Source organism: Anabrus simplex, chromosome 6, assembly GCF_040414725.1.
Source record: "Anabrus simplex isolate iqAnaSimp1 chromosome 6, ASM4041472v1, whole genome shotgun sequence".
NCBI classification, from domain to species: Eukaryota; Metazoa; Arthropoda; class Insecta; order Orthoptera; family Tettigoniidae; genus Anabrus; species Anabrus simplex.
This window is the reverse complement of record NC_090270.1, coordinates 258934869-259223226: the sequence shown is the minus strand read 5'-3', so window position 1 is coordinate 259223226 and position 288358 is coordinate 258934869. Positions and strand designations below refer to the sequence as shown.

The 288358-nt window shown below is 39.4% G+C and overlaps 2 protein-coding genes across 3 annotated transcripts in view; one reads left to right on the top strand and one right to left on the bottom strand.

Annotated features, from left to right (window-relative positions):
- LOC136876417 (eukaryotic translation initiation factor 4 gamma 1) overlaps positions 1 to 63781 on the bottom strand; it is a 700368-nt gene extending 636587 nt beyond the window's left edge. The window contains exon 1 of the mRNA XM_067150372.2: positions 63479 to 63781. Within this exon, the coding sequence (XP_067006473.2) occupies positions 63479 to 63651 (173 nt within the window). The 5' untranslated portion in view covers positions 63652 to 63781. The remainder of the gene's footprint in view (positions 1 to 63478) is intronic.
- Positions 63782 to 87043: 23262 nt separating this feature from the next.
- LOC136876418 (protein LZIC) lies at positions 87044 to 282825 on the top strand. Of its 2 annotated transcripts, none has more exons than XM_067150377.2 (5): positions 87044 to 87364; positions 184607 to 184742; positions 221040 to 221195; positions 229307 to 229430; positions 282626 to 282825. In XM_067150377.2, exons 1-5 carry the CDS (start codon positions 87264 to 87266, stop codon positions 282685 to 282687), a joined length of 579 nt encoding a protein of 192 aa, XP_067006478.1. In that variant the 5' UTR covers positions 87044 to 87263; the 3' UTR covers positions 282688 to 282825. The 2 variants fall into 2 exon arrangements, with proteins under 2 accessions (XP_067006478.1, XP_067006479.1); XM_067150378.2 differs by lacking the exon at positions 87044 to 87364 and adding an exon at positions 124056 to 125457.
- Positions 282826 to 288358: the final 5533 nt, after the last annotated feature.

Below are 288358 nucleotides of genomic sequence, written 5' to 3'. Positions count from 1 at the left end.
TTGAATAGTGCTAATGGGCGATTTCAATGCGAGAGTTGGGAATAGAACTGAAGGATACGAAAGGGTGATTGGTAAATGTGGGGAAGATATGGAAGCTAATGGGTATGGGAAGCGTTTGCTGGACTTCTGTGCTAGTATGGGTTTAGGTGTTACGAATACATTCTTCAAGCATAAGGCTATTCACCGCTACACATGGGAGGCTAGGGGTACCAGATCCATAATAGACTATATCTTAACAGACTTCGAATTCAGGAAATCTGTTAGGAATGTACGATTTTCCAGGGATTTTTCGATGATACAGACCACTATCTGATCTGTAGTGAACTAAGTATCTCTAGGCCTAAGGTACAGAAAGTGAAATCTGTCTGCAAACGAATAAGGGTAGAAAATCTCCAGGACGAGGAAATTAGACGGAAGTACATGGATGTGGTTAGTGAGAAGTTTCGAACAGTAGACATTAAGCAGGTTCAGGATATAGAAAGTGAATGGGCGGCATACAGGGATGCTGTAGTAGAAACAGCCAGGGAATGCCTTGGAACAACTGTGTGTAAAGATGGGAAAAGGCGAACATCTTGGTGGAATGATGAAGTGAGAGCAGCTTGTAAACGTAAAAAGAAGGCTTATCAGAAATGGCTCCAAACAAGGGCCGAGGCAGATAGGGAGTTGTATGTAGATGAAAGAAACAGAGCGAAACAAATAATTGTTGAATGCAAAAAGAAGTCATGGGAAGATTTTGGTAACAACCTGGAAAGGCTAGGTCAAGCAGCAGGGAAACCTTTCTGGACAGTAATAAAGAATCTTAGGAAGGGAGGGAAAAAGGAAATGAACAGTGTTTTGAGTAATACAGGTGAACTCATAATAGATCCCAGGGAATCACTGGAGAGGTGGAGGGAATGAAGCTCAAGGGGAGGAGGAAAATGATGTTGGTGAAATTATGCTTGAGGAAGTGGAAAGGATGGTAAATAAACTCCATTGTCATAAGGCAGCAGGAATAGATGAAATTAGACCTAAAATGGTGAAGTATAGTCGGAAGGCAGGGATGAAATGGCTTCATAGAGTAGTAAAATTAGCGTGGAGTGTTGGTAAGGTACCTTCAGATTGGGCAAAAGCAGTAATTGCCCCTATCTATAAGCAAGGGAACAGGAAGGATTGCAACAACTATCGAGGTATCTCACTGATTAGTATACCAGGCAAAGTATTCACTGGCATCTTGGAAGGGAGGGTGTGATCAGTCGTTGAAAGGAAGTTGGATGAAAACCAGTGTGGTTTCAGACCACAGAGAGGCTGTCAGGATCAGATTTTCAGTATGCGCCAGGTAACTGAAAAATGCTACGAGAGGAATAGGCAGTTGTGTTTATGTTTCGTAGATCTAGAGAAAGCATATGACAGGGTACCGAGGGAAAAGATGTTTGCCATACTGGGGGACTATGGAATTAAAGGCAGATTATTAAAAGCAATCAAAGGCATTTATGTTGATAATTGGGCTTCAGTGAGAATTGATGGCAGAATGAGTTCTTGGTTCAGGGTACTTACAGGGGTTAGACAAGGCTGTAATCTTTCACCTTTGCTGTTCGTAGTTTACATGGATCATCTACTGAAAGGTATAAAATGGCAGGGAGGGATTCAATTAGGTGGAAATGTAGTAAGCAGTCTGGCCTATGCTGACGACTTGGTCTTAATGGCAGATTGTGCCGAAAGCCTACAGTCTAATATCGTGGAACTTGAAAATAGGTGCAATGAGTATGGTATGAAAATTAGCCTCTCAAAGACTAAATTGATGTCAGTACGTAAGAAATTCAACAGAATTGAATGTCAGATTGGTGATACTAAGCTAGAACAGGTCGATAATGTCTAGTATTTAGGTTGTGTGTTCTCCCAGGATGGTAATATAGTAAGTGAGATTGAATCAAGGTGCCGTAAAGCTAATGCAGTGAGCTCGCAGCTACGATCGAGTGTATTCTGTAAGAAGGAAGTCAGCTCCCAGACTAAACTATCTTTACATCGGTCTGTTTTCAGACCAACTTTACTTTACGGGAGCGAAAGCTGGGTGGACTCAGGATATCTTATGAATAAGTTAGAAGTAACGGACATGAAAGTAGCAAGAATGATTGCTGGTACAAACCGGTGGGAACAATGGCAGGAGGGTACTCGAAATGAGGAAATAAAGGCTAATTTAGGAATGAACTCAATGGATGAAGCTGTACGCATAAACCGGCTTCGGTGGTGGGGTCATGTGAGGCGAATGGAGGATAGGTTACCTAGGAGAATAATGGACTCTGCTATGGAGGGTAAGAGAAGTACAGGTAGACCAAGACGACGATGGTCAGACTCGGTTTCTAACGATTTAAAGATAAGAGGTATAGAACTAAATGAGGCCACAACACTAGTTGCAAATCGAGGATTGTGGCGACGTTTAGTAAATTCACAGAGGCTTGCAGACTGAACGCTGAAAGGCATAACAGCCTATAATGATAATGTATGTATGTATGTATGTATGTATGTATGTATGTATGTATGTATGTTGCCTGCCTGCAAAGGTTTATTTCCTTTTTAGCAGCGTATTCTGGATGAGTTTGCCCTCTGATGTGAATTTATTCAACTATGTTCACCCAATACCAATGTGTCATCCACGAATTGCAACATAAAGAACGCAGCTGAGTCCGGGCAAGAACGACCTAAGGCCTAATAGCTCCGCACTGAAGCTTTAGCTCATCACCTAATCGTCCCTTGGATGTAATAATATTGCTGTAGAAGGGATTTCTAGAGATTATGACACTGAACAAACTTCTCCAATGACATTTTAGAACTGTGACCTGATTTATTATCCCCAGTCTTGAGTTCATCCTTCACGACTGGAGTGTGTGTTTATCGCGAGTTATACATTTTATTATCGTACGCATCCGTAATACAGTCCTATTTCATGATTTCCGGCCAAACTGCTGAGACCAGGGTTCTATTCGACCCTTCTTTTTTGTTTTTTACATTTTTTCCGCTAAAATATCTATAACGAATTACCGGCCCCCACTGTTAGAGGAAGACGATTTACGGGTCACAAACAAAATGTTGGAATTTAGTGGGGAGAATTGTGATATTAGTGAAGTAAGTTCTGCCGAAGGGGAATTCGTAAGTGACAGGAATTTACCTGGGAAAAAGTACTGCAAGCTCGAATATACAGGGTTTGGACGTAGCTGACGCGAATGATCAGCAGTCGCAAAAGAGATAACACGTATTCGATTCCAGTTCAAGTAGCGATCATGACAGTGACAGTGGTGACGATAATACTGATTACAATCCAACCATTGCAAGTTCTTCGTCAACTTATACTGAAAATGGACAAAGAAATTCCCGCTTTGATCCAAATTTCCATCGTGATGTAAAAAGAGTGTTTTTAGGGAAAACAAAACTGAGCAAAATATTGTAATTACTTTCTTATGACGAGATATGCCAGAACATAGCTGAACAGACAAAAGATGCCGAGCAGGAAATCGCATATAAATCCCAGTTTAGTAAGACAATAGGAAGGAATCTAGATGAAGACCATGTCTGGACAAATAAGGACAAAATCTTCTTATGGCCATACTGTTGCCGCAGGGGATTGTAGAGAAACCTAAATTAGGACACTATGTCTCTGAATCGCTTGTTCACTACGCCTACTTTCTATGAGCTGATGACACAAAAGAGATTTTTTCTCGCCAGATTGAGTGGCCTGGCCAGCCTCCTGACTCCAACTTGGCAGGTTTGATTCTGGCTCAGACCGGTGGTATTTGAAGGTGCTCAAATACGTCGGCCTCTGGTCAGTAGGTTTCCTGGCATGCAAAAGAACTCCTGCGGGACTAAATTCCGACACCTCAGTGTCTCCGAAAACCGTAAATGTAGTTAGTGGGATGTGAAGACAATAACATTATTATTATTATTATTATTATTATTATTATTACTATTAGATTTTCCTCCACTGCTTTTTACATATCTCTGACAATGAGTTGAATAATGCACAACTTCCTCCCAAAATATGAGATAAATCCAGTATTTGACCACCTGTTAGCAACATTTTCGGAAGCTTATACCCCTGGTGGCAAAATGTCAATTGATGACAACCTCTTGATATGGAAACGGTGGCTAGGGTGGAAAGTTTACATAACAAGAAAACGATCGCATTTAGGAATAGAATTATATAAATTATGTGCAGGCGAGACATGACCTGCTTCCGTGTGTATCATAATGAACAGCTGTAAAAGACATAACACTGTGAAGACTGTAAATACTGTAAATATTACCTGTATTATAGTGTAATATAGTCCGTTTATGTCACTTTTGAATTGATGGGAGGCGATATAAACTTGATCCCTAGAAAGCGCTAATAAACATAACAGAAAATTTCGTATTATAATTTATTCCATTTTACATCTTTTAAGTACATGTAAACTTTGTAAATCTATAATTTACATATGCAGAAACATTTATTTACAGGCAGAGATTGATATTAAACTGCCTAAAATATTCAGGTGAAAGTTACTGTATAAACAAAAACCAGAGTTTTGCTGTTAGGAAGAAGCAATCTCGATTTCACAGTGTGAAAGCACTTAATACGTTTTTGCATAAAGTATTGAAAAATTAAAATAATCGAATTTCTCAACAATTAAATACATCATATTCAAGTAAATATTTCTCTTTTGGCCCTTCAATAGTTCATTTTAGTCTAAGATTGTTTTTAATCAAGCAATTAAATATTTTCTTCAATCAGGGAAATCGCTCCCCACCTGGGAGTGAGCTAGTGTGAACCGAGCTCCCCGCTTAAGGGGTTAAATAAAAACATTAACTCTGGTTCCATATGGCGACAACTTCAGTCACTGGGTATTGGCAAACCTCTTGCGAAGTATTCTGATCCCGAGGTGTCCCTTGATGAATTAAATACATATTTCTCCACGGAACGCCTCACTCCTGACACGACGACAGTACAAAACACCATTGACAATATATTAAGGCAACAATCCCCAATCCATCCTTTATTTGAATTTGATACCGTTACAGCGCATGAAGTAAGAAAGGAAGTTATTTCAATTAAATCTCACGCAACAGGAGCTGATGAAATTCCCATTTCATTCATGATTTACATAATCGACATAATATTGCCCATTATTACGCATTTACTTAATACCTTACTTCAGGCAATAACCCAATTAAATGGAAAGATGCACTCATTTTGCCTGTCCCAAAAAACTCTCCTGAAAGCAATACATCTGACTACCGACCTGCCTGCATCCTCACAGCACTTTCGAAGGTACTAGAGAAAATTATGCATAAACAAATAGTTAAATACTTGGAAAAACATTCTGTACTTGATCCCTTACATTCTGGTTTTAAGAAAGGACACAGTACTGCAACAGCACTAATCAAAATCACGAATGACATTAGACGGGCTATGGACGAATGAAAACTGACTATACTTATCCTTCTAGATTTAAGCAGTGCATTTGACACTGTAAATATAGACATATTGTTAGCTAAGTTACAAAAACTTTACATGGCTCATTTTGCTATTCAGCTCTTGGGCTCATACCTCAAAAACAGATGACAGCGAGTTGTATTAAACATGAAGACTACAGAATGAAGGGCTAAGCTATCTGGCGTTCCACAACGGTCCATTCTTGGACCTCTTTTATTCTTAATCTATATTAATGACATTTCTTCTCATCTGAATGACTGCAACTATCATCTCTATGCTGACGATCTTCGGATACACTCACACTTTAAAGTCCCCGACATTGACGAAGCAATCCACCATATGAACTCTACTTTAAATTCATTTCGCTCATATGCTAAAGAGAACTGCCTATTAATTAACCCGAAGAAAACGCAAGCAATCACAGTAGGACAATCTAGGCTTTTAAATACGCTAAACATCATACAACAGCCTAATCTCATGCTCTGTGGTGAAGCTATACCTTTTTCAGAAGTCTGTAAAAAAACTTGGGCATTGTCATGAATGACACATTAAACTGGAATGACCATATAACAAGTGTATGCAGAAAGGTACATGCATCTCTTCACCCCCTAAAAATGAAACAATCCATTCTTCCACACAGCATGAAAATAAAACTTATTCAAACTCTCATATTTCCAATAATTTATTACTGTGATTTTGTATTAACCGATGCAACTGCAGAACAAACTATGAAACTTCAAAGGGCAATGAACTTTTGCATATGATTTATATTTTGTTTGAACTTTAGGACACACATTTCCCCTTATTATAAGAAGCTATCCTGGTTGAAAATCGATCAACTAAGAAATTTATATACTGCGAATCTAATTTTTCGACTTCTGAACGAATCTACACCTGAATACCTGTCCTCACATTTTAACTTCCTCTCATCTATTCATGGACATAATACCAGGTCGACTTCTACCCTTATGATACCGGTTAATCACTCAACTGTATACAGCAACTCTTTCCTAATGTCTGGGGCAAGGCTATGAAACACACTCTCTGTCAGTATACGTAACAGCACTTCAACAGTCTCATTTAAATGGTCTTATCGAGATTTCCTCTTAAATACGTGATCAGCTTATATGAATGTTACTGTGTATGAGTGCATGTATGATTTAGAGCTATTGTTAGGTGAAGTAGATAGGCTAGATAACATTAATCATTAAAAATAACAATTATAATTTGTTATAATATTAATCCATTAATTCAGGTAATTCCTAGAGACTGTTAATGTTATTTTTCCATGTTATGTGACTATGTACTGTATGTTGTGGTTAAGAGTAACAGAGGGCCATGAGCCTTACCTTCGCCACATACAAAGGCATAAAAAAAAAAAAAAGAATATAATAGGAATTAATCTAGGGATGTTTCACCATTCAACACAATATATAACACAGTACATAGCATTTACTGAGTCAAAACCGGTTTTGATTCCCTTGGAATCATCAGTTATAAATAAATAAATAAATAAATAAACAAAAAAATAAAAAATAAATAAATAAAACAAATAAGTCAAAGGACCATAATAACAATCAACACGAAAATTGCCTTAAATATATTTAAAATGGTCAACATCGGTTATATGACATAAAATGCATTACTATTTAAAGAAAGTCCTTGAATCCAGGTCACAGATAACACCGCTTCCATACCACAGCCAATCCAAAGCAAGTCACTGCCCCTTTTCCCCCTCTCTCAAAGCCAGCCATAAGCTCTACGCAGACACGGACGAGCAGTGCACCTCCTACCTTTCTAGCGGCAGTTTAACGAGATCAAATACGACAGGCCCGTGTCGGTAGATTTACTGGCACGTAAAAGAAATCCTGCGGGACTAAATTCCGGCACCTCGGCGTCTCCGAAGACCTTAAAAAGTAGTTAGTGGGACGTCAAACAAATAACATTATTTATTATAATTAGTTTAACGAGAGCGAGGAACAAGGGAGTAAGTACTATCAAACCACTTTCCAATAATAATTAAATCCGAACAGACACATCAGTTCTCATTTCTTTTCCTTCTTCTTCTTCTTCTTCTTATGCATCAGACATAAACCATTTACGATACTGTGCAATACAACCAAGGCCATACCATAATTCAACTTTTATTTCAACAACAATAACAGTTGACAGTCTCAACAAGAAAGCAGATGTTACAAAACAACAAAGCATGTTCCCCCAAATTGTCTTAACATCGGCACTTTACAAGACCATCGAGTTTGAGACATATTTTTACCCTCCATTGAAGATTCAACTACAAATTTTTGAACATTTTAACATATGTCTTTTATTCTACAGTAACAAATAAGAACCTCACAGTATTCAGCAAATTCAAGTTTTTATGCATTATCTTAAAGCTCTGTTCAAAATTGTACAAATGCACTGCAGTTATCTGTGACCTGGATCCACAAGAACCTTCTTTAAATAGTAATGTGTTTTACATCATATAACCCATGTCAACTATTAATATATTTAAGGCAGTTTTCATGCTGATTGTTATTAAGATACTCTGATTTATTTATTGTGAACTGATGATGATTCCAAAGAAATCAAAACCAGTTTTCACTCAATAAATGCTATGCTATGTATTGTGTTGAATGGTGGAACAACCATCAATTAATTCCTCTTATATATCAGGTAAATCTGTACAACAAGCACACCTCTAAATTTTCTAAGAATCCTCACAAAATTCAAACCTGCTTTGGGTGTGGTTCATGCATGAATGAACTTACAGGTTTGTTAGTAATTTTTACTATTTTCGGTACCTCTCCTACTTGTCTGAATTTATGATATGTTGTTCTTACCTTAATTGCTTTTGGTTTGGCAGCCTTTCGTTGATTTAATATAAGTTAGTTTCGACGTGCAATCTTGTCACAGGTTGGATGAATACTGCTTGCCTTTTACTTTCTCTTCTCTGTTGACTTACCTAATTTTTTCTTGCTTGTTGATTGGTTGCATTACCTTGACATGACTGTCTGCGCCACCGGCAACTTCATTTGTAATTGGTACCGAGAATTATTCTTCCGCTTCTTTCTACTTTCTCATTGGCCATTTCTGGTTTTTGCCTTTACATTTTGTTATATTATTAATTAATTGGAAATTATTAATATTCTTTCTGGACTTCCTTTCCCCCGCTATTTTGAATTTTTTTTTGCTAAGGTTTTTATGTACTGTTGAATAATTACTACCTTTAGTCTTACAGAACTACTTTATGTCATATCTGGAACCTTCTGCAGAGCTACTTAAGGACCACCTCAACCCGGATATACTGGACAGGAGCCCTCACTCTCTTCAAGGATCTCTCCGCAATCACTGCCAATTCTCAGCGGCAGCTTTTATGCAGCACCGTCGTCCAGGCAGTAACTTGGCCGCACGCATTAGAGAATGCGGCTTTTCGCTAACATGTATATCGCTACACCTTGCTCAAGGCCGTTTACCTCTGCTTCGCTTGCATGTTAGAGCTTCAGCAAGACACGTCGATCACAATTTAACCACTTTGGCAGCTGGCTTGGCCAGCATTTATATTTTACTTCAGATTTCTAACTAATGGTAGACTGGACCTTGTATTCTGCACCAAGCCTACAAATATTTTATGTAATGTTTTAGCCAGCCATGTCTATTTTTGAAAAAGGACTTTGAATTGCAGTGCAGTGCCGGACTATGTAGTTCCTGGTCAAACATTTGGCAACCTTTTCAATTTATTATCTCCCTGGTGGATAATTCAGTGCTGTGAGATTTTGATTCAAGCATTGTAATCAAATTTATAATCTTTGTGAATTTATTGGTCATGGAGACCTCTCTAATACCAACATTGGTAATTTTTGATAGCTTTAATATTCGTTTACCTAGTCATGTTATTCAATCTTAATATCGGTGTGGCTTGGACCAGCCTTCATAGTTAATGTAATTATATTAGATATTCTGATTATATCAGATATTCAGATATTCTCAGGCTTCATAAGACAATAGCCTTATTTATATATCATATATGCATAGCCGGGGGTCATTTGGCTCAAGGACATGTGCCCAGTATTTAATAATAAAACTTAGTCATTGTTCATTTTCAAAACTATTCCAACTATTTATTATTATTCTTACAAATATTATAATAAATGTTGTAACTGCTGATCCTTTACTTTTTTTATTCCCCCTAAAACTCAGAAATCCTACTTTGGCTTTTCCTAGTTTTCTCCATGGTGCCAAAACCCAGGATCAGCAGATTTCTTTTTTTCCTATTTTTGTACTAACTTTGAATTGTTATTGTTTCAGGAGATTACTTTGTAATGACTTCCTATTAGTTCCTGATGCAGCCAGCAACTGCCCTAGTTAACTCGGACGCCAGCATGCTGCCCGAGGACAAGCTGATACGAGCTCGCGCTGCCTACAAAGGACAACTTAGCCTGTTTCGTAAGTTCCTTTCCAGCTGGGGAGACGAGACTTGCAATGTAGACAATCTTGTCCAAAGGTTGAAAAATTACGAGGTGGCTTATAGTCATTATGACGAAGCCCAAACAAATTTAGAAATCAAATGCCCTGAGCAGTCAGTTGATCAGGAGGAGGTAGAGAACCTCTATTATGAAGTACACACTCAAGCAGTTCAAATCATTAAACGTGTTACTCAATCCTTGAAGCAGAAAGAACTTTCTAATTCCACTCCCCGTTCAGGATTGTTAAAAACTCCTGATAGTTCTGCTCAGGCCTCTTTGCCTAAAATTCAGCTTCCTCAGTTTTGTGGTAATGAAGAAGAATGGAATTCCTTTTTGGAATTGTTTGACTGTTTATAGTCAAGCAGAATGAGTTGCTGCCCGACATTCAAAAATTTCAGTACCTGCGTTCTTCGGTACAGGGCTCGGCGCTGAAACTCATTGAGTCTCTTTCGCTTACTGGTGATAACTATTCAGTTGCCCTAGAGTTATTGAAGGAACATTACGGCAACCCTCGGTTGAGGATACGACAACATACGCAAGCCCTATTTAATTTGCCTGTCACCAGAGTAGATAAGGTTCAAACATTCAGAGAATTATTGGACACTATCAAACTGCATGTTAAGGCTTTAGCAATTTTAAATCAACCGGTCTAACACTGGGATACTTTCTTAGTATATTTGATCTCCTCCAGATTTGATCAGGATACTTTAAAGGTTTGGGAGTTTGAAATCTCTAATTCTCAAACAGTTACTTATAAAACTATAATTCAATTTCTAAAGCAGAGATGTCAGATTCTTTCAGCTGCTGACTTTCAAATGAATAGCCAGCCTTCAAAACTGATGAATAAACTTCAGCCGCTGTCAAAGTTCTGTAAGTTCAAATCTCTTTCAAAACCTCAAGTATTCAGTGTTCAGTCAGGAAATTCGAAATGCTAAACAAATGCAACTCTACCAATTCTTGTAAGCATTGTGGTTCTAAGCATCATTTCTTAATACATCACCACAACAAAACAAGTGCCAATACTTCATCGGCAGATCCTGTTCAAATCAATGCTCCACCCGCTAGTGCACAAACTCTCACTCAAGGTTCATCCACTCTGCGAGGTTCTCAAGTATTACTTTCCACAGCCGTCGTTCAAATAAAGGATTCTAGAGGTCAATCGAACTTGGTTCAATGTCAGTTGGATAATGCCGCCACTCACGACTTTATTAGTGAGAACTTAATAGAAAGGCTAGTCTTACGGAAAATTCCTACCGATATGGAAGTCACAGGCATCAACAACAACATCTACTAATTTTTGTGAGAATCTGTATTAAGGATTCTATTCAAAGTAATGTACTTTTTAATCTGAGCTGTTTAGCTATGAAAGTTATCGGTAGCAGTACACCCCCTTTATCCTTTGACATTCAAGACTGGGTTATCCCCCCTTATGTTAAATTAGCAGACCCTAGGTTTTTAGAGAGTGCGCCTATAGATCTGTTACTTAGTGCTGATATTTTTGGCAAGTATTACTACCTGAGAAGGTACAAATTATGCCTAATGTCTTTGCCCGTAAAACTAAGCTAGGTTGGATTCTCACTGGGCCTCTTCTTAGAAATTCTATGACTTCCAAGTCCCAATGTCATTTCATCTCCGCTCATGATCAATTCAATCTAGGAAGATTTTGGAAATTGGAAAAATGTTCTTCAGATTGCCTTCAACTCTGAGCAGGAGCAAGCATGTGAACACCTTTATAAACAAACTACTTCCTGTAATTGTGATGATTGATTCGTAGTTCATCTTCCTCGTGTCCTCAATCCGCCTGTCTTAATTGATACTAAGCCTTGATAGCTATTGAATCAAAATTCAAGCATGATCCTTATCTTAAACTTCAATATACTCAATTCACAGAAGAATATGAAGCCTTAGACCATATGGAAGTAGTAAAGGTCTTCGTTGGGGTAATCACATAAATGGGATTCTAAATAAAGGGTACAGATCTCTGCACATGGTTATGCGGGTGTTTAGGGGTGGTTAAGTCATAAGGTAGCACCCAGATTCGACATTTTTAATGGGAGCACAAAAATTGTGACAACATAGCATACTATTAGTAAAGAATAAAAAGCCATTCTCTGATTTTAAAGGTTTGTTGACATTGGCAGGCATACTAGGGCCTGAAATGAAAGGAGTATAGAAATGACAAAACGTCTCTGAAAACGGTAAAAGTAGTTAGTGGGACTTAAAACCAATATCGTTATTACAAATTGTACGCTGAATTTCTCTCTCCCATTGATCAGATGTTAAGAAAAGAATTAATTAGCAAACTATGCAAAAAAAACTATGCCAGTTTGATGCTGGATGCATCGACAGATTCAGTTTGTGTACAAGTAATGGTTTACATATGGTATATAAAAAGACTGTATGATGAAAGTAGTTATCTTGTCTGCTGACTCTCTCGAAAATGTAACTGCTGGAAGCTTTTTTAATTTTATAAACAAGTGAAAATGAAATTGAAGATGGATGGGTTATCTATCACAATAGTTGAATACCAATCACTTAATTGGTATTGGAACTGAACACGATTGGTACAGGAAATGGATTTGTACGCAGGATTCAAAAAAATTGCGGGCACAGGGTTAGTATTCACTGCATTGCTCACAGGTTACCATCGAGCATGTTGAATACTGTAAAAAAAAATGATGTATCTATATAATATAAAATAAGAGTTTTGTCTCTACAGTGTTCAGAATTTAAAAATAATAGTATTTCTGTATTGGTTGTGTCCACAGTAACAGACATGCACCTTTTCATTTTCCGTAATTTCTGTCTGTCTGTAAGTAGGGCCTACTCACATCATGAGAAAACGGCTGAAAAGAATTTAATGAAATTTGGTATGTACGGTAGGGAATAAGTGGTTACAATCTAGGCTACAAATAATTTTATTCACGCTGAGTGAAATGGCATTTAGGGGAAGATATTAAATTTAATTCTCAAATATTTATCTTATTGGTCCTATCGATGAATACTACATAACGATAGTTATATAGAATTAAATAATCCTATCATTTATGTCATACATATTTACAGTATCGGCTATGATAATGGAGATATTCGAGAATTTGGAAAAACATATTTTAATGAAAATCGGTATGTAAAGCCGGTGAATAAGGAACTATAGTCTGCGTGATAAATAATTTTGTAAGATGCCCTGATATCACAGAGTCAGAAGAAAAGTTAGAGTAAAGATTTGCAATACAGAAAGCTCATAAAATAGATCAAAAATAACACTACACTGACCATTGTTTGTTGTGGTGTGCTTTGTGTCTTCTGCAGACACTCATCTCCGATAGATGGGATTACTGTTGCGTACCGAGTATAACAGCTTGCCTGAATATTGTCGAGAAGTACATGGGGGGTGAGATCTCTCTCTCTTCTTTAGCATGCCATTACTCTGGTTCATAAATTTTCTGATACTACGGGTACATAACTCACTGGTTCATCACAGTATTCCATCTATTCAATCCCTACTCTGAGGCACTGATTAGATTGAGCAGCGTGTACATTTAACGGAATAATGCCAGAGGATTGTTTGCTGCTGGGAAATTTCTTCCTGTCTTTCCAATGTAAATGTCATTGCAATTATTGCACATTTTACAAACCCCTGAATGCATATATTTATTAGTTTCATAATGAACATTTGTATTGTAAATTAGTTTAGAAGTAGAATTATTTTGAAAGCGATGTTGAGGTTTTGCTTCTTAAAGAAGTTCGAGATTTGATAAAGGTGATTATGATGATTATTATTATTATTATTGAACGTACATGTAACACAACATTTTTCTCCTCTTTATTTTGAGAGTGTGGTGAAAGGTTTACTCCTTATTTTACTAAAAATTCTGTCAACGAAGTTCTCGTTGGAACCATTATTGGGTGCTATGGTGTACAGTGACCGAGCAAATGTCATGGGATAGTCACCTAATAGAGTGTGGGGCCTCTTCTGGCCCTGCGAACTGCAGTGAGACGCCGTAGAAGTGAGTCGACAAGTCCCTGGTAGTCCTCTGGACCTAGCCGACACCAAATCTTTTGCAGAGCGGCCGCCAATGCTGGTCTGTTCGTGGGTGCAGGATCCATCACACGGAGCCTGCGTTCCAGGACATCCCAGATATGCTCGATAGGGTTCATATCGGGGCTCCTGGGTGGCCATGGCAGTAGTTGGACCTCCGCTGCATTTTCCTGGAACCATTCCCAGGCGACGTGGGAGCGATGTGGTGGCGCATTACTATCTTGAAACACCGCAGAACCGTCAGGGCGCTGGAAGGCCAAAAATGAGTGGAGATGGTCTCCGAGCAGCGCAACATACCACGTACCATTCAAAGTCTCTTCCAAAACAACAAGGGGGCCCATTCCATACCAGGAAAATGCACCTCAGACAATAACAGAGACACCAGCGCCCTGGACCACACCTTCGACGCAGGCGGGATCCATCGCTTCAAGTGGTTTGCACCATACACGATGCCTACCATCGGCAGGGTGCAGTTCAAATCATGATTCGTCCGACCATATCACGTTATGCCATTTTTCCAGTGTCCAATCCCTGGTGACTGGCGACAAATGCACGTCGTCGTGCCCAATGACGTTGGGTTAACAGTGGCACCCGTGTGCGACGCCGGTTCCCATACCCCACAGAACCCATGTTCCTACGGACTGTCCACTGGGAGACGTGTCTACCACGGCCTGTGTTGAACTGACCTGCGATTTGTTGCACAGTTGCCCGTCTGTCACTTTGACAACCCTGGACACGGTTGATCGTGTGAATAATACCAATATAATGGTCCGTTATTGGACATTATAAATTTTCCAGCTAACTCATTCTTGGTTGCCTGCGTTTCGCCCTCGTGTGCTAAGTTAGGCTCGTCAGTTGGGACTTAGCACACCACCCAAGACGCAAGGCTAGTGCATACCGTGGAGGCCACTGCATAGGCTACTTGAAGCCACCAGCAGTGCCAATGCACTATGAGAGCTATGTCTCATTTCCAAAAATAGATGTCTGCCTGGCCATCAAATGATGTAGATGTTGATTCCCATAGGGAACCTAAAATATTTTTCCCCGAATGAGTAAATTTATAATACCAATATAATGGTCCGTTATTGGACATTATAAATTTTCCAGCTAACTCATTCTTGGTTGCCTGCGTTTCGCCCTAGTGTGCTAAGTTAGGCTCGTCAGTTGGGACTTAGCACACCACCCAAGACGCAAGGCTAGTGCATACCGTGGAGGCCACTGCATAGGCTATTTGAAGCTACCAGCAGTGCCAATGCACTATGAGAGCTATGTCTCATTTCCAAAAATAGATGCCTGCCTGGCCATCAAATGATGTAGATGTTGATTCCCATAGGGAACCTAAAATATTTTTCCCGAATGAGTAAATTTATAATACCAATATAATGGTCCGTTATTGGACATTATAAATTTTCCAGCTAACTCATTCTTGGTTGCCTGCGTTTCGCCCTAGTGTGCTAAGTTAGGCTCGTCAGTTGGGACTTAGCACACCACCCAAGACGCAAGGCTAGTGCATACCGTGGAGGCCACTGCATAGGCTATTTGAAGCCACCAGCAGTGCCAATGCACTATGAGAGCTATGTCTCATTTCCAAAAATAGATGCCTGCCTGGCCATCAAATGATGTAGATGTTGATTCCCATAGGGAACCTAAAATATTTTTCCCGAATGAGTAAATTTATACATAAGTTGGGTAGCCTCCTGCTTCACAAATTTACCAAGCTCAGAACATTTTAGGCAAGCCTCGGATCTATGGGAATAACGGAGTCCCACTCCCATTTGTCAGGCGAGGGACTCCTTGGAAACAACTTGGCGAACAAAACGGAATTCCATGAGGAGCTATCAATATTAATGGGGCTTATGGAAAAATGAAATTAGAACTGGCTAAGCCAACAAAGAGGATGCGTCTGGATGTGCTAGGAGTAAATGCTATTCAGGTAACGGGAGGTAGGGAGGTAAGGAGGAAGAGATAGGAGATTACGAAGTGTACTTGACGGGTGTTGGAAGGGAAGGGCAGAGTCTGGGATACAGCTGTTCATCAGGAATACTATTGCACGCAACATAGATTCTGTTAGGCACGTACAGTAAATGAGCAAATGATGTGGGTAGATTTGGCAGTGGGAGGAATTAGGACGAGAATTGTCTCAGTGTATTCACCATGTGAGGGTGCAGATGAGGATGAAATTGACAAGTTTTATGAAAGCATTGAGTGACAACATAGTCAGGATCAACAGCAAGGATAGGATAGTGCTAATGGGCAATTTCAATGCGAGAGTTGGGAATAGAACTGAAGGATACGAAAGGGTGATTGGTAAATGTGGGGAAGATATGGAAGCTGATGGGAATGGGAAGCGTTTGCTGGACTTCTGTGCTAGTATGGGTTTAGCAGTTACGAATACATTCCTAAAGCATATGACTATTCACAGCTACACATGGGAGGCTAGGGGTACCAGATCCAAAATAGAATATACCTTAACCGACTTCGAATTCAGGAAATCTATTCGGAATGTACTGGTTTTACGGGGAATCTTCGATGAAGCATACCACTATCTGATCTGTAGTGAACAAAGTATCCCTAGTCCTAGGATAAAGGGAAATCTGTCTGCAAACGAAAAAGGGTAGAAAATCTCCAGGACGAGGAAATTAGACAGAAGTACATGGATATAATTAGTGAGAAGTTCTGAACAGTGAAGAGTAAGCAGGTTCAGGATATAGAAAGTGAATGGGTGGCATACAGGGATGTTGTAGTATCAACAGCAAGGGAATGTCTACGAACAACTGTGCGTAAAGATGGAAAAAAGCAAACATCTTAGTGGAATGATGAAGTGAGAGCAGCTTGCAAACGTAAAAAGAAGGCTTATCAGAAATTGCTCCAAACAAGGGCTGATGCAGACAGGGAAACAAACAGAGCGAAACAAATACCTGTTGAATCCAGAAAGTCGTGGGAAGATTTTGGTAATAACCTGGAATGGATAGGTCAAGCGGCAGGGAAACCTTTCTGGACACTAATAAAGAATCCTAGGAAGGGAGGGAAAAAGTAAATGAACAGTGTTTTGGGTAATGCAGGTGCTCATAACAGATCCCAGGGAATCACTGGACAGGTGTAGGGTATATTTTGAACATCTTCTCAAGGTAAAAGGAATCTTCACGGTGATGTCGCGAACAACGAAGCTCATGGGGAGGAGGAAAATGATGTTGGTGCAATTACGCTTGAGGAAGTGGAAGGGATGGTAAATAAACTCCAATGTCACAAAGTAGCAGGAATAGATGAAATTAGACCTGAAATGGTGAAGTATAGTGGGAAGAAAGGGATAAAATGGCTTCATAGAATAACAAGATTTGCAAGGAGTGTTGGTAAGGTACCCTCAGATCGGACAAAAACAGTAATTGCACCCATCTATAAGCAAGGGAACAGGAAGGATTGCAACAACTATCGAGGTATCTCACTGATTAGTATAACAGGCAAAGTATTCGCTGTCATCTTGGAAGGGAGGGTGCGATCAGTGGTTGAGAGGAAGTTGGATGAAAAATAGTGTGGTTTCAGACCACAGGATCAGATTTTCAGTATGCGCCAGGTAAATGAAAAATGTTACGAGAGAAATAAACAGTTGTGTTCGTGTTTCGTAGATCTAGAGAAAGCATATGATAGGGTACGGAGGGAAGAAATGTTCGCCATACTGGGGGACTATGGAATTAAGGGTAGATTATTGAAATCAATCGAGGCATATACAGCGGTGTGCAAATTATTATGGTAAAACACTTTGGTCTACTGTTTCTTCTCACTAGTAACTCTTAAGCACAATTTCTTGGTTGACACATTAGTCATGACACATAATATGTATGCAGGGATACTATGCAGCAAATATACTACTTTTTATAACAATATTGGGTGCAAATGGTGGCAACACTGACTTGAACTGGAATTATTGACCTTCATCTGTTGAGCTTCCATGTTACAGTGTGTTGCTTACATAAAGTTTGTGAAGGTATCTGATCCTTTATTGTTGAGTTTGAGTTGTGGTATGCATAATATGATGTTATTTGGTTATGGTAGACTGTTTTGTTTTAGTTTATGGTATTTCTTTTGCAGCAATTTTATTTTGAACTTGGATTCATTGAAGTGTACTAAAAATTAGGTTATGGGGCGTAAGAAGGACCTCTCACCAAGAAAAATAGGTATTGCAAGGTCCTTACTGCAAGAGGGGTGTTATACACAGCAGCAGATAGCTGAAAGACTCTGTATTTCTCAACAGGCCGTGAGTAATATCAAGAAAAGTGATGACGGTGGTTGTGTATACCAGCAAAGTCGTGTTGGGAAATGTGGCAGAAAGCCAAAACTAACACCAAGATTCAAAAGGAAACTCAAGAATCTTGCAATATCTAACCAGAAAGCAACTACCAGGGATCTGTCTGTGAAGATGGAAGAGTGTGGGGTACAGATATCTCCTTCAACAGTCAGAAGACAACTTTGCCTTTCAGGTTTAAAGGCAAGGAGACCAAGAAGAAAAACCAAGATCACCCCAACAATAGCAGCTAAGAGACTTCAGTGGGCAAATTCCTTAAAAGATTGGAGTGTTGAAGACAGGAAAAAGGCAGGAATATTATTTTATACAATTCTTGAGCAATTTCTGTAATTGTAGGGTTTTCAAACATTGCAGTGCGGTAGTGTCACTTTTTTTACAATGAAGTGGAAAAAGTTATCCAGATTAACAGTTCCTACACACAATTTATTACCACATAGTCATGTGTAAATGTATGGCCTAAATACTTCATTTTTGCTTCAGTGATCAATCGATCTTCTGTGTCGCTGAAGAATCCGCCCAGTATGTCCGCAGGAGGAACAACGATGAATTCCACCAGGAGTGCGTCCACCAAATGTTGAAACACCCAACATCCGCAATGGTGTGGAGTGTATTTTCTTGGCATGGAACTGGAAGGTTGTACATTGTGGAGGGTACAATGAGGCATGAACAGTACCTAAAAGTGTTGGATCAAAGACTACCACCTCAAATGAAGGACTGGTATGGCTCAAGTGAGTGCATTTTCATGCAAGACGGTGCGTCATGCCATAAGGCAAAGAAAGTGATACCCTTTCTACAAGAAAATGGTGTTAAAATGCTTGACTGGCCTGCCAACAGTCCTGACATGAACCCATTGGAAAATCTGTGGGCTATAGTAAAAAAGAAAATTAAAAGGGAAACCATTACCATTAAAGCACATTTGGTCGAAACACTCACAAAAATATGGCATCAAGATGAAACTATAAAAGAACAGTGCAAGACATTGATAGAAAGCATGTCAGATAGAGTGAAAACACTCATAAAGGTCAAAGGCATGCATACCAAGTATTGAAGTGAAATTGTGATTCCCTTTGTAACTTTTATGTAACTTAAAAACTGAAATAAAATATTTTTTTGTCTTTACCATAATAATTTGCACACCTCTGTAAATATATAAAGGCACTTATGTTGACAATTGGGCTGCAGTGAGAATTGATGGTAGAATAAGTTCTTGGTTCAGGGTACTTACAGGGGTTAGACAAGGCTGTAATCCTTCACCTTTATTGTTCGTAGTTTACATGGATCACCTGCTGGGCAACTGCCCTAAATGCAGATCAGTATTGATTGATTGAAGGTATAGAGTGGCAGGGAGGGAATGAGTTAGGTGGAAATGTAGTAAGCAGTCTGGCCTATGTTGAGGACTTGGTCTTAATGGCAGATTGTGCTAAAAGGCTAATATCTTGCAACTTGAAAATAGGTGCAACCATGAGTATGGTATGAAAATTAGCCTTTCAAAGACTAAACTGATGTCATTAGGTAAGAAATTCAACAGAATTGAATGTCAGATTAGTGATACAAAGCTGGAACAGGTAGATAATTTCAAGTATTTGGAAAGTATGTTATCCCAGGATGGTAATATAGTAAGCGAGATTGAATTACGGTTCAGTAAAGCTAATGCAGTGAGCCTTCAGTTGCGATCGACAGTATTCTGTAAGAAGGAAGTCAGCTCCCAGACGAAAGTATCTTTACATCGGTCTGTTTTCAGACCAACTTTGCTTTACAGGAGTGAAAGCTGGGTGGACTCAGGATATCTTATTCCTAGGGACCTGAAAAAAATTGCATTTGCGATAAATGCAAATTTTTAAATCTTGTACCGAATCCAAGCCTACGGTAATTCTAATGTGGAATAAAATCATTTTTACACATAAATAGAAGTGCAAAATGAGAATTGTGACCCAAAATGCAAAATTAGTATGAATATGCAATTTTGGTGCGAATTCTGCAAAAACGTGCTATTTTACTGGCAAAAACAACATATTTCGGCAAAATCATCAGAAATACTCAAAATATGATGTATAAATCTTTTGAACGTTCCGATCGATGAAGAAAAGTAGCCGATCAATTGCTGCTTGCAGACTTTAATCGATATTTACAATGGGAATAGCAAGGGGAATAACTTCTGTATTGATATTATTGAAATATAAATTGAGTGTCACGGAAATAACGAGATAGACGCAGCGTTGTTTTCCTGTTATTCAAAATTGAAACAAGTGAAGAGTAGAAAGTCAAGCAATCGTTTACATTATGGGGCGCACGACAAAAACTGCGCACAAAAGGGCTCAGCAATATGCAAAGGATGGTTTATATGCCACAGATTCGTCGACAGTGTTTTGCAACTATTGTAATTGCCGAGTTGGATGGGAAAAAAAGATAGCATTGTGAAACACGTTAAATATGAAAAACATGTGGGTAAGCAACGTGATAACGAAAGTTCAACCCCTGCTGCTAGTACATCTCAAAGAAAGCAATTTTCTGTGCTTACACAGTTAGATAGTTGTAAACTACAAAAAATTTCCAGAGATAACTTCTCGAAACGCACAATTGAAGTATTTGCCAAAGTAAATATACCTCAGTAAAAGCTGGAAAGCAAAGAGCTAAAAGCCTGCATAACTGAGTTTTCAAATGAAGAGGTGCCATGTGTGAGAACTCTACGTGAAGTATATTTACTGGGTAAGTTTCAATTTAACTGATCGGTACGGTTTAGGTATTAGGACATCGAAACCACACGCAAAATTGAAGGATACCGAATTTGAGTGAGACTTCCATATCAAATTATCTTACCCGTACCCAATTGATCTAGTAATTTTGAATTACCTATTTACTCACGTATCAGACCCCCTTTCTCCCCACTTTTACAGCCAAAAATAATAAAGTGGGGTCCAATATGCAATAACAACAAAATTTTGTGCAGCGAACAAATGACTTCTAGGTCATAAAGAGCTATAAATTGTACGTGTAAACATTGTATACTATTATTTAACAAACTTAGAATGTATTTAAGTATGTATTTTGGTCAGAAGGCAGTATTTCTAAACGTAAAAAGACAAAAAATGGTGAACACGACTTTTAGGCCTACGGTACATATAAAAGTCTGTTTTAGTTACACATATCGCATCATTCGTTACATCTCATTAATTCCTCTGGTGAGGTTGACGTCAAGAAGGGCATACGGCCGTAAAACTCGCTATGAAGATTCGTCTCACTTCATACTCAATCGCGTAGAAGAAAGGGATAAGGGTATTGTGTTATCATATAATTAAATATTGATACAAAAGAACTTAATGGCCAGTCATTTCAGCAGTAGGCCTACCACACAGTAAACCTGATCACTGCTTTCATTTGAATTATTGCCTTGGGCCGCCAACTTCCCTGCCTTGCTACTGGCGCGTCGGCATTCTAAATGACGTCACCTTCACTGCTATCTCTCGTCATTCACATCAGCCATTCTTCATTCTCTTTTCACATCCTCTTTGAGGAATGCCAAACCATCAGCTGATAACTAGCGTATGTTACGAGTTGTACTTCCGAATGTAATACATAGTAACAAGAAACATTCTTTTGATAACTGCGGCTATTGAAACACAGACCCTTATTTTTAAGTATATTTCTTGCTTGTTCTCTACATTTATCGCAGCAGGATTTGCGTAAACAGCTGTCCATGACATAAGACAGACCACAATGTTTAGGTTAGGTATATTATTGCCCTGATAGTGCCCAAAATTCAACGGAAAAAATAAAAATAAATAACAGGAAAATATACCGCATTTATCAATATCTACAGGTGTGGCAGTAATGCATTATATTATCATAATGTTTAACTTTGTACGTTCGTTGTCTCTTTTTCTTTATGAACGCATACCCTAGTATGTTTTATTTAGCGTCTCCAAAAAACCACTAAAGTACGTGGGGACATAAAATTATATATATATAATTCGCTGGGGCCATCAAGGACCACGTTAAGTCTTGTTGCATTTGACACTGAACTTGGCCTTCTTTAGAGCCCAAATTTCCCTCATTCTTTGTGAGTGGGCCTGCTTACGCTCCTCTGTCCAAGGGGCACAGTGTCTTCTCTTCGGTTGCTCGTCTCGGTTTAGCCCGTTCGTCAATATTTTCTTGCGGAAGAGATCTCTGTTACGGGCATCTTCAGCTGAGATATGTAACATTTGCAGGTCTTCTTTGGTATTTCTAAACCAGGGAATTGTGGTTTTGGGGTTTGATTCAAAAAGGGAAAGATTTCATTAGTTAACTTTCTTCCGTCCATTCTTTTCAGGTGACCGTAAAATCGTGCCCGTCTTTTTCTGATTGTGTCGGTAATTTTCTCTATTTTGCTGTAGACTTCCATGCTGGATTCCATTTCTGTACTTTGATCCCAAGATTCCTCTCACAATTTTGCGTTCTCTTTTCTCCAGTTCTTCAAGGAGTCCTTTGTTGGCATTTAGAGACAGGGTTTCGGCTGCATATAGAACTACTGGCTTCAGAACTGTTTCATAGTGATGTATCTTGGTGTTTTGGGAAAGGCATTTTTTGTTGTAGATTCTGCGGGATGTTTGGTAGGCTATTTCCAGTTTGCGTACTCGCTCCTGAAGTGCTTTATCCAGTCCATTTTTCATGATGATCTCACCCAGGTATTTGAATTTGTCTACTCGGGCGATGTCCCCGTATTTTGTATGGAGTTTTGGTGGAGCCTCTTTGATGTTAGTCATTACTTCTGTTTTCTCAAACGATATCTGCAAACCAGTTTGTTCGGCAATTTCCTTTAAAATTTCAACTTGAGCTCTAGCAGTTTCTATGTCGTTTGAGAGAACAATCATCGGCAAATGCTAAGCAGTCTGTTGCGATCCCCTTGGATTTGGTTCCTATTCTCAAAGGACTGTAGTTGGTTTCCTGTAATCTCACCCGCCAGGTTCTGATGATCTTTTCAAGAACACAGTTGAAGAGTATCGGGGATAGCCCATCACCTTGTCGGACTCCTGTTTTGATGTCAAAGGAATGCGAGAGACATCTGTGGAACTTCACCTTGGATTTTCTATCGGTCAGGGTGGCTCTAATTAATGCCAGCAGTTTCAAATCGACTCCAAATTCATTTAAGATGTTTAGCAGGACTTCCCGGTCAATGGAATCGTACGCTTTCTTAAAGTCCACAAAGACAGACACATACTGCTTGGACCTTAGTGTACAATGTCTGATGATCGTTTTGAGATTTTGGATCTGTTCAGCTGTTGAGCGACCTTTTCTGAACCCTCCTTGGTATTCACCTATTTGATGCTCGACTTGTGCTTCCAAACGCTCCAGGATGGCAAGTGATAGAATTTTGTAAGTCACGGGTAGCAAAGATATTCCTCTGTAGTTGTTGATGTTCTTCATGCTGCCTTTTTTGTGTAATGGATGGATCAAAGCTATTTTCCAATCTTCGGGTAGGGTCTCCTTGTTCCAGATTTCTTCTATTCGCTTTTGCAAGATATCAAGTGATTCCTCTGGGGCATATTTCCATAGTTCTGCTACTACTAAGTCTTCCCCCGGCGCTTTGTTATTTTTGAGACGGGCAATGTGGCGCTTGATTTCAACTCTGTCGGGTGGTCTGGAATCTGCGTACCTGAGTAAGGGTTTCTTGGTCTCAATGGCACTTTGCGGTTTAGAGCAATTAAATAAATTCTTGAAGTAATCTGCCAGAATGCTGCAATTTTCTTCATTTGACGTCGCCAGTGTGCCGTCCTTTCGCTCAAAGCATAGAGATGGTGGTTTATAGCCAGTGTGTTTCCGTTTGAAGGCTCTGTAGTACTCTCTGCTTTCATTCTTCCTAAAGTTTTGTTCTATCTTTTCAATGAGAGATTTTTCGTATTTACGTTTCTCAGTTCTGAACACCCTAGCTGCTTGGGCACGTTGGGTTTTGTAGGTTTCCCAATCATTTTCTGATTTCGTAGAGTAGTACTGTTTCCACGCATTGAGTCTTTCTTGGAGGACTGATTCGCAGGTACCATTCCACCAGGCATGCTTTTTGCTTCTCTTGATTTCTGCAACGTCTTTGGCGGCCTCAACAAGGAGACTTTTGGCGTTGTTAAAGTCACAGTCATTTGGTCTAGCCTTCTCCTGGAACTCCTCGACCCTTTGCCGAAGTTTATCATTGTCGAAGCGTGTGATCTGTTTGGTTGTCTTCCTTGTGTTTGCGGGAATTGGTTTGAATTTGATAAGAGACATATAATGATCTGAGACCACATTGATGCCTTTCTTTAGCTTAACATTCATAATCTCCGGGCTGTTTCTCCTGGAGATTGCAACATGATCAATTTGGAACTCTCCAAGAGCTTGGACGGGAAAACGCCAAGTCATTTGCTTTCTGGGTAGATGGCGAAAGTGAGTCGACATGACCTGCAGGTTGTGATTTTCGCAAATGGACACCAGTCTTTTGCCGTTGGGATTGGTTCTTTTGTGAGCAGGGTAATTTCCTATAACTTTCTTGTACTTCTGTTCACGACCTACACCCAAAAGAAGCTTGGTGTTTGGGGATTTTGTTTAATTTTTCATCCAGTAGGTCCCAGAAATTATCAACTTCGTCTGGATCGGACTTGTTCTTATCGTTTGTAGGAGCATGTGCGTTAACTAGGGCGTAGGTTTTGTTCGCGCATTTAATTGTGAGTATAGACAATCTGTCATTCACAGGTTCGAAATTTTCAACCGATGTAAGGATCTTGGTTCTAACAGCAAACGCGGTTCCAAGCATCACAGCTCCATTGAGGATTCCTCTTTGCGCTTTGCTCTTGAAAAATCGGTAGCCTTCGGATTCAAAAATCTCTTCATCTGGGTACCTTGTTTCCTGTAGGGCCATTATGGATATCTGATTTTCGTGAAGAGCTTTGGTGAGGGTTTTCAGCTTGCCAGTTTGTGTAAGTGAATTTATGTTGAAAGTTGCTAGAAAAGTTTTAGATTTTGGCCTGAGTCTACAAAACACAGACGTACAGCATGACTGATGCATGCTTGCAATGCGCGGGTTGGACACGAAGCTAGGCCTATTATCTATTTGTGCAATGTCATCAGAGCTGCAGTAGACCTACGCTACAGAGGCGGACATTTCTTAACTACGAAACACAAATGTACCGCATGGATTCAAGCGTTTTTCACTGTGTAGGTCGTACGGACGAAACTATACACAAATGTGTGCAATGTCATCAGAGCTGCAATAAGACTCGTACCCGCTTCGAAGCGGAATCATCATCGTTCTCTGACGAATTATGTTGGGGGGTCTTATAGGCAAGATTATTTTTTTCATTTTCTTCGTCTCGAAAAGCCAGGGAGGGTCTAATACACGAGAAAATACGGTTATATGTTATAATTTGAGGTCTTTCTTCCTTTGTATAAATTGCATCTGACCACCAGAAAAGAACAGCAGAGGCTCTAGTGGGGAAGAACATCAACAAACTACAGATAGAATGGGCCGTTGTGTTTTTATCATCATACTCCAAGTCCCAGCCAAATTGAAAACAGAGCTGCACGTTGTTTCTGTAAACTATCTTGATGCAGGAAATGCTACAAACTGCTCTTATGCTGTTTTAGAAGCTCTATGCAGTTATAGTGTACCATATGATGCAGTTAAAGTGTTTGTTAATGATAGTGCCCCGTACATGATCCAGTGTTATGAAACATTAAGTAAAGTCATTGGGGATCATTTAATGCATGTACAGTGCTGGGCATATAAGATCAGCCTGGTTGGCAATAGTTGAGTCACAGTGATGACAGACTTAAATCAAGTGGTTACGATGGTAAAGTCTGCACTTTTAAACACTAGAAAGTGAAAACATAATTGTATACAATTCTTAACATCAAAATAGGGTGCTTCAAAGGAAGCAAAGCTTTTTCCTGCACCTGTCATAACCCGATGGAATAGCTGGTTTCAGGCTGTCTTCTATTTTAGTACTTACTTTACCGATGTTGTTACATTTTTCAAGATGTCGGACATGAAAGACATCAACAACTGTGGTATTAAGTACCTGACTGATCTGAGTGACCGAGAAGTGAATAGGCTTCACTCCCACATGGTTTTTGTCACAGATCATGCAGTTGGATTGGTTGACCTCCTTACTGAACTTGAAGGGTCTCTGTATCCTACCTCTCATCTCCTTTACCCCACACTGCATAACCTTGACGCCAGTTTTACCTTAATTTGTGAGCGGAATTTTTCTGCGGCAACTAATGATGCTTTGATTAAGCTCACTCCTCTACAACAGGCTGCCTGTAGAGACACATTTGTCAAAGCTGCTCATTCTTCACAGTGCAAGCTAGCCACATTGAAAACTAAAGACCGCAACCATAAGCATTTTGTGTCAATTTCTCAAGCTTTGTATCCAAAAAATATAATTTTGAATAACACTGGTAAAATGGAAGAGCTTGTGAAATTGTTTGGAATAACAGATCTCTCACGAAATGATATCTGGTCTGGTTACTGTTCTCTGAAACATGCAATTCAAACCCAGATGAAAAAATAAAAAGTGCTGTCATGCTTGCATTAACTGCAGTTCAGACAGAGTTCAGCATACTTGCTAAATACTGTCTTGAGTTGTTGTGGACCCCAACGAAGAATGCATATAGCGTGCGCGTGTTGTCTCATTACAACACAGTGGTTACAGACCGACGGTGCAATTTGAAAAAAAAGCAATGCCGACTGACAATGCTTTTGTTTGAACAATGAATTTGTATTGTGTATGAACCACGAGCAATAACTGCACTTCATAAACTTTGATTCGTTAAAATTAATAACACCACGTGATTATTTCAACTTTGTAAATAGATACTAATTTTGGAAAAAATAGATGCTAATTTTGAAACAAATAGATGCTAATTTTTCAGGTCCCTATTTATTCTTAAGTCAGAAGTAACATACATGAAAGTAGCAATTACTGAGACAAACAGGTGGGAACAATGACAGGAGGATGCTCGGAATGAGGAGATGAAGGCCAAATTAGGAATTAACTCAATGGACGAAGCTGTAGGCATAAACCAGCTTCGGTGGTGGGGTCATGTGAGGCGAATGGAGGAGGATAGGCTAAAGAGGAAAATAATGGACTCTGTTATGGAGGGTAAGAGAAGTAGAGACAGACCACGATGACGATGGTTAGACTCAGTTTCTAAAGATTTAAAAATAAGAGGTATAGAACTAAATGAGGGCATGGAACTAGTTGCAAATAGAGGATTGTGGCAACATTTGGGAAATTCACAGAGGCTTGCAGACTGAACGCTGAAAGACAAAAAGGTCTATAATGATGTATGTATGTATGTATGTATGGTAAAGCTTCCATACCTGGCAGGTGAAAGAGAGGTTGGAGATAAACATGGTGTTGCTTGGAGGAACTAATAAGCAATGGTTGCCAACGATGGAGATTTCAGATGAGAGGAGATCAGAATACTGGTAAGATATGGTCTACAATATAATTATGAAAATAATGTAGTAATGGTCACCTTTCAATACTATAATATGTAATATTCTAAATTACATTCATTAATTAGGGACTAGTTTTGGCCGGGGCTGGCCATCTTCAGCCTTAATGTGAAACATCTAATAACTAAACAAAGGTACATGCACACAATTGACATAAAACAAATCAAACAGGACAGCACATGAAGATGTCCTGACAATGTCCAACAACATTTCAGCATGATGTAACAAGCACCACGAGAGCATCTCATTTTATTACCTTGATTGATGATGAAACAACATCTAACAGTTCTCTGTCAGCTAATGGTTATTTACAGCGGTGTCCAATGGCTTGCATATGACTAACACCACTCAGACTCGTTGGCTGAATGGTCAGCGTACTGGCCTTCGGTTCAGAGGGTCCCAGGTTCGATTCCCGGCCGGGTCGGGGATTTTAACCTTAATTGGTTAATTCCAATGGCACGGGGGCTGGGAGTATGTGTTGTCTTCATCATCATTTCATCCTCATCACGACGCACAGGTCGCCTACGGGCGTCAAATAGAAAGACCTGCACCTGGTGAGCCGAACCCTTCCCGGGATATCCCGGCACTAAAAGCCATACGACATTTCATTTCAACACCACTCAAATAGATTTGGTGATGAACCACGGGATCAACCTTTACCAGTTCCCATTTACTATTGAATTATTAATGATTGAATGTTCTGTGTATATAAATTAATACTTGAAATATTCTCAATGATTAGCATACTCAAAAAGTTAGAACCTAGTTTATTTTCAAATTTAATCATAATTTCATCCCAGTTTTTTAATGTCAATATGTATATATTTGTTTCATTTGTTTTATGTCAATTGTGTGCATGTAAATTTGTTTAGTTATTAGATGTTTTACATAAAGGCTGAAGATGGCCAGCCCCGGCTGAAACTAGTCCCTAATTAATTAATTAATTAATGTAATTTAGAATAACATTACATATTATAGTATTGAAAGGTGGACCATTACTACATTATTTTAATAATTATATTGTACTTAATATTCAATACGGATCAGAACCATGAAGTTTATAACCTATGATTTATAACCTAAGATATGGTCTGGACAAAACCACTGATCTGGATAGTTTAGGATAGGGTCTGGACAAGACTATTGGTCTGGGACAAGCAAAGGGCTTTAGTATTCCTTGACAAGACCATGAACTTATTCTGGACAAAATCATTGGTCTGTAGTCACGTCGTGGATAGAGCACCCGAATCCACCACACGGCATGACAATTTCCAAATTAAGAGTTTTCTTATTTTTACCGAATGGGGCAGCCCTGTGCCTGGACATGATGCAAGCTCTATAGCAGACAATACAAAACTCGGCCAGCCAATAGGACACAGCAAATGTTCACACTTAACTATTTTATTTTAATAATAATAATGATAATAATACTACAGAATTTTGCACAATGTGCATGGAAATAATCTTCCTCCGTGTGGGTGGGGTTAACTTCCAGTAAGTAACCAGGGGAACCTAACCCCTACAGAGCGCGTCCCCAGGTGGCGGATAGGGGGCCCCTACAGTATGTAGGGCTGGTTGAAATAACCAATACAACCTGCGGACCAACAGGTAGCCCAATTCCTGGGGGTTTTAAAATACTGGGACACCCTCTCTCCAGGGGTCATAAATATGGAGGGCCCTTGCCCTGGGTTAAGGGTGAAGACCTCAACGGCATCTACGGCAGAGAAGATGGACTTCGGTACGGTGGAGATGGCGGAAGAGGCAACCCATCCTTCTGGGGTGTACAGATGGAACCTACTGCCTTGTAGGACAAGGAAGGCATCCTCAAAGGCTAAGGGAGTAAACCCTGAAAGAAAATCCTCTTATGCGTTAGGCCTAGCAAGTCAGCAGGAGAGTATTTGAGTACAGTTGCTTTCAATAAGAAAAAGAGCCTCGGAAAGAATATTATAGACCACACTGACACACCCTCTCAGACAATTGCATACCTGCCAACTTTACAAAACCAAAAATCAGGAGATTTTGATATGAAAATCAGGAAAAATCAGGAGAAATCAGGAGATAAAATTGATCGAAACTGCTTATTCTACATGTCTTGCACAATACAGTACTACAATATATTTATAATACTTATTGTCTCAAAGCCCGATTGTAGCTATACGAGGCCACAAGGCTAAAAATTACACATCTCTATTCCCTCACAGAAAGTATGTGAGTGAGATGATCGGTCCCTGATAAGCCTGCTGAAAATAGTATGAACACATGTGTGAATCAGTCATGCACTTAGATGCCATTAGGCTACTTAGCAAATGCATAGATTAATATATTGCACCAAGTGCCCGTGCGATTATGCAAAGCGCAATGCTATTTGGATCAAATAACTAGCTGATGAACACGTGCTTTGCTACGGAATTCTCAGAAAGACTGTCCTTATAGTTTTCCCAACTAAAGTTAACATAGGTCATTACAATAACGCCAGTATGAATGTTGCGATAAAAAGCAATGTTGTCATATGAAATATTCGATAAAATGAAAACAGCACATTTTCTCACTTTTAGCGAAATGTACTACGGTGTCGCTCTAACAGTTCAAAAGTTTCAGAGCTAGAATGACCAGGCTGCAGACAGCCGCGAATACTCCTGTGTAATCATTCCGTTTAAGTGTGCACACTGCTTATTCCAATCACTGCCTCAGAGTAGGGATTGAATAGCTGGAATACTATGCTGATCCAGTGTGTTACGTACCAGTAGTATCAGAAAATTTATGAACCAGAGGAATGGCATGCTAAAGAAGAGAGAGATCTAACTCCCCACTCCCCAGCTACTTCCTGCCAATATTCAGGCAGGCTGTTATACTCAATACGCAGCAGTAATCCTATCTATCGGATATAAATGGCAGCAGAATACACAAAGCACATCACAACAAACAATGGTCAATGTAATGTTATTGCTGATCAATTTTATGAGCTTTCTATATTGGAGGCCTTCACACTTAGTTTTCTTCCAAATCTGTGATTTAGAGCATCTAATGTCAAGTGAGTCTCCTTTCTTTCATGACAACCTCTTATGTTATTTAAGCAATTGTTCCTTCATGACTTTTTTTTCATTCTTATTCTTCACAATTTAATCACCATCACCACCAATATTATTGTAGTCGGTACGGTAAAACTTTATAACACATAAATAATCGGAAATTGTATTCTCTGTAACTTTTGTTATGTAGTACTTTTCAATATGACCAGTAAGATAGGTAAATAAAAATTAAATTTTTGGCACCTTCCCCTAAACTACCATTTTGAACAGAGTAAATAAAATTATTTATAGCATAGACTGTAGTTCCTTATTCCGCGACTTAACATAAAATTCTGTTCACCCATTTTCACGTATCCCGGCGCAGATATGGACTTAGCAAAAAAATCCGAATCCATGAATATCTCTATCATCATAGCCGGTACGGTAAAAATGTTTAAGACGTAAATGATAGGAAATTTTATAATATATAACTTTAGTTATGTAGTATTTATCGATAGGGCCAATAATAACATAAATATTTGAGAATGAAATTTTAGGCCTTCCCCTAAACTACCATTTCACTCAGCGTGAATAAAATTATTTATGGCCTAGATTGTAGCGACTTATTCCCCGACGTTATATACCGATTTTCATTAAATTCTCTTCAGCCGTTTTCTCGTGATGACGTGCGTACGCACGTACGTACAGACAGACAGAGACATTACGGAAAATTAAAACGTGCATATCCCCTTGTTACTATGGATGGTCGCGACCGGTACGCAAACATCATTCTTTTTAAATTCTGAGCAATGTACGGACAAAACTCTTGTTTTATTTACATTGAGATAAATAAAAATTAGTCTGAATTGTCTCCAAATGGCTCGTAAAATCCCTAGAAAAGTCACTAGTAGTTATCATTGAAATTCTGTCACTAAATTACTAAGAAACACTCAATATCTAGCGACGAGTCTCTAGAATCGACCAGACTGATGTGAACGAACACCAAAATAGGACGCGAGAACGAGAGATTGACAATCGATACACGCGTCGCGATATAAAGGTTTCAATAAACATCGCACATTCGCGAACATTTCTCGCATTAATAAACGTCGATGTTTCGTTTGAAAGCGGCCAATGAGCGAAGGACTTCCGGCCACTGGCGTAAAAAAAGCTGAAACGGCGGTATTTGAAAATGTTTGAAGTTCACCAAAAAATAAGCTAAAATCGGGAGAAATAATAGAATAATCGGGAGGCGGGAAAAACTGTCGAAAATCGGGAGTCTCCCGCCTAAATCGGGAAAGTTGGCAGGTATGCAATTGTAAAGTATGATGACCGTAAGGATGATGATATACAATGTTCTGAAAGGAAACCTCAAATAAAAAAGAGACCCAAATACCGAATTGGAACTATGAACATTCTATCATTAACTGGAAAGTTAGAAGAACTCCTAGACATGATGGATAGAAGAAAAATATCAATATTGGGATTAAGTGAGACCAAATGGAAAGGGATTGGAAGTAAGACACTTCGTGGAGGTTATAAATTATACTGGAGTGGACAGGAGAAGGTAGCGAAAAATGGTGTTGGATTCTTAATTAACGAAAGGACTGATGCTACAGTTGAAGTTATCTGCAAAAGTGATAGAATCATTAAAATGTTTATGAAACTGGAGAACACTAAGTACACCATCATACAAGTGTATGCCCCACAGACAGGCTGCAGTGAGGAAGACAAAGATAAATTTCGGCAAGACCTGGAAGATACAGTTAATGAGGAAAATGTTATTATTATTGGAGATCTAAATGCGCAAGTTGGGGTAGACAGACTTGGGTACGAGAACATCATTGGTCCACATGGATTTGGACAAAGGAACCCAGAAGGAGAACAACTATTAGATCTGCGCAGAAGAAATGATCTTATAATCAAAAATACATTCTTCAAAAAAAAGAGACAGTCACAGAATAACAAGGTACAGTTGGGATGGCCAGTATAGAACATTGATTGACTACGTAATCACAAATAAAGATGGTGGCAGGTACATCACAGATGTAAAGGTCATCCCTAGTGAAAGCATGGACAGTGACCACAGATTGTTGGTAGTAGACTTCAAACATAAGGCAAATGACACGCAGGAACTTATTACGAAAAAACCAAGGGTTAAAACTTGGAAGTTGCAAGAAGTCCAAATAAAGGAAGAATACAAACTAAGGATTCAACAGAGTTTGCCGAAGTGTGAAGTAACCAGCGTTAATGAAGAAGGGAAGGCCTTCAAAGACACCTTTGTGGGAGAAGCCAAAAACCTATCTGGAGTTACAAGTTCTATCAAAAGAAAAAAGGAGACACCATGGTGGAATGATAGAGTGAAAACAGCGGTGAAAGAAAGAAACCAAACAAAGAAGGCACTGGACAAGGAAAAACAAAAACAGGGACAAGAACGAAATGAACAAGAAATACAAAGACTTCAAGGAGTATACAGGAACAAGAAACTTGCTGTAAAGAACATTGTAAGGGAAGAAAAAGAGAAGAAATGGAATGAGTTTGCAGACAACCTGGAAGAGGACAGTAGAGGAAATATGAAATTGCTAAACAGAGTAGTGAAAAACAAGCGAAGGGATCAAGAGACCATAAAAGCAATAGAACGTGATGATGGAACTCTGGCACAAGAAGAGAGAGAAATTAAACAAGAAGTCAAGATCTATTTCGAAAAGCTGCTGAATGGAGATACAGTAAACATAACGGATAGAGGAGAGCCAAGTCGAGGAACCACAACTGAACCACCAATTACATGGCTTGAGGTTGAAAATGCGCTCAAGAGCATGAAGAAAGGAAAGGCAGTGGGCATAGATGAACTAAGTGCAGATATGCTGAAAGCAGCGGGAATTCCAGGAATCCAATGGCTCTACAGACTGCTCAACAAGATATGGGAGGAAAATACTATTACTGAGGACTGGAAGATGGGCATCATTGTACCTCTGTTCAAGAAAGGAAGCCGACGAAAATGTACTAATTACCGTGGTATCACACTACTGTCTCATGTCCTGAAAATATTGGAAAAAATAATAGAGACCAGAATCAGAGATATTGTTGAACCAATTTTGGAAGAAGAGCAGTATGGTTTCAGACCAGGAAGGTCAACTACAGACCTTATACTTGCAATTAGGATACTAAGGGAAAAATACTGGGAGAAGAACAAGCCTTTATTTCTAATATTTTTGGACATTGAGAAAGCATACGATAGTGTACCAAGGGAAAGAATTTGTCAATGCATGAAAGAACTTCAAGTGCGAGACAGCCTCATAGACAAAGTGAAAATGTTGTATAGTGGGAACAGAAGCTGTATTCAAGTAGGATGTGGTTTGTCGGACTGGTTTGAAACAAAGAGAGGACTGCAGCAGGGCAGCTCATTGTCACCACTTCTATTTATTATTGTAATGGATGTAGTAATGAAATCTATTAAAAGGAAAGAACACGGAAATATCAAAGCCTTCACATTTGCAGATGATGTTGCGATCTGGAGTGACTCAGAAGAGGAATTGGGAGAGAGAATACAAAGCTGAAATGAGGAGTTTAAGAAATATGGTTTAAACATCAGCAAGACTAAGACGGTGGTGGTGAAAGTGTATGGGGAAGGAGCAGAACCAATAGTCATGTTAAATGAAGCCCAACTGGACAGCGTTCCAGTTTTCAAATACATGGGTAGCGTTATATCAAATGACAACCTAGCAAAACATGAGGTGAACAATCGAATCAATAAGGCAACACAATTTTACCACCAGGTAAGACACCTCCTGTGGGATGAGCAAATACCCATGAAAACAAAAATGACATTGTACAAGTCCTATTATACACCAATTCTTACATACAGTCTCAAAACCACAACAATGACCAATAGAGATAATTCCAAACTTCAGGCAGCTGAAATGAAATTCCTACGCACTATGATCCAGAAAACCAGGAAAGACAAGATTAGGAATGAGAAAATTAGAGAAGAAGTAGGAATAGATGATTCTCTCCTCAATAAGATTCAGTTATCAAGACTGAAGTGGTTTGGTCACATTAAGAGGATGCCAGTAAACAGAACTGCAAGGAAGGAATTTGACAGAAAGGTAGAAGGAAGACGACCCGTGGGAAGGCCACGAAGGAAATGGATAGATTTAGTTAAGAGCGATGTACTGCTGAGAGGTTATGATTGGGACAAGTTGGTGGAGGAAGAATGGTACAAGGACAGGATGAGATGGAGGAGGCTCATATACCACACCCGGGAAATTGGAGATGGTTTAGGATGATTATGATGATGATACATGGAAAAATTAATTTTCACAGAACTTTCTTAGAGAAGAACCTATATAAAGGTTTGTTCAAACACGATTCTGAACTGCCTGCTCATGCGCAGTAACTTGATGGGCGTTCCAACAAGCTTCTTAAACTTACAAATTATTTATTCTATCATCCACCTATTCAAAACAATAAAATCCTTGTGATTAGGATTCAAACTTTGTTACATTTGTTTCTAACAGGACATGTTTTGCCTCCATTTCAGGCATCATCAGCCAGCATATCATCTCTAAAATAGATCAGGATCCTGATATTGTTCTTACTGTATATGAGACTATCACATCGTTTAAAATCTTAAAAACTACTTACAAATATATGTAATAGAATTTACAAACAGGTGTAGTAAATTTAAAAATATAAACAATCAATAGCTAGTCTGTGAATGTGGATTGACTAGTAAAAGCACATTGAATAATTCTAATGTATTGTAAGTTATTATGAAATGTTAAAACCTAATAAATTACTATGTCTAAACCTTTTAGGAAACTCATTCCATCTTAACCTCTTTCGGAGAATGGTGGTTGTGAACACAGTACCATATAATTGCAACTGTTGTGAAAATCTGGTTAAAAACTTGTGTTAATGTTTTATAGTAACAGTCTGTCATTAAAGGATATTTCTGCGACACCACTGATGAGAATTATTTGGCTAAACCAATGTTAGACTCCCTTCTTAGTTGTATTACTGATGTTGTGGAATTAGAAGAACAGATCATCACTGCTTAGTTTAAATAGCTGGAATTTTACGAAAATGAGTTAGTCAAAACGAGACGTTCAAATTTAAATGATGGATGTAGTCTATAGTCTGCTACAGGATTACCGAATGAGTGTTAAGTTCTCCAATTTAAAGAACGCTGTGTAAATTCAAGAGTCAATAGGAATATCTGATTTAATTGGCGATATTGATATTTTGTCACTTACCGCCTTGACTGTCGGAGTGTTATCTTGCAGCGTTAACCGCACTGGAAAGTCTGACAGTCGCTACGCTTCTGCTTCTCGTGTTATAGCAGTGGGAATGTTTAAACGGGGGTGGGGGATGCGAAGAGGGGAGAGTTGCATTCACTGGTGTAGTGGGAGTGTTTATAGATGTAGAATTAAATACTTTAAAGAAATCTTTATCCTTTAAATTAAATGTTTGTGGTAACAGGAATCTGTTCATATAATGGACTTTTTATTTCTATTACTCATTCAAGTTTTGGTTCTTATTGAAATACTGGTCTAAATATATGTATATGTGTATGAATTCCGTCATTAGATTGCCTTTGTCTATTCCTTTAATGATCTTCAAATCTTGTTCTCCGGTGGTAAATTGATGCCCAGTTTACTTCACGTGGGAGCTCATAGCGGAGTATTTATTATGTTTTGACGCACTAAAATGTTCCAAATACCAGGAAACCATTATCAAAACCAGGACCTCTCAGGGTGCATGCGCCATACACGCCACAGAAGACGACTTTGCTTGCTTGACCAGAGTGCAGACCCCCACTCCTCGATTTGGAGCAATAGCGCTGTCTCCCTCTTTCCCCACGCCTGTCTCGCTCGCTCCACCGTCTCCCTCTTCCTCACTTGCTCCATAAAACTCCAAATCCGAGCCGTGTTGAGCCAAGCTTAGCTCAGTAGCCCAGAGATGAAGCATTGGTCCGAGCTGAGCCGGACCAATGCACAGGAACTCTACGCAGCTTTCTGCACTCGGGAGATTTTGGGAGTTTGAGATGCCCTGATCAAAACTAATCTTTCTTAACATAGTAACCTAAGTAAGTTAGAAACAGAAGATTTCATCAAGTTATTAAGTTTCGTGCTGAATAACACCTATTTTATTTTTAACAACAAAATTTACCATCAGAAGGGTTTGGCAATGGGAGATCCCATTTCAGGAATTTTGGCATATATTTATATGGACAATCGAGGAGCGTTTTTTCAAAACTCGATAAATGCAAAAATTTTCAAAATTGAGTTATGCATGCCAATGTTATCAGTTTGACCTTGCTCACCAGCCCGTGCAATCGTCCTTTGCATAAGTCGATATTTGCTGTGTATAGAAGTGGTTGAAATCACTAGGTTTTTGCGAAAGTCGATATACGCTCTCGGACAGTTATAAAAGCAAAACTCGATAAATGCAGTTAACTATTAATCACGTAGCATTCTCATGGATAATCGGAAGTGTTATTCTGTGGAACAATGGAATGCCGGGCTCCTTTTTGAAAGGATATTTTCTTGGAACTGCATGCCACATGTTCCCGCGATTAATCCTCATCATCGTCGACAGAATAAAACTCACTTCTTGAGAAGTTTTAAGGAATTTACTGTGCGAGGAACTATTTCACTCTACAACTTTTTTCTTTTTCTTTTTGCTAGCGGCTTTACGTCGCACCGACACAGATAGGTCTTATGGCGACGATGGGATAGGAAAGGCCTAGGAGTTGGAAGGAAGCGGCCGTGGCCTTAATTAAGGTACAGCCCCAGCATTTGCCTGGTGTGAAAATGGGAAACCACGGAAAACCATCTTCAGGGCTGCCGATAGTGGGATTCGAACCTACATCTCCCGGATGCAAGCTCACAGCCACGCGCCTCTACGCGCACGGCCAACTCGCCCAGTCACTCTACAACAGTATGAATAATGAATCTGAAGATTCTGAAGCTGGCGTGCCAGTTCAGGAATGTGTCGGTAGAAGAAAGTCTAGATACAAGAAGAGAGTACCTGGAAAGCTGGCTAGAACTAAAAGCGAACCTAATATTAAATGCATTCATGGACTCAAAGACTTGCCCACAAGTACAGAAATTAGAACGATGAAACAATGCAAAGCTGCTGAACTCTGCTATGAAGATATCACAGAATTCCATCATCATGTGACTTCTTTAAACAAGATCGATCAAGACAAGTTTCTATTGAAGTACATGCACATTTCCACACCTCAGCGCAGGGTAGTGAACATTGAAAGTGCCAGGAAGAAGAAAACTGTTTCTGTGAAGTACAGCATTAGGAAGAAAACTGGTGAAATACTTACTGTCTGTGCTGCAACTTTTCAAGGAATTTCTGGCATGTCAAAGGACAGATTATCTTATCTGGCTAGTAGGTTTCATCATACTGGGAAGTTACCTACGGAAAATTGAGGTGGTGAAAGAACAGGCAATGAACACAAGGAAATAACGGTTGCCATTAAAAATCACATCAAAAGGTATAAATGCAGAGAGAGCCATCATGGCAGAGGAAAGTCTAAGAGAGGATATTTACCGTCATATCTCTCAGATAGAAACAGAATCCTCAAGAGGTTGCAACCAAGTTTGCTTCAGCTTTATTGGACTTTCTTTTTAACCTAGAAAAGAATCTGTACAATGATGGCCCTACCACGATACATTTATTCTCAGAATCTTGTAGCAACCTAAACAAAAGCAGTGTCATCCTGGCCACAGTTACGACTTTCTTGGAAAAAAGTACATTATTCAATAACATTCTCCATTTCTTCCCTATTCGGGGACACAGCAGCATGGCTCCAGACAGAGTGTTCAGTAGAATTGAGAAATCTTACAGAAGATCTAAAAGAGAGTTCACAGAAGGTACTACGAACTAGGTTGCCATTTAAAATGAATAGTCAACGTGTTATCACGTATAATAAAAGACATAAGAGAGTCTCCGTATCAGTACAGGATACTGTACCTACTTCGCTTACCCAGTGGAAGTTGAAGTTCTGAAAATGAAATCCAGTCATGAAGCATTTATAAATCCTCTGTTTTACCAAAGAAAAATATGGTGAGCAAAGAAAAGAAGAAGGATGTTCAAACTCTATTGAAATTTTTTGAAATACCGGATGATGCTGTGGATTTCTACAGGGTCATGTTAGAAGGCAAGTAACAGACTTCTGATGGCTATGTGTTTTAATGAGTTGAGTAGACTTTATTTTATAAGACTTCATTTTAATTTAACCTGTGTGATTTTAATGTGTTCATTCATTACAATAGGATCGATAATATAGGTTAATACCTTATTTTTCTTTATGTTACATTGCTTGATGCAAAGTATATTAGAATCTAATAATATTATGTAATCTTACAATACCAAGTAGTTTATATTATAAAATGTATGACAATGGAGCTAAAAAATCAATAAATATTCTAAAAATATTATTCACAAAATAACAAAAAATAATAATTGAATAATACGATAAACAAAAGTATATCATTCAGTTAGAGTATTAATGTGAAGTTCCACTTTACCAAAATATTTGCATATATCGACTTTTGAGAAAACTTGAGAAAATTATCTTCTAATCTTACCTCATCGACCTTAAGATTCAACAAGTTCTATTCAGGTACCGTGCTTGTCTCTATTGGAACTAATATCGACAAAAATTTGAAATGTTTTATGCATATGCTTCTAAGTGAAAATAAAAAAACACATTTCCTGAAAAATTATGTTTGCTGCAAATGTCGAGTTTAACAAAAATGCTCCTCAATTTGGAGTGGAACAAGATAGTGAAGAAAATTAAATGGGCTCTGCTTATGCCTTTGGTACGTTGATGATACATTTGCAATAATAGACAAACAACACAACAATAGTGTAAAAATCTTGAGATTTTCTAAATAGTTAGGATAACAATGTAAAGTTTACAAAAGAGGACGAAGTTAACAACTCTTTAATTTTTCTAGGCATGAAGATAACACGCACCATTAATAAGTCTGAGTTTCAAATTTCCAGGAAACCAACTTTTGTCCCGCTGACAATAAAAAATGATTATCTACATCCAAACTCCCACAAACCTTCTATAGTTTGGTCTACAGGGCATTAAAAATCCCTTGCTCGGCAAGCAATTTAAACAAATAATTTGATTATATAAAATAGTTGGCAATGTTTAACAGTTACAAGTTAGATATGATCAACAAAATTAATAACAAAGTCAAACTTAAGATAGCAACAAATCTCTCCCCAATTAAAACCAAAAAACCTAAATTTGCTACTTTCACATACACAAATTCAGCCATATATCAAATCTCGAACCCCATTAAAAAAAAAAGCATGAGGTCAACATTGCCTATAGAGGCCGGTCTCCACTGATTAACATTTTTTTTTTTTTTTTTTTGCTAGTTGTTTTACGTCGCACCGACACAGATAGGTCTTATGGCGACGATGGGACAGGAAAGGGCTAGGAGTGGGAAGGAAGCGGCCGTGGCCTTAATTAAGGTACAGCCCCAGCATTTGCCTGGTGTGAAAATGGGAAACCACGGAAAACCATTTTCAGGGCTGCCGACAGTGGGGTTCGAACCTACTATCTCCCGAATACTGGATACTGGCCGCACTTAAGCGACTGCAGCTATCGAGCTCGGTTGATTAACATTTAACAACATGTTAGATGTTAAAAGTGTTAAATGTTTAACACCATGAACATGTTAAATGTTGAATACCGTTTCATTTAGCATTGTGTCCGGCTGGCCATTTTTGTTCTGTACTTAACATCTCTTCAACACGTACTACATGTACGTAACACGACCTAATACGTTGAAAGTCTGTTTCGATTACAATGCGGTCGTGAAAATTCAATATTCATTGACATGCCCCACAACGGGCGACTTAAACGCACTCTACAATGTGCTAGCAGTAGTGCCAGACCTGTAGCTCAGATCCTTTCAAACAGAACAAAGATGGCCTAGGCCACCATAGCTCAATTGGTAGAGCAACCGACGCAAAATCGGGAGGTTGTGGGTTCGGATGCCACTGGTGTCCGGCTGGCCAGTTTTGTTCTGCACTTAACATCTCTTCAACACGTACTACATGTACGTAACACGACCTAATACGTTGAAAGTCTGTTTCGATTACAATGCGGTCGTGAAAATTCAATATTCATTGACTTCCTTTGTCTATATACAGGTAGTTCATTGTATCAATTTGTGATAATACATTTAGGTAGTGTCTAGTATTTTCAAACAAGGACAATGGACTCAGATGAAGAGGATTACCGGGCGAGTTGGCCGTGCGGTTAGGGGCACACGGCTGTGAGCTTGCATCCGGGAGATAGTTGGTTCGAATCTCACTGCCGGCAGCCCTGAAGATGTTTTTCCGTAGTTTCCCATTGTCACACCAGGCAGATGCTGGGGCTGTACCTTAATTAAGGCCATGGTCGCTTCCTTCCAAATCCTAGGTCTTTCCTATCTCATCGTTGCCATGTGACCTATCTGTGTCGGTGCGACGTAAAGCCACTAATAGATGAAGAGGATTTGGCCTTTGTTATTGCCACTGTTGCTTCTTGTTACGATTTAGAAATGCAGTTTTATGAGGCATATTTCCTACCCCCATCCTGCTCATTGCTTCAAAAGCAAACCACTTTGAAGTATATACTTTGTCTGGTACCGCCCCCGACTTCCGACTTTTCTGAACCTTTTGCAATTATTAATTGTACTGGGAGCGAAGATTTTTTCTTTTTGATTCACTTGCAGGAAGAATTATAGATAAGAGGATCGAGAAGGCAGTGACTGTGATGTTCGCGAGTAATTATCTTACTCAAGTTTTGCTACATAATGGAGGTTTGTAATCGTTACATTAGTGTAAGAGTGATCAGAAGTAAATATTTAGAACACCTACTACATTCTTGTAAGAAGATACCTGACATTATATCCGTGGTCTTTGTGATAAGTGAAGAACTATACAGATAACCTAAAACCCTTTGTTGACCCACTCAAAATGGCCACCTCTGTTGATAGAGGTCGGCATCTATTGAAGTCAATGACTGAAAAAATCAATGATATTTTTCCTCAACAGACACCAAGTAAGCCAACAAATAATAACAACACCGTAAATAACCCTCCACATCCTAACAGTGCATCAGGTAACCAAATGACAACCGTCACAAGTAGGCCTAGTAATGAACGTAATTCAAGGTTAAGCTATTCTGCTGCAATACAGTCGTACCCCTCCAAAGAACAAGCTATTGTAATCGAATCTCATGATGGGATCAGTATCAATGATTATGTGCTAGCTATAGGAAAACTTACAACCCCTAGCAATATTCGGTTTGTTTCACGTATATCGAACGGAAGGATATGCACCTTTCTCTCTAGTAAGAAAACTGTTGAAGATCTGATATTGAGAAACCCTAAGATGTTAATAAACAATGTATCACTGGAAATACGACCCCTTCTAACAAAAAACAAGCGTATTATATTATCCAACGTCTGTCCTGTGATCACAAACGATGATGTTGAAGAGGAATTGTTAAAACTCGGTGTGAAAATCATGTCTAGGATTACCCCAATTAGAGCAGGTTTGTCAATTCCAGCATCCTCCCACATTTTAAGCTTTCAAAGACAAATGTACATTCAAAATGAAGGCTGTGATGAACTCCCCGAATCTCTTCATCTCAAATAAGATGGTACTATAAGCGAACTTTTCTTGAGCCCGATTTTTACGGGGTGAGGGGTAAGGAGGGAGCGCTGACGGTTCCGGTTATACTGCCAACTGGATGGAAATGAAATCTGAATTGAATCGATAATATGATCGAGCGATATGAATTTTCTAAACATTTATTATCTTACGCCAACAACTGTGTCACACATACATTATTTAACATTATATAATATTTCTCGATGCGAATCTTGTTCCTAGCATGAATTATATAGTTTGGCTTTGCTGTGTAAACAACATCAGTACTAGTTCGTAAAGTGTATGCCAGATGTCGCACAGCGATGCATAGTTTGTGTTTCAAAAGTTGCCAATATGGATGTCGAAGATAACCGAGGTCTACCAATTCAGCACTAGGGAGCTCAGGGCTCAAGAAAAGGTTCGCGTATAGTACAAACTACTGGATTTACCTATCATCCGACTCACCCACTTGTTTTCTTTACCATACCGAAGGACATCTGGCCAAAGATTGTCCTAACAACGTATCACTTCCAAAAGATGAATCCTCTTCGAATCATTTTCCTCAGCTCCAACAGATTTCACAAAAGTCAGAGGTCAAAAACCCCAAAACAGACATCGGTACTTCTAGCTCTCTCCCAAAAGATAGGCCTATTCAAGAAGCCACTTCACTGACCAACCCTGACTTAGCACTTAGCCAAGTCTGTAATGATCCTCCCTCCTCCAGAATTCTAATTGAGAGAGAAATTACAACACCTATGGAAACACACGCCGCCCTTACAACAGTGAATTTTCCTGGATGTAAAAGGCCAATTTCACTAGCTAGTAGTGAAACAACTAATCCAAATCCTCCCGATAGCAACAAATCCATACTGCCCTCTCCTGAACAAATTGAAAACCGTTAGACAAATCACACTTCCAAGAAACCCAAGACAGACGCAAAAATCAATAAGTGATATGCTCCTGCCAATAAAACAAATTCTGGAAGCCGACCCATCACTATTCCCCCTCAGCTACCTACAGCTCCAATCCTTTGAAAATACAGTTGGTGCCAAGGACATATCAGCAATTGCTTTTAACTACACACAAGACATAGAAGGTCTTGCTAAAGCCCTTCAAAAACTTACTATACCGATAAAAGCATAAAAAACAAAAGCACTCGAATAGTAAAAAAAAACTACTGAAATCCGCCAGTCAAAGTGAAGACCCAACGCATATCAATGTAACGCCAGACTATTCCAGTGACGACAATTCCTTCCCAGTATAATAATGGAGATAAACCTCGTTCTGCTTTTGATCATTATTACTCCAACAACATTACTCCCAATGGAATCTCAACCGTTATTGATCACAGAATATCTACAACTCCTATGGCCGGTTTCTGGAATGACAGTTATCTGTAGATGCGTAGTTATCAGTGACTTAACATGGTGATATGTTTGAAACGAGTTTCCGAAACACCAGTTATCGGCTTCTTCACAGTTATCTGTGCAACGACTGGTAACTGCAGCTAGTGCTGTAGTTACCTGTATGTTAGAACTGATTCCAACACATACCGCTATGAGGCGCCACTCGTAGAAGTTCTTATATTAATTTCGTAAACAGCAGCTAGTGCTGTAGTTACCTCTATGTTAGAACTGATTCCAACACATACCGCTATGAGACGCCACTCGTAGAAGTTCTTATATTAATTTCGTAAACATTAATACGTGATAATGAACTGGTTATAATGTATTTACAGTCATTCATTGTAGTTTTAACGTGCTTGGGTGTGCTGGAGTCGACATTATTTTGGTCACTGGCTTTTAGTCACTGATTCCACTTAAATGGTGTAATCTGTTTAGGTTATAGTCTTCTCGGAGTAGGACGCCTCTAACGTAGATGTATCTTGCAATACGGGAAATGAATAGTCAATTAAAATAGAATTCGAATCAAATGGATTTTCATCAGGCTCAAATTGATCTTTCTGTGTAAAGTAGAATGATTGTTAAGATCTCTTTCGTCAGGCTTTGATTTATGTGTCCCACCAACAGTTAGTTAACACCCAGTCTGAAATTATGGAATATTTACATTTGTATTAAATAATATCTTAGGTACCGGTATGCATTTAATATAAGCCTGCTGAATAATAAATATCGATTTTTCATTGCTTTTTTAATGTTATTATATTCTTTAACCGATGACGTGAGGTCTCATAGACTCCCAGTAAACATAAAACATCTGGACTTAATTAAAAATCTTGCAGGGAGCTGTAGGTTATGTCATCATCTTATCTGTGTCAACACACTTCACACCCTAGGTCGGGATTACCTCGCTAGGGTCGATTGAAATTCTTAAGTGGACTTCACGTCAGCAGTTACGAGAGTATTTTTGTCAATGCATGTTGCGTGCTCAGTATAAATAAAACATCTCTAATGTTGCAGTTATTATGAACTACAAATTCTCAGTTCGAGGAGTGCATTAGGGAACTACAGTACTAGTGAAAAATTGAGTGATATGGCTATTTTCTTTTGGCTGTTGGAAGATCGCAGATTGTAATGCTTTCGTGTTGTCCCAGTTGTGCCATGAAAGCCCGGAAAGAAATGAATTCTTGAAGGGTTTGGCATCTGATCAGGTGAAATTACATGTCAAAGAAGAACGATAAATGAGAGAGTTCCCACGGCGATATGAACAGGAATAAGCAACATTTCGTGCGTAAGACTCGGCGTCGGGATACGGAAGAAAACTGAAGAAACTGCAATCTTGCCGTACATATCCAGCATCCTTGAAGAGTAGTAAAACGGCATATGCGTGCTTTAAGTAGGAGTTTTCGGTTTGTTTGCAATACCTGTTTATTTCTGTATTGTCGTTTTCAGCGTTAATTTTATGTCGTACTGAACCTGATCACTTGGCACGGCGTTTTTACCTTGCCGTACGACATATCAATGCAGTATGTAATGCCTGTTCACAGCGGGAACAAATGGATATCCCACCATCAGTGCAGAACTTCAGTGCTGGAATGATAGGTTCCAACGTGTGCTGCACGTTTTCATTTATGGATTTTTTTCGTTTACGCTTGTTGTGTTCTCGATCAGTGAATTGTGATCTGTTCGTAAATTGCTGTGTATTTTTATAATTTTACTGAGACAACGATCAAGGTGAAATTTAGACGATGACTGCGTACTGTAAATAAGAATGAACGGGAAATACATATAATGTTTGCATTATTTGATCGTACATACTGTATATTCATATTATGAGAGATTATTACATGCCAATCAGATTGATTGAGATGACTGTGTACATATTTGCTAACCATTTTTCATTGTAGAAAACTTCTGCTAGTAAAAGTAAGTAGATATTACAAAAATAACCCTAAAATCATTTGCATAGAGACATCTATTGGAGGACGACAGATACTAAACATGACAATAACTGCACTGTTTATTACCAGGGCTTATAAATCTGGATTTAAGTTTCCGGAAACTAAAGTTAACAGCGCAGTTAAAGTTACAAGCGCATTTAGGTAACTCACAGTTACCAGAAACAGGCCACTAATAAATAAACACCAACCATCTGTTATCTGTCTCAAAGAAACCAACTTTCAGAACGACTTTACTGCCAATCTAAGACTCTACAGTGTCTACCACAAAAATAGAACTAATGTGAATCATGCGAGTGGAGGAGTAGCTATTTAGCCTATATCAAAAACAATATCTATGCCAAAGAAATTACTGTTAACACTAATTTCGAAGCTGTAGCAATTTCAGTCCATCTACCACCTTATCTATGTATCTGCAATGTTTATATTCCAAACAGTTATTTGTTTCAAGGTGACGATCTACGAAACCTTTTCCACCAACTACCTAAACCATTCCTCCTAGTAGGTGACTTCAACAGCCACAACACATTATGGGGTAGCCATAGTTCTGATGCAAGAGGAAAAGAGATAGGAAAGATACTTGATGAATTTGATTTAATTCTAATGAACTCTACTGCTCGAACTCTCTTTGACATAGCCCACGGCACCTGTAGTAGTAAAGACCTAACCATCTGCACACCCTTTTCAACTGGTCTGTTTATTCAACACTCCAAGGAAATAGTGACCACTTCCCGATACTAATCAATAATGAAAATTCTTCTGTCAACTCATTTATTAACAACTTTAAATGGAACTTAGATAAGGCAGATTGGACGAAATTTAGGCAGTCAGTCAATAATCACTTTAAAGACTTAATCCCTCCAAATGATTTCTCTTCTAAGCACATAAATATCATTGTTCAAGATTTCACAGAAGTTCTTGTTAAATCTGCGGACATGAGTGTTCCAAAAGTAATCTCAAATTCCTTTAAGAAAACAGTACCTTGGTGGAATGACACTTGTAAGGAGGCTATTAAGAATAAGAATCACGCTTTCTACCACTACAAAAGAAAACCCACACCTAAAAATAAAGCCCAATTTCAGAAATGTAGAGCAATCGCTCGAAAAGATATTAACTCAGCAAAAAGATTTCATGGCTATCATTTGTCTCCTCGCTAAGTTCCCAAACCCCACAAAAGGAAATGTGGAATAAACTTCAAAGAATAAACGGCAAATATAATCATTTCTACATTACTTCCCTCAGAAAATCGGTTGATGGTTCCAACCTTTATAAGCAAACCTCAAAACATCGCTGATAAATTAGCTGACACATTTGCCAAGGCCTCTAGTGACAAAAATTATGATCCCGAATTTCTCCATACAAAGAAATCCAGTGAATCCGTTCATCTAAGGAAAGCCATCTCTGACCCCAACTATAATCCAAACGATGCTTTTCAACTACAGGAAATAATTATTGAACTTGACAAATGTGGCAAACCTAGTCCTGGCACAGATACGGTCCCTTATGAATTTCTAAAACAGCTTCCACTAAATGCAATAAATTATCTTCTGGCCATTTTCAACCACATATGGTGCTTAAAGACTTTTCCTGATCAATGGTGAAATGTCATTGTAGTTCCAATACCCAAACCAGGGAAAGACAACCCAATTGCAGAAAATTATTGCCCTATTGCTTTAACTAATGCGATGTGTAAACTCATGGAGAAAATAGTCAACAAAAGATTACGCTGGTATCTCGAGCACATAAATTTCTTCAGTAATGTGCAAAACGGGTTCCGTAAAGCACACTGCACAACACACACACTTTGATAAGTCTGGAATCTGAAATACAGGAAGCGTTCCTCAATAACCAACACCTAATAGCAGTCAGTTTAGATATTTTTAAGGCATATCACATGGTATGGAAAGACTATGTAAACAAAGTACTAATGGCACATAATATATCTGGAAATATCCTATATTTCATTTATAATTTTCTCCAAATGTGCCAAATTCAAGTTAGAGGAAATGGAATGCTGTCAAAGGAAGTAGTAATCAACAATGGAGTCCCACAAGGATCAGTTATCAGTGTAACACTGTTTCTTGTGGCAATTAATGGTATAGTCTCTAACATCCACTCACCAGTTAAGTGTTGCCTTTTTGCTGACGATTTGATAATCTTCTGCCCAGGGAAAAACATTACGACGACTCAACTCCTATTACAAGAATCCATTGTAAATATTCAAAAATGGACTAAAACCACAGGGTTCAAATTTTCTAAAACTAAAACCAAACGTATTCTCTTCTCCAAAAACAAATATACCATCCCTATCCCTGTATCATATATGGAAGACCATAAAATTGAATCAGTTAAAACTATTAAAATTCTAAGACTTCTATTTGATAACAAGCTCACCTGGACCCCATACCTTAAAAATCTTAAAGACGAGTGTCAAAGAAGAATAAATATCATGAAAATTCTCTCAGCAAAAAACTGGGGAGCAGACTACCATGTCCTAATGAACACATACAGAGCCACAATCAGAGCCAAACTGGATTATGGCAGTATAGTATATTGTTCTGCCAGACCATCTACTCTTAAGATCCTTGATACCATCCAATCTTCAGCTCTTCGAATTGCCCTAGGAGCCCATCGCACCAGCCCCATAGCTAGTATAGAGATTGGAGGCAACGAACCACCACTTGAAATCAGACGTAAACTGCTGAGTTTGACATACGCACTCAAGATAGCTGGCACAAGTAACCAATACTTGAAAAAACACCTACTTTCAAAGAGACATAATGGAAAACTAACTGTATCTAAACCCCAACCCTGTAACATCAAATATACAATCTTCTCAAAGAACTAAACCTCAGCCTTCCACCCATTTTATTTCCACACAACTCACTAGATACCCCTCTATAGAAAGCTCATTTGCCTCCAATCAACTGGGAATTGAACAACAAATCTTAAAGCTCAAACTGACACAGCGAAAACCCAACAGTTATTTAATGAAATTTGTAATAGATACTCATCATATAGTGCAATTTCTTCTTCTTCTTCTTTTATGACCACATAGGATCACTTTAGTCAGTCCGTCGTTCAGGTCTCTTTGAAGGGATTGTTCGGGCTTTGCGGTCCTCCCAGTACTTCTTCAGATGCTCCGATCTTCGTGCCCTTTCCTCAGTTGAAAATGTGCGTGTTGTTGGTTTGTTTTGTGTAAGGGTAAAGCGGAGGTTTGTATTCTTGAGTTTTGTATTCAATTTTATCTTATTTTTGGTGTCTTCTGTTGTAAGGCCTATTTCCTTCAGATCCTCTCTTACTTCTCTGATCCATTTACATCCTGTTGTGGTATTTTTTGAGACGAGATTGTGTTGTACTAGTTGTTTCAGAAGTCTCGAGTCCTGCATCCTCATGATATGTCCAAAGAATCCCAGTCTCCTCTTACGCATAGTATCTGTAATGGGTGCTAGTGCAATTTATACTAATGAATAAAAAATTCAATGAGAGAAATGGTTGTGCAGTGAAATATATTCTCTGATTCCAAAAGTGCATTAACTTCAATACAAAATCCATCAACAACACACCTCCTTGTTAAAGAAATTCAAATGCTGTACCACAAGATTAAGATTGCAGGAAAAAAAGTTATTTTTATGTGGATACCATCTCACAGAGGAATACCAGGCAACGAATCAGCTGATCAAGCAGCAAAAGAGGCTACTAGTCTTCCAATCAACGACCGTCAAATTGTCATGCCACATTCTGCTATCATCGCTTATATCAAAATCAAACTACACGAACAATGGAAAATGAACTGGCTTAAAACTTCCACTAGCAACCTCCAAAAAATTGGAATGATATCTACGAGAACATATCCTCTCCAAAACCTCACCAACATGAACAAGTCTTATCTCCCGACTAAGGATAGGACACACGAAGATCACCCACAACTATCTCCTGGAAAAGAAACAACCTCCCACCTGCAATAAATGTAACTGCTCTCTCACTGTCAAGTATATCATCTCAGAATGTCAACTGTATGACCATTGACGCCAACACCACAACACACCTAAGAAAATGGAACTGACACTGGCTTCTCCAGCAATGAGTCATCAACTTCCTCAAGGACACTGGCTTGCACTCCAAAATCTAATTACATTATACTTATTCATTTTTCCTTTACATTTTTATAATTACAATATTATTATTATTACTACTATTATTCTGTAATCGTATATAAGAGTCGCGATAAGACCTTGGAGTTAAAGCGACTATAAACAACCCTAATAAAATAAATTTTTAAAAATAGATAATTTCGAGTTCCAGGAAACTGTCGGCTTTCTTCACTTTATCTCTGTATTCCTTTAATGAGACATCCCACAAACAAGACCTGTCTATTATATCATTAATTAAGTCCAGAATAATCTCCTTGCTCCACTCCATTTCTGACTATAAATTTTAGTATCGGTATAGTGCAGAGAGAATGACAAACAAGCCCTACTGTTTTTGTAGCTTATAACAAAGAGAGTGAGTGTTGCGGAGTCTCGTAACTACAATCCTACTTCACGAGAAGTATGTCGTTCACGTTGTTTAGGCTATCTGTTGGTATGGAAACAGCACAAAAGTTGTAGAGGCTGTGCCGCCATCTCACGAACAACGAACTGACTTGAGATGTTTTCCACTTGGAGCGGATAACATGCCAAGATGTTAAGTGTTAACCTCAACATTCTGAGTTAACATGCAAAGTCAATTGGAAGACACAATCACAATATACATGTCAATTGTAACATGTTGGTGTTAAATGTTAAATCAGTGGAGACCGGCCTTAAGACTCGAAATACTAACCAGAATATTTTCTTTATTCATAACATAGTCAACTCAACCAATAACCATAATTCAGGCTCCAGGATCTATAGACGTACGTGTTCGCAATGCAATTTTTCATACATTGGGCAAAAAGGCCGCAGTTTCCATACCAGGTATTTGGAAAATTTCAATGCGTCAAAACATACTAAATACTCCGCTCTGAGCTCCCACATGAAGCAAACTGGGCATCAATTTACCACAATAGAAGAAGATTTAAAGATCATTAAAAGAACAAAGGAAAACAAATGACAGAATTCAAAAACATATACATATATTTAGACCAGCATTTCAATAAGAACCACAACTTGAACGATGTAATAGAAATAAAAAGTCTGTTACATGAACAGATTCTGGAATTACCAACATTTAATTTAAAGGATAAAGATTTGTTTAAAGTATTTAATTCTACATCCATAAACACTCCCACTACACCAGCAAATGCAACTCCCCCCTCTTCGGTTTACGTCAATTCCCCTCCGCACACAACTAGCAACTTTATTATTTATAAGTTTCATTTTCCGTATTGATTGGATACACTATACAGATAAGAAGTGTGTTCCACCTATCAATACTTTAATTATTATAAACGGATTTACATCAGTACCGGTTTCGGCCTTCCACGGCCAACATCAGCTGGTATATTACATTATAGCCATTAGACATATGTCCAAAGATGTTGTTATGATTAGATCATCTGAATGTCTAATGCGGTTAAAAATAAAATATATAGTAGTAATGTTTTGTCTATGTTGTTTGAGTCATCAGTCCATAGACTGGTTTGATGCAGCTCTCAAGGCCACCTTATCCTGTGCTAACCTTTTCATTTCTAAGTAACTACTGCATCCTACATCTGCTCTAATCTGCTAGTCATATTCATACCCTGGTCTACCCCTACCATTCTTACCACTTACACTTCCTTCTCGTCAAATTTAGCCAAATCGATCTCCTCTCGCCAATTTGATTCAGTATCTCTTCATTTGTGATTCGATCTATCCATCTCACCTTCAGCATTCTTCTGTAACACCACATTTCAAAAGCTTCTATTCTCTTTCTTTCTGAGCTAGTTATTGTCCATGTTTCACTTCCATACAATGCCATGCTCCACACAAAAGACTTCAAAAACATCTTTCTAATTCCTATATCAATGTTTGAAGTGAGCAAATTTGTTTTCTTAAGAAAGCTCTTTCTTGCTTGTGCTAATCTGCATTTTATGTCCTCCTTACTTCTGCCATCGTCAGTTATTTTACTACCCAAGTAACAATATTCATCTATTTCCTTTAAGACTTCATTTCCTAATTTAATATTTCCTGCATCACTTGCCTTCGTTCGACTGCACTCCATTACATTTGTTTTGGACTTATTTATTTTCATCTTGTACTCCTTACCAAAAAGACTTGGTCCATACCATTCAGCAGCTTCTCGAGATCTTCTGCAGTCTCAGACAAAATAACAATATCATCAGCAAATCTCAAGGTCTTGATTTCCTCTATTTTGTCTATATGGGGTTAAAATAGTATCTATGAACAATGTGGCAGTGAAGGCTACAATAAACTAAAACTTATTGTATGTAGATTAGACATATTGAGCACATTGAACATATTAAAATACATAAAGCACAGTATAAAACACTTAAGTTTAAACACACTAAAATATAAGTTACATGTATGTTAAAACACTTATTAAAATTTGAGAGTTCGTGTTGTGTGGAGTTCCTTCTTCACGCTTCCTTATAGTTCTTGCACTTCTATGTCTATGTTAATTTAGTTGCATAAAGTGATCTGCGAGAATATTCTATTTGGCTGATATATGTCATGTTAATTCGTAGTGAAAACCCTTGTGGGATGTTAAAAGGTTTGTTTTTTTCACCTATTCAATACATATAAATTTTATAATTTAGGAATTTATTGTAGATTCCACTGAGACATGTTTCGCCCTTCATTGAGGGCATCATCAGTCAAAATATCACCTCAAGGTAAAAAATCAGGTAACTGGTTAGTAGTAGACATGTACAAATTAATACATATTATTAACAACATACAAAAATTAAGTATGGGAAATAGTTGCACAAAAGTGATGGTTGAACATGTAGGTTTATAGATGAAAGGTCAGCACCAATGCCTAAAATTAACATAGTAGAGTTCTGCAGTGGTGCTCTGGAGAAACAGTCGACGCAATCATATGATAATAAAAAGTTAAAAATATTTACATTATAACAATTAAGGGAGAAAAGGTGTAGTGTTTGGCATCAATGTTTTTAACCTACAATTGATGTCAAAGGTTGGTAACTATACAGTATTTACACTGTTCTATTGAACAGTTGAGAAAAAGTTTTAAAAAATATTTACATTTAACATTCAGCGTAAATGTTTTTAAATAAAAACTAATGTCAATGGTTAACATCCTAACATCCTACATTCAGTATCTTCAATACGGATAACAATGATTTTTATCACTTGCAACGTGAAAACCCTTGTCGTAAAAGATATGATAGAACAAGACCTTCATATCCTCAAAAGAGTCGGTAAAAGTAAACTTATGACTGAGTATGAAAATTTATTCATTTTCCTCGACCAGCATTTCAACAAAGATAAGAACGACATTATTGATTAAAAAAAGCCCCTTGTACGAACAGATTTTATGTCTATTATTTTTTTTTTGCTACTTGCTTTACGTCGCACCGACACAGGTAGGTCTTACGGCGACGATGGGATAGGAAAGGCCTAGGAGTTGGAAGGAAGCGGCCGTGGCCTTAATTAAGGTACAGCCCCAGCATTTGCCTGGTGTGAAAATGGGAAACCACGGAAAACCATCTTCAGGGCTGCCGACAGTGGGGCTCGAACCCACGATCTCCCGGATGCAAGCTCACAGCTTATGTCTATTACAAGAATCAATTCCCCTCACCAATATATTCTTAAAAGTTTTCAACCTCAAATCAATAAGCCCTCTTACCTCCTCTACAACTAACACACTCCCCTCCCTTCCCCTCACCGCCAGTACCACTAATTCAAATGCAACCAATAGACCCTTAGCCACACCACTGTAATATCGCTCCCTCCAACGGCACCTCACCGTTACAATACGCGCTGCAATACACTTCCTCTTTCTCTCCCACCAACAGTAGCTCCCCTCCAAGTACTACAAACAAGCCCATAGTCACGCCTTCGCAAACAGATCCCTCTCCAACTCAAACCTACAGCTATAACACTCTTAGTAAGAAGCCGACAGTCGACAATAACGTTCAGTTAATAACTTAACATATTACCCTCACCATCGTCTAATGATAAGTGTACACAATTTCCACTTAAACATTTCATTACGATTTTTTCACACAATTAACACCACGTTCCTGTCACACTTCCGTTTTGACTAGAATGTCAATCAACCCACATTCTTAACAACATTTTAGCATTGCATCAAATTGAGATAGTCCATAAAGGTCCAATTTAAACATCGTTCTTCAACCTTTAACTACAACTTCGTATTTTTTTTATCAAAGTGAACCACATCACCATATGCCATTGATAACATCAAAAACTATTTATTAAGAAATGGCATTACAGAGATAAAAGCCTGTGAAATGCTTAATACAATTGGGCCCATGAAAGCCTGCAAATTGGGAATTCCTTTTGAGTTTCTACAAACAACAGAAAAACCAGATTTCTGGCCTAAAGGTATTGTAGTTAGAAGATTTTCTTTTCGAGGCCAAAGACGCAACATTGGAGTGTCCCTCGAATAATAAAATAATCAAGATTCTTCTCTGGAACATCGAAGGACTAAAAAACGCCTTACTATTAATACCCCAAAAGACAATGGAACATTTCGATGTCATCATAGCTACGGAAACTTTTCTTTTAGAACCAACAGACCTACCAAAATTCTACGGATACCACACATTTGCAACGCCAACAGGAGGTCGACCGGCTGGAGGAGTCTCATGCTTCCTCAAACCAACTGTTGGAAGAGTACATGAAATCCCGAGAAGTGAAAACACAATCATAGTTAAGACCACTGACCTAACATTAATAGGAATATATATCGCACCAGATAATTCAGTAGAAGATGTAGTAGAATCAGTACTTAATGCAATAGGGAAAGTAAATACTGCGGAAGAAGTGATAATCGCGGGTGACCTCAACTGCAGGATAGACAAGCCGAACGTAAAATCGGAGTTAGTTATTCAAATCCTGAGGGATGAAGGTTACACAATGACAAACAGAAAAGACCTTAAAACATACTTTGCTCCAAATGGCTCTAGTGCAATTGATCTTTTATTCTACAGAGGTGAAAGATTTATGATAAGGAAACAGGAAGGTCTATGGTCCTCAGGGTCAACGCCAATCAGAAAACATACACCCATCTGCACAGAAATTCAACACAAAGAGTCACGGAAAACACTAATCCCCGATGATAAGGGCATCACAATTTCAAGAAATATTGATGGAACGAAACTGCAAGACCACCCGAATATACAAAAAGCAAGAGCACTTGTAGCTCGAGGACACCTAGATGAAGCAGTAGAAGTTGCTACAAATCTGATACAGGAAACCGCTTTGCCTGTGAAAGAAAGGAGAGCGCAAAAGTGGTTTGACAGGCAATGCTACATAGCACGAAGACACACCTTACGCGCGTTATACTCAGCCAGAAAAATGGGGACCGCTGATTACTTGGAAGCATGTGCCATCAAAAGAAGAAATTACAGAAAACTTATACCCATTTCGGGCCCTCAAGAAAAAGCAAGAGTGTAGAGCGAGGGAAATACCAATGGAAACATGGGAAAAACACTTCTCAGCGCTTCTAAACAGGGACAGCAGAGCAAAAGGTGACATCGCAAACCACCCTATCGATCCAGAACACGAAATTAGACTAACCACAGGGGAAGTACAGATGGTAATCAGCAAAGGAGAAAAAGGGAAGTCAGCAGGACCGGACAACATATATACAGAACACTTAAAAAGTACTCAAGACCATTTACTACAGCTTTGGACAGAACTATTCAACAAATGTCTAAATTTAGGCAAAATACCGGAAGTTTGGAGAACGGCAACGCTGAAGATACTGTACAAAGGGAAAGGAGAAACTGACAACCCCGACTCATATAGAGGTATAGCTCTAGAAAGCAACTTATACAAAGCATTTGCAACTATTGTAGCAAATCGCCTGAACAACGAAATAGACCCATTCATACCAGAATGCCAACTAGGCTTCCGCAAAGGAAAAAGCACGTTACAAGCCGCAGCATGCCTGAAAGAAAAAATTGAAGAGGCACTGAGGCATCCAAAAGGGAAGTACTACGTCGTCTTTGTTGACTATAAGAAGGCTTTTGATATTATCGACAGAGATATTCTGATAGGAAAATTGAAACAAATGATTGGTGACAACATGCTCGTGAGAATCGTTGAGACCATACTAGACTACAACCTAATCAAAATTGAAGATGGAGCATCCTCATCCGGGAAAGTAATTCAAACAAACGGGGTACCCCAAGGAGACCCACTAAGTCCGCTACTATTCAACGTAGCAACGGCAGATATCACACAGATAATGACGGACTCCCCTGAGACTACTCTAATAATGTACGCTGATGACATGGCTCTGGGATCGAGCTCAAAAGCAGAACTACAGTCGACAGTGATGAAGTTAGAAGCTTGGGCTTCAGATAACAAATATGAAATTAACCACGAAAAGACAGTACAGATGGTCTTCAGAAAAGGTGGCAAGGCGGCCAAGGACGACGCTATATCATTAAATAATAAACCACTAAAATAGTCAAGAAATTAAAATACGTGGGCATCACGTTCCAAACGAGCATGACATCCTTCAACAGCCACGTCATAGACAGAACGACAGCAGCAATCAGAGCCATCCACAATATCAAGAATATATCTATGCTATCCCTTAACACAGCGATGACTCTATTCAAGACCGCAATAACCCCAATTGTTTCGTATGGAATCGAAATAATATGGGATAACCTGACAATCGGTGACTTGGAGAGGATAGAAAGTGTCAAAGCAAGGTTCCTGAAGAAGGCCCTAGGAGTAGGCAAACTGGCACCCTCCAGACTTGTTTATGTACTGGCACGGGAAACTTACTTCATTGAGGATCTACGACTCAATCTACCACTGCCATCTAGCGGCCCATTCCAAGAGCTTCAGAAAAAACTTCTCAAGAAACGCGCGGAAATAGACCCCGAATTCTACGGAAATGACGCCATGATCAATCGAAACTGGACCAAGCAACTTCAAGAGCAAAGACATGTCATAACAAGATATGCAATACATGGCTTCCACCACAAAATATGCGCAGACAAAATTCCACAATCCAACAGATGACTGTGTTTGTACAATGTGTAAGGAAAAGTGCGACCGCTACCATCTGCTAAAGTGCAAGAACAGAATAAAGACTCTAACAGAATACAGCACAATGTAAATTGGGACAACAAACTTAATACTCATTCGAGTGCTCCTTATATAATTATAATTATATGCCATTGATTTTCGACTCTTATCTCTTGTAAACAAATAATTACTGGTCACATGACCATCTTTCATCATTATTTTATTCTACATTATTTTTTATTAAATACGATTTTTATCGTAATTTTCGCTGTAACCGCTGGTCGGCCAATATAATTTTATAGCAATCTTATCACTTGTTCATAACAGACCGTTGCTTTGTTCATTTTAATTATAATAGAAGCCTTCTAATGTCAATATCACTAATACTTTCACCAATTATATATTTCCTCACTCATTGTAATATCTTTAAAACCAACTTCATTACAAGTCTTTTACCACATGTTAATTTTAGTTCAAGTCGCTCCAAGTTTTTTTAAAATTTGTTTTATTTCATATATATGTAAATCAGGTGCCTGATTCTATTTTAAGGTTAAGATAATGGATGATGATGCCTAAATACAAGGCGAAACGTGTACCATTTTAGTTAACATGCCAAAGTAAATCAACTAAGACAAGACTTATTGTATTGATTAGGTGGTCAAATTAAAAAACTAACTTATTGTTATTATTCCAATTAATTCCACAACATCAATAATACAACCAAGAAGGTAGTCTACATTGGTTTTGACAATTAATTCTCGTCAGTGGTGACGCAGAAATATCTTTTAATGTCAGACTGTTACTATAAAACATTAACACAAGTTTTTAACCAGATTTTCACAACAGTTGCAATTATATGGTACTATGTTCGAAACAACCTTATGGAATGAGTTTCCTAAAAACTTACAATACATTAGAATTATTCAATGTGCTTTCTCTAGTCAATCTACAATCACAACCTAGCTACATGATTGTTTATATTTTTATATTTACTACAACTGTTTGTAATTCTATTACATACATTTTTAAGTAGTTTTTAAGATTTTAAATGATGTGATATTCTCATATACAGTAAGAACAATACCAGGATCCTGATCTAACTTAGAGGTGATATGCTGGCTGATGATACCTGAAATACAGGCAAAACATGTCCCATTAGAAACAAATGTAACAAAGTTTGAATCCCAATCACAAGGATTTTATTGTACTGAATAGGTGGATGATATAAATAATTTGTAAATTTAAGAAGTACATTGAATTTCAATACGGACTCATAATGATTACTTGCAACGTTCCAACGTAATAGAGAATTGCTTCTGAACTCCCAGCTTCCTGTTCCAACATAATTCAGAATTGTTCCAAATCGGTGAAAGCAGTTCTTGGTCCAGGACCAACTTTGATAGGTCTGCCCAGTTTGAAGAATGTAGCTGTGTATTAGATGTGTAAAATATTTAAGAAAGGGTGAAAAATATAGAATATCAACAGTGGAATGACATGAGTTATCACCCTCTCCTAACGAAGAGCAACTGGGTGTTCCCAACGAGCAAAGACAAGTCTATGTAATCTATCTACAGGTCTACATACATATTATATATATATATATATCAATGTCATTGTATGTGGATATGTAGGCCTACTATGTATTATATCTCCTAAACCACTGGAGCGATTTCAACCAAACTGGGTATCAGGAGACAAACCCTGTGGGGGAAAGACACCACAAGCACCCTTAAAGGTGGGGAGGGAGGGAGTTGATTCATAAAAATAATCGAAAATAGCATCAAATCCATATTCGGAGTGAGTGAGATGAATAGTGACACACTGGATTTTTATAAGTCCATGTTCAGCCCCCTTTGGGGTGGGGAGCGAGGGGCGGTGAGATATAAAAATAGTCGAAAATAGTGTCGAATCCATGGTTCTCAGGGTCATTGATATGAATGGTGACACTACGGATTTTTTATCCCTTAAGGGTGGAGGTCGGGGGGAGAGAGATAAAAATAATTGAAAATAGTGTTGCATTATAAGTAACAACTCTCATTATTGTTGCAACAACTCTCATTATTAGTGTTGCATCCATACTTTTCGGGGTCGCTGAGAACAATAGTGACACACTGGATTTTTTAAAGTCCAATTTCAGCCCCGCTTGGGATGAGGGCCAGATATATAAATAATCAAAAATAGTGTCAAATCCATTGTTCTCGTGGGCGCTGAGATGAATGGTGACACAACGGATTTTTTACACTACAGATTTTTAAAAGTCCACTTTCAGCCCCCTTCAGTTGGGGGCGAGGGGGAGTGAGGGTTATGTAGACCAAAGATATCCACGAAATGCCACTTTAATATTTGTCCCAAATGGAACATAATAATTGCTTTTACACCAATGAAGTGAAAAATCCACGGTAAATTAAGAAACACCGCCGTTACTAAAGAAATATCTAGAGAAATGTGTATGCGTAGTTACGGGCTGTAGACAGGACTCCTTTATGTTGTATTCCACTGCTCGTGCCGTCTTTAGTTTCTTTCTTGAGGTCCATGGCTTGCACCGACGAATGGGAGTGCTATGTCTGTGAATTGTCATTATCTTTGTCCATAAGACTAGCGTGGGCAGTTCAAACAGCAAAATCGCATGATCCCTGGACCAACAAATATACTTATTACTTGTTTGTTGGAAGGAAAATAGCATGATCCCTGGACCATTTCATGAATGAGTTAGGGCACAAAAATGAGCAACATGAAGAAAACAACACCTAATTGATTCAAAGAACTTCAGTGAGCAAAGACATCGCACACAAAAGTGTTAGACAAATAAAACACATACGGAAGCGCTGCGACGTAGCAGAAAAAATAGTTGTAAGGTAGTAAAGTATGTATCCATATTAAGTTGGAAACGATCCACAATTAAGATGTTATATAAAGGGAAAGGTGATACAGCAGATCCCAATTCTTACAGAGGTATTGCATGGAGTGTATTCTCTTAAAGACCCCGGGTGATACGAATAACAGTAAGATGTAACTCGAAGACAAGTCTCGAAGGAGGATTGAGACGGAAGTCACTTGCGAGACAGAACTCGTCATGTATATGAATGAAGTTTGTTTCTCGCTAACGAGACTTGTCTCCTTCTGCTTGAGATGAGTCTCGCACACTGGCTCTGGTATCTGTCAGCTGACGAGCGAATTAACAATCGGAGAGCTTCAAAGAGAGGTTTTGTTGGAACAGATGAAAGTGTTAAATTTACAAGCGAAAAAGATTGAAAAGCGACAGTGAGTTCTCGAAAAAACAGAAGAACTCATTTCAGTGCAAAAACAGGTTTTTCAACTTCAAATGGAAAAACTTTTATATGAAAGGGAGAAAAGAGCAGAACAAAGAAGTACAACCGAAATGAAACACCCACTGATATTTTTTTTTCATTTAGAATAGTTCTTGACAGCCTTTACTTCTTCAGTTGTGTTGCACTTGGGAGTCTATTCTGCAAATTATAGCCTACCTTTCGTATTAATCAATATTCAATAATTACTACAGTTATTATTTCAATTCTTTCTAGGCTTACATAAACGTAGTGGCTCGTACACTTGGTATACTTGCACCCCAGTTTGGGAACGACTGATTTAAGGTTTATTTTCTTGTAAGTTTCCTTCAAGATATTGTGTAAGAAGTTGCATTGTATTTATCATCACATTTAGGATCCACATTCAAATGCATAATTTTCTGCGGTCATTGAAAGTCGCAAGTAACTATTCTCATTTTGGTTCCGTATTGAAGATGACGTCAAACACGTCACTCAAACACTTTTTAAACATGCTTCGTACTTCATTCTTCCCAAACATGAAGAGTTTATTGATCATACGTGTGCATAGCTAGGGGTGTTCCGGCATATAATGTACTTTTTCTACAATCTGTTTTATGTCGCACCGACACAAGATAGGTCTCATGGCGAAAGATAATGAGAATCCACAGACATAGCACTCCCATACCTCGGTGCTAGCCCTGGACCTCAAGAAATTAACAAAAGACGGCACCAGCAGCAGAATACGACATAAAGGAGGCCTGTCTACAGGCCTTAAGTATGTATTCATATTTCTTAACTTGCTGCATATTTTTCACTTCACTTAAGTAAAAGCAATTATTATGTTCCATTTGTGACAAATTTTACAGTGACATTTCGTAGATAGGAATGCGCAATGTAACGTACTTGTATTCACGCACACTGTGCCTAATTAAATATTTATTATATTAATCCCTGCAAGTAAAATATTTTGTACTATTCCTTAATTTACCACAGATTTTAAACTTTGAGTAAAATGAATTATTATATTCCATTTGGGACAAATATTAGTGACATTTCGTGGATACCCTTCGTCTACATAACCGCTTTCGCGGTCGCTGAGATGAATAGTGACACTCCGGATTTCTTTAAGTCCAGGTTCAGCCCCCTTTGAAGTGGGGGGCGAGGGACCGGGTACTACGGCTAGTACATATATATTTCTTCGCGAAGTAGTGTGTTATAAACTGGAATTAGTACACTAGGATTATTCCAACTTATGTAACTATATTTTGTTTCCCTGATACAGATCACAATATGGTCCTAGAACATGTGTCAGTTGCCTAACCTGACATGGCAATACTTGACAACGTTCTCCCCAGCACATATCACATTATTTGCCGAGGTAAATTGAACAAATCTTACCTAATACATAGTGGATCCGCTTCAAAAACTCTCGCTAGAGGTTTATTCTGTACTTATTTATTTTTTTGCTAGTGGCTTTACGTCGCACCGAAACAGATAGGTCTTACGGCGACGATAGGATAGGAAAGGCCTAGGAGTTGGAAGGAAGCAGCCCTGGTGTGAAAATGGGAAACCATCTTCAGGGCTGCCAACAGTGGGATTCGAACCCACTATCTCCCAGATGCAAGCTCACAGCCGCGCGCCTCTAACCGCACGGCCAACTCGCCCGGTTTCAGTACTTCAAAATATACGTTTATCAATGCTTTACTTCTCGCAGCCCAGCACTCGCTACATTCAGCTGCGCGCGGAACGACTGTCGTTTGTTTACACGCTCGCGGCCTTCTCGGGAAGGATGTTGTGAAGCTATGCTCAGAGCTGCCAACCTCTGTACGGAGGAACTAATGAGTGAGGTGCTTCGATAGCTGGTGGCAAGACGATTGGTCTGGACGGTTAGGATTCTTGCCGTGGACAAGACCATTGGTCTGGACGGTTAGAAGCCGCGAAGCGGCCTTAGGTCCCTAGTTTCATGTGAAAACACGATTGGTCTGGACGGTTAGGATTCTTGCCGTGGACAAGACGATTGGTCTGGACGGTTAGGATTCTTGCCGTGGACAAGACCATTGGTCTGGACGGTTAGAAGCCGCGAAGCGGCCTTAGGCCCCTAGTTTCATATGGAAACACGATTGGTCTGGACGGTTAGGATTCTTGCCGTGGACAAGACGATTGGTCTGGACGGTTAGGATTCTTGCCATGGACAAGGTCATTGGTCTGGACGGTTAGAAGCCGCGAAGCGGCCCTACGCCTCTAGTTTCATGTGGAAACATGATTGGTCTGGACTGGTTCTTGCCGTGCGAGTGGTTAGGATAAGACCTGGACAAGACCATTGGTCCGGACGGTTAAAGCCGCATTCTAATTTTACGTGGTGTTTTTTTGTTTGTGCTTTTATTCAGCCGGGGTTGGTAACGCAATGTATTTATCAGCATTGATGGCAATGACGTCACATTCCGTTCACCATGATCAATGAGAATGCAAGAAACTACTTGAGCCATGGACGATGGCGGCTACTGCTCTTTATTAGGTTATAAAAGTAAATATATTTCTCGGGGCGGGCTGGTGGGTTCCTAGACATGGCAATGAACACATCTCTCCTCTAAAAGGAATTCCAAGTAAGATTTACATTATTTTCACTTCCCTATAATGTTATAAACGTTGGGCTGCGAGAAGTAAAGTTTTACCATACGTTTTACAAGGATGCAATATTTCTAGAGTCAAAATGTTCCCCGACTATAACACCTTCAAAGCTTCACACTGAAGTCCATAACATCACACTATAAATATTAAAATAAAATATAGCACAGATGCATCTTTATGATGGACAGTTTATATGAATCATTCAAAGATATGCGCCAAACGTCACTTGCCATGACACTGTGTAGTGGGGACAGCAGAACCCAACAAAGCAACTGTGCGATCTATGGAATTCAAAACGTAGTCGAATACAGGTAAACTATAACCATAAGGACTGGAGCACTACGAGCCTAACCTAAACATCTGACAAGCATTGTTGTTTGTAAACAAATACTACTCCCACAATGCCCACCAGCCCCTTGTGCGATATGACATTGCATAATCAAAGGATTGGGATGTTGCAACGTTCCATCAGATTTAAAATTAAAATAAGGGCAAGCTTACCGGTGAGACGGAGCTTCAACGGAGCTTCCAGGATGAAGGATGCGCCGCAATTTCAGACGACAGTAAAACTTACCACAACCTAAATCTACCTACACAAGAAAGCACATTAAAGGATACGGACTCGGAACGTATCGCTGAGTATATCCTTGTGTCTGTCCAGCTTGATGTTTTCCTTTTGGCATGCTCATGGCAACGTGTGCTGTAGTACGTTTGAAGTCCTCATAGAAGGACCTTTCGTTTCGATCAGAATACTTCGAATTATCTCCTGCGAAGGAAAGAACCACTAGCATGAACACAAACTAAAAAACCTCCGATTCCACACGCAATCATTTTTAAAACATAATATCGATGGCTTCGAGCAGATGATTGAAGATTTTCTATAATTCACATACGCCCAACACCTTTCCTAGCTCTTCAAGGAGATGTCTTCGTACACTTTCGTCAATCGGTCGGGCTCAGTCGGGAAGGTGAAGGTCGAAAAATGGCGCTGCGACTGTAGGGAATAGTTTTTAGTTGGGAAAGTTAAGTACTGACACTTCCACTACACGCACTTATAAATATCATGGACACTAGAACAACTTAGGTAATACAAAAATAGAAGCGAAATATTTTTAATACAAAATTCCGAAGCCCAGGACATGTCGCAAGCATTTGTACAGTTTGAAACAAATGTTTTAGCGCCATCTCTTGTCAAGATTGTCATTTTGTTATAGATATAGTCATGTTAAAAGGCGCGAAAATGTTGTCTATGAATAATATTTTGGATTCAGGTACGTCTGATACGACAGTCTCATAATTTTTCACTATGTCACAATTCACGAACACTCACGTTTTACGATACTGGCAAAGTAATTACTTACGGCCAAAATTCTAAGTCAATTACATCTACGAGAGCTCACAATATACCATTGTTTTCTTTTCTTTCTTTTTTTCTTTTTTTTTTTTTTTTTTTTTTTTGTGTGTTTCAGTATTCCGCGCTTCGATAATCTTTTGTTCCCTAACAAATTAATTGCTGCAAACATAAAGAAATAAAATTATTTTTGACAAGTTGGATGGCTGAATCAAACTATTTCGCCCTTCGAGAGACATTCTGTATTGAAATACAGATCCTCATTGAAAAAGAAAACTTTTATGAAAATGATTTACCACAACCGGTTTCCACTTGAATTCATTGTCAACGATGCGCATAATACTGTACTTTTGACGATCACCTGGCACGGGCTATTCGCCGTCCTCTGTTCCGTGCATATTCGAGAAGTCTTTGTTTGATACCTTGATTGCAGCAAATACAGTAGAGACAATACGCGACACGTACGGATGTAACCATGCTGGGAGACAAATCGACGGTGGCGCTCTGAGTAACTTGACCTGAAAAAATCGCGCTAAATTCAAATATCAATTGAAATCTATATACGGAAATGGATATATAAATTACGTCTAGAAAGAAAGTGTTATTGAGATATTATCTTCGAAGTTGCTAAAGCAATTCTGGATAAATGAATGAATTATTATTTAAAAGGTTATTATTCAAAGACTGAAATTAGACATTTAAACAAGATGTGAAATGGCTTGATCTTTCATTTATGCATTACTTTTTTAGCTTTAGCATTCCTGCCTGAAATCTTACGGTTGGATTTGTGTTTTTTCTCATTTAAAAACATTGTATCATCACATTAAGACACTCGTCAACAAATATATCGGCACATTCCTTACACATATGATGCAATGAATTAACATTTAATAGCTGGAAAGTTTTCCTCTTAACACGAAGCCTACTAACAGAAAGAAAAACTATAAAATCCCGGCATTAATCTGAGAAGAGGGATGAAAAATTATGAAAATGTTGTCGATAGTGGTGCTTTAAGGAATATTTACATTCAATTAGAGCAAAAAATAATGTAACATACCCTTGGCTGTATAGCCGAGGATTTTTAAAGTCGCTGGCCTGGAAATGATCTGAACACATCTTATAATTCTTATATAAGCGTAACGTCCCTTCTTTCTTTTACACCTTATCCAAATCACTTCTGTGACATTTCAAAACCTACAGATCACACCTACAACAAAACATCGGCATTGAAGGTTAACTGCTGCATTATACAATAAAATATGTGTACCGTATTACGTTTTAAGCCAGTTAAAGTATGGGTTGAGCAGGTCAGATGATGATTATGAAGTACTATAAAGGTCTCTGTCACTGGGAGAATATATATGCAAACACAATATTACTTACATTTTCTTGTCACGAGGGAACCTGAAGAACGACCGCGCATTCTTCTCTACTTCATAGTTACTGCAGCCAAACACAGCACATACCTTTCCCCTCATGTTGAGAGGAGATATCAAAGAATGACACACGCTACTATTTAATTATGTCAACTCACTGAAAATGCATAAATAACACCAAAAACTTCACACAAAAATACACGTGCTCTTATGGGAGACTCAGTAGTTTTCAGGTCTACTCGCTAGAGAGAGCTCCAATAGCTGTCCCTCGATATCTCGCTCAGTGTCGCGTATTGTCTCTACTGTATTTGATTGCAGTCAAACATTCGATTTTAAAGCCCTAACAATATCATCGCAAAAAAAAAAAAAAGACCATGCCATTTTTCTCTGGTGTTGATGGTGACTAGTCAAGAGCTTCGGCTGAAACCATTGAACCGTAGATAATACCAATGTCTGAAACCAATAAAAACCGAAAAGAAAGAAGAATTTATCTGGTGTTGAGTTGGTCTTGCTTGAGGTATATCACAGCAAATAGGTTATAACAACGAGCTAGAATCTATTTGAATCTACTTGAACGCCGCGTCAGGGATCAGATCAAGTGGGAGTGGTGTTGAAGCAAGTACAGAGGCTGCGATAATAAATACCGCTTCACCGTTTTCTTAATCAGGGAAGAACTCAAAATGTCTGTTTAAAAGGACATTAGGAAAAATAACACATTTCCAGTAATTACAAAATAAATCACCATACATTGCATATTTAGCTCTACTTACAGACAATGAAAATATAAAATATGAAACCTAGAACAAAATGACATAACAACATCGAGAAATAATTCATATCACTTCAATAATAATAATAATAATAATAATAATAATAATAATAATAATAATAATAGGCCTACCTGGTCTATTCCCAGTTACCTGGGTTTGGCATTTGTATCGATTCCGCCTAATTTTACGGCCGGATGCCCTTCCCGACGCCAACCCCTAGGTGGAGTGATGTATTTACTATAGAGTGTCTCTGTGGTGGTTTGTAGAATGTTCTGTTGTGCGTAGATGAAGAAGATTATCCAGTCTTCGTTCCAGAGGAATTAGCTATCGACTACCCAGTTAAAAATCCTCAATCTGGTCGAATCCGGGGCCCTATGAAGTCAAGGCCAGCACGCTGATCATTCAGCCAGGGAGCCGGACACTAAGCAGGTTCGATCCTGGCTCAGTCCGGTAGTATTTGGAGTTGCTCAAGTCCGTCAGCCTCGTGCCGGTAGATTTACTGGCACGTAAAAGATCTCTTGCGGGACAAGATTCCCGCACGTCAGCGTATCCGAAAAAATAGTCAGTGGGACGTAAAATAATAATAATAATAATAATAATAATAATAATAATAATAAAAAATCGGAACAAGAAGTAGTAGAATAAACAATTTAAAATAATTGTTTAAAAAGAGGACAGAACTTCATGTGTTAATGATTTTAAATCGCATTATTTCTTGAAAAATTCACTTCGATATTTTTGGACGAAGATTTTGGTAATACCGATTCTTTTTTATTTGCCTTATCTTGCACCCACTCAGAAATGTCTTATCGCTACGATGGGATAGGACAACGCTTGGACTGCGAAGGAAGTGGCAATGGCCGTAATTAAGGCACAGCAGCCCCCGTATTTGGCTAATGTGAAAATGGGAACCTCGGAAAACCATCCATCAGGGCTGACGACAGTGGAATTCGAACTCACTATATGCCGTATGCAATAAAAGACTTATATGAACCGAGCTCGGTAGCTGCAGTCGCTTAAGTGCGGCCAGTATCCAGTATTCGGGAGATAGTAGGTTCGAACCCCACTGTCGGCAGCCCTGAAAATGGTTTTCCGTGGTTTCGCATTTTCACACCAGGCAAATGCTGGGGCTGTACCTTAATTAAGGCCACGGCCGCTTCCATCCCACTCCTAGCCCTTTCCTGTCCCATCGTCGCCATAAGACCTATCTGTGTCGGTGCGACGTAAAGCAACTAGCAAAAAAAAAAGAAAAGAAAAAGACATATGATGCGAACCACGTAGCCAACTCGCTTAGTAGTAGTGGTGATATAGGATATTATTCCGTATCGTTTGCAGAGGGGATGAGGTGACTAGGAAATTCGAAACATTGTAGGTGTGGCGTTGGACAGCAAGCGTCTTGTATCATCGCTGTTCTCTATATATTATGCCCTTCAGGGCAAAATGAAAGGATCAATAGCGTAGGCAACGGATCAAACACAAGAAACAATAGGGGTCCATAACTTACCTGCTTACATATCCATAAAATAAATTACACCTGACTAGCTGCAACCGGTGAATAGGCGTTTCAGGTTCTTGTGACGAGAGTATAATAGGACAGGGCTGCTACTCTAATAATCTTAATTTTGGAAATGAGGAACTCTATAATTATTTTAGCTATTTAATTGTCAAAGCATAGTCAATTCATAAATCTTTGTTGAAACAATACTTCTTTACAATAGGCCACACTCGTGGTGCAAAGATAAAAGGCCATAAACGGCTGACAATTTGCAAGGAAAACAATAAAACTATGTCGACGTGCTGACGGGTGAACAAATGAACCAATTAGAAAGTCCTTCGGTGAACATCACCATTGGACCTACAAAAACAAAAACATGGTGCTAGGATTAGGGATGTTTCGCAGAAATATATTTACCATTAAGGTTCCCTTATATTTGGGAGATATTTACATATAAACAGAAACACTGAACGCTATAAAAGAAAAAATAAACTAAAACAAAACACTGAAACTACTTGTGGCCCCATTCCACTTAAAAATTATAGGAGGGTGAAATGTTGTTTGCTAGCAAGTTGCTTCTACCTCGCCGCTAGAGGTGCTAGTCTCGCTCCAGTTTTTTTTTTTTTTTTTTTTTTTTTTTTTTTTTTTTTTTTTTTTTTTTTTTGTTGATAGCTCTTAGTGCGAGTCCCGTGGCAAACACTAGGCCACTCTACTCTTCTGTTGCGGAGAATTGCGAAAGATCGCATCAGCACCATCACGTACACTAGTGGGGGAAAAACAATCTGTCGATGACGGAGCAGGTCCGCCATGTCAGAGCTGAAACCCCCTCTTCGCTTCGCTATTAGTTATCAATTAGCTAGTGCTAGTGGGCAAGGTGGTGATATTGGTGTAAGTTTGTCGGAGACAAGAAGACAGTGCAAGTGCGGTGTCAGAGGAAGGAAGTGTCGAGAATACTTGTAACTTGATTAGGGTACCAGGATTTGTCGGGAGGGCATGGCTGGAATTTGCAGTGAGGGCTGGCGTGAAATTAGATTTAGTAGAAGTAGGAGTAGGGCAGAAGTGTCTTGGCTGGCTTGAGGAGGAGATGGTGCAAAAGGCAGGGGAGAGGAGTGATTGAAATGTGGTGGTGGATGTCTTGCTGGTGAAGATGCCTGGAGTGCCTATAATGGGACCTGATGGCCCTCTTGATGAAGGGGCACCCAGGGAACGACGCCGCATGCTGTCCCTTGCAGTTGGCACACTTCGCTTCCTTCCGTGGTACTTCGCAGTCTGTGTGGCGGTGGGGGCCGCCACACCTGTTGCACCTGGTGGGATGTGAACACGTGGCTGCGGTGTGATGCAACTGAAGACAGTTGAAACACTGTATTACCAGGGAGGGGCGAGGAGAGGAGGGGTTGTTGGGCTGCGGGGGGAGTTCTGGGTTCGAAGTAGGCGTGGGAGCGGGTGTCCGGCGTCTTCTTCGTCGTCTTCTTCTTCTTGGCGGCGTCTGGGTGGTTTGGTCTGAGAGAAGACTGGGTTCGAGTGTCATAGGTGACGGTGGAGGGGTGAGGAGAGTTTGAGGGTCCGGAGTGCTGCAGGTAAGTTGGTCGGTTTGACTTTCTTTGGTTTCAGTGATGAGGTTCTGATTGCTTGAAGGGGGATCAGTTTGCATTTCAGAGTCTATGGTAGTGGGTGGTTGGGTGTTCGAAACCGGAATGACAGGTTGCGCTGACATGGTTATTGGATTTACTAGAATTGGAGAGGGAATACTGGAGTGTTTGAGTCTGTTCAGGATGGCCGGAATGAGCTTATTGCTGAGAGGGGTGATTAGAAGATGGCTATTGTGAGTTTCCTCGATGACTGCTATATGACTGCTGAGGATGGGTTCGACGGCTTCAATGATGGATTTTCTGAGGAGGGGGACAGGGCCTGGATTTGTCAGAGGGACGATGAGGAAGCTGCTCTTGGGACTCAGAGGATAGGAAGTATTCTTCCGGGTGTAATGGAAGGGTTGCTCGTAGGGGGGTGGGTCTTCGGCTACGAGGGCTTCTTCTTATTCTTCTTCTTCTTCTTCTTCTTCTTCGGAGTCTGCGAGGGCTTCCAGTAGCTCTTGTTCGTAGAATTGATTAGAGGGGGTGAAGGGCATGCCTTTTTTTGCGAGAAGATTAGAGAGAAAGGGTAGAGATTCTTGGCTTCTGGGGAGAATGAATATTAGGTGGGAAATGTCATTCTCATTAGTGTAATGGATTTTCTGGGTAGAGGAGCGAAGGGCGGCTACTATGCGCTGCCTGAACCACTTCAACTCAGTTTGCCACGGAGCTGTAGGGGGGTGGATCACCAGGTAGTTATCAGAAGAGGAGGGGGGGGGGTATCAAGAAAATGAACATTAAGGGGGAGATTGAAATCTGTATATGGGCCCCAGCTACTCGGTCCACCGGGGGAGTCCATATTTGATGAGGTGAGAGGCAGAAGGAAGGAGAATTTAGAAAGAAAGACTGGGTTTGCTGGGAGGGGAGGGAGCAGGAGCTAGCACTAGCGGTCAAACTCCGGAGAGGACCAGGGCTGGGTACACTCGGGGGGTGCCAGTCGCGCCAGGTGTAGTTATTAACCGGGTTGCGCCGGGACAAGTCGCGAACAGGCACGCACCGAGCGTAAGACAAATAGCTCTTTCGTAGACAAACTGCTCTTCCGAATTCCACAGCCCTGTGGGCTAGCTGTGGGTCGGCTGGGTTGGCTGGACTTCCGAGCGGCCGAGTAGCTGGAGTGAATATGGGAGACCGCACCATATGTCTGTTTGGACACCCCCTAGGGGGGTGCCTATTGCGGTGCCAGTACCGGTGCGCTATGTAGCGCTCCTCACCTGGCCTGTAGTAGAAAATAGGGTATAAGAATAATAGGTATATGAGAATTGATGATAATAATAATAATAATAATAATAATAATAATAATAATAATAATAAAAGAAAATGGTGAAATTGCCCTAGAATCTGTATGGTTCACCTGTCTCATAGAGACAGGTGGTGTGAGAGGTACCGATGCCGGTGCTCCTTCGGAGCTCCTCTGTCGGTCTTTGGTAGGTGTATTGGTTAGTGTATTAGAATAAGGTTACACTTTCAGTGGCCTTATCCTGGTTTCTTGTTTTGTGGAAATTTATTTCATTGTGTGGTTTTATTCTCGTTTAATAATTGGAGTAGTGTTAATGTATGACAATGTGAAGTTGGTTTATATGTAGTTGAGTGTGTTTATTTCTGAATTGTGTAGTTACTTCTTATTAGTTTAATTATTGGTATGTGTATGAGTGTCCAGGGGAAAACTTGCATAATTTTGAATGGCTGACACAGTGAGTTCAGTGTACGATGTGGATTGGAGCTTGGTTTCCCAAGGATCCAATCCTAGCTGATGTTGCGTTAGGAGGTTTGCAACGCTGCATCGTGTATGAGTTCGCTTACTTATTAATCATTATTGCTGGTTAATAAGTGTTTGGCGGGTGGAATTTGGTAGTTAACAGCAATGGCGGCATGACAGTTTATTTAGAAGGGCTTCACATGGGGCAATGTCGCTGTTACGCTGACCAGGGTCCATTCCCAGGTGACCTAGCTGCAGGTATGTGGGGCGTTGTGGGAGCAGAGGTTGTAAGAACAGTCCTTATCTTGTGTGTATTTAGAACGTAAGTGTGTTAGTTGCTGTGTATAGTGTTATTTGTGAGTATTATTATTACTTGTTGAAGTTTAGTCAGGGTTGGTAAGTATGTCTTTAATTATTAGAATGTATTTTGGTCGTCGGTAGACAGTGTCGGCTCGGTGTGGATCATATTGTCCAAGTGTATTTATTAGTGGATTCTCGTGTTGTTGTGTGGAGTTATAGAAGTTTGTAGTTAGTGAGTGTACGTAATCCAGGATGTACGGGACTTTAGTTATCTCGTGTAGTTGTACTGTAGGTATGGTGTAGTCTTTAACTGCTAAGTGTAAAAGCCAGTTTTGTATTCTCTGTAGGCGTTTGATGCTGGATATGGGTAGAAAGCCAATGGCTGGATATGCGTATGTAAGGACGGGGCGTATAAATGTAGTGTATATGAGTTTGATGTTTTTCTGAGAGAGAGCACTTTTCCTGTGGATGAGTGGGTAGAGCATTAGAGTGTTTCGTTTGGCGCGTTGTATTATGTTCGTGACGTGTTCTTGTAGGTTGAGTCGTGAGTCTAGTGTGACCCCTAAGTATTTGTGGCTGCTGACTTGTTGTATGGCTTGGTTGTACAGTTGTAGTTGTTGTTGCGGTTGTTTGCGTCGGCGAGTGTAGTGGACTACTTTAGTTTTTTGTAAGTTGACTTCAATTCTCCATTTGGTGAGCCAGAGTTCGAGTTCGTTTAGATGTTGTTGTATTCGTTGGGTGGCAATGTCTGGGTTCCAACTTCTGGCCATTATGGCTGTGTCATCGGCAAAAATAGCTGTTAGTGTTTTATCTGTGCGGGGGATATCATTGATGTATTGGAGAAAGAGAATTGGTCCTAAAATACTGCCTTGGGGCACGCCAGCGTGTATGTTTCTAGGTGTTGAGTTTTTATTGTTTATTGAGATGTAAAAGGTGCGGTTTAGTAGGTAATTGTGTATAAGTTTAGTGTAAGTGGGGTGCAGATGTAGTCTGATTAGTTTGTAAATGAGGCTGGGGTGATGTACTCTGTCAAAGGCTTGTTTATAGTCTAAATATACTGCTATTGTTCCTTGATTGTGTTGGAAGCCTTGTGTAATGTGTTCTGTGACGCGTAGCAGTTGTTGTGTTGTGGAGTGTTGCTGTCGGAATCCAAATTGCTCGTGTATTAGGTTGTTGTATATTGTATTTCTGATGCGTGAGTAGATTAGTTTCTCGAATACTTTAGAGATGATACTGAGAAGGCTGATTGGTCTGTAATTGGCTGGGTTTTTGGGGTCTTTGTTTGGCTTAGGGAAGCATATAATTTTGGCTGTTTTCCATTGTTGTGGGAAGTATTCGAGATTGAGCATGGCATTGAATATATGTGTTAAGAATTTTATCATGTCGGAGTTGAGGTGCTTGAGCAGGGGTGCGGGGATCTCGTCCTGTCCAGGGGCTTTTTTGTCTGATAGTTTCTTGATTGTGTTTTTGATTTCAATTGGTTTGAAGGGGGGGACAGGTGAGTGGTTTGGAGTATGTAGAAAGTTGTTTATGATGTTGGTTACTATGTTATCGTGTTGAGGGTTTGTTCTATTGGTGTTGGGTTTGAAGTTTTCTTTTAATGTGTCTGCTAATAGTTCTGATTTTTCAAGGTCGGAAATTGTTTTGGTGCCGTCTGGTTTAGTTAATGGGGGGGTAGGTTGGTCAGATCTGGTGAATATTTTTGTAGTTTTCCAGAGGTTGTTTATGTAATTATTATTATTATTATTATTATTATTATTATTATTATTATTATTATTATTAGTGGTTATTTCGGAGAGTTTTTTGTTCCAGGTATCATTAATATGTTTAGTTAATTCTTTTTTAGTCTTAGCGTGTAGGCGGTTGTAGTGAATTTTATTTTGTAGTGTACGTGTTCTTTGAAATGTGGTGCGGGCTCTGTTTTTCTCTTGTATTAATTGTATTAGGTGTGTCGGTAACGTGTAGGGTTTGGTGTGCTGTGGGGTGTAACTGGCTTTAGCTGCTGTAAGTAAGATGTTCGTGAATAAGGTGACAGCTGTGTCAATGTCGTCGGTAGTTGTGAGGGGGGGTACGGGGTTGAGTTCGAGGAGGTGTTCTAATTGAGAGGTGTAGGTGTCCCAGTTTATGTAGTTAGTGTTGATTACTTTGCGTGTATTGCATTGGTATTTTTTGATGCCTAGTTCAAGTAGTACTGGTCGGTGGTCTGAGTGTAATTGTTGCATGGTGTCTATTTTTGCATTGTAGGGGATGTTTTTGAGGAGTGTGATGTCGTTGGTGTCTGAGTGGAGTATGCCATTGCGGGTCCAGTAGAATGTAGGTTCAAGTGGGGCGGTTATGAAGTAATTGTTTTGTATACTGTGTTCTCGTAGTTTTATGCCGTGAGGGTTTATTGTTTTACTGTTCCAGTCTGTGTGTTTGCTGTTAAGGTCGCCAGCCAGTATAACATGTTCGTAATCTAAGAGTAAGTCGAAGTCTGTGGTGTGAAGGCGTTTGTCTGGGGGTAGGTAAGCTGATATTATTGTAATTCGTTGGTGTCTGTCGTCTAGCTGTATCGCTGTGGCTTCTAGTGTGTGTGTGGTGGGGAGATAGATATGGTTGTGGGCAATGCGCCTTTTAATCGCAATTAAGGTGCCACCGCCATCTCCATCTCTGTCTGTTCGGTATGTAATGTATTGTGGAATGGAGAATCGTTTATTAGGTTAAAGTTTTGTCTCTTGTATTAGTAGTATGTCTATGTCGTGTTCTGCGATGTATTGTTTGAGTTCGGCCTTCTTTGCAGGGTTATTCAGGCCGTTAGCATTCCATGTAGTTATCCTGAGTGGTTGTCTAGCCATGGAGCTTGTTTATGATTGTGTTTGAGAGCTGTAAGAGTGTATTGAGTATGGACTGTATGGCTGTTACTGTGGTGGAAATTAGTATGTTCATGTGTGCTTGAGCTTCTTCAATAAAGTATTTGATGTCTTCAAGGGTGTTAAGGGGCAATTTTAGTTTTGTAAATTGGTTTGTGATAGTTGGAGCAGCTGAGTGGGCAGGTGTAGTTGGCGTGGCGTTAGGTGTGCGTTTGGGGGCTGGTGAGGTGGTTAGTGCATTATTGTCTGTATGTGTGATGGTAGTAATGGTAGGAGGGTCAGTATGAGGAGGTTTGTCTTGTTTGCTACTGGTGTTAGGTTGGGTCTTGGTTCGTTTGTCTCGTTTAGTGGGCTGGTTGAGTACTTTGCTGAAATTTAGAGACGTGGTATTGGCCTGAGATGTGGTGTTGGATTGACCGGGGAGTGCCGGGAAGTCTTTTTCTCCAAAGTGCATGTTTTTACAGTTTGTGTTAATAGGTTCTTCTGAGCAGGTATTGTCATCAGTTTCAAGTGCGGAGTATCTGTTTGAGGTGGAGATTGAGCATGTAGATGAGGTAGAGTTCCTTCTTGTTTTAGAGTTAGTGTCCTGGGTGTCGGTTTCGGTTTCAGTTTCAGATTTCTCAGTATTCTGGGGTTTGGCAGGGAATCGTTTATTGACATACTTGATGTATTCAGGGCACTGTCTGTGTGAGGCAGGGTGGCCCTTTCCCCCGCAGTTGGCGCACAATAATTCTTCTGGTTTCCTTATTGTGCAGTCCTTAGGGTTGTGGGGGCCGGCGCACTTCACGCATTTCGGGGTCATGTGACACCCTGTTCGTGAGTGGCCAAACCCCTGACAATTGTAACATTGAACAACCCTGTTGGCCTCTGTAGGGGGGAGCCTTTCTGCAGTGCGTACGGGAATTTTTAGTATGTGTGATAAGTTTGGTAGGTCAGTGTTGTCTTGAGTGTCAGGGTAGGTAACAATAAATAGTGGCATGAGCACTTTCTTTGGTTTACCCTCGCTTTGGGGGGTTATCTTATGCATTTGAGCAACGTGCGTAGGTGTGAAGCCCTTGTCCTTGAGATCTTCAATGATCTCTTCAGGGGTCATATCCATGGGTAATCCCCTAATGACCCTTTGCTTATGAGCAATGCGTTTCTTGGTGGCATATGTGTAGTAATTTATGTTGTGTGCATCTAGAGCGGCTGTGAGCTTACTATGGTCTTCTATTGTTTTTAGTACTACATGAGCACCGTCTCTAGTGGGGGAAATTTCGTAATTTTGGTTGGTGACATTTTTCTGGATGAAGGAACTTAGGTCCCTCCACCTTTTATCTGATCTGATCTGGATTGGTGGGATTTTTCCTGTTGGGGCTTGATTGCCGCATTTAGCCATGTTGAGTGATTTATTATCAGTAATGTGTAGATTGAATTAGCCTGTAATACAGCAACGGCAGCGCCGCCGCGCCTCGGGAGGCCCTAAGCCACGAGCTGGGCGCTGTGTCGGGCCAGGTATCGTTTTTATAAGTGGTGTCCCCACGACAAAGCCCGAAACAGCGCACCGCGTGGGTGATAGAATTTGAGAAGTTGATGATTTCCTCTGAGCCAGGAGCGAGGTGGATCCTCCCGTGACAATACGGGAAGCGCAGTCTCTGCCAACAATGCAGAGTTGTTGGTGCTGGTAGCGGGTCTTGCAGGGGCAACGGCTAGAAGGACTGGTTCCAAAAGCCAAATTGCATGTAAAAGAAGAGGCAAGCGACCTCTCAGGGTCTAGTCTCCTCTCCCAGTGACCCAGCAGTGCGGGCGAACACTCAGGTTCTAATGCAGGGCTTCTAGGCAGCAAAAGGAAGTGAGGATATATCATGAAAGTTCGCACGGCTCAGAAACACGTCTGTCCTGCTCACGGTTCATGCATTTTTTCGCCCTAGAATCAGTATGATTCACCTATCTCGTAGAGATAGGTGACTGTGAGGTACCGATGCCGGTGCTCCCATCGGAGCTCCTCTGTCGGTCTATAGTGGGTGTAATTCAGTTGTGTGTTGACAGGGTGCGCTGTGGTCACTACTCCGGGCGTCCACAGCCTAGATTACTTAATTATGTGTTAGTTTTTCAGTTGTGTGAATTTTAATGATTTATAATTGTCGTTAGCTTTATTAGTTGGTGTTAATTTGCATATTGCGGTTGTCGGATTTATGTGAAGGCGGATGAGTATGATTATTGTTTTGGGTTACGTGATTTCTTCTTAAGTAATTAATTAGTTAATTTTTAATTAATTTTGTATGTGTTGGGGTGTCCAGGGGAATATCACATAATTTAGAATGGCTGACACAGTGAGTTCTGTATACGATGTGGATTGATTAGCTTGGTTTCCCAGGCAGTTTTAATCCTAGCTGATGTTGCGTTTGGAAATTTGCAACGCTGCATCGTATGTGAAGTCGCTTACTTATCATGTAGCTGATGATTTATAAGTGTTTTGCGGGTGGAATGTGTTAATTAACAACAGGTTGGCAGCGGTGGTAGTTGGTTTTTATAAGGGCTTCACAGGGAGGATCGAAGTTGTGGTTGCCCGGATCGGGTGACCACTCCCAATGTTGCTTAACTGCGGGGAGATTGAGAGCAGAGGTTGCAAAAACGGCTCTTATCTTGTGTGTGGGTTGTCCGTATGTGTGTTAATTTCTCTGTAGTGTGCTTTCTTGAGTTTTATTATTTCATTTCTGAGTTTAGTCTGGGTTGGTAAGTATATCTTTGATTATTAGTACGTATTTCGGTCGTCTGTAAATAGTATCTCTTCTGTCTGCGTCATATTGGCCAAGTGAGTTTATTAATGGATTGCCGTGTTGTTGTAAGGAGTTGTAGAAGTTTGTGGTTAATGTGTGGACGTAATCCAGTATGTATGGAACTTTGGTTATCTCGTGTAGTTGTACAGTAGGTATGGTGTAGTCTTTAACTGCTAAGTGTAGAAGCCAGTTCTGTATTCTTTGTAAGCGTTTTATGTTTGTTATAGATAGAAAGCCGATGGCTGGGTAAGCGTATGTGAGAACTGGGCGTATGAGTGTGGTATATATGAGTTTAATGTTTTTCTGTGATAGTGCGCTTTTTCTGTGGATGAGTGGGTAGAGCATTAGAGTGTTTCGTTTGGCGCGTTGTATTGTGTTCGTGATGTGTTCTTGTAGGTTGAGTCGGGAGTCGAGTGTGACCCCTAGGTATTTGTGACTCTTAACTTGTTGTATGACTTGGTTGTATAGTTGTAGGTGTTGCTGTGGTTGTTTACGTCGGCGAGTGAAGTGTACTGCTTTGGTTTTTTGTAGGTTGACTTCTATTTTCCACTTGGTGAGCCAGGGTTCGAGTTTGTCTAAGTGTTCCTGTATTCGTAGGTTGGCAATGTCTGGGTTCCAGCTTTTGGCCATGATGGCCGTGTCGTCGGCGTAGATGGCTGTTAGGGTTTTATTTGTGCGGGGGATGTCATTGATGTACTGGAGAAACAGGATTGGTCCAAGAATACTGCCCTGGGGCACGCCGGCGTGTATGTCTTTTGGTGTGGAATTTTTGTTATTTATTGATATGTAGAAGGTGCGGTTTAGCAGATAATTGTGGATAAGTTTAATGTAAGTGGGGTGTAAGTGTAGTTTGACTAGTTTGTAGATGAGGCTGGGGTGGTGGACTCTGTCAAATGCTTGTTTGTAATCTAGAAATACGGCTATTGTTCCTTGGTTGTGTTGAAAGCCTTGTGTAATGTGTTCTGTGACGCGAAGTAATTGTTGTGTTGTGGAGTGTTGCTGTCTGAATCCGAATTGCTCGTGAATTAAGTTGTTGAATATTGTGGGTCTGATACGTGTGTAAATTAGTTTCTCGAATACTTTAGAGATGATACTCAGTAAGCTGATGGGCCTGTAGTTGGCTGGGTTTTTGGGATCTTTTCCTGGTTTGGGGAAGCATATGATTTTGGCTATTTTCCATTGTTGTGGGAAGTATTCTAATTTTAACATGGCATTAAAAATGAGTGTTAAGAAGTTTATCATGTCTGCGTTTAGGTGCTTTAGTAGGGGTGCGGGAATCTCATCTTGTCCAGGGGCTTTTTTCTCTGATAGCATTTTTATTATGTTTTTGACTTCTGTTGGTTTGAAGGGGGGAACTGGTGAGTGGTTTGGGGTGTGCAGGAAGTTGTTTATTATGTTAGTTACAGTGTTGTCGTGTTGAGGGTTTGTTCTGTTGGTGTTGGGTTTGAAGTTTTCTTTTAGTGTGTCTGCGAGTAATTCAGATTTTTCAAGGTCTGAGATTGTTTTGGAGCCGTCTGGTCTATTGAGTGGGGGGGTTGGTTGGTCTGATTTAGTGAATATTTTTGTGGTTTTCCAGAGATTGTTTATGTAGTTGTTATTATTATTATTATTATTATTATTATTATTATTATTATTATTATTATTATTATTATTATTGTTTTGAGTAGTTATTTCTGAGAGTTTTTTGTTCCAGGTGTCATTTATGTGTTTGGCTAGTTCCTTTTTTGTTTTTGCATGAAGGCGGTTGTAGTGTATTTTGCTTTGTAGTGTTCGTGTTCGTTGAAATGTGGTGCGGGCTCTGTTTTTCTCTTGTATCAGTTGTGTTAGGTGTGGTGGTAGCGTGTAGGGTTTGGTGTGCTGTGGCGTGTAGCTGGCTTTTGCTGCTGTGAGCAGGATGTTAGTGAATAGTGTGACCGCTGAGTCAATGTCGTCGGTAGTAGTGAGCGGGGGTGCTGGGTTCAGTTCCTTGAGATGCTCTAGCTGTGAGGTGTAGGTGTCCCAGTTTATGTAGTTTGTATTAATTACCTTGTGTGTATTACGTTGGTGTTTTTTGATGCCTAACTCGATTAGTACTGGTCTATGATCTGAGCTTAATTGTTGCATGGTGTCTATTGTTGCATTATAGGGTATGTTTTTTAGAAGTGCAATGTCATTAGTGTCGGAGTGAAGTGTGCCGTTCCGGATCCAGTAGAATGTGGGTTCGAGCGGGGCAGTAATGAAGTAATTGTGCTGTATACTGTGTGCTCGTAGTTTTGTTCCGTGAGGGTTAATTGTTTTACTGTTCCAGTCTGTGTGTTTACTGTTAAGGTCGCCGGCCAGTATTACGTGTTCGTAGTCTAAGAGTAAGTCGAAATCAGATGTGTGGAGACGTTTATCTGGAGGTAGGTAGGCGGATATGATTGTAATTCGTTGGTGTCTGTCGTCTAGCTGTATTGCTGTGGCTTCTAGTGTGTTTGTGGCTGGGAGATAGATATGGTTATGGGCAATGCGCCTTTTAATCGCGATCAAGGTGCCACCACCATCTCCATCCCTGTCTGTTCTGTATGTAATGTATCGTGGGATTGAGAAACGTTTATTGGGTTTGAGTTTTGTCTCTTGTATTAATAATATGTCAATGTCGTGTTCTGTAATGTGTTGTTTAAGCTCGGCCTTCTTTGCTGGGTTGTTTAGGCCGTTGGCATTCCATGTGGTTATCCTAAGCGGCTGTCTAGCCATGGAGCCTGTTTATAATTGTAATAGAGAGCTGTAGGAGTGTGTTGAGTATGGACTGGATAGCTGTTACTGTTGTGGATACTAGTAGATTCATGTGGGCTTGGGTTTCTTCTATGAAGTATCTGATGTCGTCGGGGGTGCTCGGGGGTAGTTTTAGTTTTGTGAATTGGTTTGTGAAGGAAGGCGTGGCTGTGTGAGCAGGTGTGGGTGGGGCGGTGAGTGTACGTTTGGGGGCTGGGGAGGTGGGTTGAGGTGTGTTGTTATCTGTGCTTGTAGTGATGGTACGAGTGGTTGGTGGGTCGTGTTCGTGAAGTTTGCTTTGAGTGATGGTACTAGTGGTTGGTGGGTTGTGTTCGTAAGGCTTGCTTTGCTTGTCACGTGGAATTGGTTGAGGGGTGCTTTGTTTGTCTCGTTTGCTGTGTTGCTTGATTGCCTTGCTGTAATTTAGAGATGTGGTGTTGGCGTGATTTGCGGTGTCGGTTTGACCACAGAGTGCCGGGAAGTCAAGTTCTGAGATGTGTGCGCCTCTGCTGTTAGTGTTGATTGGTTCTTCTGGGCAGTCAGAAACATCGGCTTCCAGGGCGGCATATCTGTTAGAGGTGTGTACAGGGCTCGCGGCGGCAGTGAGGTTTTTCCCAGTGTTAGTGTTAGTGTTGCTGTCTTGTGGGTCAGTGTCTATTGTTGTATTGTTCTGCGGTTTCTCAGGGAAGCGTTTCTTGACGTACTTAATAAATTCAGGACATTGCTTGTGTGACGCAGGATGGCCCTGTCCCCCACAGTTGGCGCACCGTAGTTCTTCGGTCTTGCTTATTGTGCAGTCTTTGGGTTTGTGAGGGCCAGCACACTTCACGCATTTCGGGGTCATGTGACACCCTGGTCGTGAGTGACCGAACCCTTGACAATTAAAACATTGGACAACCCTGTTGGTCTCTGCTGGGGGCCGCCTTTCTGCAATGCGTACTGGTATTTTCAGTATGTGTGATAGGGTAGGGAGTTCTGTGTTAGTTTGCGTATCTGGGTACGTTACTATGAAAAGAGGCATGTACACTCTTTTGGGTTTGTCATCATCTTGAGAGGTTACTTTGTACATTTGGGAAACGTATGTAGGTGTGAAGCCCTTATCTTTTAGGTCATCGATTATTTCTGCTGGTGTCATGTCTAAGGGTAGTCCTCTGATGACTACTTGCTTAGTGGTAATGCGCTTTTTGGTAGCAAAGGTGTAGTAGTTTATTTTGTGTAAATCAAGTGCTGTGGTGAGTTTGCTGTGGTCTTCGAGTGTGTGTAACTTTACGTTGGCACCTTCTCTAGTGGGGGTGATTTCGTAGTTCTGGTTAGTGACATTTTGTTGTACGAAAGAGCTAAGGTCCCTCCACTTTTTATCAGACCTAATCTGAATAGGTGGGGGTTTTTCGGCAACAGGTTTGTCTCCGCATTTAGTCATGTTGAGTGATAGATCATCTGTTTAGTGAGAATAAGTGAGCGTATACTGTAAGTAGCAACGGCAGCGCCGCGGCGCCTCGGTCACCCAGTCGGTGCGCAACCACGGCCAATGTTGCTTAACTGTGTGTTCTCGTTTTAATCTGGTTTGTGGGAGCAAGGCTTCCGCATCTGCGGCGGGGGGCAGTTTCCTGAGCCACAACAGAGTTCAGCTCGGGTCAGGTGTAGTTTTTAAAGTGGTTCCTCCACGACAAGACCCGAGGTGTTCTAAGTGTGGGTGGGCTGACAAATTTGCTCACAGTGGTGGGCAGGCAAGCAGTGCCCCAAGGAGCGAGGCGGAGCTTCGCCCCAGCTAGATAAACGATAATTAGCCGTGGCCCCGGAGGTGGTGGTAGCGCAGACCCCGCAAGCGGTAAGCGCCCCGGAGGGTCCCCAGGCGTCGAAGTCAGGTGCTGCAGTATGGCGGTGAGTTCGTCGTTGTAGTTCGCTAAGCCCAAGCGCACTCCCTAGCCGTAGCTGGGTGGATGACAGGACGATCGCTCGGGATCTAGTAGTCAGAGCCACACCTAAAGTGCACCAGCAGAAGGAAGTGAGAGGAGATACAGCGAGTCACAGCCATGTCTGCCCTGCTCTCCGTCTTCCACCCGAATGTGTTGTGTTGTGTGTGTGTTCCCCAGGGTTCGGTATGGTACACCTATCTCGAGAGATAGGTGTTAGTGTTGTGCCGATGCCGGTGTCTCTTCGAGACTCCTCTGTCGGCCTTTAATGTTATGTTGCAGTTGTGTGAAAGCTCGTATGTTTGATTTATTTGTTGTGTGTTATTTTCAGTAAATGGTGTTGTTAATGTATGTGTTTTGTTGAATGTATGTGTGAGTGTATGTGTACTTGTTGTGGTCACCCATCCACTGGGTGGCCATTCCCGATGTTGCTTAACTATTTGTGTAAGTAGTATGTATGTGTGTTAGTACCTAGGAGAATTTACATTCAGTAACCATGGCTAGCACAGCTGTTTTTGTGGACGGTGTGGCTCACCCTGTTGGAGCAGGGTTTGCCTAGCATATGTTACGTTTGGAAGTCTGTAACGCTTCACCGTGTCAAAGGTTCGCAACTTGCACTTTTACTTTAAAAGTGCAAGTATCTGCGGATGTTAGATAATAATTTTACAGCATCTGTAGGTGTTAATTTTGAGAAATTCAGCATTGTGTGTGTGTTGAACGTCGGCTCCCAGACGGTATCCAAGAAGTCGGACCGCGCTGTGAATCCCAAGATGGCGGCCGTTGCCGGGCGACTCTCAGTGAAGCTGGCGGCGAGTGAGCCGGGGCTCGCGCTGGCAGGCGGTCCGGTGGAGCGCTCCTAGCGGCAGGGTTGCGGTACTAGGGTACCGCAGAAACAGCAAGTTGACCGGAGACGTGGGCGCCCTAGCGGCTGACGGGGGCACGCTCGGTAACTGGGCTCTCTGGCGATGTTAGCAGCACAGAGCATAGGCTTGGAATGGCTGAAAGGCTCCAGTTGTCCGACCGACCATAATTTCGATTTACTTTTTCCCCGAGGGAAAAAGTAAGTGGAATTATTAGGAAACGTCGACCAGTGGTCTCTAATTCCTTTTTGATTGGGCATTTAGAGCTTGCGATAGTGATAAAAATTGAGATGTATGAGGAAAAATTAGTGGAATAATTATTACATAAAAATTAATATGTAATTGAGGAGCATGCAGTATTTAAAAAATACGGTCTTTTCAGGTGTAATTTGTGATGTGATGTGTATAATATTAGTAGTAAAGATATTGTTATTGGGAAGATGCAGGGTATAAGAAAATGTTAAAGTGTAAGTTGATATGTGTACTAATTAATGAGAGTTTTGGGATGGAGTTTTTTGTAATAGACTGTACTGTCTATATTATGAATTTCCTTGATTATATCATTGGGGTGTTTCTAATGAGGGCGATAGAAATTTTTTGCTGCAGTGATAATATGTTGCTTAATGGTAGGCATGTTAAGATTGGTGTGTATGGTCTTATTAGAAATATGAAAGGGAACATTGGCAATCATTCGTAGTATCTTGTACTGAAAAATTTGTAGTCTACGAATATAGCAGTGTTTAGCAGTACCCCAGACAGTAGAAGCATATAAAGTAATGGTTGAAATAAGTGATTTATAAATCAATAATTTATTTTTAACGCTTAGCTTAGAGTTTTTGGCAAGTAGGGGGTATAAACAAGCGAAGGCTTTATTCGACTTCATAAGAATATTCCGAAAGTGACTTCTATATGTCAAAGTGCGGTCTAGTGTAACACCAAGGTATTTAGCCTCGTTGCTCCATGGAATTGGGTGATTATTGAATTTGACTGATGTAGTGGGTTTTCTTTCGTAGCGTAGAGTATAGTACACTGCCGTAGTTTTCGAAATGTTTATCTTTACTCTCCACATAGTGCACCATAACTGATAGTGATCGATAGCTTCCTGCAAGTCGCGAACGACAATTTTAGGCATGAATGAAGGCTGTATCATCAGCATATAGAGCCAGCTCAGTCTTATTGGTAGTGGGCGTGTCTGCGGTAAAATGAAGATAGAGGTAGGGGCCGATAATACTGCCTTGCGGCACTCCTGCTGTTATAGGACGAAGTGTAGACTTAATACCTTCAATTTCAGTGTAAAAAGTTCTATTCCTGAGATAGTCGTCAAGTATTTTCCATAGTTGGGGTGATAATCCATGAGAATTGAGTTTATAGAGTAGCCCAGCGTGCCATACTCTGTCAAAGGCTTGGGCTACGTCTAGATATATTATTCCCCTACCTCTTTTCGTGTTAAGGGTCTTCGTTATGGCGTTGACTATGCGGATGAGTTGTTGGACGGTTGAGTGTCCCTTGCGGAAACCAAATTGCTGCGAGGGAATCTTATTGTGTCAAATGGATGAACTATATATATATAGATCACCGCCGTCTCGATCCTCTTATACTGCCTGATCTATGCCACTTAAAGCCGGCTTTACATTTACGAGCACTCGTATACGAGTAGGAAACGCGTTTACATTTATGATGCTTACTCGTATAAGAGTAGAGTTTCCAATATGGCTCCAAGCAGATGAAAACGTCTTGCTATGGCTGGTATCTTGCTGTTGTGTTTTAAAACAAGACAACAGAATGAAGCGAAAAAAGTCAGGAGCTTTTGGGTTAAAGATTCCTTGAAGAAAAGACCCGTTTTTGGAATACAGGAACATTTATTAGTTGATTTATTAAAAGGGGGAGGAGATGGTTATAGAGACTTCTTAAGGATGGATTTTAGTACATTTGAAATGTTGTACCTTTTGGTAAGTGGACGAAATGACTTTTATAGGTACCGGTATCGCTATGCTAAATACTGGCATATTATTAGTAATTATTTTTTTTCTAGGTTGCCCCTCATATCCCCAAAGAAAACATTCAGATGAGAAGTGGTATCAATTTTCAGCTGCAACTGGCAGTGACTCAGATTTTTAGCTACTGGAGAGAGCTTCAAATCATTAGAATTCTTGACGCGTATATCAGCCTCAACTATTTCCTTCTTCATTCCAAAAGTTGTTGATTTTCTTTTTAACTAGATCCGTAGTTATGTTTAACTTCATAGGCCTTATTTCTCGCATTGATGTCCCGATATTGAGAACACTTAAATTCCACAGGCACTCCGCTCTGTAGTATAAATTAATGAACTCCTCCAGATTTTCACGAGACATCCTGCAGTATTTAGTCTCCGCCATTTTTAAAAACAGTCTAACTCGGATGCAAGTCGGAAGCCTCTCTACTTTGATTGCTATTCGTATACGAGCTACGAGTACGTACGAGTCATCGTTTACATTTACGATTTCTTATCCGAGTCAGTCCAAGTAGCCTACTCGTGTAAGAGTTACTCGTAAATGTAAAGCCGGCTTAACACAGGAAGGCGCGACTATGAATAGTTCTTCAAATCGCCGTAAGAGTGCAGCAGTAGACGCACAATCTTCGCTGTCGGTGTGGGTGTAGCACTGTATTATTGGTGCATGAATGTGTGTGAAAACCTGGTATATTTTGTACAATGAGTAAACGTGTCTGGTCACTTTCGTTCGTACAAGATATATTTTGAATAGAACTGTAAAATGAATTAATCATGTTATGCTTATAGATATTTCAAAAGTGATTTTAAGGTGTTGATACTTGTTTCTTTCCGTTCGTGCAAGGTATATTTTTCGTAGAATTGAAAATTCAGATTCTTTCCCCGAAATATTCAACTGTTGTATACCATGTTGCCAATCTCGTCAAGGTTGTTCGCAGCCAGAAAATATACGACTCCATGAAATATCGTCTAGAAGATAATTGCGAGAAAAGCGGCTGTCGGCTTTATCTAGGCAAGGACCTAATGAAGGAAGTAATTGGATATCCTCAGATTACTCTCGCATCTGTGCCTTTACACCTTATTTCAGAATTTGATGGAGCCTCCGCGGGCTCAGACGGTAGACGCCGGCCTCTCACCGCGGGGTTCTGTGGTTCAAATCCCGGTCACTCCATGTGAGATTTGTGCTGGACAAAGCGGAGGCGGGACAGGTTTTTCTCCGGATACTCCGATTTTCCCTGTCATGTTTAATTCCAGAAACACTCTCGAATATCATTTCATTTTATCTCATTCATTAATCATTGCCCCGGAGTGGTGCGACAGGCTTCGCCAGCCGGCACAATTCCTATCCTCCCTGCTAGATGGAGGCTTCATTCATTCCATTCCTGGCCCGGTCGAATGACTGGAAAAAGGCTGCGGATTTTTTTTTTCAGACGGTGATTAAAGCCGTGGAGGATAGTGGATTCCTCATGACGGACAATCACAAAACGCCTTCATGTTTAGACATTTTGGACAACCTCAGATATTCAGACGATAATCTTCCAATCAAACTAGAAACAGGAAATCAAATCCTAACTTACGGGTACTAGGTTCGTGTTGTTGAAGAGAGGATGGAGTGTGACATTTGTGTCAACATCTCACTGCCTAGAGCTTCGACACCTCTAAATGGAACTGATTATACATCAGGACAGAGGAGGAGTTCGATACCCGAAACCTAGTTTTGTTGCTCTGGTGAAGCACCTCCAGGAGTTCGTTTAAACTGATGTGCCCTATTGTCGAAGTCCTTCAAGCGTATGAGCGTAATACGAGGACTTGCGACGTCTTCCCTTTCAGAATACCGGGCGAGTTGGCCGTGCGGTTAGGAGCGCGCAGCTATGAGCTTGCATCCGGGAGATAGTGGGTTCGAACCCCACGGTCGGCAGCCCTGAAGTTGGTTTTCCGTGGTTTCCCATTTTCATACCAGACAAATTCTGGGCTGTACCTTAATTAAGGCCACGGCCGCTTCCTTCCCATTTCTAGGCCTTTCCTATCCCATCATCGCCATAAGACCCATCTGTATCGGTGCCACGTAAAACAAATATTAAAAAAATCTTTCAGAATGTGTTTTGTTACAGTGTGAGGTCAAAGAACATCAGCAAAATGTTAGTTATATTATCCTAACTAAGTTCGTAAGACCTCTATTATTTGATATTGCGTTGGCAAGAACACAAAAAGTACGGTACCACTCCAAGCCTTCGTCCAGGAAAATCTTTAAATTGTGCATGAAGAGGCCAACTGCGACTTCGTGCAGGTAATTTTGACGATATTTAATATTACTGATGTAATTTACGAGCTTCGGTGAACATATGACCATACTCCATAGTGTTTTGTAGGCTGTCGTCATTAGAATAAGTTTAGACCATTGTGCGTCTATATCTGCCATCTAGCGGAGAAATTATGTCGCAGCGTAGTCGCAAAAAGGCTCGCATAGAGCTGTATAGGATAGGAGAATCGAGACGGCGGTGATATAGATATAGATGAACCTTCCTCGTATCGTATCAAATATTGTATTTGGATTTGCTCTTATTAGAGCTTCGCGGTTGTCCATACGGTACGGTACGGTACGAACGATTTAAGTTGTGTCCGGCGGTAGTCAGGTGGAGATAACGATGGCTCGTTGTGTATTTCAGTTGTTTGCATCATTGGAATAATGTCTTCAAGAGGACAGGTAGAAACAGAGAAGTTACGGCAGAATTTAGAAGGCCAGTTGGACCGTCTGGTTCAGCAATTGGCGGATTTGGAAGAGTGCAGGTGATGCAAGAAATGGACACTTTATTTCCTTTAACTTCATTGAATGATTTATCAGCATATATTTTCTTCGTGGCCAGTCGCTGCTAAAATAGGGCGATAATATGGCGTGTTATTTCAAATTGATACACCGCCGAAGGCAACATTAGTGTACTGTTACATTTTAAGGGAATTGGTGGGTATTTTCATGGACATTTCAATTAATTAATTCATCAAACCCATATCTATGATCGAAAAAGAAACCTCGGGAGTCCTTTACCACTCAGTTCCTGAAAGATTGTTGCAAGGGAAATCTTAGAGCTAAATAAAGAATTTATTGCAGCCGAATAGCCATAATGATACGTATATGACATATTCTTTTTAGAATTTGACCTACATAGTAATACAGCATATTTCCTAGTTCTAGGCAATCATGTCACTCCTTGCTATATTCCACTATTGACCTGGTTCCGTTTGAGCACGTGGTTATGTGGTAAATACCGCATGTATTGTTACATAGTTCACACATGCAATTTTCATCTGGATCATGAAACACTTCTCGGGAGCAAATCTTGTGGTGGAAACCACGAACTGCAAGGCTGGTCACGACTTGCCTCATTTACATAGAGTTTGCGTCCATCTTCTGTCTAGCATTGCATTTGTTGTGTAGAATTCTATAGAACTTGGAGCAGCTTATTGTAACTTTCCGTAGTCGGTAGTAGTAGAGTTATCCGTAGATCCTCTATTAGGAACGTTTCTCTTGCAAGCTCGTACACCAGTCTGGATCTGGTTGTCTTTGATACACCAAGAGCTCTTTTTAGAAATCTGGATTTTGTCTTTTCTCTCTTCCAATTGCCTGTAGTTAAGGAATTCCCATATTAGCTCGAGTCCATATGTCAGAACGGGCAGGACCTTCGTTTGAAAAAGTGCCATTGCTGTTTCCAGTGAAATGAGATTTATGTGTCCAATGTCGTTTATAGCTTTTATTGCGGCAGCTGTTTTTGATCTTATGTGTAGCCTAAAGCTTCTTCCTGTAACCTGTAGGGTGATGCCTAGGTATTTGAAATTGTTGACTATTTTCAGTTCCTTGTCATTGCAGGTCACTTGGTCAGAAACTGCTGGCCTTCCACCGTTTCGAAAAATTATCATTTCCGTCTTGTCCTCATCGATTGCGACTTCATTTTTCTGGTCCCAGTCACTTAAGATGTCTACTGCCTTTTTGTTAAAAATGAAGCCATGTTTTCCAGTGTTGACTTAGTTAAATGTAACAAAGGCTTTTCAGTCTGTCAAACACACAGCAAATACAATGTAAATTAAAACACTATAAACATATCTGTAAAACACACACTAACATACAAAGAATGACATGTTTCGTTCTACAAGAACATCCTCAGATTCTATCAATCACTTAAAAAGAGCTTATATATGTACCTTTTGTAAGTCATTTATCTGCTCTGAAGTTATTGCCATATCATCCGCATATATGTATAATTTTGCCTTTGTTGTTTCTCGAATTCTGTCACCAACATCGTATGTGAGCACATTAAATAGGGTGGGGCTCAAGGGATCATCTTGAAGTACGCCATTTGTTTGCATTATCCAGTTTGAATTCCCAACTCCGTCGTAGACTTATATGTAGTTTTCTGCTAGTATTATTCGATATGAGGGTCGTTCTTGTTCTTTTTGTTAGCGTTTCTAACTTGTTCATAAGAATAGTTCTGTTGACTAAATCAAAGGCCTTCGAGTAATCAACAAAGACTACTGGTACATAAAGTTTGCCGTTAGGTTTCTCCAGTGTCATTGTTATATGTTGTAGTAGATATTCTACTGCCATGAGTGTTGGCCTTTGCTTACGGAAGCCACATTGCTCTTCTGGCAGCAGTGGGTCTATAATTACATTTATCCTGGATGTCAGTATCCCTGTTAATAGCTTCAGGGCATAATACCAATATAAATAGTCTGTTATTGGACATTATAAATTTTCCTGCTAACTCATTCTTGGTTGCCAGCGTTTCGCCCTCGTGTGCTAGGGTGGGCTCATCAGTTGGTACCTAGCACACCTACCAATACGCTGGCTAGTGCATACCGTGGAGGCCACTGCGTAGGCTAACTGGAGCCACCGGCAGTGCCAATGCACTAAGAGACTTTGTCTCATCAGCAAAAATTGATGCCTGCTTGGCCATCAGATGGGATGCTGATGAGACAAAGTCTCTTAGTGCATTGGCACTGCCGGTGGCTCCAGTTAGCCTACGCAGTGGCCTCCACGGTATGCACTAGCCAGCGTATTGGTAGGTGTGCTAGGTACCAACTGATGAGCCCACCCTAGCACACGAGGGCGAAACGCTGGCAACCAAGAATGAGTTAGCAGGAAAATTTATAATGTCCAATAACGGACTATTTATATTGGTATTATAAATTTACTCATTCAGGACAAATATTTCATATTCCCTATGGGAATCAACATCTATATCATCTGATGGCCAAGCAGGCATCAATTTTTGCTGATGAGACTAAGTCTCTTAGTGCATTGGCACTGCCGGTGGCTCTAGTTAGCCTACGCAGTGGCCTCCACGGTATGCACTAGCCAGCGTATTGGTAGGTGTGCTAGGTACCAACTGATGAGCCCAGCCTAGCACACGAGGGCGAAATGCTGGCAACCAAGAATGAGTTAGCAGAAAAATTTATCATGTCCGATAACGGACTATTTATATTGGTATTATAAATTTACTCATTCAGGACAAATATTTCATATTCCCTATGGGAATCAACATCTATATCAGCTTCAGGGCAACCGACTCCAATGCAATTCCTCGGTACGAGTTTGGATCATCAGTGCTCCCCTTTCCCTTATACAGTAGCTTAATTGTTGATTTCTTCCATTCACTTGTTATTCGTCTGAGTTCTAAACATTTGTTTAATAGCGCCATCCATACTGGTAACAGTTCATCTGTAGTTTGCTTAAGATGTTCAGCCCTGATTCCATCCGGTCCGGGAGATCTATTATTCCTAAGTTTCTGCATAGCCTTTAAAATCTCCATTCCGTCATATCCTGGTCTTCTGGGGGTCTGATATTGGGTCTTGATTCTTTTGCACAGGTTACTTTCTTGATATGGTCTTCCCAGATTTCCATTGATATGCTGGTTTGGAATCTTAGAACTAAAGATAGTAGGTTTTCAGTCTATTTTTTGCAAGCTGATATTCATGTTTTACCCCTAAAAAAAATATATACCAATTGCAAGTAGGGTGTAGTTCTTGTTAACATGTATTGCTCAGTAATTTTCAGGATATATCGTTGCCATATGACCTACCTGTGTCGGTGCGACGTAAAATAACTAGAAAAAAAAATTGCAGGATACATTTGTGTATTTTTTATATTTCTAATTTGGTACTCTTTATTCATTAGTGCTACTTTAACCTTGTAGCACATTACTGTACTTTATTCATATTGGTGAGTGGGCCAGTTAAAATAGTTAATATTCATATTTATTATGGTGGATAATGCATAAGTTTCTTAAAAGTTAGTGGATTAATTCACTGTCTTAAGATAAATCTTAAAATGTAGCTCCTGAATCAGTGACATACTGTGTACAACTAATGGGTACATAAATTTCCTGAACAGGCTCACGAGAAGGAGAAAAGGAATGAGGAAGTAGCTTCTGCAGCTATCAGGAAAGATAAAGCTGACCAGGAGGGGAGGGGATCAAATGAGGTGGGTAGGGTTGAGGCTCTGGTCGTGGGGGATTCCATCGTTAGACACGTTGGGAAAGTGTGTGGAGGAAAGGGAGCCAGGGTAGAATGTTATCCAGGAATTAGGTTAAGGCAGATGTTGAGGAAAGTAGAAGAGAGGGAGGAGGGGAAGGAGAAGGTGGTAGTGTTTCACGTTGGTACCAACAACGTAAGGCAAGCTGGTATAAGTACCAACATAGTTGGAGATGTGTGGGATCTGGTAAATGCAGCAGGGTGAAGTTTAAGAAAGCGGAGATTGTTATTAGTGGAATACTGTGTAGGACGGTAACTGACTGGAGGGTGATTGGGGATTTAAATGAGACTATGGCGTGGGTATGTGGGAAAATGGGAGTAAAATTTCTAGATCGTAATGGGTGGGTAGGAGATGGGGATCTGCGCTTAGTTGGCCTTCACTTAAACCGCAGTGGTACGTATAAGTTAGGAAATTTGTTATAAGAGTAATACGGAGGTACATTCAGGGAAACGGCATGGCCTAGGGAGCGGTGATAAGGGAACAGGGAACTGGAAATCAAGTAGGGATGACATTCATGTTTGTGGGTTACTGTAGTCACGTCCTAGTTCGTGAACCATGGGCAATGACTGAGTGGCCTAGCAAGTGGTCCTGAGAGTCGGGATACCAGTTGCTACGGAATGGGAGTGGGTATCTCGGACGTATTCTGAGTCATGGCCCTCCATAACCCGTTAGAGGAGATCTCCTCACTTGGACTATGAACAAGTAGGGTAGCATCCTGCTTCTTAAATTTACCGAGCTCAGAACATTTTAAGCAAGCCTCTGACCTATGGGAGTAACGGAGTCCCACTCCCATTTGACAGGCGAGGGACTCCTTGGAAACAACTTTGCGGACGAAATGGAATTCGATGGGGAGCTATCAATATTAATGGGGCTTATGGAAGAAAGAAAGTAGAACTGGCTGAGTCAGCAAAGAGGATGCATTTGGATGTGCTAGGAGTAAGTGATATTTGGGTAAGGGGAGATAACGAGGAAGAGATAGGAGATTATAAAGTGTACTTGACGGATGTTAGAAAGGGAAGGGCAGAGTCTGGGGTAGGGCTCTTTATCAGGAATACCATTGCATGCAACTTGGTTTCTGTTAGGCATGTAAATGAGTGAATGTTGTGGGTAGATTTGTCAGTTGGAGGAATTAGGACTAGAATTGTGTCCATGTATTCACCATGCGAGGGTGCAGATGAGGATGAAGTTGACAAGTTTTATGAAGCATTGAGTGACATCGTGGTCAGGGTCAGCAGCAAGGATAGAATAGCACTATTGGGCGATTTCAATGTGCGAGAGTTGGGAATAGAACTGAAGGATACGAAAGGCTGATTGGTAAATGTGGGGAAGATATGGAAGCTAATGGGAATGGGAAGCGTTTGCTAGTCTTCTGTGTTAGTATGGGTTTCTTCAAGCATAAGGTTATTCACCGCTACACATGGGAGGCTAGGGGTACCAGATCCATAATAGACTATATCTTAACAAACTTCAAATTCAGCAAATTTGTCAGGAATGTACGAGTTTTCCGCGGATTTTTCGATGATACAGACCACTATCTGATCTGTAGTGAACTAAGTATCTCTAGGCCTAGGGTAGAGAAAGTGAAATCTGTCTCAAACGAATAAGGGTAGAAGATCTCCAGGACGAGGAAATTAGACAGAAGTACATGGATATGATTAGTGAGAAGTTTCAAACAGTAGACAGTAAGCAGGTTCAGGATATAGAAAGTGAATGGGTGGCATACAGGGATGCTGTAGTAGAAACAGCAAGGGAATGCCTAGGAACAACTGTGTGTAAAGATGGGAAAAGGCGAACATCTTGGTGGAATGATGAAGTGAGAGCAGCTTGTAAACGTAAAAAGAAGGCCTATCAGAAATGGCTCCAAACAAGGGTCGAGGCAGACAGGGATTTGTACGTAGTTGAAAGAAACAGAGCGAAACAAATAGTTGTTGAATCCAAACAGAAGTCGTGGGAAGATTTTGGTAACAACCCTGAAAGGCTAGGTCAAGCAGCAGGGAAACCTTTCTGGACAGTAATAAAGAATCTTAGGAAGGGAGGGAAAAAGGAAATGAACAGTTTTGTGTAATTCAGGTGAACTGATAATAGATCCCAGGGAATCACTGGAGAGGTGGATGGAATATTTTGAACATCTTCTCAATGTAAAAGGAAATCATCCTGGTGGTATTGCAAACAGCCAAGCTCATGGGGAGGAGGAAAATGGTGTTGGTGAAATTATGCTTGAGGAAGTGGAAAGGATGGTAAATAAACTCCATTGTCATAAAGCAGCAGGAATAGATGAAATTAGACCTGAAATGGTGAAGTATAGTGGGAAAACAGGGAAAAAATGCCTTCACAGAGTAGTAAAATTAACATGGAGTGTTGGTAAGGTACCTTCAGATTGGACAAAAGCAGTAATTGCACCTATCTATAAGCAAGGGAACAGGAAGGATTGCAACAACTATCGAGGTATCTCATTGATTAGTATACCAGGCAAAGTATTCACTGGCATCTTGGAAGGGAGGGTGCGATCATCATTGAGAGGAAGTTGGATAAAACCCAGTGTGGTTTCAGATTACAGAGAGGCTGTCAGGATCAGATTTTCAGTATGCGACAGGTAATTGAAAAATGCTATGAGAGGAATAGGCAGTTGTGTTTGTTTCGTAGATCTAGAGAAAGCATATGACAGGGTACCGAGGGAAAAGATGTTCGCCATACTGGGGGACTATGGAATCAAAGGTAGATTATTAAAATCAAAGGTATTTATGTTGACAATTGGGCTTCAGTGAGAATTGAGGGTAGAGTGAGTTCTTGGTTCAGGGTACTTACAGGGATTAGACAAGGCTGTAATCTTTCACCTTTGCTGTTCGTAGTTTACATGTATCATCTGCGGAAAGGTATAAAATGGCAGGGAGGGATTCAGTTAGGTGGAAATGTAATAAGCAGTCTGGCCTATGCTGACGACTTGGTCTTAATGGCAGACTGTGCCGAAAGCCTGCAGTCTAATATCTTGGAACTTGAAAATAGGTGCAATGAGTATGGTATGAAAATTAGCCTCTCGAAGACTAAATTGATGTCAGTAGGTGAGAAATTCAACAGAATTGATTGTCAGATTGGTGATAAAAGCTAAAACAGGTCGATAATTTCAAGTATTTAGGTTGTGTGTTCTCCCAGGATGGTAATATAGTAAGTGAGATTGAATCAAGGTGTCGTAAAGCTAATGCAGTGAGCTCGCAGTTGCGATCAACAGTATTCTGTAAGAAGGAAGTCAGCTCCCAGACTAAACTATCTTTACATCGGTCTGTTTTCAGACCAAATTTGCTTTACGGGAGCGAAAGGTGGGTGGACGCAGGATATCTTATTCATAAGTTAGAAGTAACAGACATGAAATTAGCAAGAATGATTGCTGGTACAAACAGGTGGGAACAATGGCAGGAGAGTACTCGGAATGAGGAGATAAAGGCTAATTTAGGAATGAACTCGATGGATGAAGCTGTACACATAAACCGGCTTCGGTGGTGGGGTCATGTGAGGCGAATGGAGGAGGATAGTTTACCTAGGAGAATAATGGACTCTGCTATGGAGGGTAAGAGAAGTAGAGGTAGCCCAAGACGACGATGGTTAGACTCGGTTTCTAATGATATAAAGATAAGAGGTATAGAACTAAATGAGGCCACAACACTAGTTGCAAACAGAGTATTGTGGCGACGTTTAGTAAATTCACTGAGGCTTGCAGACTGAATGTTGAAAGGCACAACAGTCTATAATGATAATGTATGTATGTATGTATGGTGTGTATATTTACCAGATATTGTAATATGAGTTGAATTATGGCTGAGAAATGATATAATGGATGCAGAAATGTTCTCACAGAACTGGAGTGTGTATCGTAGAGATAGGATAGGAATTGCGGGAGGGGGAGTATTCATTCTGGTGAAAGAAGAATTTGTAAGCTACGCAAAAAGATGAGACACATGCAATTCTAGGTGTAAGGCTCATTATAAAGATTTTAGGCAACTTGATACATTTGGAATATATAGACAGGGAAAGAGTAGCACTGACACAGATTCAGAATTATTTGAAAAGATAATCAGCTATGTAGGAAACGACAAGGAAAGAAATGTGATTGTAGCGGGAGATCTGAATTTACCAGATGTCAATTGGAAAGGAAATGCGAATGACAGGAAGCATGACCAACAAATGGCAAATAAATTAATTTGGGTAGGACATCTGATTCAGAAGGTGATGGAACCAACCAGAGGGAAAAATATCCTGGATGTGGTGCTGATAAAACCAGATGAGCTCTATAGAGAAACTGAAGTAATAGGTGGTATTAGTGATCATGAAGGTGTTTTTGTCGTAGTTAAACATAAATGTGATAGAAAGGAAGGTGTTAAAAGTAGGACTATTAGGCAGTACCATATGGCTGATAAAGCAGGCAGTTTCTAGAAAGTAACTATGATCGGTGGAAAACAGTAAATAAAAATGTAAACAGACTATGGGATGGGTTTAAAGAAATTGTTGAGGAATGCGAATACAGGTTTGTACCTTTAAGGGCAGTAAGGAATGATAAATACCCATCTTATTATAATAGAGAAATAAAGAGACTAAGTAGGAGGTGCAGACTAGAAAGAAATAGTTAGAAATGGCTGTGGAAGTAAGGAGAAATTGAAGGAACTTAGAAAATTGAATCTAGCAAAGAAGGCAGCTAAGGATAACATGATGGCAAGCATATTTGGCAGTCATACAAATTTTAGTGAAAAATGGAAGAGTATGTATAGGTATTTTAAGGCAGAAACAGGTTCCAAGGACATTCAAGGAATAATTAATGAACAAGGGGAGTGTGTATGTTAGGATGTTCAAAAGGCAGAAGTATTCAGTCAGCAGTATGTAAAGATTGTTGGTGACAAGGATAATGTCCAGATAGAGGAGGAGACCAAGGCTAAAGAAGTATTCAAATTTACATATGATAACAATGACATTTACAGTAAGATACAAAAGTTGAAAACTAGAAAATCGGCTGGAATTGATAAGATTTCTAGGGATATACTAAATACAATGGGTTGGGATATAGTACTAAATTTGAAGTACTTATTTGATTATTGTTTGGTCGGAGGAGCTATACCAGATTAATGGAGAGTTGCTATAGTAGCCCCTGTGTATAAAAGAAAGGGTGATAGACATAAAACTGAAAATTACAGGCCACTAAGTTCGACATGCATTGTATGTAAGGTTTGGGAAGGCATTCTTTCTGATTATATTAGACATGTTTGTGAAATGAATAACTGGTTCGATAGAAGGCAGTTCGGTTTTAGCGAAGGTTATTCCACTGAAGCTCAACTTGTAGGATTCCAGCAAGATATAGCAGATATCTTGGATTCAGGAGGTCAAATGGACTGTATCGCGATTGACCTGTCTAAAGCATTTGATAGGGTGGATCATGGGAGATTACTGGCAAAAATGAGTGCAATTGGTCTAGACAAAAGAGTGACTGAATGGGTTGCTATATTTCTAGAAAATAGTTCTCAGAGAATTACAGTAGGTGAAGCTTTATCTGACCCTGTAATAATTAAGAGAGGAATTCCTCAAGGCAGTATTATCGGACCTTTATGTTTTCTTATTATTTATTTATTATTATTATTTACATATTTTACGCCCACATTGGAGCACTGAAATCAATACATTTGAGTTAATTTCTTCTTCTTCTTCTCCCAGAACTTTTTCATCCTCTCCGACCTGGAAGCCCTTTGTGTGTCCGATATAGTATATTGTTTCCGTTCAACTGCTTTTAGTTTGAGACTTATGCTTTTGTTCTTCAAAATCCTCTTCTCTTTTCTGTCTTTGATTTGTTGCCGAGTTATACCCAATTCTTCCAAATCGTCCTGAACTTCTTTGAACCAATTATTATTGATTTTATTCTTCAAAAAGTAATCGAATAGTTGTTTCAATATCCTGGTGTCTGCTAATCTTGATATGTGACAGAAAAAGGAAATTCTTCTTTTACGCATTGTAGATATTATTGATTCACATTCACGATAGACAATGTTGTTAGGCAACAATCTCCACTGTCCAACAACTTGGTGTTTTTTATTAATAATTGTTCTAAGAATTCTTCTCTCAGTTTTCTGTAATTTGTCTGTTGTAGATTTTACATTTAATTTGAATAAAGTTTCACTAGCATAGGTTGCCTCTGGTTTAACTATGGAATTATAGTGTTTCAGCTTAGCGTTTATCGAAAGAGATTTTTTTTTATAGGTTGGCCAGGTAAGTCTTTGTGCTTGTTTAAATTTAGTTGTTCTGTGTTCTATTGCTTCTTTTTCATTTGTGTTCCATGTTATTATTTCCCCAAGATATTTGAATTTCTGAACAATTTTAATCTCTTTATTACTGTTCAGCTGAATAACTGGTAAATCAACTTTAAAAGTTGGCATCATTTCTGTTTTTTCAAATGAAATTTGTAATCCCATTTTTTTAGCTATAATTTCTAGTTGTTCAATTTGAAATTTAGCCTCTTCTATTGTATTTGCAAGTAATGCTAAATCGTCCGCAAAAGCAAGGCAGTTGAGTTTAATATTTCTACCGATCTTGATAGTTGGTTGGCATTTCTTGTTCCATTCACGCATAACCTTCTCCAATGCACAATTAAATAACAATGGTGAAAGTCCGTCTCCTTGTCGAAGTCCAGTTCTTATAGTGAATGATTCTGATAATTCACCTCTAAATTTAACTTTTGCCTTCGTATTTTTAAAAGTCATATTAATGAGGTTAACAAGTTTTTGATGTAAGCCAAATTCTTTAAGGCTTTTTAATAATGAGTCACGATGAATACTGTCGTATGCTTTTTTAAAATCTACAAACGTGATGACCAGACCCTTACTTCGAACTCTTTGGTGCTTCATTATCCATTTTAAACTAATGATTTGATCTGGACAGCTTCTACCTGGTCGAAATCCTCCCTGATATTCTCCAAGTTCTTGGTCGAGTTGTTCTTGGATTCTTGTGTATATAATCTTGGATAAAATCTTGTATGTAATATCAAGTAAGGATATCCCCCGATAATTATTTGGATCGGAGCGATCACCTTTCTTGTGCAGCGGGTGGATTATCGCTGTATTCCATTCCTCAGGAAGCTTCTCCGTGTTTCAAATATCAATGATGTATTTATGTAGGTTTTGAATAGTCTGATCATTAGCATTCTTCCATATTTCTGCTACTATTTGATTCTGTCCTGCTGCTTTGTAGTTTTTAAGTGCATTAATTGCCGTTTTCACTTCATTGTAAACTGGTGGTATAATCTTTTGTAATGGAGTTTTATTTTTTGGGTTAGGATCAAATTCTAAATGTTCCACAGGATCCTCACAATTAAGTAACTCTTTAAAGTATTCTGCAAGAATGTTAGCATTATCCTGATTATTGTGTGCCATTTTACCATTTCTATTTCTTAACATAAGTGTGGGAGGGGTAAATTTAGATTGATATTGCTTGAATGTTTTGTAATAGTCTCTTGTTTTATGCTGATTGAATGTTTCTTCTATAGTGCTAAGCATTTCCTTTTGATAATTCCTTTTAATTGTCCTAATTTCTTTAGCTGTTTGTCTTCTGGCATTAATTAGTTCTTCTCGAGATTTTTCCGTTTTCCTCTGTTGATCATTTATCCATGCCTTGTGTCTTGCTTGAATTGCTTTGTCACATTCCTCGTTCCACCACGCATGTTTCTTTCTCCTTTTGATTGGGGCAATTTCTTCAGCTATGGTTTTAAGTTTGTTGATCATTGTCTCTAATTTGTCATTTAAAGGTGTTTTGGATCTCTCTAAATATATTTTATTATTTATTAAGTAACTGGGATCATAATTTCTCCTTGCTTTGAGATGATTATGTTTGTGTTTCCTTTTTGGTGTTAACTTGATTTTTATTTTTGAGATATAATGATCCGAGTCAATGTCTACCCCACGGAGGACTCTGACATTATAAATTTCTTTATGATAATCTTTATCCATGGCAACATGATCAATCTGAAACTCTCCCAATTTTACGTTAGGGCATTTCCATGTCATAAGTTTATGTGGTCGCCTCATGAATCTGGTGGTTTCCAAAACGAGTCTATGATCTGCACAAAGTTCAATTAATCTTTGGCCATTTTTGTTCGTTAATTTATGAGCTGGCCATTTTCCTACAACTGTGCGATACTTCTTTTCTCTGCCTATTTTAGCATTGAAATCTCCAAGTAAGATTTTTATATGCTCATCAGGGATCTTCGCTAATATGTAATCAAGTTCCTCCCAAAAGTTTTCAACTCCTTCTCTATCTTTATTGTTTTTGTCATTTGTTGGTGCATGGACATTTATTAAAGTATAAGTTTTATTCCCTACTTTAATTGTTAGAAGTGCCATCCTCGAAGATTTTGAAGAAAATTCTTCAATTGAGTCTATTATGCTACTATGAACAAGAAAACCTACACCAAATTGAGGGACATTCTTCATTACTCTTTCTCCTGGAGGTCCTTTGTAGAGACGATAACCTCCTGATTCAATTGGGTCCTGGTCTGTGTTCCTAAGTTCTTGTAAAGCCATTATTAAAATCCTATGTTGGTCCATCACATCAGTTAAATGTTTCAACTTGCCCACCTTACTTAGTGAATTAATGTTTAATGTTGCAAAGTATGAAAATTTTCCTGATTTGTTGAACTTAAGTCTCTTCTTACATTGTTGGGTTAGTCCACTGTCTGTCAGCTGTCTGTCGATTGTCTGTTGGGCTTCCAGGCGCTCCGATTCGCCTAGGTCTTCTACTTGACACCCCACCGATTCCGAGTGGTGTCTTTGTGCAGATCCTTGTTGTTGTTTGTCCACACCGGTGGATTTATTCATTAGAAGACTCATCATCATTGATTGTCTGATCTTTCGATCGAAACATTTCTGACCAAGGTCAGGCTTTACAATTCCAGATGTGATCTGGAAAGGTGATTAATGAAGTATGAATTGGTGATGAATGAAGTGCTACAAGTTCATCCTAGTTGTTCAGGACTGGGAGTAGGCATTTCCTCCATACTCCGCATATGTTATGGTTTTCCCGCCAATACTCGGGTAGCTGATTGCAGTGGTTTCCCACTGGGCGATGGGGTCGCCACATCCCTACGCCATTATGTTTTCTTATATATAAATGATATGAGTAAAGGAGTGGAATCAGAGGTAAGGCTTTTTGCGGATGATGTTATTCTCTATAGAGTAATAAATAAGTTACAAGATTGTGAGCAACTGCAACGTGACCTCAAATGTTGAGAGATGGACAGCAGGCAATGGTATGTTGATAAACTGGGTTAAAAGTCAGGTTGTGAGTTTGACAAATAGCAAAAGTCCTCTCAGTTTTAATTACCGCATTGATGGGGTGAAACTTCCTTTTGGGGATCATTGAATGTATCTAGGTATTAATATAAGGAAAGATCTTCATTGGGGTAATCACATAAATGGGATTGTAAATAAAGGGTACAGATCTCTGCACATGGTTATGAGTGTAAAGGAGTGTAAGGATGTAAAGGAGAGGGCATATAGGTCTCTGGTAAGACCCCGACTAGAGTATGGTTCCAGTGTATGGGACCCTCACCAGGATTACCTTATTCAAGAACTGGAAAAAATCTAAAAAGCAGCTCAATTTGTTCTGGGTGATTTCCGACAAAAGAGAAGAGTTACAAAAATGTTGCAAAGTTTGGGCTGGGTAGAATTTAGAGAAAGGAGAGTGGCTCGACTAAGTGGTATGTTCCGAGCTGTCAGCGGAGAGATGGCGTAGAATGACATTAGTAGACGAATAAGTTTGAGTGGCGTTTATAAAAGTAGGGAAGATCACAATATGAAGATAAAGTTAGAATTCAAGAGGACAAATTGGGGCAAATATTCATTTATAGGAAGGGGAGATAGGGATTGGAATAACTTACCAAGGGAGATACATACATTATCATTATAGACGGTTATGCCTTTCAGCGTTCAGTCTGCAAGCCTCTGTGAATTTACAATCCTCGATTTTCAACTAGTGTTGTGGCCTCATTTAGTTCTATACCTCTTATCTTTAAATCGTTAGAAACCGAGTCTAACCATCGTCGTCTTGGTCTACCTCTACTTCTCTTACCCTCCATAGCAGAGTCCATTATTCTCCTAGGTAACCTATCCTCCTCCATTCGCCTCACATGACCCCACCACCGAAGCCGGTTTATGCGTACAGCTTCATCCATCGAGTTCATTCCTAACTTAAGCTTTATCTCCTCATTCAGAGTACTCTCCTGCCATTGTTCCCACCTGTTTGTACCAGCAATCATTCTTGCTAATTTCATGTCTGTTACTTCTAACTTATGAATAAGATATCCTGAGTCCACCCAGCTTTTGCTCCCGTAAAGCAAAGTTGGTCTGAAAATAGATCGAGGTAAAGATAGTTTCGTCTGGGAGCCGAATTCCTTCTTACAGAATACTGTTCATCGCAACTGCGAGCTCACTGCATTAGCTTTATGACACCTTGATTCAATCTCACTTACTATATTACCATCCTGGGAGAACACACAACCTAAATACTTGAAATTATCGACCTGTTCTAGCTTTGTATCACCAATCCGACATTCAATTCTGTTGAATTTCTTACCTACTGACATCAATTTAGTCTTCGAGAGGCTAATTTTCATACCATACTCATTTCACCTATTTTCAAGTTCCAAGATATTAGACTGCAGGCTTTCGGCACAGTCTGCCATTAAGACCAAGTCGTCAGCATGGGCCAAACTGCTTACTACATTTCCACCTAACTGAATCCTTCCCTGCCATTTTATACCTTTCAGCAGATGATCCATGTAAACTACGAACAGCAAAGGTGAAAGATTACAGCCTTGTCTAACCCCTGTAAGTACCCTGAATCAAGAACTCATTCTACCATCAATTCTCATTGAAGCCCAATTGTCAACATAAATACCTTTGATTGATTTTAATAATCTACCTTTAATTCCATAGTCCCCCAGTATAGCGAACATCTTCTCCCTCGGTTCCCTGTCGTATGCTTTCTCTAGATCTACGAAACATAAACACAACTGCCTATTCCTCTTGTAGCAGTTTTCAATTACCTGTCGCATACTGAAAATCTGATCCTGACAGCCTCTCTGTGGTCTGAAACCACACTGGGTTTCATCCGACTTCCTCTCAACGGCTGATTGCACCCTCCCTTCCAAGATGCCAGTGAATACTTTGCCTGGTATACTAATCAATGAAGTACCTCGATAGTTGTTGCAATCCTTCCTGTTCCCTTGCTTATAGATAGGTGCAATTACTGCTTTTGTCCAATCTGAAGGTACCTTACCAACACTCCATGCTAATTTTACTACTCTATGAAGCCATTTCATCCCTGCCTTCCCACTATACTTCACCATTTCAGGTCTAATTTCATCTATTCCTGCTGCCTTATGACAATGGAATTTATTGACCATCCTTTCCACTTCCTCTAGCATAATTTCACCAACATCATTTTCCTCCTCCTCATGAGCTTGGCTGTTTGCAACACCACAAGGATGATTTCCTTTTACATTGAGAAGATGTTCAAACTATTCCCTCCACCTCTCCAGTGATTCCCTGGGATCTATTATGAGTTGACCTGAATTACTCAAAACACTTTTCATTTCTTTTCTCCTTCCCTTCCTAAGATTCTTTATTACTGTCCAGAAAGGTTTCCCTGCTGCTTGACCTAGGCTTTCCAGGTTGTTACCAAAATCTTCCCATGACTTCTTTTTGGATTCAACAACTATTTGTTTCGCTCTGTTTCTTTCATCTACATACAAATCCCTGTCTGCCTCGACCCTTGTTTGGAGCCATTGCTGATAAGCCTTCTTTTTATGTTTACAAGCTGCTCTCACTTCATCATTCCACCAAGATGTTCGCCCTTTCCCATCTTTACACACAGTTGTTCCTAGGCATTCCCTTGCTGTTTCTACTACAGCATCCCTGTATGCCACCCATTCACTTTCTATATCCTGAACCTGCTTACTGTCTACTGTTTGAAACTTCTCATTAATCATATCCATGTACTTCTGTCTAATTTCCTCGTCCTGGAGATTTTCTACCCTTATTCGTTTGAGACAGATTTCACTTTCTCTACCCTAGGCCTAGAGATACTTAGTTCACTACAGATCAGATAGTGGTCTGTATCATCGAAAAATCTGCGGAAAACTCGTACATTCCTAACAGATTTCCTGAATTTGAAGTCTGTTAAGATATAGTCTATTATGGATCTGGTACCCCTAGCCTCTCATGTGTAGTGGTGAATAGCCTTATGCTTGAAGAATGTATTCGTAACAGCTAAACCCATACTAGCACAGACGTCCAGCAAACACTTCCCATTCCCATTAGCTTCCATATCTTCCCCACATTTATCAATCACCCTTTCGTATCCTTCAGTTCTATTCCTAACTCTCGCATTGAAATCGCCCATTAGCACTATTCTATCCTTGCTGTTGACCCTGACCACGATGTCACTCAATGCTTCATAAAACTTGTCCACTTCATCCTCATCTGCACTCTCACATGGTGAATACACGGACACAATTCTAGTCCTAATTCCTGCAACTGACAAATCTACCCACATCATTCGCTCATTTACGTGCCTAACAGAAACTATGTTGCGTGCAATGGTATTCCTGATAAAGAGCCCTACCCCAGACTCTGCCCTTCCCTTTCTAACACCCGTCAAGTCCACTTTACAATCTCCTATCTCTTCCTTGTTATCTCCCCTTACCCGAATATCACTTACTCCTAGCACATCCAAATGCATCCTCTTTGCTGACTCAGCCAGTTCTACCTTCTTTCTTCCATAAGCCCCATTAATATTGATAGCTCCCATCGAATTCCATTTTGTTCGCCAAGTTGTTTCCAAGGAGTCCCTCGCCTATCAAATGGGAGTGAGACTCCGATACTCCCATAGGTCCGAGGCTTGCTTAAAGTGTTCTGAACTTGGTAAATTTAAGAAGCAGGATGCTACCCTACTTGCACATAGTCCAAGTGAGATCTCCTCTAACGGGTTATGGACCACCGGTGAATTGTATAGTCCTAGCCGCCTGAGCACAAGGAGGGCCATGACTCACAATATGTCCGAGATGCCCACTCCCATTCCATAGCATCTGGTATCCCGACTCTCAGGACCACTTACTAGGCCACTCAGCCATTGCCCATGGTTCACGAACTAGGACGTGACTACAGTAATCCACAAACATGAACATGAGATGTTCAATAAAATTTCAATTTCTTTGAAATCATTTAAGAAAAGGCTAGGAAAACAACAGATAGGGAATCCGCTACCTGGGCGACTGCCCTACTTGCAGATCAGTATTGATTGATTGATTGAAGATACATTTTACTTCTTGAGCCATAAGCAAATACTTCTTCTTTTTCTTGTTGTTGTTGTTGTTGTTCTTCTTCTTCTTCTTCCTCTTCTTCTTCTTCTTCTTCTTCTTCTTCTTCTTCTATGGCTCTACAGTTCATTGTGAATCGTAGCCTCTTCAACAATCTTCCGCCATTTATCTTGATCCAACGCTAAAACTTTCCAATTCCTATAGCCCATTTCTCGAAGATCTTCAGTAACTCCATCCATCCATCTGGTTCTCGGTCAACCTCGTCATCTCTATCAGCCTGGATTTCCATTTAATATCTGTTTAGGTACTTCCGTATCACTCATCCGTGCTACATGCCCAGCCCACCTCAATCTGGCTGATTTCACTATTCTTCTAATAAGTGGGTCTTTATAAATTCATGATTGTACCTCCTCTTCCATGTTCCTCTTTCACAGACTGAGCCAATGATTCTTCGAAGTATCTTTCTTTCGAAGGCATCCAGCATTCCAGTATCTTTGGTGTTGATGGCCAAGTTTCCGAGGCATATGTAAGCACAGGTCTTACAAGTGTTTTATAGATGGTAATTTAGTGGTATGGGTCAAGAGCCTTGAGGAGAGAAGCCTTGTTTGAGCAAAATAAGCTCTGTTGGCTGCTATTGATCTCTGTTTAATTTCATGAGAGGTATCATTTGAGTAGGTGACTGTCGATCCCAGATATTTAAACTGCTCAACTCTCTCAAAGGTGTAATTGCCCACGGTTATTGAGGGTGGCATGTTCTCCTTACGTGCTTTCCCAGCAGCCATATACAGGGTGGCGCACGAATAGTTGACACATTTAATTTTAGAATAACAACCTTATTTTTTAGAGAACACTAATGAAATTTTAGACACAGGAAGCTTGGACCCTGGAAATACATTTCACTATATCACATATTCAATGTGATCTCCACTTCGGCGGATAACCTTTTGGAGACGGGTATGCATGTATCTGACGACTTTGCGGCACAGATCTTCATGAATTTCACTGGAGAGCTGCAAAAACCGACCATGCATTTCCATGCGGCTTTGAGATCTTGAAGCGAAGAGTTTTTATTTCAAATAGCCCCATAAAAAGAAGTCACAAGCATTTAAGTCTGGGCTTTAAGGAGGCCGGAAAAATCTGCCATAATTGTTGTACTGTGGGTAACGATGAGAGATTATACGATCAACAAATACTCCCCTCAAGAACATCATTAGCTGTGCGAGATGTTGCACCATCTTGCATAAACCACTGCGCAAAATAGGTACAGCGGGAATTTGAGGCATTAGTTTATTCTCTAGCATGTCCTTGTATCGTTGTGCATTAACTGTCTGACTGAATAAAACTGGTCCAATTGACTCATGACTTGACAGAGCTACCCACAGACTGACTTTTTCCCCATACGTGTTTTTTTCGTGAATAATGCCTGGTTTTCTGTAGCCCAAAACCGCACATTTTGTTAACTGCCCCTTTGAGATAAAATAGGCTTCATCAGAGAACCAAGTGTTAAACAGTACTTCATCTTTATCTTAAGTCCATAAGGCGTACTGTAAACTCTTCTGCCTGTGAAGATCTGTTAGCTTGTGTAGCACAGACATTTTGTACAGGTACACTTGAACGTCACCATGTAACATTCTTTGAACTGAATGGGGCGATATTCCACTTTCTCTTGAAGCTCGCCGGGCTGCGCTGCATAGCGACCCTCAGTGCAGCGGTTTTCAGGAGACCGAACTGCTGGTGCACGTGGTCGCTTTTCTTCCTTCACACTGCCTTGTCCTTCAAAGTTTCTGTATAAGCGAAGGGTGGTTTGCCTTATTGGTGCCCACCTAGTCTGCAATACAGCTCGAAATTTCTTTTGTGTCACCGTAACACTTTTCGATTCGCAATAAGGGATAACTGTTTTGGCGCACTGCTGAATGGAGAGTCGGCCGTGGTCGGCCATGGCAGAAAGCTCACTGGAATGCAGGCATTGGGAGACAAAGCAGCAGTGTCACCTCTACAGATATATCCATGAAAGAGGGAAGGTGTGCACGAAATTTTAATAACATAATACCTAAGTTGCATTTTATATTTGCTTTTCAAATGTGTCAACTATTCGTAGTCCTATAGAGGAGGTTTGTATCTCTCATCACCTTCTCCAAAGCAACATTAAAAAGGAGACATGCCAGTGCGTCTCCCTGCCGTACCCCATTTTGAATATTTAATGTCTCAGACATCATTCCTCCCATTCTTATACTACTTTGTGTCCCCTCATTGTCATTCTCACCAGCCTCACCAATTTTTCAGGAATTCTCAGTTCAATCATAGCATGGTACAATTGCTCACTGTCTATACTGTCATATGCTCCTTTGTAGTCAATGAAGAGGTGATGTGTGCCAATCCCAAATTCGATTGTCTTCTCTAAAATTTGCCTTAAGGTGAAAATCTGATCTATAGTGGACTTTCCTTGGATAAATCCACACTGATAAATCCCAGTCTCTCTCTGAACAATTGGGAGAAGACGGTCAAATTTCAAATAAAATGTTGGAGAATACTTTACATCCCAAGTTAAGTAGCGTAATTCCTCTATAACTGTCACACTCAAGCTGATCCCCTTTCTTATATATAGGACATATAATTCCTCATCCCATACTGAAGTAGCTACTTTTAGGAAAGTCCGTTCCAATTCATTGCCACCTTGCTTGAGCAGTTCCGCTGGAATATAATCTGTTCCTGTTGCCTTGTTATTCTTCAATTTCTTCATGGCAGTTATCACCTCTTCTAAAGTTGGTAGACCTATAGTCAGTCATTTTCTCCTTGCGCTTCAATTCAGAATGACAGGAGTTACTGTTCCAAAGGAAAGCAGGCTTAATAAGATTTGACAACTAGGAATTAGTTATATTTTCATCTACATTAATAATAAGAGCCGCACTGTGATATCAGGATTTCTTCATTTCGATAATTACTTATAAATTGTATAATTTTTAATTTATAAATTGATCTTTTATCATGAATTATTAAGAAAAGAATATATATTAGGACAATTTCTCTATGGAATATTGTACAAGTGTTTCCTTGACGACTGCTTTCTATTGTAGAAATAATTTATATATTTTCTCTTGAGTTATTTGTTTGTTTTAATCTTGTCAATCTTATGTTAATTTTAAGGACACTTCCTCTAAAGCATTACTTTGTCAATTTTATATATTTTTCATCTAAACAGTGTTATGTGGCTGAAGATGTTGATAATATACGAAACATGTACCACTTTTGACCATTAAAAATTGCCTTAAGCAATCATTGTATCGACTAGGTGGAAAATAAATACTTAATTGTGAATTCAGGAGTCTATCAAAGTGTCGCCGCCATCTTTCACGTATCTCTTTTCCTTCGCTAACAATTCTTCCTGTTTCATCCTTTATCAGGCTAGTTTTGCCACAGAAGGGTTTCCGTGCAGCATTTACCTCTCTGTAAAATTTCCTCGCCTCATTTTGATTTCTCAGAAGCTCCACTTCTTCAATATTTGCCTTCATCCACTCTCTTTTTCCTCTGATGGATCTTCTTTTCAATCCTCTGTTTTTCTTTATAGACTTCCTTCATTCTTCTTGCACAGTTTGATTGTAATGTCCTTCTCTATACCATGTTCTTCTCTTCTGTTGCTATTTCACACTCAGTGTCAAACCAAGGAAATCTTTTATATCTTTTTTCAATTCCTAGTGTTTCATTTGCTGACGTCTCCGCTGCATTTTTAATCATTTCCCACTGATACTCAATGTCGTTGCATTCTCCAGTATTTTCAAGGATCTGTATTATCTAGTGATGTGCGTGAGTGACGCTTGGACTCGCGAGAATCGAGTCTGGCGAGTCCGAGCCTCTCCGAGTAACCCATGCAAAGTACTTGAGTCTCCACGGTGCCGTCAAGATCCGTAACTGCGACCTGTGGCCGAACAGTCGGAATAAATACTCCATTCATTACATACTATTACAACAGCTAAGTAAATGATGACCATACCGTGAAACACGCGAATGTAAGACCGTAATATATTTGTTTCCAAATGCCATTCGTTTAGTTTGCCTCACAATGACATTCTTCTTTTTCTCCTTTGTCTGTATTTAGGTGGGCTTGTTCTTTACAGTGTATCTGTAGCGTAATGGTTAGCGTTATTAGCTGCCACACTTGGGTGCCTGGGTTCGATTCCCGGTACCACCAGAAATTTTAGAATGTCAAGAGGGCTGATATGTGGTTGAAATGGTACATGCAGCTCACCTGCAATGGGGGTTTTCCTGAAAGGAGCTACACAACCTCGGGATGAGGACATGAGTTTGCAGTTTTGCATTATATCTCCCATTTGGTAACTTGAGATACGGAGTGAAGATTAGGAACATAATTTAACAATTCATTGTAGGTATTGCATACTTCCTCCAGGGTGGTGATTGTTTTAAGAGGAAGTACAACTAGGCAATCATCCCCTATATAACACTAATCGGGAAGAAAAAATGGAAGGGATCCGTAACGTCGAAAAATTAAGGTATTGGCCAAAGGAAGTCAAGAGCGTAAAATAATGCCCTTTATAATACTGTAGAAATAGATTAGTCGAAAATGTACTTTTGTGCTACCTGATCTCTAAAATTTCACACTGTGCACCAGTAAAATGAAATGGCGTATGGCTTTTAGTGCGGGGAGTGTCCGAGGACATGTTCGGCTCGCCCATAGGCGACCTGCGCGTCGTAATGAGATGAAATGATGATGAAGACAACACACACACACCCAGCCTTCGTGCCAGCAAAATTAACCAATGATGGTTAAAATTCGCGACCCTGTTGTGTATCGAACCTGGGTCCCCTGGGACTAAAGGCCAGCACGCTAACCATTTAGTCATGGAGCCGGACTGTCCGGCGGTGATATTGTGGTACATAAGCACCTGGTCCACACGTTCTTTAGTTTACGTTACAATAAGGTTTCGTTGTGTAGGCCTATACATTCATGTGAATATGGCATAATGTACATGTTCGGCTGTATATCTTGTTGTGCAGTAGAACAACGCATGCCCTAGTTCAACGTCCACAACGTTCAATTGATTGAAGGAATGCTCTGGGCATTTACTGAGGTATCCATGAATAACATAATTATATTGTTTCGACCTCCGGTATTTTGTCCAGCCTTATAATATCGTACTTATTTTTTCGGTAAGGTACTGTATGTATGCTTCGGGATTAACAATGTTTCAAAGGGTGACTGTATTACTGCATCGCAACATTAGTTTGTACATTATATCACTGTGCATTATTGGGAAACGGAACCAATACTAATTGTCCTTAGCCTACCTACAATATTATGCATTGTGTTGTTTCCATTCACAGCTCGCAGATAGCGCTGCCAGCGTCCTCGGCCTCGAGTCCGGACTCGAGTACCTCGAGTTTTACGTCCCAGACTCGGTTCTTCGCGAGTCCATACACAACCCATCACTAGTATTATCCTCTCCTGATATTGCTTTTAAACTTCAGATGATTCTAGAGCTGTTATATTGTATTTTGGTATATTGGTGCGGGTTCCTTTGAATGCACTGGAGATCCTAGCCCTAATTCGTGCACGTACCAGGAAGTGGTCTGAGTATATATTTGGGTATCTGAGACTCCTCACATCTATCAACACATGATCAATCTGGCTAACTGTTTCCATCGGGCGATGTCCACGTTCCTTTATGTATATCTTTGTGTGGGAACAATGAAGAACCCACAACCATATTTCTAGATGCTGCAGATAATATAAGTCTCGTTCCATTATCATTACTTACAGTATATTTGCTGTGGGGATCAATTGTTGGCTTATATATCTGTTCCCTTTCCATCTGAACATTTAGATCACCAGCAACTATTTTAATGTCATGGCCTGGGCAACCATCATATGTTCTTTCCAAAAGTTCATAGAACAATTCTTTCTCTTCATCCTCAGATTCTTCTGTTGGTGCATGGGCATTAATTATAGAGTAATTAAAGAATTTACCCTTTATCTTGAGTACTGACATTCTTGGACTAATAGGTGTAAACCCAATTACAACGTTCTTTAGCTGGTGGTGTACCACAAATCCTGTGCCGAACTCGTGCTTCTCTCTCGCTACAGCTATAGAATATGCTAGCTTCTCGCTTTTCTAGAACTCCACTTCTGGTCCCACCTTACTTCTTGTAGAGCTATGATACTCTGCTTCAGCTTTATTATTTGGTTCAGCAGCACCTTCAGGGCTCCTGGGCGATACAAGGATCTCACATTCCAGGTTCCAATATAGAAATCTGACTTATGCTTTATATGTCTTTTCTTTCTTTCATGCACTGATGGTCGATTATCATTGTCCTTTTCCGCAACAAGTTTGTCTCCATTGATCAATCCGGCTTTCTTTCGTTGAAGTTTTGCAACTTGACCTTTTTTACAGAGTGGGGTGTCAGCCCTACGTCCAACCTCTTCCGGTGGACGGGTAATTTTTAATCAGGGTTTTCTTCCCTTAGCTTTTGGGGAACCAACGTCACATACTACAAGGCAGCAGCATTTTCACCATAGCCCCATTAGCTGCCACTTTTCAGGGTTCCTGCTGGGCCTTCACAGCTACCGAAGCGATCGCAGGGTACACTCAGTCCCCACTGTACATCACCCCACCAGGCAATCCCTTACTTTATGATGTTGCCCGTCTCCCATGACATAGACGAGGGTTTGGACTTACGGGAGACATTAAGCAAATACATCTGAAATTAATTTAATATCATTAAAATTTAATTTCCATAAAATACAAAGTAGTGTCTTAAAATATACAATAAAAATGTTATTTTGCAACATCTCAACATAAATAATTATAATAAAATTAACCAATTATTACAGAAATATTGTATCAAAAATATGAATATCGCATCTTACTAGAAAATCTATAAATATATAAAATAAGAGTTTTGTCTGTACAGTGCTCAGAATTTAAAAAGGATGGTATTTCTGTATCAGTTGTGTCAACAGGAACAAGGAAGTGCAGTTTTTAATTTTCCGTAACTTCTGTATGTATGTATGTATGTATGTATGTATGTATGTATGTATGTACACACATCACGAGAAAACGGCTGAAGTGAATTTAATGAAAATCGGTAGTCAAAGTCGGGGAATATGTCGCTACAATCTAGGCTATAAATAATTTTATTCACACTGAGTGAAATGGTAGTTTAGGGGGAAGGCCTAAAATTTAATTCTCAAATATTTGTGTTATTAGTGGTCATATCGATAAATAGGCCTGCTGTCATTTCTTGATGGATGCAGTACTTTTGCATCCATCTCTTGGCATAGGCCAGACCAAAGTGTAGTTTCCACTGAAGTCCCAGTCTCACCCATGACTGTGACAATATGGAAGCTGCTGGGGTGTGGGTCGTGCTGATTATTGGCATTCAGAGCACAACCAGTGCGTCTGAGTGTTATGAAAGGTGTTGCTCATAGGGTCAGTCGTGCTACAATAGCACTGCCTGGCCCAGTGAGGAAAGCAACGGTAAAGTACCTCACTCCTCGTCTTGCCTAGTATGCCTCATTTAGGTACTGCCATTGGTTTTTGTGGTATTCCTTTAACTGCATAGCCTTTGGTGGTGCTATTTGATGATCCAACCAGCCTCTGGGCTGATGACCTAACAGACAGACATCGATAAATACTACATAACTAAAGTTATAGGCCTATAGTATTAAACTTACAGTCAATTATGTCTTATACATTGTTACTGTACCGGCTATGATCACAGAGATCTGCATGAATTTGGATTTTTGTTACTAAGTCCATATCAGCACCGACTCACGAGAAAATGGGTAAATAGAATTTAATGAAAATCGGTATGTAAAGTCGGAGAATAAGGAACTACAGTCAACGCAAAAATACAATTTTGTAAGACACCCTAATATCACAGAGTCGAAAGAAAACTAAATGTGAAGGCCTACAATACAGAAAGCTCATAACATTGATCAACAAATACATTACATTGACCATTGTTTGTTGTGATGTGCTTTGTCTTCTGTTGCCACTCATCTCCAATAGATAGGATTACTGCTGCGTACAGAGTATTTTTTTTAAATTTTGCTTTACTTCGCACCGACACAGGTAGGTCTTATGGCGATGTGGGATAGGAAAGGGCTAGGAGTGTGAAGGAAGCGGCCTTGGCCTTAATTAAGGTACAGCCCCAGCATTTGCCAGGCGTGAAAATGAGGAAACCATTGAATACTATCTTCAGGGCTGCCTACAGTCGGGTTTGAATCCACTGTCTCCTGGATGCATGCTCACAGCTGCGGGCTCTTAACCACATGGGCAACTAGCCCGGTCGTACAGAGTGTAACAGCCTGTCTGAATATTGGCAGGAAGTAGCTGGGGAATTAGAAAACTTTCTTCTTTAGCATGCCATTCCTCTGGTTCATAAATTTTCTGATATTGCTGGTTCGTAACACACTGGTTCATCATAGTATTCGAGCTATTCAATCCCTACTCTGAGGTACTGATTGGAATGAGCAGAGTGCATATTTAACAGAATGACAGAGGAGTGTTCACGGCAGTCTGCAGCCTGGTCATTCCATCTTTGGAATTTTTGGACTGTTAGATCGGCACCGTAGTACTGTTCGTTAAAAGTGAGAAAATGTGCGGTTTTTCATTAGATCGAGTATTTTATATCATAACATTGCTTTTAATCGCTACATTCCTACTGCCTTTTTTGTAACGATGTATGTTGATTTCAGTTAGGAAAACCACAAAGTCGGTCTTTCTGAGAATCCTGTAGCGAAGCACGGGTGCATCAGCTAGTGTATAAATAAAATAAATGTATGGTAAAATAATAAACTGTTAAAAAAAATTCATAATTTCAAGAAAAAATGGAAATTAACACAAAACTAATTGTGAAATGGGTATTAAATGACTAAAGAGTTGTGCCAGATACTGACTTTACAAGTGTAGGTGACAGGTTCATCCTCCTTTCCAGAACATTAATAATCAGACCATGCCCCGTTCCTGTTTATCACTTGCTTTGGCCACTTGGGAATGGAATCTATTATATGTTGGAAAAAGTCTGATTCATTCCTTAGATGTCGGCACTGCGGTGTAGGGGTAGCATGCCTGCCTCTTACCCGGAGGCCCCGGGTTTGATTCCCGGCCAGCTCAGGGATTTTTACCTGGATCTGAGGGCTGGTTCGAGGTCCACTCAGCCTACGTTGATTGCAATTGAGGAGCTATCTGACGGTGAGATGACGGCCCCGGTGTAGAGAGCCAAGGATAATGGCAGAGAGTATTAGTCTTGATGACCACATGACACCTCATAATCTGCAGGCCTGCGGGCTAAGCAGGGGTCGCTTGGTAGGCCGTGGCCCTTCGGAGCTGTTGAGCCATGGGGTTTTTTTTTTTTTTTTTTTTTTTTCATTTCTTAGATTCACCCAAACTCGATGGCAGTGCATTAACAGCAGCGCTCTTGTCCTCTCCTGACCTGGAACCCACGTGTTTACCATTCTTGCCCAAACATGTTCTATTATGTTTAAGTCAGCTTCGGAGGCCAGTCAAGCACGTGAACGACAGGATGCTGTTAGAAGAAAGCTTAGGTTACATGTGCAGTGTGAACAAAGCAGTTATCTTGCACAAACTTGATAACGGTAACTTCTTCTACACTAGGAAAAATGGCACCTAAAATGCCCACATATTCACAAGCAGTCAAATCTTGAGTGACCTCTTAACAGCTCTCCTGGACCAGCACCACTTATCCACCCAAATACGCCACATGAAGCTGTTTACCTGGATTGGAGCAAAATACTTTTTCATCCAATCAAATTGTAATTTCCCGTTCTTGTCATGGAGTAACACTTTCTTGTAGTGCAGAGCCTACACAAAGTTCTCTGTGGATAGCTCGGCGATTGTGAATACCTGCAATGTGGAGTCGGCGACTCACGGTAGTCCAGCTTACTGGCAATTCCAATGCGGCATTTGCATTACCGATAGTCGCAAACAGAGAATTGTCCATAGTTGGAACGATTCCAGCATCCTGTTCCAGATTAGTTCTTCTAGGAACCTTGTTATGTGTCCTATGATCTACCAATCCTCCTTCACCTCATTCTTGCCATATTTCTACCCATCTCCAAACTGCCTTAAGACTGCATAGTATTGCATCATCTATTGCTTGGGAGACCATGTGAGCCTTCCACATGCAAATAATATGGCCTCGACTCACTTGTGATAAGATAGGAGCCATCTTACAGTGTTGCAGTATAACAAAATGTAGGCTGCGACGGAATACACTCATTGTGCCTTCAGCACTACCCATTTACTCCCTTCCTCTCCTTTTTGGTATTGAATTAACCTTCAACACTACCCCTTCATTCCCTACCTCCTTTTCAGTACTGGAATGGGGCAGTGTTGATTGTTTACGTTGGGACATCATTAATGTGCACACCGTTACCTCACAGTTTTGTAGCCATGAAGGGAGATAGGTCCTGTTTTTTCTACTCCGTCTTAACGCACGGCACTGACACCCGGGCTGAATTGGCTTAAGAAATGAGCTATACTCACTCCTGAAAACGACACCGCAGCAAGCATTGACTGATTCCTTATTGGGCAAACTTCCTACTCGGATGGTGAGATATAAGTCTGTGGACTCTGTGGTGAAGATAGAGGACTTGATTCACTACCCTATGGAGTTCCTTCACACACTTTAAGTCCACTAGATTTTCCACCTCCCAATCTCGGTCTGAAAGTCCTGCTACAAAATCTGATATCTCCTAAGCTTGGTAATGGCACCAGGCTGCAAGTGAATTGTCATAATAACATGATTAAAGCAACCATCTTCACGGGATTGTGTGTGGGGAAAACATTTTTCATGTCCCGCATTCCTTTGATTGCCTCCAATTACCAATTTCTGTTCAATTGATTACAATTTCCCCTTGAAGTATGCTTCACAGTAACAATTAACTAAGCTCAGAGGCAGTCTTTAAAAGTTGCTGGTGTGGTTTAAGGGATGATTGTTTATCCCATATGTAGCCTGTTCACATGTTAGCTCTCTTGACAGCCTTGTGATTCTGCAGCCACAGGATGAACGAAAAATGTAGTTTATAAAACAACATGACTTCAAGAACAACCTTAACACTAGAACCGCTGGAATATATTATATACCTATAACCGCCGATGCGGTCATTTTGATCGCTATTGAAATTATTAAATTTTCGTTCTCGGTACGCACAGTTACTCATTATTATCATTTTACCTCTGTTTGTGTATATTGCTTTATGAGTTTCAGTATTTAATTAGCAATAATTTTTTATTATGACTTTTTTTGCTAGTGGCTTTACGTCGCACCGACACAGATAGGTCTTATGGCAACAATGGGATAGGTAAGGCCTAGGAGTTGGAAGGAAGTGGCCGTGGCCATAATTAAGGTACAGCCCCAGCATTTGCCTGGTGTGAAAATGAGAAACCACAGAAAACCATTTCAGAGCTATTGACAGTGGGATTCGAACCCACTATCTCCCGGATTCAAGCTCACAGCAGCGCGCCCCTAACCGCATGGCCTACTCGCCTGCTAATTAGCAATAAAAAGAAGCCACGCACTCGTTACACTGTCATCACAAACATGCTGCTTTGAATATGGAGTAAGTCCTGGAATTTCTTTCAATGGGGTATGGCGAACAATCCAACCACAGGTTTCATCTTCCCAGTCTGCTACATCCCACTCCCTGATGCCATCAGTACCTAATGGTGCATTATCTGGCCATGGGAGGCTTTTACCTTGGTTGTTGCGTCCTCTATGATACTAGTGCGGGTTACTGTTTCTATGGCTGTAATAGAATAATTGAAAACTAGTCAGTACTCAGCCTATATGATGGATCATTGTAATTGTAGTACGGTATAAATCAAGGAATTTCACCCAATTTGTTACGCTGATAGTTATAACACTAATATCAACTTACCTTCAGCCCGAACAATCTGGTTTTCACTGTGATCTGAATCACTGCTTTTCGAGTTATCACTTGACTGATAGTAATCTTTGTATATATTTTCTCTTTTTAGGTCCTTTATATCTGGGCCACATTATTTTGCTATTTGCTTTACATCGCACCAACACAGATAGGTCTTATGGCGACAATGTGACAGGAAAAGCCTAGGAGTGGGAAGGAAGCGGTCGTGGCCTTAATTAAGGTACAGCCCCAGCATTTGCCTGGTGTGAAAATGGGAAACCACGGAAAACCATCATCAGGGCTGCCGACAGTGGGGTTCGAACCCAATATCTCCCGGACGAAAACGGTCTTCAGAAGGTGATGGCAAAGTATTTTGAAAAACTTTATAATGAGGATGACTTCTTGGAGGAAGAAGGAGATAAGAAAATGGAAATAATAGATGGAGAAAAAGAAGAGAACCCGATAACATGGTTGGAACTTGAAAGGGCAGTGAAAGCTATGACTAAAGGTAAAGCAAGTGGAAAAGACAAATTCAATGCTGCTATGATTAAGGCAGCAGGAAGCATTTTACTACAATGGCTATACCGACCCCTCAATGCTATATGGAAGGATACTTGAAGATTGGCAACAAGGAAGCATTGTACCACTGTTCAAAAAAAGAAAATAGGAAAAAATTTGAAAATTATAGAGGTATAACCCTATTATCACATGGGCTAAAAATAATGGAGAAAGTCATAGACAAAAGAGTGAGGGATATAATAGAAACGCAGTTAGAGGAAGAACAGTATGGCTTTAGACCAAATACGTCAACAAGAGGAAAAGCTGGGCCTTATTCACACAGAAATTGAGAGATGATATGCAGGGCAGCAAGAAATTACTGTATGGTATCTTAAGAAACAAAAAGAGAGATCAAGTAAACACCAGATTTATGAAGGATGAAGGTGGCATAATATTAACAAAGCCATAAGAAATAGATGGAGAGAGTATTTTCAGAAGCTGCTGAACAGTCATTCAATGGACGACCAGGAAAGGCAATTAGTTGAAGAAATGGATAAAGAAATTACATTACAATGAATGAAATTGAAATGGCAGTAAGAAAAATGAAGAATTTAAAAACTGCTGGAATAGATGAAAGTTCAGTGGAGATGATAAAGGCAGCTGGAGTTGTAGGCCTGCAGTGGACATATCAGGTTCTCAGGAATGTCTGGGAGAATAAGGAGGTCGCTGAGGATTGGCAAAAAGGAATAATCATCCCAATTTTCAAGAAAGACGATAAGAGAGTTTTGAAGAACTACAGGGGAATTACTCTAATATCCCATATTGCTAACATAATGGAAAGGATACTGGAAAGTAGAATAAGGTTGGGAGTTGAGAATCAGATACAGGAAGATCAGTTAGGTTTCAGAAGTGGAAGGTCAATAATATAGCCCATTTTCATTATGAGACAACTAATGGAAAAGCAATGGGAGTACGGGAATGATATGGTGATGACATTCATTGACATTGAAAAGGCATATGACATTGTCCCAGGACTAAAGTTTGGGACAGTCTGGTGCGAAAAGGAATTGGACAGCGATTAATAAAAATTATCATGGCATAGTATAAGGAATTTTGTAGTTGCGTGCAAACACAAGTTGGCAGGACAAGTTGGTTCAAAACATCTGGTGGGCTGAGACAGGGAAGTGTTCTATCACCAATTCTGTTCACAATAGTAATGGATGACATCATGAGAACAGCAAAAGCAGCATATGGGGGAAGAGAAATGAACATGATGTTATTTGCAGATGATATTGTGATTTGGAGAGAAGACGACAGGAAGGTTCAAGAACAGTCGAATGTGGTGAATGGGAAGATTGAAGAATGTGGATTGAAAATAAGTGTAGAAAAGAGTAAAACTCTTGTTATGACTAGAGGGGAGAAAGAAGGGAAAGGTCAAATTAGACTTGCAGACAAGCCCCTGGAAGTAGTGGAAACGTTCAAATACTTGGGGAGTGCATTAATGGAGAATGCTAGACTGGATGCTGAGATTAATAAGAGGATTCAGGCTGGAAGTTGTTTCTATCGAAGTGTGAGAAACATGTTATGGGACAAAGATGTGCCAGTGGAAGGAAAGGATACTATGTACAAGATGTATTACGTACCCATAACAACTTACGAAGCAGAAACTTGGACAATGACAAAGAAGGATGAGAGTCGAATACAGGCAGCCGAAATGAAGTTCTTGAGGAGTATGATACTGAAGAGTAGAAGAGACAAAATAAGGAATGAGAAAATCCGGGAAGAAATTGGAGTGGAAAAAATGAATGATAGAATAGAGAAGAGCCGACTAAGATGGTTTGGGCATATAAAGCGAATGAGTGACGAAAGAATGCCAAAAAAGGTGATGGAAATGCAAATCCAAGGAAGGAGAGGCCGTGGACGACCACGATTGAGATGGAAGGACACAATCCAACGCAGTATTATAGAAAGAAACCTGGACTGGGACACAGTGTTGGAGGAGTGGTGGAAAGACCGAAGAAAGTGGAGAGAAACCATATTTGCCCCTATCTGGCTACAGCTGGATAAAGGGAAATGATGATGATATCAACAATAGACTTGATATTTACAGTGCAAACGATAATGGAAAAATATCTGGAAAGGAACAAGGAAATCATCTTCGTATTTTTTGGATTTGGACAAAGCTTATGATACAGTTAAGAGAAAATGTGTATGGGAATGCCTAATGAAAAGGAATGTACCAAAATCATTAATTAACAAGATAAAAATGTTTTATCGTGAGTAGGGCTTGGAAGTTTGTTAATTGTTTTTTTTTTTTTTTTTTTTTTTTTTTTTTTTTTTTAGGGGTTAAAAATGTATGCTTATACATTATGTGCACAAATTATGGAATTTTCAATAATTTGAACATGCTTTTATGGTGCATATTACTACATATTTTCAACCCATGTCAGGTCAGAATATATTCTGCTATTGTATGCAACATTAGACGGTACTACCTGTGACTGGCGGCCGATACCAAACCAGGCAAACTAAGGGAAAACCAATAGCTGTAAGCAGAGGAGTTTTCCCTTGAAAGGTTGGATAAGATGAGACCTTTGTGTGGGAAATAACACAAATTCATCAACTGCTGCCTTGCAGTGAGGTAGGGGACTGCCAAAGGCTAGGAGACCACCCTGAAAGAAAATCCTCGAGTACGTTAGGCCTAGCAAGTCAGTACAGGAGTACAATGCAGTTGCTTTTAAAACAGAAACGAGCCTTGGAAAGAAACATATTTTGAATGTCGACAATACTTCAAGTACTCTTGGAACTAATGAAGATGCCATGTCCGATGTTCATTCAAGATGCACGAGAAGAATCGATCATAGAAACAAGCTTTGGATTGTAACCTTAAACTTTATGACTCTAACAGGAAAATGCAACAAAATCACGGATTTAATGAACCGTAGACGTATTCACATCCTAGGGCTAAGTGAAACCAAATGGAAAGGTTGCAACACAAGAATGTCAGAGGACGGATATAAATTAGGCTATACTGGAGTGGTAATCCTGCAGTGGCGAAGAATGGAGTTGGTTTTATACTCCATAAAGACATCGATAGTGTAACAGATGTCTCCTTCATCAATGAGAGATTAATCAAAGCTAAAATATGCCTAAATGGAGAAACTCAAACTGTAATCCAATTTTATGCTCCCCAGCAGGGTTGTGGCGATGACCAAAAAGCAAGCTTCCTAGAAAAACTGGAGGACATCATTGATGAAGAGAACATAATGATAATTGGGGATTTTAATGCCCAGGTAGGAACTGATAGGTCAGGTTATGAAGGCATTATTGGTCAATATGGATTTGGTAATAGAAATGAGTAGGGTGAACTTCTACTTGATCTATGTACACAAAACCAACTTCTGGTGAAGAACTCGTGGTTTCAGAAACGGGATAGCCACAAGATAACGAGATACAGCTGGGATGGTCAATATAGATCAGTGATAGATCTAATCATCAGAGATAAGTCAAGTGGAGATAAGGTGCATGATGTAAAAGTGATACCTAGTGAGAGCATTGATAGTGTCCATAGACTCCTCATTGCAGACCTAAAAGGCACCAAACCTATTACTAAAGTAAACAAGAAGAAAAAAACACAAATTAAAGACTGGAGATTGAAAGATGTGAAAGTCAAACAGCAGTTTCAAGAGGAAATCAGAACTAAAATACCAATAAGACACAAAGGAAGGTAATGAAGAATGGAATGATTTTAAGGCAAGTCTGGTTGGTAGTGCAGGTAAAATATGTGGAAGAAAAAGCAGAAGAGTGAGAGAGAAAAGAACATTTTGGTGGAATGATAGTGGAAGAAGCCATAATGAAAAGGAATAAAGCCAAAAAACTTCTTGATGTGGCTAAGTCTGACAGAGGAATCAACAGCGACCAAATAAACAACAATAAATTGGAAGAGATGGCAAAGGAATATAGATACAGAAAGTTGGAAGTCAAGAGAATTGTACGGGAAGAAAAAGAGAAAAGTTTGAAAGAATTTACAACTAAACTGGAAGAAGACAGTAAAGGGAATATGAAAATGATATATGGAATAGTAAAAAGTAAAAGATCAGATAAAGAAGCTATTACAGCTCTGGAGACAGCAGATGGGAATATAGTTCGCAATATGAAAGAGATCACGGATACAATGGGGCAGTATTTCGACAAGCTCCTAAATGGCCCTAAGATCTCTGTTGAGGATGTAGGACAGAAAACAATAGAGGAAGATATCCCAATTACATGGATAGAAGTAGAGCAAGCTCTCCATAGGTTGAGAAGTGGTAAGTCAGCAGGAGCTGATGAAATTACAGCTGACATGATTAAAGCTGCTGGTCTGCCAGGAATATAATGGCTGTGTAGAGTTCTCAGAACAATATGGAAGGATAACGAAATACCTGAAGATTGGACAAAAGGGGTGATAGTTCCTATCTTTAAGAAAGGGAGTAGTAGGAAAAGTGAAAATTACAGAGGCATTACCCTCTTACCACATGGCCTTAAAATTATGGAGAAGATCATTGAAGCCAGAGTAAGGGATATACTAGAGCCTATATTAGAAGAGGAACAACATGGCTTTAGGACTGGAAGAAGCACAACAGATCTGATATTTGCTTTGAGGATGTTGGCAGAGAAACACTGGGAAAGAGGAAAAGACCTAATTATTGTGTTTATGGACCTTGAAAAGGCGTATGATAATGTTCCTAGATCAACTATTTGGAAAAGTCTTAGAAAACTTGGTGTACCGGAGTACCTTATTAGGAAGATCCAAAAGTTATATACTAATTGTAAAAGCTGTGTCAGAATTGGAGATGGTCATTCTGAATGATTCAATACAACCAAAGGAGTTCAACGGGGAAGTGCGCCGGGCTGAGTGGCTCAGACGGAAATTCTAAGTTCCCATGAAGGGAATTAGATTCTTTTCCACCAATAGAGCATATCAAAAATCAGATAAAAAATTAGGCCTTCTAACCCCAACTTGGCAGGTTCGATCCTGGCTTAGTCTGGTGGTATTTGAAGGTGCTCAAATACGACAGCCCCGTGTCGGTAGATTTACTGGCGCATGAAAGAACTCCTGCGGTACTAAATTCCGGCACCTCGGCGTCTCCGAAAACCTTAAAAAGTAGTTAGTGGGACGTAAAGCAAATAACATTATTATTATTAACAGGGAAGTGCCTTATAACCTCTTCTATTCATAGCAGTTATGGATACCATTTTAACTCATTGGGCCCGAGCCACAGAACCGTTCCGTGCTTCGTCACGGTGGACCAAATGCCGGACCACGGAACTGTTGCGTTGTGTCGTTTTACTACGTAATTCAACTTTTCCTCAAGAGATGGCAGAGTGAGTTGCATTTGTGATTTGTGTAGGGACTCTTTGCAATGTTATATGCTCTTTGCTAATATATATCGATAGTGTACTTGGTAATATTAGTTTGAAGTGCGCTATCTCTAGACTTTGAGACTCGCTTGTAAACAAGATGGCTGCCAGTATAGAACTGATATTTACTGATATATAACCCCTTTTAGTAAGTAATGATGATTAGAAATGTAATTTTTTTCAGTGAAATTAGTAGTAATATTAGTACTAGTGTGAGCAATGCTCCTGAAGAACAAATAGATGTGGAAATCGAAGAGGAAGTGCAAAGAGAAGACTGTGTTACAGCTCAGCAGGCGGACTGAGTACGGTCCTGTGATGCTAATAAAATAAAATGTTTTACTGTATTCCTTGTTCCACAGGAAAGCCTTTTGTTTTCATATATATTTAAATCTTTAATGGTCGTGTAAGGAAGAAATTCCTCACGATATGAAGCGACACTATATTTCCTCCAAAATAATCCCAGCGCCAATGCAGTTTCAATCCAACAAATATGCAGGGCTCAATGGGTTAAAGGAACTAAAAGGAAAAGGTAATATGGTAAAGATCTTCAGGCTCTGGTGTTTGCAGACAATGTGGCAATATGGGATGAAACAGAGGAGGGAGTGCAAAATAACTGAATGCATGGTGTAAGAAGTTTGATGATTATGGAATGAAATTGAACCCATCAAAAACCTAGCATTGAAAATCAGCAGACATAATACAGAATGCAACATAAAAATACAGGACCACCAAGTTGAAATAGTACACCAGTTCAGTTATTTAGGAGGTGTAATGGCTAGTAATAACAGAGCTGTGATAGAAATAACAAACAGAGTAACCAAAGGCTCTAACTTTAAGAGTATCGTTAGACACCTACTATGGGATGAGAAGGTCCCACAAAGAACAAAAATGACTCTGTACAAGTCATATTTCATTCCCATGTACATATTCTCTGGAAATCTGCACACTAACATCAAAGGATTGTAGTAGGATTCAAGCCTGTGAAATGAAATTTCTTAGAACTGCCCTCCAAATGACCCGACTTGATCATGTGAAAAATGATGAGATCCGATCTAACCTAGGTCTAAATGAATCTATGGAGGAAAGACTTAGGTCATCTAGACTTAAATGGTTTGGGCATGTTAAACGAATGAATAGCACAAGGTTACTATGTGCTTATTTGGAAAAGAGAATAACAGGTAGAAGACCAGCTGGTAGACCAAGAAGAACATGGGTGGACCAGCTGAGGGAAGACGTGGAAAGAAGAGGATGGAATTGGGAATCTGTCTTGGACAATGAAATGTTTTTGAATAGGCAACTTTGGAAGATGCTAGTTTTCAAACATCCTACCTGGCTTGCTGGAAGGGCAAACCGATGATGATGATGATGATGATGATGATGATGATGATGATGATGATTACTACATATTTTCGTGATTTTGCTAAATGCATCATATTTTAATATTTGAGCGCCTATAAGGCATATTTAATCTGTTTAATGGCTTTTACAGTATTTTTTAATCAGCTTTTTCATCTGGTTGATGTTGGCAGTAATGTTGCACATGATGATGCAACTTGTCATGTGGTGAGGAATTGTCACGCAGTGAATCCCGTTTCATCATCTACCATCACTGTTGACTGGCTGTCCGTTGAGTCGTGTAGCGCTGTTGTGAACTGTTTGTGACAAAACTATGTTTTGTGTATAAAGTGTCCGTTAAAAATTTCTTTAAATACTGAAAATAAGGGCAACTTTGAATTGTAGATTAACTAATTTACAGAAGAAATTTTCAGGTGACTTCATATCTATAGATAATAGGGTTCATATTCTGTGGAGCGTGTGAGAAAACTATAGGGAGTGAGAAAGAATTTCAAATAGTTCAACACATAAACACACCAAAACATAAGGAGAATTTAACTAGCAAACTCGCAAATAAAGAGCCTGTTCAAAAACAACTATTAGTGTCTAGGAAGTAGGATTAGTGAATTTTCTTAAGACTTGTGCCAAGCATTTTTAGTTGCTGATATTCCCTTGTAAAAAATTCATAACCCCGCATTAAAACATTTTCTTGCCAAATACACTCAACATGTGCCTGAAGCAAGTACATTGCGTAAGACGTACATAGGACGTTGTTACAATAATGTATTGTCAAATTTACAAATTTAATTAGCGGATCAGTTTGTGTGGTTGTCTATTGATGAAACCACTGATTCTGAGGGCCGATTTATTGCTAATGTAATTGTGGGCGCCTTAAATAAGGAACAAAAGACGATATATTTTCTTACGTGTGTGAACTGCTGGCCACTAACCATGTAACCGTAACACAGTATTATTATGGCCATCTGGAATCAAATACGACCGGCTACTTTTATTTGTTACCGAATCAGGTACTTATATGGTAAAATCAGGACAAACACTGAAAGGCATTTTTCCTAACTTAATTCATATAATTTGTTTGGCACATGCTCTTAATCGCGTTGCTGAGACGATACGCAATTTTTTCCCATTGGTGGATCGATTTGTGGCCTGTTCAAAGAAAATTTTTGTTAAATCTCCTTCCAGAGTCAAGTTGTTTAGATCAACAGCACCCAATATCCCACTTCCCCCAGTGTTGACATGATGCGGAACATGGCTGGATGCAGCTTTGTATTACGCTCAGCACATAGAAGTATTCAAAGAGGTTGTTGATTCATTGGACTCGAATGAAGCTGCATCAATACAAACAGTGCAAAATATTCTGTCAGACATTGAGTTAGAAGAGAATCTTGTTTTTATAATTGCCCATTTTCTTCTTTTTTACCAACCACCATGTCACTGGAAGCTGTAGGATCTCCCTTAAAGGAAATGCTTACTGTTTTCGAAAAAAATATATCCAATCTAAATTCTGTTCCTGGTAGTGTGGGACAAAAAGTGAAAGAAAAAATAAATTATGCAACTTCAAGAAAAAAAAAATCTGGTTATAAACAGTTGTGCGATATCCGAGACATTATCGAAGGAAAACCGTCCATCACACCAAGTGACTTGCCTCATTCTGTGGAGCAGTTATCATCATTTGAATATGCCCCAATAACATCTTATGATGTGGAAAAAAGTTTTTCACGTTACACAAGTGTCTTGCGAGACAATAGACGATGGTTTTCAATTGAAAATTTGTGCAAAGTGATGGTTGTGAACTACAATTCATCACTCAGCATTGACAGCAGGACCATTTCTGCTTCAACCTCCAAAGAATAAATGTAAGTTAATTATTATCAATAACCTGACTTGTCTACTGCCATTTTTTTCATTTTAATATTGCCTATTTATTGTCATATTTTCAAGTTTTTAAGAGCATATTTCCATGCATATTTCTTAGCTTTTTAGGGCATGAACTTCCGAGCCTTAATCATGAGAGTAAAATCAGTGAATAAGTGGGGAGTGGTGACTCAAAAACATTTTATACAGAAAAAGGTCTCAAGCAAGGAAGTGCACTGTCGCCATTATTGTTTATTATAGAGATGGGTCACATGCAAATCGCTGTCTAAACTTTCCACAGACACGAGTCGGCAAACCATACACTTCCATCATACCCAACTTATCACACTGGGGCAAAACGCTTGCAACCAGGAATGAGTTAGCTGGGAAATTTATAATCTCCAATAACGGACCAGCTTTTTTGCTCTAGTGTCAGTCGGTTAGCCATTGTGTCAACTAAAAACAGAAGAGATTGAAGACATTGCATTGATCAGCTGTGCAACAACTGAAAATCTAACAATACAACATAATGCATGTTACAATACATTTCAATAAAGTATTTCTGATCTCTACGAGTTATGTCCATTTGAGTGTTAACATAATTTTGACTAACCCTGTATATCCCAATCCATTGTCTTCAGTATATCCCCAGAAATCTTATTAATTCCAGCTGCTTTTCTAGTTTTCAACATTTGTATCTTATTGTAAATGTTATCATAGGTAAATTTTAATAGGCTACTTCTTTAGTATTAGTCACCTCCTCTATTTGGACATTATCCTTGTAACCAACAATCTTTACATACTGTTGACTGAATACTTCTGCCTTCTGAAGATCCTCGCATACACACTCCCCTTGTTCATTAATGATTCTTGGAATGCCCTTCTTGGAACCTGTTTCTGCCTTAAAGTAACTGTATATACCCTTCCATTTTTCACTAAAATTTGTATGAATGCCAATTAAGCTTGCCATCATGTTATCCTCAGCTGACCTCTTTGCTAGATTCAATTTTTCCTTACTCACACAACCATTTCTATTTTTTTAAATTTTTTTTTTAACCTGCACCTCCTTCTTAGTCTCTTCATTTCTAAAGGTACAAACCTGTTTTCACATTCCTCAACAATTGCTTTAAACCCATCCCAGAGTCTGTTTACATTCTTACTGTTTTCTACCGATCAGAGTTCCTTTTTGAAACTCCCTCATGCCTGTTTTATCAGCCATACGATACTGCCAAATAGTCCTACTTTTAAGACCTTCCTTTCTATCACATTTATTTTTAACTGTGACAAAAACAGCTTCATAATCACTAATACCATCTATTACTTTATAGAGCTCATCTAGTTTTACCAGCACCAGGTCCAGAATATTTTTCTCCCTAGTTGGTTCTATCACTTTCTGAATCTCCTGTGCTTCCAATATTAACTTATTTGCTATTTGTTGGTCATGCTTCCTGTCATTCGCATTGCCTTTCCAATTGACGTTTAGTAAATTGAGATCACCCATTACAATCGCGTTCCTTTCCACATTGTTTCCCACATAGCTGATTATCTTATTAAATACAATAAATCCGAATCAGTGTCAGTGCTACCTTTTCCCGATCTGTAGGCCTACACTCCAAAGACATCTAGTTGCCTATTATCTTTAGAAATGAGCCTTACCCCTAGAATTTCGTGCTTGTCGTCTTTAACTTTTTCGTAGCTTACAAATTCTTCTTTCACGAGAATGAATACTCCCCCTCCTACCATTCCTATCCTATCTCTACGATACACCCTCCAGTTCCGTGAGAATATTTCTGCATCCATTATATCATTTCTCAGCCATGATTCAACTCTTATTACAGTATCTGGTAGGTATATATCTATTAAATTACTTAGTTCTATTCCTTTCATTACAGTACTACAATTCAACACTTACATTCTTGTGTTGTTCCTAGTTGACTTCCAGATCCCCGTACCCTTATCACCGCTCACTAGACCACCTCATTTCCCTGATTATACCTCCCTATAACCCTTCTAAACAACTTTCCTAATTTATACGTACCACTGGGATTTCTCTTTCTGCTACTTGCTTTACGTCGCACCGACACAGGTAGGTCTTATGGCGATGATGGGACAGGGAAGGGCTAGGAGTGGGAAGGAAGCGGCCGTGGCCTTAATTAAGGTACATCCCCAGCATTTGCCTGGTGTGAAAATGGGAAACCAGGGAAAACCATCTTCAGGGCTGCCGACAGTGAATGCCAACTGAGCACAGATCCCTATCTCCTACCCACCCATTACGATCTAGAATTCTCACTCCCAGTTTCCTGCATACCTACTCCATAGTTTTGTTTAAATCCCCTATCAACTTCCAGTCAGTATGCCTTGTACACAGTATTCCACTGATTACAGTCTCCCCATCCTTAAACTTCACCTGTGCTGCATTTACCAGATCCCACACATCCCCAACTATGTTGGTACTTATACGTGCTTGCCGTACGTTGATCCGTACATGAAAAACTACCACCTTCTCCTTTCCCTCTTCCTTCTCTTCTACTTTCCTCAGCATCTGCTTTAACCTAATTCCTGGATAACACTCTACCCTGTTTCTCTTTCCTCCACACACACACTCCTCACGTGTCTAACAATGGAATCCCCCCATGACCGGAGCTTCGACCCTGCCCACGTCATTTGATCCCTTACCCTCCTGGTCTGCCCTATATTCCCTGACGGCAGCGGAAGAAACTTCCTCCTCCCTTTTCTCCCTCCCATGACCCTATTCCACCTGTTTTTTCCTATCCCCTACTCTACATTTATTTTTCCTACATTTTCTTTTCCTCGTACTTCCACACTTCCCAGCAACAATTCCCTGTTCATCTTCCCTCAGTTGTTCTACCTACAGCGACTCGTATCGATTTCTCAGGCACCTGTCCTGAATAGAGCCCTTACCCTGTCATGTCCTTCCCCTTGAAACATTAGACCACCGAGCTCGATAGCTGCAGTCGCTTGAGTGCGGGTGGCCAGTATCTAGTATTTGGGACATAGTAGGTTCGAACCCCACTGTCGGTAGTCCTGAAAATGGTTTTCGTGGTTTCCCATTTTCACACCAGGCAAATGCTGGGACTGTACCTTAATTAAGGGCACGGCCGCTTCCTTCCCACTCCTAGCCCTTTCCTGTCCCATCGTCGCCGTAAGACCTATCTGTGTCGGTGCGACGTAAAACAACTAGCAAAAAAAAAAGAAAGAAACATTAGACCACCTGTCTTCTACGATTTCCCCCTTTCCTTCCCATACCTGTTTTAAACCTACTGTATCCTGCACATTGTTTTGAAGGAGGCCTGCCTTCCTTCCTGTCCTCTGTGGGAATCCTCATTATCTCCCTCAAACTCTCCAACTCCTCCCTAATACTCCTTAATGCCTGGCCACACCCACAGTTCCTACACTTGCCCCCTATAGCCATTCTTTATGGAATAATGAAGAGAAGAAAGAAAATAATTTATTCTGTGCAACAAAAAAATGAAAGGGAAGACATATTGTCTAGGATAGTATGCAAAGATCACACAACAATAAGGTTATTAATATACTACTACAATACTACGTAGACGTACTAAATTTAATTGCTACAACGCCTTAACAGTGTAACCGTCCAGGCTTCTCCAGCCATATTAAATGTTATTCTATAGTCCTATTACGTGATATCACTCAATATCAAAATTATCTGTCATGGGCAATTATTCATTAAGACCTGTTATTTTAACTTCAGTCAGTTGTGAATGAGAAGGCTTTTGGAATCATACTGCATATACTAGAACATCACTTATTATTATATTATAAGATAGGAATTCATTATGTACTGTAAATATGGTCAATATGTTGAGACAGAGTTTGTATCATTTCATCTCATACTTGTGTACACGGAAAAGTTATTCTTGACGCTGGAAATTTTGGATGACTCACTGGGTTTAACTCATGAGCAAAGTATTATACAGCGGCCCGCGTGCAAGGCTAGCGAAAGCTACGAGACTACATCACCGACACACATACTGCTTACACGTGAAGAAAGAAGAGAGGGAAGATATGATATGAGATCAACGAATCCGATGCTACGTTGTAAAGATACTTGGTATGAAGCAGTTACCTAGGGAGGGGATGGCTCGTGTATATTATTCCGCACGGAGCAATCCAGAAACACACAATTATTATTTTCGGGACAGTGAGTTGTTGCTTCAAGATACAGTACGTAGCTGCTGTGATGCTTTCGGGTCAGGGTGAGACGAAATAAGTATACGGCTTGTAGTATATTTTATATTTTGGACGAAAAACTACATTAGTTCAAGTCTACGGTACTTGGTACAAGTCTGTATTGTATCAGGAGAATAGCTAAGTTGGATTGAGATTTCTGATAACATTGAAAAATTCATAATACCGAATTTTCTCCTCCTAAGATCAGCGGTGATCAATTTTCGCAAGCATAGGGCCAATGTCTAATATAAAGACTAAGCAATTAGGGAGTGCTAGTCTAGATAGCCCAAACCATACTGCAGAAGGAAGGAAGGATATCCATGGAGCCAGTCTACAACGAAAAAAGGGGAACGAGTAATCACGGAATACAGATTACCTCAACGGAAGTTACAATTAGTGAGCCACAATTTGGTAATGCAAGCAACAGAAAATTATAGTAACGTTAAATTCTTAATTCCCTCCAAGCTAAAAGGAACTTTACTGACTCATCTCATTTCTTTGTTTAATAAATTCATTTGACCAGATATTGCATTAATTTTCTTTCTCAAAGCGATACTTAACGGTTAATTTTTTTAAAATCTTACCTCTGTGATTTAAGTATAAGTCTGTATGCTATTCAGTATAAATTTTGCTGTACAGTTTTGTTTAAAACTGTAAAGCTAGCGCCCAAACAATACATAAAGAAATGGGAAACCATGGAATGATAATTGATATTCCATTTGCGTGGCAATTTGTGGGCAAGCTACATATAGTTTATATTTATATTCATGTGTCCCCAGCTATTAACTTTTGTCTCCCGAAGTGTGAAGCTGAGGAGAGTGAACAGTTACAACAGAAACAGTTCTTATCAGACCTCATTAATGAGAAACATTGGTCCATTTAACAGAATCCTACAACTGAATGTCGAAAGAATTATCAAGGCAAAGTGTTACCTGTCGAAATTCCTGCTGGACAATAACATCAATATTGCCGCCATTTAGGAAACTCGTGTTTCCAGTGAAGAAATATTCCAAAGCAGAGGTCAAATTCCTGGATGTACTGCTCTTGGTGCAACTTATCAAAAGGTATATGGAATTGCTACGTATGTTCGGAGCAACTTAAACTAGGCTTCGCTGATATCTGTTAATGTGAAGGAAGATATACAGTTGTCATACAAGTGCATGATATCACTATCACAAATGTTTATGAGCCATCCAAGACACCCTGGTCCGATTTTGTCGTACAAACTGCAATTTATGTAGGGGACTTCGTCATCATGAATTTTGGAAATAATTAGACTATGATGAAAATGGAAGCATGCCTGCAGAATGAGCTGAAGTGAACAATCTTGTTCTACGGTTCCATTTTTATGAGTTTCAGCTTGACAGTTCACTGGGAGTCAGACGGTGGTGCCAAACGGCTATGAATACAAACAGCTAATTTACGATACACAACACAAACGGAAATGTATATACTGGAATATGTCCATAATCAGTTATTCTTTGTAGCAACGTACTTAATTCACATAAGATGAACAACAATACACAACACATTTAAGAAAGGGCTACAAGATAAAAATGTCAATGCTCGAATATCTAAAAACGTGAGAAAATCAAATTTCTACTCATCCTATAGAAGAGTTTGCGTTGCTGTTAGATTCATTTTCCCCTAAGGAAGGAAATAATCCTACAAAGGGAACACACCACTCATTCTGAGTCACTATCGGCATTGTCATCGTCTGTTGAGGTTTCACTCTCACCTGACCCTAAAGAGATAATAAAGTCTTCAACATAATCGTCTGCGAGACTTTATTTCTCCCAACCTTGAATCATCTCTGATTTCGTGTGTCTTACAACGTTGCTCCAGTCCTCCACACTTATACGGCCTACGGCTTCAAAAATAAGTCAACTGCCTAATCTGTGAAGAGTCGGTTATTCTCAGCTACATAACCCTTCACTTGGGCCCAAATCAGTTCTCTGGCATTAAAATGGCAATTGCAATCAATTTCCCGGAATGGCTTCGTAGTGGAGTACCGCATCCGAGCGGCTTTCTTCTCTTGGGAGCTTCATCCGTAGACGTAGGTGTCAACATGACAGAATATGAAATTCACCCACCGGTCTAAAATTAACCAACTATATAACTACAGAACGAAATATTAAACTAAGCTACTGTATAAACTAGGCCTAGATCACTATTGTACCTTGTTACACACTATTCACTACAATACAATGCACTATATTATTAAAAAATACTAAACAATAAATCAATAAACTCTACACCACAAAATATAAACGAACAACCAAGCACAAAGACACACAAAAACCGCCAAAAGAACTGAGCACAATACAACCCACAGCTGATAGCACATGGTTACAGTAAACAACAGATCAACAACACTGCTAACCGGAACTGGAATCTAACACGCTCATCATTGGAGCGATTGGCAGTTGATTAATTCACTTACCCTCTGCCAAAAGGCAGCGCTCAAACGTCAAGTCGAAACTCATAATAACCGAACTATAGTGTTCGATGCCAAAGATCAAGGTACTTTCAGGTCAGCTGCTTGGGGCAAGGATTCAAATCCTGACATGTTTTGTTACCTGCAATGAAAGAGGCTTCCCAATCAATGCCATAAGAAAAGTGATTGATGCCTTCTCCCATAGCCAGCACAGACCTGTAAGAATGTAAATTGGTTGACATGGGACTGAAGGACCTCAAACCTTTTAAGTTACCTGGTTTCGATGGCATCCATCCAGAATTCCTGATTCATTTGAGAGGATATGCTAAGAAATGGTTGGCAGAGTTCTTCACTGACATCCTGCTGACGGATCAACTTCCATTGGAGTTCAAGAAGGCGAAGATAATTTATATTCTGAAACCTGGCAAACCCACCAACAAAGTAGAAAGCTGTCGACCTATCATCCTTCTTAGCTGCTGCTACAAACTTTTTGAAAGGTTGATATACAGGGTGTTTGAAAAAGAACTCCCTAGTTTTAATGTGTCCTAGAATCTTTACGAAGTGACATACACTATTCTAGTTTGTGGTGTGTGATTCATCAACTCTCCAAGTTTGGCCCCCTGCAGTTGGCAGTTCTGCTTGACCTTGAGACAGCGTCATTGCTGTTTGTTCCCTCTGTTCTGTACTGCTTGCACACTTGGACTGAACTGAGGGAACAGAGGAAGCAAACAGCACTGGTGCCTTCTCAAGGTCAAACAGACCTGCCAACTGCAGGGGAGCCAAACTTGGAGAGTTGATGAATCACACACCACAAACTAGAATAGTGTATGTCACTTCGTAAAGATTCTAGGACACATTAAAACTAGGGAGTCCTTTTCCAAACACCCCATATAACAGAATAAGTAGTTCAATCCTAGAGCATATTCCATTTGAACAGGCAGGCTTCAGACCAGGGCGTAGCTGCTGCAACCAAGTATTGTCCCTTACATCCTTCATAGAGGCAGGATATCAAATGAAGTTGAAAACATCTGTAGCATTTGTTGATCTTACTGCTGCCTTTGACACTATCTACAAATTTCTTTGTATCATACCATGCAGAACGATGGCTCAACTGGTTAACAACATGTTAAGTGATCAGAAGTTTCAGGTAATCACCGGAAACAAGATAAGCAAGGAAAGGAAGCTAAGCAACGGATTGCCCCAAGGATCAGTTCTCTCACCATTATTGTTCGACTTATATCTCTCTCACATTCCTGGCACTTCATCCAGAAAATTCTGCTATGCTGACGAGTTGGCTCTAGCAGTATAAGATCATGTAATGGAGACAACTGAAGAGATTCTGACCAAAAACCTGTCTTTACTGGAAAATGACTTCAAAATCTGGAGACTTCAACCCAGTGTTAGTAAAACTGAAGTGTCTTGCTTCCATTTAAATAATCGTTTGGCAAATGTGAGGCAGAATTCATCATAATTGGAACCCAAAATACCTTGGTGTCATTTTAGACCGTACACTATCCTTCAAACAACACGTCTTGAATTTAATACAAAAGTTGAAGTCTTGAAACAGCATCCTCCATAAACTGTGTGGAACTACCTGGGGATCTTCGTCAACCACCTTGCGATCTTCAGCCTTGGGTTTGGTATGCTGAGTATTGTCAACTTTAGTTCAACAGTCATTATGCAAGGCTTGTTGACACCCAGATTAATACCACAATGCACATCATATCGAGTGCAGTCACATTCATTGGCTTCCACTGCTAACTGGTATAATGCCACCTGACCTACGCCAATCTAATGCCCTTATGAAGGAATTCCACAAGATCTCCAGAAATCCTAGTCTACCCGTGCATAGTGACCTGCCACTTTCGAATCTTTATAGACTAAATTCACGCCATCCAACTCTGCGCGATGCTGCTGACATGGTTGTTAAGGATTTTAAATCTTCTGATGAGTGGAAAGGTCAATGGGAAGCAGTAACAGATGTGCGCCTTCATACCTTCTTCTCAGGTCCCAGACTTCCAGGCCGATCCCACCTACCACGCAGGGCCTGGACTGCCCTGAATAGAATCAGAACAGTACATGGCCGATGCAGAGCCGCTCTCCATAAGTGGAAAAGCTACCTAATCCAGACTGTGACTGCAGAGCTCCACACCAGACTATTCATCATATTATCAGGGAATGCAAGAATCGAGCCTATCACGGTGATGAAGTTGACTTCCTGCTGGTAACTCCAGATGCTGTATGCTGGATTGAAGAACTAGATATTCAATTGTGAAGCACAAATTACTTTCTCATTTGTAAATATGTATGTATATATTACTGCTATTGTCTGTATAAGCCAAACGCTAAATAATAAAATAAATAACACCCTAACAGGATGAAAACTGTTGTTAATTACTGAATACCGAAAGGAATACACAAGAATTAGACAATTCTAAACTGCAGTTGAGCCTATCCTATTACAACAACAGAATTCTAGTAACAGTGTTTCTAGAGATACTTCTACTAAGTAGGCCTACTCAAATATTTCACAGTAACAGACTAAGCACGCTAATTTCTAATAAGATACTACAATACACCACAATAATTTTTAAACTACGTTCAGTCTTACACTATTTACAATAGGTTATTACTAAGCTAAAAAAGAAATGAAAATTATTAGTACTATTTTATCCTACTATAATTGAAACTAAAACTGCCGTTTAGTTAAATGCTGAAGTATCAAAATGGTTACTGTACGTAAAGATACACACGAATATAACAGGCAAGATGCTATCCAGTATAATGTATCTACACTATAACATTGAACTAAATTTTGGTTGTGTGTTTATTACTGCTGGTGGATTACTATTACCACGAGCCTACTATGCTGGTGTAGCAGGGGGCGAGGTGATACTCCCAGGTGGCGGATAGGGGGGTCCTAACCGGCTTGCCGGTGGACTTGAGAGAAATAAAATACCTCTCGCGGACCAAACACACAATCCCCTGTGGGTGAGGGATGCACAAAGAATACACCCATGGTATTCCCTGCCAGTCGAAAGGGGCAACCGAGGGATGATTGTATTAGAACCATGAAACTACTTGTGTTTAATACCACCACCCGGGGAACACCATGGGTCGCTTTTACTTGCGCGTAGTATCACTATGTTAGGTACCAAATATGTTTGTAATTAGTAGCAAAAAAGTGCGTTGCCAGCTTTTTCAGTACCGTCCAGCTCCATGGCTAAATAGTTAGCGTGCTGGCCTTTGGTCACAGGGGTCCCAGGTTCGATTCCTGGCAGGTTCGGGAATTTTAACCTTAATTGGTTAATTTCGCTGGCACAGGGGCGGGGTGTATGTATCGTCTTCATAATTTCATCCTCATCACCACACGCAGGTTGCCTATGAGCGTCAATTCAAGACGTGCACCTGGCGAGCCGAACTTGTCTTCGGACACTCCCGGCACTAAAAGCCATACGCCTTTTTTTTTTTTTTTTTTTTTTTCAGTACCTGTGATTAGAAGCACTGTGTGAGCGATACCATGGTTCTGGCTTGCCTATGATTAGTACCCACTATATGAGGAACACCACGGGATAGTGCGAGTCCCTGTGGTTAGTACACGTACGTGATGAACACCATGGGTTTGCGTTGCCTGTAAATGGTGCCGCAATATGCAAAACACCATAGGTCTGTATACCATGTGCGAATTCCATTACCTGTGAGTAGAACCATAATGTGTGGAATGCCGCGAGTCTATGCTACTTTTGATTAGTACCGCAACATGATGAATACCATGGTTCTACTTTCCTAGCGATAAGTAGCCTGCCATTATGTGGGTTGACTTGGATTTTGGACCCCTTTCGACTACAAGCATCATTTCAGAATCGTGCTATAGAAGCAGTCCCTTGGTCAGCAATACTATTTTTTATGCCAGCTCCTGTGCATGTGAGGTACTGTGGTTCGGTTCCACTGATTGTTTTAAATTCATATCCATTCATTCATTCTTCATCCTCACGTTTAAATTCTGGTCAATGGAGGATTTTGGACTTTTAATTTGTAATTTCATTTCATAACATTAGGGGCCGATGACCTAGATATTAGGCCCCTTTAAACAAGCATCATAATCAGGATTACTATTATTTTCCCTACTCCTACCCCGTGCGACAGAGAATAAGTGTCCTTAAATGCTGAAAAATAAGAGGAGGTCTAAAATAATTTCCCAAAATCTGTCAAAACTACACCAGGGACTTTAATTGCAATTATTGAGATATAGGAATTTGATTATTATTAGCTAACCGCTCTTAAATACTGAAAGATCGAGGGTGCAAAGTATAAATTACGGACACTTGAACTACATAATACATTTGCCGGCAGGACCTAGTGTTTAGTATGTGCTATGTCTTCTCTAGAGCAATTTTGTTGCTTTCATTGATGTGTTCAGTCTTATCCTTGGCTTTGACAATATGAAAGTGACAGGTATGAGCGATGATAGTAATGCCATTCCTTATGCAGCCAGTCCCTGCTATGAATGGTGTGGAACTGTTGCTCATAGGGTTTGTTGGTGCATGCATTTCAGTGAGCTTGGCAGACTTATATGTAATAGCAACTTCTGGCCTGATGAGGAAAGCAACGGGAAACTATCTCACTCCTCATTTCCTTAGTACGCCTCTTCAGTGACACCTAGGCCATCTATGACAGCTGATGACCCAGCTGTTGAGGATCCAACGAGCCTTAGGGCTGAGGACTGAACATACCTACATACGTACATACCAACTACAAATGCATCTCAGAGAAAGGATCACTGCTGCCATTGTAACTGTCACTCAAGACATGCTCCAGCATACGAGGCAAAAGACTGATTATTGATAAAATGGGGCACATACAGAAATGTATTAAGGTGTGTAAAAACGTCTCCCGTTGTTCCTCTTCACTGTAAGACACTAATCACCTCAATATGTAGGCATTTATCACGCTGTACTATAAGCAGCAATTTTTTAAAATATGGGTGGTCCTTCTCTATGCCCCTGTATTTATATATTTATTTGTGTGCATGACTTATGAAATATTAACACTTTCTTACCATAATTTCTTCTATGTGAGCTAAAAAGGACCGGTGAGTGGCTGCGCTGTTTGGTCACTTAGCTGTTTGTTTGCATTTGGGAGATAGTGGGTTAAAACCCTACTGTCGGCAACTCTAAGGCTGGTTTTCCATAGTTTCCCATTTTTAATTTTCACACCAGGCAAATATGCCGGGACTGTACTTTAAGGCAACAGCCCCTTCCTTCCTTCCTTCCTTCCTTCCTTCCTTCCTTCCTTCCTTCCTTCCTTCCTTCCTTCCTAAGTGGGAAGGAAGTGACTGTTGCCTTAATTTAGGTACAGCTATAGCATTTGCCTGATGTCAAAATGGGAAACCATTGGAAAACCCTCTTCAGGGCTGCCGACAGTGGGGGTTCAAACCCACTATCTCTCGGATGCAAGCTCACAGCTGCGCACCCCTAACCGCATGGCCAACTTTCTGGATTTTTAGTGTGCTATTCCAGACTGAAGTATTGAAGCAATACATGATATGTGAAAGGTTGATAGCTCGATAGCTGCAGTCTCTTAAGTGCGGCCACTATCCATTAATTGGGAGATAGTAGGTTCGAACCCCACTTTCGGCAGCCCTGAAAATGCTTTTCCGTGGTTTCGAATTTTCACACCAGGCAAATGCTGGGGCTGTACCTTAATTAAGGCCACGACCGCTTCCTTCCCACTACTAGCCGTTTCCTGTCCCTTCATCGCCATAAGACCTATCTGTGTCGGTACGACGTAAAGCAACTAGCGCAAAAAAAAAAGTAGTTGTTAGTATTATTATTTTATTTTTTATTTATTATTTACATAGTTTACGCCCACATTGGGGCACTTAAATCAAACCCAAATACATTTATGTTAACAAAGAATTAACTGAAGATTTAGCTTGCATCATCTTCTTTCTTTCCCAAAACCTCTTCATTCTGGCTGACCTCGCTGCCCTTTCTTCATCATATACAACATATTGTTTGTGTTGTACAGTTTTTAATGACAATCTTATTTGTTTGCTCTTGAGAATCCTTTTTTCTTCTCTATTTTCAATTTGCTTCATTGTAATATTCAGCTCTTCTAAATCATTCTAAACTTCTTTAAACCAATTATTTTTTGTTTTACTTTTCCAAAAGTAATTAAATAGTTGTTTTATTATCCTATTATCATTTAATCTAGAAAGATGACAGAAAAAGGCAATTCTTCTTTTTCTCATCGTATCTATTATAGATTAACTTTCCCTATAAACCCCTGCATTAGGCAATAATCTCCATTGTCCATCCACCTGATGTTTTTTATTAATGATTGTTCTGAGTATCCTTCTGTCAACCTTTTGCAGTGTATCACAAGCATAAGTCGCTGCAGGTTTAATGATGGAACAGTAATGTTGAAGTTTAGCATTTATTGAAAGAGATTTTTTCTTGTACGTTTGCCATGTAATTCGTTGTGCTTTTTTTAACTTAAATGTTCTGCTTTCTATTGATGATTTTTCATTGGAGTTCCAAGCTATAATTTCACCAAGATATTTAAACTTATTCACAATTTTAATTTGTTTAGTATTGGCTGAGGTAATGGTTGGTGCTGTAACAGGGAAGGTTGGCATTATTTCTGTTTTTTTATATGAAATTTCAAATCAAATCAAATCAAAATCTCTTTATTTGCAAATGAGGTGTTTACCTCGGTGGCAAATGGTACACTAAAATACATTATTGTCAAGCACTAAATATTAAATTAACAAGAGAAGAAAATTTTCCTATAATACAGTATTATACAATTTACGCTAACAATGTTTTCTATTAAACATACAGCTCATCCTTAATAAATTTATATTGTTTACAAAATTCTACTTATAATATCTCCTGTACTACTTACAAATATAGTCAACTGATATACAGTATGTGGAATTACTACAAATGATACTATACAACTGGTATAAGATTAATATTTACATTGCATTTATTTATTTACTTTTTTTTTTTACCCGTTCTGGATCCTAAGTAACATAACGACCTGCTGCGTCTTAACCAGAGCCCCTTTTGCCACCACTTTTGAGAGTTCCTGAAGGGCCTTCACAGCTACCGTAGCGGTCCCAGGGCCCTCGAAGTCCCCACTGTACTTCACCCCTACAGGCAGTCCCCTACTTTGGCTGTCAAAACTCCTTGGACCAGGGGATGGAATTAATTTATTCACACACATTTTTTTAAAATTTACAATAACCTGCACTGGTCGAATGCCCTCTAACACTTCATTTATTTTCTCTGTTGCTGTTTATTCTCCTCTTGAATATCTGTACAGATTTTGGAAAAGGATCAAACACTACCCCTGGTAAACTGTTCCACTCCTTCACACCCTTCCCAATGAATGAAAATTTACCCCAATCGCTTCTGCTAAAATTCCTTCTAATTTTATGTTTGTGGTCAGTCCTGCCGATATAATTATTTTCCAACTGAAGCCTCTTACGGATATCTCCCCATGCTTCTTCTCCTGTATAGGCTCTATATAATCCTATAAGTCTAGTTTTCTCCCTTCTCTTACTTAAAGTTTCCCACCCAAGTTCCTTTAACATTTCTGATACACTACTCTTTCTCCTGAAATCCCCTGTTACAAATCTTGCTGCTTTCCTCTGCACACTATCTATTTCTTTTATTAGGTATTCTTCGTGAGGATCCCAAACACTGTTTGCATATTCCAATAATGGACGAACCATACTCAAGTAACTTTTTTCTTTTAGTTCTTTGTTGCATCCTTTAAGTAGCCTCATTATGACATGTAACGATCTGTATGCTTTCCCAACAATGTCATCAATATGACCCTTCCAGTGCAAATTACTTTCAAATCTCACACCTAAGTATTTGCACTTGCCATCTTTTGGGATAACTACCTCATCCAAAGTATATTCAAATTCAGTTTTAAAGCTCCTGTTTGTAAAAGTTGTAACAGTTGATTTGCCTCCGGTAACCTTCATGTTATTTTCTTCAACCCATTGTTGGATACTTTCAAGGTCCCTTTGTAATTCTGAACAATCCTCAATGTTGTTTATTTCCCTATAAACAATTATGTCATCCGCATACAATCTTATTTTTGATGTTATATTGTTCCCTAAATCATTTGCGTATATTAAGAAAAGTAACGGACCGATTATACTACCCTGTGCAATTCCCTTCCAAACTTTCTCTTCCTGAGATACATTATTTCCTACTTTGACTTTCTGAACCCTTGAATTTAGAAATGTTTTTATCCAACGTGTAACCCTTACGTCCAATCCTATTCCCTCCAATTTCTTTAATAATATTCCATGTTCCACTCTATCAAAGGCTTTGGAAAGATCTATGGCTATGCAATCTAACTGACCTCCTGAATCCAACTGATCTGATATGTCCTGCTGAAATCCCACCAGTTGTGCCTCACAAGAAAATTTCTTTCTAAATCCATACTGTTTCCTCATGAACCAATTTTTATCATCACATATCCCTCTGATGTACTTCGATATTAAACTCTCCAGTATTTTACAAACTATACTGGTCAGGCTGATTGGTCTGTAGTTCTCTGGTTTCCTTTTATCACCCTTTCCTTTATAAATTGATATTATTATAGATTCCTTCCATTCCTTTGGTATTACACTATTATTTATGACATAGTCAAAAATAAATTTTAAATAAGGCACTATGTACCACCCCATTGTCTTTAATACCTCCCCAGTAATTTGATCACTTCCTGCTGCTTTTCCTTGCTGAAGCAGTTGGATTTCTCTGAAAATATCTTCATTTGTGAATGAGAAGCTTCTTGTTTCCCTCTGTCTCTCTATCTTCTGTTTCGGTTTCCAACTCCTGACAATCATCTACTGAATCTCTAAATTCCCTACTAAATAGGTTTGCTTTCTCAGTATCTGTTAAATAGTGTTCACCCCCTTCTCCCACCATTGTAGGAATTTGGATTCCTTTTCCTTTTTAATTCCTGATACATGAATACAGCCTTTTCCATTTCTCTTTGTGGTCATTACCCTCTTGAAGTATGCCATTCATATAATTCTCTTTTGCTTCCTTTTTCACTCTATTCAGTTCCCTCATTAGCTGTTTTCTAGTTTCTCTACTCTCCCTACCCTCTTTGATTTTCCTGTTTACTATTCTACATTTTCTTTTTAATTTTCTTATTTCCCTTGTATAATAAACAGGGTCTGAGGTCATTTTACCCTTCTTAACAGGTACAAATCTCTTCTCTCCTTCCCAAATGATTCCTTTAAATTTAGCCCAAAGTGTATCCACGTTACTCCCTTCACTTATCCAACAACTGAATTGTGATTTAAGGTAAGTCCCAAATTCATCAACTTTAGTTTTTCTGTACAATTTCTTGTCTTGTGTAGCCCTCTTATTAAGCCTTTTTGGTATGAGTCCTACATCCATTATTACAGCCTTATGGTCTCCTATTCCTTCAATTACCTCAGTTTTATCAACAATTTCCCACGGTTTAACCAAGAATACATCTAGTAAGTTATTGAGACGAGTCGGTTCTTGTACTACTTGGGTAAATCCTCCCTCCCAAATTAACTTATTTGCCAGTTTCTGTTAATGGGCTTCACTTGCGGCTCCATTCCATTCTACTTCAGGCAAATTTAGATCTCCCCCAATTATTACCATATCATTATTATTGTTTTTACGAGTATAATCTATTATTTTCTCAAAGATTTCCATGTCTCTTTCCTCTCTTCCAGGCCTGTATGTTCCTATAATTCCCACCTCCTTCATATTATCACAAACTAATTTTATCCCTAATATTTCATCCCTTTCATCGGTAAACCATTCATGTGAACAGTAAGTTTCCTTCACCAGAATAAACACCCCCCCTCCCTTTTTATCTCCTCGGTCTCTATGATAGACTGTGTACCCTTCTGGAAATACTTCTCTATTACCCACCCCTTCTTTCAACCACGATTCCACTCCTATCACCACATCAGTCTCATAAGATTCCATCAATGTACCGAATTTTAATTGTTTATTTACTACACTTTGACAGTTTACCAAGAGCAATCTCAGACCCCCTTCCTCCCTAAAACTTGACTGTTGCAATTGGGTAACTTGAAATTCCTTACTATCCTGAGTTTCTTTTTCTAGTTGACTGAGCCAGCTTGAAGTACAGCTGGCTCTTTCTACTAGTTTTCCTGGTCAGTATTATAACTCAAGGGAGTTGCCTGTTTTACAGTACATATCTTAGGATTAATAAAATCTAGAACAATATTTGCTATCTTTCGTTTACCTGAATTGTTTAGATGGAGGCCATGTTTTGTATAACAGTATCTCTCAAAACTGCTGCATTCAATAACCTGAGTATTCCGAAAATGTTTACAAATTTTAACAATATCTGTATTGACCTTGTCCACTTCAATGTTCACACACGAGTCTCTACTCAAATCATGCCTGTGGGGCACGTTCACTACAAAAACGTTAGTGTGGGTCAGCTTCCCTAGTGTATGTTCAAGTTGTGATCCTACATCCTACGTCGTTCGTCCCACCGATGATAAGCACTGCATCATTCGTTGCTATGTTATCAAGTTCTTCTATTTGCAATTTAGCTTCTTCCGTATCATTAGCAAGTAGTGCAAGATCATCAGGGAATGCTAAACAATTGAGTCTTATTTTTCTGCCAATCTTGATGTTAGGTTGACACATCTTATTCCATTCCTGCACGATTTTTACCAACACACAATTAAACAATAATGGTGAGAGTCCATCTCCCTGCCGAAGTCCAGTATTAATGTCAAATGGCTTTGAGAGTTCATTTCTAAATCTGACTTTAGATTCAGTGTTCTTAAGCGTAATTCCAATAAGGCGAATAAGTTTTGGATGTAAACCAAATTCTTTTAGGATATTCAATAATGACTCACGATGGATTCTATCATACGCCTTTTTAAAATCAACAAAAGTGATAACTAACTTTTTGTTTCTAACCCTATGATGCTTCATAATCCACTTTAACCTCTTAACATGAAAGCCCGAGTATACTCGGGGTTTTATATATTTATATAAAGTAAAATCCCGAGTATACTCAGGAATGTGGAATGAGAAAACTTTAAGAGTTGGAACAATTTATGAAGAACAGAAAGGAGCTTCCCAAAGATTTGAAAAAATCTGAAACTGAAAAAAGGTAAGTTTTCCTTTAGGCAGTCGAATGAACTGTCCTCCCTAAAGTGGAAGAATACCCTTGATGCTTTCATGCTCTCCATTCGGAGCAAAACTGATTCTACTGCAGTACTAACTGAAAGAAGAGGATGTCCTGTAGAAAAAAACAATGCTAGATTATAACATAAACAAAATTGGAGTTGTCCAAGGAGGTCAGCTGCAGGCATTTTCTTGATGCAGAAGTGCCAAGTGGTGGAAGATATCTTTCTCCCACATTGTAATGATGAGAATTGTAAATGCATTCTTGCTCTACAAGAAATCCTGACCATCTAATGGGCATTTCCAGTTTGCACACTTCATGAAAGAGGCGTCAGTTTCTCCTGCCAACAGTGCTGCAAGGTATGAGAGAGTACTTTACTGCAACCATCTTTTGTCACATGGGTGACAACGAAGCACTTCCCATCCAAGATACCCAGCACAGAGAAGAAGAAAAGGCCAAGTAGAGCATGCAAGATCTGTTCAGATGCAGGAGAGGGGAAAAAAAAAAAAAAAAAAAAAAAACCCCACCACCAGTCTGGTATCAAAAGACAGCAAGTGGATGTTTGAGGTATGTGATGTTAGTCTTTGTCTTCCCAAGTGCTTCTGAAAATTCTATTCTCAAGCTAAAAGCGAGAAATGGCATTATTCTTGAATTTTTGTGACTCTGTTGATGCCTGTGATACATTGTAATTGTGTAATATAATTTATATTTTCTCATTTGTGTTATAAATTTTCCTATGCAGGCAATAATAAAAGTTTTTTTTTAATTTTTGAAAAGTACATAAAAGTTATTTTGAGAAGGTTCCTAATGATATAGGGACTGCCTGGCGGAGTCGGTAAAGACGTGCTCGGTTCGCCCAGAAGGACATGGGTTCAAATCCCCATCAGGAAGTTGTAAAATTTAAGAAACGAGATTTCCACTTCCGGAGGTGCATATGGCCCTAATTTTATATTAAAAGATAAAATACCTCATTGGAAACTGGAAAGAAGATTCATTTACATAAATAGAAGCACATGGTAGTTGATTAATTTGAAAATCTTGCAGTTAAAGCCTGAATATGCCCCCCCCCCCCAAAAAAAAAATGAAACTCCAGTATCCTCACACAAAACACAACTAAATGAGCAGTGTGGAAAGTATTAGGCTACCTCTTAATTCCTTATTTCACATACCTTTTGTGGGTGGGGGCCAGAAGAATATATCCGCAGTATCCCATGCCTGTCATAAGAGGTGACTGAAGGGGGACCCCAGAGGCTCTCAACATCTTGAAACAATCACCACCACCATCGTTGTTCCAGTTTCTTCCTTCGTGGTTTTGTTCACCAGTGTATTCTCTTTTGCCAGTTTTAATAAGTCATCTTTTAACAGCATGAAAATCTTGTCTAGAAGTAGTGTTTGTTGTTTTACAGTGGACTGACAAAGGTAGGTCTTACAGCGATCGTGGGATAGGAATGGGCTACGAGTGAGAAGGAAGTGACCTTGGCCTAGTCTTTAACTAGTGTGAGAATGGGAAACCTCAGAAAACCATCTTCAGGGCTGCCGACAGTGATATTCATATCCACCCTCTCTAAAATGCACGCGGACAGCTTCACGACCCAAACGGCATAGCCACTACAAGTAGTAGAATAGTTAAAGTACTTAGGATGTGAGCTAATGGCAGATGCTAGATTGGATGTGGAAATCGGTAGGAGAATATAAATGGGAAGTGCTTTCTACCACAGTGTAAGAAACCTGCTGTGGAATAAAGACATACCATTGAAGGCTGAGAAAATAATGTACAATACATATTTCATCCTGATAACAATGTATGCCTCCTCTATGAACCATGTGACCTTGCCGTGCCGGGGCGGCTTGCGTGTCCCAATGACGCAGATAGCCGAGCCGCAGCTGCAACCATATTGGATGGGTATCTGTTGAGAGACCAGACTAACAAATGGTTTATCGAAAGGGGGGTAGCAGCATTTCGAAAGTTGCAAGGGCGGCAGTCTGGATGATTGACTGATATGGCGTTGTAATAATAACTCAACTTGGCTTAGCTGTGTTGATACTGCTACACGGCTGAAAGCAACGGGAAACTACAGCCGTAATTAACTCCCGAGGTCATGCAGCTCTCTCTGTATGAATGATGTACTGATGATGGCTTCCTCCCGGGTAAAATATTCCGGAGGTAAATTAGTCCCCCATTCGGATCTCTGGGTGGGGACTACATGAGAAGATAGATACTGACATTCTGCGAGTTGGAGCGTGGAACGTTAGAACTTTGAATCGTTGTGGTAGGTTAGAGAATCTGGAAAGGGAGATGGATAGACTAAAGTTAGATGTAGTTGGTATAAGTGAAGTACGTTGGCAGGAAGAACAGGATATTTGGTCAGGTGACTACCGAATTATCAACACGAAATCAAACAAGGGAAATGCAGGAGTTGGTTTAATAATGAATAAGAAAATAGGGCAACTGGTAAGCTACTACGACCAGCATAGTGAAAGAATTATTGTTGTCAAGATAGACACCAAACCAATGGCCACCACAATAGTGCATGTCTATATGCCTACTAGTTTAGCGGATGATGAGGAAATCGAAAGAATATATGAAGAGATAGAAGATTTAATACAATATGTAAAAGGTGACAAGAATCTAATTGTGATGGGAGACTGGAATGCAGTGGTAGGCCAAGGAGGAGAAGGTAATACAGTAGAAGAATTCGGATTGGGACAGAGGAACGAAAGAGGAACTCGGCTGGTTGAATTCTGCACTGATCATAATTTAGTCCTTGCCAATACTTGGTTCAAACACCACAAACGGCGGCTGTATACGTGGACGAGACCTGGAGGCACTGGAAGATATCAAATAGACTTTATGATTAGGCAGAGATTCAGAAACCAGGTGTTGGATTGCAAAACTTTCCCAGGAGCAGACGTGGACTCTGACCACAACTTGTTGGTCATGAAATGCCATCTGAAATTGAAGAAATTGAAGAAAGGAAAGAATGCAAGAAGATGGGACCTAGACAATTTGAAAGAAAAAAGTGAGAGGGATTATTGCAAGGAACATGTGGCACAAAGGGCTAAATGATTTCAAAGAAGATATGACCCAGGGGCGTGCACAGAAATTATTTTCGAGGGGGATATTGATATTAAAATTTAATAATAATAATACTTCATACAATACAACTTTCAACAACACGCCGGAACCCAGCGCACATCGGCACAAATATGGCGTGCCACTACGGCTCCTCTTCGCGGTCAGAATGAGAAGATGCCTCACCCCAGCTTTAACGCTCTGACTCTGCAGTTGCCGCATACATTCTAATCTCTCCACAGCAGTCCACAACACAAGCAACGCTATTCTATCTCACCAGACCAGTAAAGAACAATAACTTCATCCCGAAGTCCGCCTTACTTTATTCCACGGAGCAATATCAATTTGTCTCACCGGCATTTCACACCGATGTCGTCACATCACATTCGATGCTACAGAAGTCAACTAAAAGAATAAGCGAAAGTTTCAACCCGCAACATTTTCCTAATTAGCAATTACCCACTAATAACTGTCACCATTGTTGCCGTTCAAACGCACGGAATACCCATGAATCTCCATCCACACTGACCAGTCTCCGTACCGATCTCGGCGCTGCAACTGGAAAACTTTCAGCTTGATGCCTATAAAACCTCATTTGGCTATGAAATATTTCCCTACCCCCGGTGATTTTAACTAAAATAAACTGCTCTACATATTTCTGAAATGTCAATGCTAATTCCTTCTTCCAACCCCTAAAACATCAGGACGCACTTGGTACTAAAATTTTTTATCCTTGCGCACCAGCTGCTCTTGTGTAATTATGTATATAATTGTAAATTCTCAACTATTATATTAGATAATGTAATTACTATATAGTTACCAACCATTGACATTAGTTTTTATTACAAACATTTACGCTGAATGTTATAATGTAAATATTTTTAAAACTTTATCTCAACTGTTCAATTGAACAATGTAAATACTGTATAGTTACCAACCTTTGACATGAATTTTTGGTTACAAACATTGACGCCGAACACTACACCTTTTCTCCCTTAATTGTTATAATGTAAATATTTTTAAACTTCTTATTTTCCTATGATTGCGTCAACTGTTTCTCCAGAGCACCACTGCCGAACTCTACTATGTTAATTTTAGGCATTGGTGCTGACTTTTCATCTATAAACCTATATGTTCAACCATCACTTTTGTACAACTATTTCTCATACTTAATTTTTTGTATGTGTGTTAATAATATGTATTAATTTGTACATGTCAACTACTAACCAGTTACCTGATTTTTTACGTTGAGGTGATATTTTGACTGATGATGCCCTCAATGAAGGGCGAAACATGTCTCAAGTGGAATCAATAATAAATTCCTAATTTATAAAATTTATATGTATTGAATAGGTGGAAAAAACAAACTTTTAGCATCCTACATTCAGTATCTTCAATACGGATAACAATGATTTTTATCACTTGCAACAGTATCCAGTAATCGGGAGATAGTGGGTACGAACCCCACTGTCGGCAGCCCTGAAGATGGTTTTCCGTGGTTTCCCATTTTCACACCAGGCAAATGCCGGGGCTGTACCTTAATTAAGGCCACAGCAGTTTCCTTCCCATTCCTAGGCCTTTCCTCTCCCATCGTCGCCATAAGACCTATCTGTGTCGGTGCAACGTAAAGCAAAAAAAAATGTAGGATGCAGTAGTTACGTAGAGATGAAAAGGTTAGCACAGGATAGGTTGGCATGGATAGCTGCATCAAACCAGTCTATGGACTGGTGACTCCAACAACAACAATGTATGGGGTTCAGACTTGCCCTATAACAAGAAAAACACGAAAGTCCTTTTCATGCAGCTGAAATGAAGTTTGTGAGGAGCATGTTTCAGGTGACGAGAAGTAACAGAGTTAAAAATGAAGACTTAAGGAAAGCAATTAAAGTGAAGTTGAATGAAAAATGGAATAGGTTGAGATGGTTTGGACCCACCAAACGAATGAGCAATGAAAACATGACAAAACAGGTTGAAATTGCAGCTGAAGGAGAAGGGAGGTCAAAGAAGACCAAGAACAAGATGGATGGGTTTACTGAAATGCAGCCTTAGAAAACACAACATGGACTGGACCACAGTAATGAATGAGGATTGGTGGTCTGACCAAGAAAAGTGGAGCAGAACCATATTAACCTCAACTTGGAATAAACCAGACAAGAGTAATGATGATCAGGGCCTGGATTCTTATGTAATTACATATTTCAATACTTTACTACCGGGCGAGTTGGCCGTGCGCGTAGAGGCGCGCGGCTGTGAGCTTGCATCCGGGAGATAGTAGGTTCGAATCCCACTATCGGCAGCCCTGAAAATGGTTTTCCGTGGTTTCCCATTTTCACACCAGGCAAATGCTGGGGCTGTACCTTAATTAAGGCCACGGCCGCTTCCTTCCAACTCCTAGGCCTTTCCTATCCCATCGTCGCCAAAAGACCTATCTGTGTCGGTGCGACGTAAAGCCCCTAGCAAAAAAAAAAAAAAAAAAAAAACTTTACTTGTAGACAACTGAACATGAAAAAAGTATTGACTAAGTGTGGTTTTTTACTGAAGATGACTCAGCTAGTTGAAACGTCTAATTACAGTGATGTGCAGTGAACACATTCGTTATCCCAGCGCAATTTTTTTTAAAGCAATCGCAGCTCACCACTCTTTCTAAAGCCAACATTACTATTTTGTAAGCTTGCTCGATAATTAAGTGGAAATATAACAAGTAAAACAGATCAGACGATAAATAAATAAGACAGTTTACTGTAGGCATTAAATAACTTATGAAATTATAACTCAATTGAATAAGAATATTTTCAACCACATACTCGCACATTTTTCCAAACTAGTATTCACGGCAGTGACGGCACCATGACTTGAGCTACGGCAGATTTTAAACAATGTATTGTACTTAGTTTCACCCACTGACGCTTCATAATAGTACAGTCGTGGTTTTCACAGAAATATACTGGGACTAACCTTTTGTTTTTAACTTTTACAGCTTAAACTAAACTGAACGATCAAAACTTAGCAGGTATTTTACCATCGCCAAAGTATTTCAGTTTCATTCCCTTACTGAGCATAGATGCAGCAACTACAAACAAGGGAAATTATTCCTCACAACAGACTACTTTTATATTCACAAGGAATGCCACAGAATTGTGAAAACTTAAACCCTATAATCCAAGAGGAATGCTACAAAACTTCACAATATCCCACCATTTCAGGCAAACCCACTCGTACAGAGCAACCAAATACAAAATTATTTTACTTCATGCTTGGCTCTGTTAATGCTGGTCAACTTAAATATTTTTCCATGTGCATTGAAAAACATTCTCTACACGTGCCATCAATGAATCGCTCCCAAAAACTTTACTTTTATTACCATTGATTTCATAAAATGGCTGTATTTATTAGCAAGACTATGTGCAAGTGCTTATACTGTTTTTTCTTATAGCCTCTTGTGTGCGGTGCTGAACCCTTCGAGTGTTGACTATTACGACTAACATGTGCCCAAGCTAGCTGCTCCACCACCGTAAAACGCTGTGAATCTCTAGCAAGATCAAAAGCTACCACCCCGACTCCCCAAAAGAAGGAGGCTTAAAGCCCTTGCGTCAACCAAGCTACTTGATTTTCGCTGGGGTAGCTCTCTTTCACGCCGGTAAAGAAACCCAACTCACTGGAGAGACCTGGACTGCGGTAGAGCAAACAGGTTATGGAGACAGTTTTACTTGCCTTGACTAAGCTGTTTGCAGTTTTTAACTTGATAAATAAATGTTCTAAAGAATAAGAAGAAATACCTGGGGTTCAGTGCGCACCAATGTCTAATTAACACTCATAAGATGATACTAATGTATTCACTTAGGAGAATAATAAATACTGTTTTGGTATTACTGTAATGTAAGAACTGTAGTTCTGATATGGTTATACCTGTGTTTCTTTTTACATATTCTTAGTAATATTACATATTTTACTTATTATGTAAAGAATGCAACATTTTTGTACATATCTAGGCAATTATCTTGAAGGAAATATAGGTATATGGATCAACGACCTAATTAGTACACAGTATCATAATCCAGAAAGATTAATATCAAACAAAAGTGGACATTATTTTGCTCTTGAAGCCATCATCAGCCCATAAACACTTCAGTAAAATTAATAGCACATTAACACTTTTGAAAGAAAGATCATGATAGTAGTATTAATAATTGCAGACATGCCAAGTCTCCCGATTTTTCATCGTTACTCCCAATCTCCCGATTGCCGGGACCGCCAATTTTCAGAGCAGTATCAGTAATTTTCGTATTTTAAACTCCCGCAGATTTCCTCGTTCTGTCAATATATGGCTGAGTATGGCTGGTTGATAGTAGTTCTAATAATTATACCAGATGGCAGTACGTCGATAGTAGTTCTAATAATTATACCGGATGGCAGTACGGGGCACGGTGGCCAGTCATGTGCTCCTCTTTGGTCTATAATACAGTCATTCTCTTTGCAAGCGAGTCGTGCGAGTAACCTAACCTCAGAAGTAGCACGCCATAGTCGTCTACCCGGGTCAGGACCTTCAGAAGTGCTCGTGTTGTCTTAATATTTGTTTTGGCCAAAATGTCAAAAAAATAATATGATGCAGTGTTTAAAAGTGCTTATAGGGAAGAGTTTCCATGTTTGAGTGAATCCAGGAAGGGACTAACGTTCACATTCTATACTGTATGTGGGTGTGACTTTTCAGTTGCGCATGACGGGAAGTGTGATATACTCGAGCATATGCAAATAAAAAAACATAAGGAGAGTGTGCAGTGTATAGAAAGAAACCAGAAACTTAACTTTTCATATAAAAACCAAGACATAAATCCTGTGACGAATGCCGAGGCGTTATTTACATCATTTATCATAGAACATAACCTGCCTGTAAATTGTGCCAATCACGCGGGACCTTTGTTTCGTAAAATGTTTCCTGATTCTGAAATTGCTTAACGATATGGGTGTGCTAGAATTAAAACAGCGGCTATCATTACAGAAATGTGGATGGAAGGAAGGGTGAAAATGGTATCAGATTTGAAGGTAAATGCATTTTCTGTTGCTACTGATGGTAGGAATGAAAGCAACTTGAAAATATATCCCATTGTTGTAACATTTCTTAGGCCTGAACTCAATGAAATACCGAGTTGTCTACTCACTGGAGCTAACATTGCCAATCTTTTGCTCTCAACTTTTCGGGAATTCCGCATTCCATTAAAACACTGCCTAGCTTTTGGTGCTGATAATGCTTCAATAATGGTAGGATTAAAGAATGGTGTGGCAGGATGTTTGAAGCGGGAACATAGTAACATAATCATCGTAGGCTGCTCTTGTCACCTAATTAATCTTGCTGCAGAGAAGGGTGCGGCGTGTTTACCCATAAATGTAGATGAAATTGATATATTTTATTATCTGGAAAAGAGTGCAAAGAGGAAAGAAAAGTTCAGAGAATTTCAGACTTTACACAGCACAGTGATCAGGAAAATTCTGAAGCATGTGCTTACTCGATGGTTATTACTAAGAAAGTGTTTAGATAGGATTTTGCTGCAGTGGGATCCTTTGGTTAACTTATTCAGGAGCAAAAGTGTAAGTATTCTCAGATGAACTTTGAAAACTTACAAAATTTGTAAGCACAGTCTAAGCGCAGATGTCTTGTTTGTCTGAAAAGGCAAAGGATCGTCGTAACATTTCACCACACTCCTCAATTAAAAGGAAAACCCAGTCATCAGTTTCACTCTTTTTAAACGTAACAACTGACGACACTTGGAGTCATGCATTGTCACGTGAAGAACGACTGTTCATGTTCCTTTTATCAAATTTACATAAATCTTTTTATAATCTATCAGCTTCATGGTCTGTTGATAATTTGAGCACACAAGTATGAAGGATGAGTTTTCCACCTAATCAATACTTTATTTTACAAAGTGTTTAGAATTATTTACATTAAAAAACAGTACCGGTTTCGATCTGTAAATAGATCATCGGCTGTTGATGAACCTGCTTAATAGCGATTGTACATATAAAACATTACTAAAAATTATTTAAATCTTTTTGCCCTTTTCTTTCAATTTTTATGGTTATCTTTGAGAATCCAAACGTAGCTCTTCTGTCAAGTATGCTGCACATCCACTTGTTGAGGTCAGTTTTGGGGGAACCATTGAAGAAAGTGATGGCAAGGTTTGTGAAACATGTTATTAAACGTTCCTCTTCTCTACTTGATGTAGGTTAACATACTCCGGCAAATCAAAAGGATGATTGTGATCTGATAATACGGAACTCTGCGTTTGTTTTAGTGAACACTTCGAAGTTAAAATTGAAATAATTGATAGAGAGATTCAACCTATTCAATACAAAACAATAAGAAATGTAGTGAATTACATTCCCATTTAATAATTGGTAGAAATGGTACCGGTTTCGACCCTAGTCCAGGTCATCATCAGCCGATTAAGACGAAAAACAATGCATAGGATCAGTAGAAGAGGCGAAATAAAAATGAAATGGGGGTAGACACTGTAAAACTTAGAAGAAGTAAAATGCAAATTACTCAAAAGAAAACAGTGCGCAGTTCTCTGAGCGGTAGCATAGCACACGCAGCACTAGGCAAAGTCCCACAATGTTTACGAATAGCGGTTAAATGAGCCACTTTTTAAATATTGTCAGGCATAAAGTCACATCACAATCGAACACGTACGAAGATCCATAATCGTGCAGGAGTTGAAGATGAGTAGATCCATTGAAGCAACTTGCCAGCTCCCGGTGATCAGCGTGATGCATTCAATATCAGGCACTGTGGTTTCAAATGCCCAAAGTAAAATGGAGAATAGCTTGATGGTCCAGTTATTTTCCTCCGTTGCGGGAAAGTAAGTATATAGATAAATATAATACAATTCAATATAATTGAATAAGTAATTGTGCTCCTATAGAATTCTTAGAACAGTTGACATGAAAAAACAATTGTGAAGAGAAAAAAATATAGTAAAAAGCGCAATACCGGAAACAAATGAACGTATATGCACAGTGCGCAATTTTTTAAAACGTAAAAAACTCAGGTCTTGATTGAAGTAGTCGAAATAGGCGCAAGGCAGGAGTTGAGTATGAATGAGAAGAACCGAAATGAAGGTGGATTTTTTTTAAAAGAAAAGGTAGAATAAATTAATAGAGGAATAGTGGAATAAGAGGAGAATGAAAGAAATTGAAGTTAAATGGTGTTGAGGAAGAATAAGATAGGGAGATGAAGGAGGAGGGGTAGTTTAGGGTGGGTTATTGGAGGTAGAAAATGTGGGTAGGAACTTTGTAATGCATGGAAAATAGAATTGGGGTTTTGAAATTTAGAATTTTTGAGAAGTTTTTTACGTTTTAAAAAATTGCGCACTGTGCATATACGTTTTCATTTGTTTCCGGTATTGCGCTTTTTACTATATTTTTTTCTCTTCACAATTGTTTTTTCACGTCAACTGTTCTAAGAATTCTATAGGAGCACAATTACTTATTCAATTATATTGAATTGTATTATATTTATCTATATACTTACTTTCCCGCAACGGAGGAAAATTACTGGACCGTCAAGCTATTCTCCATTTTACTTTGGGCATTTGAAACCACAGTGCATGATATTGAATGCATCACGCTGATCACCGGGAGCTGGCAAGTTGTTTCAATGGATCTACTCATCTTCAACTCCTGCACGATTATGGATCTTCGTACGTGTTCGATTGTGATGTGACTTTATGCTGACAATATTTAAAAACTGGCTCATTTAACCGTTCTCCGCTATCCGTAAACATTGTGGGACTTTGCCTAGTGCTGCGTGTGCTGTGCTACCGCTCAGAGAATTGCGCACTGTTTTCTTTTGAGTGATTTGCATTTTACTTCTTCTAAGTTTTACAGTGTCTACACCCATTCCATTTTTATATCGCGGGTATGATACGCATAGGTATCACCCAAATATCACTATAAAATTTGTCACAAATGGAACATAACAATTGGTTTTACACATATCAAGTGAAAAATCTCTGGCAAATTAAGAAATACCGTCGTTATTTGAGAAATATCAAAACATACTTAAGGCTTGTAGACAGGACTGGTTTATGTCGTATTCCGCTGCTGGTGCCGTCTTTTGTTACTTTCTTCAGGTCCAGGGCTAGCACCGTGGAATGGCAGGGCTATGTCTGTGGATTCTCATCTTTGTCCATTCGCTGCTGGCGCCGTCTTTTGTTACTTTCTTCAGGTCCAGGGCTAGCACCGTGAAATGGGAGGGCTATGTCTGTAGATTCTCATTATCTTTGTCCAGATGACTAGAGCGGCCAGTTCAAACAGCAAAATGGAGGTCAACAGAAAAATAGCATGATCCCTGGACCAATAAATATTTTTATTTCTGTTCGAACGGAAGTAGCTCGATCCCTGGACCAATAAATCACTAGTCCACTGATTTTTTTCTTATGTACATTGGCCATACCATTTTGTCGCCTGTTAAATATTGCATATCGCGATACAATTCATGAAATGATGTCATTGACAAGTGAAGCAATGAAACTAAAGCAAAGAACTTCAGTGACCACAGATATCACACACGAAATTGTTGAAAGTGTAAGACAAAAGACATACGTGTGTCACTGTGAGCGTAAAACCAAATGTACTTGTAAAGTGGTAAAGTACGCATACATAATATACTCCAAAAATGAAATATTTCTTAATTTGCCAGAGATTTTTCTCTTGGTATGTGTAAAAGCATTTATTATGTTCCATTTGTGACAAATTTTATTGTGATATCTGGGTGATACCAATGCGCATCGTACCCCATCATGTGACTACATGATACACAAATTTCCGTTCAAAGATGTTTTAATTAATGCAGAAGTTGCAAATAATTCTGCTATAAGTAAGGCATCATTTTCTAGCCTTTTGTTTTTCATTAACACGTTTCCGAACATTCTGACTAGTGAAACGGAGCATTTAGGTAAAGAAACTGATATTCTGCACCCCCAGTTCTGCAACTTTGAGCCAGTGTTGCCAACTTAGCGGATTTTCCGCTAAATTTGGCGAAATTAGAAGACTGTCGGCGGATTATGAATTTGGCGTTTTAAAAAAATTTGTACTCCAGTTTGTCTCCGAGCTATTCCGTACTTTTTATCAGGAGCTAGTAATCACATGAGGAAAATATGTTATTTGGATTTGATGTTATGAGATCATGGTATCATAAATTTGTAATGAGTGGGGAAAGGGTACTTACCTCTTAGTTGACGAATGACGACAGATAATGAAACTGTGAGAGAGTAGCATTTATATTTATGCTGTGAAGGAGGACCGTTTAATGAACTGGCCTGTTTTGTGTGTGGGCCTTGAGGTAGGGGATTCACCTAGTTTGCACCCGGCACTAAAACGCCTACAAGTTTTAGCTCGCAGGCAGGGGTTAATCCCAGTGAAACTGACAGATCAGGTGAGTACAGACATTATTATTATTATTATTATTATTATTATTATTATTATTATTATTATTATTATTATTATTATTATTATTATTCATTATTTGAGATCAGATTTCTTGGCGGAATTTCAGCGGATTTTTCGTAGTATTTAGCGGATCTTGAAAATATAAGTTGGCAACACTGCTTTGAGCTTGAAGAAACAGACCTGGCAAAAGGACTTGAGTCTAGGGAATGTCGAGGAGCAGCCATCATCGGCTTTGCTCGTGACTGCTCGAGAAACCTCGGCGTTTAGCACCTCCTACCTATCATGGCGATTTCGCGCCACGTGTGGAGCAGGAGAAGGAGAAGAAGCAGCTTTGTTTTGCTGTCAGGCATTGTCGAGGTACAGCCGATGCAGCTTTTCGTGAAGCCAGCACTGTGTCTCGTGAGCGCAGCGCGTGGAGCCGCTCCCACGTTTTAAAATATGAATTTCCAGACGCCGTACATGTTTGTATAACTTTAAAGCCTAGAGTTTTAACTACGGTACCGGTACTTAACTATATTTTTAAAGCGTTTTCAAGTCCCTAAAAAATAATCAGGCGGCAAGATTGAACAACGAACGTTACCGGTACGTGTTTAAAATTGATAAACTAAATAATGATTTTTGCTTCTTTCTATTACAATAGTTGAATGTAAATACTGATAGTAATACTAATAAAACTCAATAAGGATTTCACTTTGTTCGAATCCTTGGCTGTGACCGTCATTTCAGAAGGTCCCGGATTTGTTTTCCATCCGGATCGAAGATTTTAATCACGCCTAATTACTTCTGGCTCATAGACTGGGTGTTAGTGTTTGTTCCACCACTTTTCTCTTAATATTCCGACAACACACTGAGCCTCCCTGTCACAGACGACAGCGCGTTGGCCTCTCACCGCTGGAAAACGTGGTTCAAATCCCGGTCACCCCATGAGGGATTTGTGCTGGACAAAGCAGAGGCAGGACAGGTTTTTCTCCGGGTACTTACGCTTTTTTCCTGCCATCTTTCATTCCAGCAACACTCTCCATTCTCATTTCATAGTATCTATAAGTCATTAATAAATCACCTTGGGAGTGGCGATCCCATCGTACTAATAGCCTAAATATGCTTAATTCATTTCATCCTTGATCCGGTCAAGGAAAACAGAAGGTAGCTTTTTAAATTCAGACAACACACACTGCACTCCCAACCACCACAGAAACATGCAATAGTGATTACTAGACTTCGGATATTTAGGTGTTAAAAGGTCATTTTAGCTGCCTAAACGACTGTCAAGTAGTTTCTAAAATACTTTTAGGCAGCTTCAATTGTACGTATTTTGATAGGCATTAAGTTAATTAAAATACCATACTTATTTTGCTAAATTGATAATCAATCACTACTGATCTGCATTTAGAGCAATCATCCAGGTGGCAGATTCCCTACCTGTTGATTTCCTAGCCTTTTCTTAAAGGATTGCAAAGAAATTGGAAATTTATTGAACATCTCCCTTGGTAAGTTATTCCAATCCCTAACTCCCCTTCCTATAAACGAATATTTGCCCCAATTTGTCCTTTTGAATTCCAACTTTATCTTCATACTGTGATCCTTCCTACTTTTAAACACACTACTCGAACTTATTCGTCTACTGATGTCCTCCCACGCCATCTCTCCCCTGACAGCTCGGGACATACTATTTAGTCGAGCAGCTCGTCCTTCTCCTTTCTCCCAAGTCTTCCCAGCTCAAATTTTGCAACATTCTTGCAACGCTACTCTTTTGTTGGAAATTGCCCAGAACAGATCGAGCTGCTTTTCTTTGGATTCTTGCCAGTTCTTGAATCAAGTAATCCTGTCGAGAGTCCCATACACTGGAACCATACTCTAGTTGCAGCCTTACCAGAGACTTCGTGGGCTGAATGGTCAGCGTAATGGCCTTCGGTTCAGAGGGCCCTGGGTTCGATTCCCGGCCGGGCTGGGGATTTTAACATTCACTGGTTAATTTCAATGGCCCAGGGACTGGGTGTTTGTGCTGTCCCCAACATCTCTGCAAATCACACATAACACTATCCTCCGCCATAATAACACGCAGTCACCTACACATGGCAGATGCCGCCCACGCACATCGGAGGGTCTGCCTTTCATGGGCTGCACTCGGCTAGAAATAGCAAACACGAAATTAAAAAAAAACAGAGACTTATATGCCCTCTCCTTTTACATCCTTACTACAACCCCTAAATACCTTCATAACCAAGTGGAGAGATGGGTACCCTTTAGTTACAATCATATTTATGTGATTACCCCAATGAAGATCTTTCCTTAATTTAAGACCTAGGTATTTACAATGATCCCCAATGGGAACTTTCATCCCAACAACCCAGTAATTGAAAAGGAGGACTTTTCATATTTTTGAAAGTCACAACCTGGCTTTTAACCCCGTTTATCATCATACCATTGCCTACTGTCCATCTCACAACATTATCGAGGTCATTTTGCAGTTGCCCACAATCTTGTAACTTATTTATTACTCTGTACAGAATAACATCACCTGCAAAAAGCCTCATCTTTGATTCCACTTCTTTACACATATCACATAAGAAACCGTAAAAGTCTAATATTACTGCCTTGAGGAATTCCCCTCTTAATTATTACAGAGACAGATAAAGCTCCGCCTACTGTAATTCTCTGAGTCCTATTTTCTAAAAACAGAGCCACCCATTCAGTCACTCTTTTCTCAAGTCCAATTGCACTCATTTTTGCCAGTAGTCTCCCATGATCCACCCTATCAAATGCCCACCATAGGTCAATCGTGATACAGTCCAACTGACCTCCTGAATCCAGGATATCTGCTATATTTTGCTGGAATCCTACAAGCTGAGCTTCAGTGGAACAACCTTTCCTAAACCCAAACTGCCTTCTATCAAACCAGTTATTAATTTTTTAAACATGTCTTTTATAATTAGAAACATTGCTTTCCCAACCTTTACATGCAATGCATGTCAAACTGAATGGACTGTAATTTTTAGCTTTATGACTATCACCCTATCACCCTTTCCTTTATACACAGGGGCTACTATAGCGACTCTCCATTCATTTGGTATAGCTCCTAAATGCAAACAATAATCAAATAAGTACTTCAGACATGGTACTATATCCAACCCATTGTCTTTAGCATATCCCCTGAAACCTTATGAATTCTAGCTGCTTTTCTAGTTTTCAACTTTTGTATCTTACTGTAAATGTCATTCTTGTCCTAGGTAAATTTTAACACTTCTTTAGTATCACTTACCTCTTTGTCTGCACATTATCCTTGGAACCAACAATCTTTACATACTGCTGACAGAATACTTCTGCCTTTTGAAGATCCTCGCATACACACTCTCCTTGTTCATTAATGATTCCTGGAACCTGTTTCGGCCTTAAAGTACCTATACATACTCTTCCATTTTTCACTAAAATTGTATGGCTGTCAATTATGCTGACTTCTTTGCTAGATTCAATTTCCTAGTAAGTTCCTTCAATTTCTCCTTACTTCCAGAGCCATTTCTAACTCAATCTCTTTCCAACTTGCATCTCCTTCCTAGTCTCTTTACTTCTTTGTTATACCGTAATATAGTGGATCTTTACCATTCCTTACCACTTTTAAAGGTACAAACCTACTTTCACATTCCTCAACAATTGCTTTAAACCCATCCCAGAGTCTGTTTACATTCTTATTTACCGTTTCCCACCAATCACAGTTACTTATTAAAAACTCCCTCATGCCTGTTTTATCAGCCATATGCTACTGCTTAATAGTCCTAATTTTTATATCTTCCTTTCTTACACATTTATTTTTAACTAGCTGACCCGACAAATGTTGTTCTGTCAAAAATAAATTACAATGGAACGAACTCGAATTCAGTCTGTACTGCACGCAAAAATCAGAATAATGCAAATGATTACGTTATCAACATCGAATGAGTTAATTTTCTACTGCTACCAAAAGTTAATAACAAACTACTGGAAAAATGTATTTTCATTACCTGCAATATGAATATCTTGATTGTGAATAAGGAAATGCTGAAATAGGTCACAGCATATCACTACCTAGAAATTACCCTGATAGACTAACATAGATGTGAACTGTCCAGCAGGTCTATATTTTTTGGATATTTGTAAGGAAATATATGGAATCTGTTCTTGTTCCTGAAACTAATGAGTACAATGGATCTGGTGGTGGAATCAATGGCACTAATTTCATTTTGCCATTTGCGCAACACAATCCAGCGGCTTCATTTTTGTATTTCATTGCCTTACAATATTGGCACACTGAGTTCATAGATACAATAGCAACGCACTGGTAGGCACTGTAGTCAATCGAAACATCGTAACTGAAAGCAGCTCGATTAAAACTTGCAAGATTATTAGCTGAACGACGCGCTGCACGGGTTTGTAATATCCCAATCCTTTCAGTTTCATTTCACTCTTCACGTTGTTGTGCAGTTCGATTAAACTGAAAATTAGCTTGGCTTGTAGCATGTGGAGTTCTTCGACCAAAGTTGCTCCGCCCGCGTCTTATAGGCGGCATGAGTCTTGAAATGAGTATACTGTATATGGAAGCACACACAAAATAAACCACTCAACCGAAGAAATAGATGAACTTGTTTGTTGAGAATCAAAGATTTAAAAACAATCAGGATAGACAAAGGTCTCCAACTATAACGAAACACAACACTGCATGCGACTATCTGGAGAGCGTATGTTTGGGAGATCCGTACCAGCAGTCGAGCCAGCCAGCGGATAATGTAGTGGATCTTTACCATTCCTTACTACCTTTAAAGGTACAAACCTATTTTTACATTCCTCAACAATTGTTTTATATATATTAAATTGGCACCGTTGGCGACGGGGGCCGGGCTCGCTACTGCGGGCACCGCTGACGTTGGCCCGGCTGGCGACGGGCTGCGCTAACGTTAGCCTTGCTCGCAGACGGATTTCAGTTGTACTATAAGGTAGGGGAAATTGGGCAGAGTTAAAAGGTCGCTTCTAGAAAGCTTTCTTGCATAATTTAAAGAGTATTAATACCCCGCGTAGGTTTGTAAGGACATCAGACTCTCCTCAGCTTCATTATGTCTGCATTAACACCACCTTTGAGCTGGTTCGTTCAAAGTGCCGAGTTGGCGGAGCTGCCGATTGACTGATGTGAAAATGGGAAACTACGGAAAACCATCTTCACGGCTGCTGACAGTGGGGTTCAAACCCACTATCTCTCGGATGCGAGCTCACAGCTGCGCGCTCCTAACCGCATGGCCAACTCGCCCGTTAATAAGTTAATTAATATAGGCTACTACTATACTACTTATTTGTGTGATTTTTTAAATTCCTACAACACCCTAACAGGATGAAAATTGCTGCTTATTACTGCAAACAGAATAACGCACAAGAATTAAACAATTCTTAACTGCAGTTAATAACTCGTTACGGGGAAATAAACAACTTTATTCACCTCTTTGCTGCAAACGTCACAGGAGCAACTCCTGTAACCACTTTTTAATTAAAGACGAGTTGTAACCTGACACTTTCAGCATAATTCATACAATGAACAAACGGGAACACCAAAATATTCTCACAGAATGAAATGCAGTTCTTTTCCCCCAGAAGTCAACGGATACTGTGTCATCTTCTGCCTTGTGACAAACTACAGGAGTGTTCACTGCAGGAGGTTCTTAAGGCATTTCGGAGAGAGTGGTTTATAGCTTCCCGATTTTAAAATTTTCGTAAAGACTGAACATAAGCCAGCAAATATTTTATTTTCTCGAAATATACTGAAAGGCATTTTTAACTGATTTAGGGATAAAAATAAGAATTATATAGGTTTTAACGTCAATTCAGACATTTTTAAGCACAATAGGAGTACAGTTTCTAACTTAATAAATACATGAAACGTGTATATACAACTTCATTTTTTTAGTAATTTCTTCAAGAACAAAATACACACAGCAGCACTATTTAAAAGCAATACTGGCTTCGCGAAAAGCTGCAACCAACAACAAACAAAACAGAGCTGCTTCTTCTCCTTGCCCCACACGTGGCGCGCAATAGCTAGGTAGGCGGTACTAAACGCAGAGGTTTCTCGAGCAGTCACGAGCAAAGCCGATGATGGCTGCTCCTCGACATTCCCTAGACTCAAGTGGCAAAAGGAAGAATTAATGTTCAATGGGGATTGGTAGGTCAGATGAGATCGGCTGATGGTGTACTTAAACATGACACTCTCTCTAAAGTGATGCTTACTATTTTATCAATTCCACATAGCAGTGCAGAATGTGAAAGGATTTTATGCAGAGTCACAAAGACAAAAACACAGTGCAGATCCTTGCTGTCTGAACAAATTTTGGATAAACTTTTAACCTTGAAATCAGTTCAGCAAGGCAAGTGCTTTGAGCAAAAATTTAGTTCGGAGTTCCTGAAGAGGGCTAAGTCAGCTACGGGTGTGTTGAACAACAGTTAGGCGTAATGTGATCACCATGTTGAAGGATGAGAATTCATATGTTCCTACAGTTCAGGCATGTCCAGTATTTAGTATTCACAAATAAATTTCATGCCAAATAGAATTGTTAATGTATTGAATTATAATGAATTTGTACATGTTCTGCCATTAGTGATGTAATACGTCGCGATTCGCTGCCAAAATTCTCCTGATTTTTTTACTTTTGAAAGTTGGCATGTCTGTAATTGAGACCATTAAACATTATTTTTTTTATTGGAGCTCATTGATAAAAAGTTCATAAATTCACCACAAGATGGCTAAATAATCAATCAATACTGATCTGCATTTAGGACAGTCACCAGGTGGCAGATTCCTTATCTGTTTTTTTCCTAGCCTTTTCTTAAATGATTAAAAAAAGATATTTATTGAACATCTCCCTTGGTAAGTTTTCCAATTCCTAACTCCCCTTCCTATAAATGAATATTTGCCCCTATTTGTCATCTTGAATTCCAACTTTATCTTCAAATTGTGATCTTTCCTACCTTTAAAGACACCACTCAAATTTATTTGTCTACCAATGTCATTCTCATACCATTGCCTGCTGTCCATTTTACAACATCAACCACGTCATTTTGCAGTCGCTCACAATCTTGTAACTTATTTATTATTCTATACAGAATATCATCATCTGTGAAAAGCCTTATCCCTGATTCCACTTCTTTACTCATATCATTTATAAGAAAACATAAAGGTCCAATAATACTGCCTTGAGGAATTCCCCTCTTAATTGTTACAGGGTCAGATGAAGCTTCACCTACTCTAATTCTCTGAGATATTTCTAGAAATATAGCAACTCATTCAGTCACTCGTTTGTCTAGTCCAATTGCACTCATTTTTGCCAGTAGTCTCCCATGATCCACCCTATCAGATCAATTGCGATACAGTCCATTTGACCTCCTGAATCCAAGATATCTGCTATATCATGCTGGAATCCTACAAGTTGAGCTTCGGTGGAATAACCTTTCCTAAAACCGAACTGCCTTCTATTGAACCAGTTATTAATGTCGCAAACATGTCTAATATACTCAGAAATAATGCCTTCTCAAAGCTTACATGCAATGCATATCAAAGTTACTGGCCAGTAATTTTCAGCTTTATGTCTATCACCCTTTCCTTTACACAGGGGCTACTATAGCAACTCTCCATTCATTCGGTATAACTCCTTCATGCAAACAATAATCAAATAAGTACTTCAGATATGGTACTATATCCTCAGAAATCTTATCAATTCCAGCCGATTTTCTACTTTTCAACTTTTGTATCTTATATTAAATGTCATTGTTATTGTATGTAAATTTTAATACTTCTTTAGCATTAGTTACCTCCTCTATCTGGACATAATCCTTGTAACCAACAATCTTTACATACTGGTACTGCTGACTGAATACTTTTGCCTTTTGAAGATCCTCACATACACGCTCCCCTTGTTCATTAATGATTCTTGGAATGTCCTTCTTGGAACCTGTTTCTGCCTTAAAGTACCTATACATACCCTTCCAATTTTTACTAAAGTTTGTATGACTGCCAATTATGCTGCCATCATGTTATCCTTAGCTGACTTCTTTGCTAGATTCAGTTTCCTACTAAGTTCCTTCAATTTCTCCTTACTTCCACAGCCATTTCTAACTCTATTTCTTTCCAATCTGCACCTCCTTCTTGGTCTCTTTATATAATAAGGTGTGTCTTTATCCTTTCTTACCACCTGTAAAGCTACAAACCTGTTTTCACATTCCTCAACAATTGCCGTTTTCCACAGATCATAGTTACATCTTAAAAACTTCCTCATGCCTGATTTATCCGCCATATGGTACTGCCCAATAGTCCTAAGACCTTCCTTTCTATCACCCCCTGCGGGTGGGGGACGCACATGCAGAATACACCCGCGGTATCCCCTGCCTGTCGTAAGAGGCGATTAACAGGGGCCCAAGGGGCTTTCAACTTGGGAGTGTGGATTGGTGACCACGGGGCCCTTAGCTGAGTCTTGGCATTGCTTCCAATTACTTGTGCCAGGCTCCTCACTTTCGTCTATCCTGTCCAACCTCCCTTGGTCAACTCTTGTTCTTTTCTGACCCCGACAGTATTAGATCATTCGAGGCCTAGGGAGCCTTTCATTTTCACGCCCTTCGTGGCCCTTGCCTTTCTTCATCCGTTACTTCATTTTTCGAAGTGACAGATCCCTTCTTTCTTCTTCTTTTTTCTCTCTCTACCACGTGTGGGTGGTGGACGCAGACGAAAAATACACCCACGCTATCCCGTGCCTGTCGTGAAAGGCGACTAAAAGGGGCGACCAAGGGATGATTGAATTAGAACCATGAAACTACTTTTGATTAGTACCATCATGCGGGGAACAACATGGGTCACCTTTACTTGCGAGTAGTACCATTATATTAGGTACAAAATAGGTTTGTGATTAGTATAAGCAGAGAGTTGGTTCGCCTGTAGGTTTTCAGTACCCGTGGGTCGTACCCATGTGAGCAAGGGTCTGTGCGTTGCTTGTGAGTTTTACCACTATATGAGCGACACCATGGGTCTGCATTGCCTGTGATTAGTACCCACTATGTTAGGAACACCACGGGAATACCAGCACCCGTTACTAGTACACCTAGGTGAGGAACCTCATCGGTTTGTGTTGGCCATGACTGACGCCATTGTGTGAGAAACACCATAGGTCTGCGTTACCTGTACGACGTACAGTACTTGCGAGTAGTACCATCATGTGTGGACCACCGTGAGTCTTTGCTACTTTTGATTAGTACCCCAACGTGACAAATACCATGGTTCTACTTTACTAGCGATAAGTACCATTCTGAGGGGCCTTATACCTGGATTTTGGACCCCTTTAGACATCAAGCATCCTCGATTCAGGATTGCGCTTTGTAAGTGGTCCCTTGGTCAGTAATACTCTTATTTATGATCTTTTTTTGAGTTGGATCCACTTTTTTTGTTGTTGTTTTCTTTTGGGGTCATGCCCATCCATTCATTCTTCATGACATTTTTTATTTTGGTCAGTGGATGATTTTGAACTTTCTGTTGACATTTCATTTTGTACCATTAGGGGCCGATGACCTCGATGTTAGGCCCCTTTAAACAACAAGCATCATAATCATCATCATCATCATCCTTTCTATCACATTTTTTTAAAACTACGACCAAAACAGCTTCATGATTACTTATACCGTCTACTACTTCTGTTTCTCTATAGAGCTCATCTGGTTTTACCAGCACCATGTCCAGGATACTCTTCCCTCTAGTTGGTCCCATCACTTTCTGAATCAGTTGCCCTTCCCATATTAACTAATTTGCCATTTGTTGGTCATGCTTCCTGTCGTTCGCATTACCTTCCCAGTTGACATTTGGTAAATTCAGATCTTCGCTACAATCACATTCCTTTCTACACTATGTGATCAAAAGTATCCAGACACCCCCAGAAACATACGTTTTTCATCTTACGTGCATTGTGCTGCCACCTGCTGCCTGGTACTCCATAACAGCGACCTCAGTAGTCGTTCACCATCGTGAGAGAGCAGAATGGGGCACTCACGGACTTCAAACGTGGTCAGGTGATTGGGTGTCACTTGTGTCAGAAGTCTGTACGCGAGATTTCCACACTCCTGAACGTCCCTAGGTCCACTGTTTCTGATGTGATCATGAAGTGGAAACGTGAAGGGACACGTACAGCACGAAAGCGTACAGGCCGACCTCATCTGTTGACTGACAGAGACCGCCGACAGTTGAAGAGTGTCGTCAAGTGTAATAGGCAGCCATCTATCCAGACCATCACACAGGAATTCCAAACTGCATCAGGATCCACTCCAAGTACTATGACATTCCGGCGGGAGGTGAGAAAACTTGGATTTCATGGTCGAGCGGCTGCCCATAAGCCACACATCACGCAGGTCAATGCCAAACGATGCCTCGTTTGGTGTAAGGAGCGTAAACATTGGACGATTGAACAGTGAAAAAACGTTGTGTGGAGTGACAAAACACGGTACACAATGTGCTGATCTGATGGTAGGGTGTGGGTATAGCGAATGCCCGGTGAACGTCATCTGCCAGCGTGTGTAGTGCCAACAGTAAAATTCGGAGGCGGTGGTGTTATGGTGTGGTCGTGCTTTTCATGGAGTGGTCGTGCTTTTCATGGAGTGGGCTTGCACCCCTTGTTGTTTTGCGTGGCACTATCACAGCACAGGCCTACATGGATGTTTTAAGCACCTTCTTGCTTCCCACTGTTGAGGAGCACTTCGGGGATGGCGATTGCATCTTTCAACATGGTCGAGCACCTGTTCATAATGCACCGCTTATGGCGGAGTGGTTACATGACCATAACATCCCTGTAATGGACTGGCCTGCACAGAGTCCCGACCTGAATCCTATAGAACACCTTGGGGATGTTTTGGAACGCAGACTTCATGCCAGGCCTCACCGACCGACATCGCTACCTCTCCTCAGTGCAGCGCTCCGTGAAGAATGGGCTGCCATTCCCCAAGCAACCTTCCAGCACCCGATTGTACATATGCCTGAGTGAGTGGAAGCTGTCATCAGGGCTAAGGGTGGGCCAACACCATATTGAATTCCAGCATTACCGATGGAGGGCACCGTGAACTTGTACATCATCTTACACCTAGAATTTCATGTTTGTCATCTTTAACTTTTTCGTAGCTTACAAATTCTTCTTTTATCAGAAAGGATACTCCCCCTCCTACCATTCCTATCCTATCTGTACGGTACACACTCCAGTTTGGTGAGAATATTTCTGCATGCATTATATCATTTCTCAGCCATGATTCAACTCCTATTACAATACCTGGCAAGTATATATCTTAAATTAGTTCGGCTTCTTTCTTTACAGTACGTCTACAGTTCAACACTAACATTTTTATGTCATCCCTACTTGATTTTCAGATGCCTGTACCCTTATCACCACTCCCTAGACTACCCCATTTCACTGAATGTACCCTCTATAACTATTCCAAACAAATTTCCTAACTTATACATACCCCCCCCTCCCCCAATGGCACTGCAGCCCTTGAAGGGCCTTGACCTACCAAGCGACCACTGCTCAGACCGAAGGCTTGCAAATTACGAGGTGTCGTGTGGTCAGCACAACAAATCCTCTCAGCCGTTATTCTTGGCTTTCTAGACCAGGGCGTCTATCTCACCGTCAAATAGCTCCGCAATTCTAATCACATAGGCAGACGAACCAGCCCTCAGGTCCAGGTAAAAATCTCTGACCTGGCCAGGAATCGAACCAGGGGCCTCCAGGTGAGAGGCAGGCATGCTAACCCTACACCACGGGGCCAGCAACTTATACGTACGACTGCGGTTTAAGTGAAGGCCATCTGAGCGCAGATCCCTATCTCTTAACCACCCATTAGGATCTAGAAATCTCGCTCCCAATTTCCCACATACCCACTCTATAGTCTCATTTAAATCCCCAATCACCCTCCAGTCAGTATCCTTCCTACACAGTATTCCACTGATAATTTCTGCTTCCTTAAACTTCTCCCGTGCTGCATTTACCAGATCCCACACTTCCCCAACTATGTTAGTACTCATGCCAGCTTGCTTTACGTTGTTGGTACCACGTGAAACACTACCACCTTCTCCTTCCCTTTCTCTTTCTCTTCTACTTTCTTCAACATCTGCCTCAACCTAATTCCTGGATAACACTCAATCCTGGTTCTCTTTCTTCTACATACTTTCCCCATATGTTTACAATAGAATCCCCCATGACCAGAGCCTTAACCCTACCCACCTCAACTGATCCCCTCCCCTCCTGGTCAGCCCTGTCTGCACTGACAGCTGCAGAAGCTACTTCCTCCTCCTTTTTATCCTTCCTATGACCCTGTAAGCGGGTAGCTACTGCAAAATTTTAACAGGTATTGTTTACAGAAGAATGGAAAAACAAGTTGAAGCTGAGCTGGGAGAAGATCAGTTTGGCTTCAGAAGAAATGTAGGAACACGTGAAGCAATCCTGGCTTTACGTCTGATATTAGAGGATCGAATCAAAAAGGTCAAGCCCACGTACATAGCATTCGTAGATCTAGAAAAGGCATTCGATAATGTTGATTGGACCAAGCTATTTACGATTCTGAAGGTGATTGGGATCAGATACCGAGAACGAAGAATTATCTACAATCTGTATAAAAATCAGTCTGCAGTGATAAGAATCGAGGGCTTTGAAAAAGAAGCAGCAATCCAGAAAGGAGTGAGGCAAAGCTGCAGTTTGTTCCCCCTCCTTTTCAATGTTTACATAGAACAGGCAGTAAAGGAAATCAAAGAGAAATTTGGAAAGGGAATCACAATCCAAGGAGAGGAAATCAAAACCTTGAGATTTGCTGATGATATTGTTATTTTGTCTGAGACTGCAGAAGATCTCGAGAAGCTGCTGAATGGTATGGACCAAGTCTTTTTGGTAAGGAGTACAAGATGAAAATAAATAAGTCCAAAACAAATGTAATGGAGTGCAGTCGAACGAAGGCAAGTGATGCAGGAAATATTAAATTAGGAAATGAAGTCTTAAAGGAAATAGATGAATATTGTTACTTGGGTAGTAAAATAACTGACGATGGCAGAAGTAAGGAGGACATAAAATGCAGATTAGCACAAGCAAGGAAGAGCTTTCTTAAGAAAACAAATTTGCTCACTTCAAACATTGATATAGGAATTAGATGTTTTTGAAGTCTTTTGTGTGGAGCGTGGCATTGTATGGAAGTGAAACATGGACAATAACTAGCTCAGAAAGAAAGAGAATAGAAGCTTTTGAAATGTGGTGTTACAGAAGAATGCTGAAGGTGAGATGGATAGATCGAATCACAAATGAAGAGATACTGAATCGAATTGGTGAGAGGAGATCGATTTGGCTAAATGTGACGAGAAGAAGAGATGGAATGATAGGACACATCGTAAGACACCCAGGACTTGTTCAGTTGGTTTTTGAAGAAAGTGTAGGTGGTAAGAACGGTCGGGGTAGACCAGGGTATGAATATGACAAGCAGATTAGAGCAGATGTAGGATGCAGTAGGTACGCAGAAATGAAAAGGTTAGCACATGATATGGTGGCATGGAGAGCTGCATCAAACCAGTCTATGGACTGATGACTCAAACAACAACATGACCCTGTACATTTCCCTTTCCTACCCCTTCCTCCTATTTCCACACTTCTCAACAACAGTTCCCTGTTCCTCATCTTCCCTCTGCAGTGACTCGTACCAATTTCTCACAGACACCTGTCCTGAATTCTCATTCTGAATAGAGGCCTTAGCCTGCAATCTCCTTCCCCTTAGAACATTAGACACCTACTGTATTTTGTACATTGTTTGAGGGAGAACTACCTTCCTTCCTGTCTTATGAGTTATGAGATAATTCTGATTATCTCCCTCAAACTCTCCAACTCCTCCCTCATACAGTAGAAGTGCGATAGTCCGGCACGTTCGGGACCGGCCCGGTGCCGGATTACCGAAAATGCCCGACTATCGGGCGGTACCTCTTACTACGATATAGGTTAATGCGTACAGCGAAAAAAACTGTAACACGGCGTTTTGCAGTAAAATGTTCATCAGCAGAATCATTAGTTTAATAACACACTCCCATTTTCAAACGTGTTGTTTCATATTGCCATTCCATAATAATGCCGGATATCATCGATGTTTTTATCTGTAAGTCTTCCTTTAACATTTAGAGTCTTTCCATCTACAACTTGTCTTTTCCTTCTGTCCGCTTTAATTTTTGAAGTCTTGTTCTCATCCGTTTTTGAACGTGGCCCATACATTCAATTTTTTAAATCTGTTTTTTTATCATATAGTTGGCTTTCCAGTACTCAGTATAGCACACAGGCTTCTAGGCTGAATATTTCCAGAGATGCTGTAAAGGTATTTAAGGAAGTCAATACATAACAAATGGATTGTATCAGATACATTTGCACAATTAACTTTGAAATAATAAAAAATACGCTTTGTTTGGTTTTGATAAATAATGCATCAAATTGTTCATGAGAGATCATTATTAAGAGATAACATAAAAAATCCTGGAATGGTGCCGGACCATCGGGCGTTCCGGACTCTTGGATGCCCGACTAATGGAATTCTACTGTACTTCTTAATGCCTGGCCACACCCACAGTTCCTACACTTGCACTCCTTAGCCATTCTTTACGGAAAAATGAAATGAAAAGGAAAAATAAAATAATTATGTGCGAAAAAATGAAATGAAAGAAATATTGTCTAGGATAGTACACTAAGATTACACGACAATAAGGTAATTAATATACTGTACACTACAGTACTACTTAGTTGTACTCTGTTTTTATCCTACAACACCCTAACAGGATAAAAACTTTAAAATAAGAATAATAGTTAACACCCCCTTTCCAATACTTATCTTTCCTTATATTTAGGATATAAACAGTACAACGGATGTTGTAAGAGGGGACATGTTTCGCTTAACTGTCGTAAGCATCATCAGCCAAAATAAATCTTAGGCTAAAGTTAGGTCAGGGCCCCGAACCTAGTGTCCTTAAAATATATGGCACCCTAAAAATCAACTTTTACATTTAGAAAATCAAATAGGCTTAAAACTAGTGTAATAAAAACATAGAAAGTTACAACCTGGCTAAGAGAAAAACAACAATCGTGTTGAAACAGAGGTTAAAAAGAGAAAGTACAATACAGAGCTTGTAGAGAAATAATTAAAATCATTAGGATATCATTGCTACCAATCAGTCAATCAGAATGTTCAAACATAAAACAAGAGTGAAAATATATGAGTGTTTATCATGGCTGAGTGAAAAAGAACAACACGTAATCGTGTTGCCAGAGGTTAAAAATCATAAGGTACAACACAGAGCTGGCAGTGTAATAATCAAACTCATTGTTACCAGTCAGTTAATAAGGATGTTCATAAATAACAAAAAATGATTATATTCTTTTGAATGAAGAAATAATTAAATCTCACTCTTGTATGGATACGTGAGTCGGGCAAGAGAAATCACATATTGTATCAGAGATGGAGTAGTAACACTTCAAACAGGATTGATCATGCCTGAAGCCGCTTATAAGGTAGAGGCCAATATCCACTTCATCCAAAACAATGGTTAAAGCTGAATAACAGGTGTCTTCATTTTACTTTTCAAGACCAAAAGGGTAAAAAAATAAGATGCAAAGTGCGTCAGCTGAAGTCTGAAAAATGGAAAAAGATGTACTCGGGCCTCGAAAATAGGGTGTTCAAAATGAGAGTCTAAGATCGCTTACCTCTTATGTGATTTCGTAATCTGATGTCCAATACGGTCTACAATGAGATTTGTTACTTGTAAGGATAAAAACTGCCGTTAATTACCGAGTAATGAAAGAAATACACAAGAATTTCACAATTCTTAACTGCAGCTAAGCCTTTCCTAATAACAACAGCAGTAAGAAAGTTTCTACGGATATCTCTACTATAATAAGACTAAATACACCAAAGCTGAGAACTTCACGCTTGAGTTGTTGCATCTGCGCACTCATGTATGAAAGAGTTGGGGCCGACGATGTAAAGTCGCATGCCCTTGCTGACACCACGGTCACCGGAATGACAGGCATCCATGCGATAGTCTAGTTGAGAAGAATGTCAGTTTTGTAGTTGAAAGGTAGTTGCATCTAATGTGGTATCTTCTTGTTAATAGAGGTAGACTTCTTCACATGTTCATCATATTAATAATAATTGTACCGGGAGGTACACCCCAACGCCGTGCATTCAAATTCAGCGCCTAAATGAACTCCTCTATTGGTGAAACAGTGAAACTGAAACTACACCAACTTGGAACTTTAATGAGAAGATGTCACCACCTAAATATTGAGTAATTTTGTTATTGTGCAGTTTCCTAACCTGAGTGAATTTCTACTTGTTTTGTTTGACATTCATCAAGAAGTTTGGACATTCTTCCACAGATGACACCACTAAAAACTATGATCATGCACCCTGGTGCGAAGTGAAAGAACTTATGATTTAAAGAAGTTTTGTATTTCTAGGTTTTTGTAACTGAATGATTTTCATTTATTTTTGGGTTGGCAATTCTTCCTTTATTTCTACCAGTTTTGAATCTAACCAATCCCTAATTTTTGTAATTAATTTCCAACCAATCCCGTATTTCTTCTTCACCTTGTGTTTAACCAATAAAATCCAGAGGGCGTGTCCTGATTCATCTTGAATGATCTCGAACCTTTCCTGAGGGTTGATAAACTGTGTCTTTTCTCATTTCTTGGCCAATTGATGGTCATCTTACTAAGTGTGTGTGTCAAAGCAGGAGGTGGGCGGCCTCTTTCATCGGTCAGCAGTACATCTACAGGGTAATGGCCACATAACATCTTTCTTTCTTGCTAACTCCGCAGTTTAACCCGAGGGAAAGGTCCGAATCGTTAACTATGTAACCTACTTTTCTAAAAATGTAACTTTCTGCCGGCTAATGTAAAAACTTCATAAAATCTTTAACTGTAAATTGGGGATAGAGAGTGAAGTACACTCTCGAGCTCCCCGTCAACTTGGTTTGAGGTGACTACGTTTTTCTCTAACTGTTTTTCCTACTGTACTGTGTTAATGTAATTTCTATACGAATCACCTCAGTGGTTTGGGAATAGCCCCTGGTTCATCGGCCTAGGGCCCCTTAGTTTTTTGTGTTCATATCTAGGAGAGCAAGTATACACCTCCATTCATTTTGTGTTCGGACCATTAATTTAACCTATTATTCTTATTCCACGAAGGCTCAGTAGGTTGGGTATTTAATACCCCTGTAAAAGTAAGTTCAATTTTGTAAATGGTGGTTTGAGAGACCAGAGAGTGATGTAATGTTGCCTTGAGTAGGCAGTAAGAAACCGAGAGCCTGTTAGCTCTTTTTCAAATTTTGTGATTGTAACGAGTGCCTCTGGGAGCAATTGCAATTGCTCCATGAATTAGGGGATTTCTGCCCTTGAATAAATTTGTGCTCTTTGTAAATTTGAGCTTGTAGCTCAGGAAATGTAAAGCTAGGGGCTTAAAGCCCAAAGTGTTATAGTTCTGAATCTTGGATTTTTCCAATCTGGTTTAATGATTGCTACTTGAACCTGTAATATTGGGATGAAAAAAATATTAAGTTTAAAGTTCTATTCTGGACATTGTAGTTAGACCCATTCACCCCAGCACCTTCTTTCACCTGTGCATTCCACAGGAAACCCCGTAACAATAATAATAGTAATAATAATAATTATTTAAAGGTATACATAATAAAATATAATGGAATATGAAAATTAAAGAATGTGGTTGGAGTGAAGGAAGATTGAACAATTATTTTAAAAGATTAAAACTGTGTCAGCTCGTTTAATTTTCAGGCTATAGTAAAATAATTGGGGAATTTCATCCCATATAGAATATACACTGACTTAGCAAATGTCATAGGATAGTCACCTAATAGCGTGTGGAACCTCCTCTGGTCCTGCAAACTGCAGCGAGATGTCGTGGAAGTGAGTCGACAAGTCCCTGGTAGTCCTCTGGTTGCAGCTGACACCAAATTGTTTGCAGAGCAGCCACCAATGCTGGTCTGTTCGTGGGTGCAGGATCCATGGCATGGAGCTTGCGTTCCAGGACATCCCAGATATGCTCGATATGGTTCATATCGGGGCTCCTGGGTGGCCATGGCGGTCATTGGACCTCCACTGCATGTTCCTGGAACCATTCCCGGGCGATGTGGGAGCAATGTGGCGGCGCATTATCATCTTGAAACACCGCAGAACCGTCTGGGCGCTGGAAGGCCAAAAACGGTGGAGATGGTCTCTGAGCAGCTCAACATACCGCGTACCATTCAAAGTCTCTTCCAGAACAACTAGGGGGCCCATTCCATACCAGGAAAATGCACCCCAGACCATAACAGAGACACTAGCGCCCTGGACCACACCTTCGAGGCAGGCGGGATCCATCACTTCGTGTGGTCTGCACCATACACGGTGCTTCCCATCGGCATGGTGCAGTTGAAATCGTGATTCGTCCGACCATATCACGTTACGCCATTGTTCCAGTGTCCATCCCTGGTGACTGGCGACAAATGCGCGTCGTTGTGCCCGATGACGTTGGGTTAAGAGTGGCACCCTTGTGCGGCGCCAGCTCCCATACCCCATAGAATCCATGTTGCTACAGATTGTCCACTGGGAGACGTCTCTAGCACGGCCCCTGTTGAATTGAGCCTGATTTGTTGCACGGTTGCCCGTCTGTCACTATTGACAATCCGTCTCAGATGTTGCTGGTCGTGGTCATCGAGGGTGGCTTGACGGCCGGTCGTTCGTCTGTTGTGGACGGTGACACCCGCATTCAACCATTCACGATACACCCTGGACAGGGTTGATCCTGTGAAGCCGAATTCCCGCATCACTTCCGAAATCACACTTCCCATCCGTCGGGTATCTCACGACAACGTTCCATGTTACACCTGTCACGTGCACAGCCACTGCACACAAGGTCTCCTATACAACTGCCGCTGGCACAGGTGGCATGTGGTGCGCAGACAACACACCTGCGCATCAGTGCTCTGCTATCCCATGACATTTGCTCAGTCAGTGTACTTCAGTAACTAAAGTTGGCTTTAAAATTCCTTTAAAATAGTTTTTTCTAACCCTTTGTGAAATACAGTAGTGTGAGTGTATCAACTGCATACAACAGCACTAATTCTTTCTTATAATCTGGGATGGCCTTTCACTGGTCAGAGTTTCTAACAAACTCCATGCGGTCTTGAAACAAAATCTGGGTTATTCAAGCTCTCTATCTGTTTGCAAGATCATACGTGACGAACAAGAAGAGCCCCTGGAAGATATTTCATCCAACTTGTTTTATCTTTTAAAATGTACACCGGTGACTTCCTGCAAAGTTGAACAGTCCTCCTCACCGTACGAGAGAATTTTATCGCATCAGCACAAAAACATCATAATGGAAACCATGGAGAAGTACTTGGTGACACACTGTGTAACACGATTTAAAAAAAGTGCTGTACTATTTGTGTTACTTAATATGGATGTAAAGGCAGATTCTATATATTAACTTTATTTAGTAACATTTATTTGTTTCATTTTTAGGGCATGAGGGCAATAGGAAATTAGCCACAATACATTGTGCAATATACTCTGTGATTTACAGTGCATATTATTATTTTTAAACTTTTGAAGGGTTATGATTATGTCTTTAATTTGATTATTTAATACTGTCAAAATTAGAAAGCAGTAGACTACCATAAATTATCTAAAGTAACAGCGATGACTTTGTTATAAAATATGGAGGTGTTTAAAACATTTTCACTGTCTCATATCGTAACCATTAGTCATAATAAAAGGAATATACAAGCTTATTTGTAAATGTAGTGACTTAATACTATTAGGTATTTTATGAATATTACATGTTCAATTATATATTATGTGTATATTACATATTTTGCACTTTTATATTACATAAAAATCCAGGCCCTAATGTCATCTTTAGATCCATTTCATATTGAAGTTCACTACAGTTCATACAAATGCTTGCGCTGTTTCGCTTCACATCCCTGCCAACTTTTGCTCTGGATCTCGCAACAAACACATTCACATTCTTCACTTTTACCCAGGAAAAAGAACACAATCTGAGTCTGAAGCTAAATCAGCACAGTCTTTATGCAGAACAACTCCTATTTCTCCAGAGATCACTGCACTCTCTTCTCAACTGCCCTAGCGCCTCATTTGTCCAACATCGGAACTTGACTATGGTGCCTGTTTTCTGGCTTTGACTCCATTGAACTGTTTGTAAAAGGTTATGATAGTCGCGTGACATAATCGGTGGTCTGTCACCAAGACAGCGATAGTTCAAACTCCAGCAATGCATATGAGATATTTGAAATGAAAAGCCATGTCCCTGTGATTCGTACTCCAAGTAAAACTTGAGATTCTTTCTGATTATATTAGACATGTTTGCAAAATTAATAACTGGTTTGACAGAAGGCAGTTTGGGTTTAGGAAAGGTTATTCGACTGAAGCTCAGCTTGTAGGATTTCAGCAAGATATAGCAGATATCCTGGATTCAGGAGGCCAGATGGACTGTATTGCAATTGACCTATCTAAGGCATTTGATAGGGTAGACAATGGAAGACTACTGGCAAAAATGAGTGCAATTGGACTAGAAAAAAGAGTGACTGAATGGGTGGCTATATTTCTAGAAAATAGAACTCAGAGAATTAGAGTAGACGAAGCTTTATCTTACCCTGTAATAATTAAGAGGGGAATTCCTCAAGGCAGTATTATCGGACCTTTATGTTTTCTTATACATATATATATATATATATATATATATATATATATATATGATATATTTAAAGAAGTGGAATCAGAGATAAGGCTGTTTGTAGATGATGTTATTCTGTACAGAGTAATAAATAAGTTATAAGATTGTGAGCGGCTGCAGGGTGACCTCGATAGTGTTGTGAGATGGACAGTGGACAGTGGTATGTTGATAAACGGGGTTAAAAGTCAGGTTGTGAGTTTCACAAATAGGAAAAGTCCTCTCAGTTTTAATTACTGCGTTGATGGGGTGAAAGTTCCTTTTGGGGATCATTGTAAGTACCTAGGTGTTAATATAAGAAAAGACCTTCATTGGGGTAATCACATAAATATGATTGTGAATAAAGGGTACAGATCTCTGCACATGGTTATGAGGGTATTTAGGGGTTGTAGCAAGGATGTAAAGGAGAGGGCCTATAAGTCTCTGGTAAGACCCCAACTAGAGTATGGTTCCAGTGTATGGGACCCTCACCAGGATTACCTGATTCAAGAACTGGAAAAAATCCAAAGAAAAGCAGCTTGATTTTTTTCTGGGTGATTTCTGACATAAGAGTAGCGTAAGAAGTAAGTATAAATAACCACCACAGCTGAAGAGGACCACTAAGTGGTCGAAACATGTCCTGTAAGTTTTAATTTTATTCAATTTTGCCTGAGGCATTAATAAAGTATCGATTAGGTGGTTATTTATACTTACTTCTTGATTAAACATCGATACGGTCATGAAATGGACAACTTGTAATAAGAGTAGCGTTACAAAAATGTTGCAAAGTTTGGGCTGGGAAGATTTGGGAGAAAGGAGATGAGCTGCTCGATTAAATGGTATGTGATGTAGATGTTGATTCCCATAGGGAACCTAAAATATTTGTCCTGACAGGCAGGCATCTATTTTTGAAAATGAGACATAGCTCTCATAGTGCATTGGCACTGCTGGTGGCTTCAAATAGCCTATGCAGTGGCCTCCACGGTATGCACTAGCCTTGCGTCTTGGGTGGTGTGCTAAGTCCCAACTGACGAGCTTAACTTAGCACACGAGGGCGAAACACAAGCAACCAAGAATGAGTTAGCTGGAAAATTTATAATGTACAATAACGGACCATTATATTGGTATTATAAATGGTATGTTACGAGCTGTCAGAGGAGAGATGGTGTGGGAGGACAGCAGTAGACGAATAAGTTTGAGTGGTGTCTTTAATAGTAGGAAAGATCACAATATGAAGATAAAGTTGGAATTCAAGAGGACGTATCGGGGCATATATTTGTTTATAGGAAGGGGAGTTAGGGGTTGGAATAACTTACCAATAATTTTCTAATTTCTTTGCGATCATTTAAGAAAAGGCTAGGAAAACAACAGATAGGGAATCTGCCACCTGGGCGACTGCCCTAAATGCAGACCAAGATTGATTGATTGATTGATTGATTGATTGATTGATTGATTGATTGATTGATTGATTGATTGATCTATCTATCTATCTATAATCAGTATATTGGTACAGTCAAATCGAACAAATTCATTATCATTTATCATCATCACCAGGTTCCCTTTTCCATTTCCTGTTAGGCCCAAGTCTTTTTAGTTTATATATTTCAGAATTACTTCAATTTTGCAAATATCATTTGTATGCTTATGATTTTTAAATATACTATCATTCACCAGTTGGAAACATTTTGCAATAAAGCAAATCTGTGATGATCTCAGCAACATAACACAGTATGCTGGCAAAAATTTTCTCTTTATTACTCCGAATAAAACGCAAGCAATAATCCTTGGACAAACTAGGCTCATAACCAATGTCAAAAGCAACTATATCCCCAACTTATAGCTAAGTGGTGTTTTAAATGCAATAAAAAACATCTGTACCAGAATGACTGAAAGTCTAAATTGGAGTGAACACATAATGAGTGAATGCAGGAGAGTACCTGCATCCTCTCAAATATCAGCAATCCTATCTCCCTCTAAATTTAAAAATTAGATTGGTTCAGACACTCATACTCCCATTATTTAAGTGTTGTGATGTTGTTTGATGCAACTATTGAACATACCAGTAAGTTACCAAAAAAAAAAAAAAAAAAAAACCCATTAAATTCCTGTAAAAGATTAATATTTTCATTAAATTTCTCTGCTGATGTAACACACTATTTTGAAAGATTAGCCGGGTTAAAATTCAATGAACTATGTAAGTTACACACAGCTTCTCTAGTTTGACTGTTGATGAATCACAACCCTACTACTTTTCTTCTTTGTTTAACTTGCTTTCCTCTTTTCATGACGCTAAGACGTTTCAACTCCCTTCCTATTGCTATTCCCATCAACAAAACTATTATTTTAACTGGTTGTTCCAAGTGTCGGGTGCCAGATTCTGAAACTCTATTCCAGTGAATATTAGAAAATCTATGAACTTGAAGAACTTTAGATTTTCTTGTCAAAATTATTTCCTATAAAACTGCCTGAGTGAATGATGTATGATTGAGTAAATGGTTATCTCCCAGTAAAAGAGTTTTCCAAGTACAGAAGATCACCGAGCAGGAACCGAATGTAGTACGATGATGGACTCTGGGAGCTAGAACATTGGGACTTTCAACTAGGCATACTCAGGAAACCAGAAAATATACACGCAAGGATGAATTTGCACAGCGATTAATTGAAGAAGCAGAAAATAAACCTTACAGAATACTTAACATCAGGAACACCACAGTGGCAGCTCACATCCCAGTGGGAACCTGACAAGCTTATTACTCTGAACTGTAACGAGAAACGAAACTCGCCCAACATGACTCAACAAGGAATTGACCTGAAACTGGTATATACTCGGACATAACAGAAGCAGAAGTATGGCCAGTTGTACAGAAAAGCAAATACCATAAAACTGCCAGTCCAGATAATATCACAAATGAACTAATCAAGAAAGCCCTCCCATACACCATCAGCATATGGACAGCACTATATAACAAATGTATGGCACTGAACAATCCTCATGGCCGATGACCTTAGATGTTAGGCCCCTTAAAACAAAAAGCATAATCATCATCGAACATTCCCCAACATCTGGAAAAAATCAATGATAAAGATGTTATATAAAGGTAAAGGACCTCGGAGCTCTCCTGACTCATACAGAGGGATTGCGCTAGAACATGCGCCTTCAAGATGCTATCCAATATACGTAGGTCGAGTCATAAGTCATAGCAACTATTTTTTTTCTCGCAAACAGGAGACAACATGGAATATCTAAGATATGCATTTGGAAACGTACCGTATGTACTTGCGTATGATGCCACTAGATGGTGTATGTAAACAACAGTGTGGGTCTAAGCATACCCCCAAGTTCAGTGTGTGAGTGAGACCGTCAGAAAATGGACATCAACAAGCAGGAGCAACGATCGTATATTAAAATAGCAGTTCTCTGTGGCAGAAATGCACGCCAACGCCATGCAGAGTTGCGGGAAGCATTAGGTGTGCATGCCATGCACTATAGAACAGTGGCGAGGTGGCGTTAGCGATACACATGCAGTGAATGGTATTCAACACATGCCCCACTGCTAGCAACGCACAGTGGAAACCTTGGGTGATTATTTTGAAAGTCTATAACCAGTGGAGACCTGTCCTTTGTACGTTGTCTTGTGTATTTGCTGTCTATACCATAATAAAACAGTACCAATGGCGTGTGTTCTGTCACTTTCCTACGAGAATCTCCTGAAGTCAGAATTTGTTTTCAGGCACTATGCATAAGTACATGCCCTATATTTCCAAATGCTTATCTTAGATTTTCTGCGTTGTCTCCTGTTCGCGGCAAAAAAAAAATAGTTGCCATGACTTATGACTCGACCCTCGTAATTACGAACAGAATCTTTGACTGGTTGATGGAAACCATGCCATGGAGTAATATGGGTTCATACCAGGGAGGTATACAGTACAAGAAGCACACTGTGTACTCCAGTATGTTCGCGATTCAGTAAGGAAGCAAAAAGGGCACGTTTTTGTTGTATTCATAGACTATACAAAGACGTTGGATGGGGTAAACAATACCATCCTCATCCAGAAGCTCAAAGCAGCGTCAAGACCAATTCATCAAGTTAATTAACATAATGAAATGGAATGTAATAAACATCAATAATGGTTGTCTTCAGTCAAGAGACACAAAAACGAATGGCGTTACTACCCATACTACAAGGTGACCCCCTGAGCCGCATGGTGATTAACATGATCACACATGGCTTAGTACAAAAGGTAGTAACTATAGAGATGTGAATATGTACTTATATGTAGATGATATGGTTATACTGAGCAATAGCAAGACCTCATTACAGAAAGCATTTAATAGTCTAGTGGAATGGTCTCAAGAGAATGACATACATATAAACCAGAGTAAGACAAAGTTCATGAAGTTCTGTAAATGAGGGAAACTGTCTTCAGCAGATACATTTACATGCAGAAACCAAACAATGGAAATAGTCAAATCTTTCAAATATTAGCTATGGGTGACTCTACAAGTCACTAGATTCACTTTCACAAGGCACATTGATGGTAGAATAGTGGCTATGATAAAGGCTACAATGGAGATTCACAATCTCAAAACCCTTTCACTAAGAACCACGTCATTATTCAAGCTGGAAGTTGCACCAGTAGCATTACATGCAATTGAGATAATATGGCCGTACCTTTCATACAGAAATCTCCGGGTGAGTTGGCCGTGCAGTTACAGGCGTGCGGCTGAGAGCTTGCATCCGGGAGATAGTGGGTTCAAATCCCACCTTTGGCAGCCCTGAAGATGGTTTTCTGTGATTTCCCATTTTCACACCAGACAAATGCTGGGGTTGTACCTTAATTTAGGCCACAGCCACAGTTCCAACTCCTAGGCCTATCCTATCGTCGCCATAAGACCTATCTGTGTTGGTGTGATGTAAAGCCATTAGCATACAGAAATCTCAAAACTTTAGCCAGAACTAAAGTCAGATACATAAAAAGAGTACTCTGCATCCCAAAATTTTCGCCAAATCAACTTGTACACCAGCTAACAGGAACATCTTCCTTCAGAAAAGACCTGATGACAACTTATAATCAGATACCAACCCTAGCTACCAAAAGGATTCTGAACAAAAAACTCCAGAAAACTGCAGAAATAGACCCGGAATTTTTTAATACTCCTGCCATGAACAACGATGAATGGGAAGCAGCCAATTTTGAGCTAGATTACTCCTTAATGAGAGGAGAAATTCACGGCTTTCATCGCACTATTTGTAATAAGAAACGTTTTCACCAGGTATCTAGTGACTGTGTTTGTGAAATTTATGGTTCACATGTTCGCTATACCACCTGTTCGACTGCAGTCAAAGAACACCACATTTTTTTTTATATTTTTTCTCATTATGCTAAAGATGAAACCTTGTACCGACAGTGTAATTTTTATATTTTCAAATCATATGTACACTCTGTGTTGAATATTGAATATTATTATTTGTTCTTTTTAAGTTTGACTATATAGATAAACTTACAGTAGTTAAATTAAGTTGTAATGTAAGATGATAGCATAGTTAGGTTTATTTTTTGTTTGTGTAATATATCATGATCCTATTTTTATACTATGGTTAAGTGTAAGAGAAGGCTGTGATCCTTAACTTCACCATTAATATAAAGATATTAATAATAATAATAATAATAATAATAATAATAATAATAGTGGCACCTTTATATCTTCCTCTATCCAACCACCATTGCTGCTTTTCAACTGTGTTCCAATCCAGGTTCCTTCTTATTATGCTGTTCTCGACCAAGTCCAGTTGCTTTACTCTGGGACCACCTCTCGTTCTCCTTTCTTCAAGTTTAGTCTCCATCATCTGCTACAATATCCTTCCCTCCTCCATCTTCTCAACATGTTTATTTTTCTTTCCATTCTACTTCATAGCTTTTCTACTCCAATTTCCTTCCTGACATCTTCATTTCTTACCCTTTCCTATTTCCTATCATACTTCTTACTTTACTTCTTTATACTTCCTTCTTCCAGATCAGGTTCTTTACACTCTAGTAAAACACGTTTCCCTATTATATCTTTTTACTGGTCTCTATATTCAACCCTGCATCAGCTTGCTTCCCAAGTACTTGCTATTTGTTTTACGTCACACCGACACAGATAGGTCTTATGGTGACGATGGGACAGGAAAGGCGTAGGAATAAGAAGGAAGCGGCCGTAGCCTTAATTAAGGTACAGCCCCAGCATTTGCCTGGTATGAGAATGGGAAACCACTGAAAACCATTTTCAGGGCTGCCGACAGTGGGATTCGAACCCACTATCTCCCAAATACTGGATACTGGCCACACTTAAGCAACTGCAGCTATCGAGCTCGGTCCCAAGTACTTGAAGCTTTCCATAATTTCAAGGTCTTTGCTCACAATTTTTACCGTATTTTTCCCTTCTCTTTCTCCTATAGTCGGCACCATTCAGTAGATTTTCGCCAAGGTTATTTTCATTTTATTATTTATCAGTTTCATATTCCGTATTGATTGGATTCAATGTAATAGATAAGAAAAATGTTCCACCGATCAATACATTTATTGTGGATGAATTACTACACTAGTACCGGTTTCGACCTATCTTGGCCATCATCAGCTAGCACACAAATTTACAGTCATTAGATGAATTACAAAGAAGTTACTTAAGAGCATCCGGATGTCTGATAAAAAATGGAAGTAAAATATATTGCAGTATGTTGCATTAAAATGGCTCTAATTAAAAGTAGTGATGGTTAGAATAAACTAAAACCTATTGATTGAGCATGGACATGAGTACATAAACACATTAAAATATATATGGCACATCATAAGACACTAAAAATATATAGCACATTAAACACATTAAAACATGGTATATTTTAAAAACGTCTATTAAAATTTGAGTTCATATTGCGTTGCATTCATCCTTCAATCCTCTTGTAGTTCTTGTGTTGATTAAGTTGAATATCGAGAATGTTCTATAGTTGGTATACTTTGCATTGGTATGTTATGAGAACTCTGGTCAGTAAAAATTTGAAAATTGAGTTGATGTGGCAAGATAGGTTTTAATATCAGAGTAGTTGGTGGTGACACTTCTCTCGTCTATGTACGTTATATGGTCGTTATCTGTAAAGAATCAACACAAGAACTACAAGAGGATTGAAGGATGAATGCAACGCAACATGAACTCAAATTTTAATAGACGTTTTTAAAATATACCATGTTTTAATGTGTTTAATGTGCTATATATTTTTAGTGTCTTATGATGTGGCATATATATTTTAATGTGTTTATGTACTCATGTCCATGCTCAATCAATAGGTTTTAGTTTATTCTAACCATCACTACTTTTAATTAGAGCCATTTTAACGCAACATACTGCAATATATTTTACTTCCATTTTTTATCAGACATCCGGATGCTCTTAAGTAACTTCTTTGTAATTCATCTAATGACTGTAAATTTGTGTGCTAGCTGATGATGGCCAAGATAGGTCGAAACCGGTACTAGTGTAGTAATTCATCCACAATAAATGTATTGATCGGTGGAACATTTTTCTTATCTATTACAAAGGTTATTTTCATTCTATAATATTGTCCAGCTCCATAGCTAAATGGTTAGCATGCTGGCCTTTGGCCACAGGGGTCCGGGGTTTGATTCCCGGCAGGGTTAGGGTTTTTAACCATCCTTAGTTGATTTCGCTAGCACGGGGGCTGGGTGTAAATGTTGTTTTCATCATCATTTCATCCTCATCATGACGCGCAGGTCGCCTACAGACGTCAAATCAAAAGACCTGCATTTGGCAAGCCGAACATCTCCTCTGACACTCCCAGCACTAAAAGCCATATGCAATTTCATTTTTTTCATTCTCTAATTACCAATATACTCACTCATTACGTCCAGTTGATCTTGTACATGTCATCTGCAAGCATCATCATCATCATAATCTCCCTCTCCCCATATTTTTTCATCTAATCATTTGTTTGTGCTGACTCCTATTTCTCCATTTCAGGGATGAACTGGATCCAAGTGAATATGAGGAAACCAAGAAGGAGACGATGGACCAACTTCATGAATTTAATGAATCCCTATCCAAAATGATATCTGGGGACATGACACTAGTTGATCAGCTGAACTCAATGCAGTTGGTGAGTTATGTGAGGATTTTAGTTCAGTTTACAACTAGAACATAATTTGGAGTATAATAATAGCAATGGCCTCAGCTTCCTTATGCAGGCATTTTGATTTGATGCTCTATAGGCTGCCTGAGTGTCAGTTTTGGTGTTCTGTTTCACTCTGCCAGATGGCAGAGAAATGGATCTCTGTTAGGTGATCTGTGGTGAGTTTTAATTAATTTTGTTTGGTAAACACCAGATAATTACAAGTAACAACTCTCATTATTGTTCCGTATTGAAGATGACGTTAGGCAAAGATATCAAGGATAATTTAATAAAAAACCACCTATTCAATACTTTCCACGTTTAATGTGGTTATTATCTATCTAAAAAAGAAAATAGACGACAACAACATTATTGTCACAAAAGCAGACAAAGGAGGATCCACAGTTCTCCTAGATCAAAACACATACATTCAAAAAACAGAAGACTTTTTTAAGGACAAAATATACACAATAGTCAACAAAGATCCAACCACGAGAATTCAGCGAAATCTAAAAACTCTAATAAGAAGTTCTAATTTTCTTTTCAATGAACAAGAACAACAAAAACTTTTTAACATGAACCCTAGTATTCCGACAGCCAGAGCCTTACCAAAGATTCATAAGAAGGACATTCCAATACGCGCTATCATAAACTGTAGAAACAGCCCCACCTATAAAGTATCAAAATTCATTCACGGCTTCCTAAAAAAACATTACGTATTCAATAATAAACATCCTTTAAAAAATTCATTCACTTTTTGCGAAATTTTAAACAAGTTTAAGCTGCGACCCAATCACTCAATGTGCTCCTATGACGTCGTAAATATGTACCCAAACATCCCTACCAAAGAAACTGTAAGAATCATCAGTGATAATATCAATAAACACAGCGGCCTTAGTAAGATGGAAATTGAAGAATTCATGAAGATATTAAATTTTGTCTTAAGCAACAACTTTTTCTCTTTCAATGGAAAGTTTTACCAACAAACAGGCTTAGTGATGGGCGACCCACTTTCCGGCATCTTAGCAGACATTTATATGGACACAATAGAACACACAAAAATTATAACACAAATAAAAGGCGTATGTTTATGGCTGAGATTTGTAGACGATACTTTCGTAATTTTCGACAAAAAAGTCACTAATAGTGACGAGATCTTGGAGTCCCTAAACAAAATTGACCCCAATGTTAAGTTTACTAAAGAGGATGAGGTTAGGAACTCATTAAACTTTTTGGACTTAACTATTACACGCGGACATAATACCTTCGATTTTGGAATATACAGGAAACCTACACACTCTCCCTTAACTATTATGAATTCATCCCTACACCCCAAGTCCCAAAAACAAGCCTCTTTCTATAATTTAATTTATAGAGCTTTAAAAATTCCTCTTTCTCCCAACAATTTAAAAATTGAACTGAAGTACATAAGGAATCTTGCTCAACTCAATGGGTTTAAAATAGATATGGTCAATCGTTTGATTAATAAAATCAAAATTAAATTGTCCACTAACCTCGTCCCAGAAAAACCTAAAAAAAACTAGTTTCGCCACATTTACATATAACAACCCAGCCGTCCATCAGATCGCAAATACTTTAAAGAAGCACAATATCAATATAACCTTCAGGACAGTTAACACCAATCGAAACATATTTTTTAACCACAACAAGGTCAATCGCAATAGCAACCATTATTCAAGGTCCGGCATATATAAACTAACATGTACACAATGTGATTTTTCTTATATCGGACAGACTGGCCGGAGCTTTACCACGAGATATCTGGAACATTATAACGCTCAAAAACACAATAAGTACTCAGCGATGAGCCAACATATGAGAGAAACGGGCCATCACTTTACATCCATAGAGAAAGATCTTACCATCATTAGAAGCATAGGTAAAGGGAAATTAATGAATGAACTGGAAAATCTACACATCCTTTTAGACCAAACCTACAATAAAAATAAAAATCTCAACGACGTCAATGAAATTAAAAATCCTTTGTACGAATTAACACCTAGATTAATTAATATCGTGAATTCAGATCAAAACAAAATCCCTCAATTATTTAAATCTCCACACTCAAATGCTTCATCCACCATGCCAAAAGTTAAACCTGCCCATATCGCTTCTAGAAACTCCCCTCCAGCAACAGCACACACGCCCATAGACCAGCCTACCCCCACTCTCCCTCCATGCCCCGCCCCTCCATTACCGCACCAGTACAACACCAGGAGTAGAAATGGTGATAAGACAGGCGCTGCCGGAACAGACAGGTCCATCTAGTATTAATTGAACAAGTAAGTCATTTTACAGTTAAGAGGTGTTAATTTAATACATTTTATCACAACGCGTGCTCTAAATTTTTAATTCAATATTATTTTTCTACTTCATTACAGATATTCTTAAGATCCCTCCCAAAGACCAAGCAACACATCAACGGGAACAATTTCTCACACAAGACTGTATCAAGTATCTAGGATGTTCCTTCTCAATTAAGCAGCAGCCTAAAACTATGAAACAGCTTAATATTGTACTCTTGTCAATTCCTTGACGTTACATGAGACCCAAAGTCAAGACGCTAACAGTTTCATTCACAGCGTTCTTGACCAGTCTACCTACAACAATCGGCTTTTTAAATCTCCACTTGTGCATGACAACACATTTAAATATTAGTTACGTCAAGAACATGAAAATGAAAATCGTGGGTCAAATAAGCCCCAGTTTTAATATCACCCTTTCTCAAGACTTATGATAAAAAAGAAGATCCGTTTCATTTTATTTTTATTTTTGAACATTTTAAATTAACCAGAATAGAACTGCCAAGTTAAAACACATTTAATTTAAATTTATATTTTCAATCTTGACCAACCTACAAGCAACAATCAGTTCAAATCTCCACTTATTGTTGACGACACATCCTGTCACCAGACACGGTATGTCAAGAACTTAATATGATATAGGGGTCACATAAACCCCGATATGTAATCCTCTTTACCGAAAAGAAGATCCATTTTAGTTTTGGACATTTTTCATATTAGATAGATTAGGACCAAAAAACTTAACTGTATTAACTTATGTTACCCATCTTAAGAGTTCATTAATGTTTGTTTATATTGTATGTAATGTATATATTGTATATATTGGTATGTTTATATTGGTTAAATAAGGTCCCAAACCTTGACCTAAAGGTTGTTTACAGGCTGAAGATGCCGAAAATAATGGGTGAAACATGTGCCTGACCAAATAAGTCTACATAAAATAATGTAGATAATAACCACATTAAACGTGGAAAGTATTGAATAGGTGGTTGTTTATTAAATTATCCTTGATATCTTTGCCTAAACACCAGATACATCATCAGAAATCTTTTACATGCCACCCTCATACTACATGGAATGCTGAATGTACTTTTTTCTCCCCTTAAAAAATCTGATTACCTGTCATAAGTTTTAAGGTTATTGGTCCTTGGAATGCAGAGGCCAGCACTCTACCACTGATGCTCAGAGCGCTCCTTTTTATGTTATTCACCTTGCTCTCTATACTAAATATTTCATGGCAAGATATTTTGAGAGAGATTTTTCTCAATTTTAATTGCCTGATGTTGGACGAAATGCAGTCATGATTGAATTTTCTCCCAGTTAAAGTCCTGCTACCCTCCTGCCCTTGGAGACTCCAAAGTTGGACACCAACTGGTGTCCGGGTCTAGAGAAGCTCCCGACCTTAACATTAGATAACTGTGTGCTCTTTCCATTCTCTTGTCTCGCCCATTCCCCCCTTCCTTCTTCACAACAGCATTGTCTTTCCAGTGATGATTTCTTACAGTTGGCTTTACGTCACACCGTCACACACAGGTCTTATGGAGACGATGGGAGAGGAAAGGCCTGGAAGTTGGAAGGAGGTGGCCGTGGCCTTAATTAAGGTAGAGTCCCAGGTGTGCCTGGTGTGAAAATGGGAAACCACGAAAACCATCTTCAGGGCTGCCGACAGTGGGGTTCGAACCCACTACCTTCCGAATGCAAGCTCACAGCTGCGCGGCCCTAACCACAGGGCTAATTCTCCCGGTGCCACCTTGAAACAAATTTTCCATCTTGTAGGTTGTGTAGATCACATATACTGGTAGTAAATGCTGAAGTGATGCCACATACAGAATAAAAATGGCCTGCCAGACACTGTTGTGAGAATCAAACCTACAACCTTCCAGTTTGGCATAGGATGCTCTCCTGATTGTGCTACGGTGGCCTCAGTCATTCTTGCTCTGTTGGCAGGGATCTGAGCCTCAGGTCTGTCACTTCGGCCAGCATAACTGTGGAGTGTGTGCAAGTGACTGGTTGGCTATTTATCTTCTGCACTTGGTATATTTTGGCATGCACTACATGCACTCTACACCAGTGTTCGTCATCCACTGGACTGCGAGACATTCTCCTGGAATTTAAATTTCCATAGCATTTTTAACAAAAATATGCACTAAATGGCCAAAAGTCATGGGAAGATATTGAATGTGATGTTAATAATGAGTTGCTCCTCTGTGAGCCCTCAAAACGGCATCAGTATGGAGAGGCATCAACTCTACAAGGTGTTGGAATCGTTCTGGAGGAATCTCGACCCACACATCTTGCACTGCTACCCACAATTGGTCTAGTGCAGTTTGTGCAGAGTTCATAGAGTGTATACCAGCATCGACAGCATCCCATAAATGCTCGATTGGATTAAGATTGGGGAATCTGGAGGCCAATTCATGGTCGTAACTTCACTGAAATGCTTCTCCAACCAGCTGTGTGCTACCACAAAGCAGTGACATGGCGCACTGTCCTGTTGAAGCATGGCATCTCCATCTCCTGATGTTAAATATTTCGCGCTGATCACCGGGAGCTGGCAAGTTACTCCAATAGATCTACTCATCTTCAACTCCTGCACGATTATGGATCTTCGTATGTGTTCGATTATGATATGACTTTGTGCCTGACAGTGTTTAAAAACTAGCTCGTTTAACCGTTCTCCACTATTCATAAACATTATAAGACTTTGCCTAACACTGCGTGTGCCATACTGCCACTCAGAAAATTACGCACTGTTTTCTTTTAAGTGACTTACATTTAACTTCTTCTGAATTTTACAGTGTCTACCCCCATTCATTTTTATATCGCCTCTTCTACTGATCCGGAGTGTACTTGATCTTTTATCTCTTTTCCTATGCACTGTTTTTCATGTTTTAATCGGCTGATGATGACCTGGACTAGGGTCGAAACTGGTACCACTTCTACTTATTATTAAATAAGAATGTAATTCACTACATTTCTTATTCTTTTGTATTGAATAGGTTGAATCTCTTCATCAATTATTTCAATTTTAACTGGAATTCAGGCATGCGAACGATGTGGTCTGTCCAGCGAAATTGGTGCTTGATAATCATGGCCTCAATGCTAGCGGAGTTAGCTTCTTCCAGAACACTGATGTTAGTGTGTTGATCTTGCCATTTCACCCTCAGGATCCTTCTCAGGCAACGTTGATGGTATTTTTCCAGGCATCGTATGTGCCCCCTATAGGTAGTCCATGTTTCGCATCCATATGTAAGAGATGGTATAACGGTAGCTTTGTACACATAAAGCTTGGTCTGAGTGCTGATATTATGATTATCAAAGACCCTTACCCGAAGACGACCAAAAGCCATACTAGCACATTTGAGGCGGTGTTGAATCTCATCATCAAGATTTGCATTTGCTGAGAGATGGCTGTCAAAGTATGGGAAATGTTCTATGTTCTTCAGAACTTTGCCTTGGACTGTGATTGTAGGAGGCTTGTAAAGGATCTGCATCTTTTGGATGTTAAGGCTTAGTCCAATACTTGTATAAGCTTCATTAAATGCATTTAAGATTGCTTGTAAATCTTGTTCAGAGTTTGCAAGAACAACATTAATATATAAGTAATAATAATAACAACGTAAACGTTTCCACCTTTTCAATACTAAAATATATTCACAAAATTATAAATTACACGGTACTAGTTTCGACCCATCTAGGGGTCATCATCAGCCGTATTGAATGAAAGATCACTTTCTTAGGATTTCGCCAAAAGTGATCTTTCATTCAATACGGCTGATGATGACCCCTAGATGGGTCGAAACTAGTACCGTGTAATTCATAATTTTGTGAATATATTTTAGTATTGAAAAGGTGGAAACGTTTACGTTGTTATTATTATTACTTATATATTATTCTCAGTTCAATACGGACCAAAAACATGAAATTCATAACCATTAAGAACAACATTGTCGTCATCAGCATACTGAAGTTCAGTGATGGATGTAGTGGAATTTTTGGTCTTGGCTCGTAGTCTACTGAGATTGAATAAATCTCCATCAGTCCTGTATTCAATTTCTATGCCTTTTGGTAGTTTCCCATCAACAAGATGAAGTCCCAACAAATATTGAAAACAGAGTGGGAGCTATCACACAACCTTGCTTCACATCTGCTGTGATTTCAAAATTTTCTCCATGGTTATTGTTGTCAAGAACCATGTCCTTCATATTATCATGCAGTAATCTAAGAATATTTATGTACTTCTGAGGACAGCCTATTCTTGCTAGGATCTTCCACAGGGCATCTCTTTTAACCAAATCAAAGGCTTTGGCAAGATCTATGAATGCCATGTACAGAAGTAGATGTTGTTCTTTGCATTTCTCCTGCATTCATCTAGCTCAGAAAATCATATCTGTTGTGCTGCAATTTGGTTGAAATCCACACTGAGTTTCAGGTAAGCAGTCTTCAGCGAGAGACGTCAGGCGGTTGGATAGAATTCAAGCGAGTATTTTCCCAGCAATGGACAGAAGCGTAATTCCACGGTAGTTACCACAGTCAGTTCTGTTTCCTTTTTTGAAGATCGTAATTATCAGAGCATTTCTGAGATCAGGAGGTATTGTTTCAGTGTTCCATGTTTGACTATGAGCGTTAGTGTATGTTCAGCAAGAATTCGTCCACCTTCCTTGAAAAATTCAGCGGGAATTCCATCTGATCCGGCAGCTTTATGATTCTGAGCTGTTTAATAGCATTTTTAACTTCTTGTAAAGAAGGAACTTCGCCAAGGTGAGATTTTGTAGGTTTTTGTGGAATTTTCAAGATTTCTACTGTGTTGATCTCTGGATCCTTGTTCAGCAGTTCATGGAAATGTTCTTTCCATCGTGCATTAATGGAATTGCTGTTGTTTAGAAGAGTAGAGCCATCCCTAGATTTAAGAGGGTTTAATCCTTGAGCTGTTGGGCCATATACAGTTTTATCATGCCAAAAAAAACTCTAGTGTTGTTAGTTTCTGTTGGATGTTGCATTTCTTGAGACTTCATCGTCCACCAACTGTTTTTCAGAACACTGGTTTTCCTCTGAACATCTGCTTTCGCTTCTTGATAGGATTGATCTGCCAAGCTTGGTGTGCTGTTGTCTATTAGAGTCTGATTTTCTTGGTCATTTTCATCAAACCAGTCTTGGGGTTTAACCCTAAGGTGTCCTACCGATTCTTCACCAGTTGATAGTATTGCAGTCTTCAGTGTTACCCAGTGTTCTACAGTGCTTTCAGGATATTCATCCGGCAGTTTATCATGTAGGAGTTGTTGAAATTTTGCTTTAGTGCTATGATCCTTGAGACGGTCTGTGTTCATTTTAGGTCTCGTAAGTTTTCTGTTTCCTTCGCTGCACGTGGATGTGAAGGGTCATCGTAGACCATATAAGTCAATGGTCCATTCAGCAGTCGTCAGCACTTGTTAGAGCCTCTGTGATTAACACATCGCGTTGGTCTCGGTCGTGTACAATTATGTAATCAGATGCCAGTGTTTTGACCGTGGATGTTGCCATGATGCTTTAAATTTATCCTTTTGTCTGAAGAGGGTATTAGTGATAACTAGATTGTGCTCTGAGCACTTTGTGAGCAGAAGGGTTGCATTAGAGTTGCAATTCCCTACTCCCTCTTTTCCAATTACTTTGGGCCATAGTGTTGAGTCTGTACCAATTCGCGCATTGAAGTCGCCCAAGAGAATGATTTTGTCAGCTTGGGGTATTCTTGTTAGAAGTATGTCAAGTTGGCAATAGAATGCTTCTTTTTCATCTTCTTCACAAGTGAGGGTCGGAGCATAGTCACTAATTACTGTAACTCATTGATTGTTGGTGAGCTTTAAGCGTAAGCTCATGAGTCTTTCATTTAAGCCAGAAGGAAGTTCATCAAGGTGAGGGACAAGTTCATGTGCAATGGCAAAACCAACACCATAAATGTGGGGCTCATGAATGATTTTACGTTTCCTGGAGAAAGTGTATCCACCTCGTTGTTCTTTAATTTGTCCTACATCAGGCCTTCTAGTTTCACTCAGTGCTGCAATATTGATGTTAAATCTTTTTAGTTCACGAGCCACAATAGTTATTCTCTTTTCTGGCCCGATTAGTTGTATCATAATACCAATATAAATGGTCCGTTATTGTTGTATCATTACCTATTAGAGTACGGATGTTCCAGGTTGCAAAATTCATCTTTATTTTCTTTTGACTGCTTATGGTGTACCCTCTGGGCGTGGTTTCCCAGTCGGGATGTGTTGAGGCTGACCATGTTTAGGGCACCTTTTATAGCCCCTTCCCCATTCAGGGTGAGCAGAGTGGTTCCTGAATAGGCCTGCTCAGTCACGAATGCAGCACACGAGTTGCTTTACAGCCTCTCCTCAAGCAAAACGTCGATCACACATTCGTCGCCTACGTGCCGGTTTGTCACTAGGAGCTCCCAGACTACACAGTCCTGCTCCCGTCACAACTCCCCGATCGCCACAGGACTTGTCTCAAGGGTAGTATAGCATTAACAGTTGAGTGGTGTTCGAGTACACATCCCTCCCATGTAACTGTAGTGTTTTGTCTTCATCTATTCTTTAGGCTTGTACAGGTGAGAGGGCCAACTAATTTAGGTGGAGGAGCTCTCTTGGGTGGATAATGGTCCCTCAGAGGAGGATATGCCCCTGAAACCCATTGGAAAGCATCTATACCCCAAGTTAGGATCAGCTACAAGAATGTCTCCAGGTTAGGAGCAGCCTTTTAGATCCTGTGGAGGGTTGACGTTCGGCAAGGGCATGCTGTCATAAAAAGTTTCTCCAGAATCAACAACAGACCTAGCCTGTTCAGCATTTTGTCATAAAAAGTTTTCCCAGAATGAACAACAGACCTAGCCCTGCCTTTGTACTAATTTCTTCTACAATATTTATTTATTTATTTATTTATTTATTTATTTATTTATTTATTTATTTATTTATTTATTTATAAAATAAAATACTAACTCTTTTTAAAAAAGGGTGAAGCGCTCCACAAATTATTTTTATTGGTTTGTTTCGTGTGATCAGACCAATAAAGTGTTTCATTTATAATTATGCAGAGATTTCTAACCTTTTTACTGTTGGGAATATTGTTACCATTCAGCAGAATAGGTGGGATTGCTGCATTGTTTAAGCAGCTCAGTAATTTTCATAATCCTGTTATGATTGCCTGAGTCTTTGTGCCATTTAATGTAAGAGAATTTTGTTGTGCTTAGACACTGAGTTATCGGAGATCATTGTTAATATCTTCTATTGTTTCACTACTGAAGTTAAGAAGGATAATTATAGTGAGCAGTCCATAGCATTTTTGATGTCTTTGGTAATCTTCAAAAGTTCATTCGCGGTACTGTGACCCTTCTTAAATCAAGTTTGCATATGGTCCGAAAGAGCCATTTTATTTAGGTATTCCAAAACTTGCTCATATAATATACAGTATGTTCAAAGGCTTGAGAAAGCGCAATGAGTATGGACACAGGATGGTAGTCAGCAAATTTAGGTACCGGTATTATATTGGCTGTTTTCCAGACAGTAGGGAAAGTTCTGTTTAGTAAACTGTAATTTAGTATGTGCAGCAGTGTAGGCAAGACTGCACCCTTAATGTTATATATAAAAATAATAGGAATATCATCTACACCTGTAGCCTTTGATTTGATAGAGTACAAAACCTTATTAACCTGATTTATGCAACACATTGAAATGTGAATGGTGGAGTGGCACGAGTGGAGGGTGGTGAGTCAGTTTAGTTACGTGGGTAGGTTGAATATTTACTAAAGTAATCATTCACTTCATCAAGTGGGATGTCGGAATTTGTCTGTTACTGTTGATGTTTCACTATTCCCTGGGCTCTAAGTTGGTTCCAAATGTGATTAGAATTTAAATTCTCGGCTAAATTGTGAAAATATCTACAAATTAATGGGACTGTCATAATTTTTCTGATGAAATATAGTGTGTGTATTTCTTTTTGACTGAAAATTATTTGTTCATTGTTATTGCATAAATGTTACTATGCTTGAATATCTGAACACACTGTACCCTACCCCTTAAAAAGTGTAATAAAAATCTATACAGGTCTTACTCATGCACTTATGAAACCTTTTTTAAATAAAATGTTAATACATGTTAGAATTTGCATCAATATTAGACAGGCATATGTAGGCCGAGATAGACTAGGTAGCTGCCTAGGGTGGAACATTTTAAGGGGCAGGGCTCTATTAATGTTACTTTTTAATTTTAAATGTTCTATTCACAACTCTTGAAAAGAGAACACAAACTTAACTCGCAATGAATTGGATATGAATAATGTTTGCAGTAAACAGTTCATATTCAACCCAGGTAAGATGGATATTTTATTTTTCTTCTAATAGGTTCATTTTATCAAATTTGAAGGTATTCATTGATGGGAAGCCAATTGTTAGTAACATTATTTCTCTTTGTGACTAAAGCAAGGTAATACAGTTATTTTCTCAGTGTGTTTTAAAAATATCCAGTACTGTAATTAAGCATTGATAATGTTATCTCACATGTGACTTTTTCAGGTTGCTGATTTCTAACCGTGGTTGACTCTAATTTAAAAGGAAATCTAGTGTTGCTAGGATGAACAAAATAAGAATGAGAAGGAAAGAAAAGAACCCAGAGTTTCAAAAGGAAGAAAATGACAGAATAAGCAACTGAAGGTCAAAAGGGAGTCACTGAGTGAAAAAGGAAAAATTAGAGGTCAGAATATAATACGAAAGAGACCAGAAGAGGTTGTAGAAAGCACGTAAGAGAAAATGTTTCCAAAGAACTTGATGATGTCAATCAGAATTGAAGCATTAATAATGAGCTGCCTTATCACAGTAGATAGAGTTTTGGTAAAGTCACTGCCGAAGTTCCCACGTAAACAAAAAGCGCTGTAGTAAGTGGATTAGCACAAAGAAATGTACTAGAACCTGCAAAGAAAATGAAACAGTCTTTTATTGAACCTGAAAGGATGAAACTAGATGAAGCAACTGTCAAAAAGTGATTTATTCACAGTGATATTGTTTACACAGCATCTGGAATGAAAAATATGATTTTTGCAGAGAATTGATAGGAACAGACACTTAAAAAGCACTATTTAACAATGCATCTGAGGGTAAGGATACTTTTTATTCAAGTAGGACTGTTCAAAATTTGATATAGAATTTTTTAAATGCTGTAGTCTATGCCATAAGAATGTATTATTATTGAGTGGCACACCAATGATCAGTGCAAGTACAAAATACAGGAGAAATTATCATTGAAACTTATTATTTAGCTTATGGCTAGTACATAACTCTACATACAGATATTCAAAAATATAACAAACAATATAACAGCTTAAACAATCAGCCAATCTCTAAAACAGTTCATAAACTCATATGTAAGCTGTCCAACCATTGTACAGCCCCGTCAGAAGCACACACAAACTCCTTCAGCTGACCGGAGTATGACCTCCTAGGACATTCGGTGACAATATGATGGATGGTCTGTTTCTTCTCACCACAGTCGCACTCAGGGGAGGAGCGCATACCCCAACATATGCAACAATGACCCACATCGTCCATGATTGGTACGGACTCTGTTGAGAAGAACCCAAGTTCTTCTGGGGAGATTGAAACCAGGTGGTGGGTGTTGGCGACTAAAGAGGGTCTGCCATTCATCTGGAGCTGTGCTGGTCCAATTGCCATTCATCAGAACTGTTAGAGTGCCTATTGACGAGTCCCCTTGCAGTTTGAATGGGTGGAGATCTTGACTTCAGACATCCATACCTAACAATCATGTCTTCATGAATGGGAAGACTTGGGTTCATTGTTATCTTCCTGAACTCGCGAATGAGGTTGTTTTGTCTGCGAATTCTTGGAGGTGTTATGTGGCACAAGACTGGCAACCAGAAAAGAGGAGTAGATCTGACTGTGCCGCTGACAATGTGCATCGTCTGATTCAGAACAACGTGAATATTCTTAACATAAGGGCTATTCAGCCAAACGGAAGAACAATACTCGGCTGTAGAGTATACCAGTCCCAGTGCTGACGACCTAAGAGTGGATGCTAATGCTCCCCATGTAGAACCTGCAAGTTTCTGAATGATATTGTTCCTGGTCTTCAGTTTAGCAGCGGTATTCATTAAATGTTTCCTGAAGGATAGTGTCCGATCAAGAGTTACTCCAAGGTACTTGGGGTTAGGATTGTGTGGTAGGGGAGAGTTGTCGAGGGAAACATTCAAAGTAATGTTTGCCTGCCTGTTATTAAGGTGAAAGAGACAGGTTTCCGTTTTGCTGGTGCTAGGTATCAAACACCGCATATCAAAGTACTCGCTCAAAATGTTAAGGTCTCTGTTCAGAATTGCTTCTATCTCATTCACATTGGATTGCTGAGTAACGATTGCTAGGTCATCCGCGTAAGCGAATTGGCGTGATGTAGTGCAGGGTATATCGGCAATGTACATATTAAACAGCAATGGAGAGAGCACAGATCCTTGAGGGAGACCATTGTTGAGCTTTTTAACTTTACTATGTTTGTTATCCATAACTACCTGGATCAGTCTATCTGATAGCATGTTGTTTATGAGTTGTGACATTACTCTGCATCCAACAAGTTTAAAAAACTTATACACAACTCCCTCTCTCCAAACCATATCATAAGCGGCTGTAAGGTCTATGAACACTGCACCACTCTTCAGTCGTTTTTCAAAACCGGCTTCAGTGTGGGTTGTTAATGCAAGAACTTGGTCTTCACAACTACGGTTAGGTCTAAAACTGGCTTGTTCTGCTGGGAGCAATCGTAAAATTAGAGGGCTTATTCTATTGTAGATGAGCCGTTCCAAAAGTTTGTAACAAACACTCATTAGAGCTATTGGACGATAACTTTCAGGAGGAGGAGGAGGAGGAGGAGGAGGAGGAGGAGGAGGCGGCGGCTTAAGTTCAATGCGGTCCATAGACGGCCAAATTCGGAAACAAGAAGAAGGAGGTTCTAAAAGTGGGACTACTAGGCAGTACCATATGGCTAATAAAACAGGCATGAGGCAGTTTTTAAAAAGTAATTATGATCGGTGTAAAACGGTAAATAAGAATTTAAATAGACTCTGGGATGGGTTTAAAGAAATTGTTGAGGAATGTGAAAACAGGTTTGTACCTTTAAAGGTGGTAAGGAATGGTAAAGACCCACCTTATTATAATAGAGAAATAGACTAAGAAGGAGGTGCAGATTGGAAAGAAATAGAGTTAGAAATGGCTACAGAAGTAAGGAGAAATTGAAGGAATTTAGTAGGAAACTGGATCTAGCAAAGAAGTCAGCTAAGGATAACATGTTGGCAAGCATAATTGACGGTCATACAAATTTTAATGAAAAGTGGAAGGGTATGTATAGGTACTTCAAGGCAGAAACGGGTTCCAAGAAGGACATTCCAGGAATAATTAATGAACAAGGAGAGTGTGTATGTGAGGATCTTCAAAAGGCAGAAGCATTCAGTCAACAGTATGTAAAGATTGTTGGTTACAAGGATAATGTCCAGATAGAGAAGGTGACTAATGCTAAAGAAGTATTAAAATTTACATATGTTAACAATGATATTTACAATAAGATACAAAAGGAGAAAACTAGAAAAGCGACTGGAATTTATAAGATTTCTGGGGATATACTAAAGACGATGGGTTGGGATATAGTACCATATCTGAAGTACTTATTTGATTATTGTTTGGTTGAAGGAGCTATTCCAAATGAATGAAGAGTTGCTATATCAGTCCCTGTGTATAAAAGAAAGTGTGATGACATAAAGCTGAAAATAAATGGCCAGTAAGTTTGACATGCATTGCATGTAAGCTTTGGGAAGGCATTCTTTCTGATTATATTAGACATGTTTGCAAAATTAATAACTGGTTCGATAGAAGGCAATTCGGTTTTAGGAAAGGTTATTCCACTGAAGCTCAACTTGTAGGATTCCAGCAAGATATAGCAGATATTTTGGATTCAGGAGGTCAAATGGACTGTATCGCGATTGACCTGTCTAAAGCATTTGATAGGGTGGATCATGGGAGACTACTGGCAAAAATGAGTGCAATTGGACTAGACAAAAGGGTGACTGAATGGGTTGCTATATTTCTAGAAAATAGATCTCAGAGAGTTAGAGTAGGCGAAGCTTTATCTGACTAAGAGGGGAATTCCTGAAGGCAGTATTATTGGACCTTTATGTTTTCTTATATATATATAAATGATATGAGTAAAGGAGTGGAATCAGAGGTAAGGCTTTTTGCGGATGATGTTATTCTGTATAGAGTAATAAATAAGTTACAAGATTGTGAGCAACTGCAAAATGACCTTGATAATGTTGTGAGATGGACACTAGGCAATGGTATGATGATAAACGGGGTTAAAAGTCAGGTTGTGAGTTTCACAAATAGGAAAAGTCCTCTCAGTTTTAATTACTGCATTCATGGTGTGAAAGTTCCTTTTGGGGATCATTGTAAATATCTGGGTGTTAAATTAAGGAAAGATCTCCATTGGGGTAATCACATAAATGGGATTGTAAATAAAGGATACAGATCTCTGCAAATGGTTATGAGGGTGTTTTGGGGTTGTAGTAAGGATGTAAAGGAGAGGGCATGTAAGTCTCTGGTAAGAACCCAACTAGAGTATGGTTCCATTGTATGGTACCCTCACCAGGATTACTTGATTCAAGAACTGGAAAAATCCAAAGAAAAGCAGCTTGATTTGTTCTGGGTGATTTTCCGACAAAAGAGTAGCGTTACAAAACTGTTGCAAAGTTTAGACGGGGAAGAACTGGGAAAAAGAAGACGAACTGCTCGACTAAGTGGTATGTTACAAGTAACTATTCTCATTTTGGTTCCTTATTGAAGATGCCGTATATCACAAATATTATTATAATATTTATAGATCCTCCTGTTCAATAGAATACAATACAATCCACTATTTCACGTGGTTAAAATTTATACATAAATCATAAAAATCATAGGTACATGTTTCACCCTTTTTTTTACGGGCATCATCAGCCTATATCAATCTTAAAAAATTAATGGATACGTGATCTTTCTAATCTTATAAACTATAGAGTAAAATGTTGGACAACGATCTCATAAAATGTTGTGCTATAACATCTAAAATAGGGATATTGCACAGAAAGTATGTTAAAAATGTGAATTAACAGTTTTCGAAGATTGTAACGTGGTTAATCATGAATATTTGAGCGTTAAAACCAAAATGGATCCCCATCTTATGCATCATTAGGACTGTGACGTCCTTGAGTGTAAAAGCACAATCATCCAAGGGGGGTGTTTACTCCATTCCGATAGTGTGAGTAAAAGTTCATAGTAAAATCAATGTCAGTTATTTAAAATAGGAGTGTGCACATCTCAAATGTGTTAAAATATGTATGGTTGATTTATCGCTAGCCAACGTTGCTGGAACAGCCCGACGTACTTAACACACACCGTACGAATAAAAACTCAATCATTTCTTCGAACAAATGTTTCAACAGGGTTAATAACACCCACTTGACCGTCTTTTGGATCCAATTGATTATTGTACTAACATAACTAAACACTGACATCAGCTAGCTTTGACACAACATTCTATCATTAGCAACGTCTCCACAAGAAGTCCCATCATCTTTTCTACGACTTTCCGGCTCCGAAGATCGTAAAAGTAGTGAGTGGGCAAATAGCATTATTATTATTACGACTTTCCGATAAATCAACCGTACATATTTTAACACATTTGATACGTGCACACTTCTATTTAAAATAACTGACATTGATTTTACTATGAACTTTTACTCATACTATGGGAATGGAGTAAACACCCCCCTTGGATAATTGTGCTTTTACATTCAAGGACGTCACAGTCCTAATGATGCATAAGATGAGGATCCATTTTGGTTTTAAACACTCAAATATTCATGATTAACCACGTTACAATCTTCAAAAACTGTTAATTCACATTATTTTTTAACATACTTTCTGTGCAATATCCCTATTTTAGATGTTATAGTACAACATTTTATGAGATCATTGTCCAACATTTTACTTTATAGTTTTTAACATTAGAAAGATCACGTATCCATTAATTTTTAAGATTGATATAGGCTGATGATGCCCGTAAAAAAGAAACGAAAAAAAAAAAAGGGTGAAACATGTACCTATGACTTTTATGTTTTATGTATAAATTTTAACCACATGAAATAGTGGATTGTATTTTATTGAACAGGTGGATCTATAAATATTATAATAATATTTGTGATATAAGTGGTATGTTCCGAGCTGTCAGCGGAGAAATGGCGTGGAATGACATTAGTTGACGAGTAAGTTTGAGTGGCGTCTTTAAAAGTAGGAAAGATCATAATATGAAGGTAATGTTAGAATTCAAGGGGACAAGTTGGGGAAAATATTCATTTATAGGAAGGGGAGTTAGGGATTGGAATAACTTACCAAGGGAGATGTTCAAAAAATTTCCAATGCCATTGAAATCATTTAAGAAAAGGCTAGGAAAACAACAGATAGGGAATCTGCCACCTGGGCGACTGCCTGAAATATGCAGATCAGTATTGATTGATTGATTGAACTAAAATAATGATGGTAGATTATCACTTGAAGTTAAAGAAGTTTGTGTTGGTGAACTTCAAGAACTCATACTGTCCAATATGCTAGCTTTTTTTTTTTTTTTTTTTGTATTAATATTAAGCAGATCCAGCCAATGATTTTCATGTTGACAAAAATCAGAGAAATATGAGATCACTTCAGATTAATATTAGAATAACATCTAAAGTGCTCTGTAGTCATGGGCATCTGTTACTTTTTATACTGCAACTTCTGCACTCAGACTCAGAACAGAAGGACAAAGAAACTGTTTGTTATGCTGACAAAGCTGTATGAAAAGTCAGTGTAAGAGGGTACTGATATTGCCCAAGAAGTAAGATAGAGTGATGGACCCTCATCACAGTTGAAAAGCAAATAAATGGTATAAAATTTCATTTCCTTGGCATCTTTGGACTGGTGTGAAATGTATCTGTAATTTTTTTTTTTCTTAGAGACTGTTATACTTGGCTGTTAATGGTGTTTTGTTTCAACTTGTGATATCCACTGCTAGCACAGAACATACTACTGTACTCAGTCAAGCAGCTTGCTTCCTTACTCCCAAGTCTTCTCAGCCGAAAGTTTGCAAAATTTTCATATCACTACTCCTTTGTCAGAAATCACTCAGAACAAATCGTGCTGCTTTCTTTTGGATCTTTTCCAGTTCTCTTATCAAGTAGCCCTGGTGTGAGTCCTATACACTGGAACCATACTCTGATTGGGGTCTTATACACCCTATGCTGTACATCCTTACTACAATTTCCTACATACCCTCATAACCATGTGAAGAGATCTGTCACCTTTCTTAACAACCTTGTTAATATTATTACCCCAATGAAGATCATTTCTTATAGTTACACCTACGTACTTGCCATGATCACTGTGAGATACTATCACCCCATCAGCACAATAATTAAAACTGGGAGGACTTTCCCTCTTGGTTAAGCTTATAACCAGGGGGGTCTCTTCCCGCATCGCGCTCACTTGTTTCTCTCCTGGCCGCCTTCTGCGTGACGTCATGTGATATGATACAGCGCTGGCCCATCCTGCTGACACGTATTAGCACTACAGTCTAAAATGGTCATAACTTCTGAACCATTCATGCAAATAATGTCGTGACAAGGTTATTGTAATCCTTATAAAATACTGGAGGAGGTCAAACAATTTATTTTGATGAGGAACTCGAGGATAATATTGAAATATTTATTTAATTTTAAGGAGTTATATTTTTTACCACGGACTGTAGCATAAAATTGTTTCTAGAGGACAGCCGGTTGGAAATAGGCATGTGCCATCGCAGACTTTTTTGTAGAGGATTCTATGCTCTACATTTCGTACGTTTACACTTGGGGTCTATCATTGATGGTTCATGCAGCGTAAGCCAAGAAAGCAAGTGACCGACCGACCAACATTTTTGTCTCTTTCTACGTATTTACTGTATATTGGATCACGGATACATAATAATTTTATAGTGGTTCACTACGTGAACAGTGTTCGTGTTGTCAGTATCTGAAGTAGAACCACTGTACTAATTAAAATGCAGTCAACATATTATGGAAACGTGTGTGGCGCTATAAATTGTCGGCACGTAAAAGAACTCCCATGGGACAAAATTACGGCACCTCGAGTCTCAGAAAACTGTAAATGTTGTTAGTGAGACGTAACACAAATCACATTATTATTATTTCGCATATTATAAAGACAATAACGACAACAACCATCATAGCCAGTTAGTTTGCTACTGTGATGGCATAACAATACTTCCTCGTCAGCAATGCTTGGTTATTGAAACACTTTGTAATGAACTCTTGAATATTTCCATTATTACAGCTCGTACGGTAAAAAGGTGTCAGATATAAATGACTGAATGAAAATCATATTTTCTATAATTATTGTTATGTGCTAATAGCCGGGCTGAGTAGCAACTCAAATGGTAGATCGCTGGCCTTCTTAGCCCAACTTGGCAGGTTCGATCCTGTCTCAGTCCGGTGGTGAAGGTGCTCAAAAACATAGTTAGTGGGACGTAAAATCCAATAACATTAACATTATTATGTGCTAATAACTTCTGAATATATTTTGAAGCTCACGAAATATTACAGTATCCATGATCCGATATACAGTAAATACGAAGAAAGAGACAAAAATGTCGTGCGAGAAGAGACCTGTTACTGGATCTCGGTTATTTCAAAAGGGGGCCTCACACATCCCAGTCATGAGTGGTTAAAAAATATAGCCCAGTTCGAAATTTCATTTGGTTTGTTTCACGGTAAGACTGTATCCAGATGCAAAAACGTGAAAACTCTTATTTCTATTATTAAGTCAAAATTTCCAGTATTCCATGACAAAATAATTTGTCTCTATGTAAGGACCAGGACATTTATTAGGATATGGCATTTTAATGCAAAGAGTAAGGAGCCAGCACTGAGAAAATATGCCAATAAGAAGGCCGACACGTACGTTTTAATAATTTAATATAATTCCATAAAGACGTCGAAATGATGCATAATTTCTTATGCCATTTGATCCAAATATTTACTTCATCAGGAAATAAATTAATTATTTTGAGTTGCATGGCAATATTTTATTTCTTATCGTAATATATGTCATGTATTTGATAGTTGATGTTCTACCTGCTCAGCATGTGACGAAATTTAACGCATTTTCATGTTTTTAAATCTATTGGAAGTGCCGTTACTTATCGAATCGGACTAAACCAGACTATTATTTGATGAAAGGTTGAGAAGATGTTTCACAGGCACGAGAACTCACAGGCTTGCTGTACTGCGACTGTATACCTTACTCGCGATCGTTCATACTGCGTGACGTCAGAGCGCTCCAGCCAATGGAAGCTTCAACCGCCAGAGTAGCCTACCTTATATTCTAGTTACCTTGCTTATAACCTGACTTTTCATTCCCTTTGTCATCATACCATTTTTCCACTGTCCATCTCACAATATTTTCTAGGTTTCCCTCCATTCACTCACAATCCTGCAACTCATTTACTATTCTATACAGTATAGCATCATCTGCAAATAGCCTTGCCTGTGATTGTAGGTTTTACTCATATGATTTATATACTATACCCTTCCCTCCTGTGAACACCGAGCTCGATATCTGCAGTCTCTTAAGTGCGGTCAGTATCCAGTATTTGGGAGATAGTAGGTTCGAACCCCACTGTCGGCAGCCCTGAAAATGGTTTTCTGTGGTTTCCCATTTTCACACCAGGCAAATGCTGGGGCTGTACCTTCATTAATGCCACGGCCGCTTCCTTCCCACTCCTAGCCCTTTCCTGTCCCATTGTCGCCATAAGACCTATCTGTGTCGGTGCGACGTAAAGCAACTAGCCTCCTGTGAATCGAACTCTGGCTGCTCATTCCAAGGTCGAAAATGGATGATCCCAGGTGATATTTCGAGATAAAACAAAATAAAACTAATCTTAATTAACTGAGTATGGAAGGAAATTGTTAAAATGCTATAGATAATGAATGAGAACTATCTTTCAATACTTAATTTATTCTGTCTTTGGCATTTAAAAAATAAACACTGAGACAAATTAAATGTAATCTCAGTGATAATAAAAAACACTAGGTCATCTAACACAAATGAACGTACGTACCACTCGGATAACTAAAGTTCTCTATGTCCTTCAAGCGGTATCGTCCATCTTGATTAATTCAAAATAATTAATTATTCTTTAGTTGATTTCACATTTCAGAAATCATCATCATCATCATCATCAATGTTCCACTCCAGTCGCCCAGGTGTGGTTATATTTCAGAAATATAAACATTAATTCATTATTTAATCTGTTACACAATAGAAAAATTCCTATCTCAATTTTGTGCTCTATTATGTGTGCACTCAAGTGATTTTCAATCCCCTAAGTATCATTGTTATTATTATATGATCATGACCTTAAATTAACCTGATACCATACCATTATCTTTACAAATTGGTATTTGAGGTTTCTCATTGAAGGTAAATATTCAACATAATTATACAGTCACTACCTTTTAAATGACCTGTGAAGAATAACTTGATTCACCATTTAAAACATTGTTTCGCTACACAATTTCATCCTACTGATAAGCTAGAACTGGACCGTAATCAACAGAGGACATCAGACATAAAATCTTCCCCATGAGCAAGCATCATTTTTAGTGTCCACATTCTGGAAAGTCAAGGAAAGTCAGGAAAAGGAATTTGGTCAGGAAAATAGAAAAATCTGGAAAATCTTCCCTAACGACAGATTTGAGGGGATATTTTTATGCTCTAGTCTGCTGTAACCCAGGATATTGTAGCATTTCTTTTTCAGGTATTTTTTCGCAAGACGTGCAGAACAATTCTACAGTTTTTGATGTGCCTTTGTGTCATTTCTGTCAACCATTTTTATATTTATTTTTTTCTATGACAGTGGCTAGCAAGCAGTGTACTTGCCTGTAAATGTAGATGAAAGTATAATTGATATATTTTATTATCTGGAAAGGAGTGCAAAGAGGAAAAGAAAAGTTCAGAGAATTTCAGACTTTACACAATATAGAGATCAGGAAAATTCTGAAGCATATGCCTTCTTGATGGTTATCACTAAGAAGGTGTTTAGATAGGATTTTGCTGCAATGGGACTCTTTGGTTACTTTATTCATGAGTGAAATAGTGAGTAAGGATTCTCAGATAGGAACTTTAAAGACTTAGAAAATTCCTGAGCACAGTCTGTCTATAAGTGCAGATGTTTTGTTTATCTGAAAAGGCGACAACCTGGAGAGCCCGTTTGGCTTCAGCTGATGTAACATTATCTTTATTTACAATGAAGGTCTTTAAAAGTCGTTTGATTGTTCCTGGCACTGCTAATTCCTTTGTAGCTGTGGATGTAGTGCCAACTCTTGGCTACAGATCTTCAAGTGGAGATGGAGTAGAGGTATCTTTGCAAAGAACAAAATTGTTGGCTGCGAATACTTAGCATTCATGTATTTTATCATGAGGAGGTCCTTTAGCATGAGAAGTGACTGCTTGTTCACCCATATTACTAAGTTTGAACAATTTACAACACACTTTACAATATGCTGAAGTTGCATCATTTACCAATACAGGTCCAACCACTCACATATACTATCTAGCCAAAGTTTATTAAATGTACTGCGATATACTTGTTGGAGTAAAATAAGAAGTATGATAGGATATAAAAAAGGGAAAGGATAAGAAATGAAATGAAATGGTGTATGGCTTTTAGTGCTGGAAGTGTCCGAGGACAAGGGTAAGAAATGAAGATGTCTCTCAACTCTTGTGATGAAACCTCCACAGCATTCAAAACAATGTTCCCAGACAGTAAAATTGTTAAAAACTTTTCTATGGGCAAGAATAAGGCTTCCTATTTTATAAATCATAGATTAGCCCCATATTTTAAAGAAAGTTTTGCAAAATGTCTTAAAACAGTGCTCTGACTACGTTGTTTGTTTTGATGAATCGTTAAACAAATTTGTCCAAAGAGCACAAATGGACTTGTGTGTAAGATTTTGGGATGTAAATCTTCAAAAAGTTGCAACAAGCAGACATGCCAACTCTCCCGATTTAAGCAGGAGACTCCCTATTTTTTATCGTTCTTCCCAATCGCTGGGACCGATCCCCAGATTTTCAGAGCAGTTTCAGTAATTATCATATTATTTTAAACTCCGGTGCGTTTCCTTATTCTATCAATATATGGCTGAGTATAGCTGGTCACTAGTACTTCTATCACAACCGGATGGCAGTATGCGCACCCTTTTCTGCAGCAAGATTAATTAGGTGACAAGAGCAGCCTACGATGATTTTGTTAGTATTTCCCTGCTTCAAACATCCTGCGACACCATTCTGTAATCCTACCATTACTGGAGCATTATCAGCATCAAGAGCTGGGCAGTTTCTTAATGGAATGCAGAATTCCTGAAAAGTTGAGAGCAAAAGATTGGCAATATTAGCTCCAGTAGCATCCCCTTCCAAATTAGGCACAGAGAGTAGACAATTTTTAATTTCATTGAGTTCAAGCCTAAAAAAATGCTACAACAATAGGATATATTTTTAAGTCCCTTTTATTGTTTCATGTTTGTGGGTTACTGTAGTCACATCCTAGTTCGTGAACCATGGTCAACGGTTGAGTGGCCTAGTAAGTGGTGCTGAGAGTCGGGATACCAGTTGCTGTGGAATGGGAGTGGGCATCTCGGACATATTCTGAGTCATGGCCCTCCTTGTGCTCAGGCGGCTAGAAGTATACAATTCACCGGTGGTCCATAACCCGTTAGAGGAGAGATCCTCACTTGGACTATTTGCAAGTAGGGTAGCATCCTGCTTCATGAATTTACCGAGCTCAGAACATTTTAAGCAAGCCTCGGACCTATGGGAGTAACGGAGTCCCACTCCCATTTGACAGGTGAGGGACTCCTTGGAAACAATTTGGCGAACGAAATGGAATTCGATGGGGAGCTATCAATATTAATGGGGCTTATGGAAGAAAGAAGGTAGAACTGGCTGAGTCAGCAAAGAGGATGCATCTGGATGTGCTAGGAGTAAGTGATATTCAGGTAAGGGGAGATAATGAGGAAGAGAGAGGAGATTATAAAGTGTACTTGATATGTGTTAGAAAGGGAAGGACAGAGTCTGGGGTAGGGCTCTTTATCAGCAATACCATTGCACACAACATGGTTTCTGTTAGGCACGTAAATGAGCGAATGATGTGGGTAGATTTGTCAGTTGGAGGAATTAGGACTAGAATTGTGTCCGTGTATTCACCATATGAGGGTGCAGACGAGGATGAAGTTGACAAGTTTTATGAAGCATTGAGTGACATCGTGGTCAGGGTCAACAGCAAGGACAGAATAGTGCTAATGGGTGATTTCGATGCGAGAGTTGGGAATAGAACTGAAGGATACGAAAGGGTGATTGGTAAATGTGGGGAAGATATGGAAGCTAATGGGAATGGGAAGTGTTTGCTGGACTTCTATGCTAGTATGGGTTTAGCCGTTACGAATACATTCTTCAAGCATAAGGCTGTTCACCGCTACACATGGGAGGCTAGGGGTACCAGATCCATAATAGATTATCTTAACAGACTTTGAATTCAGGAAATCTGTTAGGAATGTACAAGTTTTTCGGGGATTTTTCGATGATACAGACCACTATCTGATCTGTAGTGAACTAAGTATCTCTAGGCCTAGGGTAGAGAAAGTGAAATCTGTCTGCAAACGAATAAGGGTAGAAAATCTCCAGGACGAGGAAATTAGACAGAAGTACATGGATATGATTAGTGAGAAGTTTCGAACAGTAGACAGTAAACAGGTTCAGGATATAGAAAGTGAATGGGTGGCATACAGGGATGCTGTAGTAGAAACAGCAAGGGAATGCCTAGGAACAACTGTGTGTAAAGATGGGAATAGGCGAACATCTTGGTGGAATGATGAAGTGAGAGCAGCTTGTAAACGTAAAAAGAAGGCTTATCAGAAATGGCTCCAAGCAAGGGCCGAGGCAGACAGGGATTTGTATGTAGATGAAAGAAACAGAGCGAAACAAATAGTTGTTGAATCCAAAAAGAAGTCATGGGAAGATTTTGGTAATAACCTGGAAAGGCTAGGTCAAGCAGCAGGGAAACCTTTCTGGACAGTAATAAAGAATCTTAGGAAGGGAGGGAAAAAGGAAATGAACAGTGTTTTGAGTAATTCAGGTGAACTGATAATAGATCCCAGGGAATTACTGGAGAGGTGGAGGGAATATTTTGAACATCTTCTCAATGTAAAAGGAAATCATCCTTGTGGTGTTGCAAACAGCCAAGCTCATGGGGAGGAGGAAAATGATGGTGGTGAAATTATGCTTGAGGAAGTGGAAAGGATGGTAAATAAACTCCATTGTCATAAGGCAGCAGGAATAGATGAAATTAGACCTGAAATGGTGAAGTATAGTGGGAAGGCAGGGATGAAATGGCTTCGTAGAGTAGTAAAATTAGCGTGGAGTGTTGGTAAGGTACGTTCAGATTGGACAAAAGCAGTGATTACACCTATCTATAAGCAAGGGAACAGGAAGGATTGCAACAACTATCAAGGTATCTCATTGATTAGTATACCAGGCAAAGTATTCACTGGCATCTTGAAAGGAAGGGTGCGATCAGTCGTTGAGAGGAAGTTGGATGAAAACCAGTGTGGTTTCAGACCACAGAGAGGCTGTCAGGATCAGATTTTCAGTATGCGCCAGGTAATTGAAAAATGCTACGAGAGGAATAGGCAGTTGTGTTTATGTTTCGTAGATCTAGAGAAAGCATACGACAGGGTACCGAGGGAGAAGATGTTCGCTATACTGGGGGACTATGGAATTAAAGGTAGATTATTAAAATCAATCAAAGGCATTTATGTTAACAATTGGGCTTCAGTGAGGATTGATGGTAGAATGAGTTCTTGGTTCAGGGTACTTACAGGGGTTAGACAAGGCTGTAACCTTTCACCTTTGCTGTTCGTAGTTTACATGGATCATCTGCTGAAAGGTATAAAATGGCAGGGAGGGATTCAGTTAGGTGGAAATGTAGTAAGCAGTTTGGCCCATGCTGACGACTTGGTCTTAATGGCAGACTGTGCCGAATTCAACAGAATTGAATGTTGGATTGGTGATACAAAGCTAGAATAGGTCGATAATTTCAAGTATTTAGGTTGTGTGTTCTCCCAGGATGGTAATACAGTAAGTGAGATTGAATTAAGGTGTCATAAAGCTAATGCAGTGAGCTCGCAGTTGCGATCAACAGTATTCTGTAAGAAGGAATTCGTCTCCCAGACGAAACTATCTTTACATCGGTCTATTTTCAGACCAACTTTGCTTTACGGGAGCGAAAGCTGGATGGACTCAGGATATCTTATTCATAAGTTAGAAGTAACAGACATGAAAGTAGCAAGAATGATTGCTGGTACAAACAGGTGGGAACAATGGCAGGAGAGTACTCGGAATGAGGAGATAAAGCCTAAGTTAGGAATGAACTCGATGGATGAAGCTGTACGCATAAACCGGCTTCGGTGGTGGGGTCATGTGAGGCGAATGGAGGAGGATAGGTTACCTAGGAGAATAATGGACTCTGCTATGGAGGGTAAGAGAAGTAGAGGGAGACCAAGGCGACGATGGTTGGACTCAGTTCGATTTAAAGATAAGAGGTATGGAACTAAATGAGGCCACAACACTAGTTGCAAATTGAGGATTGTGGTGACGTTTAGTAAATTCTCAGAGGCTTGCAGGCTGAACGCTGAAAGGCATAACAGTCTATAAGGATAATGTATGTGTGTATGTATGTATGTTTATTGCTACCATTAGTAGCAACAGAAAATGCATTCACCTACAAATGTGATACAATTTTCACCCTTTCTTCCGTGCATATCTTGTAAAGGAACTATTTAAAATAGTATATGTTGGGTCCTCTGTTTTAGTTACAGCACTTCCCACCATGTGCAACTGAAAAATCACACCTACATATAGTACAGAATGTGAACGTTTGTCTCTTCCTGGTTTCACTGAAACACGGAAACTCTTCCCTGCAAGCGCTTTTAAACACTGCACCATATTTCTTTTTTGACAATTTGGCCATTATGACATACACTACAACCAATAAGCACTACTGACTGACTTAACACGAGCACCTTCACAGGTCCTGCCCCGGGTAGATGTCTGTGGCATGTTACTTCTGAGGTTAGGTTACTCGCTTGCGACTTCCACTTCCTATTATTAAGCTATTTGAGTATTTGATTGTATTATAGACCAAAGAGGAGCCCATGGCTGGCCATTGTGCCATATCGTTAAGCGATTTCCGAATCAGGAAACATTTTGCAAAACAAAAGCCTCGCTTGGTCAGCAAAATTTACAGGCAGGTTATGTTCTATGGTAAATAACGTAAATAAAGCCTTGACATTCGTCACAGGATGTACATCTTGGCTTTTACATGAAAAGTTCAGTTTCTGGTTTCTTTCTACACACTGGACACTTTCCTTATTTTTTTTTTTTTTTCATTTATAATTGAAAGATTTGGAGGAAAAACAGGAAAAGTTGAAAATTGAAAGAGAGAAGCAGGATGCTAGAATTTGAAAGGAAGAAAATGGTTCTAGAAAGTATAAAATGAAAACAGAAATCTTTACGATAAGGGTAAACTTTTCTTTTTCGTTCCTATCTTTTTTCTGATTTTGTCCTCATATTTGAAAACTGTTTTGAATATAGACCTAGACTAATTGGAATTCATTATATTCACCTACGTTACAAATACAAGTTAATTGATTTTGATCTCAAAGAATGCTTTAATTCCACATAAAATAGTATTGGATTGCTGTGGTAAAATAATTTTATTTTCATATTTGAATTACTCTGTTAATAAGTTAGTTGTACTTTGTTCCTTGGAAATGATAAGATAAAGGTATATGTTACATGTTACCATTAAAATATTTGTTTATGTGTAAAGTGCCATCAGTGTAATTGTTTTTCCATAAATAATTGGAAAAAAAGGAAGTGGAGAGAGAATTAGGCCAGCTATGGGAATGGCGGAGGCTGGAATTTCCTTTTTTTTTGTTCCTTATAAAACATGGTGTTTAATGAATTAACTTCTCACTCAGTTTTCCTGAATCAGGGAAATTTTTCTTCGTAGATCTGGGAAACTTGGGAGAACATTTCTGTGGACACTATCATCATTGAAAAATCATAACAAACAAATGTCTAACCAGATGTGATATTAATCCTAAATTACAGTATACAAAATCAAGAAACTACAATACACAAATCATAATTTGTTAAATTAAATATTAAAATGAAATGCATAAATACACATGTACATAGCAAAGTATCCTAACTTAAATGAACGACAACAGCAATACAAAAGGAACCCCCAAAACTTACATACTACACTGCTTCTATGGCTATAGGGTTAGAACCCATGCCCCAAGTATCAACCCTGTGGAATAAATCCACGACAACAGACAAGAAATATACAACAACCACAGATATGAATCGGTGTTGTTCGAACATGTCACAATGAAATACAATAATACACCATCATGAAAGAATCCAATGATTAGCAACCTTCCATGAGATAATCATAACCGGTGATGTGGGTGAGGATTGAACATATGTCCTGCTGGACCAAAGAAACAGCCTATCTGAAATCCCTACATTCCTGAATCTGCTTTAAGTTACTAACAACACTTGACAAAACTGAATCAGTGCTGCGGACCTGTTCCATCAAATAGATAATCTTATTATTCTGAAACCATATAACATATTTTAAAAGATCCCTAACATAACACTCCCCAAATGGACACTGCTTATTTGTTTTTAAGCCTAAAAATTAATCATCATCATCATCATCATCATCATTTCCCCTTATCCACCTCCTGCCAGGTCAGGGTATTTATGGCACTTCTCCATCTTCCTCTTTCCTTCTACCATTCCTCTTCCACAATCTTGTCCCAGTCTAAATTTCATCTTCTTATGCCTCTCTTCATTGATTCAATCCGCTTTGTTCTAGGTCTTCCTCTTGTTCTCTTCCCCTCACACTTTGCCTCCAGCATCTGTCTTTGAATTATATTCTCCTCCATCTTCTTTACATGTACAAACCACCTTAGTTTATTCTTTTCAGCTCTCTCATTTAGCTTTCTTATAACAACTTCCTTCTTAACATCTTCATTTCTCACTTTGTCTTTCCTATCATACTTCTTAGGAATTTCATTTCACTGGCTTGAATTCTACTTTCTTGCCTGCTAGTCAAAGTCCAAGTCACAGCTGCATAAGTCAGTGTGGGTACATAGCACATTTTGTACATGATCTCATTACTTTTCCTTCGTTCTTCACTGCTCCAAAGAAGTTTTCTTACACTTTGGTAGAATGCATTACTCTGCTGTACCCTTCTGCTAATCTCCATGTCCACCCTAACATTTTGCATTAATTCACTTCCTAGGTTTTCCACGATTTCCAGACTCTGACTTCCAATATTCACAGTGTCTTTTCCTTGCCTTTCCCCTCTCGACATCGCCATAGGCTTTTCTCTGTGCTGATTTTCATGCCATACTTCTCAATTTTTTCGTTCAGTACATCTAGTCGTTGTTGCATTCTTTGCTGTTCTTTCCCCAGATCACATTATCATCTGCAAATAGCAGTATCTTCATCTCTTTATCTCCATAGGCTTCCTTTGTTTCCTTTACAATTTTGTCCATGACCATAATAAACAAAAGAGGTGACAGCACACTCCCCTGTCTTAGTCCAGTCTTATTCCTAAACCATTCTCTTTCCAACTGGGGTCAGTACTCTGCTAACACAGTTGTTGTGCATTGCTTGCACCATTTCTAATATTTCTCTTCCGAATCTCTTTTTAACCATAGTATCCCAAACCTTCTCTCTGGGGACACTGTCATATGCCTTTTCTATATCTATGAAAGTCATGACCAGATCCTTTCCATATTCCCAGTTCTTTTCCATCAGCTGTCTCATGCTAAAGATTGGGTCCACTGTAGATCTTCCACTCCTGAAGCCATATTGTTCCTCTTGTAACTCTCCTTCAGTCTTTCCTCTCATTCTTCTTTCTAATATCCTTTCCAGTATTTTAACTACCTGCAATATAAGTGTGATTCCTCTATAATTACCATAAACTTTCTTATCCCCTTTCTTAAACACTGGTATTATCCCTTTCTTCCAGTCTTCTGGTACACACATGTTTCCACATGCACTTTAGTAGTCAGTACAACCATTGCATACCAACAGGTCCAGCAGCCTTTATCATTTCCACACTGATTTCATCCATCTCTGTTGCTTTTCCCATCTTCATCTTTTGTACTGCTAACTCCACCTCCAGCTTTGTTATATCATCCTCTGTTGTTGAGTCCTCACACTGTATTGCTTCTATCTCCCCTATACAGTTGTTCACATTCAATAGCTTATCAAAATACCCCTTCCATCTTTTCTTTATCTCTTCTGGGTGTGTTAACAATTCCCTGTCTTACTCTTTCACTAGCTTTTTGGTAACTTTTTCTGTCATCTTACTTCTTATAAGTCCATACAGCATCCTTTTACTCCCACTTACATCCGCTTCCATTTTTTGTGTAAATTCTTCGTAACCCTTCTTCTTTTCTTCTCCTACCACCTTCTTACGTCTCCTTTTGCTGTTGAGATACTTCCTTTTGCTTTCTTCTATTTGATCTTGGTTCCATTCTCGCCAGGCTATCTTCTTTCACCACTTTCTTCACTTCCTCATTCCACCACAGTGTCTCCTTTTCTTTCACTCGTGTAGATGTCCTGCCACAAGCACTCTTTGCTGCACTAACAAATGCCTTTTTTAAATTGGCCCACTCCTCTACATTTTCCACTTTAGTAACTGGGATTTGTTGCTCAATCTCTCCTGAAAATCTTCCTGTACATTTTTGTCTTTCAATTTCCATACTTTTATTTTGCTTTCTCTTACCTCTTTTAGTTTTTCCATTTTTCCCAACTGTTATTTTGCTACCACAACTCTATGGTCCCCATCAAATGCTTCTCCTGGTAAAGCTGTCACATCCATCAACTTCCTGCAGTTAGTCCTTTCCACCAAAAAGTAGTCAATTACTGATTTGGTCTTCTGTCACCCTACCGATATCTCATAATTTTCCTGCTGTTTTTCTTTCTAAACCATGTATTCCCCACTATAAGTCTATTCCTTCCACAGAAATCCACTAGTTCCTCTCCTTCGTGATTCTTTTTCCCATATCCATATGGTCCAATGACTTCTTCCTTTCCTTGTCTCTTGTGTCCGACCTGTGCATTCAGGTCTCTCATAATAAGCACTTCCACACCTGAAATTTCTCTTTCTACTTTCTCCAAGAATCCTTCAATATCTTCTCTGTTTCCCATCTGTGGTGCATAAAGTCCATCACTTCATTCTTCATCTTTAGTCTAATCTTCATTATTCTGTCACTAACACATTCTACCACTTCAACATACTCCTCCAATTGCTTCCAAACGATTAGTCCCACTCCATTTATTGCCTCTTGGCCACCACTCCAGTATAATGTGTGTCCTTTCCTCAATTTCTTCCTTCTGTTACTTTTCCATTTCACTTCACTCAGCCCCATCATTTCCACCTTCTCCTTCTCCACGAAATCTACTACTTCATCCGGCTTTCCTGCAGGGTCGTAAGATTTACTATTGCTATCTTAATGTCGGTTACTGGTCGCCCATTTCTCATAGATCCCCCAGTACCCTGAGAACTGCACGTCGCTTTAAGCGCGCCCTAGCCTTTTCCGAGGTTGATTTCCTAGTACCATACCATATATAGGCTATTATTACGATGGGGTTACCACTCCCAAAAGCATTTTATACCTACTGCCAGGTGTTATTCTAGGCCACTCCACTGGAATACAGATGCCTTCTCTAGCTACTCCTCTGGAGTACAGACGCTACAAGTTTCCCTCTTACGCCACCGATGGCATACCGAAGTCCACCTTCTCCGCCACTGATGCCGTTGGGGTCTTCACCCATACCCTGGGCTTGGGCCCTCCATATTTGTTACCCCTGGAGAGAGGGTTTCCCTGTATTTTAAAGCCCCAAGGAACTGGTTTTACCTGTTGGTCCACAGGTTGTATTGGGTATTTCAACCAACCCTACTGAATTGTAGTGTCCCCCAATCCGCCACCCGGGGACGCGCCCTCTAGGGGTTAACAGGCTCCCCCGAGGGAGCTTAAAAATTAAATTAGCTAAAATTGTGTATGTGTATATGGTAAGGGATTTTAATTACTGTACATACAATGTATGACTTGCTGATGTTTAGAATGATAAGGCTAAGGATGAAATCTGGTTGGGTGTATTGAAAGGTGGATAACCTCATACTTATTTTCTAAATGCCCTCATTTCGGAAAAATTTGTATCTAATGATTTCATATCCCTGTTGGATAGTTTTTATTTGTATATTCAGTAGTATGTTTTCTCGTTTAACACATTCTGTTTTGTTGTCCTCTGCAGAAATGTCTTAACGAGATTTTCACATACTCATATGGAAACGGTTCCATATTATACAGTAAATTGTTACAAAATTTAAGCAATGAAACTAATTTACATGCCTTGCTGGTACTTTTCTGAAGATTCAGTTGCCTTCAGGGGTTTTGACATGTCTAACATATAAAAAGATACACATGTAAATTCCTTCAGATTATATCGAACCATTTAGAGGATTTTCACAGATTCTACCCTGAAACTGTTCTTCTTATCAGTCCATTGTGCTGAAAGTCTTTTCCAACATCACTTTCAGCGCTATCCATTTAAAACAGGCTTCCTTCAAATCCTCGTTATCTCTTGTTGCTTGTCACATTGTCAGCTGTCACACATAGCAGTGTTTTGACGGCATATAGTTGAGAAGTATGCAGTATACAGAGTGGTAAATAGTCTGTTATCAAATAGAATAATCGCAGTACCTACTATATATCTACAGTCACATTTCTATATCGATGGTGCTGTCTCGCAATGAAGAATACTTGTAAAAATGAAGTAGTAAAACAGATTCACTCAAGAGGATGACATTTTAGGTCTTTTAAATAATCCCCCAGACCTCAGACAATGATCTAAAAAGGACATGTCTGGATAAAAGAAGATGTTTGGACTCCCTAGGAAAATAGCATGCAGTGTTTCATGACTAGCATTATAGAGATAGTTCCTGAAAGTGAATCTGGGAGGCACTACTTGCCTCATTGGATTGTCATCGAGGCTTCTAGTCAGACTACGAAAATACGTCCATGTTTTGATGCATCATGTAAGGACCCCAAACAAAATTCTTTGAATGACTGCATTGAGAAGAGACTGAACTTGATTGAGCTAGTTCCAAAGATATAAACCCATTTCACTAAGCATGCCATTGGTATAATTGCTGATATCAAGAAGGCATTCTTGCAAATAAGTCTGTCACTGAGGGAAAGAGATTTCCTAAAATTCCTACAGTGAAGCAGGGTAGATACACAGAAAATAATTACTTTCAGACATAGTCGTGTATTATTATTTAAAGTTAAAAACTTGATAATTGATCCGTATTGAACTGAGAATCACAATATTAAAAAGCGAGAGGTTCCACCTATTGAATACAATGATATACAGTTGCACAAACTTATGTTACAACATGTTTAATTCGGGACTGGTTTCGACACACATTTGGTGTCATCATCAGCCGATAGAATAAGCAGGGCAAGAAGTATACAATTATCAACACACAAAAAACAACATTAAAGGATAACTATAACATATATAACACTTTCATGAAGAAGAGAACAATTGAAGTTCATGTAGTTTTTACACTCTTGCTGTGAGTGTTAAAAGAACAGAAGGATACAAGCGAAATGTAACACTTTTCCATGAAGATAATTTTTTGTGTAGATCATAAGCAGTGTGATGTTCTTGAGCACTCTTGCTGCAAGCTGACTACAGCACACAATCCTAATGAAGTTGTGCAAGTGAGTTGAACACAGCACGATTGGAGTAAATTACTAGTTACCTGTCCAAAGACAATTAGGACTACACCAGATTTATGCGCGGGGTAGATAATTTTGAACAGTTGAGAGAATCTTATTCTGTGTCAAGGAGATCCCGGAAGTGGAGGTTCCGGCTCTTTTATTTCCTATTTCCTATTAGATGCTGCCCTTGTGAATGCATTTATTCTGTATTCTTTGTATTTTTATGGCTCAACAAAGACAATGAATCGTCTTGAATTTCAGATAACTGTGGGGTGCTATCTGATAGGGAGTTCACCTCCAGAAAAAGGAAAGGTCCAGAGTGTGCTAATTATCTAAACAAGAATTATAAGAACGATGGCAAACCTCTAGGTGTTCCAGACAAAGTTCGATTTTTTTAATGTAGGTTGCCACTTACCTGAAAGTTTGCCTTCTTTTCACAGGTGCAGGTTGTGCTAGACTGCAAAAAATGACAAGAGAACAAAAGTCTATTGCAGCAGGTGCACTGTGCACCTCTGTGCTGTTACCTGTTTCTCTAGGTTCCTTAAAAAGTGAACTAACCGAACTGAAATTGTGTCTGTAGGTAGGCCATGGGAAATATGTTCCCACTTCTGAATGGCAGACAGCAGGCAGTGGGAAGTATATTCCCATCTTATTACTGACCTCCTGAGCACTGGATTGTTTTTTTTTTCCTTTTTTTCTGTCAAATTTTATTATTTAGCACTTATAGAGCCTGTAAATAAAATTAGTTAGAAAAGAAAGTGTTTTATTGAGTACTGCTTTAAAAAGGGCTATTAGACCAAGTCGGCACATCCAGACTACGGTGGTACGGGCATGTGATGAGGATGGAGCCTACAAGAACAACCAGAATAAATTTGGAAAGACAGGCGGATGTGAAAAGACCTGCAGGAAGACCTAAAACCTGATGGATGGACATGATCAAGGTTGATCTAGTTACCAGAGGATGGACAGTGGATAATGTTCTCCATGACAAGTTGTATATGGACAGGAAGAAGTGGAAGAGGCTCATTAACAATATCCGGGAAACTGGAACTGTTCGTTGATGATGATGATGATGATGATGAACACAAAAATTATATTGTGTCAGTTTTTATTGAATGAATAAATATAACAAAATAAAACAGACTGTTAATATCGAGCACAGTATAAATCAACCCAGAATCCAGAATATCTTGATAAAGTCAGTTTTATTGTTGTTGCAGTTATAAAGTTTTATTTTAAATAATCTACCCCAATCAACACTTAGCTGAATAGTGGAGGGGAGCTTCGTAATCACAGTTGAATGTCAATGCTCCCCCATTTCCCTGCAAAGTGTGTTCGCTTTCTCTCTTCACTGTGACATATGTTTCTTACGTAAGCTGCCAGCATTTACGTCACGCCAGCCCGGCCACATTGGACTACCTCAACGGCCGTCCAGCTAAGCACCTCTGGTCTAGCCAGAGGTGTCTTATTCCTGTTGCCTTCCATTTTGTGTCACTCATCGCCAATATGAGAATTTTCTTCCTTTCCTACTCTCTCTTCAGTTTTATTTGTCACTGTTAGAACATTCAAGGTTCAAATCCAGCAACTTGGTCTTGATTTGGTGGAATACATCCATGGTATCCCCTGCCTGTCATAAGAAGCGACTAAAGGGGACTCCAAGGGCACTTAATTTGGGAGCATGGGTTGGCGACCATGGGGCCCTTAGCTAAGTTTCGGCATTGCTTCCACTTACTTATGCCAGGCTCCTCACTTTAGTCTATCCTATCTAACATCCTTTGGTCAACTCTTATTCTTTCCTGACACCAATGGTATTAGAACATTTAAGGCATAGGAAGTCTTTCATTTTCACACCCTTCATAGCCCCTATCTTTCTTTGGCCGATACCTTCACTTTTCAAAGTGCCACACCCCTTCCATTTTTCCCCCCTCCGATTAGTCTTGATAGAAGATGGCTGCCTATTTCTACTTCCTCTTAAAATAATAGTCACCACCACTATCACTCTTGATTTGAGTTTTGTAACTGGTGAAGCTTGGGGCTGTAAGCTGTCATACACACCTAGCTGTTGTCGTCTTGAGTTTTTTCGACCTGAGGCTCGTATTTGTCTTGAAAGCATGCTTAATCCACCATTGGCCAGCTACGCCTAACATGGCTTCTACATCATAGCCCCGTTAGCCATCACTTTTCATGGTTCCTGTAGGACCTCACACCTACCTTAGCAGTCACTGGGCATATAATCCCCACTGTACTTCGCCTCTATAGGCAGTCCCCTATTTCATGCCATTGCCCATCTCCAGGGACATGAGATTAAATTTTTTAAACAGCAAAAATATGAAAAATGGTAAAGAATGACAAAAGGTTACCTAATAAATGCACATTTCTATAATGCGGGGAACCATGCTCAGATTTATGTAAATTAGCAATGTCTGTAAAGCACCAATTAAAAGACGACATGTCATCAAAATCTGGGCTTTGTTTATATGTTGTATGTCCTCTTTCTTGAAGGTCTTTTATGGTGGTAGAGCTTCTATTTGAAATGGAAAGTAAGTCATTTAAGTAAAATGTAGAGGGTATCTAATATTACTTTATACACTTGCCATATTCACCTGAACAGAACTTCATATGGTTGTGCTTTAAGTAAAGTTGTGGAATCAGTGGACCTTGTACCTTGTTTACTTTACTTACCAGCTTATCTGTTATATTTTATCTCCTAGTATCATGTATTGACCAAAGAAAAACTCTGATGCTTTTTAGTCCATATTCAAGACTTTAAAATGTTTGACTTGTATGTATATTTTTATTTGAAGCTGATTCATATTTATTTAATAGTTGTTACTTTTTATCGTCCCTTAGAATATGGTTAGCCAATCTGCAGCATCTTCTATTCCGTCTAGATATGTTCGATATGTGTATTGTTTAAAAGTGACATCTGTTGTAGGCAACACAAGCTGCCATCAGTGCTGCTTTCCATACTCCTGCTGTGATACGCATGTTTGCACGTCGTGAACCAGGCCAGCTGCGAGAACGCCAGGCACAGGTGGAGCGAGATATGAGGCTGGGAAAGCTAGCTGTTGAGACTGGTACCAGGGAGAAGGTAAGCAGAAAATCTCCTGAAAATATTTATCAAATGTGCTTCAACTAAAAGGAATTTTCTGCATTATCTACAAATTTTTGAGTGAAAAAAATGTTACGATATGTTCTAGACATTGGGCATCAATCCATTTGATTCTGTACGATAGCAAGTATTCATAATCTTACCCTTATATGTCTTCTTTACCTGCAAATATGTTTGCTATCCATGACATACAAGGCATGTTTTTTTAAGTAAGTACTGTTTTGATATAGAAAGTAACACAATCTTTTAAACAGTTCTTTTTTTTTTACATGTAAACCCATACCTCAAACTACAGTACTTCTCAACATAAGTTCCAAGCATATTAAGGCACTTGTCATATCGTGAAACCAGCTTCTGAATTTCATCATAGAAATCTGCTACCTGATGTGCCAGCCACTGCAGCACGGTCGTTTTTAGATCATCATCATCATCATCATCATCATCATCATCATCATCATCATCATCATCGTTGTGGCACTGACTTCCTAAATACTTTTTCATTGGAGGAAGAAGTGGTAGCCACTAGGCACTATAGCTCATTCCACGTTAAGAAAACAGTATTGTTCTTATGGACCTACAAGGAGTGAACACACCCCCTCTGAGACATCCATAATTCCTCGTGATTGAGGGATATGATACTGTACTTTGTAATGTATTGTGAAAGATAGATAAAAAGGATGAAGCATTTTGCCCGTGCGTTATTAAAATAACTACATAACATTTTATTTTTCATAAATATATTCGTAGGGAGGAAGCACAAAGCCAAGAACAGCCATCGCTTTGTTGCCTTCCTTCATTTTCCTTCTTCTGTGTTGCTCTGGTACAAGGCTCTTGTAGTCCCTCACTCTGTGAACCCCCGGCACCTCACTTCTGTAATGAAGTAATGTGCACTATTTATTTGTTACGTGTCTGTTTTTAGGCTTTAAATCAGTGCGTACTTGTCTTGTATTGAGTTAGAGTTCATTGTGTATTACATAGTATTCGTGTGTTCTATCATTTTCGTACTGTACAGAAGTTGTTACTGAAGATCTTGGTGTTGTGGTGTGCAGCGATACGTCATGGTATAACTAGAACTGATAAAAAATTGTGTTTTATTTGTGCTTGGTTTTGTTATTTAACTCTTTCTTAAGTGCATTTTAATTTTCAGACTTTTTTTCACAACCACATTTAATTTTTACTATTGTTTTGTGAGCGATACAACAGCATATTAGTACTCCGCGTTGCTTGGGGAAATTTATTAAATGCAATTAAATGCATCCCTCAGCCCTCAGGCCATGAAAAATATTATTTTCCTATTTTCTCCCCCAGTTTGCCTTACACTCCAATGTTGAGTTTTTTTATCTGCCGTAGTTAACCTCTGATTCCGTACAAACAAAAAATATCCCCTGAAAACCCCTGTCCCCTTAAGTTCATAAAAATAATTTGCAGCTTACTTTCTTCTGCGTTTTATCTTGAAGCTAAATACAGAATTTCCCAATTTGTGTGCCGCCGTAATGGTGTTGAGCAGAGCCGTTCGATATGGCAACCCTGCTGTCATAAGAGCAATACTGTTTTCTTAACATGGAATGAACCATAGGTCAAGACTATATGAAGGATGATCAAATTGTTCCCAACCAAATGAAACAATGAGGTCTTGGGTTCAATTAGTGTGTGAGGTCGCACATTGTCATGAAGCAAAGAATCTCCCTTGTGAGCATGCCATGCCGTTAGTTTTATATTGCACAATGGAGTTTACGTAAGGTTTCATAATAAGTCTCAGCATTTATCGTGTCACTCCGGTGCAAAAAGTCTGCAAGCAACACACCCTGTTTATCCCAGAACACAGTACACATGAGTTTGCGAGCTAAAATTTTTTGCTTGCACTTCACTTTCTTGGGTGATGTTCACTGTCTCTATTCCATGAATTGTCGTTTTGATTCTGACGTAACATAAGCTACCCATGTTTCGTCGCTGGTGACAGTTCGGCTTAGGAACGCATCATCTTCGTTACTGTACCGCTGAAGGAAAGTCAGAGCACTGCCTACGCACTTGGTTATGTGCACCTCCGTCAGCATCCTCAGTACCCAGCGTGAGCACAATTTCCGATAATCTAAGCGCCCCAACACAATTTCATAAAGAACACTCCTTGATATTTCAGGCAACTCATAACTTAATGACGAAATTGGAAAGCGTCTGTTATCTTGAACCTCTGTGTCAACTTTTTGCACCAAGTCTTCAGTAATGACAGATGGTTGCCCACTACGCCTCTTGTCATGGACATTAGTACGGCCTTCTTTAAATGCTCTAACCCATCTTCTTACCATTCCTTCACTCGTAGTGTGTTCCCCATATACTTTACTAATCTGCCGATTAATTTCAACAGCTTTCACATATTTTGCATGTGGCAAACTAATCACAGTGCGTACTTTACACTTGGAGGGACGGTTAATTGTCAGAGGCATTTTCAATACGCACAAATGTAAATACAGGTGAATACTTCCTGTATGGTATTTGTACAAGCCTACAGATGTACATACAGAACGTGCAAGCTCTGAATGACAACCCAAGTGCTGCAGTGGCCATACTTATAAAAGGTACTTACTTAAAAATCATGGTTCATGGTGTGGGTTACTCTAGTCACGTCCTAGTTCGTGAACCATAGGCAATGGCTGAGTGGCCTAGTAAGTGGTACTGAGAGTACCAGTTGCTATGGAATCGGAATGGGCATCTCAGACATATTCTGAGTCGTGGCCCTCCTTGTGCTTAGGTGGCTAGGACTATACAATCCACCGTGGTCCCTAAGCCATTAGAGAAGAGATCCTCACTTGGACTGTGTGTAAGTAAGGGTAGAATCCTGCTTCACAGAATTTTCACAGAGCACACTCAGAACATTTTAACCAAGCCTCGGACCTATGGGAATAACAGAGTCCCATGCCCATTTGCCAAGCGAGGGACTCCTTGGAAATAACTTGGCAAACGAATTGGAATTCAATGGAGAGATATCAATATTAACGGGGCTTATGGAAGAAAGAAAATAGAACTGGCTGAGTCAGCAAAGAGGATGCGTCTGGGTGTGTTAGGAGTTAATGACATTCAGGTAAGGGGAGATAAATGAGGAAGAGAAAGGAGATTTTGAAGTGTACTGGACGGGTGTTATAAAGGGAAGGGCAGAGTGTAGGGTAGGGCTGTTTGTCAGGAATACTATTACACGCAAATGAGTAAATGATGTGGGTAGATTTGGCAGTTGGAAGAATTGGGACGAGAATATTGTCTCTGTGTATTCACTATGTGAGGGTGCAGATGAGGATGAAGTTAACAGGTTTTAGTTATTTATTTGTGTCAGAAGCACTTACAATGATTGAAGTTAATATGGTAATAATTCATAATATGTACATGATATAACATTTAATTGACAGTTTGCTTACGCTTTTGCCGCCCAGAAGTTAGCAACACCGATTGCATTTGGTGTAGCAAAAATCAGGTCTTTCAGAGTACATGATGTTGGACACTGACTACATTGAAACAGGTGGGAGGACGTCTGCACTTCGCCATATTCACATAGCGGCTACGCCATATGGAAACCCCTGTCGTAATCTGGAATCATGACAGGTTAGGGACTTTGGGAGTGAATAACAATATTGGCCTTAAATTAAACACTGTCTGACACCATGAAAATATTACTCTAATTTATTCAAATAGGTTCTAAAATATACCATTTACAATAACACTTACAGCACACCTGCAATTATTCTCTTCTCAAAATTGATTTTAAATAATCAATTTGTCAGTCTCTGACTCCTTTAGAAAACACACCCTTCTAAATTTCACTATACAACACTTTTAATTTTTCTTCAGTCTTTAAAATCTCACCAGCATACAAGCAGACGACCAGACGAGTACAGCGCTCGTGGCATAGATGCATACTCCTAGCAAGCACAGGATGAGGTAACACGTTTTAATAATGCCCAGCCAACTCAGTGGACCCAAATCTCGTAAATACATTAGACAGAGATACTAAATACTAAATGTGCCGCATCAAATAATTTAAAATCCATTATACACTTACAGTTTACCATGCACCTGTTACTTCTGTAACACAGCTTCTCAATTTTGTCGCTGTCCTTCCAACCATTTAAAATAAGGCAAAAACACCTAGCCAACATTGGAAACATTGGAAATAATCTTCGAGAACGGGACCGCTAAATTGAGAAGAAATTGAGAATGCTGCTATTCTAAATTTTAAATTCATCAGCGTTTTTCCATCACTTATCACATACATTTCACCTGGCACGTTGTCTCCTCTCAAACTTGGTTTCTCAAACTTTTTCGCTTCAACAGTGATTTCATCCTGTTTTTGAATTGTTATCAAACTAAAAAAATGTTAGTCTAAGAGATCCGCGACCTCACTATTAGCACTTATTGTTTCGTTTCCGTCTGTATCATTTATTTTCTTTTCTTCTTAGGCTCTTACATTTAGCACATTATGCTTTATATTAACCTTTTTTTATCACTGAATTTGTCTCGGCGAGTTATTTATTGCTCCATCTATTGATGTAAATATTGTATATTGTCATTGTTTTTATATCCATCTGTCTCTTTTCTTTTTCATTTGTTCCTTCATTATGGTTTTAGCAGATTTTTAGTTTGTATTATGTAGATTACTTTAACCCCCTCCCTCCCCTACTCCATTGAAGATGGCTCGAACAAGTCGAAACATGTTTGAATCCTATTGCTCCATCTAATGATGGAATTATGTTTCATACTGAATTAGGAGGATACATTTAATTTTTTCCTTGGTAAAGTGAAAACCGTCAATACGGAATGATTCTAATATCTTGTAATAACAATAATTTTTTCTCCTCTGGCATTGCAGCTCGAATGTTACAATTTCACGACGATATAGTTTGAAGTTTGCGCTACAAAGGGTATTTTGTTTTCACGTGCAGCTCTAGTGAGAGAAGCCTGAACTACGAAACAAACATATCGCACACGTTGTTGTTGTGTGCGTGTGAAGAGCAGCGTAGTGTAGTTCAATGTTTGTGAACCAAAGGGCATACACAGAGTGAAATTCACCGGGACATGTGTGGCGTGTATGGGAACGACTGTCTGGACCGCTGCAATGTCTCCAGGTGTTGTGCATTCTTCCAAGAGGGCCATGTGAACCAATGATTCGCTATGCTTCGGGTGGCCGGTAACTCCGCAGAATGTCCGCGCCACTGAGGCAGCAATTTTGAACGACAGGTGTGTGTACCTGCGAACCTTATCGCAGGCGTTCAACATTTCCTATGGTGCGGTGTACGACATTGTTGATGACACATTGTAATTCCGTCAAGTTTGTGTTCGGTGGGTGGCTAAGAACCTGACAGACAACCACAAGGGGCAGCGAATGATGAAAAGCATGGATCACTTAACACGTTACGCTGCAGAAGTACATGACTTTCTGAAAGGAATTGTTACTGGTGATGAGTCGTGGGCGAATCACTAGACGCCTGAAACCAAGCAGGCCTCTATGGAGTGGAAACATGCTGGTTCCCCGGTATGAAAAAAAATTCAAAGTGACTCAGTCTGCTAGGAGAGTGCTTGTGACAGTATTCTGGGACATGTTTGGTGTGTTATTGGTGAACTTTGCTGAACACAGGACCGCTATGAATGCTGCAGCGTACATTAAGACTGTTTTCTTTGCGTTGTGCCCTTCGTGATAAACGCCGCAACATTAATGCTGACGGTGTCAAACTTCTTCATGGCAATGCCTGTCCTCATGTTGCTGCTCCTGCTTGTGAGAAACTTTCCAAATTTGGGTGGGAGTTTCTCCAGCATTCACCATACAGTCCGGACCTGGCACTGTCGGACTTTCATCTGTTTGGTCCCATAAAGAAATTCCTGGCCGGCCAACACTTTGCGACAGATGCGGAAGTGAAATCAGCAGTCCGCAGATGGTTATACTCAAGTTCATTTGTGATTTGTTTGGTTTTGTTACATATTAAACTTTTTGGGAAAAAAGTTATTGTGCATTACTTTCTGATCTGCCCTCGTATTTCTTTCTTGAAAGAAGCTGCAAATATATATATATATATATATATACAAGATGTAGGCCTATCAGGAAATGAGTGGACCTGAGCTCAATCCTCAAAATCTTGAAATGTGTCAGTATAAGATGGTTATCTCTCATTGATTCAATAAACGAGGTATTAGAACAGGGGAACCATTGCAATCATTGTTTCATGTTGGGAAGAAGTCAAGTCAGAAGAAACCAGCAATAGCAAATTTATTGCAGTAAAATCAGCAGTGGAAAATTATGCCACTAAACTTGTTATTTCTGAAAAACACACACCCCATTTTCACAAAGTACTTCATGTTGCATACAGAAAATGGCCAGATACATGAACAGATTGTTGATGATTTTAATGGTGAGGTTTGTGAAAACTGAGAAGTTCGGAAAGCAGTTAGGAGTAATTTTGAAATGTATTAACAATATAAAGTTCAATAGCAGGTGTTGTCAGAAAGAGGATGACAATCTTGTAACTGGAGTTACAACATTAAGCGAGGAAGTGAGGCTGGCAGTTTATCTGGAGATGACATGAGACCGTTCTTGAATTGGTAAAGAAATTTCTTCACTACAGCATGCAACTACATTTTGGACAAATACCCTTTTCATGACTGTAGTGAAACATGTGGAAGTAATGGATGTTTCACCGAGAGCAACTACTTCGTTTTTTTTGTTGAATTGTTTCAAACATAATTGTGATCACTGACCAAGTCAAACTGGAAGTGAAATTTTCTTCCTACCAAGCACATCCATTAAATGACATTTCAAACTGTGAAACAATGAATGTAGTTTGAGCTAAAATTTTGAAGCTGAAAGATGCTTTTGGAAACATTAAATATTCAGTACTTCCTTAAGTGATCCTTGCCGTTTTAGTGATACCTAATAGCAATGCTTCAACTGAGTGAAAATTTAGTATTGTTTGCAAGAATCACACTGACTGCTGTCCTTGTGGAAAAAACAAAAATATTATCATGTTCTGAGATCTGCTATCAAAAGCAGTTTTCTGAGAAGGATCTCTCTCAGCCAAAAGAAGCAACTGTTAAAATGCTGCAAGAAAAGTGACTACCAAGCACGTTGGCCATGCGGTTATGGTCACGTAACTGTGAGCTTGTATTCGGGAGATGGTCGGTTTGAACCCCACTGTTGGCAGCCCTGAAGATGGTTTTCTGTAGTTTCCCATTTTCACACCAGGCAAATGCTAGGCTGTAACTTAATTAAGGCTACAGCCAATTCCTTCCCACTCCTAGCCATAAGACCTATCTCTGTTGGTGCGACGTTAAGCAGAATTGTATTTTCTGTTTTTTACAGAAAAATAACTGGGTTCTGTTTGTGTGTGTTATCTTGTTAACTTGTAGGAATAGAGAAACATGTTGATATTGTTAGAAATTGCATATTATAATTTGTGTAAGAGGTCACATTCCCCACAATCTCTTCGAAATTTCCCTACTTTGGCTACAGTTCTTATCCCGTAAAAAAGTCTTATCCTTTGTTTCAGATTCTGTGTAAAACTGGAGATCCTGTGGCCACGATCACAATATCAACACTCATAAAACTAACCCTGTTTTTTTTGTAAACTTCATACCATAATACTAAGTTTGGTGTTTTATACATTTTACCGAGCTCGATAGCTGCAGTCGCTTAAGTGCGGCCAGTATCCAGTATTCGGGAGATAGTGGGTTCGAACCCCACTGTCGGCAGCCCTGAAGATGGTTTTCCGAGATTTCCCATGGCAAATGCTGGGGCTGTACCTTAATTAAGGCCACGGCCACTTCCTTCCTTACCACTCCTAGCCCTTTCCTGTCCCATCATCGCCATAAGACCTATCTTTGTCGGTGCGCCGTAAAACAACTTGTTAAAAAAAAAAAATACATTTTTCATGGCAGTATAAATTTAATTGTCTCAGAAAAGTTAAATTGTGGCTAATCACTGTCATACACGGAGTTTTTCAATAAAGATATGGTGTTCTGTGTTTTCTCGTATTTTATTGGCTTAGTTAAGTTGCTGAATTGAGGGTGTTAACTCTACTTACGTAAGCCAAAATTAGATGAAGTTTATATCATTACAGGTGGAAATCCTTAGTGCCCTACGGCATCTGGGAGAGCGCTTGACACCAGAGGAGCTTCACTTCTTGGAGCAACGCTCAGGCAGTGGAGACACCACTAACTTTGTGCAGGTGTCAGAGTCATCAGGCAAGTAAAGAATATTCCATATTTCCATCACTCAGATGTTCATCATTGACCTCTAGCAGATGGTAGGATAGCCCACAAAACTCCAAAGAAACACTTTCTAACAGGAAAAAATGTGGTAAAAATGTCTCTTGTGGGTGCATAGTCATATTACGATTAGACAATAAAACATTTTTGCTGATGAAAGTTGGTTTGAAGTGCAGGAGCAGAGGTTTCTATATGTGTGCCAAATAAGTGTCTAGGACATTGAAATACTGATAAGAAGAGTTCTTTGTGATTTGCAGATAAGGTTTCCAGTTGGTAACTGAATTTTCTGCAAGACCTTGCTCCTTCCCACACTTCAAAGAAAGCGAATAAATTATTCAGTTACAATAGTATTTTTGTGCTAGGGTGTTTAGGGAAATCCTCCGACATTAATCCCATAGAAAACATGGGCTGTTTGCAGAAGGATACTTGCAAAACTTGACTGTTGCACAAAAATATGCATGATAGTTTCTAATTGGAGTGCAGTACTTATCATTATGATAAACTTAAAATACCTGCTCAAAGCTTGTGGTGTCTATGAAAACTTGTGTATTGCAACTTATGAAACATCTATAATGTTTCTTAATAACTAATCAGTGCAAAAGAATATAAAATGTGCATGTTGTTGTGTTGCAGTTAATCAGTACCTGTGTCAAATTCAATAACTCTTATATTATTCACAATTCTTCAAAATTCACAAAAGCCTAATTTTATGTTTAAAGGGTGCAAAAGTGGAGGTGCTACTGGTTAATAATGAATATACTGTAAATGGTCAGTCAGATGTCCATTATACAAGCCTTCAACTTCATTGTCACATTGCAGCCATGTATGGAGCTTAATTCAAACTGTTTCAAAACCTGCTATGACTGCTATCAGTGTCTGAAGAGCTTGCTACCTTTCTACTTCAAGCTATTAAGATATAGGTACCAAAAGTTATCAAAGAGTCAGCCCCTCTCTCTCTCTCTCTCTCTCTCTCTCTCTCTCTCTCTCTCTCTCACCTTGAAACGATTGCATTAACCAATGATTCCAGTTCCATTCTGTTCCTCGGTCCTAGCAACAGATAAGTAGATACATAGCACATCAGATAGCGGTTTGCTTTCTTTTGCTTCTCGTATTGTCCTTGCAAGCAGAGACCAAATAGTTCTTTATCTTTTTGTCTTATAGTTAGTGAAATTTTAGGTATCATGCTGCCAAAAGTGAGTTTAAGATGAGAGAATTAAACCATTTGCACCTGATGCAATGAAAAGCTTGGGAGATATTATTTAATGCCAATTTTCCAAAAAGCAGGTGGCACAGGAATCTCCGACAATGGAAGAAAGAGAAAAAAAACAAAACATCATGCAAGCAGAGGTATGTGAAATTAAGAGAGACAGGGCAAGTATAGAAAGACAATATTTGAAGGGTCGGGGGGAAAAAACCAGGTAAGTCACTTTTTCATCGAAATTGAGATGTTGTCGCAGTCCGCTTCAGAGTGATCATGCGCATCTACTGAGAGGTCGGAAGTGAAAAAAAAGCAGGCGAGTCAGGAGAAATTAGCACTCAAAGTTTCGCTATTAGGAGAAAGAACTAGGGAAGTCAAGCACAAAACTTGCTTTCTCTCAAGTTGTACAAATATTGACTCTCCTGGTTTTTTCCCCTGACCCTTCATTTGAGGCTGTTGAAGATGCAAAGTTAGGTTATTTCCTTGATTCTTCACAGTTCACACAATTATTCACCTGTTATTTTCCTAGTCTTTTCTTAAATAATTGCAAAGAATATGGAAATTTATTAAACATCTCCCATGGTAAATTATTCCAATACCTAACTCCCCTTCCTATAAACAAATACTTGCCCCAATTTATCCTCCAATATTCTAACTTTATCTTCATATTATAATCTTTCGTACTTTTAAAAACACCACTCAAATTTATTAGTCTACTTATGTCATATCATGCCATATAGTCAAGCAGCTCATCTCCTTTCTCTCAAGTCTTCCCAGCCCAAACTTTACAACATTTTTGTAACACTACTATTTTGTTGGAAATCACCCAGAACAAATCGAGCTGCTTTTCTTTGGATTTTTTCCAGTTCTCGAATCAAGTAATCCTGGTGAGGGTCCCATACACAGGAACCATACTCTAGTTGGGGTCTCACCAGAGACTTATATGTCCTCTCCTTTACATCCTTACTACAACCCCTAAACACCCTTGTAACCACGTGCAGAGATCTATACCCTGTATTTACAATCCCATTTATATGATTACCCCAATGAAGATCTTCCCTTATATTAACAGCTAAGTACGTTCAGTGAGCCCCATAAGGAACTTTCACCCCATTAACGCAGTAATTAAAACTGAGAGGCCATGAACCTGCTACGCTGGCGTAGCAGGGAGAGAGGTAATACTCACACGTGGTACGTCCCAGGTGGCGGATAGGGGGGTCCTAACCGCCTTGCTGGCGGACTTGAGGGAAATTAAATACCTCTCGCAGACCACACACACACCCCGTGTGGGTGGGGGAGCCAGACGAAGAATTCACCCACGGTATCCCCTGCCTGTCGTAAGAGGCGGCTAAAAGGGGCGACCAAGGGATGATCCAATTAGAACCATGAAACTAATTTTAATTAGTACCATCACGCTGGGACCACCATGGGTTGCATTTACTTCCGCATAGTACCACTATGTTAGGTACGCAATAGGTTTGTGATTAGTAGCAACAGTGTGTGAATCAGGATGTGGGTCCTACAGTACCTGTGATTCGTACCCCTATATGAGCGACACCATGGGATTAGCAGCACCATGGTTCTGCCTTACCTATGTTCAGTTCCCAGTATGTGAGGAATTCCACGGGATAGTAAGAGTCCCTGTGGTTAGTCTATTTATGTGAGGAACGCCATAGGTTTGCATTGCCTTTATAGGTTTGCGTTGCCTGCAAATAGTGCTGCAATGTGCGAAACACCATAGGTCTGTGTTACATGTGCGCATTACACTACCTGTGACTAGTACCATAATGTGTGGAATACCGCGAGTCTCCGCTACTTTTGATTAGTACCGCAACATTACACATAGCATGGTTCTACTTTCCCAGCGATAAATACCATTATGAGAGGCTGATGACCTGGGACCCGTTACGCCTATATGCATAATCGATTCAGCATCATGCTATAGAAGCAGTCCCTTGGTCAGTAATACAGAGGTGGCCAAAATATTATGGTAAAGCTGAAACATCATAAACTGTTTTGAAATTCTTTGTTTCATGGTCATTTTCATGCAATTAAAGAACATAAAATTATTCTGAGGGGAATGTGCAGTGTCTGAAGGTAAGTTTGAGCAGTGTCAGAGAAGATTAAATTGTTTGGATTGGCTACAATGACTGCAAGAATATGACAGTTGACAATCGGTTGTGTTTCTATGGTTTTACATAAGTTACCTTCATTAGAATTTCTTTAGTGCTGTGTTGATTTGTGTGCTTGTTAGTCATCCTCAGTTGTTAAAAGTGTGATTAAGACCTTCACTGAAGTATTTGGAGTTAATTTCATATAACAGATTAGCTACCAAGTGAGTGGTTTCACCCCACACATTCATAGAATAACATTTTTAGGTTATGGGGAAGAAAAAGGACATTTCACGCCAGACAGTTGCCATTGTGAGGACACTTCTAGAAGAAGGGCACTACACACAGCAACAAATTGCTACCAGACTCAGGATCTCACAACAGACAGTGAGTAATATTAAAAAATCTGAGTTGAAAAATGTTGTTTATCATCAGCAACGCACTGGTAAACGTGGGAGAAAACGGAAATTGAGCCCTAGAGTCCAGAGAAAGTTAAGAAATATTGTTGTTTCCAATCGGAAAGCTACCAGTAAGCAGCTCTCTGTGCAGCTGGAGGATTATGGTGTGAAGGTGTCACCCAGAACTATAAGGAGAGAGCTGTGCTTCGCAGGCCTGCCAGCACGTCGACCCCGACCCAAGCCCAAGATCACCCCTGTGATGGCTATGTTGGGGAAAATCCTTGCAGAATTGGACTGTTGATGACTGGAAAAAGGTATTTACTCAAACTGACACAGTAGTACACATTTCCATAAAATAAACTCATTTCAAAAGTATGGTTTGGAAAATTTGTGAGTTTTGTCCACAAGGCTGCCATTTTTTTTTGTGAATATCTTTAGAAATTTTTGCAATGTTGTGTGTGGTAGTGGTGAAAGGCTTTGTATTTTCTTACAGGTGTGCTTCAGTGACGAATCAATGTTCTGTGTCACCGAGGAAAGCAGCCAGTATGTGAGGAGGAGGGAATTGGAGGAGTTTCATCAAGACTGCGTACGTCAAACAGTGAAACATCCGACATCCATTATGGTCTGGAGTGTTTTTTCATGGAAGGGTACAGGAAGTCTGTACATTGTTGAAGGTTCTATGAACCAAAGACAGTATGTAAAGGTACTGCAAGAGAGACTTCTGCCTCAAATGAGAGAGTGGTTTAATGGTGATGATTGTTTCTTCATGCATGATGCAGCACCATGCCATAAGGCCAAGAGCGTGGCCGAGTTTTTGGAGGAAAATGGTGTTTCTGTGCTCCCATGGCCTGGGAATAGCCCAGATATGAATCCTATAGAAAATCTCTGGGCAATAGTTAAAATGAAAATAAGAATGGAGAAGGTCAAAACAAAGGATGGTTTAATAGAATTACTGACCCAAACGTGGTCACATGATCCAGTCATTCAAAACAGTTGTCAGAAACTAGTAGAAAGCATGCCTAATAGAATAAAACTGTTAATTAAGGCTAAAGGAATGCAAACTAAATACTAAGAGAATTGTAAAGTTCCACTGGAATGCATTTGGCGTAATTTGCAATAAAGAATGTGTTTTTTTTTAGCTTTACCATAATTTGGCCACCTCTGTACTATTGTTTTGTGCCAGCTTCTGTGCATGTGAGGCACTGTGAGTCAGATCCACTGATCGATTTAAATTCATATCTGTCCATCCATTCATTCTTCGTCCTCATGCTTTGAATTCTGGTCAGTGGAGGATTTTGGAATTTTAAGTTGTCATTTCATTTCGTCTCATTTCGTGCCATTAGGGACCATGACCTCAATGTTAGGCCCCTTTAAACAACAAACATCAATCATCAATCAAAACTGAGAGGACTTTTCTTATTAGTGAAACTCACATCCTGCCTTTTACCTTTATATATCATCGTACTGTTACCTGCTGCCCATTTCACAGCATTTAAAAGGTCTTTTTGCAGTTGCTCACAATCGTGTAACTTATTTCTTTATACAGAGTAACTTCATCCACAAAATTCCTTATCTCCGATTCCAGTTCTTTACTCATATCATATATATATAAGAAAACATAAAGGTCCAATAATACTGCCCTGAGGAATGATTACAGGATCAGATAAAGCTTCACCTACCCTAACTCTCTGAATTCTATTTTCTATAAATATAGCCAGCCATTCAGTCACTCATTTGTCTAGAACAATTGCACTCATTTTTGCCAGTAGTCTCCCATGAACTACCCAATCAAATGCCTCAGAAAGGTCAATACAGTACAGTCCATTTGAACTCCTGAATAATCCAAGATATCTGCTATATCTTCCTGGAATCTTACAAGTTGAGCTTCATTTTAACCATCTTTCCTAAACCCGAACTGCCTTCTATCGAACCAGTTATTAATTTTGCAAACATGTCTAATATAATCATAAAAAATGCTTTCCTAAAGCTTACATGTAACACATGTTGTGATGTTTGGAACATCACAGCATGTGATAAATTATTGAACTGTGTAATTGTATATATATTTACATAATATATATATATATTTAATCACTGGTAGATCATTTTTAAATTTATATATATATATAATTCGCTGGGGCCATCAAGGACCCCGTTAAGTCTTGTTGCATTTGACACTGAACTTGGCCTTCTTTAGAGCCCAAATTTCCCTCATTCTTTGTGAGTGGGCCTGCTTACGCTCCTCTGTCCAAGGGGCACCGTGTCTTCTCTTCGGTTGCTCGTCTCGGTTTAGCCCGTTCGTCAATATTTTCTTGCGGAAGAGATCTCTGTTAGAGGCGTCTTCAGCTGAGATATGTAGCATTTGCAGGTCTTCTTTGGTATTTCTAAACCAGGGAATTGTGGTTTTGGGGTTTGAATCAAAAAAGTGAAAGATTTCTTTAGTTAACTTTCTTCCGTCCATTCTTTTCAGATGACCGTAAAATCGTGCCCATCTTTTTCTGATTGTGTCGGTAATTTTCTCTATTTTGCTGTAGACTTCCTTGTTGGATCTCTTTTGATGGATTCCATTTCTGTACTTTGATCCCAAGATTCCTCTCACAATTTTGCGTTCTCTTTTCCCCAGTTCTTCAAGGAGTCCTTTGTTGGCATTTAGAGACAGGGTTTCGGCTGCATATAGAACTACTGGCTTCAGAACTGTTTCATAGTGACGTATCTTGGTGTTTTGGGAAAGGCATTTTTTGTTGTAGATTGTGCGGGATGTTTGGTAGGCTATTTCCAGTTTGCGTACTCGCTCCTGAAGTGCTTTGTCCAGTCCATTTTTCATGATGATCTCACCCAGGTATTTGAATTTGTCTACTCGGGTGATGTCCCCGTATTTTGTATGGAGTTTTGGTGGAGCCTCTTTGATGTTAGTCATTACTTCTGTTTTCTCAAACGATATCTGCAAACCAGTTTGTTCGGCAATTTCCTTTAAAATTTCAACTTGAGCTCTAGCGGTTTCTATGTCGGTTGAGAGAACAGCAATATCATCGGCAAATGCTAAGCAGTCTGTTGCGATCCCCTTGGATTTGGTTCCTATTCTCAATGGACTGTAGTTGGTTTCCTGTAATCTCACCCGCCAGGTTCTGATGATCTTTTCAAGAACACAGTTGAAGAGTATCGGGGATAGCCCATCACCTTGTCGGACTCCTGTTTTGATGTCAAAGGAATGCAAGAGACATCCGTGGAACTTCACCTTGGATTTTGTATCGGTCAGGGTGGCTCTAATTAATGCCAGCAGTTTCAAATCGACTCCAAATTCATTTAAGATGTTTAGCAGGACTTCCCGGTCAATGGAGTCGTACGCTTTCTTAAAGTCCACAAAGACAGACACATACTGCTTGGATCTTAGTGTACAATATCTGATGATCGTTTTGAGATTTTGGATCTGTTCAGCTGTTGAGCGACCTTTTCTGAACCCTCCTTGGTATTCACCTATTTGATGTTCGACTTGTGCTTCCAAACGCTCCAGGATGGCAAGTGATAGAATTTTGTAAGTCACGGGTAGCAAAGATATTCCTCTGTAGTTGTTGATGTTCTTCATGCTGCCTTTTTTGTGTAATGGATGGATCAAAGCTATTTTCCAATCTTCGGGTAGGGTCTCCTTGTTCCAAATTTCTTCTGTTTGCTTTTGCAAGATATCAAGTGATTCTTCTGGGGCATATTTCCATAGTTCTGCTACTACTGAGTTTTCGTCCGGCGCTTCGTTATTTTTGAGACGGGCAATGTGGCGCTTGATTTAATCTCTGTCGGGTGGTCTGGAACCTGGGTACCTGAGTAAGGGTTCCTTGGTCTCAATGGCGCTTTGCGGTTTAGAGCAATTAAGTAAATTCTTGAAGTAATCTGCCAGAATGCTGCAATTTTCTTCTTTTGACGTCGCCAGTGTGCCGTCCGTTCGCTCAAAGCATAGAGATGGTGGTTTATAGCCAGTGAGTTTGCGTTTGAAGGCTCTGTAGTACTCTCTGCTTTCATTCTTCCTAAAGTTTTGTTCTATCTTTTCAATGAGAGATTTTTCGTATTTACGTTTCTCAGTTCTGAACACCCTAGCTGCTTGGGCACGTTGGGTTTTGTAGGTTTCCCAATCATTTTCTAATTTTGTAGAGTTGTACTGTTTCCACGCATTGAGTCTTTCTTGGAGGACTGATTCGCAGGTACTATTCCACCAGGCATGCTTTTTGCTTCTCTTGATTTCTGCAATGTCTTTGGCGGCCTCAACAAGGAGACTTTTGGCGTTGTTAAAGTCACAGTCATTTGGTCTAGCCTTCTCCTGGAACTCCTCGACACTTTGCCGAAGTTTATCATTGACGAAGCGTGTGATCTGTTTGGTTGTCTTCCTTGTGTTTGCGGGAATTGGTTTGAATTTGATAAGAGACATATAATGATCTGAGGCCACATTGATGCCTTTCTTTACCTTGACATTCATAATCTCAGGGCTGTTTCTCCTGGAGATCGCAACATGATCAATTTGGAACTCTCCGAGAGCTTGGACAGGAGAACGCCAAGTCATTTGCTTTCTGGGTAGATGGCGAAAGTGGGTTGACATGACCTGCAGGTTGTGATTTTCGCAAATGGTCACCAGTCTTTTGCCGTTGGGATTGGTTCTTTTGTGAGCAGGGTAATTTCCTATAACTTTCTTGTACTTCTGTTCACGACCTAGTTGGGCATTGAAGTCACCCAAAAGAAGCTTGACATGGTGTTTGGGGATTTTGTTCAATTTTTCATCCAGTAGGTCCCAGAAATTATCAACTTCGTCTGGATCACATTTGTTCTTATCGTTTGTAGGAGCATGTGCGTTAACTAGGGCATAGGTTTTGTTCGTGCATTTATTTGTGAGTATAGACAATCTGTCATTCACAGGTTCGAAATTTGCAACCGATTTAAGGATCTTGGTTCTAACAGCAAACGCGGTTCCAAGCATCACAGCTCCATTGAGGATTCCTTTTTGCGCTTTGCTCTTGAAAAATCGGTAGCCTTCAGATTCAAAAATCTCTTCATCTGGGTACCTTGTTTCCTGTAGGGCCACTATGGATATCTGATTTTCGTGAAGAGCTTTGGTGAGGGTTTTCAGCTTGCCAGTTTGTGTAAGTGAATTTATGTTGAAAGTTGCTAGGAAGGTTTTAGATTTTGGCCTGAGTTTTTGACTCTTCGGGGTACACCGAGACGCTCCAACTCGTCTCTTGTATGATGTCGAGTCTCCCCCAGAATCCGAACGAGACTCGTGCGCCGTGGCGTTCACGACGAGGGATTTATCCGAAGATTTACCCCCTGGGGTATGTTTCTTGAAATGTTGTGCCATCATGCTTTTTGACTTGACTTTGCTTTGGACGGGTACCAGTCCTTTTACAACTAGGGTTGTTAGCCCTAGAGGTTGCCTCAAGATGTTTTCTGGCTTCTGGTCATGTACCAGTCTTCGCCGTAACCCTGGCAAGGGACCAGTTTTTTTTTCACGGTGGTATTTTATTTCCCTACTACCCTCTGACTCTGCTGGCGGCAGAGCCAGCGAGCTTCCCCAATTCCAATGGGACGCGCCCGATGGAGGTAACCGGTAAATCCCCACACGGGTGTGTGTGTGTGTGTGTGTGTGTGTATATAGGGTTTTAATCATCCATTTCACATCATTTCATTTCTTTGTATCGCGGCTATAACGCATTCTGAACGAACCACATATTGGGTAAAGTATTTCAACATCATTCATATTAATAGCTTGCAGTAAATTTTTCAATAGCCGTTGTGAGGTGACCAGAGTCAGCAGGCTAATTTCAGCAAGTTCGCTACCTGACGCTTTGATTTCGCGGGAATGTTTAGGCTATGTGAATGGACGTAATGAAGCAACGTGATGGATTCACAGCAATACATAGGAGAAGGGATGAGACCTCGAATCTTACTGGACCATGTGATACGGCTGATGGAGGGAGACTTTTGAACCGATATACTTCGAAGACAAGAGCTGGAGAGGACATTCTTTTTCTTACTCTGAGACACAGAGACACTCTTGGAAGACACTCTTACTACGATTCTACGTCTGCACATTGGAGAAGATTTTAACTTAGTTCACTTGGCATCTGAGTATATACTACTCAAAAGTTACTCTCATTGGGACCTGTTATCTCAACGACGAGAGGTAGTCAACGGGAGACCGGTTTTGACTAGTATATGGGAGGAGAGCTTTTATTACGAATTTAGTTACGCTACTGTTCCGTAATACGGAAGAATACAAGTGTATTCTCTCCATGAACATAACCCATGGTGGTTTTGCATTTAAAATTAGGACTCATTACGACTTTATGTAAGGAGTACAGTAGGAAGTGTTAAAGGCAGGAAAGTCTTATTACAGCTAGTGTATTATGCACGAAGCATAAGTAGGATTGGAATCCAACAACAGATGAGGCAGTTGGTACAACAGATCCATTGATCATCAGCTTCAAGACAACAGAGTCTACAAATGCTGAGCTTATGGCATAAGTTGCTGCAAGTCTTCGTGCAACAGTTCATTTTCTTAGAGTTAATTTCATTCAATTTTTCTTTTGTTCCCTAAGTTCAGATTTCGTTAATACGCCGTTACGTCACGTTTTTCATCCTAATAAATAGTTGTTTTAATTTGTATTTTATGAAATGATTATTAATGATCCTTAAATTCCAAGTTAGTGTACTTAATGGTTAGTGTGTCCCATCACCCTACCCCTGGGAGTTTTTCGAGTCTCATGACGTATTATTATTATGATTATTATTATTATTATTATTATTATTATTATTATTATTATTATTATTATTATTATTAATTATCAACTATCATTTTCAAGCCATAAGCTTGAAGGCTGGCGCCCATGGGATATTGTTTATTGAGAAACAATGAGATATAATTTATTTATATTACTATTAAAGTGACCCGCCACGTTATAATTTTGTCACACATCTGTGGGCCGAGTGGGTACGTCACAATGTCAAACTGACTGGCCTGTAATTTTCAGCTGTACGTCTATCACCCTTTCCTTTATACACATGGGCTACTGTAGCAAGTCTCCATTTGTTATAGCTCCTTCAGACAAATATTTAATCAAATAAGTACTTCAGATATGGTATAACATCCCAAACCCACTGTCTTCAATACATCTCCAGAAATCTTATAAATTCCAGCTGCTTTTCTAGGTTTCAACTTCTGTATCTTATTGTAAATGTCTTTGTTATCATTGGTAAATTTCAATACTTCGTTGTTATTAGTCACCTCCTCTATCTGGACATTTTCCTTACATCCAACAATATTTATATACTGCGGACTGAATACTTCTGCCTTTTGAAGATCCTCGCATTACACACTCCCATTGTTCATTAATGATTCCTGGAATGTTCTCCTTAGAATCTGTTTCTGTTTTAAAGTACCTATACATATCGTTCCATTTTTCACTAAAATTTGTATGACTGCTATCACATTTATTTTTAACTACAACATAAAACAGCTTTGTGATCACTAATACCATATATTACTTTGGTTTCTCTATAGAGCTCGTCTGGTTTTACCAGCACCACATCCAGAATATCTTCCCTCTAGTTGGTTCCAGTACTTAATGATTCAACTGTCCTTCCCAGATTGACTTGCTTACCATTTGTTGATCCTGTTTCCTGTGGTTCACATTACCTTTCCAGTTGACATTTGGCAAATTGAGATCACCCACTACAATGATGTTCCTTTCCATATTATTTCCCACTTAGCTGATTATCTTGTATATAATTCCTAATCAGCATCCGTGCCACCCTTTCCAAGTCTGTACACTCCAAAATCATAAAGTTACCTATTTTCTTTAGAAATGAGCCTTACACCTTGAATTTCATGTTTGTCATCTTTTACTTTTTTATAGCATACAAATTCTTCTTTCACTAGGATAAATACTCCCCCTCCTATCATTCCTATCCTATCTCTACGATATAAACACTCCAGTACTATAAGAAAATTTCTGCATCCATTATATCATTTCTCAGCCATGATTCAACTCCTATTACAATATCTGGAAAGTATATCCATTAATTTACGTCCTTCTATTCCTTCCTTTATAATTTACAGTTCAACACTAACATTTTTATGTCATCCTTAATTAACTTCCAGATCCCTGTACCCTTATCACTGCTCCCTAGTCCACCCTGTTTCCCTGAATGCACCTACCTATAACCCATCTAAACAAACTTCCTAACTTGTAAATACCACTGCGATGTTAGTGTAGGCCATCTGAGCACATATCCCTTTTTCCTAGCCACCCATTAGTATCTACAAATCTCACTCCCAGTTTCCCACATGCCCACTCCATAATCTCATTTAAATCCCCAATCACCTTGCAGTCAGTATCCCTCTTCCACTATATTCCACTGATAACAATCTCCGCTTCTTTAAACCTCACCTGTGCCGCATTTACCAGATCCCTCTCATCCCCCAACTATGTTGGTACTTATACCTGCATACCTTCGTTCTTGGCACAAACGTGAAACACTTCCACCTTCTCCTTTCCCTCCTTCTCTTCTACTTTCCTCAACATCTGCCTTAACCTAATTCCTGGATAACTCTTTACCCTGGTTCCCTTTCCTCCACACACCTATCCTACATGTATAACAATAGAATCTCCCATGACCAGAGCTTCAATCCGACCCACCTCATTTGTTCCCCTTCCCTCTTGGTCAGCTCTATCTTTCCTGACGGTTGCAGAAGCTACTTCCTCCTCCCTTTTCTCTCTCCCATGACCCTGCTCCACCTGTCTTTTCCTATCCTCTACTCTACATTTCCTTTCCTTCTACTTCCACACTTCTCAGCAAAACTTTTCTGTTCCTCATCTTCCTTCTCTTGTTCTACCTGCAGCGACTCATACATTTTTCTCACAAATACCTGCCCTGAATTCTGGTCCTGAATAGAGTCCTTAGCCTGCAATATCCTTCCCCTTAAAACATCAGACCACCTTCTACAAATCCCTTCTTTCCTTCCCGTCCCTCTTGTACACCTACTGTATTTTGTACATTGTTTAAGGGAGGCCTACCTTCCTTCCTGTCCTCTGAGAGAATCCTAATTATTCGTAATATCTCCCTCAGTTGAGATCAGTTCACATTTTTTCATGTCTTCGCACAAAAGGGATTGTTGCTTTATGTTGCACCACTCATACATGTTAAACATTTAACGTTACTTTTGCAAGAAACAAATGTTTAGATTATATGAAAGTCAATTGGGAGATGAAGTTATTACTATTTATAGACGATATTGTGGTCCGGGGAACAAACAGCAACAGCTTGATGCACTGAACAAGGAAATTGAAAAGTATGGTATGAAAATTAAGGCAGAGAAAAGCAAGACCATGTTGAAATCAAGAGGAGAAAGTCATTGTGAAAATTGGTGGTCAAAGCCTTGAAATTGTGAAATTGTTGACAGTTTCAAATACTTCAGGAGTGAATTAATGCAGAATACTGGACATGTATTCATACTATTTTCAGAAGGCTTAATAGAGTTAAAAACTTCATCACTGATCCGTATTGAACTAATAGTTACAATGCTAAAAAGAGAAAGATGTTCCACCTATTCAATACAATAACACTGTTGCACGAATCAATGTAGCAACATATTTAATTTGTTATGGGACCGGTTTCGACATATGTCCATGTCATCATCAGCCTACACAAAAATGGCAAGAAGTCAACAAAATTGTAACACTAATGACACTTTTCTTGAATTAAAAATAGAAGTTCATGTAGAGGTTCTTGAGCACTCTTGCTGATCTTGAGGTTAAAAAATGATGCTCTATTGTTTAATTTGGTTTGAAGTGAATGTCTCTATGTTCCTTGCAAATCGTGTGTATTTGGTATGGACACCAACACCATATTGACTGTTGAGAGGGAGCAGCCTGCTACACTACATCTGATGAAAAGGAATTCCTATTCAAGTTATGAATGTTCCCCTTCAGCAAACCATTACCCATATTACTATTGTACAAAACATAATTTATAAACCAAGTGACTCGTCTATGCACATGAGAAACGCCAACTCTCAGATCAACTCAGGGACGTTTGGTTGCTGTAGGAGCAACGACATAGTTTGGCACCAACAGCAGCCGTTTTGAAGTGGCATTTGATTTCAATTTTGGATGTGTTGTTCAGACTTCATCAATGTTTTAAAATTTGGATTGTAAATTGAAACATACCAGATTGTTTAATTTATTATCTATTGTGTGTGAGCATATGTTTTTCCAATTGGATCGTGGCTGAAGATGACCCAGTGTATATGGGGTTGAAACTAGTCCCAATTATATAAAACACTGTACAAGCTAATTGTATTGAACAGGTGGACCCTTCTCTACCTTTTGATAGTATTTATCAGTTATCACATAATCAATAATTGTCTTTAATTTTCCATCCCAGCCATATCTAGTAATCTCATGGCTATCCCATTTTTTGAAGAATGCATTTTTTATTAAAATATTGTTGTTCCTTACGTATAAATTTAAAATATGTTCCCCCTCTACATTTCATGTTCCATATCATAAAGGGCCTATCACCATCTTGTACTACCTAGATCTATTGACCCTCAACTTGAGCATTCAGATCCTCAAAAATATATCATAATATTATCTTCTGGTATTTGATCTTCCAGGAACTCTATTTTCTCATCATCACTGCATCCTTGCAGAGGGGCATAAACTAGGACTGTTCTTCCCAAGTTTACTCTGGCTTTCAATATTCCACCAACTACAAAGGTAATATCTGTAACAGGTGTCATATATTTGTGGAGTACTAAACCTACTTTTCTTCATGCTTCCTTTATATTACCATGCCAGTATAGTTTCTAACCTCCCCTCAACAATTTTGAATTTATGCTGTTCTATTTTATCTTACTCAGTCCCAATATATAAATCTTCCTTCTTTCCATCATACCTATAATCTCTTCACTCTTGCCTGTCAAAGTTGTCATGTAGAGTTCCTGCCCTCAGTTTGTGTTTGTACTTTAGTCCAGACTGGGTATTTTTTCTGTCATTGATATTACTTCTTGTATTTCTAGGATTATCTTCAAATTCAGGATAGTTATCATTCTTTCCAAGGGTACACGAAGTTTGGCCTAAATTTGGTGTATTCTTCCATCTGAAGCTTGTTCTTAGATTGAAAGCAACAACAAAATAACACTCTTCTGCTGACTTGCTAAGCCTAACACATTGGAGGATTTTCTTTCAGGGTTTACTCCCGTAGTCTTAGAGGATCCCTCCTCCACCCACAAGGCAGTGAATACTTGTGTTCATCTGAAAACACCTTTCCAATTTATTTATTTAATCATATGGTTATTTTATACAATATATAGGCCTATACAAGGCAAAATCAAACTTTATAAAGTCCAACCTTCTCAGCCATTCAGTTAAACCGGGTGTGAGAGCGAACAAATCGTCAGGAGTGCCAGGGTACGAATGAAGAGGACGGCTTGGACCAGGTGCTCAGTCGTCTGTTCTTCCAGGTTACAATCACATATTGGTGAACTGATTCAACCCCACTTGTACCTGAAATAATTGCAACAACCATGTCCAGTCCTTAACCTGTTGATACGGCACCAGAGGTTCCTCGGTAGGTCAAAACCGTTTAGCTTCTTTGTGGGATCAAGATGGTGGACACTTGTTCCCAATGTTTTTGTTGACCACTCATGCTTCCAGCTTTCATTTAGGTTAAGTCCATCTGCAATGAGTAACAAAGAAATGCACAATAGTGAATACATCCCTCACATAGGATTGGTATCAGGAAAGGCATCCATATCAAGTGCCAAAACCAGGTAAATGGTAAAAAGCCAGGAAGAAGAAGATAATATTTTTCTAGGGTCTCCGCAGTATAATTGTAAAGGTATTGAATGTTTCATTATAAAAATTACACTCTGTAAGAAAAATCAGATCTATTATATTAATACTCTCAAAATAATAAAATGATAAATTTGAATTGGTCAGTGGAGAAAGGAACTACATCATTATTTTTTCTATGTTTTCTGGAGAAACCAAAAGCAGAATTGTGAAAAAAAAACAACATTGTGCTGAACAAATTAACCCTTTAATGCCAAAATTATTTCCCTCTGTTTTCTTTGTAATTCATCTCAATCACTTCTAGTCCATAGTAGAACATAACTACATAATATTGAGCTTGTACTTTTAACAGTTTTGTTGGCAGGTTCCATGTTCATATGATCACACTAGGTGCATGTGTCAGCATTTTAGCCTATATAGCACTTTTACCTGGAGATTAATATGAAATAGTTTTACCAATGAAGGCTAAAGAAGTAATGTACAAGGGATATTACTCACCTATAATGCCATATGCAGCAGAAACCTGGACAGTGATTTAGAGATAAGAGAGTAGAGTACAGGCAACTGAAATGAAATTCCTGAGGAGTATGATAAAGAAGACAAGGAGGGATAGAGTAGGAAATGGAAGCATACAAAAAGAGCTAAATGTGCCGATACTAAATGACAAATTGGAACAGAAAAGATTGTGGTGGTTTGGACATGTCAAGCAAATGAAAGAAGAAAGACTGCCAAGACAATCACTGGAAAGACAGATGACAAGGAAGAGGATGAGGAAGACCAAGATTATGATGGATGGACTTTGTGAAGAACAGTATAGGACAATGGACTGAAACACAATGTTGGGAGGAATGGTGGAGAGACAGGACAAAGTGGAGAGGAACTCTCTACTTGCCCCCACCCGGTGTTGGCTGGAAAAGGAGAAATAATAATGATGATGATGATGATGATGATGATGATGATGATGAGGAGCAGTTCTTTAATATTTATAGATTTTATGTATTGGTATGTATAAATTATGAAAGAAACACACTAAAACAAAGTGAAGATACAAATTTATGAAGAATATGCACTAAAGAAACTAATTATCCTACATGAATAATGCATTAATTATCACTACGTTTTTTTTTTAACTTACTGATTCTCTTAACGAATTACATACTTATAAGTGATCTAATTCACAGAAATGACTCGATAGACATACATATTCAAGAATTGTTTGCTTTATACGTTATGAAATATAAAAAAAACATGGAACATGAAGACCAACATTACACTTGATATATTTGGTACAAAATGTGCTGAAGTATTTCAGCGTCGTTGATTGTAGGGTGCTATAAGGCGATCAATGTCATCAAGGCATATATCATTACCAGGGAACGGATTTATATGTACTAATATTTATTGAAATATGTACATATATATTTATTTATTTTTATTCAAATATGGAATTATATATGGACTTAAAATTGCACATATAACATTCATTTCTATTTTATCAAAGTTCAAAGAAGCTAAACAAAGTAGATCTACATGCAACATAATGTTGCACTTCTCATTTTAATATAGGTATTTGAAGAACACACAATATTTTATTCTCTGTTACCAAAAGAATGGATTACAAAATGTTCTTTTAAGTGCTGCAAAGTGAATCTCCTCCTGTTATCTCTAAGGACAATTTTATATTGACTGAAACTGCGTTCAACATCGGAAGACGTAATGGGGGCATAATTCAACTTCACAATATCTGCTGGGGTTAAATCCAGTGTTAATTTTACACTTAAATCTCCACACAGCATCGCAGCAACCTTTGTCATTTCTTCATATCCGGGGTTATTTGAAAGCACAGTGGCCATCTTCATGTTTGCTACATCTGCAACTTTACCTGTACCACGATTTAGTTGTTCCACAGTTTTATTCACAATTTCACAACTTTCAGAAAGTGGGAGATGCGAGTTTTGGAGCCTTTTCAGTGTTTTTGTGATGCATAAAAAATTATGCTGAATGTAACATAAGTCATTTTTCACATATATGTTGCAAACAACTGTTTTCGCGGCTTCAATTGAGGCTGCATCTTCAGAGTCCATGGTATGCAGAACGTTCTTAATACAGTCTATATATATTCAACATAATATTCAATCGCTTGCAGCCACGTACCCCACCTAGTTAGAATCGGCTTAGGCGGCACTGGAATCTCTGGGTACATTTCTTTCAAAAGATGAACTCTTCTGTGGGCTTTGAGAAAAACTTTTTTCACTGAGGAAATCAGTAAATTTACCATGGGGTAACTGCCTTTTACCACTTCAGCCACACGACGAAAGGCATGTGCTACACATGTTAAATGAGTCATCTTAGGATATACAGCACATAATGCTTCTCCGGCGTTCATCATATAAGGTGCAGAATCGCTAATAAAAAGTAACACTTTATTATACTTAACGCCCTGTGGCCAGAGGTTACTCATAGCCTCACTGAACAGTTTTGCTATGGTTTTGTTATTGCACTTTTCTAGAACATCACAGTGTAACAGAATCTGTTCACAATAATCTTCGCTTAACAAGCCAGTGATTACGTTACCAATTAGTCTGCCTTCTTTGTCTGTTGTCTCATCAATGGAAACCGAAATTGGACCGTCTTTAATCTCTTGCCTTATCTTCCGAACAGTTTCATCGTATATGGCTGAACAGTACGTTTTTCTGAACGTTGACTCATCCGGGATGGATCGTTTGGTATATTTCTTGAGGAATTCCCTGAAGCGCTGATTATAAGAGAGGTATGTCAGCAGAGATGAGAGCACGGCAGAGATCGGTGTTGAACTCGAAAGTTACACTGGAAGTTGCTGGTTGTGTCAGAAACAACTGTCTCTGCTTGGAATCTCCTTGTTAGTTAGCCTGGTGTTTACTGGTTGAAACGTGCTGTTGCACTAGAAACATTTGAGTAGATGTCACTGCACAATGACACAAATTACAAAATAATATCTTACTGTCAGTTGATAAAACATCATCTTTAAATTCAGATACGCAACTTTTCAATTTTAAACTGGTTGACTGAGCTACTTTAGGCATATTGTAACAATGTTGATGTCTTCATTGAATATCAATATACAACTGCACACACAGAATGTACAAGAACACTATGATCCATCTCACTGCTAATTCAAACTGTGAAGACAGGTAGTGAACTAGATGGAGTTATGAAGCAATCGACTGGAATGCCCGAATTAACTAATCCAGAAACCACTAGCACATTGTCGTTGAATGAGATTTCCCTAGTTACGAAATTATGGCACAAACACAGTCGATGTTATGTAATGCAGCTTATCAGTGTTGTAAGTGTGATTCAGATAGTCACGGTACTGACCATCTGATCTCCACCACTTCCGGGCTCAACCTCTCTCTTTCTTCGCACCGCATATCAGCTTATTTTATCAGCCCAGACGTGGACAGGCGTGATAATGACCTGCACACCACTTAAAATATTAATTTTTCGAATATTGATTTTTAATTTATTTCTTCATTATTGAGATGACTGCTAATTTAATATAATTTAATACTTTTTAACCGAAATATGGACTATATTGATTTTAATGACGAAGAATATGGAACATATGTACTAAACTCCAAAATATGGAAAAATATGGAAAATGAAATACTCCATTTTTCAACTCCACGCGTCATGATTCGTAAAGATAATGCAAAATATAATTAATTTTATCTTCCTAAAGAGATATGCATTTACATATAAATCCGTTCCCTGATCATTACCAACACTGTTCTGCTGTATGCAATGTCTTGACGTAATGGGGTGGCCTCTTTCTATTGGCATTATTTCAGATTTCTGGTGTTATATTTGCATAACATGGTGACGGAATTCTAGATGTGACAAATCACATCCAGACTGCTTTAGAAGGAACCATGAATTGTGAACAGAAATGTCTAGGAGACTTGTGAACAGCGACCACCACCATTTCTTTCCTCGTATAACTACTCTATAGTACGACACAGTCTGGTCCACCCTGTTTGTACCACACATTTGACCACTGTAAGCTCCAAACACAGCCGGTCGCTTTACACGTAGTGACTTTCCTTTTTTCTGTCTGGGATTATCGTGTCACCATAGGGGTTCAACACCATGGCACTTTGATGCTATGGTAACCATGGATTTATCAACCCAATGAACAGTACTTTAGCTGCCTAAGTGCTTTGCCACGTTGTACTATGTTCCTTGACCCCCTCCCTTTTTCCTTGATACGTCACCCTCTCCTCTCTCACACTACCTCCGCTCACTACATCTCACCTTATTAAACTTAAGACTTAAACATACTACTCCTGCTAACTACACCTTATCTTATTAAACTTAAGGCTTAAACATCAGCTAACAACCATTTTACATCCCTCATCAAAGCCCCTAAAACAATTAACTTTTTTTTCCACACCTCACTTACACACAGACAAACAGTTTCCATTCCAAGTCCATTAGTTCACTCAGTTTCTCAATCTACAGCACCACACTTAAACACATCAAACCGTTAGACTTATCCCAGTTCTTCCACCTTATTAAACTTAAGACGTAAACATCAACAATCCATCCTTTTACAACCCTCATCAAGGCACCTTAAACAATGTTGTTGTTTTTTTAACTCTGACCTACTTTCATAGTTTCTATACTGCCAACATTTTCTCCTTAACTACAGCCCCACTTAATCTACCTTAATTACTGTTACATACACCTTCTTTATCCTCTCTCCTCACACAAATACACTTGTACAATCCAAATTTTTCCTCACCTAATTTACACATGGACAGACAGTTATCCATTCCAAGTCCATTAGTTCACTCAGACTTCTCATTACTTTATTATTATTATTATTATTATTATTATTATTATTATTATTATTACTAGCTTCCAGCTAAGCGTCATTTCAACCTCATCGATAAACTTACACTATATACCAACCTCTTAAATTTACACTACCTTCAGATCCTACTCAACCTCCCCTCTTCTCAACTGCTATGTAATTTTCTCAGGCTTTCCTTTGTTACCAACTCTTCTCATAAACAGATCTACTCTTGTATTCCTCTAGTCTTAAATCTGCTACATCCTACCATCCTACTACTCCTCAATCTACTTCACAACAATTTGCCCCGGGCGGATCACCTTTCCACAGGGCAAAGTGCTCTTCCCCCTCTCCCTAACACTACAGCCCCCTCTTCTGATATCATGGTCACCCTGATACCCTTCCCGCATCTACTCAGGGCGGAAATCCATTCCTCTGAGCAGAATGCCCTCCCCCTTAATCCCTCGGCATTATCTACACAACCCCTGTTATTCCCTCAGTTTCTTTATAAATCTACCTCTAGCCACATTTAAGAATTTCGCTATATTCGTTCCTTTCTCCCACTCTCTACATAACCAATATGTCATCTTATAGCTTTCCCCTACCTTATCTAGCTCCTCCTTACTTAGTAGTTTAATCTTTATCTGCTCCAAAGCTCGGCATTGATTGAAAATATGCAGGTCCTCCCACCTCTCTCCACATAACACACATCTATCCTTATTCTCGCTATCTACCCATCTCCTGTTTCTCGGAGCTCCCAATACCCACCAATACGGACCTCTCTTATCCCTTCTACCCTCAAACTCAGTTTTAGGGTTTATTACTTCCACCAATTTATTTAATACTGATAAAGAGACTCTCTCTCTCTACATTCCCTTATTAAACTCTCTCTTTCAATATCAAGTAGTCTTCCCTTTATCTTTCCCATGTCCATTTATTCCTACCTCCCCCCCCCCAAACATCTCCATATATCCCCAATCCAATCTGTTGTAACCATTTTTTGCACTTATTCACCCAGTAACCTTCATTCGTCATACCTTTCTGAAAACTAAGCGTTTCTTGTACTAATACCCCACCCTTCCCTTTCTCCAATCTAATCCAATACTTGAACACCCTCTTAGTTATTTCAACCTACATCGATTCTTTACAAACTAATCTGGCACCAGCATTGGCTGTACAGTTCGGGAGGTACACCATAATCTTACTAAATTTCACCACCACCTGGTTTAGTTCACCCCTGCCCTCCTCCATTCTCCATACTTCCACCCCAAATAGCATTTTGCTCATTACCAGCGATTTAAACATCGTCTTCTGAATTTTGTAATTAACATCTGGACATTTCTTTTCTAATACCTCCACTGTTGCAAGCGTAACCCTCTTCCTTTAAATTTAGCCATCCTACACTGTTCTTTCCAAGAACCACTCTTACTAATTATTACAACTAGATACTCAATTTTACCCCTTGGTCTAATTTCTTCCTGATCAAGCCTCCAGACTTCCTTATTCTTTCTCTCACCCCTTTTCCTACACACCATTATCTGAGTATTAGGCAGTACCATATGGCTGATAAAACAGGCATGAGGCAGTTTCTAAAAAGTAACTATGATCGGTGGAAAATGGTAAATAAAAATGTAAACAGACTCTGGGATGGGTTTAAAGAAATTGTTGAGGAATGCAAAAACAGGTTTGTACCTTTAAGGGCGGTAAGGAATGGTAAAGACCCATCTTATTATAATAGAGAAATAAAGAGACTAAGAAGGAGTTGCAGATTGGAAAGAAATAGAGTTAGAAATGGCTGTGGAAGTAAGGAGAAATTGAAGGAATTTACTAGAAAATTGAATCTAGTAAAGAAGGCAGCTAAGGATAACATGATGGCAAGCATAATTGGCAGTCATACAAATTTTAGTGAAAAATGGAAGGGTATGTATAGGTATTTTAAGGCAGAAACAGGTTCCAAAAAGGACATTCCAGGAATAATTAATGAACAGGGGGAGTGTGTATGTGAGGATCTTCAAAAGGCAGAAGTATTCAGTCAGCAGTATGTAAAGATTGTTGGTTACAAGGAAAATGTCGAGATAGAGGAGGAGACTAAGGCCAATGAAGTATTAAAAATTACATATGATAACAATGACATTTACAATAAGATACAAAAGTTGAAAACTAGAAAAGCGGCTGGAATTGATCAGATTTCTGGGGATATACTAAAGACAATGGGTTGGGATATAGTCCCATATCTGAGGTACTTATTTGATTATTGTTTGGTCGGAGGAGCTATACCAGATGAATGGAGAATTGCTATTGTAGCCCCTGTGTATAAAGGAAAGGGTGATAGACATAAAGCTGAAAATTACAGGCCAGTAAGTTTGACATGCGTTGTACGTAAGCTTTGGGAAGGCATTCTTTCTGATTATATTAGACATGTTTGTGAAATTAATAACTGGTTTGATAGAAGGCAGTTCGGTTTTAGGAAAGGTTATTCCACTGAAGCTCAACTTGTAGCATTCCAGCAAGATATAGCAGATATCATGGATTCTGGAGTCATCATATGGATTGTATCGCGATTGACCTGTCTAAAGCATTTGATAGGGTGAATCATGGGAGACTACTGGCAAAAATGAGTGCAATTGGACTAGACAAAAGAGTGACTGAATGGGTTGCTATATTTCTAGAAAATAGATCTCAGAGAATTAGAGTAGGTGAAGCTTTATCTGACCCTGTAATCATTAAGAGGGGAATTCCTCAAGGCAGTATTATCGGACCTTTATGTTTTCTTATATATATAAATGATATGAGTAAAGGAGTGGAATCGGAGGTAAGGCTTTTTGCGGATGATGTTATTCTCTATAGAGTAATAAATAATTTACAAGATTCTGAGCAACTGCAACGTGACCTCGATAATGTTGTGAGATGGACAGCAGGTAATCGTATGTTGATAAACGGGGTTAAAAGTCAGGTTGTGAGTTTCACAAATAGAAAAAGTCCTCTCAGTTTTAATTACTGCGTTGATGAGGTGAAAGTTCCTGTTGGGGATCATTGTAAGTATCTAGGTGTTAATATAAGGAAGGACCTTCATTGGGGTAATCACATAAATGGGATTGTAAATAAAGGGTACAGATCTCTGCACATGGTTATGAGAGTGTTTAGGGGTTGTAGTAAGGATGTAAAGGAGAGGGCATATAAGTCTCTGGTAAGACCCCAACTAGAGTATGGTTCCAGTGTATGGGACCCTCACCAGGATTACCTGATTCAAGAATCGGAAAAAATCCAAAGAAAAGCAGCTCGATTTGTTCTTGTCGATTTCCGACAAAAGAGTAGCGTTACAAAAATGTTGCAAAGTTTGGGTTGGGAAGAATTGAGAGAAAGAGGAAGAGCTGCTCGACTAAGTGGTATGTAAATACGAAGTATGTTACAAGTGTTTATTTATATATCCACCTATTCAATACAAACAGATCTTTTTAGAAATTAAATATTATTATAAAATGTTAAGGGACATGTTTCGCCCATATTAAGGGCATCATCAGCCTCAAATTCAAACCTGCATGGTGAAAAATCAGGATCCTGATTGCTCTTACAAGCCATAAAAAGAGGATATCGTTATAGGTGTCAGTCTAAACATACAAAATATTAGAATATCCTTGGCTAAAATTGCAGTATCAAGCTGCATGTCATAAGTTCACATGAATGTACTTTCCGGAGCATTGAAAAACTTGTTGGGGAGGGCAGTAAACAGCTCAGTCTTTATAATGAAACAGAAATGTGCCTCCTTGAAGATGATAAGAAAAAGCAAAGCTGATACACTGTTACAGATGTCAATATCGTATGTTGTGATAAGACAACAGATCTCTTAAATGGCTGTTCAGCTGCCTATAGTCTATTTAACTGGCTGAAGGAGTGAAAGTCGAATGTGTTATGATAAGATAACAGTCTTCCTTACGTAATTGTGGGAGCAAGGAAAAAGCATTCGGTTGTCTATAGATGTATTTATCTTATTTGAAGGACGAAAGTCGAAGGTTTATCGACGTTGATAGAGCTCTTTGGTGTGAAGTCTGTAACAAGAGGAGAGTGAATGCTTAGGAAGGTATTTTTGAAGAGAATGTGGGTTTAAAGAAAGGTAAAACATGGAAAATGTATAAAAATCAGTTATGGAAAGGTTAGTTGAAGAAAAGTAACGTTATGTGTAGGTTCATTTATTTCTTTGACTGTTAATGCAGTTGCTATGGTAGCGTTGAATGACTGACACTTGTACTTCTGGTATTGTATCGATGTGAGATTGGCGGAGGAGGGTGTGGTTGAGGGGAGGGGGTAGGCGGAGCGTTAAGTTTGTGTTGTTGGTTGCGAGAGATTTACATGGTCGGACAGGGAGGGAGTTGTGTTGGGTTGCGGGAGAATTGTGGGGGCGGGCATGAAGGGAGTCAAGTTAGTATTGAATAGGTGGATATATAAATAAACACTTGTAACATACTTTGTATTTTCGTACATTTCAATACGGACCTAACATGAGAATTATAACATGTAAGTGGTATGTTCCGAGCTGTCAGCGGAGAGATGGCGTGGAATGACATTAGTAGAGTCTTTCTTACATTTACTCTGAGACCACTTCCTAGTATACTCAACTACCTTGTCCAACCCTTTTTGCAACCCACTTGCCATCAAAGCCAAAATCAATAGGTTATCCACGAATAGCAATCCTGGAACCTCCGTTTTCCCTATCCAAGGACATTGCCATGCCTCTCCTCCATGGCCCTCTAAAATATTATTTATAAATAATATAAATAATATTGGGGATAGCTTACACCCATGTCTCACCCCGCTCTTCGATTCAAATACTTACTCATCCTTCCATCCTGCAATTTAATCATCACAAACACTTCCTCATATATTGTTTCTATTGCCACCCTCATTTTCTTCAACATGCCAATCTCCCTTAATCTCAAAAATAGCGCCTCCCTACCGACCATATCGAAGGCTTTTTCTAAGTTGATCGCTGCTACATATAATTCGCGCCCTGCTATCCTCACATACTTTGTGATCAAGGTGTCTAGAATCCAAACATTATCAACTGTGTTTCTTCCTTTCCTAAATCTATTTTGAAACTCGGATATCCTACCATACTATTCTGCCCAATTTGTTATCCTATTTGCCAAAACCCCTGTGTACCCTTCGACAATGCATCCAAGAGTGTAATTTCTCTATAGTTGTTAGGATCGCTACTAGCCCCTTTATTTTTATGAATGAGGCATAATACCCCCTTCCTCCTTTCCCTCGGAAATTTCCCCTATCCAGCAACCTATTAAAGAATTTCACAATCCTTCTCAACATCAGTTCATTTGCCCCAACCTCCTTCCACACACTATTGGAAATACTGTTCACATCTCCTGCAGCCTTGGGTCTAGCATGTTTTAATACTGTCATTACCTCCTGCACTGTTATCTCCTCATCCAATATTGGAATTACAACTTCCAATTCCCTTCTTACATATGACTTGTCTATTTCTCTACCCAATTTCCTCTCCCCTTCTAAAAGCCTTTTAAAATGCCTAAGCCACTCGTTTTCTCCTATTTTATTCCCCTTCCCTACCGGTTTTGTTCTTCTAATCGTGTTTATTGATTCCCATATCCTCTCATATTTCTTCTCCCTACAATATCTATTTATTTTTTCAGCTTCCGCCTCCTTCCATCTTTTCTTTTCATTCAATACCTCCTTATATTCCCTTTTCAATTTACAATATTCCTTCCTTTTTTCTTGCTCCCCCTCCTTCCTAAACTCCGCCAGGGCTCTCATTACAACCTCACGTTTTCTCCTGCAGTCTTCATCAAACCATTCATTCATTTTGTTCTTTTTTCCCTCTACCCTTCTCACTTTCTTCCCCACCCTCCATACAGGGAGTTCTATTAATTTTAACACGCTGTCCATATCATTTCCTTCTGCCACCCTTTCAATTCCTACCCTTAATACTCCCTCCTCTTTCAAATCCCGTCACAATTTCTCTTTCGCATTATTATCCCATACATACTTCCATCCTCCATTCCTATATCTCTCCCTACTTTCCTCCATCTTTCCCTTCACATCAGCAACCAAAATTCTCAATTTTATTTTGATAGGCATATGTTCTGTTAACCCGCATTCTGACACCTCAAAAATTATTCTCCTTAAAACTATCTCTGAGCTTATTCGTATATCCACTACACTCCCTCCATTTGTTGTAATATATGTCAAATCTCCCAGACTATCCCCCTTCATCCACCCATTTAAAATAAATAAATGTTCTATAGCACATAATTCCAACAACCTTTCTCCATAACTGTTTACACCATTATCCTTACTTGCAGCACCCCGCCTACTTTTACTTCTTTTCCGTACACCGGTCCCTATTGCTTACTCTCGCATTCCAAATTCCCCAATAAAATCATCCCATCTTCTACATACAGCCCTTTAATTATGTTTATTTCTTCAATCAGTTCATCAAAAAAATGTTTATTTGCATAAACTGAATCACTCAGTTATAAAGCAGGGCCAGACAAATTGATTCCTCTGCTCCCTTCCCCATTTTTACTCTCAGCCACACTACCCCCTCTACCCTACTCTGTAACATCGCCACCCATTCAGCTACCTCATTTCTTATTAGAACTACTATGCCCCCTGGGTTTCAGCCCTTCTTTCCTATTTTTTTTCTTAACACATTGACTACCCTATAACCGTCCCATGTAATTTTAACCCCTTTCCCTAACCACGTCTCCACTAGAGCAATTATCTCAAAATCTTTCACTAAATTTACAATTTCCCTATTCCCTAACTTCCCCATCAACCCTTCAATATTCAACTCCCCTATCACCATCTCTAGTTATTTATTTCCTCCCCCTCCCTCTCTATACTTCTGTGTTTCACCACTTCCCCCTTACTTCTCGTAATTCTTCTTTGTGGTTCCTCCCCATCCCTCTCCCCTTCTTCTCCCCCCCCCTCCATCCCTTTTTCCGTGCCAGAGCCTTTTTCTCCTCCCCATAGATCTTTTAAACTTAACGCTCTCCCCTTATTCATCGCCTGATTTTTCTCCAAGTTTCTTTCTGCATTTCTCTTATTCAGGGAGGTTAAGTCACTACCCTGACTCCTTTTCCCTCCCATCACCTCTTCACTATCTGTACTCACTTCACTTTGGTCTAGTGCCTTATTTGTTGATCCACTCATTCCTGGGTTGTTCTGACTCTCCAAGGTCTCTGCTCTCCTTGCCACCTGACCGCTGACACCGCAGTTCCGTCTTCTCTCTTCCTTCTCCCCACTGATGTCTCCCTGCTCTCGATTTCTGCAACTCATTTCCTCCTCACATTTTTCCATCCTCAGCAGCTCCTCCTGTGACCACGATCGGGACCATTTTCTGCCTAAAGTCACCAGAGAGCTCCCCACTATCTTGGCTCGCAATCCCTGCGCTCTAGCCCGCCACGTGCCGCTTAAGGATATCCAGCCGCATCCTGTCTTCTTTCTCAGTCTCAGCCTTCAAATAAATGTTCGATCGTTTCAAATTTCCAGCATTCCTCAGAATTATATCTGCCATCAGGGTTAAAATTAATCTTAAGTTCACCGGCCTATGTCCCTTGTTCCTTCCTACTCTATATCATCTATATCCACTTCAGAAAAGTTTATCTTCAGTTTGTTCGAAACTATGTCCACCACTTTCAATACTAACTCCACTTTAGATTCTGTTCCTTCCTCTGATACACCATACACAAACACATTTTTTCTTGCTGATTTGTTCCTCGCTAGCCTTACTTCCCTCTTCATTGCTGTCAACTCCTCTTCCAGTACCAGCACCTTCTTTTTCAAGCTCCCTACCTCATCTTCTATCTCCGCTAACTTGTCATTTACCCCTCCAATTTCTTCTTTTATAAAAATTTTTAGTCCTTCATATCCTTCATTTGGGTTGCCTGGTGTTCCTGCATCATCTCCTTTATTTCTCCTTTGCTCGCTTCCTTCACCACTCTCTTGATCTCTTCAAGTTCCTCCCAACCGAACGGTCCCTGATTTGAACCCGGGTTCTTTTCTATACCTCCTACTACTAGCAACATTGCAATAACCGTCGCACACTACATAATCTCCAACAGTCCTTTATAACCACTAATTTACCGGGCGAGTTGGCCGTGCGTGTAGAGGCGCGCGGCTGTGAGCTCGCATCCGGGAGATAGTAGGTTCGAATCCCACTATCGGCAGCCCTGAAAATGGTTTTCCGTGGTTTCCCATTTTCACACCAGGCAAATGCTGGGGCTGTACCTTAATTAAGGCCACGGCCGCTTCCTTCCTACTCCTAGGCCTTTCCTATCCCATCGTCGCCATAAGACCTATCTGTGTCGGTGCGACGTAAAGCCCCTAGCAAAAAAAAAAACAAAAAAAACCCACTAATTTCTCTTCCTCTCTCTGCTCCACCTTTCTTCTAACACCACCTTGCACCATGCCATCTTCCAGTTCTTAGCCTGTATTGCTGTAATGTTACTCCCATCTTGCACTCCTCAGCTCACTCACACGTCTGCACTTCCTGATGTCTCGCTCGTGACTGCTTATCTTATACCCAAAGTGGTTGGGCTTGCTTGCAGCCGTGCTTACCGTAATATTCCACCATACATGTATCAAAATCCATATCCTGTCTCTGTTAAAAGAAATATAGGACTATTTGTTGTATATAAGATAACAAGTCACAGTTTGTTTAAATGTAGAATAAATTACATTAATTCAATAAATGTTTCATTTCTTCAATAAAAAATGTCTGTATTATAGTAATCGTAACAGGTAGCATAATCTCCAACATAGATAGATAAATGTCTTCATTGGCATAGTCCGACTCGTTGGCTGAACGGTCAGCGTACTGGCCTTCGGTTCAGAGGGTCCCGGATTCGATTCCCGGCCGGGTCAGGGATTTTAACCTTCATTTGTTAATTCCAATGGCATGGGGGCTGGGTGTATGTGTTGTCCTCATCATCATTTCATCCCCATCACGAGGCACAGGTCACCTGCAAGTGTCAAATAGAAAGACCTGCACCTGGCGAGCCGAACCCGTCCTGAGATATCCCGGCACTAAAAGCCATACGACATTTCATTTAATTTCATTTCATTTTCATTGGCATAGTTAAAGCCATTATGCTTTTTCTTACACTAAACCAATTTATTTATTTATTTACATTTTATGGCCTTCATTGGACCACTCTAGCCAACTTTATACAAAGAATTTATCAGTTTCCTGTCAGCCCGGTACTTCTTCATTCTTTCAGGTCTTATCTTTCTTTCTTCATTGGAAATCACCCTTCTTATTGTCTGTTTGTTGATTCTGGTTTGCAGTCTGGTTTGTTTGTGAGTTTCCTGATTTTGTCGGTTTTGTTTCGTAGGTCATCCACTGTAATTTGTAGTTCATATCGTCCTTGATTTCTGTAATCCACTTAATGTTGCACTTCCTGTTCCATAATTTTTCTATTATTCTCCTGATGATCTTGTTCTATGGTGTCCTGATTAGATGTCCAAAAAATGAAATCCATTTCTTCCTGATTGTGCTCATTACTGGTTCTATTACCTTGTAGACTGTTTCATTAGAAACTACTCTCCAGTGTCCATTTTTTTGGTATGATTTGTTGATGCACATTCTAATGATCCATCTCTCTATCTTGAGTATTCTGTCTATTTGTGCGATGTTAGTTGTTTTGAAGATGATTTCACTTGCGTATGTTATTTCTGGTTGAGTGACTATTTTGTAGTGTTTTAATTTTGTTGCCACTGGGCGAGTTGGCCATGTGGTTAGGGGCGTGCAGCTGTGAGCTTGTATCCGGGAGATAGTGGATTCGAGTCCCACTGTCGGCAGCCCTGAAGATGGTTTTCCATGGTTTCCCATTTTCACACCAGGCAAATGCTGGGGCTGTACCTTAATTAAGGCCACGGCCGATTCCTTCCCACTCCTAGGCCTTCCCTATCCCATCGTTGCCATAAGACCTGTCTGAGTCGGTGCAACATAAAGCAAGGTGTAAAAACATTTGTTGCTACTGACAGGCCCTTTTTGTTGTAGGTATTCTTGGTGACATATTGTGCTCTGGTCAGTTTATTTATTCTGTTATGCCATCTTGGCCTTTTTGTTGAGGTTATACAGTATGTTATGATTTCTCCCAGATATTTAAATTTATCTAAAATTTGTTTCATCTGAACAACCGAATGGCTTCAATGGACCTCAAAGTATACTTTGATAACACTCTCCTCCACCACAATAGACACCCCAGATATCTAGGTGTTACACTCGACAGAACACTGTCATTACATGTTACAAATTTCATATTTGGTCCGTATTGAAATGTATGTCAATTTAAGATATTACTAAAATTTATTAGGATCAAGCTATTCAATACAATAAAATTTTAAAAATTAGGACTTACATCCTATTAAACACTGTCATTCCAAGAATATCTGTGAAAGAACACTGCCAAGATTCAGACACGTAACAACATAATTCGAAAACTGTGTGGTTCTTCTTGGAGTGACCCCCATCTGGATGAACAGTCCTCGTGTGAAGAGAATAGATGTTTAGTTAAATGACACAATGAGAATGATCATGGGCACGATCAGATCAACCCCAATTCAATGGTTGCCCGTACTAAGCCATATTCCTCCACCCCACCTCCGTAGATGCATTTCTCTGATGAATTAACACAATAAGATCCAGAATAATCGAAGATTGCTCATTCATGAGGATATCCCCCACCTACATATAGACAGACTTAAGTCAAGACGTCCACCCATCTGTACGGCGGAGAACCTTATAGCCAGTAATTTCAATCTAAATGAGAGATGTTTAATGAATGGAGACAATTTGCTGCAGCAGAATCCTTAGATATGCCATGCATTACACAGCAGGTACCTGGCTTTGAACCACCTCGGAAAGTATGATCCAAGTTAAACCGGATCTGGACTAACCATGGTGTGTGTGTGTGTGTGTGCGCGCGCGTGCGTGCGCGCGTGCGTGCGTGCGTGCGTGCGTGTGTGTGTGTGTGTGTGTGTGCAGATCTGCTGTATAAATGGAGGAAAAAGTCAACATCCTGCTGCGACTGTGGTGCTGAGAGGCAAACTGTGAAGCACATCACACAAGAATGCCCACTGAGATGTTTCAATGGAAAAACTAGTGAATTTTTCCTGGCGACGCCACAGGCGATTACCTATGTAAATAATGTAGATATAAATCCGTAATTTATTGTACTGTTCATGTGTATGACATACGATAAATAAATAATAATGTACAATTTTGATTTCCTGGTTTCCTATGGCAATTTTGTTTGAGTGTTGGGTCAGTTAACATGATTACTGTCTTTTCAAAAGATATTCCAAGACCAATTTTCTGTGCTATTTCCTGTAGTGAAATAACTTGTTGTCTGGTTTCCTGAATATTGTTGGACAAGAGGGCAAGGTCATCAGCAAATCATAGGCAATTTAAACTTATGTTGTCTTTGGTTCTTTCAATTCAGGTGTTCTTTGGGTTAATCTTGTAACATTCCTTCATTATATATTCCAAGGCACAGTTGAAGCAAGCAATTTCCTTGTCTTAAACCTGTTTTTATGATGAGTGGCTCAGACAATTCCCGTCTGAACTTGACTTTTGATTCAGTGTTAGTTAAGGTGAGTTCTTTCAATTTGATTAATTTTGGATGGAGCGCGAAATTTCTTAAGATTTTTAACATTGAAGGTCTATGGATACAGTCGTTTGCTTTTTTAAAGTCCACGAAGGTTATTGCAAGATGTTTGTTTTGTTTCTTGTAATATGCTATGGCTAATTTTAAAGTGATGATTTGTACTGCACAGCTTCTCCAAGGTGTGAAGCCTCCTTGGTATTAACCTAATTCTTCCTCATCAGTCCGGTGGTATTTGAAGGTGCTCAAATACGACAGCCTCGTGTCAGTAGATTTACTGGCACGTAAAAGAACTCCTGCGGGACTAAATTCCGGCACCTCGGCGTCTCCGAAAGACCATAAAAGTAGTTAGTGGGACGTAAAGAAAATAGCATTATTATTATTATTATTATTATTATTATTATTATTATTATTATTAATTCTTCCTCTAGTTGCTCTTTGATCCTCCTGTATAGGATTCTAGAGAAAATCTTGTGTGTGCACTCTGTAATTACCTGGATTGCTTTCATCTCCTTGTTAGTGGAGTGGGTGGATTATGGCCGTGGTCCAATGTTCGGGGAACTTTTCTGTTATCCAGATTTTTGTTAGGGCCATGTGTAAGGATGTTCGAACTGGCATATTTCCACATTTGTGCGAAAACTTTGTCTTCTCCAGATGCCTTATAATTTTTCAACTCTCTGAGTGCTGTTTCCACCTCTTGGATTGTTGGGGGTTTATGAGTTCAGACGAGGTCTTGATGGGCATGTTTGTATTAATTGCTAAAAGTTCCTGGGGTTCTTCACAATTCAAAAGTTTATTGAATGCTTTTCCATGGTTTCAACATTTTCCTTGTCATTATGTGTCATTTTTCCATCCTCACTTTCTAGCATTAATGTGGGAGGGGTAAATTTTTGTAGTTGTCTTCCAAACATTTTATAAAAGTCTCTAGAATTGGTTTTGTGGTAATTTTCTTCTATTGAGTCAATTAGATCTTTCTGTGATTGTCTCTTGGTTTGCCTGATAATTTGTGTGAACTTTTTCCTGATATTTTTGAGGTTGGTTGCACTTTCTTCTGTTTTGTGTGTTTGAAATTTTAACCGTGCCTGATGTCTTTCTTCATGAATTTTGTCACATTCTGAGGTGGGTTCATTGGAGCTAAATTTTCAGCTTGTTGCCTGAGAATTGGAACCAATTCTTCTAAGTTATCTGTCAGTTTTATGTTTTGTGTGACATCTATATTTATCATTTCTAATTAATTGGTGTGGATCAAAGTTCCTCTTTCGTTTATTGCATTTTGGTTTGTTTTTTGGTGGTGTGAACTTTTGGTTTTGACTATGTAATGATCTGAACCTGTATCTACTCCTCTACCTTAACATTATAGATTTCTCTGTGGAAGGATTTGTCCATGAATACATGATCCAGCTGCCATTCCCCTTTTCTCCAATCAGGAGTTTACCTGCTTTAAGTAGAGAATTAATATTATGAGTTGTAATGTAGTTGATCTGATCTTGTTTGATCCTGTTCTTATGTACTGGCATAAGAATGGGTGATTGCCAATGCTCCGACTTGTTGACGTCTTCTAGGTGGCTACCCACTTAATCCGATGTAGCCTCCTCCTGCTTTCTTGAACAGGACGGTGGAATTTTTTTTCTTAAAAGACCTTTCCATGGTTGACTTTCAAAGGTAGTTAACCTTGGGTGGAGCAAGCTCTGATTTACGACTACAGTTGTTAACTGCAGATGGACAACCCAGATGTTCAGGGTTCTGAGTTGGCATTTCCTCCTAACCCAATGAGGTATGGTTTTCCTGCCAATACTCGGGTGGCTGATTGCAGTAGTTTCCCACTTGGCGATGGAGTCGCCACGTCCCTACGCCCTTACATTAAATCAAATTATTTATTTTAATTTTTTAGCCAACATAGGTCCTCTTAGTCAGGTTTATGGAGGATTTTCGTCTTTTTGTCAGCCCAATACTGTTTCATCCTTTCTGAACGTAATTTTCTTTCTGCTTCTGGAATCACTCTTCCTATAAATCAATGTTATTTACCTTTACATGTAGATATCTTGTCTTCAGATCTGAATATTCAATTCAGTCTTCATTTAAATTAATATTTTCGTAATTTAAAATGAACGTAAATTACACAAATCTAACTGAAATGCACGTTTCAACTGATTCTAATAATAATTTAATATGCAATAACATGCATGAACATAAGAATAAAATCCAAGAAAGTCAACAGTGAAAATGGAAAAAGACACAGAGTCAATTATACCTCACAAAATACAATTCGGTAATGACTGATATAATAGAATAAATACCGCAAACTAAAAACTTCTTCACATATAATGTTGCTTCTAAGATCAGGCAGGTGCATAATCCCAATTAACACAACATGGGTTACATATCAGAAAGCTGAAAAAATTTTTTAACACGTTCGCTGCTATGCAAATTACACATTCCCAGCCCTAAAAACTGAAAATGAAAAAATGATAAAAAACTTACTAAATCTTGTCAAAAATCCGAACATGTGCCTAAATTAATATTTCTGAAGACGTCTAAGTCTGTGGGTGGGATTCGGCCCTTCAGCACGGTGCACTACACCACTGATCGCTATTTTGTTCAAAATCTAATGTTATAATGAAATATATTACAATAATTAGTTTGACATGTTATAAATTGGAAAACTGTAAAAAACACATTTAGTTTTATTGTTTTTTCACTATGTACAATAATTTACAGCTCCACCCACCATCCACTGTTTGGTCTACAACATGTCTTTGTGGTACTTGTCAAAGCAACCAACTAGGCAAAGCCCCGGCAAATCTGGACAGCCAGAACAGACAAACGTTGATTGTTTTTTACTTCCTGCTTTATAGCAGACCCTGCACTTGTTGTGTTTGGTTCCCCCTTTGGAGTCTCACTCATCATTTTTCACCAACTGATGTAAGTTGTTCTTTCTAAGAGGAGTGCGCACTAGCTCTGCTTGACGGAGTGCCAGAAGTGATTCCACTATTTATCGGTGAAAGTCGTATAAATCCATTTTCGGATTTCCAAGCCTGGTATTGTGCATATTGTATAAATGGAAAGCATTGATGATCATCAATTGACTGATGTGAACAAATTTTCTTTTTGTACCAGCGAAGTGTTTATCTTTCTAAAGCCTTGAGTTGGTCACACCGATCAGTCCCTTTCATGTGTGCATTATATTGCACTATTGGCAAAGGTTTTTCTTTTTCTTGGCCCCTTTTATTTGTGACAGTGACCATTATGTTCTCAAATTGCGAGGAAATGAATTGTACCACTCGCTTGTCCCTCCATTTGCCCACCATAATTCCCTCAGTGTACTGAGCGATAGTTCCACCTTTAGGCAGTATTGCCATCGTCACAATTGGAGGGTTGTGCTGCCGGTCAGCTCGAAGTGTTCCTGTATTGTATGTGTTTTCTGACAGCAGCTTAGACACTAGGGCAAAACTGTTATAATAATTGTCCATGAACGCGGCATGGCCGTTATTCAGAAGTTGCTCCAAAAGATGCATGACCACTTTTGTAGAGTGTCCTTTCCCAGACAGCTGGTCATTCGTTCTGGCATACACAATAAATTTAAAAGTGAGGCTCTCAGGTTCATTTAGAACATGAAGTTTTATGCCATACTTATGCCATTTCCCCTTTATATACTGCCTGAAAATCAAGCGACCCCGCCAGAGTACCATAGCTTCATCAATGGACAGTTCCTGTGAAGGATAATAAATGCCAGACATTTTATTGTTGAAAAAATCAATAATTTGTCTCACCTTTTCCAGCCTGTCTAATGACTGGGGTTTGGGGTTATTGATAGGTCTAGCCAGGGAAAAGTGTAAGCATCGTAATATAAGTAGAAAACGATCCCGGCTCATGTACTGTCGAAACTCAGGAACGTTGAAAAGCCTGTGAGTTTTCCAATAATCTTGGAGTCTGCTCATTCGCAATGTTCCTGTATGAATCAGCAAACCCAAAAATGTCTTCAGTTCATCGACATCCTTCCATCTCGTAATGTGCGATTTCTCCTTTGTGCTTGGCCCACAAAACAACAATTGTTATGAAGCAACAATAGAAACCAGTCAAATGGCTTGTTTTCTCCCAGTATCAGCACTAGCAGTTTGTTTTCTTTGCTAAATGGTATATTCTTCAAACCGAATGTTCGATTTGACCAGGTTGGGTTGAGTTCCGGTTCGTCCTCACTTTCCGAAATTTCCGTTTCAGAATCAGCACTTCCTTCACTTGTAAACTCATCATCGCTGCCGGACAAATCAACATGACAATGAGCCATCACACACTTAACAATAAAAATTTAAATATAATTCAAAGTTATAACATATAGACCCACTACTGCCACAATCGTAAAAAATCACCAAAAGATGTGAGCGACGAACGACGAGCGAAAATATATCACACGACTACTACTCAAGGTGTGTACGACATACGATGTGTCTTTGTCAAGAGCTGAGCTCACACTGACTGCTTAGAAATGGCATTGGAACGCGGGCCGGATCCGGGTCACGCACTGGCAGGAAGCACGCTAGGGGCAGAACTCAAGAAACATTACCACATAGGTCAACAGTCAAGAAAGAACTCCCGAAGCAAAGCCACGCTATCCTAAAACAATAAATTTGGCCATCAGAAATAAAGGTAGATCATGGTAAGTAAATTACAGGTGGCCATGAGAATACACAATAACAATAAGAAATAAGGAAACGTGACATATATGCAACAATAAGAAAACTCAATCAAAATATAGAACACCCTCCATGTCTAATAATAATAATAATAATAATAATAATAATAATAATAAGGAAACCACTTGACCAAATCGGAATCTAAATGAATGAATAAATTACAATTAATGAAGGGGGGGGTTGATGTGGATCACTAGTATGGCATCCAATGTACGGCCTACTTACAGTTTGAGAGCGGGGTGGAAGGACAAATAAGAAGGAGGTAAACATTGTACAAGGAAACAATGACATGATATGAACTAAGCTTGCAGACACAACTCAGGAGAGCAAGCATGGAAAAATATCTTCCCTTCCCATTTCACTGCCCCACTCTACCCTCCTCACATATTTTAATTATTTTTATCTTTTTTAGTTTTGTTTTAAGCATAACACAGGTACTATTTTAAGATTTTTTTTTTTGAGAAGAAGAACATTCTATGTAATTTCACCTAAGTAACGTCATGTAGCTAAAGATGTTCCTAAGAAATGAAACGTTCTACAAATAATTAATTTGCTTAAAGCAAATATATGGTATCAGACAGGTGGAAGTTTACTTTTATTGATTTAATGACAGCTTGATACCCAAACTCATTTTTACTGATCCATTTTGAGAATCTGATCTGTACTTGCTCTAAGGCATTAAGGAAGTATTGCTGCGAAGGATCCACACTTCAGAGCAGTACTCTAGACTAGACCATATAAGCAAGAAATACAGGGTTTTTACTGAGACAACAGATTTAAACGTTTTAAATGCCTTGTTAACGGTATTTAACACATGCTCATTGAAAGATAAACCATTTTGTTTACTAAAAAGAATACCAAGATCATTAACCCGTGAGGGGTCACGTCCGGTTGTTTCAACCATTTCCGTTTATTTTGATTAATCCTTCTGCGAACGGTGTTTATTATACAATTCGCAGTCACTCATCTTTCCAATTATCCTGTAGACTTAATGTCATTGACATAGAGCAGGCAGTTGCTTGAATGGATTTGTGATGGCCAATCATTAACAAATAGAAGGAAACACAAAGGTCCCAGTATTGAACTTTGTGGAACTCCAGATATAGGTTGATAAGGTTGAGAAATGAAACCCTCATGTTTTATTGAATACCAATAGCACTTAAACCATTTAAGCAAGTTTCCATGAATGCCGTATGCTGACAACTTAGCCAGAAGAGCATTATGCTGCACAGTCGAAAAGTCTGTGTACACGGCATCAACCTGTTTGCAATTGTCCAGTGCACTAGATATGAAGCGGGAGTACACAGCAAGATCCGTGGCTGTTGAGCATTTCTGGACAAAAACATGCTGGTTAATATTAATTAAACCACTGACTCCACTGTACAATGCTTTGTACACGACTCTTTCTTCTACTTTGGAAATGAGTGACAGAAGAACTACTGGTCTGTAATTGGCAAATAAAGATCTGTCACCTTTCTTGAAGGCTGGAATAACATATCCTTTCTTCCATTCAGACAGGAAATTGCCTGTACAAAGAGACAAGAGGATTAGCGTGGCTAGTGGAGTTGCCAGCTCCTCAACACACTCACATAACACAATTCCTGGAATGTGATCTGGACCACATGACTTCTTCGTATCCATTGACTTCAAGATGTTGCAGACTTCCGATGCCAAAGTTACCACTGATAAGTTAATTTCCCTGAACTGTTTGGTGTGAGAATTACAGGGAACACTGGGTGAATGAAATTTTTTGAGAGAGTCAGCCAAATTATCCAGAATTTCTTTCACTGGGCTAATTTCCTTGTCTTCACTAATCACCGTAGAAGGTAGCTGCCTAGATTTTATTTGTAATTAATAAATTCCCAAAATCTTTGTGGATGTTAGATAGTATCTTCCTCAACAGACACATCACTGAAAGTATCTTCCAAAATCACTGCTAGTCGTTTCTGCATGTTTTCCAGGTTAGGATAAATTTCCTCAGTGATTGGCTTCAGTGAGTGTTGGCTTGAGGAGAGAAGAATTAACAAAAATAGCCTCTGCATGAATGATTTTCCGGTCATCTTCATTCAAGGTATGGATGTGCATAGAAGCAGCATTGAAAGCTGTATCTTGGACTGATTGAAGGTATTCGAAGAGAACTTTCCTGTTGACTACTGATTCCAGCCAAGAGTTCCTCCTAGTTGGAACAAGTTTGAGGGAATAGACCTGCCTTGGAGCCTTCCAGCTGCAGAAAGTGCTGAAAAGAATGCCTCTTCTTTCTTGCATAAAGAAAAATTCCCTTTACTGACACTGCAATCTTATCTAAAGATGGAAGACTGTTTTTGAGAACTACACCAAAACAGCTCTACCTAACTTGTTTGTCATTTCATCAGACAATATTGCAACCTTCTTGCCCTTCAAAGCTACTCTTGTTGCTTTTTTCCTTTGCAGGCATGGGAGGGCAGATATTCTCTTCTTAGAACGCTGCTTCCAGGAAGGCCTCCCCCACTAACCATGTTTTGCTTTACCCTTGCTTTAAATGCTGGATGGTTGACTTTTTTCCAGTGGAATATTTGTGGAAACCATTTCTACCGTGGAGGTTATGAAGTCCACTTTTGCTTCTTTTTAAAGGTGGTAAGGAATGGTAAAGATCCACTATATTATAACAGAGAAGTAAAGAGACTAAGAAGGAGGTGCAGGTTGGAACGAAATAGGTAGAAATGGTTATGGAAGTAAGGAGAAATTGAAGGAACTTACTAGGAAATTGAATCTAGCAAAGAAGTCCGCTAAAGATAACATGATTGTAAGCATAAATTGTTGGTCATACAAATTTTAGTGAAAAATGGAAGGGTATGTATAGGTACTTTAAGGCAGAAATAGGTTCAAAGGAGGACATTCCAGGAATCATTAATGAACAAGGGGAGTGTGTATGCAAGGATCTTCAAAAGGCAGAAGTGTTCAGTCAGCAGTATGTATAGATTTTTGGTTACAAGGATAATGTCCAGATAGGGGATGTGAGTAATACTAAAGAAGTATTAAAATTTACCTATGATAACAATGACATTTACAGTAAGATACAAAAATTGAAAACTAGAAAAGCAGCTGGAATTGATAAGATATACTAAAGGCAGTGGGTTGGGATATAGTACCATATCTGAAATACTTATTTGATTATTATTTGGTTGAAGGAGCTATACCAAATGAATGAGAGTTGCTATAGTAGCCCCTGTGTATAAAGGAAAGGGTGATAGACATAAAGCTGAAAATTACAGGCCAGTTGGTTTGACATGCATTGCATGTAAGCTTTGGGAAAGCATTCTTTCTGATTATATTAGACATGTTTACAAAATTAATAACTGGTTTGACAGAAGGCAGTTTGGGTTTAGGAAAGGTTATTCCACTGAAGCTCAACTTGTAGGATTTCAGCAAGGTATAGCAGATATCCTGGATTCAGGAGGCCAAACGGACTGTATTGCGATTGACCTATCTAAGGCATTTGATAGGGAGATCATAGAAGACTACTGGCAAAAATGAGTGCTATTGGACTAGAAAAAAGAGTGACTGAATGGATGGCTATTAGTGATGGGTTGTTCATGAACAAACTGACTCTTTTGAACGACTCATTGGAGAGAGCTAACTCTCTAATTGAGAATCGACTCTTGTAAGAGCTAGCTCCTTGAGAGCTAGTACAAGCCGACTCTCGTTCATTTCTGGCCAGTACCATGCTTCAGATAATCACGTGACACACAGAATCCGCTTTCGTCCAGCCTCTTCCCGCACTCAGTCAGTGGCTCAGTGCACAGAGTGCAGTGGTTGTGCTTGTGGTGTGTCTGTTAGGTACGTTATTTGTGCCATACTTCTGGCAACTTGATGAAACAATAAAATGAAATAAACAACATGTTATTGAGCAATACTTACCAGTTCACTTCCTGTATGCACCCATAATTTATGAAGGATGTACTGTAGATCCAGTAGGTTTTAAGAGCAAATAAACAACACCAAGTTCAGGTTAACTATCCTCAACTGACCACGAACAACGGTCACTATCGAGAATACTGAATATACCATCCGGCAAGTAGAAACGGCATATTTTTATTGTGTCTGAAATAATTAAATACTCTGACAAATCCCCACCTGTTTCGTAGTTATGAATCAACACATTGCCAAAATCATTCGGTTTTATGGTACAGTGGATACAATGATATACCGTAGTTTTAAATCAAATTAAGGGAAATAGACAAATCAAATCAAAATCAAATCAAAATCTCTTTATTTGCAAATGAGGTGTCTACCTCGGTGGCAAATGGTACACTAAAATACATTATTGTCAAGCACTAAATATTAAATTAACAAGAGAAGAAAATTTTTCCTATAATACAATATTATACAATTTACGCTAACAATCTTTTCTATTAAACACACAGCTCATCCTTAATAAATTTATATTGTTTACAAAATTCTAATTATAATATCTCCTGTACTACTTACAAATATAGTCAACTGATATACAGTATGTGGAATTGCTTCAAATGATACTATAAAACTGGTATAACATTAATATTTACATTGCATTTATTTATTTACTATTTTTTTTTTTTACCCGTTCTGGATCCTAAGTAGCATAACGACCTGCTGCGTCTTAACCAGAGCCCCTTTTGCCACCACTTTTCAGAGTTCCTGAAGGGCCTTCACAGCTACCGTAGCGGTCCCAGGGCCCTCGAAGTCCCCACTGTACTTCACCCCTACAGGCAGTCCCCTACTTTGGCTGTCCAAACTCCTTAGACCAGGGGATGGAATTAATTTATTCACACACATTTTTTTTAATTTACAATAACCTGCACCGGTCGAATGCCCTCTAACACTTCATTTATTTTCTCTGTTGCTGTTTATTCTCTTCTTGAATATCTGTACAGATTTTGGAAAAGGATCAAACACTGCCCCTGGTAAACTGTTCCACTCCTTCACACCCTTCCCAATGAATGAAAATTTACCCCAATCGCTTCTGCTAAAATTCCTTCTAATTTTATATTTGTGGTCAGTCCTGCCGATTATTTTCCAACTGAAGCCTCTCACGGATATCTCCCCATGCTGCTTCTCCTGTATAGGCTCTATATAATCCTGTAAGTCTAGTTTTCTCCCTTCTCTTACTTAAAGTTTCCCACCCAAGTTCTTTTAACATTTCTGATACACTACTCTTTCTCCTGAAATCCCCTGTTACAAATCTTGCTGCTTTCCTCTGCACACTATCTATTTCTTTTATTAGGTATTCTTGGTGAGGATCCCAAACACTGTTTGCATATTCCAATAATGGACGAACCATACTCAAGTAACTTTTTTCTTTTAATTCTTTGTTGCATCCTTTAAGTAGCCTCATTATGACATGTAATGATCTGTATGCTTTCCCAACAATGTCATCAATATGACCCTTCCAGTGCAAATTACTTTCAAATCTCACACCTAAGTATTTGCACTTGCCATCTTTTGGGATAACTACCTCATCCAAAGTATATTCAAATTCAGTTTTAGAGCTCCTGTTTGTAAAAATTGTAACAGTTGATTTGCCTCCATTAACCTTCATATTATTTTCTTCAACCCATTGTTGGATACTTTCAAGGTCCCTTTGTAATTCTGAACAATCCTCAATGTTGTTTATTTCTCTATAAACAATTATGTCATCTGCATGCAATCTTATTTTTGATGTTATATTGTTCCCTAAATCATTTGCGTATATTAAGAAAAGTAACGGACCGATTATACTACCCTGTGCAATTCCCTTCCAAACTTTCTCTTCCTGCGATACATTATTTCCTACTTTGACTTTCTGAACCCTTGAATTTAGAAATGCTTTTATCCAACGTGTAACCCTTACGTCCAATCCTATTCCCTCCAATTTCTTTAATAATATTCCATGTTCCACTCTATCAAAGGCTTTGGAAAGATCTATGGCTATGCAATCTAACTGACCTCCTGAATCCAACTGATCTGATATGTCCTGCTGAAATCCCACCAGTTGTGCCTCACAAGAAAATTTCTTTCTAAATCCATACTGGCTCCTCATGAACCAATTTTTATCATCACATATCCCTCTGATGTACTTTGATATTAAACTCTCCAGAATTTTACAAACTATACTGGTCAGGCTGATTGGTCTGTAGTTCTCTGGTTTCCTTTTATCACCCTTTCCTTTATAAATTGGTATTATTATAGATTCCTTCCATTCCTTTGGTATTACACTATTATTTATGACATAGTCAAAGAGAAATTTTAAATAAGGCACTATGTACCACTCCATTGTCTTTAATACCTCCCCAGTAATTTGATCACTTCCTGCAGCTTTTCCTTGCTGAAGCAGTTGGATTTCTCTGAAAATATCTTCGTTTGTGAATGAGAAGCTTCTTGTTTCCCTCTGTCTCTCTCCCTCTCTATCTTCTGTTTCGGTTTCCAACTCTTGACAATCATCGACTGAATCTCTAAATTCCCTACTAAATAGGTTTGCTTTCTCAGTATCTGTTAAATAGTGTTCACCCCCTTCTCCCACCATTGTAGGAATTTGGACTACTTTTCCTTTTTGATTCCTGATATATGAATACAGCTTTTTCCATTTCCCTTTGTGGTCATTACCCTCTTGAAGTATGCCATTCATATAATTCTCTTTTGCTTCCTTTTTCACTCTATTCAGTTCCCTCATTAGCTGTTTTATAGTTTCTCTACTCTCCCTACCCTCTTTGATTTTCCTGTTTACTATTCTACATTTTCTTTTTAATTTTCTTATTTCCCTTGTATAATAAACATGGTCAGAGGTCATTTTACCCTTCTTAACAGGTACAAATCTCTTCTCTCCTTCCCAAATAATTCCTTTAAATTTAGCCCAAAGTGTATCCACGTTACTCCCTTCACTTATCCAACAACTGAATTGTGATTTAAGGTAAGTCCCAAATTCATCAACTTTAGTTTTTCTGTACAATTTCTTGTCTTGTGTAACCCTCTTATTAAGCCTTTTTGGTACGAGTCCTACATCCATTATTACAGCCTTATGGTCTCCTATTCCTTCAATTACCTCAGTTTTATCAACAATTTCCCATGGTTTAACCAAGAATACATCTAGTAAGTTATTGAGACGAGTCGGTTCTTGTACTACTTGTGTAAATCCTCCCTCCCAAATTAACTTATTTGCCAGTTTCTGTTCATGGGCTTCACTTGCAGCTCCTTTCCATTCAACTTCAGGCAAATTTAGATCTCCCCCAATTATTACCATATCATTATTATTGTTTTTATGAGTATAATCTATTATTTTTTTCAAAGATTTCCATGTCTCTTTCCTCTCTTCCAGGCCTGTATGTTCCTATAATTCCCACCTCCTTCATATTATCACAAACTAATTTTATCCCTAATATTTCATCCCTTTCATCGGTAAACCATTCATGTGAACAGTAAGTTTCCTTCACCAGAATAAACACACCCCCTCCCTTTTTATCTCCTCGGTCTCTACGATAGACTGTGTACCCTTCTGGAAATACTTCTCTATTACCCACCCCTTCTTTCAACCACGATTCCACTCCTATCACCACATCAGTCTCATAAGATTCCATCAATGTACCGAATTTTAATTGTTTATTTACTACACTTTGACAGTTTACCAAGAGCAATCTCAGACCCCCTTCCTCCCTAAAACTTGACTGTTGCAATTGGGTAACTTGAAATTCCTTACTATCCTGGGTTTCTTTTTCTAGTTGACTGAGCCAGCTTGAAGTACAGCTGGCTCTTTCTACTAGTTTTCCTGGTCAGTATTATAACTCAAGGGAGTTGCCTGTTTTACAGTACATATCTTAAGATTAATAAAATCTAGAACAATATTTGCTATCTTTCGTTTACCTGAATTGTTTAGATGGAGGCCATGTTTTGTATAACAGTATCTCTCAAAACTGCTGCATTCAATAACCTGAGTATATCGAAAATGTTTACAAATTTTAACAATATCTGTATTGACCTTGTCCACTTCAATGTTCACACACGAGTCTCTACTCAAATCATGCCTGTGGGGCACGTTCACTACAAAAACGTTAGTGTGGGTCAGCTTCCCTAGTGTATGTTTAAGTTGTGATCTTACATTCTTGGCGTCGTCGCGAGCTACGTCGTTCGTCCCACCGATGATAAGCACTGCATCGCCGCTCCCGAAGTTCCTAGTTGCTGTTTCTACGTTTTCCACAACACTGCTGATAGAAGCTCCTGGATATATTTCTCCGGTTGCTGCTATATTCTCGTCGTTAATCACTCCCGCAATTCCCCTTCCTTGGCTATCACCAAACACAGCTACCTTCGCTGATTTAGGCCTAACTGGGTCTTGAATCTGAATTCTAGGCCTAAATTTTAAACTCGGCACGGCAACGGATCGCGATGATTTGGTTTCACACGCGCGATCACTTTCTTCCAGGATTAAATTATTTAGGGCAGAAAACCTATTTCTAATGTTTATTTCCGGAAATTCAGTTGTAGATTTCTTCTTAGCCGGCCATCCACGAACTACTTGACACCACGTGCTCGAGTTTGTTACTTGTACCGGTATATCACTCGAAGAATGGTCAGTCCCAAATTCTAGCGATCGCAGTCTTTCTTTTAATTCTTGATTTTCAACTTTAAGAGTCTCATTGTCCTTTTTTAGAATGTTTATAATTTCTAATGCACTTTTATATTCCTCATCGACTGTTTTCGGTGCTTCGTCAACGCCGTCCCCAACAACAACATTCCGAACACACTGCTCACAAATCCAGTCAACATTTTCATTAGTTTTTACGTCTCTAGGGCAATTTCCGCACTTATAATGCCACCATCGATCACATGAATCACACAACATTCCATTTTTCACTAATTTTCGACATTTTCCGCACTTTTCGTCACATTTTACGGTTAATTTACTCGGAGAATAAAACACTACGTCGTCATTACCGGGCGCCATTTTGAAAAAAAATGCTAATTTTGGCTTAAAAATAATGGGCTAAATAAGTTTAAGTATATTTTCAAATAATTATTTATTAATGTGTAGTCGTATGAGGAGTCCGACTCCTTAGCTGGATTGTCAGCATTGAGGCCTTCGGTGCAGAGGGTCCCGGATTCGATTCTTGGCTAAGTCGGGGATTTTTATCTCTTCTGATTAATTCTTCTGGCTCGGGAGTTTGTGTTTGTCCCAACACTCTCCTCTTCTTATTCAGATAACACACCACACTACCAACCACCACAGAAACACGCATTATTGATTACACCCCTCCGCATAAGGTTAGTGTCAGGAAGGGCATCCGGCCGTAAAACAGCCGGCCGGGCTGCTGAGTGGTTCAGACGGTTGAGGCGCTGGCCTTCTGACCCTAACTTGGCAGGTTCGATCCTAGCTCAGTCCGGTGGTATTTGAAGGTGCTCAAGTACGTCAGCCTCGTGTCAGTAGATTTACTGGCATGTAAAAAAACTCCTGCGGGGCTAAATTCCGACACCTCGGTGTCTCCAAAAACCGTGAAAGTAGTTAGTGGGACGTAAAGCCAATAACATTATTATTTATTATAAAACAGGACCAAATCCACATGTGCGAAAGAGTTCGCACCCGCGACCCTACAAGTGTGGGAAAAGCAGTAGAAGAAGAAGTAGTGTAATCGTGTAAGGAGTGCTAATATATCGAACATATATGTCTCCTATGGTGTAATATTTCTTGAAAAAGATAAATAGAAGAGAGTGTGTCATACTGTATGCGATAAAAGGAAAAAATACTGTGCGTACCCTACTAAGAGATGTTACACATGGTGATATGTACATTTGTGCTGATAGTATTTTCCATTATTTTCGTTATAAAGATCGCATTTAATCAGTTATGTCTCCTACGCTGCATTATTGAATTAAAGAATCTGTTCCAACGCGAGTGAGAAACTTTCTGTAGCTCCAGTCGAAAGAGGATATTATGAAGACATGTGTTGAGTCAAATGTAAACTACGTGAACAGAACTAGATATATAATCGTCTATGCTCATCGTGTAGACTGCCGGGATCGAACGGAAGTAATGCCAGTATCTCGACCATACGTCCCATACGGTGCATTCAGTCTTGAAAGACATCATTTTAAGAAGAATGGAACTTAGGCAAAGTAATATTAGATGTCATCCATTAATACTGTATATTTGTGATACATTTCTTCGTTACTGTATATAAAGCGTTATCGTTAGATTAATTGCCAGTGTTGCCAGGAGTGCATATTTTAATTGTTCATTTGTTTTATTTCAAGAGTAGCGTTCAAAACTGGACATTGTGTTGCCATCTGTTGTGGGAAATGTAAACTATTTGCGCTATCTCTTTCATTCCCGGAAGTCATAAAGAGCCGTCTGCCCTAAACCGGATGAACGAACGAACGAACCTAGAGGCAGAGAGTGGTCTCTGACTTCCTCGGCTCGCTCCAACCTTCCTGCTCTCAAAAGTCGACTCTTTTGAATGGCTCTCAGTTAGGAGTGGCAGCAAATGAGCTAGCTCACTCAAAAGAGCTAGTTCGACCCATCACTAGTGGCTATGTTTCTAGAAAATAGAACTCAGAGAATTAGAGTAGGCGAAGCTTTATCTGACCCTGTAATAATTAAGAGGGGAATTCCTCAAGGCATTGTTATTGGACCTTTATGTTTTCTTATATATATATCAATGATATGTGTAAAGAAGTGGAATCAGAGATAAGGCTGTTTGCAGATGATGTTATTTTGTACAGAGTAATAAATAAGTTACAAGATTGTGAGTGGCTGCAGGGTGACCTCGATAGTGTTGTGAGATGGACAGTGGGCAATGGTATGATGATAAACGGGGTTAAAAGTCAGGTTGTGAGTCTCACAAATAGGAAAAGTCCTCTCAGTTTTAATTACTGTGTTGATGGGGTGAAAATTCCTTTTGGGGATCATTGTAAGTACCTAGGTATTAATATAAGAAAAAACCTTCATTGGGCGTAATCACATAAATATGATTGTTAATAAAGGGTACAGATCTTTGCACATGGTTGTGAGGGTATTTAGGGGTTGTAGTAAGGATGTAAAGGAGAGGGCATATGTCTCTGGTAAGACCCCAACTAAAGTATGGTTCCAGTGCAAGGGACCCTCACCAGGATTACTTGATTCAAGAACCGGAAAAAATCCAAAGAAAAGCAGCTCGATTTGTTCTGGGTGATTTCCGACAAAAGAGTGTTAAAAAATGTTGCAAAGTTTGGGCTGGGAAGACTTAGGAGAAAGGAGACGAGCTGTTTGATTAAGTGGTATGTTCCGAGCTGTCAGTAGAGAGATGGCGTGGGAGGACATCAGTAGACGAATAAGTTTTAGTGGTGTCTTTAAAAGTAGGAAAGATCAATATATGAAGATAAAGTTGGAATTCAAGAGGACAAATTGGGGCAAATATTCGTTTATAGGAAGGGGAGTTAGGGATTGAAATAACTTACCAAGGGAAATATTCAATAATTTTCCTTTGCGATCATTTAAGAAAAGGCTAGGAAAACAACAGATAGGGAATCTGCTACCTGGGCGACTGCCCTAAATGCAGATCAGTAGTGATTGATTGATTGATTGATTGATTGATTGATTGATTGGCTTCTTTCAATATCAGTCCATCACTTACACTACTTCTCTAAGCTCAGTCATTTTCAGTCTTGACAAGCGACCTACTATATTAAACTGGAGAATCTTCAGTTCCTTGCTGGGTATCTTTGTCGTAAGAGGAGCATATCTTACCCTTGAAAGATCCACTTGAATTTTTCATCTGGAGTTTTCTTTGGGATGCCATATCTTCACTGTTATTCACATGGCATCACCCAGGAGGCATTTGTATCTTGAGAAATGCTACAGATGCAACCAATGGTATCCCAGTCATTTAGAAATACAGTAAAATCTCTTTAAGACGTGTCTGCAGAGGACAAGGAAAGAGAATGTGTTAAGCGAGAAAACGTACTATTGAATACATGAGTATAAACTAACTAACAGGGATGTACAAACATGTATTTTTCGTTGTGATTGTACCAGAAAATGTCCGTACATTATGGCTAGCTTTAGGAGCATAACATATGTTTGCAGGGCGTGTACGGTAGACTGTTTGGAGTGGGTACAGAGGGAGGGAGGTTATCAGTTCAGTAATTCATACTATTTTCAAATTTCTGAGTTTAATTCTTAAGTTCAATGTCGTATCACCTTTTACAAGTGCTGCTGCTCTGGGGTGGGGTCTTCTTTGATGACCGCCAGTGATGTTGTCCCCATATAACCATGTCATCGGGCTGCCCTCACCAGAGATCTCATAATCGGCGCCATGGAACCATGTCCCAGGTTGTAATTTGTTGTAGTATCATTATTTTAGGAGTTATAAGATACGGCAGGATATCAAGTGATGTGGGTGACATGTTTCAACCTTGACCGGCTAGTGGTGAGGTCTACGTCATCTGCTCCATATCGTCTGAGGCAGAGCTGATACATATCCACATGCTGAAATACTTCGTAACTTTTAATTACATTTTCTAAACCTGTGTTTTGGGTACAGCATGTACACATACAGTGAAAGAAAGAGGCTTGTACAATTTTTAAAGATGAGATGAGAGTATTAAAAGGCATGAAAAAGATGAGAGAACAAATATGGAAACCTTTTCCAGTGGAGCTTAATAAATAACAACAGTGTATCCCCTGCCTGTTGTAAGAGGCGACTAAGAGTGGTGACGAAGGACTGAGAGACTACTTGTAATTAGTATCATCATGTAGGGAACACCATGGGTCGCTTTTACTTGCGTGTAGTATCACCATGTTAGGTACAAAATAGGTTTGTGAATAGTAGAGACAGTGTGTGGCTCAGGATGCATTTTACAGTACCTGTGCTTAGTACCCACTATGTGAGGAACACCACGGGATAGTGCGGGACCGTGTGGTTAGTCCACTTATGTGAGGAACGCCATAGGTTTGCATTGCCTGTAAATAGCGCGGTAATGTGCGAAACACCATAGGTCTGTGTTACATTTGCACGTTACATTACCTGTGAATAATACCATAATGTGTGGAGTACCACGTGTCTACGCTACTTTTGATTAGTACTGCAACATGACAAATAGCATGGTTCTACTTTCCTAGCGATAAGTACCATTATGAGGGGCCGATGACCTGGATTTTGTACCCCTTTAGACATGAAGCATCCTCGATTCAGGATTGTGCTTTAGTAGCAGTCCCTTGGTCAGTAATACTATTATTTAACACTAGTTTCTGGGTATGTGGGGCATTGCGGGTCAGATCCACTGATTGTTTTAACTTCATATCCATCCATTCATTCTTCGTCCTCACGTTTTCGAATTCTGGTCAGTGGAGGATTATGGATTTTTAAATTGTCATAACAATTTGTCTCATTTCGTACCGTTAGGGGCCAATCACGTAGATGTTAGGCCCCTTTAAACAACAAGCATCATCATCATCATCATCATCATCTTTTAAAAACAAATGTTAGCTAAAGCCTTATATTTTGGATGAGTGGATTATTAAACATTGTTTTCTGGTCACACTCTTCGACTATGAATTACTTTGAGGTTAAACTTGGCCATGTGCGAGAGACTGATTGACTGCCATCCTGAATGCAACAACACTTAAATCGATCAACACGAGTCGAAACTCGAAGGTGCAAGTTTCAAACCACCCGTCCCTTCTGAAAGGTTGCGGATGCCTGTCCACTTTCTGGATTTTAATTTTGTCTTCATTAGCAAGCTATTGCACGACTTTTTCAGTATCCATAACTGGCCTACTGCAAAACAAATACACACCACTGTAGTCAACTACACACGATTGTTCCTTATCCATAGGCAGGCTATCACGCGACAAATATTCGCCACCCTTCGCTGATAGAGATGTTGATTCCCATAGGTAACCTATTTGTTCTGAATGAGTAATATAGCTGGTCCTTATTGGACATTATAAATTTTCCAGCTCACTCATTCTTGGTTGCAGTGTTCCACCCCAGTGTGCTAAGTTGGGCTCATCAGTTGGTAAATAGCACACCTACCAAGACGTATAGTTAGTACATACCGTGGAGGCCACTGGGTATCCTACATGGAGCCACTGGCAGTGCCAATGCATTATGAAAGACTTTGTCTCATTTTCAAAAACTGAGTTGTGCCTGGCCATCACATGATATAGATGTTCATTCCCATAGGAAACCTGAAATATTTGTCCCGAATGAATAACTTTATAATACCAATATAGTTGGTCCGTTATTAGACTGGCTCCTCCCATGACTAACAGACCCCGAGCTGCTCCAGACCCATAGGTCGGGCGGTACTACGTCTACTAGGAACAGCACGGGCATTATCCCTCTGTGCTTTTATTGTTGAAGTGAACAGAGGCAGTACGAAATGTGCAAGAATAATAATGATCGTAACAAACAGCAATAATATATACAATGATCAAGAAACATACAAAATACCCTGATTAAAAGATACACAAATGCAAAGTAAACAATATTTATGGAACAGTTATATATACAAGAAAGAAATTTGAGAAGGCTATAGTTTCATAGAGTCCGGGAGACCGGTGAGTGATCTGCGGTAAGGCTCCAGGCGAGTTTGTCAGAGCCGGCGTCTACAGGAAGAGGTCCGTAGTCCGGCTCGTGAACTGGTGTTCACTTCTTCGAGTTGCCCCGCGTCCGCGTTCTCGCCCTCGCTGAGCTGGAGGTGCCACGCAAGAGACCGCTGCCGAGCGAGGGGCCGGCTGATACTGAAAACCCTCGGGCAGAATAACAACACTGTAGCCCGTGGCCCAGTTGACTTGAACCGCCACCCATCCCTGGGACATGGCTAGGTACAACAGATTGGCTCTGTTGAAGAAGTACTTGCTGGTTTCTTCATCCAAGTTCGGGCAGTTGCTGAGCCCCCAGAGAGTGGTGGCAGCGTTGTGGTGGTCTCAACCCTGGGGAGTGAGAGCCACCAAATTTTTCAAGGCCTTGCGCTGTCTGCAAGAACTTGGCGTCCGAGGGTTGGGAAGTCCCTTGTCATATGTCGCTGGAACCAACTTCCACCAATCGTCCTCCTCGGTTTCGGATGGCGCCTGGTCCGTCTCTCCCTGTTCTCCGTCGCTGCCGAAAGAATTATCTAGGTGTTGTTCGATGTTCCGCTGGTTCACGAGTAACTTGCTCTGCGTTAACTAACACTTCCACATTGGCTTTGGTCATACCGAGTTTAGGATCAATACTAGAAAAGTCACACAAGTATAAGTTATTGAAACTTTGAGTTCCCCTTGAGAAGGTGCTCACCGGGGTGATGACTGTAGCACGATCTTGAGTTGCTGCGGGAGGTGCTGAAGACTCTGAAGACTTGGAGCTGTGTGTAGATCTCGGTGTTACAGTCTGCTTAGCCGTGTATGTGTCGCTGTTACGGATCTTCTGCGGCATACTCCGATGCCCGACTCTGGTGAAAAACTGGCAGGGGTTACATCCTCAGATCCCGCTTCACAGTGACGTGTTATTGCTGGCTCCTCCCGTGATGATAACAGACCCACCTAACTCATTCCTGGTTGGCAGTGTTTTGCCCGAGTGTGCTAAGTTGGGCTCATCAGTTGGTAATGCTGTATCACTCAACAAAATTAATTTATAACTTCTGAATGGAATGCAAAATATAAGCACAAAGAGGCTTGCTGGGTTATTCAGCAATGTAACTTAAAAGCTTTTCAATCTGTCGAACACAAATAGTGTGTTATTTTACAGGTATGTTACAGTGTAATATTTATATTGAACTTGTGTGTTTGACAAACTGAAAAGCTTTCAAGGTAATTTTAACTGAGTCAACACCGGAAAGTATGGCTTTCTTCTTAACAAATATTCGGCAATATCACTGAAAACCAGCAAGCAAAATTGAACTATCCTGATACTGACGGCTTGCTTCCTGAAGGTGTAATTTACCCCGTAAAGTTCAGGAATTCAGTGCATTTTCGTGCAACTTTCCCCTAACCTGCCTCATGTGGTAGGGGCTTTATCTGTGTTGGAAATCACATTCCTTTCACAGGGGATGACAAAGAACATTTTCAGGGCTAGAGAAAATTTGATCTACTAAGCTGTTATAGTGAAAAATGTTGACATGGTAAGTGAGGTACTTTTATATAGATTTATATTGTACTGAGCAAGAAAACATCTTAATGAGGAATACGCCAACAAAGTTCCACTGTATATATTCACCAAAAGTAGGGTCTTTATTCGTAAAATTTTAAAACACACTCTCTCTCTCTCTCTCTCGCTAATCATTCTGTTGTAAGTTACATATTTTTTTTTAGATACCTACGGTTTTTAACACTCATGAAAAAAATATTTTTGCCCTAAACCTTTCATGCACCTCACTATTTTATCCATGTGGCATTGCAGTTTTTTAACCTATGGATATGTAAATCTGCTAGCTAGCAGGTTATGAGAGTATTGTAGCTGTCATATGCTTGATTGAAGCTTCTTTCTATGAACTGCTAATGTTTTATGTACTTCTCATTGCAGAGACTGGTCAGAAAGCTCTGGACATGGCTGGGTCAGAAGTAAGGGCCATGTCACGATCATAACAGGCTTGCAACAATTCATGGACCTCCTTTCCTGTCAAGACTAAGAGGAAAGATACTTGTATCATGCTTTTATACATACATTAAATGCCTATATTTTCTGTTTGATATTATTAAAATAGATCCTCATGCCATACTCTATTTTTCAGTTATGTTTTTACCCTATTTTAAGATTGATAACTAGTCTTCCTCTTTTTCAAGGAATTCCCGTTGTCTTTCTATTATAATAACTGTCTGTCAATGAAGCATGATAACTAGATGACCTGTACAAAACACAGTTCTAGAGGTGTCAACTATTACAGATTATCCGTAATTGTTACGGATTTCACCTCATGATTACGGCATTATGGTCAAAGGGGATATTATAATATTATTACGGAAAAGCGACAATATCACGAAAATATTTCTACGGGGCAGAAGGAAAGTAGGAAAAATGAATCCTTTCCAACATTATTGCTCAACCCTCCTCATTTCAGCGCTTGTGAGTTGGCAACGATACTTCGATCGTCACTTCCTTTTGCTACCTGTGAGCGTTGAAAATTAATTGTGAATGAAAGAACCCTTCTCCATTATAAAACCTTAGTTAATATTGTATTTGCAGTATTGAGTGTCTGTGGGAGAGTTACTGTCAGGTAAAGAGTTTTCAGTGTTGATAGGAAATCGTAGGGAATTGGGGTCTACGTAGATCACATCTACACTGGAAACTCTTCAAGTTCAGAAGGCGAAAATTAAATTCCATCTTAGGGGGAAGAATGCATCAAGAAAATCCACACTGCTGCTGAGTGGGAAATAAGCTACAAAGACTGTTTTATGACAGAACTAACTGGTAATGTGCAAATTTTGTTGTATAATATGAAATACTTCAGATTGCTGTCTGGCAAAGGGGATGTCATTATCAAGAAGGAGGAGATAATTCGAACTTAACTCGATGCTTCAGGGAGAGGGGGGACATTACTGTAAACCCACTTCAAAAGTCGGCACTTATTCAATTCTCACCTGCTTTCCTACAGAGCTTCCATAATGATCATGGGACCCATCTATCAACTTGCAGTGTGCGTGTACCAACTTCTGTTCAGTCTTCCTTAAATTAGTAATATAGTTACTTAATATTTTATGTGACCTATTTTGAAAAGATATGAATTAATGAATACATTTATTCTTTGTTCTACATTTTAGTAAAGTCATTCACAAACCTGAAATTATATCGAACTTGAAAATTCAATTTCTCTTCGGGCTTACTGCTGAACTGATGTTGTAGAATCAATTAGAAGACGACAGCACTTTAAATAGTTTGTGCTGGTTCTGTTAACATTTGTTAATTAATACTTCTCTCATCAGATAAAGGACTACTCTTACAACACTGTGAACTAGGAATACTTTCCCAGGTGACTTAAGATAAAATTACTGCTTAATTCACTTCAAATAACTCTAAAAGCCAATGATGGCATCACCAAAACCAAACAGATTGAGTATAAGTAATGGAAATAGGGCAAACAAGTGTATATGAATACATTGTCAAAAAAGATAAAAAGCTGGAAGAACAATAAGTACACACACCACTGATGGAGCGATTGAATTATGGATACCTGGCTAGTGGAATGGAGCAGCAGCAGCGTGTACACCTGCGCACACAATATACACACTTTATTTTTCACCTTGATGACGTCAGCAATGTAGTGTGGCATGGATTCCACAAGTCACTGGAAGCGTTGGGGAGCCATACTGATTCATGACCATTGCATGTCCTCCCATAATACATGGATATTGGTCGAGGCAGTAACCAGGGGGAGCACATCCCTCTCGGTAGCTTGCTAGATATGCTCAGTGGGATAAAGGTCAGGTGACGGATCATCAAATTCATGTACAGTGTTTTTAACATGACACTTTTTTAATAGATATTTTTAAGAATTCTTAAAAAGGGTCAACTATTTTTATGTGCATTGGTTTTAACATGACATTCCATTTTTTCAAGAGACATTAATTATAAGGATACTCATGAAGGTTCAAATGCTTGAATGTATGTCTTTTAGTTTATTCTACCATCAATTATTTGTCAGCTAATGATGGCTTGAAACAAGCAGAAATATGTACTGACCAATTGTAACTTGTCACGATTAAAACAAGTATTGATTAGGTTGATTGTAAATAACAAAGTTTTATGTAACTAATAACTAGAGCCCGGATTTTTATGTAATACCAGAGTAAATATCTGTGAAATTTCTAATATTCATAAAATACCCTGCCTGACCAAAAATTGAAGCACCTGGAATGGGGGGAGGAAACGAAATGAAACTTCATATGTTGAGAGGGTATGTGATGCTATTTCAGTGATTACAAAATTGAGAAAAATTTGCAAAGAACCTGGCAGTACGAGCCCACTTACCAGTACGACAAAGCACCCTCTCTGTCCTGGACGTATGCACTAATTTGGTAGGGAAGGGTGTCGTAAGCCATTGTATCCTCTCCTGTGGCAAGCTGGCTCACACTTGTTGTGACTGGTCCTTGATATCCTGGATACTGACACTGGAACAGAGTTGACGCCCATATTGGTCCCACACGTGTTCTATCGTGGACAGATCTAGGAATCTTGCGGGCCACAGGAGTACCTTAACATCACGTAGACAGTTCATAGAGACGTGCTGTGTGTGAACGAGCATTGTCCTGTTGAAAAGTGGCACCATGATACTATTGCATAGGGACGTAGGATGTCCGTGACGTACTGTTGTGCCATCAGAGTTCCCTCAATCACTACCAGCTGTGACCTGAAGTCATGCCCAATGGCTCCCCACACCATGTCGCTAGTAATCGGATAATCAAATACAAAATAATCGCTTATTTGATTATTTCATTTTATTCAGTTATTTATTCCATTAGATTAAATTGTGGTTACTTTTACAATAATAAATGTTTATATTATTTTAAAAGTTTATAACCTGTTATATTTCTTGGTCATTCGATTATTTTTTTGATTGTTCATTCAAAACTCCATTTGAATGAATAAGGCATTTGAATAGTGAATGCTTTCGAAATAATAAAATGAAAAGTAATCTAAATGCTGTCATCAGTCTCATCACAGGGAAATTAAAAGTACCCATCTCCATTCCCTTACAAGAAGTGTGTGGGGTGGAGAGGTTCGGTCTCTGATAAGCCTTCCGAAAATAATACGAACTCATACTCCAGATGTATGAATGAGTCATGCCAGCCATGCACTCAGATGCCATTATTTAAAATGAATAGATTAACATATTGTGGGTGGTGGAGGTGTGATTATTGTTTTAAGAGGAAGTACAACTTGGAAATCATCCTCTATGTATAATGCATCAAGTGATTACACAAAGCGCAATGCTAGTGTTGACTTCTTGGCTCACCAAATTTATCAAGTCATAAATTAAAATGCTCCAGAATTTTTTCTAAATTCAGAAGTTGCTATCTTCGAAATTCTGTCACTAAGTTACTTCAAAACGACTCCAGATCGCTAGAGGTGGCAATGTTGATGATGTTGATATGTGGTAGTGGTTCTTTCTTCAGCCAAGAAAATGGGTAAATGGACAATACAAATCAATATGGATTGAAAACAAGAAAGGAAAATATAGTAGTGTTGATTACTGTTTTAAGAGGAAGTACAACTGGGCACCATACTCTATTAATACTAATAAGAGGGAAAAAATGGAAGGTGTCCGACTCTTGGAAAAATGAAGTATCACTCAAAGAAAGCAAGGGGCACAAAGGGTGTGAAAATGAAAGACTGCCTTGGCCTTGTAAATCTAATAGAGTTGGGGTCAGAAAATACAGGAGTTGACTAAGGAAGGTCAATTATGATACGTGGAAGTAAGGGGCCTGGCTGAAATGAATGGATGCAATGCCTGGATTCACCTAAGGGCCCCGAGGTCGCCAATCCATGCTCAGTTGCTCCCTCGCTCTCTCAATCAATAAATCACCACTGATATGCATTTAGGGCAGATGCCTAGGTGGCAAATTGCCTATAAATTGTTACCTCTTTTCTTAAATAATTTAAGAACCTAGGGCCACCTCTTACGACACGGAGGGGATACCGAGGATGTTATTCTACCGCCCCAACCTAAAGGGGAAAATAATGGTTGTGAATGAGACAGAGCTTTATTATTACTAATAGTCTGTTTATTAAAAGAGTTGACTAAAAACAGCTTTGGCAAAATCCGTCCGTCCGTTCTTACTGGGCCGATTTGCTTCATTTTTATTTTATTCTCTCCGGAATTACTTGCCGATGAATCGAGACATTGATAGGTCTCCAAGTTCTGCCAACTGTGAGCAATCATATAATCAAATCATTAAATGATCACTCCAATAATTGCGGGTGAAGGCTTAGCGTAACCCGCAGTACATTCCGTACTTAGCAGGTTGTTAAGCGACTAACACTTCCATTAACATTCTGATGTATGGGATCTTCATCCTTAGTAATGTCATTGCATGCAGTCATTGTTCGATTTGGAGCTGGGAATGGAGCAGTTGCTCATATGATTGCAATTGGTAATGCGAGTGCAGCGCTCCATCCGGTATTCTCCTGTAGCAAACTGTTGCTTAGAAACCAGTCGGTGTTTCGGAGGGCGAGCGGAGGACAAAGAAACGGTACTGAATGTGTGCTCACATGCAGTTTCAGTAGTGGTGTGCAACGGATGTGCTAGCGACGTAGTAAATACTGCTTTATAAGTATGAAGAAGGTGAATATATGAAATATATCCATTCTCATTTATCGTTAGTGTTTATTACTTACTTGACTTACTTGAATTATTTCCTGTTGCTCCCTCTGGAGCATAGGGCCTTTGCAAAATTTCTCCACACAGTACGGTTCCTGGCCATTCTCTTCACTTCGCTCCAGATCTTGTCAACCTCTGCGATTTCCTTTTCGATCGTCCTCTTCCAGGTCTTCTTTGGCCGACCACGCTTTCTGGTGCCTTGAGGGTTCCAGTCCAACACCGCCTTCTCAACATCTCCATCCGGCTTCCTTAATGTGTGGCCGATCCAGCGCCATTTCCTCCTCCTTGATCTGGATGTCAATCGGCTGCTGATTGGTCATGGTCCAAAGATCTTCATTAGAGATTATGTCTGGTCACCTCACATTTGTTATGCGACGCAGACATCTATTTATGAACACCTGTAGCTGGTTATTGATCTATTTTGTAACTTCCCATGTTTCACAGCCGTATAGAAGAGTCGACTTTACATTGTTGTTGAAGAGGCGAAGCTTAGTCTTCCTGGAAATGTTTCTATTCCACACGATATAGAGCTGGACAAACGCACCATTTGCCTTCCGGATACAGCTTTGAACATCTTCCTCTGCTCCCCCATCCGTTGTAACTATACTTCCAAGGTAGAGGAAGGATTCAGCTCGCTCGATTTCCTTTCCATTTACTGTCAAGCTGGTCATGACATCCGAATTAATCCTCAATCAATCAATCAGTCAATACTGATCTGCATTTAGGGCAGTCGCCCAGGTGGCAGATTCCCTATCTGTTGTTGTCCTAGCCTTTTCCTAAATGATTTCAAAGAAATTGGAAATTTATTGAACGTCTCCCTTGGTAAGTTATTCCAATCCCTAACTCCCCTTCCTATAAATGAATATTTGCCCCAATTTGTTCTCTTGAATTCTAACTTTATCTTCATATTGTGATCTTTCCTACTTTTATAAACGCCATTC

Coding starts and splice junctions, on each gene's coding strand:
- LOC136876418 (XM_067150377.2), top strand. CDS start 87,264: ATGTCTTCAAGAGGACAGGTAGAAACAGAGAAGTTACGGCAGAATTTA. Junction 87,365..184,606: donor GCGGATTTGGAAGAGTGCAG/GTGATGCAAGAA, acceptor TCTCCATTTCAG/GGATGAACTGGATCCAAGTG. Junction 229,431..282,625: donor GCAGGTGTCAGAGTCATCAG/GCAAGTAAAGAA, acceptor TTCTCATTGCAG/AGACTGGTCAGAAAGCTCTG.